The sequence below is a fragment of the Drosophila rhopaloa genome, unplaced genomic scaffold (assembly GCF_018152115.1).
Source record: "Drosophila rhopaloa isolate 14029-0021.01 unplaced genomic scaffold, ASM1815211v1 contig_2, whole genome shotgun sequence".
In the NCBI taxonomy this organism is placed as follows: domain Eukaryota; kingdom Metazoa; phylum Arthropoda; class Insecta; order Diptera; family Drosophilidae; genus Drosophila; species Drosophila rhopaloa.
In genome coordinates this window covers 14,611,245-14,835,901 of record NW_025335083.1, presented here as the reverse complement: position 1 = coordinate 14,835,901, position 224,657 = coordinate 14,611,245, and the positions used below count along the sequence as shown (strand labels likewise).

General features: G+C 37.9%; 26 protein-coding genes across 32 annotated transcripts; 9 read left to right on the top strand and 17 right to left on the bottom strand.

Annotated features, from left to right (window-relative positions):
• Positions 1-23,868: 23,868 nt before the first annotated feature.
• Positions 23,869-24,853, bottom strand: LOC108043208 (seminal metalloprotease 1). The gene has a single exon (XM_017121792.2). It carries the CDS (start codon positions 24,814-24,816, stop codon positions 24,034-24,036), a length of 783 nt encoding a protein of 260 aa, XP_016977281.1. The 5' UTR covers positions 24,817-24,853; the 3' UTR covers positions 23,869-24,033.
• A 1,017-nt stretch (positions 24,854-25,870) lies between these two features.
• LOC108043212 (seminal metalloprotease 1) lies at positions 25,871-26,713 on the bottom strand. Its single transcript, XM_017121797.2, has 2 exons — positions 26,512-26,713; positions 25,871-26,459 (listed from the first exon to the last, which is right to left on the bottom strand). Exons 1-2 carry the CDS (start codon positions 26,711-26,713, stop codon positions 25,906-25,908), a joined length of 756 nt encoding a protein of 251 aa, XP_016977286.2. The 3' UTR covers positions 25,871-25,905.
• Positions 26,714-27,168: 455 nt separating this feature from the next.
• LOC108043210 (seminal metalloprotease 1) lies at positions 27,169-28,082 on the bottom strand. The gene is made up of 2 exons (XM_017121795.2): positions 27,852-28,082; positions 27,169-27,764 (listed from the first exon to the last, which is right to left on the bottom strand). Exons 1-2 carry the CDS (start codon positions 28,066-28,068, stop codon positions 27,217-27,219), a joined length of 765 nt encoding a protein of 254 aa, XP_016977284.1. The 5' UTR covers positions 28,069-28,082; the 3' UTR covers positions 27,169-27,216.
• A 635-nt stretch (positions 28,083-28,717) lies between these two features.
• Positions 28,718-29,720, bottom strand: LOC108043209 (seminal metalloprotease 1). Its single transcript, XM_017121793.2, has 2 exons — positions 29,500-29,720; positions 28,718-29,430 (listed from the first exon to the last, which is right to left on the bottom strand). Exons 1-2 carry the CDS (start codon positions 29,708-29,710, stop codon positions 28,886-28,888), a joined length of 756 nt encoding a protein of 251 aa, XP_016977282.1. The 5' UTR covers positions 29,711-29,720; the 3' UTR covers positions 28,718-28,885.
• Positions 29,721-30,465: 745 nt separating this feature from the next.
• Positions 30,466-31,462, top strand: LOC108043211 (zinc metalloproteinase nas-13). The gene is made up of 2 exons (XM_017121796.2): positions 30,466-30,707; positions 30,770-31,462. Exons 1-2 carry the CDS (start codon positions 30,500-30,502, stop codon positions 31,282-31,284), a joined length of 723 nt encoding a protein of 240 aa, XP_016977285.1. The 5' UTR covers positions 30,466-30,499; the 3' UTR covers positions 31,285-31,462.
• A 4,599-nt stretch (positions 31,463-36,061) lies between these two features.
• Positions 36,062-37,519, bottom strand: LOC108037160 (odorant receptor 35a). Its single transcript, XM_017113673.1, has 4 exons — positions 36,638-37,519; positions 36,423-36,518; positions 36,183-36,365; positions 36,062-36,130 (listed from the first exon to the last, which is right to left on the bottom strand). Exons 1-4 carry the CDS (start codon positions 37,517-37,519, stop codon positions 36,062-36,064), a joined length of 1,230 nt encoding a protein of 409 aa, XP_016969162.1.
• Positions 37,520-43,185: 5,666 nt separating this feature from the next.
• On the top strand, positions 43,186-44,045 carry LOC108044034 (seminal metalloprotease 1). Its single transcript, XM_017122886.2, has 2 exons — positions 43,186-43,402; positions 43,469-44,045. The coding sequence occupies exons 1-2, from the start codon at positions 43,186-43,188 to the stop codon at positions 44,014-44,016; spliced, it is 765 nt and encodes a 254-aa protein (XP_016978375.2). The 3' UTR covers positions 44,017-44,045.
• A 665-nt stretch (positions 44,046-44,710) lies between these two features.
• On the top strand, positions 44,711-46,933 carry LOC108044041 (matrix-remodeling-associated protein 5). The gene is made up of 4 exons (XM_017122895.2): positions 44,711-44,976; positions 45,053-45,155; positions 45,325-46,282; positions 46,337-46,933. The coding sequence occupies exons 1-4, from the start codon at positions 44,795-44,797 to the stop codon at positions 46,744-46,746; spliced, it is 1,653 nt and encodes a 550-aa protein (XP_016978384.1). The 5' UTR covers positions 44,711-44,794; the 3' UTR covers positions 46,747-46,933.
• Positions 46,934-49,253: 2,320 nt separating this feature from the next.
• LOC108044033 (accessory gland protein Acp29AB-like) lies at positions 49,254-50,021 on the bottom strand. The gene has a single exon (XM_017122885.2). The coding sequence runs from the start codon at positions 50,019-50,021 to the stop codon at positions 49,254-49,256; it is 768 nt and encodes a 255-aa protein (XP_016978374.2).
• A 12,687-nt stretch (positions 50,022-62,708) lies between these two features.
• Positions 62,709-111,078, bottom strand: LOC108044035 (voltage-dependent calcium channel subunit alpha-2/delta-3). Of its 2 annotated transcripts, XM_017122887.2 has the most exons (17): positions 110,457-111,078; positions 106,177-106,795; positions 99,687-99,768; positions 88,322-88,432; positions 71,439-71,912; positions 70,699-70,980; positions 69,934-70,641; positions 69,437-69,650; positions 69,175-69,380; positions 68,856-69,085; positions 68,391-68,423; positions 68,106-68,210; positions 67,777-68,038; positions 67,203-67,682; positions 66,792-66,947; positions 66,575-66,731; positions 62,709-66,508 (listed from the first exon to the last, which is right to left on the bottom strand). In XM_017122887.2, the coding sequence occupies exons 2-17, from the start codon at positions 106,287-106,289 to the stop codon at positions 66,315-66,317; spliced, it is 3,807 nt and encodes a 1,268-aa protein (XP_016978376.1). In that variant the 5' UTR covers positions 106,290-106,795; positions 110,457-111,078; the 3' UTR covers positions 62,709-66,314. The 2 variants fall into 2 exon arrangements, with proteins under 2 accessions (XP_016978376.1, XP_016978377.1); XM_017122888.2 differs by lacking the exon at positions 68,391-68,423.
• Positions 78,075-78,382, bottom strand: LOC108044039. Its single transcript, XM_017122892.2, has one exon. It carries the CDS (start codon positions 78,334-78,336, stop codon positions 78,154-78,156), a length of 183 nt encoding a protein of 60 aa, XP_016978381.1. The 5' UTR covers positions 78,337-78,382; the 3' UTR covers positions 78,075-78,153.
• Positions 81,852-83,614, top strand: LOC108044037 (transmembrane protease serine 9-like). Its single transcript, XM_017122889.2, has 2 exons — positions 81,852-82,076; positions 82,135-83,614. The coding sequence occupies exons 1-2, from the start codon at positions 81,873-81,875 to the stop codon at positions 83,575-83,577; spliced, it is 1,647 nt and encodes a 548-aa protein (XP_016978378.2). The 5' UTR covers positions 81,852-81,872; the 3' UTR covers positions 83,578-83,614.
• Positions 85,262-86,905, top strand: LOC108037325 (transmembrane protease serine 9-like). Its single transcript, XM_017113868.2, has 2 exons — positions 85,262-85,495; positions 85,558-86,905. The coding sequence occupies exons 1-2, from the start codon at positions 85,292-85,294 to the stop codon at positions 86,878-86,880; spliced, it is 1,527 nt and encodes a 508-aa protein (XP_016969357.2). The 5' UTR covers positions 85,262-85,291; the 3' UTR covers positions 86,881-86,905.
• LOC108044032 (phenoloxidase-activating factor 2) lies at positions 96,316-97,597 on the top strand. Its single transcript, XM_017122884.2, has 2 exons — positions 96,316-96,408; positions 96,773-97,597. Exons 1-2 carry the CDS (start codon positions 96,316-96,318, stop codon positions 97,595-97,597), a joined length of 918 nt encoding a protein of 305 aa, XP_016978373.2.
• A 1,246-nt stretch (positions 111,079-112,324) lies between the features above and the next one.
• LOC108044040 (G1/S-specific cyclin-E) lies at positions 112,325-134,534 on the bottom strand. 4 transcript variants are annotated; one of them, XM_044459877.1, is made up of 6 exons: positions 134,145-134,534; positions 126,327-126,463; positions 122,842-123,148; positions 114,370-115,679; positions 114,075-114,300; positions 112,325-113,629 (listed from the first exon to the last, which is right to left on the bottom strand). In XM_044459877.1, the coding sequence occupies exons 2-6, from the start codon at positions 126,344-126,346 to the stop codon at positions 113,342-113,344; spliced, it is 2,151 nt and encodes a 716-aa protein (XP_044315812.1). In that variant the 5' UTR covers positions 126,347-126,463; positions 134,145-134,534; the 3' UTR covers positions 112,325-113,341. The 4 variants fall into 4 exon arrangements, with proteins under 4 accessions (XP_044315812.1, XP_044315814.1, XP_044315813.1 ...); XM_044459879.1 differs by having other exon boundaries at positions 134,300-134,534; XM_044459878.1 differs by lacking the exon at positions 134,145-134,534 and adding an exon at positions 132,811-132,962.
• Positions 134,535-136,296: 1,762 nt separating this feature from the next.
• Positions 136,297-138,025, bottom strand: LOC108037838. The gene is given in 4 exon segments (XM_017114495.2): positions 136,297-136,540; positions 137,485-137,586; positions 137,659-137,699; positions 137,702-138,025. Coding segments are annotated over 4 exon segments (495 nt in total). The 5' UTR covers positions 137,913-138,025; the 3' UTR covers positions 136,297-136,399.
• Positions 138,026-138,443: 418 nt separating this feature from the next.
• LOC108037839 (exosome RNA helicase MTR4) lies at positions 138,444-142,034 on the top strand. Its single transcript, XM_017114496.2, has 2 exons — positions 138,444-139,612; positions 139,667-142,034. Exons 1-2 carry the CDS (start codon positions 138,541-138,543, stop codon positions 141,736-141,738), a joined length of 3,144 nt encoding a protein of 1,047 aa, XP_016969985.1. The 5' UTR covers positions 138,444-138,540; the 3' UTR covers positions 141,739-142,034.
• Positions 142,035-142,250: 216 nt separating this feature from the next.
• LOC108037840 (acetylcholinesterase) lies at positions 142,251-152,149 on the bottom strand. 2 transcript variants are annotated; one of them, XM_044459396.1, is made up of 8 exons: positions 152,094-152,149; positions 149,058-149,230; positions 148,867-148,999; positions 147,747-148,175; positions 146,051-147,270; positions 144,204-144,515; positions 143,434-144,141; positions 142,251-143,259 (listed from the first exon to the last, which is right to left on the bottom strand). In XM_044459396.1, exons 2-7 carry the CDS (start codon positions 149,222-149,224, stop codon positions 143,526-143,528), a joined length of 2,877 nt encoding a protein of 958 aa, XP_044315331.1. In that variant the 5' UTR covers positions 149,225-149,230; positions 152,094-152,149; the 3' UTR covers positions 142,251-143,259; positions 143,434-143,525. The 2 variants fall into 2 exon arrangements, with proteins under 2 accessions (XP_044315331.1, XP_044315332.1); XM_044459397.1 differs by lacking the exon at positions 152,094-152,149 and adding an exon at positions 151,769-151,888.
• A 1,907-nt stretch (positions 152,150-154,056) lies between these two features.
• LOC108038197 (leucine carboxyl methyltransferase 1) lies at positions 154,057-156,305 on the top strand. Of its 2 annotated transcripts, none has more exons than XM_017114944.2 (4): positions 154,057-154,462; positions 154,611-155,036; positions 155,458-155,762; positions 155,860-156,305. In XM_017114944.2, the coding sequence occupies exons 1-4, from the start codon at positions 154,211-154,213 to the stop codon at positions 155,894-155,896; spliced, it is 1,020 nt and encodes a 339-aa protein (XP_016970433.1). In that variant the 5' UTR covers positions 154,057-154,210; the 3' UTR covers positions 155,897-156,305. The 2 variants fall into 2 exon arrangements, with proteins under 2 accessions (XP_016970433.1, XP_016970432.1); XM_017114943.2 differs by having other exon boundaries at positions 155,458-155,774.
• A 93-nt stretch (positions 156,306-156,398) lies between these two features.
• On the bottom strand, positions 156,399-158,292 carry LOC108038196 (zinc finger protein weckle). The gene is made up of 4 exons (XM_044460235.1): positions 158,038-158,292; positions 157,118-157,978; positions 156,715-157,061; positions 156,399-156,557 (listed from the first exon to the last, which is right to left on the bottom strand). The coding sequence occupies exons 1-4, from the start codon at positions 158,161-158,163 to the stop codon at positions 156,518-156,520; spliced, it is 1,374 nt and encodes a 457-aa protein (XP_044316170.1). The 5' UTR covers positions 158,164-158,292; the 3' UTR covers positions 156,399-156,517.
• Positions 158,293-158,726: 434 nt separating this feature from the next.
• Positions 158,727-161,318, bottom strand: LOC108038195. Its single transcript, XM_017114940.2, has 5 exons — positions 161,224-161,318; positions 161,074-161,169; positions 160,770-161,017; positions 160,592-160,714; positions 158,727-160,439 (listed from the first exon to the last, which is right to left on the bottom strand). Exons 1-5 carry the CDS (start codon positions 161,236-161,238, stop codon positions 158,822-158,824), a joined length of 2,100 nt encoding a protein of 699 aa, XP_016970429.2. The 5' UTR covers positions 161,239-161,318; the 3' UTR covers positions 158,727-158,821.
• Positions 161,319-161,566: 248 nt separating this feature from the next.
• LOC108038192 lies at positions 161,567-163,372 on the bottom strand. The gene is made up of 4 exons (XM_017114938.2): positions 163,185-163,372; positions 162,753-163,128; positions 161,871-162,045; positions 161,567-161,814 (listed from the first exon to the last, which is right to left on the bottom strand). Exons 1-4 carry the CDS (start codon positions 163,261-163,263, stop codon positions 161,638-161,640), a joined length of 807 nt encoding a protein of 268 aa, XP_016970427.1. The 5' UTR covers positions 163,264-163,372; the 3' UTR covers positions 161,567-161,637.
• A 4,331-nt stretch (positions 163,373-167,703) lies between these two features.
• LOC108038194 lies at positions 167,704-168,011 on the bottom strand. Its single transcript, XM_017114939.2, has one exon. The coding sequence runs from the start codon at positions 168,003-168,005 to the stop codon at positions 167,775-167,777; it is 231 nt and encodes a 76-aa protein (XP_016970428.1). The 5' UTR covers positions 168,006-168,011; the 3' UTR covers positions 167,704-167,774.
• An 8,505-nt stretch (positions 168,012-176,516) lies between these two features.
• On the top strand, positions 176,517-182,433 carry LOC108052726. Its single transcript, XM_044460285.1, has 2 exons — positions 176,517-176,613; positions 176,659-182,433. The coding sequence occupies exon 2, from the start codon at positions 176,690-176,692 to the stop codon at positions 182,288-182,290; it is 5,601 nt and encodes a 1,866-aa protein (XP_044316220.1). The 5' UTR covers positions 176,517-176,613; positions 176,659-176,689; the 3' UTR covers positions 182,291-182,433.
• A 20,878-nt stretch (positions 182,434-203,311) lies between these two features.
• On the bottom strand, positions 203,312-204,566 carry LOC108039188 (phenoloxidase-activating factor 2-like). Its single transcript, XM_017116113.2, has 2 exons — positions 204,363-204,566; positions 203,312-204,304 (listed from the first exon to the last, which is right to left on the bottom strand). Exons 1-2 carry the CDS (start codon positions 204,564-204,566, stop codon positions 203,453-203,455), a joined length of 1,056 nt encoding a protein of 351 aa, XP_016971602.2. The 3' UTR covers positions 203,312-203,452.
• Positions 204,567-208,871: 4,305 nt separating this feature from the next.
• Positions 208,872-209,546, bottom strand: LOC108039189. The gene is made up of 3 exons (XM_017116114.2): positions 209,340-209,546; positions 209,050-209,277; positions 208,872-208,964 (listed from the first exon to the last, which is right to left on the bottom strand). Exons 1-3 carry the CDS (start codon positions 209,544-209,546, stop codon positions 208,872-208,874), a joined length of 528 nt encoding a protein of 175 aa, XP_016971603.2.
• Between the last annotated feature and the right edge of the window lie 15,111 nt (positions 209,547-224,657).

Below are 224,657 nucleotides of genomic sequence, written 5' to 3'. Positions count from 1 at the left end.
ATTTGAATGAAAAACGTTGCCTACTTTTCCGGGATACATTGTGTAAAATGGAAATCGCCCTGGCAATCCCGAATCTGGGCCAATCCTCCTGTGGTCTCGGTCATCAATGGCTCATTTGGGCCTTGTGCTCATAAGCTCATAAATATTTAAGGCCCGTCTTAAATGTGCGTAAGTTGTAAATATTTTAATGAGAAATACGAGTCAAGAGTTTACATAAATAAAAATGCCATTTACAATATCAGCCACTTTGGGAATATTTATACCCTTGCAGAGGGTATTATAATTTTGGTCAAAAGTGTGCAACGCAGTGAAGGAGACATCTCCGACCCTATAAAGTATATATATTCTTGATCAGGATCACCTCCTGAGTTGATATAGCCATGTCCGTCTGTCCGTCTGTCCGTCTGTCTGTCCGTCTGTCCGTCTGTCCGTCTGTCTGTTTCTACGCAAACTAGTCTCTCAGTTTTAAAGCTATCGAATTGAAACTTTGCACACACCCTTCTTTCCTTTGCACGCAGTATATAAGTCGGAACGGCCGGGATCGGCCGACTATATCCTATAGCTGCCATATAACTGAACGATCGGAAATGCCATAACTTTGGTGTTTTTAAAGTTAGGAAGTTGGGATTTTCTATGGGTTTTACATTTGGCCAATCAATTTGACGTACCAAATTTTATAAGGATCGGCCGACTATATAGTATAGCTGCCATATAACTGAACGATCGGAAATGCCACAACTTTGGTGTTTGTAAAGTTAGGAAGTTGGGATTTTCTATGGGTTTTATTTTTGGCCAATCAATCCGACCTACCAAACTTCATAAGGATCGACCGACTATATCCTATAGCTGCCATATAACTGATTGATCGGAAATGCCATAACTTTGGTGTTTTTAAAGTTACGAAGTTGGGATTTTTTATGAGTATTAAGAATGCATCATATGAATAATTTTGGAAAATATAATTTACAGAGTATTCTGCAAGGGTATATCAACTTCGGCTCCGCCCGAAGTTAGCTTTCCTTTCTTGTTTTATACAATTTTGGTTCGTGCCTGCTTTTTATACCCTTGCAGAGGGTATTATAATTTTGGTCAAAAGTGTGCAACGCAGTGAAGGAGACATCTCCGACCCTATAAAGTATATATATTCTTGATCAGGATCACCTCCTGAGTTGATATAGCCATGTCCGTCTGTCCGTCTGTCCGTCTGTCCGTCTGTCTGTCCGTCTGTCTGTTTCTACGCGAACTAGTCTCTCAGTTTTAAAGATATCGAATTGAAACTTTGCACACACCCTTCTTTCCTTTGCACGCAGTATATAAGTCGGAACGGCCGGGATCGGCCGACTATATCCTATAGCTGCCATATAACTGAACGATCGGAAATGCCATAACTTTGGTGTTTGTAAAGTTAGGAAGTTGGGATTTTCTATGGGTTTTGTATTTGGCTAATCAATCCGACATGCCGAATTTCATAAGGATCGGCCGACTATATCCTATAGCTTCCATATAACTGATTGATCGGAAATGCCATAACTTTGGTGTTTGTAAAGTTAGAATGTTGGGATTTTCTATGGGTTTTATATTTGGCTAATCAATCCGACATGCCGAATTTCATAAGGATCGGCCGACTATATCCTATAGCTGCCATATAACTGATTGATCGGAAATGCCATAACTTTGGTGTTTGTAAAGTTAGGAAGTCGGCATTTTCTATGGGTGTTATATTTGGCCAGCCAATCCGACCTACCAAATTTCATAAGGATCGGCCGATTATATCCTATAGCTGCCATATAACTGAACGATTGGAAATGTCATAACTTTGGTGTTTTTAAAGTTAGGAAGTTGGGATTTTTTATGAGTATTAAGAATGCATCATATGAATAATTTTGGAGAATATAATTTACAGAGTATTCTGCAAGGGTATATCAACTTCGGCTCCGCCCGAAGTTAGCTTTCCTTTCTTGTTATAATAATGTTTATTTTATATATATATAAATATTGCTTTTAATAAGATATTTTTATTAAACGAATGAAAATTATTATATATGCAAATAATAAAAAAAGTAAAGTTGCTTTTATACCTTTATTATATACCTTGATAAGGCAAACATTTTATCAGCTAATTTCCTTCTGTGATCTGAATTTCGTTCCGTTCGCCTTGATTTATACGTGAATAACATGTAATTAAGCTATGACCGGCTGATAAAACTCCCGGCTGGCTTATGAATTTCAAGCACGCAGACGTGTCAGAAGGCAAAAGTAACCGAAAATGGTTGGCCATTTAAGCGAGCTCCATCTGCCGCAGGGCGAGTTGGTTAGTTGAAGTTACTTACTGTGGACCGGGCCCAGATCCATGCCCAGCTCTTTGTGGTTTGTCGGCTTTAAAGAGCGAAGCCATTTACATTCCCCCTTTTTTGGGCCACCCACCTGACCGCCTGCTGTCCGGCTAAAGCGAAAATAATGAGCCTGATGTGGGATCTCGGCGTGAAGCAGAGTAAAGAGCAACAACGTCGAGAGCAGTCGAGTTCATGTCAAGCTGTCAGTCAAGGTCGATTTCGTTTTACCACCCCCCCTCCCTTGCCCCCTTTATCCTGCCCTGCACCTGTCAGTGGCAGAAAGGACGAGAAGGTAGGCGGGAGCGGGAATGGAAGTGGGTGGAAGGTCGGCAAGTGCCCTTTTGTCACTGTCTTGCGGCTGCCAGTGCAATTTTTATATATGGCCAGCGCAAGGTATTAGGGGTATATAAGTTACTTCGTGGTTTTGTATGTGGTACAAGGAACGTGGACTACTTTTTAAACTTTACACTCTGTGAATAAAATTAACTACCTATCAATATTTTATAGCCATCCAAAATTATAATAGTTTTTGATTTAAAAATATTGAACTGAAAAATTTATAAACTTTTTAAATTGAATCACTTGTTTTATCTAAAGTTAAGCTTTTATACCTTTAATTAAATAACTATTTAACTACAATAAATTGTCAAAAAAAAAATTGTCAATATAAAATATAACTTATAAATATCTGTTAGGTCTTGTTAAATTTACGGCTAAAAAGTTTTTGATATGTGTAAATCTAGCGTAAGGTTTCTTTTTCCTGTGAGTTTTTTAGCGACGCGATGAAGCACTTTTAAGCTGAGTACCAACTAGTTGACTCCTCGGGCTGATAAAATGATGAGCGGAGCTTACGGAGCGATGTGTGTTATGTATATGTGCCCAGGGAATTTTTTCATCATTATCAGTGTCCTTGTAGCCGCTTCCACATGCCACTTAATGCCAACGCACCAGCAGAGGCAGCACTCGTCCCACTTTTGCATGTCGTCGTCGTCATCTTGGCGGCCTTTGTGGTGGCATCACACAACTGCATACCGCCCACAAGCCACCGCCCGCCAACCCTCCCCCCGTCCATCCTACCACCCCCAAATGCCATTCTTCAAGCCTCCCACAACGGCCATTATATTCAAGCATTTTCGAGGCATAAGTTGGCACTTTAGCGCCAGGCAGCTGCTACCTGTTTCATTTTCAGTTTTTCAGGAGCTCTCTCGTATTTTTTTGCGGCTGCTTTGTTTATTTTTAGCCAGCATCAATTGTAGCCAATTTTTCAGAAGGGAAAGAAACAATTCCTAAAATGATCGCAGTAAGGACATCGATTGGTCCTGGAACGAGATCTAAACTTTCTGCGGCAGGCAGCACATTCAACCCCAAAATGCCAATTGATGGCCTTGAGACGGAGATGAATATTTCTTACTACACGAAAAGAAAAATTGAGACCTATTGAATAAATGTTTCCAACTAAAAAACACAGAATGTTGTTCAGAGAAAATGTATGCAAATAAAATTCTGCAGAAAACTTTTGAGTAAATATAAATAGTTAAAAATATTTAACTTACAAATTTTTGAATCAATGAATTCAAAACTTAGCAATATACAAAATTATAATTTATTAAAAAAAAATTTTTCTTTTAGTATTATTGTGGCCTGTTACCATTTCTTGCCTGGCGTTTATTTTTCAATTGGACGTATTGGCAATCGATATAGTAGGAAGGAGCAGAAACAGGATGCTGCCGCCTGCTTAATGTGCTGCTGCCTGTTCCGTTTCCCCATCCCAATACCCCCCTCCCCTGGATGCCGCTCCTGTCGCCCTTTTTAATGGATGTTGCATTACTTTCCGAGGCAGCTGTACGAACAAAAAACTTTTCCAATGGCGAAAATTGAAAAATAGTTTCGCCCCAGCTTGCAAACGAAACACAAGCGAGCTTGGTAAAAGTTGCTTCCGAAAAGTTAATGGCAATTGCATTTATTGATTAGCTCGGCAAGAGCTGGATATATCAAGTTTACCCTTGAATGCCACTTGGATTTAATTTTCCTGTTTGGCTAAGCGAGCAGATATTGTCCCCTCGACCGCAAGTTCAACAAGTCAACGCATCAATGTCAAATAATCTGCTGCAGGAAAAATAATTCCTGGGCGAGGAAGGAGGGTATCTGGCGTTCAATGCGCCTGCGGTTAAGAGAGCGAAGGACACCGGTGACATAAAACAAACTCAAGCTGCAGTGTCACTGCCACGCCCTTATTCCCCCACGTGCCGCCCCCTTTAAGTGCTGGTAATGAGCGCACTGATAATTCATTAAACAAAGCGGTGCAAAAAGAAGACGACGGCCCCGAAAAAAAGTAAAATCTGAGTGCAAAACGCTGGTGGAAAAATGTCAAGGATAATTTGCCAGCGCTCTGCTGCCGGAAATAAAATGGCAGGACGATTTCAGCTTTAATTTTTTGTTTGCATGACGGAATCAGTGGAAAGGCAGAGAGGTTTTGCCAACAGCTTACTGTCCTAAATACATTTAAAAATGAGGGAAATGTGCTGTTGCTTTAAAATGTCCATTAAATTTTAACAGTGCACATTAAGAGTGATATTAATTTGAATTTTTAACCCCTGCATAATTACACTAGCTTACGAAATTAAATCGACAATTTACTGCAGAAATAAAAGTTGGTTTAAATTATTTTTAAAATGAAAATTACTTTTCTTTTTTCTTTTTTGTTAGTTTTCATGCCTATTTCATTCTTTATATTGAGTTACTTGAAATTGGATAGTTAATATAGAAGCTAAAGCTCGACAAAATTTAAAAAAGTTGGTCAAATTTAATAAAAAATTCACTTTCTTATGAAAGCTTGAAATAAAAATAAAACAGTCATGCAATCAAGCGAACATTAATAATGACAATTTATTATTTATTATTTCCGATTTCTACAATTAAAGGATTATTCTCCATAGCTTTCACAAATTTTTCAAAGATTATTGGAACTTATAAACCTTGAATGTTGTTCCCTAAGAATTTGAGTCAATTTAGGCCAATCTAGGTCAATCTAGGCCACACATGACTACTGTCACTCAGGGCCAAAAGCCGATACAGGCTAATCCCCCTGCGCTGCCAATTCCTCAATGCCGAGCAATTACAAAGGCCGAAAGCCGGGGAGCCACTTTAATGAAAACTTCTGCAGGGCGCTTAGCGGTTTTTTGGCCAAGTTGCAGCGGGTAATCAGCCATGTTATGGCAGTACCCAGTTCCTAGTCCCTTCGACGGTTACGGTTTGCTGGAGGTTCGAGCGGATTATGGTCTTGCAGTGCACTTGAAATTTGTTGTTTGCCAGCAACAGGATAATCTGACGGGCATCCTTTTCACTGGCCTTTTTTTGTGGCTCTATCTGGTGCTGTTGTGTGTTTGTATTGGTTTCGTCGCCTCCGTTTGTTTGAGCTCTGCTGAAAACAAAAAAGCTCAAATTGTGGCCCCAAACTTTGTGCCAGGTTTTTGTTGGCCGCAGTTATTCGCCGCTTTTGTTCGCGGCTCAGCTGCATCGCCCGGCTTTGTTGGCCAGCTTTTCAGCGGCTTCATTTTCCCGGGGCCACTTTAATTAAGCCAGTCGAGTTAAATGCGAGCTTTACCCAAAAAGTGTCAATCAGAGCGGTATCAAGATTGCACTCTTCACAGCGCTTTTTAACCAGCAAAAAAATATCCACTCCATTCAACTAATAACAGAAAGGGGCGGGAGTGGAACGCAATTGTTACGCTTGAAATTCATTTGAATATTTTGCGCGAGCGTGTGTGCATTTAAATTGAATTTTATGAAATTGTTGCAAATGCAAAATGCGAAAAAATGCTGGCCACTTCACTGCGTCCTGAAAATATACACACTACTGAATACACTGCTCTGCAATACCAAAATGGGTTTTCTGATATCAAATGCAAATCAATTGCAATAAACTAATATAGCCTCTATTGCCAAGGAAGTTTCTTGTAAAATCCTGTACCCTTAAATTGCGTTAAACGATTATTACTGAAGTATTCTTTTTATTATTATTGTTAATAAATGAACAAAAATTTTCTTCTCAAGATGGCTTTAGTTTGAAACGCAATATTTTTCTCTACAAAAAACATGTTTATCTATTTCAAAAAACAATCCAAAATTCTAATATATGTTTATGGTCTTATCAACCCGGCAAACTTAACGACATAAGCACAATTACTTAATATCTCAAGTGTAAGCCGAATAAAACCTGAAAGCTTGCCACTTTTAAGGCGAGAAAATTTGTTGCGGACAGTTTGCAAATGTAATAGTAGTTCGTTGTAGCAGCCAGAATTGCCGGAAGCGAACACTCTCCGCCAAAAGTAAGGCACTACCACACCCACACCCACATGAATATGTATATGTATATATCCCGGGCGATACAGACACAATGCAAAGTAACCAATTTCGGAGTTGAATCGTTTAGTGAAATCACTTGAGGCGATTAAAATCAATCACAGACAATCATCGCCCGGCAACTAGAGAGGGGACTACATTTTTCTTTCCACTTTACGATTTTATTTAATTTGCACTCGAAGCCATGTCGAGAGTTTTCCTCCGCCTGGCCGGTGGGGAAAATTTGATTTTAAATTGGATTTGCCATCGATGAACGTGAGAGTTTGTTTGTGCCGGGCTGGAAAAAAAAATATAAAAGTTCGAGAAACTAACAAAGTCCATTTCCATGCTGCCAGCAAGCCACTTTCAGGTGTGAGCCGAAGTGTTTGAGTGTTTGGTCATAAAGAGCCACAGGTTATGTTTTCTTCATCACGAAAAACGAGAAAAATAATCACAACAAACCGCCAGCACTGCATATCAATAACATTACGGGTAGGAGTGTCGATAAACCAAACAACATTAAGTAAATGAATCAATTTAATTTTTATTTGCCTTCTTTATAATGAAAACGTAAATTGAACATCAACCGTAAAAGGCTCGAATCAACGCAAATTAAAGTGATGTAAATTAATGTGAGTACGTGGGTGGAGAGTAAAAATTAAGAAATTTTATATCATGCTATGTTTATGATAATTAAAAATGATCAAGTAAAAAAGATTGAGAATTTTTTGATTTAAGTTTTAAGTTAAAAGTCTATCTGAAAGATGTATTGCGAATACAAGAAAACTCTGTCATTTATTTATTCAGTTACCCGTTCATTTGTTAATGTTGCTGCTGTCCTACTCGACCAACTTCAGTTCAAAACTTTTGCCATATTTCACGCTGTCACAATAAATTGTTGCACCCGCTTACCCGCAGCGAAAACTCCATTCTGTGAACTTTGCATATTTTTTGGTTGACTTTCCAGACACAAAAGAACCTCTTCGTGAAGTCAGCGAGCTTAAATGATTTTTAATTATGCCTTGGCAATAAAATAGCGTATCTATGTATATACCAAAATGTTCCGAAAAAGAGTTATTTTAATGTGGTTAAATATAAATTATAAATCTTTAACAAAAACAATAGCAACGAGCAAAAATCTGTACTTTTTGGCAGTTCCCTCTGGAAATAGTTATATAATTTGCAATTAATCTTATCTAATTTATTGACACAGTGTGGGTTTGAATGTTTTGCTGGCTTACCGTCAAGCCATGCATAATTTATGCAAATTTCGCTAAATCAATTTTTAATTAAAATCCCACACTGATACTCTCCGACACAAGTGCACAAATACTGTCATACGAGTATCTGTAGCTGCCTTGCCAAAACAAAATAATTGAAATGGTTGCACCGAGGGGAATATATATGGCTGGCAAACAAATCAATATGTAGAGCCATCAATCTATCCAACTGTCTATTCAAGCATTTTAGCCATTTCATTCAACGGTCCCAAAGTGTCGGGCTAAACGATAATTTTATTTGCATAACACTAAACATAAAACTAATTTGTTGTCTCGATTTAAATGGCTCGAATGGCAAACACAAAACTGCCGAACATCTGTATAAATTTACGGATTTGGATTTCAATTGCCTGACGTCTCGGGTCAGATGCGAACCAAATTGGACAGCTGACAGGTCAACTGGCAATTAATCTCAATTAAAGTGCATTATCTTAATGTAAGCTGCATTCATAATTGCATCTTGAAATGGCCAAATTTCTTCTTCGTTTTTAGTTTATATGTATGTACATTAGGGCGGGTCAAATTTGTATGACAATTGTAATACCCAATTTTACTGTTGCCATTGATCAAAAGCTTAATTCTTACTGGCAAACGTGAAGTTTAATAAATTGCTATAAAAACATAAAACCAACTGCTTAATGCTCTGATGCCTCAGACTTTAAGTAAAATATAATTCTTGCATTTATTGAGCTTGTTCGTTTTGGTCCACCCTAATGTACATATATAGAATCACCTCTAATAATCAAAGTTTCCTCATATATTTTCATGTTAGTTATTTCTTCATTTCCGATGACATGTAATGAGGTGACTCCCAATTGGACTTCCAGAGTTCACAACTTTACCAAATTTAATCCGATTTCAAAGTGACATACCTCTAAAGACTTGTGGTTTCATTCTCTAAAAATCTGCATTCAAAATTTTCATTTTACTGTTGATCAAATTTTTGACCGATTTTCATGTTAGTTATTTCCAAGTTTCCGATGACTTGTAATGAGGTGTCCCACAATTGGAATTTCAGAATCCATAACTTTACAAATTCAACCCGAATCTTTAACTTTTTAAAATTGCTGCCATACGAAACGGGCAGACGGACAGTCTGGCGGAGAGACAGATGGACTAAATTGACTCGCTTGTTTTGAAAATTTAATACCCTTTGCAAGAATATATAAATAGGTAATAAAGTTACGATTTAAATTTAAGTAGTTTGTATTTAATAAAAAGTATATAATATTTTATAACGAACATTTCCTTCTTTACCAATATTTGTGCTTTACAGTGGTTCTGTGCATTTTAATACACATTCATAAGCCGTGCTATCGATTATTTAAGCTGTTCGACCGGAGGCAATAAAATGTCCCAATTATTGAAATTAATTAGCTGTAAAAATGTTGTGCTATTATATTAAACATATGCGACACATTCATCTTACAAATTGGGCCTGAAAAATACATTCACTCCATTGACATGACACTCTCCCTTTCTTTTGCCTGAAAATATCTATTTCACTCCCTCGCCATTGTATTTCCGCTGACACGATGCCATTTCCGTTTCCGCCCGACGATTCGTTACTGCAATTTTTATGGTTTTTATTTAGTTGCAGCTAAACAATTTTGCGCGCTCAATTTAATATGCAGCTTAATGGGCTGGCGAGCACTTTCACTACCAGTTCGCTAGTCTCCGCTTCTGGAAGAATAAATCTCAATAAAATTGAATTAAACTCGCAGTCGCCTTATCGCAATGGTCCCAGCAGCTTTCGGCTCCCATGCTGGGCAATCGGCCATTGGCAAGAGCCAGTGGAGGTCTGGGCCATGTCAATGGCAGTTATAATTAATTTGTACGGAAATCAGATGCCTGTCGACAATGCAATCTCGGCGGCAAATCTGTTTTCAATTAATGCCAAATTGTCGAGAACGTAAAGCTGCTCAGCCAACCAAGTACGAAAACAGAATGGAGAGCTCACAGAAAAAATTCCCAACAAATTTGTAATTTAAAAAGCCTATGAGAGAGGTTTCCTTAACGATTGTTTTCCAGCTTTAGCATAACTTACATTCGATGTAGAGAGTAGTGGGCAGGAAATTGATTATTTTATCAATCCAGATCAAAGTTTAAATGGTTAAACCACCTCAAAACTGCCATAAATCAATGGCTGGCTAATTTGAGCAATCTTCTCGAAAAATACCAAAACACGACTTTATACACCGAAAAAATATTTTGATTATCTATTCAATCTTTAATTTAATTGTGTCATATATCCCAATTTAGATCCTTAAACATGTGAAAAGTATATTTTCGAACGCATGATGTTGAATTTGAACACAAAAGTTATATATATTTTAAATATTATTTACCTTTCTATTTATTTAAATCTAGTTTTATTAAAATTTGTATCACTAATCAATAACAAAGAATTTGCAATTTATATATAATATTAAATGGTATGAAGAGTGAAAATCCATTTTTTCTGTGCACGAAATTCCGGAGAAAAAGTCTACAGAATCAGCCTGTGAATCTCAGTCCAAAATGGCCTGGAAAATGGGAAATGTGCAAATGCAAACATTGAAAATTGTGGGGACTAACAGCAGGAGCAGGGGCATTCCGACAGGACATAAGTAAAATACTTAAGATAAGCAAAAGTGATGGGGCGAATCTGTTTGTCTGTCTGTGTGGTCATAACCATAAGCAAGGACCCAACACACACACACACGCACACATGAGTATTCGTACTCAAGGGCCCTATTATCGAAAGGGTTACGCAATTACATGATTTCCAGCACCACCCGGAACGAGGGAGAGGGGGTGAAGAGCCAGCAAAACAAAGCCAGAGGACACTTCTGACCAGATTTTCAATGTGTTCGGCTCAGTTCGGTTGCTTACATAAATTGTTTACCAATCTGGTCGAAAATCGGAATTTCAAATTTTGTCTACGAAAATTTATGCGCACATTTATACAATTTACATGCGCACACACAGCGGCGATACAAGGATAACAGCCGAAAAAAAGGATATGCATCTACATTTCATTTCATTTGATTTCATTTTGCCCCCAAAAATAAAAGCCAACCAGCTAACTGCCTCTAGGCGTTATGAGGGTCCAAAACTGGGGTATTTCGATACAGCATCCCGTCCTTTGGGGCGGATGGATGATAAGTATACCGGGACGAAGATGTCCTGCCAATTTGGGCAACGAATGTCCGAGCATTGCACCTGAAAGTCCGTTTTAAATTGCAAAACTAAACAGCAATCAGCAGGGGACTCTCGAGTGCGTAAGCAGGCGATTTGGTCCTGCTCCTGCTCCTGTTTCTGGCCCTGCTCCTGCTCCTGTTTCTGGCCCTGCTTGTCAACAGCGGCGCTGACTGCAGAGATTAAGATGCAAATTCGGGAGCGGGACAACATCAACAGCAACACAAGCCCCTCGTCCCGAGGGCAGTCTGCGAAAACACCTGTATCCCAAATCCTTGCCCAAGCCATTGCGCCCGCAAATGCAAAGTGAATATTCATGTTGCATGTCAGGACGTAATACAACATTTGTGCGACATGCAGGATGAACAAGGCACAAGGAGCAGGACCAGGCACCAGTTCCAACACCAGAGCCAGACAGCTGGTCACAGGGTGGACTCTGAGTAGCTTAAACAGAAGACAAAATTGGACCACAATTTGAGGCGAATAAGCTCCAGATTCTGTGAAGTAAGATGAATATAACACAGTAGAAATTTTTTAGAATTTATAGACTATATTAAGCGTGTTTTAATTAAAAATTAATATCACATGTTTTGATATTGGATATGCCTCTTCAAAAATTCGAACTGGGCTGTTTTGAAAATATTAAAGTTATTAACATTTTAAAAACTAATTAATTTTTACAATATCAAATATTCTCGGATATTTTATCTGTTTGAATAGATATTTTTGATTTTTTGTTCAATTTTAAATAAGTAATTTAAAGGTAAAGAAACAATTTAATTTATTGTGCATTCAGCAAAATGAATCACCCATTCTCCAGCTGTCTGAGGCTCAATGAAGTCATCAGACAATCTAATCAAGCTAATTTCCGTTCACACGTCAGAACTCAGTTCTCAAAAGGCTTTCAAAAACGTGTCAAGCATACGTTTGTACCTATAGAAATCTTTTTTTATCACAGCATGTAAAATTTTGGCAATTTCCTTTGACGACTTGCTGAGAAATATTTTTTCAATTTCAATTTTCATTTGGTTTTTTTTCACATCACAAATGTCAATAGCTACCCAAGCAATTAAACAAGTCAACAGGGCAAAAGGGAAATATATCACAACATATTTCCTGCCAAATGGCCGCTCATAATTGGCCAGATAAGGGTTGCCCAGAATGGTTTCAGCTTTCCCTTTTGGGTATTTTGCAGGTGATTTAATTGGCATAGAGCTGCTGGTAATTGAAAAGTAAGAAATAAGATTGGATGAAATGGTCGGAAGCAAGCTGAGACAGATTAAACTTTTAATAATAAAAGCTGTGCCCCAAGCTTCTTTTCTGTTGCTACTCCATCCAGAATGTGATACTTTTAAGCCATGTGCATTAAATCATTTTCCACTTTTAAATAATCTTCATTGCAATTAATTTAAACGACATCTAAAAGACATTTCGCCCCAATCCCTCGGCCCCACCCCGTTGCTTTTCCACTTAATGTCAATGATTGCTGCTGCACTCTGGGCCTGGGCTATCTGCATAAATGTTTTATCATCTCACACCGCCGAACAACAGCATTTCGCCCGGAGACAAGGACGAGGAGCCTGGTCCGCAGGAGGTTGAGTGAACAGCAGTCGGCGAGAAATGGCCAACTCGTGTCAACTGACTTTTAAGCCATATTTAATCCGGCTTGTAAGGGAAATGCGCACCAGTTACCCAGGCCGTCCGATTCTCCACAGGCAACAAAACAGCAAAAGTATAAATAACTGAAAGTGAGTACAAAGAAAACCAAAAAACGGACTTGAAGATACTCAGCTGCCAATATTAATCTAACATTCAAGAATCTAAAAGTAGTATTCATTTGCAAGTATGTAATGAGCGCAAAATTAAATAAAATCACTTAAAAATTGAATAATTCAATAAGTTTGTATTTATAAAAATAATTGGTTTTAATGAATTAAAATTATTAAACATCCACTATATCAAATCAAGCAAAACAATCATTTTCCAAATTTAATTTTAAAATACTTTAAATAACTTATAAAAGCACTTCAATTTCTAATTTAAATTAGATTAGATTTCCGTAGTTGCTTTCAAAGAAAGATTTTCTTTAAAGATCTGTATATACCAGAGTCAGAATGTTGTTTGAGTTGCAACAGCTTAATTAAATCCCTATTATTATAAATGATCACCCGTCCAATCAATCCCAATATACCCAAGAGTCTTGAATGAAGTAGCTCCCAAAAAAAATAGAGATAACAAGCTGGGTCAGCGGACGTTCGAGTTGGACTTGAATAGCTGGATCTGCCTCGAGTCCCTTTTATACTCCTATGTTTGTACATACATAAACTGTTGCGACAATGTCAACATGCGAAGTTCTTCCTACCGCAAAGATGACAGATGACCACTTCATGAACCCATGCATTTTAATCCGCAGGCGGCAGCCCGGTCTCTTTTGGCCTGGCCAAAAAACAATGCAAGTGCGGCCCAAAGGGTTGGACTCCGGCGTTTGCATCCGGTCAGGCTTGGGCTGTGATCCTGGCCGGGTGAGGGGGTGAGGGGGTAAGCGGGTGGTCCGTGCTACTGAGAGTCCTGCAGGCTGGTCGGATAATGATGGAAGTGCACTCGGTAAATGCAAAATATATATTTTGCCATGTGCAAGTTAAATGTGCGACACATAAATAATTTCACTGCCATGGGCCGGGTTGAGCACACGGTCAATGCATCAAGGATGCACTCACACACATTCACCCGAGCACTTATACACACTCAATCATACACTCACTCACTCACTCATCTCCACGCAAACTCCCGTGGCATAAAGTTTTGCCTTGGACACCGACGAGAAACGGTCCCATGCATTACGTTTTAATTTCGCAAAAATTATTTAAATGCGAGTATAATGTAATGTAAATTTCCATTCGGTTGGGGAGTGGGCGTGGCCATTTGGGAGGCGATATAAGTAGCTTTACATGGTCGCCGCTACTCAAATTAATGGATTTTTAATTGTCTCTTTCTCACTTACAGGCTTCAGCGGCGAGTCCTTTTTGTGTTTCCTTTTTGTGTCCCAGGCAAATTACCTCAATGGCTGGGGAAAAAAAAGTAAAAGCGTGCGGTAAGAAAAATCCTTTTTCCATCGGTCCTGCGTTAAGGCTATGGAAAGTAAAATGTACAATGCGTATTCTCCGGCAAGGGGAACTTTTTAAGCCGACTTAATACAAAAAATGGGTCTGCATAATGCAAGAAAATGGTGTCCATAATGGGATGACCATGCATTGTTAAGACAACAAAATGGGATAACTCCTAACATATTTTGTTGGTTATTATTTTGTCGGAAATTTGATTAAAATCAAATATATTTGATAACACATATAGCTTCAAGCATACTTTTAAAATAAATAACTCTATTTATCCGGTTAAACAAGCTAATAACTAAATCCTGTAGCAATAATTATTTGATCTTGAAGCTGAGGATTAGTTTTTCATTTCAACGATATTTCAAGCTTTACTTTCCGCGCATCATTCATTTATGAAGGGAACTAAAATATTACACATACGCACAAAATTCATGGGCATTTTATGGTAAGAAAAAACTCTCTCTCAAAAATCCATAAGCAAAGCTGTTGGCAAAATCCTGTGCAAATTTCCATACGACTCGTTCAGCCGAATTGGTTGAGGAAAATTGCCGAACTTAAGCCGCCAGGGCAATAAAAATATCAACGGCAGCGGAAAGGCGAAGATATGCCCGAGAATGGCAACGCCTCCCTATTATTGGCTTCCTCCTTGGCCTTTTTCCTATTTTTTAATATTTTTATGTACTCGAGCAGCCGCAGCAACAGCACAAACAAGCTACACTTTATGGCTTAAACTTTTTGCGTTGGCTTAAATAAATTTCCACTTAATAGATTCGTTACAATAAATGGTTGGCCAAAGGGTGAGAGAGGAGGCAGCATGCTGTATTCGGGGTTGTCTAGAAGAAGAAGCCTCATTGAATTTTATGGCATATTAAAAAGCAAGAGCGTGCAAAAAGCTTTCGACTCCCGCTTCTGGGAATTCGGTTTACCCTTTTCTCGTTTCTGGCAGCAATTTGATTAGCGGCAATTGTGCCAAAATTATAAATGACAACATTTCAGCAGGCTTTAATTTAATCTGAAGGCATTTCAGTTTTCAACCTTTCAGCAGCGAGCGCTTAAATCCAAACACACAAAAATTAATTTCATCATATTTTTCACTTTCTTAAAAACAACAACGGCGGCAGGAAAACTCTATTGCCAGCCCTAGGAAGTCGCATCCTTGTTGGGTCTACGCTTCGTTGGCTTTTGTTGTGTATGGGGATCCATGGCAGGATAATATGCTGTTAATGTTATTCTCCATCCTGTTCTGGCCAGGATGTTTTGGTCTGCTAGGCTGCCAGCGTGCGCTGCTCTGGCTGGAAGTAAAAAAAGGATTCGAGCAGCCGCAGTTAGCTGGAATTGTTGTCATTTATTATTCCTGTTGTTGCCGCACAAGACCGGCTTAGACTACGCTTTGGCAATAATTAGTGAAAGATATCAAAGCAAATGACTTTATCTGCTTTCAAGCCCCACACACACACACACACACACAAGCGCCAACATCCACTGATATGCCCATATCCTCTCGTCCTCGCTCTCATATTCGCACAGCAGTATCCAAGGACAATGGAGATGCTTTAATGTGTTGCTGACGACATGGCTCCGTGGGCGGAGGGGCGTGGCAATCCTGTGCGGATGCGCTTCCCTGTTTTGTTTGATTCCTAAACACATTTTCCAGAGCATTAGAACTTTGACAAGAAGCTTGCCAAGCTCAAAGGGATCTGCCTTTCACCACACTGAATATTAAAGCATTTGCTACATTTTGAATGGAAAACCTACGTTTAAAACAATATATTTCGTTAGCTCATTGTCCTTTCATTCGATTTTCTTACCAAACAGCTTAGTAATGTCAGATACATAAATAAAGTAAAACTAAAACAAAGGTAAGTTTCTATTTCAAAAATATTTATTGTGACTGCTTAATAATATATTGATCATCGAACCAATACATTTGTTCTTCATTGTAAAACAAATTTAGTTCATGATCAAAGAATAATACATTTTTTTTAAATAAATAATCATAAAGTTATATCCATAATACAAAAACTAAGTCTTAGTTTTGTCACCAAAATAAATTTTTGTGTAATATACATCGTTCTTCTAGCCCTATTAACTTTTAATTGTGTAACTGGATTATGCTCACAATGTGCAATAAGCCAAAATCCAAGAGCAATAATAATTTAATTTAAGGAAGTGTATCGAGGCTTCGTTCCTCTGCATCCTGCCGACTTCCCCTTTCACAAATAACTTAAGTAGAGTTTTCCCATTCCCCCTGATTTTGTGGCTTGGGTTTTTGCTTAAAATTTCAACCACACAGCACTGGCTTATAAAATATGGCAGTCAACAGCTCTATGTGTGTCCGTGCTTATCCCTTACATCTTGAGCTTGTCTTTGCCATTTTGCCTGCTGGCCAGGATATGGAGTTGTCTTTTGCTGCTGCCGTTGTCACTTGGAGCTTTGGATGCGTTTGCTAGAGCTGGGCTAATAATTTATAACTAGTTTATATTTTGGCAATTATTTCCTGCGTGAGCACATGAACAGGGGGAATTTAGGAGCACAAAAGTGGAAGGAAACGAGAGGGACATTTTGCGTATGGCCATAATAAGCTTAGTATGCGATATAAACCAAAAGTCAAGGCACGCAAATCAAAGTGGCGAACAACGGGCCCAGGCGTTGCGATAAGAGAAGTTAATTCACGGATAACAATAAGCATGCTCTTGGGGAAAGCAGCACCAACAACTTGTACATGCATTACAACAACTCATGAATATAAATTGCGGAAAGGAGCCGCCAACTGTTCCCTGAGATTGTTCACAAAAGTTGAAGTCGCCGCGGGTGGTTGGCAATTATAACACACAGAAAAATGTATACATACATATATAAAAATATATATAAGTATACAAAAAAAAAGCAGACGGAGCAGGTGAATCGGGATTTAAGGACCCCAGCAATGCCAGCATTTATTAATGTTGCTCAAGGCTGCGGCGGGATCCCAGGGGTTCTCATATATCAAATAAACTGGATGGAAATTCAGTTGGTTGAAGTTGAGATGCCCTAAAAGAATTTGCATATGCTACAATTTATTTTTAATTTATTCTCAGTATTGTTAGACAGTATCTTTTTTAAGTGGATTAAAACTGTAGCTATAAAACGTAACTATTGTTTAATAATACATTGTAAGTAATATATTTCAGCACAAAATGTATGTTTTGAACGAAATTAAGTTCTTTGCCTAACAATTCGGTATTATATTTTCCTAAATGTCAAAATTATTAAAAAGAGTAGTTGATTGACATACTGAAATATATTTTAAAATATTGTTAATAAATTATGTCATTTAATAAGTATTTTATAGATAATAAATAACTTCTAAGTTAATGTTGATTTAAATTTACATATAAATAAATTGTATAATTCTTTACATTTTGTAATACATTTTAAAAGTGTACAACACCAAAAGCCTCAGCACAAAGGTCTCAATAAATACCCTAATGGTCAAGTCCCCTCGCCATGGGTAGCTGTTAATCTAGCTATGGGCGGTCAGAAAATCCCAACCCTCCCACTGAAAATGTCTCTTGAAGCGTGGGAGCCTTGACTTTTTGTTGGTTATTGCGCATACGCCCCGTTCAACGCAACGTGTAATTTAAATGCAATTAAAATAATAATTTATCTTGCTGCGAGCAGCTTGTCAACCTGAGCGATGTTGAAGGTGGGAGGATCACATACGGTCTACCCTCCTAAGCCATCTCCACGGAAAGGTATAAATAAATACCAACGCGAGACATTTGGCGGTGATAAATGAGCTGAAACTGACAACTCAAATGAAGGTATAAAAAAGGTGCTACTGGAATTTTTAAGTGAGTTGTAAGGGGAGTGAGACTAGAAACCACATAATTTGTTTCGAATTCTAACGGATGCAGTTGGCCATTAGCTATGAAAGAAGTCTTGTTAAGTAATACGAAGGAATAACTCAACTGGGTTCGTTAGCGAACGGTTTTTATTTTAATGTTTTTAATTTATTTACATTTTATTTTACTTATAAGAAAATAATATTTACTAAGCCATAGAAAAGAAAATTAATTACATTTGTGGTAGTAAATTATAAGCTTTGAAAGATCAAGAAGAACTTTTATTTTTCTTTGTAAGTTTTACTTATCAACTCAAAAGAACGAAATAATACGTTAAGCATGGGAATGAAATTGTTACGAAAATACATAACAAAATTATACATTTTAATACGTCTGCCATAAATGTTTTAATTAAATTACGAAATAAATGCGGCATAATAAATCAAATGCGGCGCTGAACCCAAAAATATTCCCATCGACTCTCGCCAGCACCGTAATCAGAAAACAATAAACAAATAAAATAACAATTAATTGGATTTTTACTACCCTTTTGTTATTGTCACCTCTCTTCCGTGCTGGAGCATTTAAATTTTCATAATAAAATGATATTTATTGCATTTGCATAAACCGTGTGCGTGCGTGTGCGTGCAATTGAATCAACACCAAGCAGCAAAGTAGCCAAAGAACAAAAAGTTGAGAAAATAAAGAACAGCGGCGGCAACACGACCAGCCAACAGCAGCAACAAAGCCGGAATCCTGGCAATAAAATGGCCACCAAACTGTTGGCAATAGCCAGCGGCTGCCACAATAAAAATCCCTTTTTGATTTATTCGCAGGCTGTCATATGGGCGAAGATCGAGTGGCATGAATGCGAATTAATCGCTTAATTGCTTTGCAAGCGGGACTAAAGGAATTTTAAACAGGGGAGTTGATCAAGTAAATTAAGTGCTTGCCCAGATCAAGATATTCATAAAGAAGGCGGCTTTCAAGAGTGAAAATTGCTGGTGGAGTAATTTAATCCACTGTCGTGCATGAGGTGTCATAATGCATTTTGCTAAATAATATTTTTAATTAGGCAGTTGACCCACTACCACAGTCAGTGATGGCCATTTAAAGTTTTTATAGCCAAATATTAGTTCAAGTGCCTGCTTTTTGTATGCTTTCTAGTTCAAATACTAGGTAGATGTTTCCAAGATGTAAAAATCCATATATATAAAGTTGATTTTTAATACCTCAAAAATATTTTTAATAGAAAAGAGATTTTATAAAAAACATTAATGGTTCTCAGAAAAATATTTTAAGTTTAGTGCCTATTAAATAAAAAGTGTGATGATCATGTAAAACTAAAAAATTCTTAAAAAGAGTTAATTATTTTAACTTTGTTGTATTGCAAAAATCCAAACTTAAACTAAACAATAAACAATATATAAACTTTAAGGTGTTTAATGTATACGATAGATACAAATAACACATTTTATTTTTTAATTAATTTGTTTTTAAGTTATTTGCGGCAGACAACACTATTTGGAGCCAGTTTTCCTCGCTAATGGCTAAACAAGCGCCATCTGCTACCCATCCCAAGGCCTTTAAACCAGTGACATGGTTGTGCGTGGTTGCGTGGCACACACTCTTTGGCGGTTGAGGTGGCACCTTACCCCCCTGCCCCCTGCCAGCTGACCCCTGACCCCGCATGTTGCCCACCTGCCACCTGCCCCCCTGCTGATGCATATAAAAACACTTGTGGCTGTGATGGGCGGCTGCTGGATGGCGGATAGTGCATCATGTCATCGCACGGCCAACGCAAATGCAATTTAAAGCAAACAATTTTTTGAAATGACCTACATCCTGGGCAGGACATGGCACACACGCACACAGATAGCAACAAAATGGGAACTGTTTTCACTGCACCGCACACAACATCATTAAAAATTAATTCACGCTCGATGTCCTGCGCCTGCTAAAAAATAAAGGGAAAGCAAGTGGAGTAAACTGAAGTGCAGACCGACGGTTACTGCACGGAAAATAATAAAAATCGTTAGGAACGGTTATAGGACTATAATTTTTATTTTTATAAAATAATTTGCTTTATTGCTTTTTTATTGTTTTATTTTATTTTTAATATACTTATTAAAATGACAACTTAATTATTAAATTACTCGATTACTAACTTCTCATCGGTGTTTTCAATTACTTTTTAATATAAATAAACATTGTTGTTACCTACATTTTTGTGATGTATGAAAAATCATTAATATTAATAATTTTATAAAGGGCACTTATTTATTTTATTGGTTGTTAAAAAAATGGATAAAAATATTTAAATTTTAACAAAAACATATTGCACTTTTAAACTTCTAGACTTTGAGGATTTTGCAGTGGATGAATGGGGAACTGAGCTAAACAACAACAGCAAATGAGTGCACACGTTTTGCGGTCGCCGTGCACTTTATAATGTTGTCCTGGCCCGGGAGCAGGATCCTCACCCGGAACAGGACCTGGCCCAACTCATTTCGGCCGCCGCCTGATGACTTAATGAGCATAATAAGCTCAGCGCCGAAATTACCTTTTTAAATGAACATGATGCCGCCCGTCTGACACCCAAATAGTCTAGTTTCAGGTGTGTGGAAAACAATCTAACGCCCTTACACAACCGAATGGCCCTACAGGACGAAAGGGACACACAGGAGTGGGAGTGTGCCAAAAGGGGATTAAAAGTGGCATAGACAAGCGGTTACATATTCAAATTAAGATTTTAATGTTCACACAAAAGGCGGCCATGCCAAAATAACCATTTTAAATGTGTACATCTGTACATGGATGGGTGGGTCCTGGAAATAAAGTGTGAGTGTGTGGGTGGGTGCGCTTTAAAGGATGCCAAAGAAATGCAAATGCAAATTAATTAGTTCGCTGATTGAGTTACAGTTAAGTAGCTTACCGAAATCGTTTGTCCCGATAAGGTTTTTGGAATGGATAATGGCGCTGTTAATAGCATACACACACAATAATAGGCTAGATAATTTGCAGCTCAATTCGTATTAGGCGTACATACGCACAGAAAATTGATTTGAAACTGATGTGCTTATGCCATTAGGATGGAGAAGCCATTGGCTTAATTTTGATTTAATATAGGAAGAGGATATTTGATTATATATATATAGGTACCACGCCATGTTTATTGTATATTAAATATTTTAAGCCAAAGGTTTTATTGAATTATTGTTTAATGAGCCTAGCAAAAATACAATTTTTTTGAATATATTTTCTTCAAATGTACAATTGTTCGCAATGTACAAAAAATATTTTAAATGTAGACTTTTTCTTTTAATATATTCCCTTTTTCAGATGAACATAGTCAAAATTGTCTTGAACCTAAGCCAAGTTTATAATCAAAAGTTCAAATTTGCTGAAAGACTTTTTAAAATTCAAGCCTTAAGAGCTGCAAGTCATCATTAAATGTGCTGGTGCTCAGATAATCACAAAACTCAATTGGATGTATGAGTCATCCATGCACTGACCCAATAACCTTAAGCGAATTTATATTCTAGTACATTGCGTATACGCTACGTCTGCCATACACACTTTGCAGCACCATAATCAAATTAAATCATAATTTTTTACGACGTCATAGTCATAAATATGAACGATGAGAAATTGTGCCCAAAACATGGCTCGTAAAAGGAAGACGATGGAGAAGAAGGATGCAGGTCCTTGCAAGTGATTTCACATTTCCGCTAAGCGGCTGGGCGAGAAAAATAAAATTAAATGTATAAATCATTTCGGCGTTGCCTTAAAATTGAATACGCATTCGTCAGCAATAAATCGCAGAGGCCAAAGGACACGGCTGCTGTAGTACAGTGACCCATCCTGAAGCCCGAATCTCTTCGCTTCGAACTCAGTCACATATGCGCTTTTCGCCATTGGGGAAATTGCTACAATTCGTTTCATATTTCATGTGGCTTCGGTTTTTGGGTTTTGGCTTCCGCTTCTGTTTGTGGACGCGCTTTTTCGTCCATGAGTTATTATTGGCAAACGTGGATCCCCCGAAGAGGAGACGGAATTGAAATTGTTTGCAGCTCATTTGCATATTGAATGCAATAGAAAATGCTGCCTTATTTATGGCTTGCGTCTGGCATGGCTTTCTTTTGGGCTGAGCGCAATTAGTCGACTCTTGGTGGCCATAAAAATAAGGCATACTTTGCGAGACGGCCAGGTAAAGTCAATTAGAGAATATTGTGAAATTTAGTAGTGCCGATGAGTCAGTTTTTGAAAGCGTGTTTCCCCTATTCAGTCTGGTTATACCCTTTTAGAAATGCGGTCAAAATCCGGGGCTGTAAATTATATTAGTTTGGTTTAATAATGGAAATGACTCACTCAAACTTTACATTTAGGAATACACGTTCTTTTTAATATTATTAATACCACTTTATTTATCTTTTAAAAGTTACCTCAGTAAAGGTAATATTTATATCCTTAGTATTAAGTTAATACTATTAACAAGTGACCAATAAACAAATGCTATTAATAAATTAAAATATAAATTAGTAAAATAGCTTTAAAGATAAGTCTTAATTTTTACGCATAAAGTGTCGACTTCCTTTAGTTGTTAATCAAAGTAATTACCACCTGTAAATATTTTTTCATTACGGTTTCTATTTATTCTGCTGTCAATCAATTGATAAGAAATAATGCAGCTGGCGTTTTAATACTTGAAGTATTGTCTCATCTCGTAGATAAAAATAATAATAAAATGAACTTCCTGCATGGTATTACAATGGCCCCTTTTGTAATTTTCTTTTAAAAATGTTGTTAATTTCGTCTTTTATAATCTTGGTTTTAAGTAATTTCCCACAATCATTTTCTATGACTTATTCTTAGAAAATCGTCGGCCTTTAAATAATCTTAATGAATTTTAATCGCCAATTGAAGTAGAAACCATCCGTATTTATGGTCACTACTTGATAATGGGCATTAGCTCATTATTAATTTTGATAGCATCATTAAAGAGCTAATTAAACTACGCTAATCATGGGGATTTACAGATGGTGATAAGATTTCCAGCTATTCTTTCAAAAGAAGATATTTTTTTAAAGAGATAAATAGTTTTAAAATATATTTCACTTAGTATATTTAATATATTAAACCATTTTTTATTTATTTTTATTTTTTATATTATTTTCCAAAAACGTTCTTTACAAAAATGAATTTTGAAAACCATTGCAATAAAAAACCATTGGAACACAAATTTTTATTTTGAGCGCCATGTGCGTTAAACTGCATCGATCACCCATTTTGTGCCCTTTGCAATCTCATTTTGCCATGTTAAATGCCTTTGGAAAATTTGTCGCTGCTCCTCGGTGTATGGTAATTTTCGCCAAACATGCTCGCACACCGCTCCTGAGGTCCTTTCTTAATTTCGGATGAAACAATGCGCAAGGGAAGACATTTGCCAGATATTCGGGGTGAGAGGAGGGCAAACCATGTCGTCGGAACGAACGAGAATCGAATTTATGGTCTAACAAGCGCTGTCAAAATGTGAGAATTGAGTGCCTGTGCCGGGGCACAATCCTGGCACTCCTAGGTGCTGGCCTCCGTTCCCTGGGCCCAGATGCTCCCCAGACATTTGCATCTCGCATATAAATCGCATTAGCAGCACGCAATTACTAGACCTCGACACATGGCCATACGAACTGCGGTTCGGGCCTGAATTTCCAGAGCGTTGGAATCTTAAACACTGATAGTTATTTCCCCCGCCTGGGTTTTCTACTCTTCCGATAAGAAATTATCAGAGACGATGTCATAAAGGAATATAGCTTTAATTTACGGTTCTTTAAAAATAGTACAGACCGCACTGACAATGACAGCGTAGATCAATAAAACCGATCTAATCGCTTCAGTCTGTGGCTGAAAAAATAATTATTAACGTATCACAATTGACTAGGTACACAGTCGGGTCGATTCTGGATCAGAGCAGAATCGGACACTTGTACATAATGTTGATCTTATCGATATCCTTGGAGCTAAGGCCAACACGCTGTCCAATTTCAGCGCTTGAGTCCAGGGGCACTATGGTGTCCTCTCCATTAATGGAAAAGGCTCCAGGTCGATAGTGCAGACAGCTGTCGTAATCGTAACCCACTTCGAAATCGGTCACCACCGTGGCATCGTACTTCTGGAAATTAAACTCCTTGCCGGGCACTATATTGTCGTAGATCACGTTTATATAACCATCCCGAATGGCCGAACTCTGCTGGTGATAGAATCCCAAGGCGTGCATAAACTCGTGTAGGATAGTTCCTGGCCTGAAACAGCCTTCGCCCAGTGGGTAAATCTCCAGATTCATTTCCTGACGCGCTCCTTGATAGCCAACTGCTGTGTAGCAACCTCCTGATTTGGCTGTGACTGTTAAATAGGCCGTATCCTCGTCGGTGGCTTCCCTGAATCTCACACAGGTGTTCGTCTCCAAGGTAGTGATGCCAGTCTGAATGGCCCTTTTATGCGCCGCATCAAAGTCATCCGATATCTTGTAGACCACCACATTATTGGGCCATCTCTTTTCGGTATTGATAAGGCCATTGCGAGTTTTGGGACCATGCTCCAGGTTTCTTTGCTGCTCCTCCGTCAGCATCATATCTCCCTCCACAAAGCCAGCCGCCTCCTCCGGATCATAGACACCTGCCGGCAATGGTTTGCCAGTGTTAAGCACCACTTGCAGCAGCAGAAGGTATATTATTCCAAGCCTCGACATGTTGCCAGTTGGGTTCCTCGAACTAGACTAATTAACTGGCAAGGGAACACGGCCACCTAAATATAAAAAACGGACGAAGGCTGGCCATACAACTCAGATTAGATACAAACGGGCAAAAACTTATTTCGCAAATTGATAATGACATTCGGAACGGGCAATTAGATCAAGGTTTATGGCGTGTCACCCTTGAAAGGGGCGCCCAGGTAAAAACCATTCCATTAGTCATGTAAGTTTACGATAAAAATCTATAACATACGTCATGATTTGACTATTGGATTGCCGCTATTAATTCGCTGTGATAGCGAATTATATGTAGAAAACCGAAATTCAAGTGGAGCAGTGATTGGATTCTCAAGTGCCCACCAAAAACAAATATATAATTAAAACTTTGCTTCCCAAATATGAGTAATTCCTCCAAAATTGTCAATTGATTACTGATAACAGCCCAACAACCGCGAATCGCGTAATCGTTGTGCTAAATACCAGTGTTCGTTGGGTTGTCTATTGGGTGTTCGACATTAGGCTCTTATCGCAGCAAAAAGTTATCTTCGATTATGAAAACCAGGTACTACGTGATAACCCATTCAAGGCACTGAACATAGCAATTTCTCGTAGTATAGCTGGGGCAGAAGCTCTGGGAGCACTAATCATGGTGGGAACAGTTAGTAGTATATAGAACGCTCTGCTCCTAAAAAGAGTATAGTTTTTAATAATTTTCTTAACAAAAATCACAAAAAAAAAAAATTCGATATCACTTGAAGATTATTCCAATGCAAAACTTTTTCAATTAGTATATAGAACGCTCTGCTCCTATAAAGAGTATAGTTTTTAATAATTTTCTTAACAAAAATCACACAAAAAAAAACAATTTGATATCACTTGAAGATTATTCCAATGCATAACTTTTTCAATTATCAACACCACGCCATATAATTGTTAGCGACTATTCATAAAAGAAGCAATAAAATGTTACTTAACACAATTCTGGGAAATGTGTATCTTCACCGATAAGTCAATCAATAAGAAATTTAAAAAAAATTAACCGAAATAAAAATACGTTTTTCGAGTTAATAAATAATATTTTGATTCTTAGACATACCCGGGGCACTTGTACATTTTGTTAAGCTTGCGAATATCCTTTACGCTCATGTTAAGTCTCTGACCCATATTCGAGGACCCATCCTTGAGGGCAACAATCGTGGGTTTACCATTATTGGAAAACGCCGTGGGAACATAATGCATAACACTTTCATAGTCGTAGCCCTCGCCAAAGTCGTGCCAATCGGTGGTATTGTCGTGGTTTACGAAATTAATTCGGTACTGCGGGTTAATATTATCCCATTGGATGCTGACATACTCGTCTCGATTGTTGGACACATGCTGATGCTCGAAGCCCAGGGTATGCAGAAGCTCGTGTATGATGGAACCGATACGAAAGCAACCCTCACCAATAGGATAAATCTGAAGGTTCACTACTTGCGTCTTATTCCTGAAGCCCAAATAAACAGAATTGCAGCCCAAGCCTTTCGACGTAATTACAAGAGCCTTCGACCGCTCTTCTTCTGTGGCTTTCCTGAAGACAATACACGAGTTTGCCTCTATGATGGTAATCGCCCTTAGAATTTCTTGATAATGACTGTCGGCTTCGATATTCACGTCATGACATTGTGCTTTGCCTTTAATTTGCATACATACCAAACTCATTTTCCTCTATCAGGTATTGCACTACGCCATTTGGCCAGTGGAGAATCGTATTGGTAATACCATTCCGGTATTGTATGGGTCTATCTATGATGTCTCCTTGAAAATACTGCTCAAGAAGTTCCGGATCCTTCCAAGGCTTATTTAAAACTTCCCTGGCCAGCAGGAAAACTAGAGCCAATGTCAGTACAAACATGGTGAAGGCAAAAAACTAACTGATTTAAGATTTTTATTTAATATGACATTCTTATAATTCACCGAAACAATGCTAAATGGATTAGTAAGGCTTTAGTCTCTACTATTAGGCTTAACCTGGTTATTCACCATTGTGTGAATATTGTTTTCAATATCTATTAATGCCGAAAAGTACACCATTAAAAGCACAAAAATAAGTTGTGCCTACCTTTAGTCATTGCGATGTCGACTTTAATCAAACGATATCGGAATCTTATATTGAATAAACAAATGTTAGGAAAATGCTCAATTTATTTAGCTTGCTAGTATGTTTTCAAAGAATATAAGAAACAATTTTAGAAAATTATATTCAGTCAGACAATAAAAAATTAATGGCATTTGCCTTAAGTTAAAATTTCCAAAGTTTTTAGTGAGAGAACATCATCAATCGGAAAATACAGAGCTCTTGGTATAATATTTATTAACTTTTTGTATTTAATAACTTTTGTATTATATAATAGTATATTATACCTGCCTGGGGCACTTGTACATAACATTTAGTTTGTTAATATCGGACTGGGTCATTTGCAAACGCTGACCCATGAGCTGTTCGGCACCTTCCTGCAGCGGCACAATGGTCATTTCTCCGTTCTTAGAGAACGCATACGCCGTGTAGTGCAGCACACTGGAGTAATCATAGGGTTCTCCATAGGCCTCGACGGTTTCATTATCGTACTTGTTAAAGTTGTTCTGTGATCCCTCCGTTATGTTCTCCTCGACAATTCGAACGTAGTCATCACGATCCCACGTGCTTTGCTGATGATAGAAACCCAGAGCGTGCAGGAACTCATGGACAATTGTTCCCAGCCGGAAGCAACCCGTATCCAGGCTATAATTCTGCAGGTTCAACTGTTGAGACCTATTACGGAAGCCCACGGAAGAGAAACAACCACCCGAAAAGGAAGTGACATTAATAAAGTAATCCTGATCAGTGCTGGCCTCCTTGAAAACCAGACACGAACTGCGTTCGATGATGCGAATACCACGAATTATGTGATTGCGGTGTTCGGTGTCTATGTCAAAAAAAATGAAATTAAAAGTAAGTTTAAATATTTTATATTAATATTTTGTTTGCAATAAAAGGTGCTTGAGTATCTTACCTATGTCCGAATTGATGTAGTAGTACACTATGCGATCGGGCCATCTCAAAGACTCGTTGCGAATTCCATTTCTTCCTTCAGGACCGAGCACTATGTCGCCCTCGAAATAGCCAGCAGTCAACTCGGGATCGGTTTCAATCCTCTGCTGGGTAGCAGGAGCAGCCAGGCAGCAACTGGCCAGGAATAGAGTCACCAAAGTAAAAGCACAGGTCTTCATGTTGATGGCTTCACGTTCGGCAAATTACTGTTAACGAAGCCAATTAGAAGTTGACAAAGCTCTATATTTGGTAAATGGATAATTTATGGTATTTGCGATAGTTCGGCGATTATGGCCAGCTGAATTGACCAATGGTCACCGCTAAGATGTAATCTAATCGCTGGAAGTTACTTGCATAATATAGGCTTGTATACTTAATCTTTACTCAGGGTAATTTCAAATAGCATTTTAGGAATTGCCACTGCCATTGCGATAAGTTGGGTTGATATTCGGTTCATTGGTAAAATTCAAAAATTAAAATTAAGCTTCTTTTAAATATAAATTTGACCCTACTAATTAGTAAATTTAAAATTTTTTAATTTCTATAAAATGTAATAATCGAATTTAAGGCAATGGAATGCTGTTCATTTTTCAACTTGTGCTGGTAAACATTTTTACTGTTCATCATAAATTTATCTTAATTTATTTGGAATTACTCTTGCAACAAATTCATTCCCCCTTCAGGCTTTCACGTTTCCTGTCGTTGTCAGCATAACAAAGCCCAATACGGTCATGACCTCTTCCATTGCATCACCCATCTCATCTTGCAACACACCCAATCTCAATCAAAAGTACAAAACCTTCCCATCCCCAAATAAAAGAAAATAAGTGTCAAAATTAATCTGAAAGCAAATGACAGCGACGAACATTCACCTAATTGCATTTGTCAACACAATAAACAGATTATATTTTTCGCGAGAAAACGAAATTTATCATCGTTACGTTGCCAAGGCCGGAAGAAAATTCTGAACGGCGGTGCGATAAAAAATATTCATTACTAAACAGTGGGGCATTTATACATGGCATTTAGCTTTTTGATATCTGTTTCACTCAACTCCAGTCGCTGGCCAATGACATCTTCTTTGCCCTCCTCCAATGCAACAATTGTCCTCTCGCCGTTTTTGGAAAATGCATAAGGACCGTAATGCATAACACTTCCATAATCGTATTTCTCGCCAAAATCGTTGACTGTTTCTTCGGTATATTTATCGAAATTAAATTCCATGCCTTCGGTGATATTTTCCTCAACAATTTGGACAAATTCATCCCGATCGGCGGCACTCTGCTGATGGAAGAATCCCAGGGCGTGTAGGAACTCATGAACAATCGTATAGAGGCGGAAGCATCCGACTCCTATTTCATTATTTTGAAGATTCAGTTGTTGAACTCGGTTCAGATAACCAATGTACGAGAAACAACCACCGTCCTCAGAGGTCACATTTACATAATACTTCTGATCGGTGGTGGCCTCTTTGAAGGTCAGACAGGAAATGGATTCGATTTTGTGGATTGCACTAACAATATGGTTCCGATGCTCTTCATCTGTTGAAATAAATGAATTCAAGATGCATTACTAATTTAAAAATCATTAACAATATTCGTAGTGCTCACCTATATAGCTATTGATGTGATAGTAGATAATGCGATTGGGCCAGCGGTAGGTTTCATTACGCCAAATATTCCTTAGCGATCCACTGGGTACCATATCACCCTCAATATATCCAGCTGTCAGCTCCGGATCGGTTTCAATCCGCTCAGCTGGGGCGGCAAAAACGCCGCTGATCAGAACCAAAATCAGAGATAATAAATTGTAATAATACATGTTGGTTGTTAAACGCTCCATTCAATACTGTTTAGCCATCAAATGGACGCGCGGTGGACAAGTTCGTTATTATAGTTAATCTTTAGAATTTACGACTCCTAAATTAGTAGTGCCGATTTTATCTAATCGTTGGGTTAGTCTGAATAATTGGTGGCTAACTTATCTACAGCTAATTTTTAAGGGAAATAAAAGATCTACTAGTGGTAAATAGCATATTTTAGGGGTGCAATTAATAAATAAATTCTGCCGATATTACCTATTTTATAAAACATATTAAAATAATCAATTGATTTGGGCTATTTTAAAATTATACTCAAGTGGATGGTTCAGGAAACAAGGGTAAAATACCTGATAAAGATTGATTATCTTTTGTTTGTATTGTTGTTTACTTCAATTCAATTAGGCCGTGAAAGAGAACTCTTTTCTAAAAATGTAAAAAATGGTTTGAAATTAAAATAAAAATGGAGTTACAATTATTGGAAAATAAAAAAAGGGTAGTTGTTATGTTCTAATAAAATTAGATACTTTTACTGCTCCCGAATGTTTGCAGGGCCTAAGGGTTAAATAAAGTTTTATAGCATGCAAAAAACCAATAAAAAGTTAGAGAGCAATAGCTGTAGTGTAGATAAAGTTCTCGAGCTTAAAGTCACATGCAAATATAAACAGTTGTTACCCTAGGACAATAAATTTGGCAATGTCCCAGGTTTGCAAGGTAATTTAGAAGATCTCCCTTTGTGCTGAAAACGAATAAAAACCGCTCGCACTTGATAATTTTATATCAGTTCCGAAATGAATTTCCTTGTACTCAGCTTGGTTTTATCCATAGGGTCACTGGCCCACTCTCTTCCTTTCATTAAAATTCCGGTGGATGACATCGTACTTATCCCCGAGCAGATGGAATTTTTTGAAGGAAACCAAGCATCACGAGTTGTTAAATCGTGGTCACAGTATTATTGGAAGCAAAGTACTTTGGTCTATAGCTTCGGTGGAGGATTTTGTAAGTGAACAGTATTTTAAATTTGTTTACAAGAAGTTATTTTTTTATTTTGCGGATCACAGCTTTGTTGGACAAATATCGCATTGAAAAAGCCATGTTGGAAATATCATCTCAGACCTGTGTAAAATTTCGCCGGACAGGAAACCCTCGAGAGCCACAGGTTATCATCCAAAGGCAGGGTTCTGGCTGCTATTCCTATGTGGGATACTTGGGTTGGACTAACCAGGTTCTCAATCTGGCCAGGGGCTGTATGTCTAGTGAAACCATCCAGCATGAACTACTTCACGCCTTGGCCTTTTATCATACCCAAAGTGATCCACAACGGGATAGTTATGTCAAGATCCAAACGGAAAACATAGTGCCCGGCCGTGAAAACAACTTCAAGAAGCTTCTGGCAATTGGAGTGACTAGTTTTGGCCTGGACTATGACTACGACAGTATCATGCACTATGGTCCTTTTGCGTTCTCCAAGAACGGAAAACCAACTATTGTTCCTCTAAAAGCGGATGCGAAAATTGGCCAAGCAACACGACTGAGCCCGAAGGATATTGAAACACTAAACCGGATGTATTGCTAATTTAATAATCCTATGAGCAAGAATTTAAGAGGCTTATGGATCACCTGAAGATTAAAAAAGGTTCTCCATGAAATTAAAAAATTAAATTAATTTTGTTAAGTTTAACATGAAGAGAAAAAGAAAATAAATGACTTTCCTTTTAGCTACATATCTCATATACCGTGAGTATAGAAAAACATTTGCAATAGTGTTAATTTCTTATACATAGCCAGACTACATCCTCTCTCAAAGTAATCGCAACATTTGCAATTCTAACGAGTTGTTGCACTTGACAGGAAACCAGAGTCTCCCCCACCGAAAAACCTCTTTCACAAGCCGGTTAATCTGCAAAACAAAAAGCCCCGGCCAGCGTAGAGGAAGTGTTTGCCTTTGCTGGCAACTAAAAATTGAATATTTAGTGGTCGTAATTAAAAATTAGCGCGCCAGGCAACTAACCATGCGACCGAGCAGCCCGCACCTACAGCCAACCGGAGCAGTCCTTCCGTATAATCCCAGGACCAAGAGCAACTATCTGCGTATACCCGGCTCTCTATCTCCCTCACACAAGGACTCGCATATACATATATTTGGTTTTTTAATGGCACAAATTGTACTAAAGCCAAAGCTTCTCCAGAGCTACCTGCCCACAAAACGGAAGTCGTAAACATTTAATTTATGCAAGCAGTGCATTTGCTTTTTTAGTTGCAACTAAAGATGGGCCAACGTCATCCAGTATGGAATAGGTGGTTTAGCTCTTGTGATGCTGCTGGTCTTATCAGCTTTTTAAGTGGGTTGCTTTGGAGATATTTAGAATGTATACTTACTCTAAGAGGACATTTTTAAGTAAGTGTTTAAATTTAAGATGACTTTGGACATCAAAATATATAAGATGCACGTCAAATGAAGAATTTAATGACTTAGCTCTTTAAATGAAAAGTTTTAATCAACATTTTTTTATGTTTTTAAGCAAAACGAAATTAACATCTGATCAATTCTTAACTAAACAGATTGAGTGACGAAAAGATAAACTGCTTTGATACTAAGAAAACATAACTTACCACTGCCCTGCAACCCTCAACTCAATTAAATCTGTTTTTTATAAAATTTTATCCAAGCCCAGCTTCGCCACACGATTATCACGCTCTCAAGTCATAATGTCTTGAGAATTTCCTTCTTTTTATTTTGAGAAAATATTGCTGGTATAATAAAGAGAATTTAATGGGTTAAGGCGGCCACTAGGACGCCTGGCCATCAACTTTTCGCCAAGAGCAGTAAAAAAGTCAGCTGGCTGGAGCGCCGCTTTCTTTTCGCTTTCTTTCCCCGAGCTCTTTGTGTTGTGTGTGGAAGCCCCTCGCTCTTCTTATGATCGTTCTAATTTTATGACATTCTATTTTCATGCATAGCAAACGAGACGCATGTGTGGGTGGCTGAGGGGGGAGGAAGGCGGGGGATGGATGTGGTGGGCGGGCGAGTGCAGCCATAGCCATTTCATAGTCAGACATGAATGCTGCGCTTTGTTGCCCTGCTACGCCTTTGTTTGTATTGCCCTCAGGGGTAAAGTTTTTAGGATAATAACTTCCTGCGACTTTACGAGCCAAGGCAAAAGCCAAAAACCCACCAGCAGCAGCGGCAACTAAAGGGAAATGAGAATACTTAAGCAGAGTACACTGCAATTAAGGTTGCCGTTATTTAATGACCAACATTTGTTTAAATGTTTACCTAAAGGAATCTTCTGCCCTCTGAGTTTTTCAGCCTTAGGTTAATTAAATTGTATCTTATTTGGATTTATGATACAGCCTTAAACTGGTTTTTAGGCAGCGATTCTTTCTATTACATTTTTCTTAATGGCCTTAAAAGGATTTCTAATATTTTCCACTTGACAGTGGTAGTATCGCAATTAATATTTTTATGAAAGCTTGAAAAAATAAAATATAAATAAAGTAATCAAAGTGTAGCATTTCTAAATCGTTGCCTCTAAATTCAATTTTTCAGATCAATTAAGTTTGAATAAATAATTTTTTTTTAAGTTCCGCAATAAAACAAAATAACAATCAAAATATAACAAATATTTATTTATTGACCAATATATATTATTATCATGACTAAAGTTACTTCAAAATGACAAGGAAATCAAGATTTTCCCGCGGTGCAGGAGAGGAACTGCATATGAACAACGTGGCGAAGACAAGCCCTGAAAAATATCTCAAGACCTCCACTTAAAGCAGGCAGCGAGTAAAAGCAAAAGCGAATGCCAACACATCAGCGGTGCTAAGGGAGATGAGTTGGCAGACCACAGAAACTTTTGACGCTGTCGACAGGCAGAGAAAAGCTAAGAAATAACATAGTACTGCCAAGCTAACAACTTCCTAGCAAAGTATAAATAAAAAACCTAAAAATATATTTAAGTATTTTCAAAATGATATCTCTCAAATAAATTAATATTTTGAATAATTTATGGTAAACATTTGTATTGAAAAATATGAACTCAAAAGTATAAGCAAAAATGGATTAGATATAGTATATAAGCAGATTAATACAAATTATTAAAGGACTAAACTAGGCAACAGAATGGTTAAAGTGTTATTATATTTTTTTTGTATAATTGGTATTAGCCACTTCTTAAAATTCATAGATGGCAGCACTGCTGTGAAATAAGGCGGAATAAAATGGGTTGGGCTGGTGGGTTACTGCGGTGGCATATTAAAGACAGACAGCTGTAGTAGGAGCACCGTCGTGGCTGTGGGCATAATCTCAGACATAATTACACACACAACTCACAGGACCTGGGCAAAGGAATGCGAATGCCAGGACTCAGAGCCTTATTCTGATTCTGGGCCCGAGACTGACAAATGCAGTCAAACATGAATGGTCTTTTTTCTAGGTTTTTTTACTTTTTACGGGGCCAGGGGAAAGTTGACTTAAAGGTGAAAAATACCACACAGCCACCTATTTCACCAGAGGTACTTTTCTCGAGCGGGCAAACTTTTAAAGTGCATTTAAAATTAATTAAGCATACGACGTGTTGCCAGTTCTGAAAGTATTGCATGACAGGTACTGAAATAAAAGAGAATCCTTTCTGCTTTATCTCGCAATTAACAAGTTTCTGCTTTTCCACTGTAATTGATTTAAGGCCTTCGAATCAAAGTTCAACCCCTTCTTACTTTATTCGCACGCTGTTGCTTCGTGCGCGGCTTGAAAAGTTTAGACACAATATCGCTAATGATAATTACAAGCTAAAAACTTTCCCCACATTTAGTTTAGCCCCTCTGTATGTTTGTGTATTTGCCTTAAGCTTCAGCTGGCAACACAAGCATAAATATAAAATTTTCAGTGGTTAGCACAAAAGTTCAGCAAAGCCAGAGGGAACGATAAGGGATTTTGAGTGCAATAGCGATGGGCTTTTTCCCCCAAATCCTCCTTTTTTCCGGACTGTCGGTTCTAATTAAGCGCTATTATTGCAACTTGCACTCAATGCATATTAAGATATCAGACATCACATATTCGGCAGCTGAACACCGACGTTGAAACCATGTGGCAAATTTTCTTTTTTGACTTTATTATGCATTATTATTATTTCAAGCACGAATTGTTGTACCTATTCAAATTAAATTTTGAAAAATCAACAGCGGGGTCTTTGGTTTTTCCTTTTGTTTATAGTTTTAACTTGAATAGGTGACCATAATTGACCAATTTAAAATTTTTAATAAATACATTTAATAAGTAGATACATTTTTATTTTGACTAATAAAACCAAAGCTGAAATCTATTTTTTACATTACACATATGTTGGTAATAAGTTTCTAAAACTTTAATTTAATTGTGGCTCCATTAAAAATACCAGCCAATTACACATCTTTACACTTGGAGTGTCCTAAAATACCTAAAGGCTTCTTAGATAAATAAATCTTATAGGTCGTCAAACACGGCAATCCAAGTAATTCGAAAACCAGGGGCCAGCACACAAACCTAGTCGAACAACATGGCGCTAATGAAGTACAAATTGGGTAATGGGGCGGGTCGAAGCCTGAAATCGACGGCGATGGAGACGTCGACAGCGTCTAATTATCAATGAGCGCGACGCCTGTCGAAGTTCGACTTCCCCTTATGAGCAAGTTATGGGCGTAAAACAGGGACAGCCCAAGTCCTGCAGAAGCGGAGCAAGCGAGATGCATGACCTTTTTATGCGAAAACTTTTGTGCATTTTCATGGGGAAACTTTAATGGATTAATTTACCAAAATGTTCGTGCCAGAGGAAATTGAAACATAGTGGGCGGATGAAGGGGAGGGAGCGGGCAGGCAGCGGGGAAGAGCCTTCTCCGAAGTTGAAGATTTATGGCTTACGCCGGAGACGCCATCCAAAACCCGGCTTAATGGGCGCTGATCATTTCCAGAGATGGCAAAACATGGAAAACTGAAAATTTATATTTTTTCTGCCTCTGTGCGTTCGGTATGCTTGCGATATTCTAATTTCATTACCCACCAGCAGTGGCAAAAGTTTTATTAACTTTTTGCAAGTTTTTGCTGCACAGAAATCATGAATATTTTATTGCATATTTTCAGGCGCCCCCAAACACTCACACACACACACACATGCACGCATTTTACTCTCACACACAGACGAGGAAAAAGAGTAAAAGAAGCGAAAGTCAATGATGCGTGTGAGCCAGCGCCTTTTATCAATTTAATTTAATTAAATGTAATTCACCAATAATTGACTTTTAATATGCAATCATTTGTATCAGCAGACTAGAGTCGCAGAAGGAGGCAGCAGTGCGGCATTAAAAAAAATGTGAATTATTTAATTGCTCATTTGTCGACGCTGCATCGAGGTGAGAAAAGTGAAGTACGAGAAGGCTGCCTTCAGAATCTGTAAAAGAGCTGATAATGGAATGATTTTAGATTCGTTTTGTATAGCTTACTTTTATGCCAGAATCCAGACTAACACTAAAGTATTTCAGTCCCGTCAAATAAAAGGGCTTGCTATTCATCTCAATGGCAACGTTGATGAGTTTGAGCAATCGCAGATTTTCCTTGGGATTTGTAGAGTGCTCTAGGACTTTCTCCCAATGGGTTAAGTAGTACATCGAGCTAAGAGAATCGGTCTGTATTGCAGAAAAATAATAATTAAAACGTTAGCACATACTTATATATTAACTTACAGTATAAGCCAATTCGGTACCAATCTGTCCTAGGGAAAGCAGCTCCACAGTTTTAGCTCCAAACCAAATGGCATATATGTAATTAGCCATGGGATTCTGTTGGGAAATAAGTTTTATATAATAAACTGGTTTCCAGAAAATTTTAATAAATATAGCAGAAAGAATAATAGTACTTATTAGGTTTTTTCAATAAAAAAATAGAATAATTTACTCACCGTATAAGCCTTAAAAGAAAGGGAACATAAGAGACCAGCTGCAAAAGCGAACATTATAAAAACCCGCAACGTATACTGAGCCTCCAATTGCTGAGCAAAATGATTGAGAGCCACATTTTTTCTGAGAGTTTTGATAATAAGTTCCTTCAGCTGGTTGGCCATAAAAGGACGCTCCCTGGCAATCAAAATCTTTTCAATGTCCAATTCCAAGTCCCTTTTGAGCAACAGATAGCTACCATTTAGATGCACAATCAATTCACACAGCAAACTTGTCTCCCCAAACATCATGGAATCTATGATAAGGCCAACCCATACATTACTCAAAAGCAGTGGCACAAAAATGTGCAAAGGGTCCGAATCAAATGGAAAGATCATGGAGTATAGAAAATCCTTCCTTTTGTTGATGAGGGAAAACACGGGAGAGATTAGGTAACCAGAGATTACCGCTCCATACATGGCGGAAACCAATCGATTTATTAGCATCTTTCCATCAGTTTTTCGAAACATTTCAGGTTCCTTTCGTGGATCAATATAAATATTGGCGTAGAATATTTGAAGAAACTTCTGCAGCTCCTCGAAATGAAGGAGTATATGAAGACTCCTGAATTGAGCTTCCACCAGAATCAAATACGTTGGCATGCCAGTGAGAAAGGCGTCCATATTTCGATTCCCAGCCTCATAGCGCAAATACCTCAACTCTGCATCGTTGTGTTGCAGAAATATTAAGCTGCCCAGAACTGCCAGAATCTTATCCAGATAGCGGGCGCACTTTCCCGAACTCGGATCCAAGGGCCAGAATATATGATTCAACCGAAACAGAGCCAAGGGCCAAGCCAACTTCACTTTCTGACCATCAGCGAAACGGGGCACGTAACGAACCATCATGAAGTCGAGACTCTCCTCCGACTTATATATGCACCAGGGATTAGACCGGAGCACAAACGATGACAGTTTCTCAACTTTTAAATGAACTCTCCCATGCGTGCAATGGCTCAATTAAGTTATTATCCTCCAGACCCAAGCCAAACGGAAACATTTGAAAGTTTCACATTAATATTGCCTCATTTACGATGTAATGGCTTGTCCTCGAATAATTGAGACAACTTTTAAAGGACCACCACCGGGGAATCGGCTTTTATTGGGGGTTATTAAACGCAGGTAATGATGTAAGCATGGGTAAACAAGGTATTCAAATGTACAATAATATTTAACAACATAGGTATTTAAAAAGTTTGTACATATAATCAACATAAATTATGGCATTTCTTTTGAGTTATATTTACGATTTTAGTCATACAACACTATGTATTTTCAAGCAAAAGGTCTATTAGACTTTTATTCTGGTCATTTAAATTCAACAAATCTTGGATTTAAACAAATTTTTATATTAATTTATTGACGGTTTAAATTGTATAATTGCATTCATTGATATTACAATTTATGCACACCATGCAGTAATAAAAACTAACTGAACTTTTTTAGCGAAGAACTATTATGATTTATTTACATAGATTTAATGAGCATAAATCATTGATTGTAGGTTATTGTTTTCATGATATGCACAAGAAATGACTTCGTTGTATATTTCCAAAAAAAAAAAAAAATGGGACAAATAAAGAGACAGAATAAATGTTCACATCATAACTGAGCTTGCATAAATAATTGTCATTTTAAACATTGTTAATTTGTGACATATTTTTGCACTCTCTGTAAAGCAAACGTTTTTGCAGTCATGAACTCCCATCTGGCTTGCGGGGCATGAAAAACTCACTTAACAAATTCATAAAAATCAATTAATTCAAACGCGTAACTTTCGCACGCTTTTCCCAGCTTTCCCAGCTTTCCCGGATTACTCCCAGCGATGCCATTTGTCCCGGTCCGCCTGCATCCGCTGCGGTCTGCTCTGCACTGGAGATAGTGGCAACAGTTTGCGTTATGAATATTTTAAGAGGCAGCCGTCTGTCTCTCCCTTGTCTAACCGAATAGAAAAACGACAATAAGGCAGTTGGGCCACAACAGCGGGCGAAATTCAAGTATAAAGGACATTGAGCGGCGGGGAGCTGCAACCCCGGTGTAGAAACTGCAGTTTGCTCGCCACATTCATCTTAATTTCCTGTCACGACAATGACAACGAGGTTCGTTGGCTTGGTGGTTCGGTGGGTTGCTTTCGGTGGGCCCTGGACATCCTGGCAATTTTGACCATCCAGCCAAGTGTGCGTCTAGCCAAGCGGCTGACCGAAGCCCAGAAAACAACAGGAGCCACACATTTCACTGCCATTTTATATGCACTTTGCCGGCAAGGATACAATGTATTGTTTATGAGCTTTGCCGGCCTGCTGACTTAAAGTCAAAGTTTTCCAATGAGCTAAGGTGAGAGTCATGCATCATAAAAGTCATCAGGGGAATTTCTTCTACAAATTTAAATTGGAATCGTCCATTGTCTGGTATTTGCCTTTGCAGAAGGTCAAAACTTTCTAAGGTATATTAATAATTTGTAAATAAAACAGGATGAACTAAAAAGCAAATAAAAAGGGAGCAGAAACAAATAATAGATTTTAAAGTTATTTTTAATTATAATGTGGCTGTTAATTATTTATTTTTTACGATATTAATGCCCTTATAACTAAAAACTAAAACAACTAAGTGAAACATTGACGATACTGTAAAAATATAAAAATATCAGTCTTTTCTAAACTAATTTTTAGGGACTATACCAGTTCGGCTTTCTAAAGGACCTCCTTTTGCCTTTCTCCATCCCAGTATTCCACTCGGTTTTTTTCGTGCTGAGCGCTTTTTAAGCCTTTGTAGCGGCTGTTGCTTTGGCTTTAGCCTTGGCATCTGTATCTGTATCTGTAGCCGTGCCTGAAACAGTGCCGGCTTTGTAGCCCATAGATGGAATTGCTGGGCCCCGGCTCTCGCCGGGCATCCTGGCGAATCCTTGTAGTTGTTGTGCGTGGCAGTGCCAAATGCCGTCAAAAAGCAAAGGGCCAGAAGCGTTTCGCCCGGGCGTTTCGCATAAACAAGGGTGGTGGTCCTCGCACCCCGGCCACGCCCCCTGTGTCCCCTCGCCCCCTCGCTGTCCTTTGTCCGCCGTTTCTGCCACCCAACTCTTTTGCTCGATGTTATCGCGTGCCACAGGATATTGCACTCTAAGCCAGTAGATGGCGTCATGTAAAGCTGGACAACATCCGATTAAAACTTTACGATGTGCGTGTGTCGGCCAGTTGTACACCCCCTATATCTCCGCCCTGGTTTTTGTCTCTCTGTCTGCGAATGGGGGGCGTGGCAAGGGGCTAGGGGCGTCTCGTTGGTCAGCAAGTGGATAAATTCTCATTTACTGCTCTTTTAAGCATGCTGTTTTTGTCGCTTCTTCTTATCCTTGGTTTACTAGTTACACTTGGTGTGGATCTGTTGGGGAATCATGGACTTAGTACTCAGTTATGTGAATTTATTTAATGGCATATAATTGTATTGTAAAATGACTGCTCTGAATGGATCCTCCTTTTCATTAAAAAGTTATTTCTTACACAAATGTAAATTACTTTTCTGTAAATCTTATAAATGGCAAGTTAATTAAAAACAAATTATAAACGGTTTGTTCTTAAAGAAAAATAAGTACATAAGAGATTTAATTAAAAATTTGCAATCATTTATTTTGATTAAAAAATTTTTTATAAGGAAAACCCTTATCAAATAAAAACTCCATTAAAATAATTGCCCTTAAACAACAAAATATAAACCACCGAAAATTAAAAATCTTCAAGAATTGTACCACTACTTAAATTTAAAAATCTTGTTTAAGAAAAGGCAGTACAACATATAATTATAAATGCAATACTAAAAAAAAAGTAAAGCCTTTATTAAGGTAGTTATGGATATTAAATACAAACTAAGTGAAATAAACTTATAAACGGAATCCTACAGAAGTAAAAACATTTGTTATTATTAGATAAATTCAATAGATAACCTAATTTGCTAACAAATCATTTACTCCTTCTTTGAAAAAAATCCATTAAATCAATCAGTAAGCATTTCCCCGACCGTAACTGAATTTTAGATTCAATCGGTTGCAGGTCAATAGGTCGTCTCCCCAAAGAGCTGAGGTATCAATTAGTCCACCCACCGACGTCCAATGTCCGCTGTCGTTCAGTTTCAGCGTGTAAATTGTCCACTCGTTATGCGGGATTGGGATGGGCAGTGGTCCCACCGCAAGGGGCAGGAATGCGCAGTGGGTGGCGAAGGACGAAGGACGAAAGCCGGCTGAGTGGCAGGGTAATAGCGCGGCATGTTAAACTGACCGCAAGCATTGTTTATCATTAAGTGCGGCCCATGGCCAGAAAGAGTGGGCCTTGCCTCTGGATCGGGATAGTTCCTGGGTCAGCATGTGTCACATGACATATGTGCAACTGGAATGAACCATCCACGGCCTGGGCGCAATACTTTTTATTTTGTTTTTGGCTTACCCTCCTTTTCCGCTGGCCAAACATGTGTATTGCGGCCTCCTTGGGTTAATGGAGTCGTTAGTTAAGGCCACTAAAAACCAAATGAAAAGCTCAACTTTAAGCGCTCCGACATTAAATAAAGGAAATAAAATAAACTTTAAAGTTTTTTTTAGCCATTTTCGGCTAGCAATTCGACCCTCCACTCTTTTGCAGCGAGTGCATGCAAAACTTTTGTAATTAGGAAGCAATGTCGGTCATTAGTGCGGGAGCTGTGGACCAGGGGCGGGGCAGGGAAAGGGGCGGGGCCAGAGCCAGGGGGAGGGGCAGGGGGAAATGGCCACAAAAACGCGCCAGCAGTCAAAACAACAATGCAAATGTGCAGTGGGGAAAAACTCTCGAATTTCCCTTCCACATGGAGAAAGATGGAATGCACTTCCAAATTGTGTCGGAACATTTGCAGTAAGATAATTACGAAAATTCAAAGGGTCTAAGATAGTACCACCAACGTAGTCACAGAAACATTAACAAAGTTACAGATACATACATTTTAAAGATTAATAGTTTAATAGTGTATCTTCAATTCAAAGGATAAAACAGTGCCAATACGGTTAATATCATAATATAAATGAAAATTATACTGCATTAATTTTTTTTATATATGTATATTTCTTTATAAAACGTTGAACATAAAGCTTTGATTTATTTTTTGATAGTAATAAAGAAGGAACTTTAAATATAAGTTTCCAAATTATTAAAGGCAAAAAATAAATACAACATGAATAAAAGAATTAAAAAATGTAATATATACAAAATTATAAAAAATAAATAAATAATAAAATATAAATAAAATAATAATAAAAAAAATAATAATAAATACAATATTAATATAAAATAATTTAAGCACGTTTTCCTGTGGTTTAAGCAAAGTCAAACCATTTTGTTCTTTAACTCCTATTAGTTTAACTTATGGGAGATAGATAAAAGTATAGTATTTCCGATTATGCAGCTGCATAATTTAAATGGGTAAAACTTATCCAATGTGTCCTATTCCAACTCGATCCCCAAATGCCCAGGGAACTCCAAGCGGCATTGAAACAAAGAAAAGGAACCTCTGCGAACCTCCGCGACAATAGCCATGAAGATGGCGACCAACCAGTTCGGTGCGGACTCGTCCAGGAGTTGGCTGGCAGGCACAATTGGTCGGGCATCGGGCGTAATTTTAATAAAGTTTGAATGCAAAACTTTCCGATTTGAAATGCGCATAAAAGTTAACTATTTCCGACGGTCCGGCTTTAGCTGAAAAGTGAAAAACCCCGAGCGGCAAAAGCTGAGAATGTGTGTAGAAAAGTTTCCATTTCTGCTGCCCGTTGCGGTGATCATTCGATGGTAGGTGGGCCAAAAGAGGCAGGGTGGACAAATCCAAACCATGGCAAACAGCGGATGTGACGACCACTGGTCACGCCCACAGAGACTGACAGAAGGCGCCGTTGCAGTCGCAGTAGAAGTCGAAGTCGAAGTCTCAGGCGTAGTGTCCCTCGCAATCGCAGTTGCAGTCGCAGTCGTCTGGCCATGGCCATAAATTAAAGCCAACAAACCGAGTGCGGAAGTAGAGTCAGAGGGTTAAAACGGGGGGAAAAGCGGACAAGTGGATTTTCAGCCATTACATCTTGGCCAAGCGAATGGGACTGAGCCTGCAACTGTGACCGAACGGAAGCGAAAGCTGGGCTGCTAAGTAGCCTCGAGCGCTGCTCTGGCTAACGATCAACTTGTCCAGTCGCAGAAAACTGTGAATTGTCTTAAAATAAAATCATTTTCTTTTACACCGAACTTAAACTAGGAACTAGGAATTCAGCTCCTTCCAAATTAACATAAATAAGCTTCTTCTAAGGCTGTTAAACAAAGGAACTTTTATATATTATATTTTGTATCAAAAAGCATTTAACTAAGAACTTAGCAACAATAGAAGTACTTAAGCACCCAGAGTTAAGCAAAATTTCATTTTCCGCAGACGCCTATCGCTAATCAATCACAAGTAGTTCTTAAGGCGCCCCTTTTTGCGATAATTTAGAATTTATTAGCGATTAAGTCATTTTAATTCAGTCGAAAATGATTAGTGCTTGGGCTTACTTGTTTCTGCTGGGCACTCTGTGCTCTGGAGTTTTAACAGCTCCCTTTAGTACACAGTATGAGGAAACAGATCCAGAGCTGACTGCAGGATATTTCCAGGGTGATATGGATGTGGACTTTACCCGAAATGGAGAGTTATCAGAGACACGTCGCTGGCCAAATGCCACAGTTCCATACAGGATATCCGAGGAGTTTGGTAAATTATAGCTACTCTCTAAATAATAAATCTAAAAATCATATGTTTCTTTATTTTAATCTTCAGATGCTCCCTATGTGGAATACATTAGGATAGGCATGCAGTTTATTGAGTATTCCTCTTGTATTCGATTTGTGCCTGCTGCTGAGGATGAGGAAAACTATCTCATAGTGATTCCCTCCACTTCGGGATGTAGCTCGAAAGTGGGTTACCAGCCAGGTGAAAGAACCGTCAAACTTAAGCCTGCCGCACTGGACACTGGCTGCTTCAAACTGGGCACCATCCAGCACGAACTGCTTCACACATTGGGATTCCACCATCAGCAATGCTCTCCAAATCGAGATGAGTACGTGAAGATCGTGGATGAGAACATCACCGAGGGAAAGGAAAAGAACTTTGTCAAGTACGAGGAAGAGAATGTGGGGGACTTCGATCAGCCCTATGACTATGGGAGCATTTTACACTACAGTTCCTTGGCATTTTCCATCAACGGCGAGGCCACAATTGTGGCTTTGAAACCAGAGGGCCAGGCGATGATGGGTCAGCGGCTGATGATGAGTGAGATCGATGTCAAGCGACTCAATACCATGTACAAGTGTCCAATTCAGCTGTAAAAGCTTGCAATAAATAAATATGCATCCAACCATTTAATTTTGTTTATCATATAAAATATATGGATTTATAAAATCAAGACAACATCCAGATTTTTGCCAATGGCTGCTCAAACGTTTATTGTTGTGCCACTTTTAATTTCATTTTTAGTAAAAAATGTCTGAAATTGTTGTTACACTTTAAATTGTAAAATTCTTAGTCATTGACTTTTGCTCGAATCTTTTTAATTTATAGCTTATCAATCAAAATTATAAGCTTTTCACAGAGCCATCAATGATTAAAGATTATTTAACACCTGCTCAACTTTCAAAAGTGCATCGCTTGAGTAACAAAAAATGACAAATTATTACAAAAATTTATAGATAACCATCAAGCTAAACACTTATTTGGTAATTTATTTTATTTTTGTAGCTCTAGATTTTTTGGACATTTGAGACCCCAAAGCGAGAAACGCACTCTTTCATCGAAATACGAACGAAGCCGCATCAGCTGATTAGATAATAACAAAGACGCTTATCTTATCTGCATTGGAATTGTAGAGCATTTACCAAGCATATTACTAAACGGATGAATTTCGATGTTTTATATTGAATACCTTACTTAATAAAAGTGAAGTAACTCACCACTGGAAGGCAGCTCATCAGTTAGTCATAAAGTGAATGGGGAGAAAAGTTGTGAGCCCTCAGTCAGTCGATAACTACCAAGTATTCCCAAACCAACCATTTCGAACATGACGAACCATTAGTTTCAGTCGACGAAAAAAGTATTTGTAGTTAGCTTATGGCTCTGCAATGTGTCATAAAGCCCAAAATGTGGTTGGGTCTTAAGCAGATCCTACTCTACGTGGGCCTCCTGCTCTGTGTGGTCCTTCAGGTCTGCAGGAGCAAAGCCCAACAGCAGATGTTCTGCCCCACTGTTTGCCACTGCGATCTGCATGCCCAGCGAAATCGAGCGATATGCAGGTGAGTTGTTATTGTATTGGGGGAATTACTTGGGCTCTCTGCTGAGTTTTTATTATATTTATACTTTTTGGTTTAGTGCCAAGCGTTTGATAAGCGCCAATATAGAAATGCCCAAAACGGTCGAGCTATTGGACCTGAGCTACAATGATATAACCTCTATAGATGATGACTCCTTTGAGGTGAGTCGATTTATTGCTTAGAGTCTGAAATTCTATAGCTATAACTATACAAACATTTTATAATTGAATAATGATTTTGTATTTGAAAATTTAATGTTTTATTCAAATATATTTAATTTCTAATGCTATCCCAAAAATATTATTATTAATTGTATTATTTATTCCGTAGTCCACAATCCACCTGCTAAACCTCACGCTGGCCCACAATGCCATCCACACAATTTACGGTGATGCCTTTTCGGAGTTGAGCAGACTTCGCTACCTTGATCTTTCGTACAATCGCCTGGAGCAGATCGATGAGCATATCCTAGAGTCCAATGACCAACTGATACATCTCAATCTGGAGGGCAATAAGTTGTCCACCCTGGGTAAAGGACCTATTTTGAGGAGTCCATCGCTTCGCTCACTCAACCTGCGCAACTCGCAGGTAAATCAGCTGGGGAACCAGCTATTGAGTGCTCTACCCCAACTGCGTCAGCTGGATTTGGCCCAGAACCTTCTGTTGACTCTGAGTCCAGGTGATTTCCATGCCCCGCGGTATTTGGCCTCCCTGAATGTGGAGGAAAATCCGTTCAATTGTGATCGAGCTTTGGCCAAAGTAGCCACCGGATTAAGACAACGTGGAGTGGCTATTTTCATGAGCGATTGCGTGGAGGAAGAGGAGGAGGTGCAGGTTCAGCAGGATGAGGTGGAAGTCCAGGAGGTTGCTAAGATGAAGTTCGAACGCATGGAACACGTAGAACTCAGCACCCAAGGACCTCAGTCCGTGTTGTCCATCTGGAGGGAGTTGGACTCTAGTGAGGAGCAGGACAGCGATGAGGACGACGACCAGATGTCATCACTGAGCGATGTTTGCGAGGGAAGTCGTGAGAAACTCTGCATGAGATACCGCACCTGCTTGGAGCGGGTTAGCCATGAACTCCTGGCTGGTGGACACTCCCAGCTGGAAGATGAAATCATACGCACGCATTCCTACGACGAGGATGACCTCAAGCTGGCCTTTGTGGTGGGCGGGGCCACGGGTGTCTGCATGGTCATCTTCATCATCACCTGCGCCCTGTGCCTCAAGAGCTGCTGTGAGATGAGGAAAAAGAAAAGCAACACGGAAGTAGTCGATGGGGATTCAGGTAGGTTGGATTATCCAGTACCCTTACTTTACTTTACCTTTATTTTTCCATCAGCACCTCTAGATCCCTCGCAGGAGAGCCTGCCCACCATCCACACCTGGTCACCGCAGCGCACTCGCAATCCCCGACGCTCCAATCCTCAGCGTCCTCGGAGCACTTCATCGCGTGCCGTGGTTCGCCAGCCCTACGGACCGCAGGACAATTTCGTGTCCCGGCTTTTTGGGCGTCCGGCCCGCAGTCAGTACTACCGGACCATCAATCAGAACACGGCAACCCTCATCCGGCGCCTCAGTCGGAGTAACCTGTTCAGCAGTCGGGATCGGGAGCCCAGTTCTCCCACCACGCCGCCAACTTCTACAGCCAGATTCTATACGGATGTGGTCGAAAATGGTGCGGCGAGACCGGAGACACCGCCTCCAAAATATGGGGATGTGGTGGTCATCGAGAATTGTGATAACAAGTAAGGGAAACTCCTTTCTTGGAAAAGCTAACATTCGATTTAGCTAATAAATAATCTAAGATATCGCTCTTCTCGTCCTTACCTCATTTACAAAGTCCTGTATAAGATAATCAACAAACAACCACTACTTCAAATAATTGTAATCAATTTAAAAGACAAAATATACGTACTCAATAGTTTACCAGCACTAATTCAAAGAAAATCCTTTTTAAAGATTTTAAGCATTTTACTTACAAGCAGCAAACTTAATAATTTTCAGGAGAAATACTTTTTGTATTATTTTTTAGGTATAGGTATATAAGACCGACATAAAATTATTTTTAGAAAATCATTTAAATTGTTGTATATAGTTTAAGAAAGTCTACGCCTGCGAATCCAAGAACAGAATGTATTTCACTTAAACTCCGAAGATCTCCTAGGGAGCCCACAACATGGTGTTCAACAAACCCTTGAAAACTTCAATGTTTCCTCACTCTAATCGTACACACAAAAATATCAATTGGGGAATTCCAGCATTTTTGCTTCTCCTTTTGGATGAGCATTACTTTTACAAGACTTGGACTTGCAGCTGCAACAAATCGCAATAAAAACTTTTGACAAAACTATCAAAGTTGGCATGGTATAGTGGGTATGGGGATGGGCCAGGGCCAGAGCCAACTGTGAAATTGCCACAGGAAAATCCCCGAAAAATTCAAGTAGCAAAAGTTTACACACTCAAATAAATGCTGAAACGCGGAAGAAGATGGGTGGTCCTTTTAGGCCCTCCTTCCAATCCCTGCCGGCAGACAAATCGAAAACACCACAAAGGAAAATAAAAACCGCACAAAAATGCCATAAGAATAAAACTGAAAAAAGCACGGCAAACCCAACAATTTGCACTGCAAAGCGGCAAAAGTGTCTCCAAAAAAACAACCACCAAAGTCCGACCAGATACGGAAAAAGAATAAATATATATATATAGGGGAAGAAAGAAGGTCCAAGTTATGTTGCAATAAGAAAAAAAGAAAGCCCATGTTGTGGCAAAAACTGTATGTGGCAATACACTGAGCGAAGGTGGCGATATTACAGAGGTGATTAAAGGATTAGGTAAGAAAGTACTCAAACAAATACTTTATTACATTTAAATACTAGTAAAGTTGCAAAAAATTATTTCTAAAAATTTGTTTTCCCAAAACCAATTTGTAGATCAAATAGAATGATGTAAAACCTATTTTTTATTAAGACTCTATGATAGGAACAAATATAAACTAATTTAAACCACTTCTCTTTTAAAGTACGAAATTCCTTTCTTTGATTTTCAAATTGTCCATTAGTTACCTTTTTTTTTTTAATTCACTAAAATGTTTTTCTGATAAATCTTTGCAGATACCTGGATTAAACCGCCATTGAAAACCATAGATCATTTCCAACCTAACCAAACGCACCTCTTTTAATTCATCCTTCATTTGGCTGCTCACTTGTAAAGTAAATTTGCCGTGTGGCATCTTCATGGGTTCTGTTGTTAAGTGTTTGTCTAGCTGTCTATCTATCTATCCAAACGTATCTGTGTTTTGTGGTGCCAACTTTCATTGCACTGAGCTTGGCGCTGCGGTGCACAAAAGTTAACGTATCCTGGGACCAAAGTTGCGTTGTCAACAACCAAAACGCAGGAAAAAAGCGGATCTGGAGTAAAGGCAACGGGGAATTGGGGAAACCGTATCGAGGAAGCTTGGCGAAAAAGTACTCTCACCAGGAGGGCTGGGGAAGCACAGTTGCAGAGCGTGAAAAAATATCTAAATCCAACATTAATGAAAAACTTTTTGCATAATCCACGATGAAGCTGGCGGCGAAAGCAGCAAACCGAAATCAAACCCCGTAGCCCCCAAAAGGAGATGCAGCCAAGCGGAGCAGGAACTCCCCATCGAGTGAATAAAATGCAATAGGAGAGGGCCATGATAACAAAGCAACAGATTTCGCTGGCAGGAGGAGGAGCAGATGGTGGATTGGGATTTTTGAGGCATTGAAGGACACGCCAAGCGGCTTAAAAGGTTCCGAAGGTTACCCCCAAGAAAGAAGTAAGTGATGAGATGGCTCAAACTTCGGGGTTGGGGTTGTGAAAGTTCCACTAAATCTAAGCCATGGCTTGGAAAACTGTGCGGTTCGATTTGAAAGGGAACTGGTGTACGGAAAACTGATTGGAAAATGGTTGAGAGTAGATCAAAGGGGTTGAGGTGTCCTTTGAAAGTGAACATTTACGCCCAGTAGAGCCTTTCCAAGAAGCTTTGTATTTCAAGGGAACAAGATTTTTTACCTAAAAATTATTTGATAAGAAAAATAGAATAGGTTAAAAGTTGACTGAGGGGAAACTCTTATTGCAATAATAGGCATACTTTGTGTACCAAAACTGAAGTGAATAATAAATACAAATTATTAATAAAGGGAAAATTTTAAAGATTGACATTTATTTTTATTTCCAAATCGATTTAAATATATTTGTATATATGTAAAGTACATTTTTGTACATAATGTTTACTATATATCATTGTCTCCCTGGCAAATGAAATAATACTTTCCGGCACAATCAGATTTAAGCATTCCGTATTTGGACAGAACAACGCAGTGTATTTCTTTTACTTTGGGAATAAACATAAACCACTTTAAAATCGGTGCTGGTTTGCCGGAGGCCACAGATAGAAACGTATCTTCCTTTTCTCGATCGTTGATGCCAAGCCAGTACCAAGTGTTTGTCTTTATTGTCGCCTCGATTGCGGCCAGTTCTTCTTCGTTTTTGATGGATGCCAGGTAGCCGCCCTTTCGACGACAGGACTTTTCAGCCGTTTGCCAATCTTGCAGATTGTTCTTCTCAATGTAGAAAAATCTGGAACCGATTTGCTCGAAGCCCGGCAGGATCACTTTATCATTATGAACTGTTTCTCCATCGGCTGTTTCTGTCAGGCCTTCTAAGCTCGCACCGCAGCCCTGCTGGATCTTTTGACTTTCCATCGCATTCTGGAGCACTTGTAGTTGGCCTAGCACTCTGACTTGTAGCTCCTGCAGTTGACTTTCAATCGCGGCCTGCCGTCCTTCGATTTTATCCAATTTAGCATTGTTTTCAGTTAATGTTTGCCTGTGCTTGATATTGTGATCAAACAGCGGATGCAGTGATGCAAGGCAGAATGCGCCACACTGTTTGGGAGCGTCCTTCACTACACACAAGGAAGAGGCATCCTGTGATCTGGTCACGCCATACAGATTGCACACAACAAAAGCGTAACAATAATACGTCGCAAGCTTCATCATATTAAGAGCGTAGAACCACCGAAGGCAAATGACTTTAGTGAACTAACTTGCTTATTTTTCAATGATTTTCAAGAGCCCGCAAGAAACCCGAATTTGCTGATAATCTCATTCACATTTTGCAAAAAAAAATTGTTACTTTAGAAATATATGTTTAAAGAGCGGAAGCTTATAATCAGTAGTGCCATGTATTAATGAACACATTTATCTGAGTAATTTTTTTATTATTTTTAAACACTTATCACACTGAAAGTAAAGTTGAAATATATATTTATAGAAATTTATAATACTTATTTTTTAAATATGCTTAAGATAAACTAACTTTTTAAATAAGCTTTCAATATTTGCTGAGAAGCTTATTTACATTTAAAAAAAATTAAATTAATTTCTGTTCTTGGGGCGGAAGCTCATAATCGTAGCAAGCGTTGATAATTCACGTGATGTGATTACAAATTTTACACTGAAAATAAAAGCTGAAACAAATATTTTTAATATTTAATTTAATTTTTTTTAAGTCGAAGAACATTACTTAATTCTATAATACATTGATGGCAGTATAAAAAATATTTGTAGGTAATTGGAAATTTCAGCTTTTATGATCACTATAACCCTTATGGAAATCATAATTTTTTTACTTCTACCCTCAGCTCCATATCAATATAATCAAACTATCGTTTCCATGCACATCAGTTTCATAAGTTTCAGTTACCTGTGATTTGTTTGTGGAGTGTTAAATGCTACACGGCCATTTGCCAGCACTTTGCCCGCTGCAGAGTAAATAAATTAAATTCTTATTTGCTGGCATTCGGAGGGGCGCCAGTTGCCCCTGGGTTCGGTGTAAAACTTTTAGGAGGTGCCGGACACGGTCGCCTGCGACTTTCTACCTGTCCTCTGCCGACTGCAAACCGTGTGTTGCAATAACAAACTCATGCTAATTGCTTTGCTAACAACTCGCAGCAACAGCAACGGCAGCAACTTGGACTTGCACTGACAATAAGAGGGCAGAAAACGCAGCTACGACAATAAATATCAGCAGGAACTAGCAAGGAGCTGGCTAAAAGTCCTGGCTACCTTTAATTACGGTTTCGCAGGACATCAGGCCACACATACACACACTTGCCCGAGCTGCTAACTAGTTGCACATGGCACAGATACACTCATGACACGATTGACCTCCTGGCTTCGGGATGTTGCAGGTGCCACCTCCTGAACGCTTCAAGCCAGTGTCCTTTGCACTGAAAACAATCACAATAACATTAAAGATGCTGTTTTCGGGATTAAAATATTTTTAATAAATTTTTCGAATAATGAGTAAATCCAAAAATTTGTTTTTCAAATATCCATCACTATCAAATTCATATTCATTTCAAATTGCGATAGCTACAACCTAAAAAACTACATTTTTGTTCCCCAATATATTTTCAAAAATATAATTTTTTCGTATTTTATCTTTTTGTCTTATGTTCGAGTATCTTTTAAAGTAATATGTAAGGAAAAATTTCATTACATTTCTTGAGAGTTTTCTAGCTTATTAAATTATATATAAATAAAAGGTAAAAGGTTTGCCAAAACTAAAAACATTTATTTGGTATATAAAGATCTAAACCTAAAAATTAATAACCATTCTTCTAAGATGTTTTCAAATATAAAATAAACGGTAACATGATAAATCACGGAAATGGAGAACGAGTGGATAGAAAAACAGATTTTTACTTGTGTAGTTCCCCCTTCTGCCGTGAGTTTATAGAATTTGCACACGAACTTGCGATAATTGCTGTGAAATGAAATAAAAATGCAATTAAAGCCGGCGACGCTGCAGAGCTGTAGAGCTGGACCCTCGCTCGTTGAAATGAGCATTCAATTAAGCGGCAGCCAACGAGCTGCGAGAGCATGTCCTGGAATGGGAGTGTCCTGTTTTCCGTGTCCGTCCGCCTGTCCGCATGTCCGTCTGTCAGGGGCATGCACACTTGACGGCGACATCGTCGAGGGCGTTTACAAAATGATTTTTATCTTTATCAAATTAGAAAACGACAACAGCAAACGGACCCAGCCCAGCCGATCCCGATCCCTATCCCGATCCCTTAGTCACTACTCGGTTTCTCTTATCCAGTCAGCCGTGTCTTGCCAGTGTCATAGCAATTAAAACTCTGCCATCCCATTGTGCAGATTACATCGCCGGCGAGTCGGGGGCGTTCTTGGTCAATGGGCAGATGTTAAATGCTTTGAAGTTTATTTCTAGATTTGCACGACTGCCCTCTGTAAATCTATGCGAAAGTATATGAATGGAAATGTATAAAAGTGGGCGGATTCCACATCTGGAGTCTGCTACTATTAGTAGATTACGTTTGTTCAGTACAAGAACAAATAGGGAGCAAAGTGTAAATGGATATCCTTAAGTTAAATAACAACATTGGCATTTGAAATCAACTAAGTTGTATTTATCCAATTTAAACCCCATTTAATTACCAAGACTCCAAGTGTAACTAATATAAAATCAAACAGATTCAACATGATTTAAAATAAAAAACAAAAAGACACCTTATTTATAAATGGTTGTCTTAAGTTGAGAAAAAAAAAACCATGAAATTTAACAGCAACTTAGATTTAAGTATTTTGACTCTAAATGGATTTAATTCATAGTTAAAACAATTTCAACATGATTTAATATTACAATACAGTAAAACATAAAAAATAACACACACAAATTTTTTGAAGAATCTTTAAATAAATAATTTTAAAAACATTTTTAAGCTCTCTGATATAATTAAAATCATTTGTCTTATTTACCTCCTCATTTCAATGTTATCAAGCTGACAACATAAAAATCAGCCTACATCCTTTTATGAGTGACCCTTTATATTTGCTTAACTGAAAAAACTCATTTAAGCAACAATTGCTGCCTTTCGCCATTCATGTCGTTCATACAATTTGACAATTTATCCCTGGCGACAGTTAATTTTTAATTTACACACAAGGGCACAAAGCCCAGTTCATTGCCTCATTCGCTTTCTTAATGCCGTTTGGCGACTGTTTTCAATTTACATGAACAGGGCACAAAAGGACACACTTGCAGAGGAAGCGGGGATGAAGGACTTTCGGCCGTTGGCGGCATTTTACACGTGACAGGTGAGTGGGAGGGGGGTTGGAATACCCCTCAAATGCGCCCTGGGGACACTCGTGTTTTTTCGCTTTTGCTCCAACTTTTTCACCACTCTGCTAAACTTCCACTAAACATTTGCCTTCAATTTTGTGCTTCTATTTTTTTCCCCCCATGAACTTGTTTGGCAGTTGGCTGTCGTTTCTGTTGCTTTTTCTGTGGCTGTCTCTGCCATAGTCGATGTACTAAACATTTTTTAATGGCTTGTTTTGTGGCTCAAAGTTGTTGACTGGTTGACTGGCCAGCAACCTTTTAATGAGTTTGTTTCCTTACAGAAGGCTGAAGAGGGTGGGTGCTTGCTGTCTTTTATTATTCATGGCTACATCAATATTTTTCTAGCGAATTATAAAGAACTTCACGCTTTTGGCAGTAACGGTAAAAATACACGGGAAAAAATTAAAATATCTTAGAATTTTAGTACTTCTTTTAGTTTATCATAAACCTATTACTGGTGGTCTAGATCATACAATACTAGAAATATATACATAGCTAGGGATTTAAAATCACGTATAAAGGAGTCCAAAGGAATGCGGTAAAAATTCTGCATGAATCCTTAATCATTCTGGAATTTGAAAATATGGTTGTATACTTTAAAACACCTTTATAATTAAATTAAAAAGTCTAGTGAATCTGTGGCACCCACAAATAAAAATAGTTTTAAACAAGAACGAAAATAATAAATATCCATTTAAAAGAGGAATAACTTCATTTTTCAGTGTAAAATCAAACGCAAAGGAGTTCATTTTTTTCCGCATTAACCTCTGAGGGCAACTCGGCTCATTAGCTGCCATTTTACAGCATTCCGCAATTTTGTTTGCTCAATTTCATAAGCAATTGTGCATTGCATTGCACTGCGCCTAAATGTATGCAGCACACACAAGAGATGCTAATGTATGCCAAACACACACGTTCACCCACATCCTCGTACGCATATTTCTGATTTTAAAAATGGACGCAAACGAAGTTGCCGCTCACAAAAGGACGCAAAGTTGCTTCTGTGCACGGTTTAGCATTTTTCCTTCACTTTCCTTGGGCCAGCGGATGTGTGGAGAAAGTTTTCCGGGCTCTACGAAATTTTTCCCTTTCTGAACGCATGGGAAGAACTGCATTTTTTCCCCGTTTTCAAAGAATACGAGGGCAAAGAAAGTCAATTCGGCATCAGGAAGACTATAAAAAATCGAACGTGGCTTTGAGCTTTTTCTTCAATATCTTTTGTTATATAATATATTTATTTTAACTCTCTAACAAAAATAAAAATTTGTTACTTTATTGATCTGAAAAGTGATTAAGAAAATTAGCCTTAAACGAGATTTAATTTTAATTTAGCTTATACACCCCTTTACAAAATTTAAAAGCTAAAATTATTTATATAAATTAACTTCTAAATAATTAAAAATGGACACATCTTTCCTCACCATGCATTCACAAATCATTGTTTGAGTTAGAGGTAGAGTTGATGTCGGACTCGCCTGATTTGCAGTTGGGTTTTCAAAGAGGTTTGCTAGGCGAAACTGGGAAATGGAAAAGTGGAATGCTGGTGCTTTTGCTGAAATGCGTGAAAAGTTTGTGAAGTAGTTCCCGGTTTGTTTGCCATGCATCATAAATCCATTTTGTGACCACAAACCCAGGAGCTGGAGCAGAACTCTGTGGGCCGGGTCAAGTGGACAAAGTGGTCAAGTGGCTGATTAGCCTTTAATTTGAGGCCCTTTGTTAATTAAGATCCGGTGATCCCGCCGGGTCATCGGAGATGGATAGCTGGCTGTTGGCCACTAAAAGCCCCTGTTCCCTGTCCAGGGACGCCACTAATTATACGGCCAGGCGCTTGTCCGATGTCCATTCAATTTTCGCCCTCATTTCGGTGCTCTGGGGGCGTGGCAGTTGTGTGCTAATTTCCGGTGCTCATATTTGGCAGACAGTCACGCCCACTTACACAGCGACAGCAGCAACAAATTGCACCACATCCTGCGACGACGTCGATGACGTTGGTCGATGTTAGTGACGATGACCATGACGATGCGATGACCAGACTTTGACGACGGGTGAGGGAGCAATTCAATTGCAGTCTCTGCGGTGCAAAAGAATAAACAACAATAAACCAAGGGAAACAACAGCCAGTGGCTGACAGCCTTGTAACTGTCAGGCATAAAATACTAAATCTATTATCCCCTCACAGAGAACAACCCCTCGATTCATTATGTTCCCTAACCTAACGCATGCATTTCTGTTTCCCCATGGATGTTTACTAACAAAAACACCCGAGGCCAATGACGGAATTCTGAGGATGTTTTAAATGTAATATGCAGCACATGCACAGGACCTAATAGTATCAAACACTATTTAATCTTTTGTTATAAATTTTAACAAGCGTATAATTGTGTATATTTTTGATAAGTTAGAATTCAGTAAAATATTATTTTACAAATGTGATACTTAAAGTAATTCATTAACTCCTTGTAACTTGTAAATTAAACCAACACTTAAGTTTTGTAAAGATATTTAGATAAACTTAATAAATATTTAAAAAATACTTAAAGCTGAAGAAGTAACTCATAATAAACTGTAGAAACTTAGTTAAATGATGGAAAAAATGATATGCCAATGCAATATAATGCTTAATTAAAAATTTAGAATGTTATAGTGGGTTACAGGTGGTAAAAAAACTATCAAATTTTTCAGTTGTGCTTTAAGGGCCACTACTTTCCTGCTTTAGAGTCACGAGTAACCCGAATGCCCATGAGTAGTTGCAAAAACAGCCATCAAATGCTCATTCAATGCGCAGCATTGTCCTCATTCCTCGTCCTTTATCCTGTTGTATGCTGGCCGCTGCCCGTTGTCCAGTCAACCGGCGAGTGTCCTGGAACCCCTTTTGCTTTCCCCCTCTTCCTCCCCCCATAAGTGTTTGCAGCAATCAGTTATGACCCTTTTGTAACAGGACCAGCAACAACCATGCACATTTCTGGCATCCTTGGCAACTTGCTTGCCCACTTCCTGTGGCGATTGTCAACAGAGAACGTTGGTTATGTGTATTTTTTTTTTCGGTTTTATTCCCGGGGGCATGACGTCGACAGCCTCTATAAATCTGCACAAATTGGCAGCCCTGTGGCTGCATTAAAAAATATTTTATAAAAGAGCAAAAGTAAATAAATACAGCGAGAAAAACGAAGGCCAGGCACATGTTGCCAGTCAGTTCTTTATGCGATGTCCCCCCTGGTCTTCTTTTTTTTTTTTGCCAGCATCTGTTTGTTTATTTATGCTTGCAACGTTTATAAATCGCTTTCCAAAAAAGCCACCGGAAGAAGGAGAGAACAAGGCGAAATCTGTGACTGACCAAGCGAGGCATCCTTGCCATTCCCCCAAAGGTGACTGCGAACAACGTGGCGTATGCGCGCTGTCCTCGATTGAGTTGTCACGACTGGCTGGCTGGCTGGGTGGCTGCACCTTCCACCCTTTTCGGTCCACCACCCCCTCGGTGTCTTCCGCTTCCACCGATGGCTGCATGCTGACCACACAACTTCATAAATCAGTCGACAAAACCGCATCGAGCGCTGGCGTTTTGATGACCTTATTACCTGTCAACCAGGAGTCGCAATTCCAGGAGCTAAGCAATGTTAAATGTTTAAACAATGTACATTGGGTTTCAGCGAGCAGTGGAATAGACCACAAAAATTGAATTTCAACACAGATTCAATAAAGAAATTTATTTTTTATAGCTTTGTAATGGTTTAATTAATTACTTAATTACTCCCTTTTTTCTAAATTTATTTTATGACAGCTATTTTAATATAGACTTTCAAACTGACTGCTCATAAAATCTAAGATTTGTTTATATAATTTGAATAGTTATAATCGGTTGATATATGTTCCAACTTAGAGGGTTGATGACCAAGTATGAACATAATTAAGTGTCGTATTTTTAAATTAGAAGTATCGGCTTTTAAAATTTGATCATGTTCAAGGAAAATAATCGCTAATTTAAATTTTTAGATATGTTTTCCCTAAGCAAATGTATCCATATTTTGGACTGCTTCTAGTTTAGAAATAATACAAGATTTTTAGGAAACAAAATATTTGTAGAACCTTTGGTATTAAGTAATTCAAGAACTTGGTTATTGTTAAAAACAATTTATTTAGTTGGCAAAAAGTGGATCAAGCTATGACAATTGGACTGCCTGTATGTCTTTTTTTCCGTTTATTATTTTCGACTACCACTTAACAATATTTTTCAGACCACTGTGCCTCGCAGGTGCACTTGGTACTTGGCCATTGATTTGAAGCATGGAGCACGGAGCGGAGCTCACCTCGTTGCGTTTGGCTTCTGAATCGAATCACGCGCCTTCCGCATCGCAAATATTTGCCCACTGGCGATATTTCATTTGCCTCCCCGACTCCGAGGCGGACAACTCATAAATCTTTGAGGGGGCCAGGGCACAAGGACGAGGACTGATGGGTCGATGGGCAAACGAATGTAATCGGGGAAAGTTTCCCATTTTCATTGAGGGCTAGGCAACCACTGAAGGAGCAATCGTTAGACTGACAAACAGACATCAACATCACGTCGACCGCGGATGGAGGCGGACAAAAAGGGAGAATCGAAATCAATATTTTCATCAGAATGAAAAATGACCCGGCCAGAAGGGTCCGGGGAAAATGTCCAGCAACCATAAAACCACTTGAAACCGCCGTAAGCCATTCGGGACTCCTTGAATGAAGTGCGGCATCTCGGTGGGCTTTCGGGCTTATGTTTATTGTATTCTAGTGATTAGCGAAAATAACTCGAGCAGCTACGTGAATTTGCAAACGTCGCATAATTGATTAAACACGGAGAACACGGAGCGACTTAATCAACGAAGCGAACAACGTGGCGTATACGCAATGCGAACGGAAATATCCTTGAGACGCCAGGCATGCCAATGAAGCTTGGGATACAATGATGAACAAGAGGAGAAGATATAGGAACAAATACAGATACGGAACAGAAACAAAAAAAACACAAAGACACCAATCAGCAGGAAAAACAACGAAGGCCATGAAATTGGTAAAAGGATGGGGGTGCAGATGAAGTAAGAACCTTAATAGATGAAGCAGATGTGTTTAGCTTCAGGTACATGAATTACTCGAGGGGATTGGTAGGGTGTTCGCTTTATTAAGGATATTCGTCAATTACTACGGAAATTTCATATAGGATTTATCAAGTCGCAACTCATTTTTTGGGAGTCCTTAAATGTAACTTATATTGGAACCGCAAAGTTTTCTTAAAACTAAAAGCACAAAACACCAATAAGTTAGACCTTACTCTCCAAAAATCTATTAGTGAATCTAGGCTTTGTCCTTATTCTCCAAAAATCTATTAGTGTATCTAGGTTTAGTCATATTGACAGTATCCGTTTCTTTATCGTCTCGAGCACCCTCTTGTTGTTTTATCTGGCTTTGTTGCCGCTTTTGGCCGCCGTTGGTGTTGTTATTGTTCCTGTTTTGGGCACACTCTGCTACGTGACACTGACATGGATTTTCGAGTTGTTTTTCGTTGTGTGTGCGAGTGGTTCTTTCGTTGCCAGCCTGGGGATGTCCTTAGAGGCACTCGCACACCCACTGCCAGCTCACACACGTGCTCGCTTATGAGGTGCCGTCCTGCCTACCCGTTCATTTGGCATGTTCGTGCCCTAAGACCTACTTGCACTTTGTCAATTCTCAAATCTTTTTGGTGCGCCATTCTTTTAGCGAATTTAGCCGCTATTCTTGTCATCAAAGGAAACCCCACACAGAGGAAAAGTTTACAGAACTAAGCCCGAACAAATGTAAAGGGGAAATCGGGGGAACAATTCTCAAGAGCTTGAGGCATTGGCGGTAGCTGTGGCTCAAGCACATCACAATTGCGCGAGTTAACTTTGATGAATTCAATTATTTAAATTCAACATCCTGCCATCTCAATCTGCATACAGCTTTTCTCATCATATTAGCGTTTTCATTGTTTTCCAATGATTAATTATTTTTCAAAATCTAACAAGTATTGCTAAGTCTCGAAATTGCTTTTCATAGTCTTTGCATCATTTTTATTCAATGTCAAACCTACCAATTCATATAAATCTTCATTCTTTTTACTTTTTATTGCTTTTAACTAAGAGGAAAATTCCAATGATACAAATATTTTATAAATCAAATTGTATTTAGCTCAAGCATCCATACTCATGTACCAACATACTTTAATAACCCATGCCTTGAAATTTAAGAGCTAGTCTTTTGAGCGCAGCTGTGTCGCAGTGCACGTATTTTGTCTTTGCCTCCGTTCAATGAGTTTGTCCCTATCGTCGTGCTTAGAAGGAATTGAAATTCCCCCATGTCCTCACGTCCCACAGTCGTCTCAATCTGTAAAGTGGATTTATTTCGACGAAATCGAAAGTTGATTTCTCCCACATCCCCATCTCCCCTATGTGTATGTCATTGTGTCACGCCCCACTGTACAGATGTACCCTTTACCATTCTTTGGTCTCTAGGTCCTTCGTGTGTGGGCCAAGCATTAAAGGATTTATCAATTTACGCAATGGAACTTTCAGAAGTCAAACAGGTTATTCTTTTGGCCAGATTTGTGCCTTATTATATAGTTGCGGGGTGATTGATTAAATTGTTTCTTTGGCCCCTCGAGGGCAGGGAAAAAGTTTGAAGCCTAGTGGTGGGGGAAACTAAGGAGTTAAGTAATAAGTTTTATCTTTGATTGAAAATTCTCGAGGGTTATATCGTGGTTTTCAAAACCTCAAAGAACTTAATTGGCTTTTGGCACAGTGCCGCAATAATTTCATTTATCGGTAATCAGTAAAATTGTCTGACTTGTTCGGAAACTACACATGAAGAAAATGTATTTTAAGGTCATCCTATAATAATCAACAGGATCTGAAAATATGATATTTGATTTTTGGTTTGCCTACAAGTTCTACAGCAAGGAACTGTCTTAAAAATACAAATGAAACTATGTAAGTTCATAACTTTCCATATAAAAAAGTACATAGTTCAGTGCATTAAGTTATCAGGCATCCTGGTATCCATTAAGCCCCTTTTGGATAAGTAAATCCATCAGCTCCATTTGCTAAGCCAAATACGTCAAATTAACGCCAGGAGCAGGGACTCAACCATAAACAAATGCAAATGCAAATTGCTTTTAGCGGTTGGAACAACAAAAGCGAGAGCAATCCGCAGAAGCCACAGCAAAACTGAGGGTAGAATTATGACTGGCACTGTAGCACTGAGAGCTTTGAGGTCAACATATTATGCTTTATTAACGACGAGCATCGTTAAAATTGTAAATGGAAATTTCAACTTGGTTTACGATTATGTGCTGGATCGTCAGAAATATCAACCAACTTTGGTAAGGAATGCGAATGCGAAATGGCGGAATGCTGCTGCAAATTGGTCGCAAACAATACAAACAAATAAAACCAAAATCGAAAAAATAAAATCCCCTGAATTGCAATTAAACGATTTCATGCATATATGTAAATGCATTGCATAATGCTCAATTGCTGGAATCCGTGGAGCCATGCGAAATGAAATTACAAAATGTAACCATCAGCAGCAACAGATCCCAGCAAACCAGGCCAATTGCAATAACAATGAAAACAGTGGCCAAACCACTGGGCCAACCCATAACAACAACTATTAAATTAATGTTGAAAACTGAAATCAATTTATTTGTAGAAAATCATGACGCATGAGGAAGCAGTTGAAGGACGCGAAAAGGGGAAAAAGGGGTTCCCCACACATTATTTAATGAATAAATCAGACTGGCCTGGCCCTGTGTCGAGCAAATAACCACGACAAATAACCAAAATCACACAAAATTCAATTGCAGCCGAACACACAAAAAAGCCAACAATCATTTTTAGTCGTTCTTCGAATCGTTTTCCTATCAAATTCGATCTGATTTTACTTTTTTGACTGACAAATTGATATGTTTAATTTGCATGTCAAGAAAGGATTCATAACTTTTTAATTTAAAACATATGATTTGATTTAATTTGTGCTTTATGTTTTCAATATATATAGTAAAAGTAATTTATTGCTTCTTCTTAATATATTATAGTACATTATTATATCACTCAGAATAAATATAAATACAACGTCAACTAAATTTTTAGAGGTAAAATTGATTGACAGATGAACGAAACCAAATGAATTATGAACATACATTAAGCAAAATGAAACGCACAACATATTATTCTAAAAGTTAACTTCCCAATCAGAGCATATGTTTTATTTATTTACATTCCATTGTGCATATATGTATGCAATCAAATTTTAGTAATTTACAAGCATATTTTATTTTTTCAATGGCAAATTTGTGTGAAGCTCAATCCTGGATCAGGCATGCCAACGAGTCCCGGGAGCCTTCTAGTTGGCCAATTAAATTCAAATACATAATTGATAAGCGGCTAATTTAACGGCTCGACGCACAGAGCTCAAATAACAACAATACAGCGCAATAATGACGGGAATAACAATATGCACGAAGGGTCGAATTAATGACAAGTAACAGGATAACGATTTCAGCAGGCTGCTCAAGTCAAAATTGAAGTCCCAGTCCCACGGACATTTATAGTTTATTTGATTTGAATTTTGTTGACAGTACACAAAGTGTAAATATTCTCCACAGGTTCGCTTTGTTTGGCTCTATATAAGTGTGTGTTTGGCTTTATAAATAAGTTATATAGTTTTGTCAAATTTATTTGATTACGCAATTTATAACTGGCGCTTATCCTTGGGGAAGGATCACGTGCCACGAGAGCAGACTTCCATATCGCAATTTGGGCATTTGATTTGTGTTTGCGATGCGTAATTGCCCACCGGAAGTGCAGGAGGCCATTAATGATGCTACCCATGCATTTTGATTCACTTGGTTAGTTTGTGGATGGAATTTCTGTCGTGGGTGGTAAATAATACACTGGCGCCATCTGCACGTCTATTTTAAACACTAAGGAGCCACTGTGGAAAAAGCTGTTTAAAGGATAAAAGTTTCCATTTTTATCGGTAGGATGAACACAAGTATTCTGACTATCTGGCAACGGGCGCCATTATAATTATAATTATTCTTTATTTAACAGAACAAAAAAAATCAATCCTTGATACATGCCAAATTTTTATTCACTTTCATTAAAAAATAGCTGCACCAGACAATCACATTTTAGAGAACTTTGTTTAATTCTATTGTTAATTGTTAGGCAAATATCTTTATTTTTCTCATTTAATACGGTAACCCGATATCTATTAGCACATGTTGTTCTTGGTTTATGCGTAAAAAACGTTTGATGTTACGGCTCGAGAATTATTCAATTTTTTTATCGTAAAAAATTAAATACCGATTAAAAGGAATCCTTAGACTTTTAGAATGTCGATTCGCTTAAACAAAATTTCGTAAAAATGCAAAAATAGAAAATTTAAAGAAATAGAAAGCCCCACTTAAATTCTGAAAATTAAATGTATACACCCCCGGCCATTTATAAATAAAACAAGGTTAATTATTTTATAATACCTTTTGTCATTTATTTCTTCATTCTTTGTTTTCTTATGCTTTTTTCTGTTCCTTCGTTCATATTATGTATTTATAATATTTTTAGTTGTTCATCTTCCTGTTTAATGTTGAATCTTAACTTGGTTTTAATTATATTATTTATGTATACCATTTACTTATAATTTCCAGTTTGTAATTAGAATAATGAGCAAGTTTATATTAATTTATAATTAATTTATGTAAGTATGCGGTTTACTTTTTTTCTCTTAACAGTTAGGCTTTTCGCAAATGTCTTTTTTACTTTGACTAATTTTTAATAGTTTTCATTTCTTTTAAACTATTTCTCGAAATTCTTTGTAGACTTTCCATACAAAATAACATAAGCTTTGTCTATAGGTGTAGGTGTGTGTTAGTAGGTGAGCGTATGTAAGTGTGTGTTTTCTTGTAGAACGAAAGAAATTTTTTCTTTTATCCAAATTTGAAGCTTGCTCGAACAATTTCGATAATTTTTATCCATTTTGCGGGTCTGTGGAATATACAGAAGGTATATGACTTACATATGTGTACGTATTTTATATGTATTCCATACTGTTTTGGTTTTGTGTTAAACATTTATAATTTCAAATTTTATAATGACAAATTCAATGAAACAACAATTTCTCTCACAATTTAAAAGTTGTTTTACTTTAGTTTTTGTTTAATTGTGTTCGACAGCAATAACAAAATTTATTTAACTTGAGTTTAACTTGATAGAATGACGTCAGTTCCAAATATCGATTTAGTCGGTAACTGTTTTAATTTTACATGAATGTATGCTTACTTTTCACTTTTTCTATTATGGTAATTCGGTCTCAGTTTAAGTTCTGGATTTGGCAATTAAAAACTAAGAAAACCAAACAAAGAGCGGCAAATTAGGCAATATAAACTTTTGGGGATTTCTTCTATTCGCTGAATAAATGTGTGAAGAGAGAGATGAGTTCTTGAAGGGATCGTTTTATTACATGTTCTATATACTTATTTTTTTGGTTTTGTTTCGGATGGCTTTATATAAATGTTCCATATAGAAAGATGCTTGTATATAGGGTTTATAGAGAGCAAAAGTGTGTTCATATTTAATAATAGTTCATTTTGTTTTCCTTTTTTTTGTGGTTTTGTTTTAGCAAAAAGCACGATTTCCAAAAAGCAAAAATCGCATTGTCAAAAATTTGATTTAATTCGTAAGTTAATAATGGTAGATTTAATTGGTTTTTCATTTTGTTTTCCATTCCATTAAGACCAATAAACATTACATTCGTTTTTTTGTCAATATATTCATATGCCTTTAGAAAATTATGGACTACACATACAAACATTTGATTTCCTTATAAAAATAAACAAACATAGAAAATCTTGCAGAACATTATTATATTATTATATACTTCAGTAAAGTTTTATTTTTGTTTCAATTTTTTTTTATATTGATATGGAGTTGTTGTTTTGCAAAAAAGTTGAATACATAAATATGTTTAATATTTTCGAGTTGAAGTCATGCGAAGGAATTGAATGCCATTTTACAGTGGATTTGTGGAGAACAGGAGTGAGTGAGAATGTAGCCGAAGATGCCGACAGAGTGAGGGATATAGAGGGGAAATGTTGGATAGCGATCTTAACAGTACGGTGTGTATATTGTGTTCTGCCTTCGGTGGCCTACCAGGTATTTCCATTGTCTTATCTCACACATTCCCACCCACGCCACTTAAAGTCAGTCAAGGTCCCCAGCCATGCACACACACAAACACCCAACCAGTCATGCACACACTCCAGCTCAGATTACGCATACGCACGGATGTCCGACTTTCGCACTGCAACATCGTCCAATCCATCGACATTGTCATCGTTTAACAAACAGCTCTTATAATGTACGACTTACAATTGATTACTCGTTTAAAGTTGTGTGTTAAATTAGGTTTATTACATATATTTACTATTTTTTAAATATTCTGCTAATATTTCTTCTAATGCTTGTATGGATCCTCCCTTTGCATGCTCTTCGTCCTGCCGGTGCTGTTCATTACCCAGCCCTAACTAACTACATTATCTAACCTTCTAATGGGTGTACGAATTTTTTATATATTTTTTTTTTGATTTCCTCTGACGACTTTCAGCTTAAAGCTGAACAGGCGACGAAGAGGGAAAGTTTTGAAATTGTGTATGCTTGGTTAATGACTTTTCGAGTTAAATGTTTTAATATATATTTCCTTAAATAATCGTATTTTTTAGTTTAAGTTAATTAGTAGTTATTGATTTATAAATTGTTTTACTTTGCTTGGATTTCCTTTTCGTTAAGTATTTTTAATGGAAGACATTTTTTATACAAGTTTAAGACACAGAAAATATTCTTTCTTTATATTTTGTATATGTAAGTGTTTTTTTGTGTGTTTAGAGTGAGTGAGATTGAGTGTATGTGTTAATATGTAAGTGTTTTGGGTATTTTTTTTATATTTGAAATAGTTTTGTTTGTTAGTTTAGAAAAGAAATCCAATAGATATGTAAATTTCTATGTAGGACTAATAATAATTAATAAACACAAAGAACATTCGGTTATAGTCTAAAAATTAATGAAACGATTACCCTAGTTGATCGTTTTGGTATCGCCTTCCGCTTCTTGTTATATGAATGAGGTTTGTATAAAAATGTATATAAAATAAATTATTATTCTTTTTCCACTTTATTTTTTTATTCATTTTCTGCAAAACTAATCAAATATATATTTAATAATTAACTTGTTTTTCCTTTGTATTCGTTTTTCTTGTTTCTGTTCAAAATTGGATGTCAACCATGTACATATAAGATATGAACTTTCTATATCATTGTTCTGTTTTTTTTTGTGTGCTTTTGTTGTTTTTACATTGCTGTCGGGTATTTCAAGTCTTCCATTTGTTCAGTGAATTCGATTTTGTTTGGTTGTAAAATATATAATACTTTTGATATTTGTGCGTACGCAGTTGAGTGCAAAAGTAACTCCGTTTATTTAGTGTTAAAGTTGTACGATAGAAAACAGGAAAAAACGAATTATTTATCGGTAGGAATTTTGCTCATTTTAAATATTTTCTGATACTATTTACATAATTCGAATGATAACTGTTTTCCCTTCAATATTACATTCAGTTCATAATTTTTGCACTGACTTCTTACTTTTGCGTGCCTTATTTTATGTTAAGGAGGAAATCAATAGTTTCAATAAATGGTAAACAAAGCTCGCTCTATAAAGTATTTATACCTGGCAAATAATTTACTTTTAAATGCTATTCTTTTTGCACACATACATACATAATTCATGTTTAGCTAAAGTTTTTACTAATTGTCAATTAAAATATTTTCCTGCAAATTATTGTCTACAAACATAGGCATATAAACTCGTTAGTATTATCTGTATAACGTTTTGCGAATCTTCTAACAAATATTTAAATTTTTCTTTTTACTTCATGTAGCGGCATGAGGTTAACTAGCAGCTCCCAAATCGGCTTAAATCAACAAACTCAAACTGCGTATTTCTTCTTCCCTTCAAAAGAAAATTTTAGAGCCCTCTGGGTCCTCTTTTGCTTATTGTTTTCGACACAAAAATAGTGCAAACCTAATTCTCAAAACTCATTTAGTGCTCATATCACGCATTGGCCAGCACAAAGGTCACGGTCACCATCAAGAGATGGGCCACGATCACCGAGCCGGACATGTGCAGCAGGGTGCTGCCACGCCCACATTGCTGTATCTCAATCTCCTCTGGATGATAGTTGATGCATTTCTTGGGTCGGCGACGCGACTCCTGCTCCTGTCCCTGGCGTCTCGTACTGCAGGCTCCTAAAATTCAAAACAAAGAGGGGAATTTAATCATAGCTCCTCCAGATATATCCAACCAATACCCACCAATTACGCCCGCCTCCTCCAAAGGCTCGATGTCCAGTTGCTTGGAGCCACACGGACACAGGGTGTCCACCACTAACAGGATCAGATTGCTGTGCGGGATCTTCTGGACGCTGAAAGGACGCTCGCATCCAGATGCATGACAGTTGGTTAGTTTACCCTAAAAAAAGAAGAGACTTTAATGTTTGCCCAGTTTTCCGCATGCCAATCGGGCACCCACCTTGAGGGGATTATTCTGGCCACCCTGATTAAGTCGCTCCGGCTGAAGCATATAAAGATCAGTGCGCAGATCGCATCGTCTGGCATTCTGTGGATCCGGTGAAAATCGAGGTCCCACGTGGGGCTTATGCTGCCTGGGCGGTGGTGTTGTATATTCCTGAAATGGAAAAAACATGATTAAAATTTTATACCCATTCATTACATATTTCTGTAAAAATAAATGCTTTTTTAATGTTACCAATAATAGTGAACTATTCAAATATTTTTTAAAAATATGTTAAACTTTTAATTGGTTTAAATAATAATTAAAATTTCTACACGTTAATTTATATTGAAGTATAGACACTTAAACCTTTTTATTTAAGTCTTTCCCAACATAAAAGAAACTTCAAAATGTTCACTTCACACTTACCACATCAGCAGTGGTGAAGAACTCATCCATTTCCTGATCCACTTGCATGTTGTATTCATTTCCGAACTCGTATTCTTCCGAGTAATTGTTGTCCACAAAAACCACATCCTCATTGTCGTAAGTATACTCCTCCTGTGGCCAGGCCCGCAAAGAAGCCGGCATAAAGGATAGCCAGGTGGCACTCAGGGCCAAAAGATGGTTGAAGAACCACGAGCCCAAGCGATTTGGCTGCAAGATGCCACCTGCAGCTGTATAGGGATTGTCGGCATCTGAGCAGACACCCTGGTAGTCGTTGACCGTTACCCTTTTGTAGATCCGATCCTGGACCAAGGAGTCCATAATGGTGCCATCGATCTGACCGAAAAACTTGCCTGTGTGCTCCATCTCTTCGGAAATTATCACAAATCCGCTGTTGTCCAAAACGTAGCAGTCGAGATTGTCCGATGCGCAGGTTCGCTTGCAGCCTGTCATTCCAGTGCACTAAAAAAGAAAATTACGGTCAAATACATTTACATAAAATCTTTTGAAAAAAAATAATTATAATATAATTAACATTAACTGGGATTTCACTTACGGCTGAGGTGATGTTAATAAAATGTTTCGCTAGGGAATCGTGCTGGAACTGGAGACCCACAACCCCCGCTGGTGCCTTGTGACCCCGATGCTCTACAAATATGGCATGAGAGGCGGTCACCAGGGTGGCATTCGATTTGATGGCATAGCCCGAACCAAAGGGTACACTATACACAAAACTGTCCGGTTCCACGGAGTGCTGATCTATGGCTCGTTTGTACCAGGAAGTATCCATGGCTCTAACATTGTCTTCGCTAAAGTGTCTGTTACATAAAAAAGTACAAAAAATAGTTGGGAAAATTCTAAAAGTTATTATTATTAAAAACTCACGGTTCTGGTGTATCGTCGGGTCGCTTGACATGATCAATCCACCGGAGAAGTCCCGATCTCGTGGCCACAAACGAAGTGGCAACCACAAACTTTTGATAGCCTTGCCTATGAATAAAAAATACAGATGATTTAGATTTCTGGAATTTGAAAGTTTTTGGTAATTTGGGGCCAGCGCATGATATTTCTAGGGGATGTTCGTTCAAGCCTCTCCGTGTGGCTGGTCCTCTAAAGCGGTGGCATTTGTCAATTCTACTCCAATTTCAATCAAATTACTCTTCGATTTACCTCTTAAGAATTGCCATCAATGTGGCGATTGGACTATAGAAATTATTCACATAAAATTGGTGCATATCAGTTAAAAATTGCATATGTTCAAATAATTATATTTAAATTATTTGCAGAGGGAAAAAATATTTTTGCATTATGGTTATTCAGGTGAAAAGTGCAGAGTTTTAGCAAAAAAGGAAAAAGTATTATCCGTCAAAGAAATAGAGTGAGGAAAGTATATGCGGAGAGAAAATGGTTTTTGTGCTTTAGTAAAATTTATAACTAAAAAACTAATAACAGTTTTCATAAAATACTAAAATATACACTATAATTTTAAGAAACAAATATTCATAACTAAAAAAACTATTTTAAATTAAAATGAAAATTCTAAGCTTTATGTGGCTTGTTTTTCAAAACATTTGAAAATAAACTAAATTAACAAAAAATTATAAAATGTTTCGGACGATAGCTATCCAAACTTACTGCTTATCCTCTTTGCCGCTGGAGGATCCAGTCGTATTCCTGTCCAGTCCATCGGTTACCATGGCATCGCGCACCAAGCTCTGGATGAGGGTTCGATCGCAGAAGTACGGCTCAGCCTTGCGAGATCCCTGAGAGTTTGAGTGCTGCGATCCAAAGTGGCTCGATCCGGGCGCATTGCCGTTGGAGCCACTGTGCATGTTGTGATGTGGTTGCGGCGACTTGGGTCGAACCTGATGCAGGAAGATATAAGCCGAGATTACCAAGCTGTATGGATGGGTTAACCCACGGAGGGATGCGTTTCTCAAGTCAGATTGCTTACCGACATCCACTTCCAACCAGGGCGTCCGGCGCGAGACAGAAAGTGCAATACCTGCTCCTCCGGCGACCCGAAGCTGGGCTCCTGATCGCGCGAGGAGTACTCGCCGGAGCTCTCCCGTTCCTTCTCCAGATCACTGACGCTATTGTACTCGCAATACACCCAGTCGGGATGTACGCGCCAGTTGTCCCCCTTAAAGTACTCGGTAACTGCAAAAACAATGGTATTCAATTCGTGGACACTGGTAACTTTTAGAAAAACTCACCATTGTTACGCGAATGCCGAATCTCCTGCTGGGAGACAAACTCATGGCTACCGTATTTCTCCGGGAGCACAATAGCCAGCGTGAATGGTGTATCCTCGATGGGGCCGTAGAAGTAGCGATGCGTCCTGGTGGATACCCTTTTGGAGTCATCGTAGTGGTTCATCACTGTAAACTCCGTTTCCCCCTCTTTCGGTTTTATCATGTCACCTCGCATCTTTTAAAAGAGAAAGTTAATAGAAATATATAACAGTTATAAATAATAATTATATTAAATTTGATTAGTTAACACAGTTTTCACAAGCTGAAATATTTTTAAGTCCGAAAGCTAAAAATAAAAAATTAATATGACGCCGCTTAAAGTTACTCTTTTCAGAACAGTTGTTTACTTGTATTAAGGTTCGAAAATAATAAAAATCTAAATTTTTAATTGTGACAAAAAGCTACTATTAATAGAATGTTGCAATATTAAATATATATTTATATATCAGAACACCCACCTCGTTCAGAAGATTCTTGTTTATTTCAATGAGTTCGTTGTTATTGCCAATCTCCGTTTCCGGCAGTTCCAACTCCGTGATGTCGACCGATGCGTACTTTGGCTTCAGCTGGTCGATATACTGGTTGCCATCACCCAGGGGCCGCAGATCCGGATGGTAGAGCACCCGTCCGTTGTTATCCACGATAAACGAATAGCCATTCGGTCCCAGCTTGTGTTGGGGGATCACCTTGCGGATCTCCTCGATGGGCACATCGGTGCCCACCACGCCCAGCAGATTGGCAACGCGCACCGAATGGTTTCGTCTATCGAAGACCGGAGTTGAAACTGTCGTCACCAAGCGTCGCTGGTACTCCGAGTCGCGTCCCAGTCCACCCGACTTCCCGGCCACAAATACCGGGCTCCAGTGCACCGGATGATCCGCCTGGTACATGATCATGGGACGGGCCATCACCAGGGCATAGTCGATCACCTTGCGGCGGGCCTCATCGTAGTCGTTGATCTGGACGAAGAATCCCTTGTTCGAGCAGGCCATGTCGTGCAGATTGCTCCGGCTGCCGGAATCGCTGCCAATCAGGTAGGTGAAAATCCGGACGGGCATGTGTGGCCAGTTGTACTGCTTGATCACATCCTTGTGCGACTCCGAGGTGCTCTCCGTGATCAGCATGATGGCCTGGTTGCACTGACTCCCAGCCCCTGATTGATTGTACTGAAATGAGAGGAATTGCTTAGTTTTCCCTTCCTTATTTTGGTCTGAATGCCTTACCTTGTGCAGCAAACTAAAGGCATACTCCAGACCTGCCGTAAAATTAGCCGTATCCTGCAGCTTTATCGCCTTCACAGCGGACTTTATCTCCTGGATATTGTCGGGCGTGGCTCGAACCATGCGGTCCTTGAAGCACGGCACTGGTGTTTTCACCACCTCCGAAAAGGTGATGAGGTTCACGAAGTCATCTTCACCCAAGGTGTCCATTATGTTGAAGGCGGTGGCCATGCCCAGGTCAAAAGACTTTTCCGTCATGCTCGACGATGCATCCAGAAGAATCATCTGATTGGGAAAAGACATAAAGGCAATTCACTAAACTGTGTATACGGATTGATTCTAAGAACATATATTTATGTTTATTACCTGTGGCTGATATTTACAATGAATAAAGATTACAGTGTGATTTTTAACATACAACTTAAATTTCTTCTACAACGAAATCAATACGGCTAGAAAAAAACGAAATAATATAAAATTATAATCCGATAATGATACTTTTTTTTTGGTGTACTAAAATTATTTAATTGATATTTTTAATAGTCTAATAATTTATCAATATCTTAGGCATGCAAGGCATAACATTAATATTTTCTAGAATTTTATCATCCATTTTTTTAACCAAAGCAAACATAAATTAAATTGTGGGCAATCTGAAAATGTAACTAAAAGTAAATAGTTTTCGAAATAATAATGGCTTTAGGATATTACTATCCTTACTATTATTTACAATAGATACTCACAATATCCTTGGGCGATGAGGCGGCCTGGACGAACCAATTGTGGGCACGGAAGTCGTGGATGAGCTTGCTGCCCTTGGAGCCCTCCGGGGGCCAGGCGGTGCCCGGGAAGCGGCGCAGGAAGCCTGTGGAGGAGCCAAAGTATTGCCAGGACAAGGCCGGATCTTGCTCTAAGTTGTTCTGGAACAGCGGGTCCAAGTGGGCGCTCCACTGCAGCGCCGACTTTACGTCCGCCTCATCCAAGTCGACGCCGTGCGGCACCAGAATCGAGCTTAGACTGAGATTGACCGGCAGGCGCTCGAAACGCCGCATGAACCGGATGTCCATGTGGCGGGCTCCGTCCGCCAGCTTTCCATCGGCATTATACTCGTTGATTCGCCGGGCATCGTAGTGCTGCTGTCCACCCATCGGCGACTCCCCCTGACCCTGCCCCTCCAGCTCTGACAGGGCCGCCTGCTCCGCGGAGTCCATCAAACGCTGGAATAGAAGTTGTTGGTTTCACTCACTGCCATCAATCTGCTTAAGTATTTCTCTGGGGGAATGGGTGGGGTTCTGGGGAGGGTTGCAAAGTTTCCGCGCTTTATGCAATTTATTCTCTTCGCTGCGACTTAAATTGCACAAAGCACTGGAGTTTGCTTTGCTTCATTTTGCCTTCTTTTAGCAAACTTTTAGTTCGACTTGGGCGTGTGTATGTGGAGTATAATTCAAAGCGCAGAGATATATCTGCGCGGTAATATCGCCCTGCACAGTGCTCGAAATGTAGCCGAAAAGTATGCCACACTTATCGGACAGTTTTAGAAACTCTTGTATTAAGGCTACTATGTATGCATAAAATTTCTTTCTCGTTAATTACGCTAGGTTAAGTTCAGAAGGCACTGAACAGATTCCAGTGAATAAAGTATTATTTAAAAAAAAAAAAAAAAAAAAAGAAACTCTTGTTGTTTATTATTATTGAATACTCTTAGGATCGATAAAAACTCAGATAAATACAGGTTTATTTAAATGTATGTGCTCAATTTAAAATTCCCTGTATTTCTACAATTGGGTTAAAAAAATTGATTCGCTATCATTGTAATTGAAAAAACTAATAACAAAAAATAATTATACAAATATTTTGCAATTTTTGTAATTTTCAAACATAAACTAAAAAGACTAAAATAATATTTAAAAAAAGTTCTTTATCAGTATCTTTATACTTTAGATATTAGTTTTCTTACCACTAAAATATTTAAACATTTTTGCAGTTATGTAATTTGCCCAATTAATCTCAGTTTAAGGATGAAAAACGTGATTGTCATTATGGCCAAGTGTATGGGTGTTTTTAACAGCTTCCATTGCATTCCAATTTACGACCCAGAACGGAATTTTACAAATCACTGGGATGCTGTGGAGGATTTTGCAAGTTGGCGCACAAATTATCTTCACAAGTTTAGTTCCAAGCCCACAGTATGCATTTTCATAAGACGCAAACAAGAACTTTAGCTGCAGCGAAATTAGACCCCCAGGGGCAGGTCCTTCCTCCGAAGGAGGACAAACACCTGCAGTCATAGACACTGGAGATGTGCCACGCCCACGCCAGCACCCACACCAATACCAACACCCATACCACACACACACCCCCTGGGCGAACTTCAGTGCACCTGAAGATGCTGCAGTGGCTGCCGAGCTAAGCTGCATGTGGGTGCATTGAAATAGTTCAACTACTTTTGCACAATGGGAACGCAGAGCAGGAAAATAGAATAAAAATGCTTGAGCTTCGGTTCTCTGGGGCATATAGACCCAGTACGGGTCTGAAGAAGATTTCAATGTAAATTGGCTGCCGTTGGGCAAACGCTGGTGCCACGGGAATGTGTCAGCGGCTTAGACAAATGGCAGGGGGAGTTTTTTGGGGAAAGAATGCCAGATGGGGTGTGGGAAAGAAAGTTGTTGCACTGAAAACCTCTTTCCAGGTGGGCCACCTTCCATCTGCCAACTCTCAAAGTTATTTGCACATTTTCCGAGAGCTCGAATTAGCTAAGGAATCTTAAAGTTTGCCCAGAAAAAGGTGTTGAGTGGCGAGCTAGTTAAGGCATTAAATAATAAACACTGCCGAAAGTGAGTCAATAGAAAGGAGCACACTGGGGGTAAGTGAGCGACTGGTAACTAAGAGAAAACTGCAAGGAAGTTTTTATCGGATTTCGAGTCTTTGGTTGGCAGCATCTGAAACTTCTTTGCCCAAAGGCAAGTAAAATTAGCTAAAGTTTCTTCAAAGTATTCAATTTGGTCAACTCCATTGGAGCTGCAACCGCTTTCCTCACTATTTACCTTCTTTTAAATGTTATAAGATAATATTTTTAATTCAAATTTATTCAAGGATTGACTTACAAGATGAGTTGCATTGCAGTTAAAATAACTTACAGATTTTAACAAAGAGAATCCTTTAATTTTATAGCTTCTTGCTAATGAATTTTTAATTACCATTTTGGTTAGTGTTAAATATGACATTAACTGCTTTGAAATTGGGTAGTGGTCTAAGGTTCTTCTGGAACATAATTTAACTATATATTCCTTTACAAGTATGTACCAAGAAATCGTTACATCAAGAAGAACACCCTGTTGGATACTATACATCTGAACCCCCATTTTTTTGCACAGAGCAACAAAGTCATATCCATGTAAATAATTGCCAACATGCGTAGTCGCTTTGTCTAAGACAACTCGGGATGGAACATGGAAAAGAACGACAGACAAAAAACATGGCCGTGTATTATGAAATATTTGTTGTACATTTTTTGCTACAATATTATGCACTTATGGAAAGGTCGAGGCATCGCGACAGAAAATAAATGCACAAGAAGGGGGGTGCAAAAAAAAAAAAAAAAGGTGTCTGCGAGGCAGAAAGGGTTGCATGGTTGGGTGGTTCAATGGGTTGGGGCTTCAGCTTTGGCTTGGAGACCCGACCCTGAGCAATGCCCTCTCGCACACACAATTCTCAGTTGACACCAGCTGGCTTCCCTGTCGGTCGTCTGTGCAGCTGTCGACATCTTAACATTCAAAAGCCAACAATGACAACGCCAACGATGACTGGGTGTGGGACTGGAACGGAGTCTAGAAGACCGAGACTGCGACTGCGACTGAGACTGAGGAGACCTGCTCAAATGTCAGCGGTGCAGTGTCTGGGTTTTGCCGGAATTAGCAAAATGCAGCTACTTGCACGCAATTTGTTCGCAAGAAGGATAAGGACTCTGGGCGTTGGCTGGAGCAACAGCCTGAAAGTGTGCTGTGGAAAAAAAAAACAAAGAGAAAGACTGGGAAAAAACGAACCCCCGTTGACCATTTGCCAAGTGAAAAGTCAGAGCCAGCCGACTGATTTTCCATCCCCCCTTTTCCTCATCCCTCACTGGATAATGCAAGATGTGTGTTTAAGCTACGACTTCTGTCCGCCCAAAGACTTTTCTTTTCCCAGCATTCTTTTTCAGCTATTTTTTTTTTTTTTGCAAGTCGCCCAATATATTTGCCATTTGAATGGACGTGCCAAATGTTGGAGCAATAAGTTGTGCAGCCGAAAAAGAAATTTATATTACGTTTTAATATGAGTTCAGCTAAATATTTGACAAGGGGGGTGGTTGGAGGTCATTTGTATGAAAGCCTCTGATTAGTATGAGTATCCCAGCGGCAAACAGACTGACATCAAGTGGGTGGCACCTGTTCTGGTACCTGTCCTCTACAAGTCCACTCGGTTTTGCTTTAGTCTGTCTGTCCTGGCCAAATCTGTTGGGTATTTTTAGCCACAAGTGTGAATGGCTGACTGTGTTCCGACGACACATTCACACTGGCATTTGATGCGGTCTGCTTTGGGACTTATAAACACTTTTTCCCCCAGTCAAAGTGTAACTTTGCAATGTGGTTGGCTCTTGTCTTCTGCACTAGAATCCATAATGTTGTTGCTAAGCTCAAACTGTAAAGTTTGTATTAAGCAATATTTAATTCAACTGCACAACTAAGTTTGAAATAAGTTAAACAATGAGATGTGGAAATAAAACAATTTATGTTATTGTCTAGAAAGCGTCATAAAAATGTGTAAAATCCATTTAAGCAAATGTACAATACACGACCTAAGAGGTCTTATTATTATAAAAAACTGAGTAATTGACGAGAATCAGAATTTAAATTAATATTAAATATAACATTCTCTGAAATTTAACAATGAAAACATTTGTAGTTAATTTTTACTTTAAGTTATATCTTAAATTATGTAGGCAAGCTTAATCCGATTTTTTAGAATTAGGGTCGTAACTATTTAATGTCAAGATCAGTAAATCTGTAGCAACTCAAATTACAACGTAGAGTAAGTGTCAACAAATTTGTGTGCTAGCATTCTAAAGATTCTATTCTGTCGTCTTTTTTAGTGGAAGGCAAATGCTTTTAGTGTGAAGACATTTTTTGCCGCGTTGCTGCATGTTTCTATTTAAAACACCCGAACAGCTTTCCAATATACTCAATACATACACACTCTTGTCCTCCATCTAGCCATCCATCTGGCCCCCATCGCTCTCTCTCGCTCTAGCTGCCTCTGCCCTCTCGCTTGCACAATGTCAACGTCAAAGTGCAAGTGGCATTATGGGAAAGGAGTCAACAGCGCACAGGATATGGGAGTGGGTAGGTGGGGCGGTGGGGTGGTGGGCCAGAAGAAAAACGAACCGAGCAGAGACACTGTGTAAAACAGTGCTGCCAACTAAGTATTAAAAATAATGACAATTTGGCTAGAAAAAGTGATAAAAGCAGATCTATCCATTAAATTGTATTAGGATTTTGTTTAGTACCTAACTTCAAAATTATTGAGAACCAAATGAAAATGAGACTTTTGAAGTACAAAATATATTTGCATCATTAAAATTTGTTGTTCTCTACTAACGAGTTTATGGTTTAGAAACCTTATGAAATTCGAAGAAAATGATTAGTAAAGATGTCTTTATTAAAAATCAAAGTATTGGTGTTGGTTAAATATTAAAACAATTTATCAACAAATTGTTCCATTTACCTTTAAAATAAATTTTATTAATATGTTTTTTTTTAATTCAAACCAGGATTTGTAGAAATTTTTAAATAAAATTGAAGAAAATTTAAAGGGGAGAATTGTATAACAAAAGGACACAAGAGAAGAGGGAAAACTGTCAGCACTAGTGCGAAATAAATGACGGCGAGTGCATGGGGGCGTGGCTCCGTTTTTTTTTCCGCCATTAAATGCAATTTTAAAGTCAATTTTAGCTTGCAAACGAATGCAAATAAATGCTGTCACCAACAGGACACGATTAGTGGGAGTGCAGGACGGGAGTCCTTAAAGGTTTCAGGTTTGAAGTGGCAACAGCTCAGTTAAAACGGCATTGACAGGCGTTGATAGAAATCGAATTAGCAGCGGCGATTGCCACACGTTGTTTGCTACATTTGCCATCGAAGGGCGGTGTGCAAATTATTACGCATACGCCTCCGAACAAAGTGGAAAATGAGATGCGTGCATGTGTGCGTATTTGTGGCATCTGCAGTTGCCTTTATGTTTACAGGCAATTAGCATTTTAATGCCGCACCAAACAAAGGGCAACTGCAGGTGCCCAACCGAGTGATGCAAGGCCACTGGTACATAAAAGAGTGCGACAGAGAAGGGGCGAGCCGCAGACGGGGACAGATAGAGAGTGCACATATATGTAGGTCTGAGTATGACATTGATGGGGGTGGAAGTCGAAAGGTGAAAGGTGAAAGGGCAGGGGCTGGCAGGTGTTCGTCTGGACGCGCTCGAGTTGCTTTTCATTATTTTTCATGTTCGACATGAGCGCAAATTGTCGACGGCAGGCGAATGAAGCTAGCGGGCCGCCAAATACCTTAACACTTAGTTCGCCGTTTCCGACCAGAATCCGTTTTATAAGTACACAATTTGTGGTTATTTTGATATGCGTCTAGGGTCGTTATCATGTCCGAAAATCCATTTGATTGTTCCCGTTTACATTAATTAAAAATGTTAAGAAAATAAATACCTTCTTTAAAAAATTATTCAAAATGAATTTCGAAAAAAATGGTTCAAGTAAAAGATATTCTTGTTAGGTTTGGTTTTCTGAAAAATCTTATAGGTAAGATAGGTAAGGTAAGAACCTTTCAGTCAAAATAAACTTCTTTCAGATATCTGAAAAGTATATTACTTTATCTATTGAAGTCCTAACATTTTTATTTTAATTTAAGTAGGCACCTACACTGAACTATTCCAAATACAACGATTTTGAACACAACGCGACACTAATTTACATTAATTTCAGAGAAAAAACAGCCTTCAAAACAAATATAAATTGTTTTCGGTGTAACTTATTATTGCGACGTCACTGATATTGCTTTTATAAAAATCACGTAAATGCAATTTAATCAATATTTACTTCGTATTCTCCAAGATGAGATTGGCAGAGTCAACGAACTGAGGGGAACAGTATATTTTTAATAAATGGTAAACAATGAAACGAGTTATTATTTCTACTTTTTTTATTTTATATCCCAACATGTGCGGGTTAATAAAATCTCACATACGCACTGTTGTTTATACATCACGCGCTTGCGATGACCACTCCACCTGCATTTTTTGCTGTATACTGTAACCAATTTCAGTTACTGTCTAGTATGTTTGGTTTAGATGATTTTATTAGGCATTTTTCGGGGTTTTTGCATTATACACTGAATTGGAATAGAACTTAGTTTAAGATTAGCCGTGTTGTTGATGCTGCCTGTTAACACAGTTAAGCAGGCCTTGTATATCTTTTAGATCGAGCACCAGATTGCCGTTTTGGGCGTAGAAGCCGCCATTACATCCCTGAGGAGCCGCCACACAACAGCCAACAATCAGGCAGCCAATTAGTAGCAGTAAGACAAAGGTGTGCGATTCCATTTCCAATCGAAGTGTTCGTTGCAATCAGCGGAGATATACTGCCCGACCAATTCTACTTTACAACGAGATTATATGCGGGAATAATCAAATCGGGAGATTCCCACAATCAACAAATGCAGCGTAATACGCAGGTATCAATTACCAGGCGAGAAACAGGTCAACAATTTATGGAATCGCAAAGCTCTCCCATTTCAAAACTCGTTGTTTACTGACTGGTTCGTCTCATTATCATGTCAAGTGAAATCACAGGCTCACAGAAACATTTTCTTTTTATTTTAATGCCAATACTATGGCGTAAAAGATTTTCATTCTCACCCTCTCAGCGACGGCTCTGGCTAACCAAGCTTGTCAGTCAGCTTTAAACTAAGAGTGCCATAAAACCGGTATCATTATATGGCGATTATGAAGTGGGCATCGCCCCAGTACTGATAATATATATATATATATATATGTATATATACACATATATTTGGAATTTTGCTGGCGCCATTGGACATATGCTTTCTGAGATTTTCCACTTAATAAATTGCCTCTATTGATTGTGGAAAAGATTTAAATTTAGAAAAAGAACTCTAACTCTAAGGTGAAAAATTAAACCTAATTTATATCATGCATTATTACAAAATGAGACTTTTTAAAAGGTGCAGGCATAAAAGTTAAAAGTTAAGTTCAAAAATTGTTTTTATTATTTTAAAAGCAATTTTTTAGATAAGCATTAAACTTTTATCTATTTATGCTGGATTTTGTCTTCGATAGACCACTAACATTATTCACCACTTAATAAAAAATAAAAAAACAAACAAGTTTGAATAATAACAAGGTTAAAAACATTTGTTCATATTTATTTTATATCCAAAAACAATTTTTCAAATAACCGTTACGGCCAGAAACAAGTGTTTAATTTTGTGTATAAATGCTTTTGACTATTTTTTCGTCCAAAATGCTTCAAACAAAAAGAAAATACAAATTATTTGTATTTGCAAGCTGTTCAAAAAGCATTTTAATTTTCTGTCCGTCCGTATGAACGTCGAGTTCTCGCAAACTACTAGTGATTTCGGATTTAGCAATATGTTTTTTTAGGTTTTCTTACGACAGATAACTCTTTATCATTTATTAAATTTTTAATTGGTAAGCGATTCTCCTTAGTTTTTTTTTGTGTTGGTGAGTATAACTTATTTGGTTTTGAATTTATGTCGGCTACTATTGCTTGAATGTCTTAATCAACATTGTGTTATGTATGCTCTAAAAGATTTGCTGATATGAAGTGTTACCCCGCCAAATCTGATTGTGTTAGTAAATAATGTAACTAAATGGTATTAGTAAACAAGAAAGGAAAGCCAATTTCTAGCGGATCCGAAGTGTAAATACCCTTGCAGAATATTCTATAAATTATATTATTATATTATATTATAATATTATTATTCATATGATGCATTCTTAATACTCATAAAAAATCCTAACTTCCTAACTTTACAAACACCAAAGTTATGGCATTTCCGATCAATCAGTTATATGGCAGCTATAGGATATAGTCGGCCGATCCAGGCCGTTCCGACATATATACTGCGTGCAAAGGAAAGAAGGGTGTGTGGAAAAGTTTCAATTTGATATCTTTAAAACGGAGAGACTAGTTTGCGTAGAAAAAAACAGACGAACAGACAGACGGACAGACAGACAGACAGACGGACAGACGGACATGCTTATATCAACTCAGGAGGTGATCCTGATCAAGAATATATATACTTTATAGGGTCGGAGATGTCTCCTTCACTGCGTTGCACACTTTTGACCAAAATTATAATACCCTCTGCAAGGGTATAATAAGACTAGGCAACCATAAGGATACCTTTACTAATTTTTTTTTAGTGTGGGTAGGGATTTGAAAATTCATTAATTAAATTATTATAATTATTATTCATTCAATATATATATTATTCAAAATATTATTCGCCGTTAGCATTTTAGGTATGCTTTTCATTCTGGTCGATTCTAATGCGTTTTTCGTTAAGGGTTTTCGGCTAATGAGAGGCAGGGAAAATTTAGTAATTTGTGTAATTTGCTGTCCAAAAGAAAACGTTTGTAAGGACCAAGCAAACCAAAACAAAAAGGGGGACATAATAGAAATTGTAATCGATATTTTGCGAAAATCAAAAAAAATTATTCATGTATACCCATGTATTGTCACCCATGTATTGTCACGTCGACTACTGGGTGAAGGTAAAGCCCGCCCATTAAAATATATAATTGATAATTCGTATCATGTTGGCTTCATTGTGTTTGTATGTTCGAAGAACTCGCAGAAAGTTGTAAACAATTCCATAATTAAATTAAATGGATGCGAGAAGTTAATAAAGTAGGGCATATAACACAACTTGCCATTTGAGGAGTTTGCTCAGGGAAAAACTTTCCTGCAAATGGCCTGACATCGAATAAAGAATGACAGAAACAACAACATTACGACTAATAGGCTCTTTAAATTACTATTTTTTAATCATTTGTTAATTGTTGAATTTTATTTTAATTTGTATTTTGAAGGCATGAAAATATTCCCTATTCTTTAAACCAAAAACGAGATCCAAGTCAGATGTCAATAAATCAACAATAATATTTTAACTAGAACAACGAATTCGCTAAACATCAACATTCCTTAAACATATATTTTGATTGCTACTTTTAATTAAACAAAAACCCATATGCTAAGATAATGGTCACATTTTAATAAGTCAAAAATGTTATCCCATTGGAAATACCCCCTATTAATTTAACAAAAGAACGTATTGATTTTACGAGTCTCGGAAACTTGAGTTCACAGTTCATAAAAAGGAGATAAAGACAGAATTTAAAGTGCAAAACAAATGCAGCGTGTATGTATGTAATACTTCTATATATACAGTTCGTCTTAGCTATTTCCGTTTTAAGGTTTGTATGAATCAATAATACTATTTTAACTATGGCGACGATGTTGCTCCACAAAATTCTTTCATATTAATTTTGAATGCCATTGAGGAAAAATCATAAATAAATCGATGGGGTTTTATACTAGATATTAGTCATATGTCAATAAATTAATATTTTAACAAGATCAATGATTTTGTTTTATTGAGATGGCCTTTTATCTCCGATATTGTTGAAAAATCGAAAATCTTGACGGCAATCGTTTTCTGATATGGTTGAAAAATCGAAAACTAACATACTGATGATTAAAACTCATATACTATTGGCACATATTTTTCCACTTTAACGGCACTTTTCTTGATAAGCATCAACAGCCAGCCCAAACCGCTAAGTCCATTTGTATGGAAAAATTGGGATTTCGTAAACAACCAATAAATTTGGCACGCTCACTTTTTGAAGCCCCATTAAAATCATATATGTATGTGTACAACGCATTTAATAATCTAGAGAGTCACTGGGTTTTTTTTTAAATCAGTTGCGATGCGAAGTCTCTTCTCGGGTTATAAGTTCACAAGAACCATGCTTTAAATAGCGGCTATCTCTCGAGAGAGGCCGCAGTTTCTTTTTCACAGCAAACAAGAATGCGTCGCCAGCACAGAATCCTTCCAATCCTGTTCCTTCTCCTGGCTATCTATCAGGTCCTGGGCCAGGATTGTTGGCCCTCAAGTGAAAAAAGGTGCGTGCCGCATCATAAGTGCCAGGTTGGAGTACAATTTCGAGCCTTTACTACTGGAAATAATGGGTGCCCTGCCCCGGAAACTTGCTGTCAAAATATACATATACTTGTAAGTGACTTTGTTTCGGTATGTGAAAGATAATACAAACTATCGGCTGCCTTTTTAGAATGACGTGTTGGATATAAACGTCGAAGAGACGGTTAATCCCGAATGCGGACGACCCAACATCAGAGGCGTATCCTTCGAAGTGCCGAACATGGATGGCTTTGCCCAGGAGTTCGAGTTTCCATGGATGGTGGCCTTGCTCGATACAAGAGGTAATTACTTGGGTGGTGGCGCCATTATCTCTCCCGAGCTGGTCATCACAGCCAAACACGTACTCGACAACCTAACCGAAGACCAGCTTATTGTTCGCGCTGGCGAATGGGACTTAAAAACCAACTCCGAGCAATTTCCACATGTTGATGCTGGAATCCGGTCGATCGTTCGTCATCCTGGCTTCAACAAAAACAACGGGGCCAATAACGTGGCTCTCTTGTTCCTTCGGACTCCGCTAAAATTTACCCAACACATTAAGCCAATCTGCCTGCCGCCGGATAATAGGAACTTCGATTACTCGCGCTGCATCTTCAGTGGCTGGGGTAAGAAGTCCTTTAACGACTACTCATACATGAACGTCTTGAAGAAGGTGGAGTTACCAATTGTCAGGAACAATGTGTGCGAGTATAAACTTCGTCAATTCTACGGAAACACATTCCAGCTCGACAACAGCCTCTTGTGCGCAGGCGGGGAGCTTGGAAAGGACTCTTGCAAGGGCGATGGTGGCTCTCCGCTGGCTTGTCCCCTGCGAGAAAATCCCCAAAGGTATGAGCTGGCCGGCATTGTAAACTTTGGCGTTGAGTGCGGAATGCAGGACGTCCCGGCGGTTTATACCAATGTGGAAAAATTTCGTAATTGGATTATCGATGAGACTAGCAAAAATGTTAAAGGGGACGAACCCGAACCAGAAAGTGAACCTGAAAACATACCACCACCTTTTCCTTCTACTAATTCAAACCGAAACAGACCTGTTCAAGCCACAGATTTTGGCTGGGTTGCAAATGAACAGCAAAATACACCACCACCTATTTATTCAGGGGTTCCTGCTTCTTCAAACACAAACAGATCTCCTGGTTTGGCTTTCCCGGGACAACCAACCTTAACGCAAAACCCGAGATATCCACCTAGTGTTCCCAACAGACCTCCTGTTCAAGTCGCAGATTTTGGCTGGGTTGCAAATGAACAGCAAAATACACCACCATCTATTTATTCAGGGGTTCCTGCTTCTTCAAACACAAACAGATCTCCTGGTTTGGCTTTCCCGGGACAACGAACCTCACCGCAATACCCGAGATATCCACCTAGTGTTCCCCACTCAACGAGACCTCCTGTTCAAGTCGCAGATTTTGGCTGGAATGCAGATGAACAGCAAAGTACTGAAAGGAACAGTAGACCCCCACCAAGGACCAGCACTCAGAAACCGAAATATGAGAACGGAAATGGCAACACCGATGACGATTTTTCAGCTGTATTTTCAACTGAGCGCAGCTTCGACTTAGAGTTAAATTGAATAAATAATAATAAATAATAATAAAGTTTCACCAGCATTCCATTCTTTTATTTGCAGCGGCCTACATTTAAGAAATGGTGCTATATTACACTAACATTAATCATTTCTTTCATTACTAATCATTTTGAACTCGTATTTCTCGATATCTTTTCTTCTTAGTTTTTATATCCTCGCAGAGGGTATTATAATTTTAATCAAAGTTTTCAACGCAGTGGTTGAGACATTTTCGACCCCAGAAAGTATATATATTCATGATCAGCATAACCTGAAGAGTCGGTCTCGCCAAGTTCGTCCGTCCGTCCGTTTCTACACAAACTAGTCCCTCTGTTTTCGAGTTATCTGCTTGAAACTTTATATGGCGATTATGAAGAGGGCATCTCCCCAGTACTGATAATATATACAGATATACATATATATATATATATATACATATATATGTGTTCAAAAATTGTTTGTATTATTTTGAATGCAATTTTTTAGATAAACGTTAAACTTTTATCAATTTATACACATATATATGTGTTCAAAAATTGTTTGTATTATTTTGAATGCTATTTTTTAGATAAACGTTAAACTCTTATCAATTTATGCTAGATTTTGTCTTCGATAGACCACTAACACTTTTCACCATTTAAAAATAAATAAATAAATAGGTTTGAATACTTACAAGGTTACAAACATTTATTCATATTTATTTTATATCCAAAAACAATTTTTCAAATAACAGTTACGGCCAGAAAAAAAGTTTTTAATTTTGTGTATAAATGCTTTTGACTAAACAAAAAGAAAATACAAATTATTTGTATTTGCAAGTTGTTCAGAAAGCATTTTTTTAATGAATCTTACTTTTTGTACTCTTTTTATACACGTTACTCGTAAACTACTAGTGATTTCGGATTTAGCATGATGTTTTTTTAAGGTTTTCTTACGCACCGCAAATCCTTGCATATCGACAGATAACGCTTTATCATTTATTTCATTTTTAATTGGTAAGCGATTCTCCTTAGTTTTTTTTTTGTGTTGATGAGTATAACTTATTTGGTTTAGAATTTATGTCGGCTACTATTGCTTGAATGTCTTAATCAACATTGTGTTATGTATGCTCTAAAAGATTTGCTGATATGAAGTGTTACCCCGCCAAATCGGATTGTGTTAGTAATTAATTTAACTAAATAGTATTAGTAAATTATATGCAAAATCAGATGTCAATAAGTCAACATTAATATTTTAGCTAGAGCAACGATTTTGTTTTATTGAGATGGCCTTTCATCTCAGATATTGTTGAAAAATTTTAAATCTTGATGGCTATCTTTTTCTGACATGGTTGAAAAATCGAAAACCAGCATACTGATAATTAAAACTCATATATAAACAAATATTATTGGCACATATTTTGCCCAAAGTTTCTAATATAACGGCACATTTCTTGATAAGCATCAACAGCCAGTTCAAATATGCTATGTATGTGCATTTGTATGGAAAAATCGGGATTTCGTAAACAACCAATATATTTGGCACGCTCACTTTTTGAAGCCCCATTAAAATCATATATGTATGCGTACAACGCATTTAATAATCTAGAGAGTCACTGGGTTTTTTTTTAATCAGTTGCGATGCGAAGTCTCTTCTCGGGTTATAAGTTCACAAGAACCATGCTTTAAATAGCGGCTATCTCTCGAGAGAGGCCGCAGTTTCTTTTTCACAGCAAACAAGAATGCGGCGTCTGCACAGAATCCTTCCAATCCTGTTCCTTCTCCTGGCCATCTATCAGGTCCTGGGCCAGGATTGTTGGCCCTCAAGTGAGAGAAGGTGCGTGCCGCATCATAAGTGCCAGGTTGGAGTACAATTTCGAGCCTTTACTACTGGAAATAATGGGTGCGCTGCCCCGGAATCTTGCTGTCAAAATATACATATACTTGTAAGTGACTTGTAAGTTATCTTTGTGTGAAAGATAATACAAACTATCGGCTGCCTTTTTAGAATGACGTGTTGGATATAAACGTCGAAGAGACGGTTAATCCCGAATGCGGACGACCCAACATCAGAGGCGTATCCTTCGAAGTGCCGAACATGGATGGCTTTGCCCAGGAGTTCGAGTTTCCATGGATGGTGGCCTTGCTCGATACAATAGGTAATTACTTGGGTGGTGGCGCCATTATCTCTCCCGAGGTGGTCATCACAGCCAAACACGTACTCGACAACCTAACCGAAGACCAGCTTATTGTCCGCGCTGGCGATTGGGACTTAAAAACCAACTCCGAGCAATTTCCACATGTTGATGCTAGAATCCGGTCGATCGTTCGTCATCCTGGCTTCGACAAAAGGAACGGGGCCAATAACGTGGCTCTCTTGTTCCTTCGGACTCCGCTAAAATTTACCCAACACATTAAGCCAATCTGCCTGCCGCCGGATAATAGGAACTTCGATTACTCGCGCTGTATCTTCAGTGGCTGGGGTAAGAAGTCCTTTGACGACTACTCATACATGAACGTCTTGAAGAAGGTGGACTTACCAATAGTCAAGAACAATGAGTGCGAGTATCAACTTCGTCGGTTCTACGGAAACGAATTCCAGCTCGACAACAGCCTCTTGTGCGCAGGCGGGGAGCGTGGAAAGGACTCTTGCAAGGGCGATGGTGGCTCTCCGCTGGCTTGTCCCCTGCGAGAAAATCCCCAAAGGTTTGAGCTGGCCGGCATTGTAAACTTTGGCGTTAAGTGCGGAATGCAGGACGTCCCGGCGGTTTATACCAATGTAGCAAAATTTCGAAAATGGATTGTCGATGAGACTTTCAATAATTCGAACGGTAACGAACCCGAACCAGTAACCGCACCTGAAAACACACCACCACCTTTTAATTTACACGCACATCAAGGGGTTCCTACTTTTTCAAGCCCAAACAGATCTCCTGGTTTGGATTTCCCGGGACAACGAACCTCACCGCAATACCCGAGATATCAACCTATTGTTCCCAACACAGCGAGACCTCCTGTTGAACCTGAAATCACACCACCACCTTTTTATTCACCCCCACATCAAGGGGTTCCTACTTTTTCAAGCCCAAACAAATCTCCTGGTTTGGCTTTCCCGGGACAACGAACCGAATGGCAAAACCCGCCATATCAACTTAGTGTTCCCAACCCAACGAGACCTCCTGTTAAAGTCTCAGATTTTGGCTGGAATGGATATGAACAGCAAAGTACTGAAAGGAACACTAGTCCCCCACCAAGGACCACCACTGGCAACACCGATGACGAATTTTCTGATATATTTAAAAAAAAATTCGACTTTACTTTGAACGAATAATAATAAAAAGCAAGCATTACAAGCATTCTATTCTTTCATTTGCAACGGCCTACATTTAAGAAACATTTACAATGACAGTAATAATTTTGAACTTTGCGCACAGATTTCTCAATATCTCTTCTTCTTAGTTTTTATACCCTTGCATAGGTTATTATAATTGCAATCAAAAGTTTATTATATATTATATACATATATATATATATATATATATTCTTTCAGCATCACCTGGAGAGTCGATCTAGCCATGTTCATCCGTCCGTCCGTCTCTACGCAAGCTAGTGCTTGAAACTAGCTATCTGCTTGAAACTTTTCAAAAAAGTTGTCTTTCTATTGCAGGTAGTATATATATAGGAACGAGCAGGATCGGGCGAATATATCATAAAGCTCACATCGGAAAAAAAAATAAAACAAGTATAACTTTGTTTTTTTAATTTTTTTTTTCTTTGGTAAATATTATGGAATTACGTTTTAATTAAATAAAATCCGGCATTTATAGCTCCCATAGGAAATTAAAAATATATTTTGTTTGCTGTTTTTGTATTTATCAAAATATTCGTTTGAGATATAGTAATTATTTACTATATTAGAATTACTCAAAATCGGACAACAAGATCAAATAAATGCAGCGCAAAATTGACTTAGGTTTATTGTTTTTCCGAACTAATTTTAATTTTACCGATCATCCACTGGGCATCATTAACCTATCCTGAACTTCATTGATACACAGGATATAGTGGAGAGCCGCAAAGGCAGACAGACCACAAGGACCGCAAAAAGGGGGCGGGGGGCGTGGCTGGCAGTTCGCTCTTTGCAGGAACGGAGATTCGTTTTCATGACGCACAAGCAGCCGTTGCGGGCGCCATCAAAAACTTGAGCGCACTTTAATTTTAATTTGCAGCCGACCTCCGCAAAACCACCACCCACTGATCAACCCAACACCAACTGCTCCACCACAATGAGACTGGCCCCATGGCAATTTATTGTTTTCCACTTTACGCCAGTGTCCCACTGGAGACGGTGTCCTGTCCGCGTGTTATTGTTTTGTTGTGTTTTTTAGTGCCGTCCTCAAATTTGCGAGTTCTCCACCCGCCACTTTTCCCTTGAGCTTTAAGAGATTGAGCCACTTGTCAATTGTAGGCACACCAGAAGAGCTGGGGATTTCATTCGAAGAAAAACCTAACGAAATTCTATGGTTTGTTTTCTTTTTATACCAAATCGAAACACAATTCTAAAAGTCGAATAAGAGTCTCTTAAAGAGCAGCGTATAAATAAAAATACGGGCACAACTGCTATAGTTATAAATTTAATAATAAAAGTAAATGAACATTTCGGTTTCAACTTAAAAAAAAATAAAGCCCTTAACTTTCTTTTTTTCTGTCAGTGTAAAAGGGCAGAAGTGGTTGTGAAGGGGGCGGGGAAAGAGTCAAAGATATTTTCTTACCATGACAGAGTTGCGCTTGAAATCCATAAAGTTCTTCACCTCGGCGGCCAATTCACGCAGCAGGATAATGCCATCCTTGCGTTTCACTTCGATGTCGTTGTCCTTGAAGCGCTGCAAATGAAAATCAAAATCATCAGATACACAATTCTCAGTACATTCCACAGTCATCAACTATAAAAGTGATGGGCGCCGGTTCGCGAATACAAAAAAAGGGTTAAGGGGCTGTAAAACTTTTGCGCGTTCTTATTGTCCCAAATAAAACGTTGATGTACTTTTAAAATGGCTTTCGGCGTTTCTATGGCAGCAGGCGAATCTTAAATTGATATTAAATTGATTTTAATGTATCTTATTAATTTAATTAGGTTTTCATTAACTGAAAGCGTTTGATTAAGTTAGGCATTTCCCTTTATGCTTATATTGAAATTTGGTCGGTTTTAATTAACTAAATCAGGCATATTGATAAAAAAATGAAGTATATTATTTTATAGCAATTTAAAATATACTTATTTGATTTGTGAGCATGTTTAATAGTAAGAAAGTATTGCGATTTATTTGATTTTAGGTTCCTAATTTTCTGTTTTGAAACCAAAATCTTTTAAGATGATATTGCTTGTGAGTATAGAAAGCTAGGATTAAAGAATTACAAATATTATGTATTTAGGAAGGCTCTCGCGACTGTGATAATTATGTCTAATTAAGATTCACATTCCATTACACTTATCCCCAAAGGAACTTCTGCTGAAGTAAGACACGCACACACTCTCGTTTGAGATTGAAGCAGACCAACGCATTTATTGCGACCTCCGCCTTTTGTCCTGATTTTCCCAACCAAAACACACACGCACACAAAAATAACCTATGCCAGTATAATGATTTTTCTATTGGACGTGTTGCCGTTTCTTTTAATGGAAAAATCTGATGAGCTTTCTTCTCTGTTTTTCCCCTGAAGAATTCCCATAATCATAATCAAAGGCTCTGCAAGCAAATGCATTTTATGACTTTTTCATGCATTTAAGTGCCACAAATTAGCAATTTAGAAATGGAGTTATTTAGGGGGCTGTAGGCACGCCCATTTCAAATTGTCACTTTTCAAACAAACTGTCAGTTAAATTATATTTTTGCTGCAACGTGGCGAGAAAGAGATGGAGAAAACAGCGTTCCTGTGAGTGTGTGTGTGTCGCTATACATGTCTCCAGCGAATTAATTAGAAAACTTTTCTTAACTGATTCAGTGCCAGCAGCAGCAGCAGTCGAGAAACTGCTTGGGCATAGAAGAAAATGCCTTGCTATGAATACATGTACCCAGAGAAAATTCCGTCTCTAAAAACAACTATTAATTATGAAAATTATTATGAAAAACCAAAACATTTTTCCCTTCCATGCTAATTTTTTAAAGATAAAATACCACTTGACAAAATGGTTGTGTCTTCTTTTCTTGTGATGGTAAACTCTTAGAACTGTTTATTAAAATAAACATAAATCATTTTATATTTATTTATGAGCTTCAATGAATTGCCTTGCTTGCTTTGAAGATCATTTATTCTTTTTTCGATTGACTTTTATAATAGTTCCAAGAAATCCATTAAAATTTGAAGATCAATTTTTATTTCGGGCAAGATTAAGTGCTTTATATTATCTGGGCAAAACCTGTATTTAAACAACAAAAATTAAAAGTTAATAATTTTCTGTAATTGTTTCCTAATTTTTGAACTGAGAGACGGACGGACGGACAACCGGACGAATAGAAGGACATGGCTAGATCAACCCGCCTATTGATGCTGATTAATTATAATACCCTCTGAAAGGGTATTCAAATTTGTTTTAAGTGTTAATACTTAACATTTTTCTCCATGTGCATTTGAATATGTATGGGTGTCTGAGAAGATAACCCACACACACGCGTTGCAAATATTTGTGGCCTGAGCCAACATCCAACCATGTTCCATTTGTGTGCTTGTGTGTGACCACAGAACTAAAACTGCAAGGAGAAGGCTCTTTGAGGCATTCATTAGTTAGCTAAAGAATATGTCACCCACACAAGTTAAGAAAAAAAAGAAAGTATTACTGTCACAAGGAGTTGCTCTCTGACTTTGTCTAGCAACTTGTAATGCCATTCTATCAGAGGATTCTAAGCGCCGAAAATATGGCTGCTGCACTTGACTCACAACCCCTTTCGGCATTAGAGGGTTACGGTGGTGGAATAGCTTTGTTTTCTATGTTTTCTGAGTTTTTATTAAAATAGCTTGTTAAAAGCAAAAGCTAAAAAGTATTTAACGCTTTCCAAACAGTTAGATTGAGCCAATTTCCAGCACTTTCATTTCCCGCAAGTACTTGGCCCACCAAAGTTTTCCCCCAAAAATGATTTATAGCTGTTGAAAAAACCATTAGCAAACTATTACCAAATCAAAAGCAATGGCTAAAAAAGGAGTAAAGCAAAGTAAAAATCGTGAACGCAAGGAAAATGGATTGAAAATTAAAAGAATGTCAAGCGAGCAGCCACAGCGTAAGAATAAGAATCAATGAAAAAAAATACTATATTCTTTATGTATATCTACGGGGGCTTGTAAGATATTAGCCACGGCTATAGGGACCCCGCCCACAAGAACCTTACCCAACTTTCATGCGATGGCAACATTTTATAAAGCAATTTCCACGCGAGCAACATCGAAATGCAATGCACGCCTGAAGGACGTGTGTGTGTGTGTGAGAGTGTCCTGCCGCGGTGGGGAGTTTCGGGGGTGGGTAGTTGGTGCAAAAACTATATACAATATGTATACAATATGGGCAGCACTCGAAGAGCGAGAACAGTAGCAGCAGCAGCAGTAGCAGCCATAGAAAGTTTTTCATTTTGCGGTTGACTCTGGAATTCGAAAATGTTGCGCAAGGAGGAGCCCTCTGGCGAACCTCGACCCACCCACAGACGGGTGCGTATGCAGCTGGTGCCGAACTTTATCTGGAGCAAGGACATCCGAGGGGCGGAGCTGCGAATAAGGAGCATTCCTGAGCTTTGGCTTCTGCTCCTGTTGAATTCCAGCTCAAGTTAAGCAGCTTACGCATGCAGTAGCAGATTCAACAGCAGCATCGGCTACCTGAACCCGCCCTCTAACAGAAAACCATTGCAAATTTATAAATTCTCTTGGCACTGAAACAAGCCACAATGCTTGATTTGATATCATTTTATTAACCCTCTTCAATTTTTCTTAAGTCTCCGACTTTTTAATCAGCAAACTAGTAGTAACAACTCAAATCAAACCGAGTAAAAAAAGTGTTTAGATATATTAATTTTGACAGTTTAATACGAACGCAATACGCTAATATTTCTATTTGTCCACGAATTTATTTTTAAAAAATTTATAAAACATATTATTTAATCGAATTAAAATTTTGTGCGAATAAAAAATGTATACAAGACATTTTGTGAGAGTCCAGCTTGCGTTAAAGATTATTTTGATGACTAGATGTCCTTTTAGAGCGTTTTTATAAATCAAGGTATTTTATTTTTTTTGTTGGCTTAAAAGAAGTTATTGCAAAAAATGAAAAGTTATAAATAAAAAAATGTTAAAAAGCTGTTCATTTTCGGTTAATTTAAGTTTTTAAAAAAAGCATAAAATTATTATTATTATTATATAAAATTGTAATAGAATTAAAGATTAAAAGAAGAAAAATTTATGAATATTACTCAATATGGACACTACGTCCGACATTTTATTTATTTAGATATCGAATTTATAATTTTTTGATAAAATAAAACTATTTTAAATTGGCTTTTCCCCAGTGCAATTGTTATGCTAAGTATATTGACTTTCGGGCTGGTTTCCTTCTGTCTGAGTTATTATTCGCTCAACTGCCGCGGTGGGCTCAGAAACCGGAGCAACTCTTTGGTTTGGTTTGGCATTTTGTGGCTTGGTCTGGAAGTGCGCTAATTAGATTTTAATGAAGATGTCGCTGTCACCCTTCTACTCTAGTTCTCAGCCCCCCAAACCAAACTTGAGCTCCCTTCCAGCGAAAAAGCGAGCAACAATGTCTCGCATCAACGCGCATGTTTCCCTGTTCATAGAAGCAGAGATTTTTTGCTAATTTCTTAGCAAACCCTATTTTTTTTATTTTTCCTTTCCCTTTGTGCAAAATGAAATTTTGTAGTTTTTGCTTTCTTTCTATGAAGCTTGTTGATTTTTTCCATCTTAATGGATTAGCTTCATTATTTTTTACGCGTGAGCTGCATTCAAGATTAAATTAGCATGCTTTTCTTGTTTAATACTTTGGTAAAAAGTTAGTTTGTTTCAGCAGCTATAATTGCCTTATAAATGACCTCCACCCTTAAGTGGGAAGATTGTTGCCAAGCTCCAAAAAAGAACAGTACTGTGAAAAACTCCTTTAAATCTTACCACAATTACTGCACTGATCACAAGGTGAAAAATAACAAAGCTCCTGGAAAATGACCAATCTTGAATGGTGTTTGCAGGGCAGCATTTAATTATTCCCTACTTAATTAAGCAAATAACCTTCTGGGCGTTGAGTCATGGCTACCTGGCATTTGCTACGTCCATTTAATGGACAAACCCTCGGGGATTTGATGAAATTAAATATTTAATTTGCTTTATACTTTCATTAAGGGCTAGTCCCGAGAAGTCTCCGTCCCACTTAACATTTGTTTGCCGGCAGCTGTATGTCATGCTCGCATTTTCGCCACCAAACGACAACGACAGACTTAAATATTTGCATAGACAAGTCCTGGCTGTACGCAGATGTACATTTGCGAATATATATACATATTTACACATATATATATATATGCATGGAGAGGATCAAGGACTGTGTGGGTATGCGGCCCGAATGCATTTTGAACCGCCCAAAAGCCAGTGGAGTAGCCCCATAAAGGAGTTGAGCTGCCCTCAGCCATATCGGGGGATTCCCCCGCCCCGCCTCCCATCAAGTGCGTCGCCGAGTCGTCGCCTTGATTTACGATTAGTCTCTTCGCAGTCCGCAACACTGCTCGCCACACACTTAGTTAGCCAAACACACAAAACCAACTCGATCTCTCTGGCCCACGCCCCCACGTTTTAGCCACAAGGCCCTTAACAAGGCCTTTGTATTTGTCACCGAGCCCGGGAAATGGTGCAGAATCGGCGCATGGGAGTTGCATGGTGATGTCCTGTTTTAAACCGCTGGAGTCGGCAACCACTTGCACAAAACAAATGACCAGCAATCTGCATTTTGGGAGGCGGCCCCTCCACTGGAAAAATTATAATTGCTTAGACACCGAACATAAGGCATTTAATTTTTTTCTTTAAATTCAATTGATGACTATGTAAAATATTCCTTACTTTCTTCAAGACGAAAATTTAATAAATGTTAATTTTTAAAAATTAACATTCAAATGTAGAACGTTCTTAAAGCCTCTTAATATATCTTAAGTTGTAAAAACCATGATGTGTTTATTTTGATACAAGCCGGATTTCATGTGATGCTGATGATTACAAAATTAAAATTTAATGTACCTTTATTAACCTTTAAATATATTAAATCAAAAAAATATTTAGTCTTTTGCTATTTGCCCCTGAACATTACCTCAACTTACAGAAGGTAAAAGTACCTTCAATGCAAGTAAAAGTACAGAATAAGCTGGCAAAGGCAGAAAACAATAATTTGCATGCCACTTACAGTGGGAGTCGACTAGGAAAATGACATAAGGGAGGGAAAATGGGAAACGCTCAAGAAGAGCAAAGCTTGGACGCTGAAGAAAAACGACGGCACGCGCCAGTTTTGTTTTCTTATATTTTTTCGCTGTTAAAAAGTTTTGTATTACGTGCAAAATGAGAGCACGCTTAAATTTATTTGCCAGCACAACGAAAATAGAGCGAGAAGGTAATTTTCACTTGAATTTGACCCATATTTCAGTGCAAGTGAGAGCCCAGATGTTAAACAAAATGATCATCAGCATCGTTAGCTGCAAATCATCATTTGACATAATGGCGGCACATACGCCAAGTGAGAGAGCTCCTGTCGTTTTGGCCATTTGTGCTGCCGTGTTGTCGATAAAGCCTTTCCGTCTTTGTTTCAGCTTGTATTATAGGGTAACCAGCTCTACTTCCACTTTCAGTGGAGATTAAATAGTTCCGTAACGATCAATTATACATACATATTAGCTCAAAAAATGGTTTATATTACAACCACAGTGATTAATCTTTGAACTCTATTGCTGAGTAATTAAAAAGGTAATTGCTTATTTTTTATTATTCCCATTTTCGCAATTGGATTTAGTCTTCGGATTTTAAAAGCTAGCAATCATTCCCTAGACAGATACAAGAAATAATTCTTGAGGCGTTCGTAGAATGCCGATAACCTTTACACCTTAAAAAGACAACACACTGTGTGACTTGGTGTTGCTAATAAAGAATAAACATATATACTCTGGACTCATACCTATTGTATAGATTCTATATAGTAAAATTCTCTGGAAAAAATCGCAGATAAGGCTAAGTAAATTGTGGGGAATTCTATAAATATAATTATTATTTTTTTTGATAATAGAAGGTTACTTGATTTGTTTATTTAAATAATCATATAATTATTCCCGGAATTGAGCTTGTTCTGGTTTCAAAGTAGTGAATAAGATCTATTTGATTGCCTAATAGACCTTATTTACTACTAAGATTTGAAGGCTTTTTTACTTAATAATTTTTAAAATGTACTATTTTGTAAGTTATGGTGATCATATTATTGTATCTAACATATTATTGATCACATATTAGAAAGTGTATTTAATTTTCGTCGTGTCCCTAGAGACACCGTACACGAGCTGTTGGTTGTATCTGTCCGAAGAACATATTTCATGGCTTAGGTAGATACTTTTTTAGCTAGTCAGCGTTAAACGCTTTCAAGAAGCATACGGAAAATAAAATAAATGAATATGCGCCACGCACAGGCATTCCGCACACACACTCTCTCTCACAGGACCCCATCCTTATCCTTCTCTCTTTCTGCTCCTCATTCGTAGCAGCCATTTTGTCTTCGGGTTGTTGTTGTCCTCGGCGTTCCTGTTGTCCTGCGACGCCTTTCGCATAACTGAACGTGTGCGCTGCATTTGTTTTACATTTTATTATGCTACTTTAAAATGCCAAACGGAAAAAGCAGCTACCCAAAATAGAAAAAAAAGCGGCAACAGCAAAACAACAGGAGAAATATATGCGAGCCAGGCAAAGCTGGCGGGCGAACCACACCCACAATATTGTCCGCTTTCCTTTTTAATTTTCTGTTTTTCCCCCTTTTATTATATTGCAAAACATTTTTTGAAGGACAACAAGAACAAAAAAAATGTGTCAGCAATATAACAAAAAGAAAATGACGTAGGGGACTTCAAGTTATGTTGTTCATTTTTTTCATTTAAATGTAAACATTTAAATGTGACTTAAACACATATAGTTAATTGATTTTACCAAATTAAACATTTAGTTATTGAAAATATTCGAACGATGTTTTTTTTTAAAGTATAAATATTTTCAAAAAATTATGAAAATAATATTATTATTAAAAAATTTGTGTGCAATATTATTATTTTTTTTAATTATTTGCATTCCATAATTATATACAATAAAAATTAAATTGCTACTTAAATTTTAAATTTTGTTTCTAAAACAAAAAGTAAACGATGTGAAACGCTATTGTCGAGTGTCTCGACAATAAAGTACCCGTTACTCGTCTAAGCAATTTCTTAATAAATATTCTCATGTCGCCAAACAACCGATGTTTAGGTTGTGCTGCCTTGGCATACCTAAAATCATCATGTTAAGTCCCAAATCTCTGTCTTTTAGACAGACAGATCGACTCGGCTATTGATCCTGTTCAACTTTTCAACAAATACAATATACCCTTATACTTTTCGAGTAACAGGTATAATAAAACATAATATTAATAAACATGGACTGATAACGTTTTGTTTAATAAAATATGTCTAGAATACATGTTCAATTTGATTAAAAAACTCGGTGAAGAAACATGTCTAAGGTCTGGACATTGCTGATTTTACTTTCCGGCTTTATTATTTTCAGCGCCGCTGAAAACGTTCCAGACGATCAAAAAAATGAGGAGGTAAGTGTCAATGATATAAATATTACCCTAAAAAATGTACTTTTTTATGTCTCATTTGGTGTGGATGTATAGTTATTTTAAACTAGTCTACTTTATTCTCGGCATTAAGCCGATGCGTCGAAGTATTATAAATTTCTCTGTATCTAATTTTTTTATCTGGTAAGTTCAATGCTTACATAAAACCCATAAAATATGCAACACTATTTATAAATACCACAAAAAATAGAAAATAGTGTAGCATCCTAAAGTCCGACTTTTTGAGGAAATTAATAAATCTATATAACTTTTTTTTTTACCAAAATAAAATCATAAATTTTTTATTATATTTTTGTTGCAATCACTCAATTATATTTATCAATTTTAGGAAACTGAATATATATCAGAAGAGCCAAAGTGCGGTCAAGCTAGTCCAAAGGCTTTTCATTTAAATCTAAATATAACTGGCAATCAAGCAAGACCTGGAGAATTTCCTTGGACAATCGCCCTGATCTATAATCTGAGCTTTATTGGTGTTGGCTCGCTCATTGCACCAGATGTCGTCCTTACTGCAGCTCATCGGCTAGTTAATATAACAACAGAGGATTTTAAAGTCAGCGCAGGAGAATGGGAATATGGAAATTCCTTTAAAGACTACCCATATGAAGAGGCAAATGTGTTGAAAATTGTGAGGCACGAGTCATTTGATTATAAACATGGACTTAATAACTTGGCTCTTCTGTTCCTGGACACCACATACTCACTAACTTATCGGATTAATACCATATGTCTGCCCGCCGAGAAGAGGTCGTTGAATTCTAAACGTTGTATGGTGGCTGGCTGGGGTAAAAATGGATTTAGAGATGAGAATTTCGCTACTGTGCTGAAGAAAATAGAGTTGCCTATCGTGCCAAGGGACATTTGCCAGAATCAGCTGCGAAAAACCAGGCTGGGCACAGACTTCCAACTGGGTTTCGGGTTGATTTGTGCCGGCGGCGAGGAGGGCAAGGATGCCTGCACCGGCGATGGCGGTGGCGCACTTTTCTGCCCAATGGACGAGGATCCCGAACGGTTCGAGCAGATTGGCATTGTCAACTGGGGCGTTGGATGTAAACAAAAGGACGTTCCCGGCACCTATACAGACGTGGCCGAATTTAAGCACTGGATTGACCAGAAGATTGAAGAAAATAACTATTTACCCGATGAAAATTAATTTTAAAATAAATAATTCTCTATTTTTTTTATTTTCTGAACTTAAAATGTGATTTAATTGTGAAAGAGTTACGGCTAGATTCTTTATCAATTTTTTGTTTTTTGTTTTTACTTGATTCCACTGAGAAACATTTATTATACATACCATTATTTTTATTGACGTTACTTTAATTGAAAAAATCTTTAAATATATATGCAATACAGCTGTAAGCCAAGTATTTTTTTAGTAAATAAGCGCAGTCTAATAAACTGACACCTTTTTATCCCCCTATTTTTTTAAATCCCATAGTTTATATGTACCAAACCACTGCAAACGCTCTTTTTGTTGGTAGCATGTCAATAATTTTATAATACACACAATTTATTGGCCAAACCATCGAAGGTTGATGCCAAAGAGAAAGGCGTTAACAAGGGCGGCACTCACATAACCACTAACAACACCAAAAACAAACAACGCCCACGGAAGGACAGATCAACTTTCACACGCACAAAATGGTATGATATAATGTTTATAGAGCATATACGAATACATATATATACAACGACACAGACCATTTCCGCCAAACGCACAACGCGGCGTATACTTGATATTTAATTCAATCTGGGCGTAGGTTTTCATTTTTTGCCGTTGTAAGAGACGTGCGCTTTAAATTAACACAAACAAACGTTGTCAGCGACAGCAACACCCATACACACACATCCACCACCACCCAACACGACAACAACAACGAAACACACACACACATACACATATACACACGGGCAGGAGCAAAGCAACAGCAACAAGGCACTTGACAATTACAGACTCAATGACAGTCACAGCCAGCAAATTTATTTGCATTTTAGCTGCCTTTCTGGCCCCGAATCCTGTCGCCTCCTCCGCAACTCGCTTTTCTCGGCTGTACCAACTGAATCCATGCCCCTTCTTCATTCCTGTTTCCCTGTATAAATTGCCTGATATATATACCATTATTTAGCAAGATCAAGTACTACATTAATTTTACGCATTAAAAAAAATTAAGTAATTAACGTTGTTATTTATCTACATTATTAGTATTGACTTAAAAGCTGCTTATTATTATTTAAGATAATATTGATTTTAAGCCAGCTTTTGGCCAACATTTCTGTTCTTTTATATGTTAAAAACTAACGCTTAAATAGATTTTTAATTATTCTAAAAAAAATTATTTTGGGAATCTAAAACATTTTCTGGGCTCTAAAAATAAAATCTATGAAAAATTACTTTTACTTAAATTCAATAGCATAAGAGTGCACCCAAATTAGTTTTTTATTTAAAATAATGATTACATGGCATTTAGAGTTGTATTTTAAGTTGTTGGAAAGCTTAAGTAAATGCTGAATCAAAAAAAATGCGTTTTAAATGTAATCGCAAAACATATTATCATTTTTCTTCACCAGAAAAATACAGTGTATGTTCGTTCTGTATGTAAATCCGCATAAACGTAATTCTCTGGCACATAATCACAACGTACACACTCGCCCAATAAAAGCAACCTACTAACTCATGCACGTCTGATTAAACGCGAAAATACGCGACTGGCTAAAAAGAGGGGGCGGAACCCACACGTGGCCGCCTTAGAACCCACCATCTTTCACCGCAGGCCACGCAGTCAACCAAATCCAAACACAGCCGTGCTTATTAACATAGATAGCACCCGGGCACATACTTATATCAGCCCGCTTAACCCACGTTTGCCCCCCCAATTAGCCTTATTTGTGTTTAAATTGCATTAGGGGCAAACAACAAACAACAGAGGAACCAAATAAGAACGTCAGAAGGGAAAACACGAAAAATTGACGCATTTGCTAGTTAAGCTTCCACTAAGCTGCGCCATTCAAAGCTTTTACCGATATATTCTTTCTTATCGATAAGTTCAACTAAGTGCCCAAAGAGCTTAAGTGTATTTGTTTTAACTAAACCGAGCCAGACAATCGAAGCCATTACCCAATGCGATTGGTCGTACCCACATGTCAGGATTATCAGATACATATGTCTATATTATCACTCCCATCGAAGAGCATATTTGTTTGTTTGTCGTCTAGCCAGAATAGCCGCCGTAATTACTTACATTTTTGATCTCGTTCATTTTGGTAAATTGCCGTCCAAACTCCCACAAGTCAACGCCGAACTTCAAGGCCCAATTGCGAACCCTGAAAAATAAAGTAAGATATGGTTCAGTTTTTATTTTAATAATTGGATCTAACAATTTGTGAATGAAAACAATTGATTTGCTAAACTTTTACACAAGAATTATTGTGAAATGAATTAAGAATATTATTGGTCTGATAATCTTTTATTGCATTCCTTCAACATTAAAAAAATTTCCAAACTCGTCAAGCCCGAAGTATTATGTGTCATGATTTAATTGCCACAAGGTTTACTTGAATTTTAAAGGCTATCACATAATTGTATGACATTTAATTGGGACTTTACCAATCAACTCTCAGTATCATATATCAACATTTTAATTGGCACCAGTTTTGTTTTAAAGCTTAAAACGTGACTTTGAGGGTATCATTCAAAATGTTTACAACTTTTAACAGGTTGATTTCAAGCGACCAATCTTACTTAATCTACATTTATTAAAGACTTTAATATAAACAATTATCGTTGCTCTGAACTCGTTAAATATTTTTAAGGCCAATAATATTGCAATTCATCGACACGTGGCTGATTAAAAATCAATTAAAATCGATTTCAATTTTTGCATTAATTATTTCCAGCTCATTACGCATACGCATAAAAATCTCTCATTAAGCAATAAATGACTGGATGGCAAGAACTCATAACCATTATTATCATTAAGGAAAATGTACTCTGGGAAAATATTTGTTCAATATTAGCTAATAAGTTTTCTGCGAAACAAAAAAACTATGTATTTTGCAGGACCGGACTAAAGTCCAACTCACTTGAGAAACACCCAAGACAGCAGCAAAACTCATTACAGAGGACCAACGGATGGGAAGGGAGAACTCTCAAGGGTCGAGGGATAACAGCAGGACCAACAGCCAAACTATTGTGAAAACATTTGCCAAACATTTATAATCTAAACGCGAAAGTCAAAAGCAAAACAAAGGCAGCACAACGAGTGCTCATAAAACAAGTCCCAGGGAAGGGGAATGTGACTGGAGCAACAGCAAATTGAAAATAAAGCATCAAGAACCAACGTCTAAGCGTTGATATAGACAAAAAAAAATATAATATTATAAAAAGTATGAACGAGAAAAAACAACCAAAAAACAAAGTCAAGTTGAGCCAGAGTAAACCCCTTGCAGAATAATGCCCCCAAAAATATTTGCACAATTTTATGGCATTATCTGCAATATCAATACGGTGGCGCAGAGAGGGATGTGAAACTCCAAGGAAACTTCTGCTCGGGCAGCAGTAACCGCAGCAACGTTGCGTATACGCAATGTTGATTATGTTGAGCCGTCGGCGAGCCACCGACCGAAGCAAAGACGACGAGGACGTAGCTCGCCCATCTAGATACAAAATAAGCGCATGTTTATATGCTATGGCCAACGAACGGGGAGGTGGAAATGGCGGAGGAAAAAGACAGCAGATTGCGATGGGAAGGAAGTGCAACTGCAGTCAAGCGGCTACAGACAAAGTTTTATGGCTCGGGCGATGCCAAAAATGAATTTAAATTATATGAAAATTGTATTATAAACGAAAACTCGAGCACTCCCCGCATCTGCGTGGCCCGCAGCAATGAAAGCGTAAACAATGAAGCGAAATAAAGTGGCCAACAAAGTGATTGAAATTGGATAATGCTGATGGCTGGCAACAACAAAGAGCTTGCGAAATTATGGTTGGGTCAAGTGATGATAATTAAATGGGAGTCACACCATGTAAGGGTGAACTATAAGCGAGTGGGATTACTAGTTAAGTGGCAAGGAGTTTACAGATTTGAGTTAAGTTTATAGCAATAAAAATGGGTATTTCCACTAAAAGAAATCACTTAAAAGTTCTCAAAACTATTCAAGGATATTAATTCAAGAATTATTGAACAATGAAATAACAACTATAGGTTTATCTTAACGGATATATATAACAAGAAATCTTTTTGGAATGTCTGTGCATAAATACTCAGTCCTATATTCCTAAAATACATTTCAAATATGTAGTTTTCCAGCATAGATATGAGTAGGAATGCATAACGAAATTTGGCTTTTAAGCTCAGTACGACATTCTATTTCAGTTGGGTGCTATCAAAAAATATTCAAGAAACGCCACTCAGTTCATGTGGAAAATACACATATATACAGAGAGTAGGAGAACAATGCATAAACTCGAACACATTTCCAAAGAAACAAGAAAAACATTGAGAATCGGGTCCAAAGCAGCCAACAGCAATGAAAGGCCATCAACGTCATTTTCTTGGGCTGAAGTGGAAGAGGTTTTTTTTCCGATTCTTTGGACTCTTCCTGCTGCCTGTGGCCAGCAAAATAAAAAGTCAGATTTTGTTTTACACATAGATACTTTTTTTGCTGCTCGACCAGAAACTTGACAATGGCTAAAACTATGTATCTGTGGGGGTAGTGCTCAGGTGTATTCGTAGTGACTTTCTATTCTGTCTCAGCTTTTTGAGCACGAACCAACCACGTATGTCATGCTCAAGTACCATACACCCAAAGCCATCGAACCAGTTTCGTTCCATTGCATTTTTTCACATTTGTTCTCCTCGGTTGTTTCACGTTTGTCTTTGCAGTTTTTCACTTTTCTCGGGCGGCAAGTTTATGCCGAGGCAGGTGGAAATAGGCTGTTGGGTAGTAGTAGTAGTAGTAGCAGTTCCATAGAGTAGGTCAATGGGTTTTTGCCATTTTGCATCATTGAAATTGAAATGAGTCCTCTTCTGACGCTGCCAGCAGACTTGAATGCGCAATCACAAAAGCGCACTTCAATGAGCCTTCAACGTGTGCAAAGGTATTAAAATGTTCAAGCAAATACTTTCCAGTAAAATTAAATTTAAAATCGGTTCTAAAATGAAAATCGATTTCATATTAATTTAAAGAGAATCATAGGCCGACGGAGCTTAAAGTAATAACAAAAATATAAATCGAACCTGAAGTAAAATTTTATAGATAAAGTAGATTTTTTCAAGGCAAATATATTTTATTTTTGCTAAAAGGGTAAACGTTTCTATGTTTTGGTGAGCCGTCCTTCATTGGATCCCTAATTTCCTTTAATTTTAAAACATCGAAAAATTATAATCCGACACACATTGTTTTTGTTAAGATATATTTTGTAAAGATCTGTTGATGTTTTCGCTTTATGTGGTTTTTAATTTCTTTGAGTTATAGAAACTATTTTATATATTTTGGAAAAACTCTAAATTTATAATGTCATCAAAGACTGTTAGTTTAATTAAATCCGGAAGCCAACTGTCGTTCGCGATCTAAGTACCTAACATGTTTTGCAAGCTAACTTCTGCTAATTAATTTGTTGTGTTCCATACTAATTCAAAACCCACTTTAAAAAAAACTAAGGAGGAATTACGACTGGCGGAAGGTGGAAAATAAAAACCAAAATAATGCGCTAGACGTAAAACACTGCTGTCGCTTCTGTTTGTGTCTCTGGATCAACTTCTGCTTAATGCACTTTCACTGTCATTTGTCATAAGTAGTTAGTGCTCTGTTTGCTCCCTTTTTATTTATTTTGCTTTATTTATTCACTTAAGCTGCCCCCGTGGTAATTAGATCTGCCACGCCCAAGCTGAAAAACAGCGCAGTTTTTCGAATGCAAATTGGTTTTAAGCAGCAAGTGTGCCAGTTGCAGATTAAACGAATTAAACATTACGATTAAAATCATGAAAGGATGGTAATTTCAGGCAGCTAGGGTAACATTACCTTGCGTTTAATAAAAAAATTGATTAGATTATTTTCGAGACGATAGAAGTATAGTTATTACATATTATTATAGTATAATAGAAAACCATTTAAGTAATATAAGAATTTTTTTAAAGAAAGGTTTGAAGCTTATTTTTTGATTTCTTTCTTATTTTTATTATTTTAACAAACACACATTTTGTTATCTAGCTTAAAATCAATTGGTTATCAGAAGAACTATTTAAACAAGTTGCAAATGGTAAATTTCGAAATCGCTTAAGTAAAAAACGACTTAAATGGACAGTAAAAACTTGCACATAAAGAAAGTTCTTCAGTTCGATTAATTTCCAGCCGAGTTGAGTGAGGTCCTGAATCGATCGCTCATCTGCTGGCCGTGCCAGAAAAGGAATCATGTAACAATCCTGTTGACACAGGCGGTCCCCTTTTCCTCCGTTTAAAGTTTCTGGCCACGGCACGTGACCCATAAGATGCTGTCAATGCAACTGCCTTTCGGATGGCGAAGGATGAGGAAAAGGATGCTTAAGCAAACGAGGCATGCATTAAAATGGCGATGGCTACAACTGCAACTGAAAATGAGGCAAATGAATGGGCGGCAAAAGGGGGGCGCGATGGAAATGCGGACGGCCTAAGGAAAACCCGTTGAAGGCCAGGCCAAAGGAAAAGCGGGCCAGGCGAGGGAAAATAACGCTTTCGACTTCGCCTCGCCTCTATTGTGGAGCGGGATTTGGGTCAAAGCAAAAGCAATGGCACCGACACTAAAGACCAGGACCATTGCCACTAACAGGACCAGAATCCAGAAGCCGGACCAACTTCATCATCGTCATCATCGGGCCTTGCCAAAACATAATCGTCAAAGCTGGACCCTCAAGGCAGCAACTCGACCGAACGGTCTGGTTGTTTTTGCCGCCTGCCAGCAAAAGTTGAAATAAATTTAATTGAATTTCTGCAGTGACATAAAGCAAATGGCAACATGGTCGCCAGAGAAGAGACGAGTCGAAAGAAACCCGGCCAACAGCGAAAGCAAAAGTTTGTTTTTCAAATTAATGAAATTTATTTTACGCATGTGCCACAACATGTCAGCAGCCGAAGACGGACGAGAATAAAAGAGAAGTCAAAGAGTTAAGAGAGTTTAGTTATGAAAACGGGAAAATTGACACCTAATGGTCCTCATAATTGCATGTTAGTCGATCTTATATACACTTTTTGTTTAATAATTAAACCAAGGCCTTGCTGAAAATAAACAACAAAGTTTTTCTCCTTGGTGTATGTATTCATACAAAAGCTGGAAACATTTTAATGGCAATTTCTAATTAATTGATATCCACCAACATACATGTATTTATTGAAACGGCTTTCCTTAAGTTTTGCTTAAAGAGAAAACTTTCAGTTAAGCACTAAGCAATGAAATGACCAGAAAGCAAACGCTTCAACAAATAACTAATTGAATTTCAACACAAAAGCCACATGCCAAAACTAATTTCAATAAATAAAAGTGACATTAGATAGAAAAGCAGCACCAAAAAAAAATCACTTAGTGTGTCTGTTCCGGTTCCTGGTCGACCCACAAAACTCCCACCAGCCGCCAGTTGTCCTTGCCTGCAAATGGCAGTTGGTTTTTGGGTTAATTAGCCAAGTGAACGTTGCGGTTACGTGTGTTGCCTTTCTCTGCAACACCGTGCCACCGAACCAACCAACCCACCAGTCGTCGTGTGAGGCTAATTGCAAAATCCTATTATGTATCCATTAGATACGCACACACCCTACCGTCAGGCACAAAAGTATCGCGTCGCCACATCAGAAAGTTCCCTAACCTCCGACTAATAGAATTCGAATTCTCATATATACAATTCATAAACATCTTGGTGTATACATAATGATGAAAAGATATCTTTTGTTGATGACATTTTATCGCTCATTATTTTTCATTTATGCACATTTTTAATGAAATCCCCCTTTTGGTGACATTCGCTTCAATATGCTTCTTGTACGAAAACGATAGCTATAACTATAACTATAAAGAGAAATAAGAGGGAGTGAGCTGATTTTATTCCAATCTGAGTGTGGTAAACAAAGTAATAATCATAAATAAATCGGTCTATAAAGGCAAACGAATGGGCAAAGTTTTGCACAAGAGATTTTGGTATACATAAAATCCTGATGATGCATAAAAACATTTATATACAAAATAATTACTAAACTTACATTTTATAGGGCATTGACAAAAGGACCTTTAAAATATTTTAATGCTGCAATATATATGTCTACTCACAAGGGCTTACAAGTAGAAATAGAAATGGCATTTAACATATTTATCTGGCCAATTATTGACTTATTTTAATTGAAATTTGTAATTCAGCCCAATAGTTATAAACACCTAACTTTTACAGTTCAAACTAAAATTTGTTTAGCTAAATTATTCAGCGGAAAACTAAACACTAACGAATTTCGTCCATCCAAAAGCAAAAACAGTTCAAATTTGCATAAATGTTTCAGCAGTTTGTTTGTTGAATTGTTGACGAGATATCGGGTAAATTATATGTAGAACAATGAGCAGGGGGAAAACACTGTTGAAACGTTTCGGGGAGAATAAACAAATTTACAATTAATTTCCTGTCCGAGGAAATTGCCAAATTATTTGACAAATGCATAATTGAAGCTGTTGGGTGTTGGCTGTCGGATGTCAGATGCTGGATGATGAATAAAACTTACTCGTTGTGTGGTATATCCTCATCCTGATCGGCGAATGCAACAAATATGTGCATTTTGAATATTAGCACGCCCAGCACAATGGCCACAAAGCAGCTCCAGTGTTTGCTCTCCATTTTTGCTTGTTTCGCTGTCCGTGTGCGTATTTATGTGGATCAATTTGTTTTGGATAGCTCACGATTAAATCCCTTGTTTGCGGCTTGCCCCCACACTATCGATTGGTTTTCGGTTTCCAAAATGTCGATTTTTTATTGTTCTCGTGTTGTGCACATGGAATAAACACCACAGAACAGTTTACAAAATAAATAGAATTTCCGTTTTAATTATTTTCTTCACCTATTGACACTTCACGAAAAATGTTCTCTGCATCATCACAATAGTTTATAACTTTTGTTTTAATTGCATTGGTTAGTTAGTTTTCGTTTTAGTTTATGTTTGTTTTTCATATACTTGTAGTGAACGCTTCTAAGCAGAATAATTTTTGTTGCCAAAAGTCTTTATTGCTTTTTCCGTGTATATTCAACATTGTTGCAAACCTTTTGTGCACGGTTTTTTAGTTTCGGTGACAAATGTTAATTGAGCTGGTAGTTGGATGAGTGGCTTGCTTATATGTGTTTCTAACCTGAAATTAAGAAGAGAAAGTTGAATAAGTATACAAATACAAGTGAGTTAGGGCAGAGCAAATGTTGAAATATTAAAATTATATTCTATATTTCTTCTTATTAATTATTCTTTTTATTTTTGTTTATAATGAAATTGGTTTTTTGTAAAATGAATTAACTGCTTGATTTTAGCACATATCAAATTTAAAGAAAGTGATAGCCCTGATGTATCTGTATGTTTTACTATCTTTCCAAATGTACGGTTGGTTTTTAAATAAAATAAACAGAAAAGAGACGATTACTTTTATTGGCCATCAGGCTTTGGGCCATGATTGTTATAAAAGTTTATAATTTTGAGCAAAACTTTTTTTAAATATGCGAACATTTGGTTTTGTGGTCTAGCGATATTTATTTTCGTATATTAGGCAAAGAGAATAGGTTTAGGAATAGTTTTCCATTTGCTCTCAAACAGACCAGAAATATTTCAGCCATATATGTTTTCACGATTTTGATTGCGGATGGGGCTGAACGGGCTGATTCCCTGGCTCCAAGTGGATTTGACCTAGAAATGCGTTACCACCCACCCCGCCCCCACACGCACACAGATGCAGTGGCATAACTCACACACACACAGACAGGAGCAACTTCGGGATGTTTTCGAGCTCGAAACTCGAACTCGACTCTGGCGTACACATGCGCAGTGTGGGAAGGCGGCTTCACTCATTCACCCACACTCCTGGTTTCGACAGAGAGACGTCCTTTTTTGTATGGGCATGCCACCCCCTAACAAGGCGCACATTGCCATACATCCTGCCTGCCCTGCATCCCCAAGGATATCGCGTAATAATTTTCATTAAATACGCTGCAAGCCTTTTGCCTGGGCTCCAGCCCAGCAACTACAACCACATCCGCAAGAAAGAAAGACAATTTATTGCGGCCAATACGCACTCACATATGCACGCCTCCTCCGCATATCTAAATATATGTGTGTATATAACCGGATTTCGCACGCTTTTCTGATTTCCACCCCCGCCGTTTCCTCTGCTGCCTCAACATCAAAAAGTTTGACAGAAGTGGAGCGCCATCCACGCTGGGGATGCGACATCGAAGCAGAACCACATGCAGAAACAGCAGCGAGTCAACGACTTTGCTGCAAGCCCTTAAAAGTAGGCAATTTTAACCATAAACTAACCCATGTTGCCTCATATGCCACGTTACTGTCCTTAGCTGTGCCAATCAAAAATGTAGTTGTATTTCCTATCTTAAAAGTTAATTAACAAGAAAGGATCCCCACTTACGCAAACCGAAATTTATATACCCTGCAGACATATTCAACTTTTCTAATTTGACAGCAGGGTATTGTGGTTGCAAAATTAAAAAATCGTAGGTAATATTCCGATACCCTTGAGGATTTCCACAATTATTTTCCTTTTTTTTTTTAATATTTACATTTTCAAGAAATAATAAACTCAAACGAAATTTTTTTATGAGTGAGATGTCATAATGCAATTGTATTGAAAAATTATTATTAGTGGTAAATGAAATTGTCTTTGATTTTTTAAGTGTTCGACAATCTGTTTTAAAACTCATAGATTAAATTCATATAAACTGATTTTCTAGCTTTATAGATTTTTTAGGTGATAACGAATTTATAGAGTCCTCTTAGTCAGAGAACTAGGCTTTGAGTTAACATTACATTTACTTGAACTATTAATTGAAAGGATAGGATTTACTAAATACGAACATTAATATTTAATACCCTATTCAATGCATTCAACTGAAAGTTTCTCATTTACGATTACGCCATCAAAATAGCCTTTCCCGAAGGGTCTCGGGTCGGAAAAAATGAAACAAAATAATAGTGATAATAAAAATAAAACCATGTGCAACATGGCGTATACGCAACGTTAGCGTCAGGCAACGTCAAACGGGCGAATCCATTGTTGGAAAGTGAAAGTTTATAGTTGGCGCACGTTCATAAAGTTTTGCGTGTTATACAAAAGATTTATTATATCGCATATATCGCTAGCTCCTGCCATTCTTTTTTCCATTTCCCCATCCTGCGCGTTGGTCCTTTCCCTTCCCGATTTCCCCCACACATTTTGCCTCTCTGTTTTGTTTGCCTTTGCCGTTTTATGTTTGGCCTGACTTTTGGTTTTGTTTGTCCCACACAGCAGCGGTAGCTTAAAAGCAATATGGCCTTGGGAGTTTTCGTAATGGAATTAATGTGCCTGTGAAAATTTCAATAGGCGGCGTACAAAACTTTTTTACAACCAAAGACGGACATGTCTGTGTGTCTGGCAGTAGAAAATGTTGATAAGTTATAAATCTGTTCGCTGTTGGCTTTTAAGCAGGCCATATGACATATTTATTGTTATATGTTGAAAGGCTCTTTTGCATCACAGTTGCCCATGTGTTTTCGAATACCGGAGTAATATGAGCTTTGAAATTAACGTTTGGCAACATTATTTAAATCAATTTATATTAAAAATTTAACAATAAATTAATTTAAGAACTTGAATTTCTATATAAAAGCAAAATCTGCAATAAATAAGCGATAATACATTATAGACTTCATTTTATTACTTGGTATCGTAATACACAATTGCAGGTTAAATAAAAATTATTTTGTTGCATTAAGAACACAAGGTAGAAAGGCACTTCTTTTTTGGGTGTTTAGTTTGTTAAAATTATGGCCTATTTTGGCTTTTAAAATATTGTAAATCAGTTTTAAAAGATTAAACAACATTTTTTTTGGACTTTTGCCTGCGAACATTATATTCCCTTATTTTTTGCGATTTAAACTTAAGAATTCACAGTAAAAAGTAGACTACTTGCTTTTCTTTGGTATAAAGCTTACAAAGCATAACTTTTTGTGGTTAAATATACTTATGAAAAGGTAATCTGATATTTTCATATCAACTCACTGAAGTAATTATTATTTTAAGCCAAAGATTCTTTGAGCATTCATTTTACAAATTCAAAGCATTCATTATTTTTTTTTGTATCTAATTAAACCTTATCTTTCAAACGGTATTTATGTGATACCATATTTTCTGCGGGATAGATCTCATCGACTTTGAAGGCCAAGACGTAAAGCCCAAAAGAATAATATTCTCATGGCCCGTTACCCACGCATGTATGTCTCTATATATATGTATATATTTATATGGGTAAACAGCTTACAAAGCTGCAGCGGCTGGGTCTGGGGAGGGGGGTGCTGGTATTAGGGCGAGTTGGGAGTTGGAAGGCCAGCCAGAGGTTACGGGGTATTGGTCAAGCCTTGAGATTTTACGCAGCTGCGTAAGCTGCGTGTCTGTAGTACACGATAAACCGTTATTATGTGCCATGTGCCCGTGTGTGAGTGTATTGTGGTCGTCCGTGTGTTTTGGGGGAGTGTGCGTAGTAGTAAATAGTAAAACGGCGTAGCATACTTCTTTGGGCGCGCAAAACACAAGGACCTCACACACACACACAAATGCATACCTCTATGCGCGAATTTTGATTTATTCTCCCATCAATTGAAACTTTGGTAAATTTATGGGAATTCGGTTATTTTTGGCCACGCTTTCGTTAGTTATTTGTCTTTTTGTTTTGCCCATTTTATTGTGCAATCAACGGGGTACTCTCTTTCTCTAAGGATACGAGCTCTCTCTCTCTCTTACCCTAGCTCTCACTTACTTGATGCTCCCGTGCGCGCCAAATTCGCAATTTCGAATTTCGAGTGCCGAGTGCGAGGCGAGGCGAGGGACTTGACCAAAAACAAAGTGGCCAAGTGGTTGAGATTGGTGGGTGGGTGGTGCAGCGAGGCGCAGAAATTGCCGACACTTTTTACTACGCGACTTTCGAGCTGGAGAAAGCGACGCGAAAACGAGAAGCGCGATTTGGAGAGACGAGAGATTTATTTGGCTGCGCGGCTCCGTCTCTTCGGCTTTTTGGCGCTCACAATTATTGCAGCACCACCACCACAGGCACACTCACACGCACACGCACATACATTATACATATACACAGAGATATCTGTATTGGATTTTTTTTCCAAAGTTTGGGTTTTGAAGATATATCCTGCGGAGTACAGAGATTTTCGAACTGAACTTTAAAGGGACAGCGGTTTTGTCACTGCTACACTTGTATCTTTTATCTTTTCTGTGACAAATAATATTGCACTTTGAGTCGGTGTTTCTTTCTTGCTTAGTGGTGTTGCTGGTTGCATTGGGGCAGAATTGAATTTTTGTTTCGACGCGGTTTCATCTGCTCGGAACGCATCCACACTCGCCAGATTCTCGCCACGAACTGAGTTCGCTCTTGGGGTATCATTTCTAGCTTTTGGGGCACGATTCCTACCCATTCGAACACGTTTTCTCTCAGCTGGATATTGTTGGGGGTGTATTCCGCCGGCGTTGCCAGATTTATCGATGGCCCCTGTTAACCTCTCCCTCTCTGCTAATATTATGGTACGGTCGTACTATAAAACAGTTAAAATTTTAAAAAAATTTAATAACACAGTGTTTTACTAAAAGAAAACTTTAAATTTACGTAGTATTGTTTCATAATTTCATTGTACACCGGAAAACTCTGCAATATGCATAAGAATATTCGTTAAAAACTCTGTTCTGCACTTAAGTTTTTTGAATTTTAACTGCTTGTCAACGAACTCAGCTGATTAATAGTACGACCGTACTAGTTGAGAATACTCTTTAAAGGCCCTTTCCCGCAAATAACATTTTTGAATTTTAACTGATCTTAGTACTAGGCTTTATATAATATTCCTTTCTGAAGTTTATCTCTTTTTAAAAGCTTAAAAGTGATTGTATTTCCTTTGAACAAAAATGTGTAACTTTTATATATTAGAGAAATTTAAAAAACTTTTTAAATTTGGTTTTCCATAAAAAAAAACTTATATTATTTCTAAAAATTACATTTTTTAACAGATAACACGACTTTTAAATAAAGCACAATAACTCGGTATCAATATATGAATGATTATAATTGCAATCTTTCCTGAATCTAAGCCATATTTCTTTGCATTTCTAAAAGTGATTCTTATTTTGAATTAATAAAATTATTTAAATCTGCCCAATCGTACAACACTAGTTATGGTTCTTTAAATTTCATTTATTATTTTTTGGATACTGCTTTCTTTGGGTAGAAAACGATTTCTTCTCCAGTTATTTTTGCTTCAGAGCCCCTTAAGAAAAACAAGATTTATAATTCAGTTTTATTTACAAAAATATATTTATTTAGTCGTTCAATCAAACTTGATTTGTATGGTTTATGATTTTTCAGTTGTTTATTTATTGACAGCAAATCATAATTATAAGCGTACTTGTGAAATTAATTAAAATCAAATTCATATTTTTAAAATGATTATTGCTTTAAAAAACTACAAATAAAACATAAATACATTAGATTTTTTTGTTTGTTTTTCTTTTAGTTGTTGTTTTTTGTTGGTTTTTTGTTTTCATTCCAGCCTTAATTGTATGAACACTTACATGTTATTTATGCCTAGATTAGCGAATAATAATAATTTTCTACTTTGCGTTCTTGCCTTTTGAATGTACATAACATTTTTGTAAGCCATATATAGAATTGTACACTTATATAATAATATATTATATGCGTTTCAGTTACGGTTAATTCTTGTTTTTGTGCGTTTTGTGTGTGTTTTGCTTTATGTACAGAATTTATTTGCTTAGCAAATTATGGCAAATTAGTCTAAATTAAAAAAATTGTACAATGACGTATATTCATACATGTATTTTTGTTTATATAGTCTGTTCTATTCTGTGCGTTCCAATTCATGTTATATAACTCTTTTATTCATATGTTGATATTTTCTTTGTCACTCCATGTCAGCTAAGGACTTGTTGTCCTGTGTTTGTTTGATTCATTGTTAGTAGGGTTAATTATCGAATGAAATGCAGAATTCAGCATTAGTCGGTTTAGTTATTATGTTTGTATAGCGATTCCCTCGACTTATGATCTAATTTTAGTTGGTTAGTCAAGTACTTTGCTCTGCTCTTCGTCAGTTTTAGTTTGTTAATCTTGCTCTCGGTGATTGATAGTGAATGACTGACTGACTGGTGGACAGTTGGACATGTTTGAATGCGAAATTTGTTTTGTTTCTTAAATTTTTGAAGCGCCAGCAAAGTGTGTATTCAGTGCACAATTTTTAGCTGGCTTTTGTTATGCTCCCTTTTCAGCAGGTATTAGTCTAATGGTTAATTCAGTTTTGCCTTGTCTGCTATACTCTAGGTGTATATATATATGTATGTTTTTGTGCTTTATAGATAGTGTACAGTTAAAATTATATTTCTGATTTTCTGATAAATACACAAAGTTAAATATAAAACTGAGCGAGGAAAATGAATATATCGCGAGTTGAGAAACATAAGCGCGTGGAAAATTTCAAATTAAATATGTGTTTAGCATAGGAATTAGGCAACTAATAACTTTTCACTTAACAAAAATAATTTAAATATAAGAAACACTTAACGTAGAGACTGTTTGGGCGGGTGTGTGTGGTGAGTTATGAGAGGATGGTGGCCAAGATCATTGGCAGTCTCTCAGCGATTGCTCCTGCTGCTGCAGTTGGTCGCAGGATTGTTGCTGCTGCTGCTGATGGTGGTGGTGGTGCTACTGCAGTTGCTGCTAGCAGTGTTGCTGGTGGATGTGGAGGTCATGCCGCTTCTGGCCGCCGCCTCATCGCCCTCATCGCACAGGTACTCGTCCGGCTTGTGACTAGAGGCGGGCGGGGTCAACAGACTCTCGGGAGCGCGCAGCGCGGTAGCCGGGGAGGCCTGAATCCTAGCACGCATCGCATGCGCCGCATCCTGGGCCATCAAAACTTCGTCCTAAAATGGAAAATTTTAAATAAGTAAGTTGTAAAATAAACTAATAGTATTAAATCCAAAGAGAAAAAATTTGGATTATTTAATCCAGGATTATACTAGAAATTTATGTCGATATTTATCTTATATCTTTCCTTCAAAACTTTTAAAGTTTGTTTTAGAAATTATTACAAATTCTCAAAATAAGATTTTAAATGTAAACTGTAAACTGTCCTTAAAACTGTATTTTTTTGGTTTCAGACATTATTAAATAAATTATGGAATGATTTTATATTTAATACTTCTAATAGATCGACATTTTACTTTTCTTTGGTACTTGTTTAGAGAAGATTTTCAACGCTCCCAAATATGGATATTTTCTAAAAGGCACCCTGTTTTATAGCTCCCCACTAAATTCCATTAATGTGTATAGTTACATATTTCACATCATAACCTTTTAGATACTTACATACATATCCATAGTGGTGGTGTGGGTTTGGATGATGTGCGAGTCGTCGGTGACGATATTAGGACAGATGTGACCCAGGCCGAACTTGTTGCTGACCTGCTCGTTCTGTTCGTTCAGCTGCAGGTAGGTGGCCTTCTGGGAGATCACCCTGAAGAAGGGCTCCATCCAGCGGGCGCAGGGCTGAATCACTTGCCAATCCAGGCCAGAGCAACGCAAAGCGGCCTCGCTAAAAGAGAAAAGAAAATATCCGGTAAGTTATATATTTCGAATGCAAATGGTCTGCCAGCTAACTTACCGACTGAAGGTATGACTGATGGCGGCTGCGGCCAGCACCGAGTAGGAGTAGTTGGCCATGCCCACGTCCAGGGTGCACAGATCCAGCAGCTGCGAGGTCTGCACAAACTCAAAGCCAGAGAACTGCGGGTAGATGAAGGCATCGTCAGCCTCCACGGCCTTTTGCCTGCCAATCTGGGAGAACGATGCCGGAGTGCGGTTGTTAACATTCAGCTGCATATAGACGCCCAGCCAGCCGGTAATGGTGATGGGGCTGATGTCCCATTCGAGCGCCTGCAGCAGGATCTTCTCGTGGTTAAGGATGTCCCGCTCTGTGCAGGCGCCATCCGTCACGTAAGCGAACTCTCCGATCTTCGGCGGATAGATCTCCTCCACCTTGGCGGCCACAAACAGGCAGGTGATGCCGATCAACTGCAAATGGGTCTTCTGCACCTTGTGTGCCACATGCAGATAGCGATCTAGGTAGTCGACGGCCAAGTAGAAGGTCTCCCGATGCAGCTTGTACACCTCGCAGACCTCGATCAACCAGTCCAAGAGGATGGCGCGCATACGGGGCTGCAGGCCGGGATGCTGTTCCAGCATGGAGATGCTGCGCAGGCGCGAGTCCTGCTCATCCCGGTGGCACATCAGGCGCCAGACATCGGCGGCATTGGCCCAGGTGAGGGCGGGAAGCGGACACTGGCGCAGGGCGTTCTCCACGGCCGGCGACATGCAGCTGAAAGGTGCCGCATCGTCCAGGATCTTGACAGGAGCCGTCATATTGATCATCAGGTCACTGACCGGATGCTGCATCTGCTGCTGATGCTGCTGCAGTCCGGGAGTACGCTCCCCATTCACCGCCTGCTGCTGGCTGCAGCCCGAGGAGGCTGGCGAAATGGTGGACGAGTAGATCTCCTCGTCCTCATCCTCCTCTTCGCCATCATCCTCCTCATCCTCGTCGAACGAGTAATCCTCGCAGCTGTCATCCAAAAGGTCATCGTCCTCCGGCTTCTGCGGTACCACGGTTGTGGTGGTCACCACCTGCTCCACTCCGTAGCGCACCACTACGGGCGCCTGCTTGGCACCGCGATCCGGACTCGGCGGACTATCCGGGCTGTCCGGCAGCGGACTGTGTGGCGCCTCTGGCAGCTCCTCGGCCGGGGAGCTGCGTATGCTGAGCAGCTCCTGGGTGCTCTGGCCATCGGACGAGATGATGGGCGAAGTGTACACCGAGGAGGCCACCGACGAGAGGTTGCTCTGGTCGCTGCCGTACAGAGCGGGCAGTCGCTGCTGGCGCTTGGCCGATGGAGGCTCAAAACAGAGTTCGGGGTCCTGGAATGGAACAAGAAATTCATTTAGTACAATGAATAACCTAGTAAATAAAATAAATATAAAACGAACTACAAAGAATCTTTAATTGAATAGTAGTTAAGCCATGAAATATAAAACTTATCACCCAAAAGGAATGTAATAAACAGCCCTATCATAAAGGCAATACTCTTACGATGCATGTTAAATTTTCGTTGATTTTATAAAACAATTGAAGTTTAGTTCCCATATATAAAATATATTTCCTGACTTATTATGAAACAAACTATATTTCTATTAACATTTAAGAAAAGGGGTTCTACCCTTTAAACACTACTTAAAAATGCATAGAGTAAAGATAAGCTAGGAATCGTTACCATTTCAATGAATTTGCGCTTCTGTTCCAACTTCATAATAACATGAACAACAGAATGGAGAGGAGGCTCAAGTCAGTAACTGGATCACACGGAATTAGAAACGTGCTCCGAATATAATTGGCCAAAATTTATGTGGGCACGCCTGTCAAAATTCGTAATCCTTGATAGATGGACCGCTGCTGGACCAAATGCACCCGCACAAAATGAGAGCCAGGAGAGATCACACAAAGGATCAAGGACTCAGTGTTGGCATGGAGGTAAGACAATAACACTGTGGATTTATATTCGCTTCTTGTGGGAACGGGTTTTCGGTTGCCTCCTTTTCTTTCTTTGATTTTTCGTTTTTGGTAAGATCAATGTAGCCAAAATTGTTATTGCACTTTTTACTTTGATGTTTTTTTAAATTTAGTAGCAGTCTTTGGTTATAATTTGTTGCGTTGTTTCTTTGGTGTGATTAAATAATTGTGCAAACAGATTTTTTGGTTATAACATTTAAAACATTTTTGGCTTCGTGTTGGTTTGCTGTAGTTGTTTTTGGTGGGTGATCTTGGCAAAATCCGGTTCTTAAATTAGTTCTTTGCACTCGTTGTGTGTGGTTTATTAATATTTGTCAGTCTTTATTTTTGCTACTTGGCAACGAATAATTTAGAATTTGGTTTTGTTTTCAGTGTCTTTCAGCTGTATAGGTATTTTTGTATCTTGTTCACTCCGCTCTTGGCTTGATCGAGTACCAATCGCGTTGACGTGCGCTGTGCAACTGAGCTCAACGTTCCTCGTTCCAGATCGCCGATCCCCGAACCCTGATCCCCGATCTCCGAATCGTCGTTATCCTGCCCAACGAATGCAACGGTCTCAGAAATAGGGGTTGCTTTTTCTTTTTTTTTCTTTTCCCCCGACAAACACAAACGCTGCAGCGGTAAAAACAGGATCGCTACCCGACTTGCCATCTCTTTCCATCGGGGGTAGTTCCCTAAAGATATCCGTACTTCTTGAGACATCGACGACGTTGTTGTTTTTGCAATGCATTTTTCGCCTCTGGGTGTTTATCAGCCCAACAACAAATCCTGATCCTTTCTACAATTATTTTTGTCAACATTTCTGTGCGTCCAGGTAGACACAAGACGTTTTGGAAAATCACTACCTAACCCTCGCATAGCGCTATATAATATGGTACATAGGGAGTATATAAATTATTTTTGCTAGTATTATAGCTTTTGGCTCGAGCTGCCGGCGGCTGCATTAAAAATCTCCTGCATCTTGGTGGCTAACTTCAATAAATTATCTTTTGGCATCGATCAGAGGGGTTGGGGCGGTGCCGAAGCCAAATGTAGAGCGAGCCTAATGGAACCCCATCCCATAGACCGACTCATAAGATTGCAGCATGAAAATGGGAATAGAAATGAAAAACGCAAACAATTGAGAGCCTTGACCATTGTTCTTACAGACAGATGATGGAAAACAGAAGCCAAGATCAGAAAGTCCATAAAAAAAAATTAAACAATATGGGACACAGATGTCACACTTAGAATCCCAAGATGTAAAGATTACATTAAAGCAAGCAATTCTTTAGAAAAATCATTGGAAAAGCTTTTAAAATCGATTCTACATAACGTTCATATCAAAAACATTTATTTTGGATTATCATATTATTATCAAATCGATATCGATACAATTTACATTTGTTTTTTCGCAATTCCCTTATTTTTAAAGTTTATTGGGTTTTCTTTTAAGAATGTTTATCTTTTTACTGAAATAACTGAAATAATATAAAAATGTATTTATTGCAAAATAAGTATTATGAGCTTAGGGTCAAGTAATACGTTACGAAATTAAACAAAAAAGGCAAGATTTTAAATTAAAAGATAAGGCTATTTAACCATAAAATAAACAATAAACTCTTACAAAGAATAGCAAGCCCAAATAATATTGCAACCATTTTCTTATGAATTTCATAGGTTTACGATTGCAATTGATCTTTACATTGATAGAAAAAGGTTGCAGATCATATAAAACAGTAAAATTTATCAAATACGGGATGTATTTCATCAACTTTCTTAACAGCCAATCTCACACGTCGTAAAAGCTTAACAATATCTACCAACCCTGCTGCTCATTAAAGATTTTCACATAATTTGTTGCGTAAAAATGAGGGAAAAATGTTGCGATATTTATGTGACATTCTTAATTGTCTGAGTAGGTTTGCCTTTCCGACATAACATACGGAGGAGTCGGGGGTAAATAAAAAGTTTTTGCCTCAAGACAGGAAGGTCCAAGAGACGCATGACAAATTTAATTTCTTATTCTTCTGGCCAACAAACTGCAACAACCCTCCGGCGAAGATGATGTAGGTAACCGGGAATGGCAATTGCGGAATGAAAATGAAAATGGACATGGATATGGACACATGTCAAGGCACCCAGATGCAATGTAATTAAAATCAAAGCGTGCAATGGCCTAAGAAGCTAGGTCCGCACACAATGGACATTCCTCTAGCCTTATTATTTCACTTCTTTTATTATTTTTTTTTTTTGGTGCGTGGACATTGCATCTGCCGCTGGAGATTTGGTCAAGCGTTAAGGAATCAGAAAGATTATGCACGAAAATTCCCAGTTTACTTTATGACATGACGGATTCCAAGAGAAAGATCGACCCAGTGAGTGTGAGAAATTAGTGAGCTGTAAAGTGGGCTGGAATCTGGACCAAATGCGAAAGGGTTGCATCCCAAGTTTAACAAGGGTTAAACTGGGTTGTTGCCCTTAAGTCGCCGCCTCAAGGATTTAGTCCCAGGTCCAAGGAGGCAGCTGCAGCAATCGTCCTTCATCTCGATCGGCTCCTTCAAATCGCAGCCCACAAGGCACCCAAAACATCTCTCGAAATCTCACTGGGAGGGAGACCATGGGTCGCCGGGGCAGATGATGCAATTCCTCAAGTTATGGGTACATACAAAGCAGTCAAGAAGCGATTGTTATGCGACAACCTCTGTGCCGTCAACCTCAATATCCTGGTGCCCCATTGTGTCTTCCGTCCCACTCTCTCTCTCTCCCTCTCACTTGGACTACCCTATAAAGTCCTGCGCTTATGTGTCGTAATCTTTCGACGACCGTCTGCTCGAAACCGAAACACCTTTAGTTTTCAGTCCTTGGCGTGGGTCCAGGTGTAACTTTTTCGCCGCTGTTGCCGTGTAATATGCCGCATTGTTGTTTCATTTTATTTTTCTTTCCTTTCATATTTTTCATTTCTCCCCCAAGTCTTTGAATAACATTTAATTTTTTCTATGGCCTGTGGTAATTGTTAATATTTTTTTAGGGGATACGGAATAAAGATTAGGATTTCCTAGAAGTTCTGGATATAGCTTGGAATTTTATTATAAAATATAACAGAAATTGCTTCCAGAGTAGAAAAATCTGACAAATTACCATAACCCAAATGATAATTCAAAATTAGCTCAAGTGCTGTCCACTTTTGGGACACCATCGCTGCTCTTCTTTTAATAAATGATATGCAAACAACATGCCAGAAGACAAATCCCTGAAGGACCATAACAAACACTCATATTTCCAACCAATTCAACTGACCCCTGGTCAGTAAAGAAAGGGTTAATCCAACACAACACTTTCGCGGTGACTTGGCTGGATTTATCATCGGGGAAATGTACAACTTTCGTTGGCCAAGGGGAAGACGAAAACGCTTGGACATGTAATTAATCATGCAATTGGTTAGATCCATGACAAAATGAATTAAAGCATAACCCATTGGTGGAACGGGAGGAGGGTAAGTGGACAAAGGACAAACCGCGAATGAATTTTGAATGCGAAAAATGGAATGATGAATGATAGGGAAGATTCATTTTCATCGGGTAATGCCAACTTTCGAGTTTTCCTGAATCGGATACTTGAAACAAGACTTAAATTATATTTTTTTGAATTATGTAATGACTTAATACTATACTAAAATATGTTCAAATTGCCTTTAAAATTTTTCTTTTTTTCTTTTTATTCTGTTTCTAACATGTTAAATAAAAATCATTATCTGCTTAAAAACATGTTCTGTTATCAGATGAATGTTTAGTGTCATTAATCTGAAAACAGATCACTGCCCAAGCTTCCCTTACAATCATGCCTTCATCTCTTGTTTACCATCGGCTAAATAAAATCCTCTTTAAAATTAAAAAACTTTGAATCACAAAACAGACGATGCATGATCCCAGAACGGGATGCAATCTGGGAAAATGAAACTTGAATTCAGTTTCCCACAATGTCCCGAGACTGACTTGACTGAAATCAAGACCCGCACTTGATTGCAACGAAGAGAAACCCGGACGAAAGCAAACCCAACTCCCCTTTCAGGACAAAAGAAAACAAAGAAGTTTCTCGGAAAAAAAGGAACTTTCAGCGATTTCATGCCTGCCATGTACAAAAATAAGAAAAAGGGGTTTACATTACACTGACAAATTGGTAAAATAATACCATAATTTTGATCCTTGTGCCAGCAGCAAAACAAATATTGTATAATATTTCAGGACCGCATTCCAAAGCAGGAGCGTTGTGCGTGTCCCGAAAACAGATGACACAAGCGCTGCAAGGAGCTGAATGCCGAATGATTTGCATAAAAGTTTAACGGAAATCTAATGAGCAGACGTCGCAGGATCGGAACGCATTTGCATAAGGATAACATGTCCCGAAACGGGGTAGCAAAATGCAACCCAGTCGGAAAGCATTTTTTATAGCTTGGTATGGATGGTTTCTTCAGAAGCAAATGTCGTCTCGATGAATATTTAATTAGGGAAGAAAAGGAAAAACCCGGCCCAGTGATCCTTGAAAAGGATAAGGCGTTGCGCTGCGTTCGTTCATTCGTGTCTTGTGGTTTTAGCTTCGTCCCATTCCGGTAGCCCATCCCGATCCCGAGATCCAGTCGTCTTGATCTAGTTCCTGCCTCAAGCTAACCTATAACTATCGCAATTTCAAATTCTTCCTACGGCCTTAACGGACATTTGCCGCCTTGACTTTGGGAAAACCCACCCCTGGAGATGTCGGACTTGGGCTAAAGGTGTGCGCGCATGCGCAACGACGCCTTCTGTCCTTGGTCTCCTTTGTCCTGCCGTGCATATGCTCAACATACTGCCAAGACCCCTTCGGAATTCTTACCCAACAACGTCCGCCTGAAGGGGGGCAAACATTACCTTGCCATCCGTTTTTTTCTCCCTATGAGAATGACATTTGTTTGGCAGGGAAGTAAACGCAGAAACGTTGCAAAAACAAAAAAAAAACAGCCAGACCCCATGCCAAAAAAAACCCAAATATTTTTGGAATAGACTGATATACACCCTTGGAGAACTTTTTTAATAAATATCTTTATTTTGTGGAATTATTATAATATAAAATAAATGAACTGCACAACTAATAAAGTTAAAATTTAAGCTACAACATACAAAACAAAACAAAAATAGTTATTGTTGGAAGCAACCGTATTTGTTAACTAAGGAATGGCAATTCCTTGTTTTAAATGATTACTTGAGTATCACATTTTGGGTCGTTAAAAAATTAATTTTGTTATAACTACTACTATACAAAGTTCATTTGATAGTTATTTGAATTTAGACATGAAATGAAGATACCTTTACATAGGGTAACAAACAAGAAAACAATTTCTGCAAGTTCATTGCACGTATAGAAGAATATTCTCTCCCTTCGATATATTTCATATAGCACTGGAAAAAAATCCTTTGCACCAACACAGCTGCCCGTCGCCAGAAGCCGCCACAAAAAGAAGCCATTGTTCTTCGCTTTGATTGCAGCTACTTGAGAGTAGATCTGACTTCAAGGCTTCCAAGGATTCTCCTTAGCGAGCCCTTTCAGTAAGTAGCGTTTATTTTTGGGCTCATCTTTGCATTGTGCGAGCTCAAAAGTGCCAAGTAGCTGTCTACGTGCTCAACGGCTTATTTGGCTGGAGCTCAAGCATCGAAAGATCAAATGAAGATCGGCAGCCAATCGACTGGAAGCCAAGAAAGGGCTGCCCATATAAATGGAAGTACAAATAACAGATCGTTTGCCAAACATACGAAAAAGAGAAATACCTAAAGATCATTGATCAACGAAATCAATTCGGAAACTCACTTTGATCATTTATTTATTTGGGTATACAAATTCTTTTTATGAAAATTGCTTTGAATTACACATTCTTTTGATAAATAATAACAACAGGATCAGTTGCTCATGCAGAACTGAATCAATCTGAAGATCAATGATCAATGACTTTTTTTTAATAAATATAAAAATAATAATAGTTAACTATATCACCATATATAGTTCTAAAATAAGCGGTGTGATAGCCCTAGATCAATTTAGAACTGAACTTAGCTTATTTTTATTAGTTCATCTAATCAGCAACCTAATCTTGAAAAATATAACTTACTAGTCATTGAATTTATTTCGATTCTATTTGAAGGTAATTTTAAATATAGAAATTCTTATTTTTGATTCAATGAAAATCACTGATTGACACCACAAATAGGACAGACAAGACTCCAGAGATCATATTAAAAGTTCAGTGCAAATACGTGCAAATTGATTTTAAATTAATTTAAAATCCAAAAGTACACAAGTAATTTTCAAGAAATTAGCTTGATCATCGTCTTGCAAGATCGTTTGGGTCATCGCCGCCCTCTTTTTCTATCTATCGCTTTTGGCGTTTCCTTGATAAGATTGCACAAATCATCGAGGTCACACGTGCTGATAAAGCAACTTCATTCATAAAACTTATCTGCCATGTCTGGCTTTTCATTTTGAGTGCAATTCGTTTGTGGTACTCACCTTAGCATCATCATTTGAGTCGCTGCTTAAACGCCGTTTACGTTTATTGCCATTGGAAGTTGTGGCTGTGGATGTTGCAAGGTTCTGGTTATCACAAGAGCACATCTCGACTTTTTTGGAGGCTGCTGAGGTTCCCGGTAGCTCTTCTTCGCGCTGCGGGATTGGTATTGGGCTAATGCTGCTGCTACTATTACTACTGCTGCTGCTGACGACGACGACAATGCTGCTGCTGCTGCTGGCTTCTCCGTTGCTGGGGGCGGTTGTGACTATGCTGCCATTTGGCTCAGTGCTGCTGGTAGAACAAACACTGCAAAAGAAAGTACACCAAATTAACAGTGGAACAATGGAGTCTTAAAAATACTTTCATTTGAATTCCCATTTTCTATAAAACGTACAAATAGAACCTATATTTAAATTCCTGAATCAAAGATATGTTGATTAAAAAATGCTATTTTAACAATTTCTTATGAAAAGCCACCCAATATAAATTTAAGTTTAATATTATAAAAGTTAAATAAAGTCAAATAAGTATATATAAAAATATCTTATTTGTAATTATTAATAATAAAGTTTAAAAGTTTGAGAGTTCTTTAAAATTTATTAAGCATTTTTCATAAAAAGGTTTGTGTTTTTATTGAAATCTTTACTGATTTTAAGACAAAGCTATCAGTTTAGTTTAAGTATACTAGGTAAATGACTAAAGTTCTGTTGTCCCAAAAAAATGCAATCTTAAATGACTTCATACTTATATTTAAAATAAAAAAAATAGTGATAGTGAAAAGATTTTATATATCATTTTTACATACCACTGTGCAAATTTTTGGGGATCTGTAATTTTCAATTTCTCCTTTTTTGCAAAATAGAGAAATTCAATATGCCACGGAGGCAAGCAGCAAATCACATAGGGGCGTTCTTAAATAGATACAAACGAAACGAACATAAATTCATTGAATTTTGACACGGCATTCGAATCGCGATGCGAGACTCGAGATTAAGGCGCCCAACGGATACATTAATATTTAACATCCGGGAAATTGAAATCGAGATGACTGATCGAGGGAAATGGGATCGTCGTGAGGGCTCGAGGAAAGCCTTTCCTCCTCGAGATTATTGAGCAATTTTGGCAAATTTGCATGCACATTACCATAATGCAAGAGGCTGGCAAACGGAAAGAATTGAATTTCCCTCCTCGAAAGGACAGATGTTCTTTCATCTCGCCTCAACTCTCAAGTGTTGCAAGGCAAGCAACTGCACTTCAAGCAATTCGATGCGCGAATTTTTGCAATTTGAGCAAGGGGCAAAAAACGAAATCTAACCCTTGGGACCGAAAAAAAAACCTTCTTAAGGAAGTTGTGGAAAGGGATAAACAAAAAAAAGGGCTACAGCACACATAAATTCAAATGCTTTAGCCATTTCTCCCTGGTCAGAGGATCTCGGGATTGCAGCCTCCTGTTTTGATCCTGGCCCTGCACTATCGATCGCGTTTAATGGTTTAATGAACAAGAAAAAGTAATCACGTAGTAAATTACGAGGAAATGAAATCGCTTAAAAATGAGTTATGGCGAGAAAGGACTAATGGAGCGTACGTGCTCGCGTCCTTCAAGTTTTTTCCCGCTTTCTATCTTTCCTCCTTTGTATTCGGGGTTCGGGGTCAGGGTCTCCGCGGCTTAAGGTTCAATCTGAAATTTGTCATTTCGAGGTGAAAGTTTCCTTTCCTTTGCGGCGGAGCCAGAAACCTTGTTTCGGTTTCGTTTCCCCTTTTTTTTTTGTTAAGTATTGAATCAGAATCCGAGTCCCTGTAGGTAGCAAATGGGTAGGGTGACTATCTAGGAGATGATATGGAGAAATTCCAAAAAGTAGTTCCTGGAATATGGTCCACTGCATAATAAGTGGACTATCGAAGGATCGATCTTTCTCACATGACAAATGAGATGAAACTCTGACGCTGGGATTAGGAATTAGTTATTTATTGCTATACTTTCTAGCCAGAAAACAGTTATGTTAGGCAACTCATGTTACCATAGTGGTAATCTATTGACTAATCGTGTTTTAAACTCTACAGGATAACATTTGGATGTAAGAAAATTTAAGGAAAACAAATTTTTAAGGTGTTTTGTGGTTACCATAACCTCTTCGCTTCACCATAAAATGCCCTCTAAAGTATGCAACATTTTTTAAAAAACCATAAAATTAAACTTCTGTCACTTTTTTGATAAATTCCGTTATAGATGTCAGTGAAATAGTTTCGCAACACATACCAATAATTATGTCGCACACATGCTGACCACGAAATATGTCCATAAAATGGACTATCACTTAAGTGATCGCCGAGTGATCAGTGGGCCGAAATAGTAGGGAGTGGGTGATGATGACGTTGAATGCCAAAGGGGACGCAACTGACAAAACCAAATGACTAGGCAATTATGCAATTATGGTCATGCGCAGGCACCCACAGGCAAAAATAAATAGGACAGGGTGAACAACATATTAAACTCAATTAATTTTTAGCCAGGACATGACTGAAAAAGCCACAAAAAGTGTGTGTGCTATGTGACAGCATTATCAAACAGTGCAACCCCCTCTGAGTACAACCCTCCGATCGAACCAAACTGACCTGAACCGTCCCACAACTAAACACTTTTCTAATGACATTTTCGCGCGCAATTATATACTAATCACACGCAGGACCTCGAAAGAGTCCTCGAGTCCTGTAAAGGTATGCAGAGTGTACAGGAATGCGACACTTGGTTATCAACGTAGCTTCGACTTTAACACCTACAAGCCATCTGTTTTTTGTTTTTTTTTGTGTTTTGAAATTGACAGTGAAAATGCATTTTAGATTATCGCACTTGAGTCAGAAGGAAGGCCGAAACAGTAGGCTCCCGAGTGGTTATAGCTCCTGCGGGTCTTACTTTCCCGCGGAGTATTCGGGCATAACCAGTTGGGCTCTGTCACTTTGTAATTACGGAATAGCTATTAGATAAACATCACTTTTGGTTAAGAGAATTAAAGGGAGACGCGCTGCCTACCAGGATAGTTAGTGGTAAAAAGGAAGTCGATCGGATGTCGCCACAGGAAGTCGCTGAGCGTTAGAAACAACTGGTATTAGACAGTTGGGGAGTCGCCATTTGGCTTTCATGTGGGGTGCTAATTAGTTTAGTTACCACTGCGGAGGAAATGGTTGTCACGAAAAGTCTTTGATGGGAAAAGGAAACGTCTAAGATCGAAAATGAAGGCATGGAAAACATGCAGGGTGCTCTAAAACTTAGTGATCCAACAGAATAATGAAATTCTAAGCAACTTTTAGCATAAAGAAAATTTTAAATATATTTTTAAACAGGTCAGAAAGACTTTATTAATATTACAAGATATTTTTTTTCAAAAACAATACCTATTTAATTGTGGAGAATATTTTTAAAAGAAAATAAACAAACATAAATAGATATATTATTAACTTCTTAAATAAAAATAAAATTGTAGCTTACCTCTTGGCATTTAAACCCATAATTGTACGGCCTTGAGAAGCCGTTTAGGTTCTTTATCCTGAATCTTATTTGCTCTTATCTTATCCTGCTCGTCCAAAGCAGAAATATTTTGAATAATTTAAATAATTTAAAAGGAACTGAAAATAAAATAAGAATGAATAGAAAATAATTAATACAAAATGAAGAAAATATAAATATCAATCTCTAGAATCATTATTTGCCCATTAAAAAACCAAGAGCCCAGGATATTTCCATCACATGTGATGAGTTTTCGAGTTTTTACGACTTGACAAAACCTATCAACAGTTAGTCCCGCATTATCTGTAGATCCTTGTGGAAAAAAACAACATATGATCCTTGACTCACACACAGCATGTGGTCGAGGAGTTTCCTCGTTTCGAAAACCCCAAACAAATTTGTTTACGTGAGTTTTTCTCGAAAAACAATATAAATACACCAACTTTTTGCTTTTAGCAATACAAACGTAAAGTAAACATTTTCCTGTGGATGCAAAGTGTTTCTAAGATATTCAAATTACAGAAAACGAAAAGGTTGCCAGATATTTATTGAGTTAGGTCATCCTAACAGGTAGTCACGGGATGGTCAATTTTTTATCATAATAGAATTTCCACGAGTCTCGATTGATGCCTTCTGCTGCAGGTTCAGCTTCAGCTGCTTCCCCTTGAACTTCCTTTACACTCAAAAAAAGATAGGCATTTTTAAATAGAATGAAATATTTTAAAAATATTAATTAAACGAAGGTTTTTAAAAAAGTTTGTTAATGAATTTTTCAAACAAATAAAAGCCAAATTATTAAATTGAATCTACATTTCCCTATTATTTTATCCAACACCTTAATGTATATATATATTTTCGAGTGTATCGATGTCAGGTGCTTCGTATTCGGCGCATGCGCAACGTTCACATTTTCTAGTGGTTTACAACGCTTAATTATATCGAGAAGGCGAGTCCTTATAGCCACCGATGCACCTGTTGTGGCTAGTTTTGATCGCTGGCCTTCTGTTAGAATTGCGGGATGAAGGCGATGCGGGGCAGGTGAGTGGAGTAGTGGAGAAGGGGATCGGCAGCTGTTGATGGTCCTACCCCACCTTAAAGGATTCTGGCAATGTCTCTGCCGACGCCGCTGCTGTAACTTCAATTGACTTCCCCCTCGCTAATTGTATCCTGTCGCGTTTCCTTGCATTCCCCCCTTCCATTCTTCCTCCCTTCTTTTATTTTCCTTTTTCCGTGTGACATATGGGCCTGGCGTTATATTCGCCACGATTTATGGACCTCCCATTCGGCCTACCATTCAGTTCGACACCTTTTCCTACCCCGTATGCGAATGCTTTTTAATCAACGACTTTCTTTCTTTCCCCTACTTTCTTATTCTTATGCAACGTACTGTCTATTTTCCTCACTTTTTTGCCTTTCTTTTCCACTGCTTTTTCCGGCCTTTTCTCATGGACAATATTTTGCTTTTTTCAACCATCAGTTTCACACTAATTGCGGATATGCCTTCTAATTAATTAGGTTCTCTCTCTTCTTCCCCGAAGTTCCTTTCAGATCATTTTTGCTGTCTCGGTTTTGTCTAGTTTTCAACCCTCCTAGGTTATTTAAGTTACAACAAAGAAAATGTTGCTCCATAAAAAAGATATATAAAACTATGTATCTCTAAACGACCGCAAGAAAATGTGTGTACATTTTGAAACAGAATATGCTATTGTACATTTAAATAGTTATAATACCTTAATCATACTCATACATACTTAAGATAATAGCCAGATTATATTTATTCCTTGGTCTTCAAAACTCTTGGTATAATTTTAAATGGGTGTGATCAGTATAATTGCAAAATAATTTATAATGACATATTCGGCAGTGATGTTTCAGTTTTAAAAAATCTCAAATTTCGTAAGAATAATTTTATATTATTGTTAATTAAACGCTGATCGATCTAAAATCATTAAGGATTAAATTAATCGCTTTCTTAAATACAAGAGGGGAAATAAAATCAAATGATTTAAAATTAATATACTTTAATGAGAATACATGGAAATCTTCAGGATTTTCGAGTTCTTCCCAAAGAGTTGACAGGGGAACCTGACAAACAAATTACTTTATTAGAGCTAAACCTATGCTCCTTGTCCAAATACCAGCGACTAGCATTGATGGAGGATTAACTAATTGCAGGGACTGCCCACATCGCAGGAACCGAGTGCAGCTTCCTCTAATGAAGATTAAGTGAAGAAGGCTGCGAGTTCGAAGGAAATCTGTGGCGGCGACAGGTATACAAATATGAATAATACCGCGGATCGACCGGATAAGCACAGGGGTTTCCTCTCAGCGCCTAATTAAAGGCGATGCATGGGTGAATCTGTTTACCTGGACGAGGTCTCCAAGGTCATTTAACTGGAATCGAGTGTGTAGAAAAATAGGGCCGAACGTATTTTTTTCGGCAAATCCAAAGGCCCCTCTCTCTTTTAGCTCGAAATATTTGCTTTATGCGGAAGATTTCCCACAAGGAAATGGAACCCTCGACGAGATAATATGTAATGCAACTTGAGGCAATGCAAAGAAGAATGCGCAAAATGCGCAAAGGAGAGCGCAAAAAATATAAATATGTATGTATCTCAACGAGTATATAGAGGGAAAACAGGTCTCGAGTTATCCGGGGGCCTCAGGAGACGCCGTCTTCTTCGGTCCGTTTGGAATGGCCTGCAATTTTTGTGCGTCCTTTTTTGGGCCTCACTCAGTGCGTATGTGAGCTGCATTTTGGGCTGTGCACATGCGACGAGATACATTCCAGAGATACTCGAGATAAAGTTGCACATGTATCTGGGTATCTGGGTATCTGTTGCGTTGTCAATGCCAATGCTCCTTCTCCTCCTTTGTTGTGGTCTGGCCACATCTCTTGCAATTAGTTGGAACTCCAAGTGCCGACGACTAAGAGTTCGGCAACTACATAAACTAAATACCTAGGTATTTGATTCTTTGCAATTTCATTAATATACATACATTTTTATACATATGTACACCTAATTTGCAATGGAAACTTTTTCCATTACTCGATAAAAATAAGAGGAATCAACATAAATCTCTTTTCCCTTAAAAAAAAGAATACAAAAAATTTTATGGTTGAATTGATTTTTTTAAACCTGATCTATAAAATTTTGAATTGTGCTTTAAAAATGTATTTAAGATCTGGGATTTAGGATCTACGTTTTCTCAAGTTGCAAAGCTCTTAACAACAACTTTTTTAACAAAGTTAAAGGACTAAATTAAAACTAAATAAATAAAATATTTTTTAAGTGCAATTGAATTGTGCCTTTTAAATACATTCAATGGACACATACGACGTAAAGTACAATTTAATAAATAAAAAAAATTGCTAAAATTTTGAAAAAATTTAATGATCTACAAAAAAAATTGGTAAAGTAAAATAAGTCTGAAAAAATTAAAAATATTCAAAATCGGTGTGCTAGAAATCATATTCTTAAAGTATATAAAGGAAACTAATTATATTTTCTTGTCAAGATCAAAAGATCACAGCCCTGCCGAACACACCCAGTCTGCGACAAACACAGGGTATTGAAAACGAAAACAGGAAAGTCGATCGTTGAGGTCTCGGTCTCTTCTCCTGCATGCATCTGTATCTGAATCTGTATCTGTATCTGTGTCCGTGCCTCAGTGTTTCTGGTATCTGAAGAGCGCCGCCTGGACAAACCAAACGGCGTGTGAAAGTAAAGCCGGCTCAGCCGAAGGAGAACAAATCAAAGTTCTTGAATGGAGCGGAGGCGGCGGCGGCGGCGTTCCAGTTCCAGGAATCGACGGCCTTGAAGTAGCCGTTAGGACATCGAGACGCGCTCAATTGACTATTTAGTTTATATTTAGCAGCGTCTAAAAGGATGCCCACATCCACACTGAGCTGGCTCAAGTGGCCTGCGTCCTGTCCTGTTTTCCCCAACTCTCCTGCCGGACTATCCTTTGTTTGTCTGGGAATAACTGGAAACTGTTTATCATTGTTATTTCTGCCCTTCGTACAGCTTCTCCCCCATTATCATTCCGATTCCGAATCGGATTCTTCGACTGAAGCGACAAAATGTATAGACAATAAAAACTGCTTACATGCATGTATGCGCCATTTATTTAACGAGTTAGTATTCACAGCTCATCCTTGGATAGCATGTAATATTTGTAAGACATTCCGCACTTGTAATTGAGTACAATTTTTGGTATTTTACCAGGAATTCGGGTTAATATGGGCAGGTGATATGTGTGATTCCATAGCGCAACAGCCATGTATGATGGGAAAATATTACAAATGAGTTTTGGGTTCTCATCTCATATAAAAAAATCCTTTGATCGCCTGCCGCTAGGAAAGGTGGGAAGCACTTGATCAGGGCCAGAAAATAAGAGGTGTTGACTGGGATTTGAATAATTTATTTAAGGACTATTTAAATGGGGCAAACAAAAGGAAAACCCATTGACCTTGTCCTTAGAGGGTTTTTGAGTAGGGCAAGAAGTTTTTGAATAAATGCTATATTTTCAAGATATATTTACAAACATTTTCTCTTTAAGATTCCAAAATAGAGGGGGTATACTTTTTTTGTGAATTAGATTTAATGGTAACCACCATTCTTTAACCCTGCCAAGCACAAATATATTTTTCCAACAATTCTAGACATCTCCAGCATTCCATTTAACAATGGAATTTCGGCCCGATCATGACATAATCCAAAAATTAAGTATACAAAAAGCCACCCCATCAACAATCCACCACTCCGCCCCCCCAGACACGCCCCTCCAACGCCCACTCGACAAGTTTAACGGCGCAAAAAGCGAATACGCAAAAAAGCTCGCCAAAACAATGCAAAAAAAAAGAAGAAGAAGAAAGTCAAAATTGCGAAGAAAACAACAAGAAAAATAAATTGTAGCAGGTAAATGGAAAAAGAAGAGACGACGTAAGAAGAAAAGAGAAGAAGAAGGAGGTGGGGGAGAAGATGAGGGGGAAGCAATAGCCAAGCACAGAGAAATATCAATGAACTCCATTCTTCGTACGCGTAGATCGACTTAGCAGCTTTCTCGCTCACTCATCAGTTAACACCACGTACATAGAGTTACTACACAGAAAAAATTATATGATACTACCAAATTAGAGTTAAACAAGTTCACGGAAATTTATTTTGAAAAAGTTGGATTAGATTTAGGTATGTATGTATTTTATTTATATATTTTATTATTAAAAATATAGTTTTAATTCTCGAAAATTAGAATGTTCATTAGACCGGAGTGGTGTTTGAACTCGGCTTTTGTTACCAGGACAGTTGTTATCTTACTTATGTCTGGATTAAACATAGCATAGTTTAAAGCATAATTTAAATACCACTTTCACTTTCAAATTTCTCTCTATGTTGCTAAAACTTTATAATATAAATATATACATTTGATCTGAAACTGTTTTTTTTTCCATGTACCAAAGATTTTGCGCCACTTTTGACATAATTCAGTATTTACTCTTTTTCCCCCATTTTGCTTTGCCCGCTGCTTCGTGTTCGTCAAGTTTTCAAAAGGTTCGAAGTTTTGCGTTGAACTTTTCCCGCCGTCGCTGCTTCTGCCGCTGCCGCAGTCAGCGTCGCAGTCGACGTCGGCAGAGCAGTACTAAAAGTTTTTGTTTGTTGTTGCTGTTCGGTTGGGGAAAAATAACTTGACTCGCTGTTCTGATTGGAATAAAACGGAAGAGAGACAGTGAGAAAGAGAGGGGGGCTCTCTCTTAGGGAGCGCATTTCTTCTACTTGTGTGTGTGTGTCATTGGAGGAAGCGTATATAAATGAAATGAGCATGGGGAAAAAGAATGGAGAAACACAAAGTGGCGCGAATTAGGCGTTTGGGCTGGCGCAGTTTTGTTTTACCGCCCAAAATCTATGCGAATGGCGGGAAAAAGTGCAATTCGGGCGGGAGAAAGATTAGAAAGTTGGTCTTCAGCACGGGGGCTATTAAGAATAAGCTGCACATCATTAACTCCCTAATAAGAAATAGCCTTACCAGTTCACTGAACTGCTTTTCACCCATAAGAAACATTGTGCATTCTTATGGGTGTTTGCAAGGGTTTTTCTTTTGCTAGTAGTTTCTAATTAGATACTTGTAAAATTCCAATGAGACTTGGGGAACTTAAAGGATATTTTTGACACTTGGAGCACTCTCATATGAAAATTTTTGACGGTAAGACCATTCTTATGGGAAACTATGAATACCCCACCCTCTGCCAATCAGAAAGAAACGGTTTAATCCAACAGCGTGTCAATTTTCTTATAAGAGGACGTTGTATTTGTAGCAAAAAATGCAAAGACACGACGGCAAACGCTGCGTTCTCTTTCCCACTCTCTCTATTCCACACACACTTGTCACACACACGCGTCATAATTTTTTTTCCACTTTTATTCGGCTTTCTTTCCAATCAGACCATTGTGCAATTGGCTTTTACCTTATATTAAGTAGGGAAATGCTTGTTTTCCCGATGTTTTCACTTGTTTTTAAGGGTTTTTAATGAGTTTTTCGTTGTCGTCGTCGTCGTCACACGCCGGCCACGAAAAAACTTCACGAGCAGCGGAGCGGCGGCAGCAGAGTGATCGCTTAGGCACCGAAAAAAAATTGGTGGAACTGGGAACCGAAAACAGCGACGTCGACTGAAACGCCGACTGCGACTGCGGCGAGTGTGCAAGAGAAACGCGCCAAAACAAGCTGATCTGAAGCGCCAAAAAATGCAACAACATATACCACTTTGTTGTATATCTCGAAGAAAGAGTGAGACAGGGAGACCATCTCCCGCGCAAAGAACAGACGGGACAAAAAGAGACGGGGCGACAAAAGCCGCTGGTGGCAGGCATTTTCGCATTTTATTGAATGGAGTCTGCGATTGGAGTCCCGCCAGGCTAGTTAGACTCCAATTGGAGGTTCCACAAGTAAACAGCTGGGTGGCCAAAGTCAGCTGAGAGGGATGCCAGCAGGGTGGATTTAGTAGGTTATAACGGTTATCTACAAAAACTATGACCTAGATTTTTGTTAGTTTCTGTAAGTCAAAATTTGTATCCTGGCTCTATGAATTGTAAATTCAAAAAAAAAATTATATTGGACTTTTATAATTATTAGAAAATCCCTGGAAAGTCACCCAAACACAAAGAAATGTATGTAAATAAATGCTATTTAAGTAAATAAATTTAACTTTTCTGTTACCCTTTTTAAATCGTTTAATTACTTAATTTTTTAACGTTTTGTTGGTGGACTTCATAAATTCTAAGACGAAAACATGTGACATAAATTCCAAGCGCAGCAAGGTGGCAACGCCGCCCTGAAACCAAACAAACCGCTGCTACTTTGTTGTTGTCATCGCTTAGGAATTGAGCATATTTGGCACCAACTTCAAGAGCCTGTAAAACCAGATAGCTAAAAGAAAACCTTATCAAATTTATAACCTAATGAAAGCTTAAAACCTCTAGAATCTGATTTCGAAATAAAATCAAAAATCCCGCTTAATTCGAAGGAAATAGGTGCACTCAAAGTTTGCTATTTCCCGCGCGCGGGAACACGATGCGATGACAGCTGCGCGCGCAGAGAGAAACTGAGAGAGAGACAGAGAGAGCGCGAAGAGAAGGGGAAAAAAAGAGAGAAAAAAAAAACGTGAGGCAGCGACGTCGACGTTTCTTTTTTCACTAGAAGAAAAAAACCTTTGAAGTAGATCGCTTTTAAAGTAGGGTTCACGAACTTTTAAGCCCTGCACCTGCTTCAAAATGAGATGCCCTATTAACCAAGATCACTCACCTGCTGAAACGCAGGATTTGGCCAAATTCTTGAGGGGATTACACACAAAAAAACACACGCGGACTGGAATGATGATGAAAAAAATTGCACACACCGCCGCACACACTCTGGCACACACGCATACCAACGCACACCAGCCAGCAAGACAGTTTCACCTTTTCCGTTTTTTCAGCCTTTTCACGTTGTTTTTGGGCACTTTGGGCTCGTTTTTGTTAGCCAGCTTAACCCCACACAAGTCAAGGCCAATTCGAATCGATCCCCGTGGGCCAGCAGAAATTCTGGTTACAAGCAAGCACACTTTTTCGGCCTTTTCAGCGACTCGAAAATAACACAATTATCGGCACTGCGGCGAGATCGAGAAATCGAGAGAGCGAAATGGAACGAAGCGATCGGCGTCGAGAAAAAAGAGAGCAAAAATCCACGGCACTAATACAATAATAATCTGGCCACACGGCTCAAAAGAGAGTCGAAGCGATGCGATGAACAGCATTGCCACCCCGGGTGATCGTGGGATTTTTCTTGGGCGCGCAATTTGAACGAAAAGTAGGTCAGCGGATCTAGTTTTAGTTGAATTTTCTTTGTTTTAGCATTTCATTTAGGTTTTTGTCTCTTACTTTACTTATTTTCACCAGATTTAACAGATTTGTTGAATATTTACATCAAAGAAGCACATTTAAATAAAGCATGCATTCAAACCCGATATCGCGCACTATGTTTTGAATTTAAAAAGGTGTAAAACATGTGTTTTTTGAGAATGCTTTTTTGATAATGATATCCAAAACTCTTGTTCAACAATATATTTTAAACCAAAATTGCAATGATATGATAATTTTAACACTTTCAGCTACATATTTTTAAGCGCGCACTTTGAATGTGGTTTAGATTAGATGTTAAAAAGGAAGTCATATATGGTTTAATTTTCTTTTGTTAGTGTTTTCTTTATCATTTTATCATTTACTTCACCACAGCTGCAATGCGATAAGCCGAATTTGTATTAACAACAAACAAAAAACTAGTTTTTCTTAAGCATATATTAAACTCATTTAACTCGCGCCTTTTTTCAAATTTTGTGAAAATATATAGTGTTATATGGTTTTTCAATTATAGATTAACCAAACCCCGTCCAATTATAAGAAGCACTGTGTAGATTACTTAACATTTTTCCACAAAGTTCAAATAATCACTTAAATATCACATTTTTTCTTTTATTTTTAAAATTTTTTTGGCGCGCACTTCGACGAGAAATAAATTACACGTTGATTAATATATAAACTTTACCTTACATCAACTTGTAATTTATTGGGCTTAAGTTTTTATTTTACTTGTCTCACTTCACGTTACTTTCAAATGAAAGTAAGGCAGATTTTTTGTTATAAGCTCACATTATTAACTTGATTTTTGGGTTGACCTTTTAAGAATATTAATTTTAGTGAAGATAAATACTTATTGTTTGCTTCTTGCTAACGTTCAATTGTTCAAATGGATAATTGTTTTATTAAATTTTTGTTTAAATTTTTGCATTAAATTAAAAGTAATTAGGTTTGCGCGCTCAATTTTGAATTTGTGTATAAATTTGATTTTTAACGGGTTTTATTGCATTTTTTTTGTACACGTCACACGATTTTAATTTTTAAAATTTATTTTGATAAACATTTTTTTATTTTATTAAACACCTTTTATTTATTACAAATTATCCTTTTACGTTTTTTATTTTAGTTTTAATCGGTTATTAAAAATTGTTTTTAACCAGTTCATAACATTTAGGGTCTTCAAAAAATCAGATAAATACTAGTTATAAAATATAATTATAATAAAGACGGTTTATTTGGTTGTTATCAACTTTTGAGCACTCTAGTTATTTAAATTAATATTTACTTGTACTCTTTATTTGTTTGAATGCCAATTGCCACACCTTTTTGGAAAATTTCATTTTCTTGGAGGTTTAACCGCAGCCTGGTTTCTTTGCAAGCCCGAAAATGCAAATAAAAGAAAGTGACCGATAATGGACAATTCAAGATAATTGAGCACATCGGCAAACTGCTTAGGCAGCTTTTCGCCAAAAAAAGAATATATCCGCCAAGCGCAGCAGAAAAACCTCTTCTTCAGCAGCGAAGCAATGGCAAAACCACAATCCACTCTCAATCTCCTTCTCTGTGTTTTCGTTTCCATATTTATTGCGATTTTTGTTTTGATATTATTAATTTACGTTTCAAACTTAAGAAAATCACTAAGCCAGTTCGAAGGCGATCTTCGGTTTATAGAGGCGACTCCTTGAATCCGCGGGCTGCGTAATCGTTAGGCGCCGAGCGGTCGGAAACCTTGGGATAGCCCTCATCTCCGGGAACGCACGCCTTGCGCGAGTGGATCACACGCCATCCGCCCTTGCGGGTCCAATCCTGGAAAGAAAGATGGGTTAAACAATAATAGTTCTAATTTTAATTATATTATACAACTTATAAACTTAGAAATAGATCAGACTGCTTAAAATTCAAAATACTATTAAGGAAATGAGGATCCCAAATCCAGACAGGAACAAACCATGATCAATGTTCAGATAAGTAAAGCTATTTTTCAAGAATCTAAACGGTTTACATGTAGAAACTAAAGAATTTTGTGGCACGAACGGTATAAATTGATGGAGCCAACATTTCTTTACAAAGATAACAAAAGAAAAGTACTAAACAAAATTAATTTCTCCTTGAGTTTTCTGAACTTGGTCTTTAGGATTTTAGCTGCCAATATTTATTTGGTGTAGGAGGTTTCCTCTCCTTATGCAAACCATAAAACGATTGGTACGAAATCGTTTTATTTTAAACTGTTAGTATAGGTATTCTTCAAAATTTGTAATTTTAAATAGCTTTAGTGTATGTTACCTAGTTTTGACAAAACTTTTCAATCGGATTTGCTTATTCCATATAGATAAGGTTTTATAGAGTATAAATAATCTAGTTCAGGGGGTTTGTGATTGATTTCTTGTAAGCAGTGTCGAATTTTCCATAAGGAACTTATAGGATTATTAGGAAGTAAAATTTTTAAATAGTTTTGATATGCTTAGAGTAGTAATATTGTAGTCCAATCATCTTAGCCCTTAAACTTAATATTGGTGCATATAAAATTAAACGTTTTGGAGAGTTTCCTAAGAAAAGTATTTAAGTGGATAAGTAAATTGCACAAAAACCGAAGGACATCTCTCTATCATAAGCGTAGAAAAGGATTACGAGGATTGGAAATATCTCCTTATATAACTAGGACGGATCCATTATCCTCTAATCCCAGGAAGCAGTTAGAATTGAATCCCGAATAGCCCAGCTAATACGAATCCTACTCCCACTATACTCACATTCTGGTTGTACTTGAAATAGTAGGCGCCTGCGTAGATTCCGGTGAGTGCGAGGAGTGCCTTTCCGGTCCAGTAGCGCACGGTGAAGGCCCGCTGGAAGCCCTGTGAGCCAAGCAAGAGTTACTCCTCCGATCGGAAATAAGTGATTACATAATGCCCATGTTAATAACTCACCAGGACGGGTTCCAAAACGTTGCACACCTTGTCCAGGGGGCGCGATAGAAGCGCTTGATGGGATTGTTGAGCTCCAGCTCCAGGGCCGGCACTTTGCGGGGTCCGTGGTGCAGCTCCTGATCCTTCAGCCACTGTTTCCGCCAGGCTCGCTCCTCCGGCAACATTCCGATCAGGCGCTCCCGCTCCCGCACCATGCGGCCCGCAATGGCCATCGGCTTGACGCCGCCCGTTTCCGAGGCACCTCCAGCCACCATTTTGCACCGATTGTTTCTGGACTTCTGCGATATGGACGTCGGAAAACGCCAACAATTGTATAATTTAATCGGGCAGTCGCAATGAAAAAAAACAGAACAGCTGTGCGGGCCAGTGTTACCACACTTCAAAATATACTATATTCTGGTTCCGGCTGTGAACCGGAACCATTTCGGAATCAACTATTTCAAAAACGTGTTCGTTAAAAAAAATAGTTAATGGAAACATTTAAACACATACAACCTATTAAAGCTTTAAGGAAATTATAAATAACTTATCTTGGGCCCGTTAACCCTTGTTTGTGAACACGGGAAATTGGCCCAAAAGAGTTTAAAGCGTTTTGTAAGTTTGTTTAGTTGAATATAAAAAATATATAAGGTTAACAAAATACTTTACCATATTCGCAACTATCTAAGAAAATTAGATTTTCCTTTGGTGTAAATGGAACCTAAAACACTTCTCTTTAATAAATAGCTGGATTTTCGGTAAAAACAGTTAGATATTCAGCACTGAAAAGTTTTGCGGAATCAATAACGATAACGATTGCCATAGTGTTATCGGTGCTTCACATGTTTTGCGGCGTGTTGAAATAGTTTATAAAAAAAATAGTCAATAAACGCGGATTAAAGCATGGATATAGACGAACTGTTTGACTGCTTTGATGAAGTGCCGCCGGAGGTGCCCCCACCGGTGATCAGTCTGGATGAGGAGCCTTCGGGAAGCGGAGGCTCCAAAAAGGGAACCAAACGGCAGGCGCAGAATAAGGTTCCAGCGAAATCCTCTAAGGAAGTGGAACCGGAGGTTCAGGAGGAGCCCACCAAGCGCCTGAAGCAGGAGGAGTCGGTGGATTTGGTGGAGGAGGAAGATGAGGACGAGGAACCCACCCGCACACTCGATGTGGATGATTCCGCCGCCTTGGAGGCGCTGCGCACTCGTATTGTGACCCACCTGCTGGATGCACCCAAATCATGCACCCACGAGGTGGCCGCCCATCCCGACCAGGAGTACATACCGCTGCAGCCATTCAGCGGCGTGCCCGCCAAGGAATACCCCTTCGTGCTCGATCCCTTCCAGCGCCAGGCGATCCTGTGCATCGACAACAGCCAGAGTGTCCTCGTCTCGGCCCACACGTCGGCGGGCAAGACCGTGGTGGCGGAGTACGCCATTGCCAAGTCGCTGGCCGCCAAACAGCGCGTCATATACACCACTCCCATCAAGGCGCTGTCCAACCAGAAGTTCCGCGAGTTTACCGACGAGTTCAAGGACGTGGGCTTGGTCACGGGCGATGTGACCATCAATCCCTCCGCGTCCTGCTTGATCATGACCACGGAAATTCTGCGGAACATGCTGTATCGCGGCAGTGAGATCATGCGCGAGGTGGGCTGGGTGGTCTTCGACGAGATCCACTACATGCGCGACAAGGAGCGCGGCGTCGTCTGGGAGGAGACGCTTATCCTGCTGCCGGACAACGTGCGCTACGTCTTCCTCTCGGCCACCATTCCCAATGCCCGGCAGTTCGCCGAGTGGGTTTGCCACCTGCACAAGCAGCCGTGTCACGTGGTCTACACCGACTACCGGCCCACGCCGCTACAGCACTACATCTTCCCAGCAGGAGGCGATGGCATCCATCTGATCGTCGACGAGAAGGGGCAGTTCAAGGAGGAGAACTTCACCACCGCCATGGCAGTGCTGGCCAGTGCGGGTAAATAGATTATAATCTTTTAAAAATCCTTTTCTTAACTTAAATATTCTCCAGGTGAGGCCGGCAAGGGCGATCAAAAGGGACGCAATGGCGGTATCAAGGGCACCAATGCCGGTCAGACGAACATCTTTAAGATCGTCAAGATGATCATGGAGCGCAACTTTGCACCGGTCATCATATTCTCGTTCAGCAAAAAGGACTGCGAGGTGTACGCCATGCAGATGGCCAAGCTGGACTTTAACACACCAGATGAAAAGAAGCTGGTGGACGAGGTGTTCAACAATGCCATGGACGTGCTCTCGGAGGAGGATCGCCGTCTGCCGCAGGTGGAGAACGTGCTGCCGTTGCTGCGCCGCGGAATTGGCATCCATCATGGCGGTCTGCTGCCCATCCTCAAGGAGACCATTGAGATTCTTTTCGGCGAGGGACTGATCAAGGCTCTTTTCGCCACCGAAACCTTTGCCATGGGCTTGAACATGCCGGCCAGGACGGTCCTGTTTACGGCTCCGCGAAAGTTCGACGGCAAAGACTTCCGGTGGATCAGCTCCGGCGAGTACATCCAAATGGCGGGTCGTGCCGGCCGTCGAGGATTGGATGACAAGGGCATTGTCATCCTGATGATTGACGAGAAGGTTTCACCGGCCGTCGGCCGCGACATTGTGCAGGGCAAGGCGGATCCCATTAACTCGGCCTTCCATCTCACCTACAACATGGTGCTGAACCTGCTGCGCGTGGAGGAGATCAATCCGGAGTACATGTTAGAGCGCAGTTTCTATCAGTTCCAAAACCAGGCATCTCTGCCCGGTCTGCACGATCAGGTGGAGCAGAAAACGCTAGAGCTGAACAAGCTGAGCATCAAAGACGAGCACAACATCGCCTCCTACCACCACATACGCTCCGAGCTGGATCAACATGGCAAGAATTTTCGGCAGTGGCTAACAAGGCCGCAATACCTACTGCCCTTCCTGCAGCCGGGCAGATTGGTCAAGGTGGCCGCCGGCTCGCAGGAGTACGACTGGGGCATCGTGCTGAACTTTAAGAAGCAGGACCAGAGCCGCAAGAATCCGATTAAGTGCGAGCCCAGTGTCACCATCGATGTGTTGCTGCATGTCAGCGAAGCGGCGGCCAAGTCCGGCGACACGGAGCCCTGCCGCCCGAACGAGCGGGGATGCATGGAGGTCGTCCCCGTGGCCCACACGCTCATCACCCAGATCAGCTCCATCCGGGTGTACTTTCCCAACGATCTGCGCAGTGCCGACAATCGGCGGGCCGTGCTTAAGACCATCCAGGAGGCCAAGAAACGATTCCCCCTGGGGCCACCGGTCCTCAATCCCATCGATGACATGAACATCAAGGAGAAGGAATTCCGCAACATAGTCGACACCATTGCCCAGTTCGAGAAGCGACTGGAGGAGCATCCTTTGCACAAATCTCCGGAGCTAGAGCGCATCCACCGACGCTACCAGGACAAGGTGCAGCTGCAGTCGGAGCTGCAAGACCTTAAGGCCGAGCTGAAGGCTGCGCGAAGTTTGCTGCAGATGGAGGAGCTGAAGCACCGCAAGCGTGTGCTCCGCCGGATGGGCTACTGCAAGCCGGGCGACGTCATCGAGTTCAAGGGTCGCGTGGCCTGCGAACTGAGCTCGGCGGATGAACTGCTGATGACCGAGATGATTTTCAACGGGGTGTTCAACGACCTCACTGCCCCACAAGCAGTCGCCCTGCTCTCCTGCTTCGTGTGCGACGAAAAGTCCACCGAGTCGCCGAAAAGCGCCACGGAGCTATCGGGACCACTGCGCTCCATGCAGGATTTGGCGAGGCGTATTGCTAAGGTGTCGACGGAGTGCAAGCTAGATCTGGACGCCGATTCGTATGTGGACAAGTTCAAGCCCTTCCTCATGGACGTGGTGCTGGCCTGGTGCAAGGGCTCCAGTTTCCTGGCCGTCTGCAAGATGACCGACATATTCGAGGGCTCCATCATCCGGTGCATGCGCCGCCTGGAGGAGTTGCTGCGCCAGATGTGCCAGGCCTCCAAGACCATCGGCAACACGGATCTGGAAAACAAGTTCTCCGAGGGCATTCGGCTGCTCAAGCGTGACATTGTCTTTGCCGCCTCGTTATATTTGTAAGACTTTAGGAAAAGCTACTATAAGGCATTGTTTTCAGTTCCAATTTTATTGCTAGAGTCGAAAACGATTTTTCCAAAATCTATCAAGTTTCATTATAGCTTGGTTATTGGAAAAGGTAATATTTCTAGAAACCGAAAGGGTTCAGTGTATCTTAAGAAATACAAAACTTGAATTTAACCTTAAATTCATTATTTTTAATGAAGTCGATTTCCTTTGTATATTTTCAATGTTTATATGACAACCAAAAAAAATAAAAGTAATGAGACCCTGAGACAAACCACACTCACACAAAATAATTTATGATGTTCATTTGTTTTATTTTTATTGTATTAATTTGTATTTTGGTTCGCCTTGGATTTCAAATAATTACAATTCCTTTCAATCTGGTAAAATTGGGATTGTTCAAATTGTTTTTAGTATTACACAAGACAATTGCAAAGATGCTAAAAAACCATTCTCTAGACTGATAAAAAGCAGATGTACTTTAAAACACATCAAAAAACAACATAAAGTACATTAATAATATTTTATTTCGGGACAGATACATTAAACTAAATTAAAATAACATATAAAACATATAAAGTGTTAATACATTATGCTTTCAATCATGTAACAAATGAAGATATATACAAAAAATAAAAATGTACACGATACTTATGAAAACATAAAGATATTGGACGGTTCACACTGAATTTGTATGGTCATGGTTGGCTTATATGCGACACATAAAACATATACAAAATATATAACTAAATGTAGATATATTTATATAAAAGGCACTCTTAGTGGGTACATGGATTCGGATGGTTCCATCGAAGACAATTACAAGAAATGAAGGCACTGTAGGTATTGCTCTTGATGATGTGTGGGAGTGGCTAACTCTAACGATTTACATAATAATCTTATGGTAAGGGACGCGACAATGTTATGTAAAACTTTGTTATTAAATAAACAATTTAAATAATTTAATTTATATTTTTTTCTTTTAATGTTAATTTATTTTTGATCATAACATTTATCTTAATATCTATGTATACTTTCTTTACAGTTTCATTCGATATAACTGTCACTATCTGAGGATAAAATTAAAAAATATATAAGCACGGCTGTTTTGTTTAAAACAATATTATTTGCTGAAAAGATAATATTGCTTTAAATTATACAATTTTTTTTCATTGCAATTTAATCTAGCTAGTCTCTTTAAAGTGACAGTTTTTGCAGAACAATTATCCTATACTAAAATAATTATAATATACATATATTTTTTAATATTTGTACATGTACAATTAAAGGCCGATTATAAGGCTGTGGAATGTCATTGATATGGATTTGTATTCGTTGGGTTATCAAACTTACAAACAAAGAAACTTAAAATAACATTTTACGAATATAGGTTTGTCCTAAGCTACAACTCAAAACTGAGATCTCAAAGATCTGTTTAAATACGTATTATAAATACAAAATTAAACTTAAATGTTTCGGAAAATAACTAGCTAAAATTAATTGAAGTTCCAGGAAAAACTGTAATGTAAAAGAAAATATTTTGAATAAGGTAAAAATAATAATTACTTCAAAAAGGCATTAATAAAGTATATGATAACTTAAAAAAATGAATAAGGTTTGAAACAAGTTTGAAATTTATAGTCTTTTCTCCTATGTAAAAGTAATCCTCAAAGGGGAAAACCGTGGACCTACCTTCACTTTCCCTTCTTGGATCATCGACAGGCTCTGGGATTGGACGATTTGGCTGACTCCCTAAGCGCATCCCGCGCTTAGAGAGCGGTTACTTAGACGGATGTCTGAGGCACTCCCTCCACCAGGTGGGTTCGTCTGGGCTGTGCCGCTGGCTGCGAACTCAGTGTGGCCGTGGTGGTGTGGGTGGTGCTGCGCGCGGAGGGCACTGGCGTGGTGCTCCGACTGCTCCCCGAGACACTGGCGGCGGTTGGAACCCTTTTAGCTGGCTCCGCCTGCAATTGCGTCACCGGCGTGCTGGAGATCGGCTGCAGCAGACGCTTCTCTTCCACGGGAGCGGCCACTTTGGCCGGTGATCCATTTCCATTTCCATTTGGTTGGGACCGTGGCGTAGCCGCCCGTTCACTGGCCTTGACCAGGTGGCCATTGGTCTCCTTCAAAGAGATCCCTGACTTGAGAGAGGCCTGGCTGCTGGATTTCTGGGTCATGGCCAGCGAACTGGGGGATCGCAGCGACGTGTTGTCCGTGTGCGCCTTGCTGGCCAGCGTTTTGGAAGAGGGTGAATCCCGGTACTCGTAGATGTTGTCCCGAGAGCGCTGCGCATGATGGTTGGTCACCATATGGGCATTGTCCACGCCCCGAGTATCCGGTTCTGGCTCCAAGCCCTCACCATTGATGAAGACATCCTCGTCGTAGAAGCGATCCGATTGGCTGTGAATTACAAAAGGTATTTATAGGGCTTATCCATATATTTTAGCATATCCCAAACGTACCGCTTGGCATTGCGCCACATGATGCAGCAGATGACCACCAGGACAATGAGGAAGAAGCAGGTCACCGACATGCTCCAGAAGGCGATCTGTAGCGGTTCCTTGGGCTCCCACCAATACTCCGTGGTAGGTGGATATGTGGGCACCAGCACCCCGATCACCGTGGGCAGATACTGCGTCCAGAAGGCGCACTCCGTCTGCCGGTAGTTGAGCAGGATGGAGGAGTTGAACGTGGTGTTGATGTTCAGATAGCGGATCTCGCCCTGGTAGGCTCGCTGGTAGTGCATGCCCAGCACCTGTTGGGGCGTCGGATTGCTGGAATTTACAAGGATGAGTTTAGTTTATGGATTTACTTCGAGAAAACGAGTGACTTGACGAAATTATATTTAATTTTCATTAAGATAAGCAATACTAAATTGCATTTTTAATTAAATTACAAAAATTAAAGGCCATATTGTTGTTCATAAAGAAAATATAAGGTTTTTTTATACTATTGAAGTTTAATATTGTTATTATTTAAAACTCTTGCAGCTATTACAAAATTATGCTATATTACTAAAAACAATGAAGCTATGTCGATTTTGCGCTGCATTATCGGCTTAATTTGGTAAAGTTATGGACTCTAGAAGTCCAACTTTGATTCACTATCTTGCAAGACATCGGAAAATTAGAAATAAGTAACATGAAAATGGGTCAAAAATTTGATCAACGTTAAATTGAAAATTTTAAATGCAGATTTTTAGAGAATGAAACCACAAGTCTTTAGAGGTATGCCACTTTGGAATCGGCTTAAATTTGGTAAAGTTATGGACTCTAGAAGTCCAATTTTGAGTCACTCTTTTACGAGACATCGGAAAATTAGAAAAAACTAACATGAAAATGGGTCAAAAATTTGATCAACGTTAAATTGAAAATTTTAAATGCAGATTTTTAGAGAATGAAACCACAAGTCTTTAGAGGTATGCCAATTTGAAATCGGCTTAAATTTGATAAAGTTATGGACTCTAGAAGTCCAATTTTGAGTCACTCTTTTACAAGACATCGGAAAATTAGAAAAAACTAACATGAAAATGGGTCAAAAATTTGATCAACGTTAAATTGAAAATTTTGAATGCAGATTTTTAGAGAATCGAATCACAAGTCTTTAGAGGTATGCCACTTTGGAATCGGCTTAAATTTGATAAAGTTATGGACTCTAGAAGTCCAATTTTGAGTCACTCTTTTACAAGACATCGGAAAATTAGAAAAAACTAACATGAAAATGGGTCAAAAATTTGATCAACGTTAAATTGAAAATTTTGAATGCAGATTTTAAGAGAATCGAATCACAAGTCTTAAGAGGTATGCCACTTTGGAATCGGATTAAATTTGGTAAAGTTATGGACTCTAGAAGTCCAATTTTGAGTCACTCTTTTACGAGACATCGGAAAATTAGAAAAAACTAACATGAAAATGGGTCAAAAATTTGATCAACGTTAAATTGAAAATTTTGAATGCAGATTTTTAGAGAATCGAATCACAAGTCTTTAGAGGTATGCCACTTTGGAATCGGCTTAAATTTGGTAAAGTTATGGACTCTAGAAGTACAATTTTGAGTCACTATTTTGCAAGACATCGGAAAATTAGAAAAAAGTAACATGAAAATGGGTCAAAAATTTGATGAACGTTAAATTAAAAATTTTGAATGCAGATTTTTAGAGAATGAAACCACAAGTCTTTAGAGGTATGCCAATTTGGAATCGGCTTTAATTTGGTAAAGTTTGTTTAGGAAATTCTTCATTTATTTTTAAACCGAAAGTGAAAACAGGAATTTTCTGTAATTTAAATATATAAATAGTTTAAGGACTCACCCGTATCTGGCAAAGTTCGAGTAGGTCTGCATGAAGAAGTGGCTCATGTTGCGATCGTTATCGGTCCACATGTTCCGCTGCAGGTGCTCCTTCTTGGGGAAGAACTCGGTGTCGAGGAAGGGGGCTCCGGTGAGGAAGTATCGCTCGGTGTCATGGGGATACTTCCTCCACTGCGGCAGATTCAGTGCCTCCACGGTGGTGTTCAGCACGTACACGTAAACCGGAACCTTCTGCTCGAGCATTAGCTTGACCATCTGGTCCACTGGTGCCCGATAGTACAGATCACTAAGCATATTGATGTACTGGTCCCGGATTATCGTATTATTATTCGGATCTGGCCAGAAAGTGTACATGTACTTGATGGCCTCATAAACTCCATTCGGATTAAGGGTGTAGTTGTACCGGAAAACGTGCTCGCGAATCTTCTGATCGAAGAAGCGTCCATCCAGCTCGTAATACGGACTTAGGGATTCATTTTGGGCCACAAAAAAGGCCGCCTCCTGCGTGGTCACACCCGTCATATACTGGATATTCCGGTTGAACTTCCCTGCCCGGATGAGCGTCTCCGGGGTTTGGGTGAGGAAACGCCAGTCCTTCTCCCGCCAGCCCTCATACCAATCGTCGCCGGGCAGCGTGAAGTTGTGATCCAACACCGGACCCCAGGGGAAACTGCCCACCTGGGGGGCAAACTCCGCGTTGCCCAGCTCATAGAAACTGCGTCCAGTGCGCAGGCAGTTGACCAGTTTCCACGACGACTCGATCGAGCAGCCCAGCATTTGGCCAAGCACGCGACTTGTGTTTTGGGCACGGTATTTGTCCTGGATCAGGGCCCAATCCGCCAGAGCCGATCCCGACTGGGCGATCACCCGCTTCACGATATTCCGGGTCTGTGGCGCCACCATAAGAAGTCCGGCGGAGGCACCTCCCGCTCCCGGGCCAAATAGCGTTATGGAGTCCCTGTTGCCGTTGAAGAACTCAATGTTGTCGTAGACCCAACGCAACGCCATCGCCTGATCCAGGATTCCATAGTTCCCTGGCGAGTTCTCATCGCCCGTCGAGAGGAATCCCAGGGCACCAAGGCGGTAGTTTAGGGTCACCACAACCACGTCGTAAAAGGAGGCCAGCACATGACCCTGGAACAAGTTGGACGCTCCGCGAATGAACTCTCCACCATGGATGTACACCATCACCGGGTATTTCTGAGCCACGCCAGCGCCAGTCTTTAATGTTAAAGAAGTTACAATTTATTAATTAATTAGTTTAAATTGAATAACAGAAATATTACAGACAAAAATAAAAACTTCCTTTTGGTGAAAGAAAAAACAGATAAACAATAAGCAATTACCACTAGTAAATTCTTTGATTAACAAAAATCTTTTAGCTGCAAAAAGGATTATATATCTAGTTTAAAAAAATATTTGTTCTAGAAAAAAACCTTGTTTTTTTGGCACCATTTATTTTAGGTCTGGTATTTAAAGATAAAACGTCTGATGTTTGCATTTTACAAATGATTTTACAAATTCCCCCTAATTTTCAGCTCAGCTAAACGGAATTAGGGTGTATCTATTTAATTTAAAAAATCACTTTTAACTAAAGATTGAATAAAAACAAGCTGATCTCCCGAAGCTATCCTTAAGTAAGGACCATAATGTATAATTATTAAAAAAATATATTATTCTTTAATAGTTTAACTTACCTTGGGTGAGTAGACGTTCAAGTAGAGGCAGTCCTCGTCCATGTCCATGACTCCCTTGGTGGCTCCCGTATAGCGGACGGGCTGAGGACAGGCGGGTCCAAAATCGACGGCCTGGAGCAGCTGCCATCCGCGATGCATCCGGGGTGGCTTGAATCTGCCCTCGAAGGTGGGCGGCAGGGCGTAGGGGATTCCCAGGAAGACCGAGCACTCGCCCATCACGCGATCCACCGTGGAATGATAGGGGCGATAGAAGGACTTGGGATCGGGATTGTCGTACATGTACACCTTGAAGCCCTGCACCTGGCCATAGTTTGTGGTTACGAACACATCCCGCTCCAGGGTCAACGAATCCCGACGCTGTTTGCCCTGCAAATCCTCTCGCCATCCGGCCAAAACTCCCGGGAACTGAGTCCGTGCATTGGGATCGTTCTGAGATTGGGGTAAACGAAATTAAGACCATCATTAGCCCCTTTCTCATGGATGAACAAATAGAGACTCTGAGTCGATCAGTGAATGGGCGACATGTGTAATTGATTAAGTCGCCTTTGGCTCCACTCGCTGACATGAGAACTTAATTAAGATTATTGCTTTGATATTGGAACGATCTGCTGATCGGACGAACTCCCTCTTTCAATGACTCGGCATTGTTCATTTATGGATCGTCGCGGTTCGGTTCTTTGGTATAGGGGTCAGTTTTTTGTGTCACAGAATTTAATTGATTAATCGCGGGTTGAGTGCGAAGAAAACGAATTTAGATTATTTTACAAAGTTTGATGGGATGTTTGATATCTAGTTATTCATAGAAATATAATTTTGTTAGCTATTGTTTGACCAGTAAGTAAGTTTCAAATTGATAAAATGAAGTCTAAGTGGAAAGAACCAAAATAATATCATTTTACAAAATTTAACATTTTATTGAGTTATTATTCATACTATTTTGAATCCTTTTAGATATTCAAATAATATAGGTTTCTTTATTGTTCAATATCAATGACAAAAATTTGTTCTTTAAAATGTATTGTTATTATTATTATTAAGCAAATTTTATAAAAATATGTTTTCTCATAAAATAATTAATGTTTTATAATAATTAAATTTAAATATTTATAAAATTGCTTACCGGATCGAAACGAAATCGATCTTCGTTTGGCATTCCCTGTGGATATTGTCCCGGGGCATTTCTGCCGGGATAGTTGGCCCCAAAACCATTTGGCTGATAATGACCATATCGGCGATCGTTGAACGTGTAAGTTCTATAAGTCCAAAACGTAAGTGGAAAAGTTTATAAGTCAAACTGAAATTATGAATCACCTGTAATCTGGATCGCCTGGATTTGGCCAATGATAGTCAACGCCTGGTCGCGAATAAAACCGTGGATCTCTTGTCTGTGCCTGCGTTTGTGTAAAACAGGTGCAAATCAGCAGGGGAAGGGCTAGAAACCATTTTAATTTATCGCGATATTTTAATTTGTGCATCATGGTGATCTGGAAAAAAAATACAGATTAAATAGTTTTTAAAGTTACAAAATAAATGTGATTTTAAATAAGATAAGATTCAAATAACATGTTTTCCCAAATGGATTGTCTGACAAACAATTATGAAAGCAACAACTTTAGCACTTTAATAATTTGAAATTTGCCACAACTTCCAAAAAACTGTTCTTTTTATCAGGCTTTTAGGAAAAAGTTACTTAAGCCCGATAAAAAAAATAAAAAGAAATGCACACTTGAAATCTGTTATTTCTCAACACAATTTTGAGATATCAGAAAAATATATTTGGGAGCACTCACATTTATGATCGCCCAAAAAAACAAAACCCCAACTCCATAAAAGTATAAACAAACAGAATAAAAACAAATTTCGATCCAAGCTTCGAGTAAGAGTGACCAAACTGGTTTTCCATTACGTTGTTGGCTCAATTTGGCATTAGAAGATGCCGAGAGACCGACAAACCCGTTTGAAAACTGACTCGAAAAAATGCGCTAAAAATAAGTTACAGCATAAAGTGTGACTCCAAAGTGAAGGCAATGTGACGGGGAGTTGCTCGAATGGAGAGACCCCTTACTCTGACGGTTACGTGCTTTGTCTGGTGTGCCGAGATCGGCGTCAATGGGTTAATTGCACCGATAATGAAGAAAGGTCATCGGTTTAAATTGGTTTAAACTGGGGAAAAGGTATGTTGCAGGTTGTGTAAGCCAACAAACTAGCAAGTAAAATGTAATAAAATTTGTAACTAATTGATTTTATTTTTTTAATAGATATAAAAATACGTTATTAAAAAACTAAAATTGGGTATCGGTTGTTACATGTTTTCCATTTTTTATAAGAAGTTAGTGACTCTTGTTGAAAAATTATAAATTATGAATTATTTAAATCGTTTATTAACAAATAATCCAAATAATATTGCTTGAAAAAGGGCGGAGAACTATGAAAAGGTAGATTTAAAATTGGCAATTGTATACATATTTGTGTGTATATTCTAGTCATAGAAACCCTACTGATAAAAAGCGATAAGTAATAGGTGAAAATTAACTTAATAATATTCATTTGACAGGTATTTCCGGCCACTTGCATCCCCTTAAATACGTGTGAAAATGCAATGAAAGGTAAAGTGAGAAACAAAGGCACCTGGCTATTCCAAAGACGGTTTGATTTGAATTTCGCTCTTGGCATTTGTTTGGCAACTCAGTCGTATCGATGCAACATTATTGTCGTTACCCTGGTGCATATATGCATTCAGGTTTACAGTTTCGGTCAAAATAATAGATCAAAATATTCGAGATGTTCTCTGCACTCCCAAAAATACTCATTTTATATTTTCTGTTACTTTAAATAGATCGGAGTTTGTTGTTTTTATGAGCATTATAGACAGATTAGTATTAGTTTTTACTCTCTTAGAAAAACCAAAAAAATTTCGTAATCTGTTAAATATATCTATTCAAACCTTGAAAGAGTATTTATAATAGTGTTACGAAAAAAATAGTTCATTACGAAAATATTATTATCGTCTATCCCATTTACATGTAAACCTAAGATCAAGGTCTCGTTGATGCTATAGATTTGACTGTGGCTGTATTGAAAGTGGCACAAGGACTCACATAAATACGGGTGCATTAACCTGCTTGTTAGGGCCTCAAGTTACCCGGGCTATTCGATTTCTCAACCCTCGAAGGGTTCCTATTAAAATTACGGAAGTGCAAACGCCAGCACAAAAAATATGCCAAGCTATGGTTTATTTAACAAGACAGGGAATGGCTGGGAATTTTTATATCAAGTTTCGTTTCGAAATTTTGTTAGCATTTTGTTGTTATTGGTTTGTTGATGAATCACTTGTAGAAGTTTTGCTTTTTTCGCAATCACCAAAGCAAACAATAAAACGCAACGATAACGCTGAAAGTGAAGCGCAGGTGCGCCTGTATGTGTGTGCGTATCTCTATGATTGTGTGTATCTGTGTGTTGGCCTACACCACACAGGTGTTGTTGCTACTGCTGCACAGAAAAAAAGTCAATCTATTTTGGATCTTCAGAGGCCAGTTTAAAATCTCTTTAAATGGCTTACAAAAATAAAAATCAATTCAGAACCACATTTTTCATTTGTTCGTAATATTTAGTATTAATTTAGTAAATAATATTTGAATATCTTAAATTCTGTGGCTGCAACAGGTACATTCGAGTGTGTTTTTTAAGATTCAATAATATAGCGTGAATTCTTTTTTGATTTTGTGGATATTGTTAACGCCAAACATTATTAAGAAATAAATAAGCAATATCAACAAATTTTTTTTTGCTTTCTTCATAATGTTTTTAATCATTTCACTCTTGTTGTTTTAAACACGGAAGTTGGTAGAACAAATTTCTTTCTGTGTGTTTTAATCTCATTGTTTTTACAGTTATGCTCCAATTGATGACGTTTCCGTGGCAACTTGTTGCGGCTTCTAGCCACCATTTCACTATCTAATCGCGATTTTCCAATCATTACCATTCGCATTTTCTTTCATTTCAATACAGTTTTTTTCACTCACAATAACTTTCTTGGCCAACGCCCCGAAAAGGTAACAAAATAAAACATTCAGCACTAACCAAAAACCGACTGAAAACGAGAAAAAAACGTAACGCAACTGAAATGACCGTTTTTGAGTCACAGACTCAGGTAAACCAGGTAAGTCTCACGCACACTACAGCACGCCACTCAGTTAACACTCACACCCAGGTGCCGGCTGTTACCAACAACAGTTCACACAGATACACCTGGCCCAAACGACTCTCTCGATGTATTGGGCGCGCGCAGCTTTAAACGCTCTCCAGCTCCAATTCCCCTCTCCCTCTTACTCTCCCACTCACTCTCACCTGTGCAAAAGTGAATGCAGCAGCGCGACGACCAAGAACAACCGACGCTCGCGAACGCTGAAACCGAACTGATGCAGTAACCAAACTCGAGCTTGGCCAACGGAGAGAGTGAGAGATGGAGAGAGGGAGAGAGGCAGAGCAGGAGACAGTCAGCTGAGCGGGAGCGTTACTTGGCGTGGGTGCTTGGGTGGGGGCGGGCCGACAGGGGTGAAGCGAGGGCAAAAGATCAACCAGCGCCTTCGCCGAGGGGCTCGAAAAAGAACATTACTTTACATATCATTATGTAGAATTTAACACAGTTTCAGTTTGTTTTAAGAACCACATTTTAAAATATTTATTTTTTATTAAAAACTACATATTAATTACTATAATATAAGGAAAATTTTGTCATCTAAAAATGATATATTATATAAAAAGCTTTTGTGTCTTTTGATCATCAGAAAGCTAATGTTAAATTACAGAAACATGTATTTACTAAACTTTATTATATTACTTCATTATTAACTTAAATCCCTTTCAAGCATACTTTTACTTAAAACAAGAAAAGAATTTATGTTTTTATTTCATGAGTGTACCAATAATACATCATTTAAATGTTATTGCAGCTACTATGCCTAATTTGAATCTAATTACAAACGTTTAATCAATTTCTAATTGACTTAATCTTAATCTGATTATATATCATTAAGATGGGAATTTGTCATATTTCCCCAATAAATTTTTATCTCGTCTTTCAAAGAAAACCGAAAATCGGCATCCGCTGTGAATAACGTAGTAATGAGTTATCTTTGCATGACAAAACGGAATACAATTTTGCATAATTTCTAATTGAATTCTACTATATAGGACGCAGGCCAGACTACGGCTGGATGGGTCGTGATTCACGCGTTGAGCCCCGCACCGCGGAGCAAAGGCAACTGGCGATCAGTTCACATTTTGACCCCGACTTATTGAGCGGGTTGTTGGGCGTAATGTTAATTTTAATTATAGCCCAAGACATCGTCAGCGGAGCTTCCGATGTCAAAGATGCGGGAAGCAATTAAAGCACTTGAACATGGACACGCTTTGTTTACAATGTTGACCCTTTCTTTATTAATGAAGTGCTTAAGCCAATTAGGCTAAAGAAAACTGCAGTTATCTACTTAGGAGCGAAAGATACCAAATAAGCAGCAAGAAGGTTACGAGAAAGGCTTAAGATAACAGCTACGAAATCTATTAATTAAATATTTTATATTTATATTTTATTAAATATATTTAAATTTGGATATTCGGTCCACAAACTCCAGGCTGACAAAAAACAAAGCAAATTGTTCTTAATAATTTATAATATTGGGTTTCCAAAAATGACCCTCTTAGGTAAATTATTTGAAGTACCTTTGTATATACACTTTTTGTATTGACGACATTCAATGCTGTTTTAAAACTAAGACTAAAATAATATAAATAAAAAATAATAAATAAATAAAAACTTCAATTTATTAGTTTGTGTCGTTTCCAACAAAGTTGATTCTTATCAATAATCCTACGATGACTCGTTAAAGTAAGTCCGTCTAGCGTTAATGTATAAAAATAAAAAATTCTATAAAGATTTAAAAAATCATTTTTAATTCTAGAACATGTATTCCATTTACCTTAAACTTTTTAATTAATATGTTAATATGATACTAAACTTAATACAAAATTATAAACATTAAAATTGTTTAAAAACCAATCTGTTCTCAAGATTATTCTTAATCTGTAAATTCACAATGTTTACAACATTTTTCTTTGATGTATTTCAAAGTAACATAAGTTTAAGTGGCTTATCCCCTGATTACAGCAAAATAAAAGAACAAACTATTATAACCATTACAAAATGCCAAATTCAAATGAACGCGCCAATCCATCGACCGCCGGGCATTCGGTCCGCTTTCAATCAGATTCGCCTCAAGCGCTAGCCAACACTGCACACTGTTATCGACTATCGACACCTGCAGCTGTTTTCGGTCGAGAAAAAACTCCAGAAGAAAAACAGAGGAAGTCAAGGATTGAGGGATTCTGGGGCTCCATTGCACCGCAAGAACCGATTGTAAATAAAACTCAAACGGGAAACAGCCGAGCAAATCCGCCGGAGAGTCATGGAGCCGCCATCGCCGGGCGGAATCGCGTCCGCCGGCTCGACGCACAAGTTCCATCCGTGCGATGAGGCGGTGATAGCCACCAACGACGATGCCAGCGACTGCAAGCGGTGTGCGGTCCGGTTGGGCTACTGGAAGGACGACTACATCGGGTACTTTGTGCGCAACCAGGAGCGCAAGGCGCCGGAGATCAACCGCGGCTACTTCGCCCGGGTCAAGGGCGTGGAGATGTGCGTCGAGAAGTTTCTGAAGGTCAGTGGTGGTGGCTCCCAACTGTCTGGCACGTGCCAAGGTCATCCTGTTGCATGGCCCTGCAAGGCCATGGCCCGCCATGCGCATGTCCTGGTCAGGATGACCTTGTCCTAACCGCTTTTACCCCTCATCACCATCGCCCCCACAGAAAACCTCGGGCAACTGCCAGATCATCAATTTGGGCTGCGGCTTCGACACACTCTACTTCCGGCTGAGGGACACCGCCCACCAGGTGAAGAACTTCATCGAGCTGGACTTCCCCACTGTGACCGCCCGCAAGTGCTACACAATTAAGCGGAACAAGGCCCTGCTGGCCAGGATTCACGACGAGGACGGCGAAGTGCGGCTAAGTCCCACGGATCTGCACGGGCCCAGCTATCACCTAATGGGCGTCGACCTGCGCAACCTCGACGAGGTGGACAGCAAGCTGCAGCAGGCGGAAGTCGACTACTCCCTGCCCACCATCTTCCTCGCCGAGTGCGTGCTCGTCTATATCGAGGCGCAGAACTGTCGCAATCTGCTGAAATGGATCGCGCAAAAGTTCCAGGCCGCCGTCTTCGTCAACTACGAGCAGGTTAGCAGTCCTTGGTTGTTTTAGGGTCCGCTTATCTAATAAATTGAACACTTAAACAATTACGCAAAGTATTTAGAAACCTCTTTCACCTATTTAATTATTAAAATGAATTCACATTCCATTAATATATATACTTTGGTATATTGCAAAATATTTATATAGGTAAAATACCTATTTAAATTACTTGCTTAATTATAAATATGATGAATTTCAAAATTAAAATTGGATTTGGCTGGATATCTTTGATATGACCGAATATAATAAAGATCAACTTTTAAATTAAATTAAATCAAAAGGTTAGCCTTACTTAAACCTTTTCATTATGAAAAACAAAAAAATCGGAATTTATAGATAAGAAAATATAGATTTTTGTATATTTGCTATATGTTGAAAATAGATTAAAAAACCTAATATTTTGCAGGTGAATATGAACGACCGCTTTGGCGATGTGATGCTCAACAACCTGCGCGGACGCGGCTGCAGCCTGGCTGGGGTGGAATCCTGTCTGTCGCTGGAGACGCAACGGAATCGCTTCAAGGACAGCGGATGGACAGGGGCACGCGCCTGGGACATGGTGCAGGTGTACGAGAGCATCTCGGCGGCGGAAAGGCAGCGCATCGAGCGACTGGAGATGCTGGACGAGGGCGAACTGCTGCTGCAGCTGTTCCAGCACTACTGCCTGGTGGTTGCCTGGCTGGGCGTGACCTTCCAGGACATAGATATCACGTGCGTGCCAGTGTAAACATTCGTGCCTAACTGACAGATGTCTCCCGATATTCCCTGATTAATAAAAAATCCCTGTTTTTTCTCTATTCCCATGCAGCGTCGAGGAGCTAATGTCCTCGCTAAACATTGACTAGGATCTTTGAGGGAGGAAAGGATAAAGAGACAGCTAATATGGATGCACTATTTATTGACTCTCTGTTCTGCTCGGGAGGAAGGCCATGCCAAAAGATTTTGCTTCTCAACGTGTTAAATTAAATAACAAATAATTATACAAAACCATCGAAATCAAAACGTATTTAATTAATAATCCCACACGGACCCACTCACTCATTGCTTAATTTGTACATTTTTTTTTAATATTCCTTATACATTCTCTTGTTACATTCTTTATTATTTAATACTTTTTTTCTTGAACTTGCTCACTAATTTATCACCAAATCGATGCAAAAATAATTGATCATTCATTCCCCAATTCTAGTGTGCGTTTAAAGTGTAAATGTATTTTGAAATTAATAAAAACAAAACCTATTTGGAAAACTGAAATGAAAAGGGTTTTTTATTGGACATTAAGAAAAAAAAAAGGGGCGATTAAACTATGTACTTTAAAACCTATAACGAATGTATACCAAAACACGACTTATAAAGTAGTTTTTTATTTTTACAAAATTTATATATTTATATAACATATATTTGTATATTTAAAAGTTTAAAAGGAAAATGTAACTTATAGTGTAAATCATCTGAATGAGCATGCTTTATGATTCCTTGCTGGCGGTTTTAGCCATCTCGCGGGTTCTAGCGAAAAAAATTAAAGAAAATATTTAGTAATATAGAAATATCTGAGATGTTTGTAAATAATATAAATTTGGTTTTTACTACTACAACGTATTGTCTACTTGGAAACCAAACAGTTGCTAAAAACCATATGAAATCAACAGGTATAATAACTTACATGGCGCGTAGTTCCTCCAAAGTAGGAACAGGAACTCGCGAGGATTCGCTTTCATTCTCCTTGGCCGCTTGTTCCGGATGCTTCTTCCACTTGTGCGAGCGGCAATTGGTGTTGCTGGCGAACGCCTTTCCACAGTACTTGCACACATAAGGCCTGAGACCCGTATGTCCCAGAAGGTGGATTTTCAAGGCCGTGGAGTTCTTGCACCCGCTGCCGCAAACCTCGCACTTAAAGCGCCGCTCCTCGATGTGTACATACTTGTGCTTATTGAGAATAGCTCGGGTCTGCAGCTTCTTCCCGCAAATGTCGCATTCAAACTTTGGCTCTCCATGAGTCTGGCTGTGCACCTGGAAATTGTTATACAAATTACAGGAGTTAGTTTGTCATATTTCCTTTCACTCACCCGTAGTCTGGCCTTGTTCTTAAAAGCCGCATTGCATACGGGACAGACACAGGGCTTCTCATCCGTGTGGACCAGTTGGTGCTCCACCAGCGAAGTGAAGGTCTTCAAGCCTTTTCCGCAGCAGTCGCAAACGAATCGCTTGGGATCGCCGTGCATGTCATGCTTGTGCCTGCGCAGCGCCATGAAGGACATAAAGGACTCGTTGCATGCCTTGCAGGTGAAGTCGTCGACACTAGAACTCTGCTTGTGTGGCTTGGTTTTAACATTGGATTCCGGTTGGTAAGAAGATTTTCTCTGGCTATCGTCCTTTGGCTTGCTTGGACCCCTTGGCCGTCCGCGCTTCCTTTTCTCAGGCTGCAGGGCCGTGGTGTCGTCTTCGGCTAGGTCGAGCTCCTCATCTTCCGCCTGGACAACCACCTCATACTCAATGGATCTCGTGCGCTTGCGTCCGCGTTTCGTTTTGACATCTGGTGATGAAGCAGTGGAATGGTCCGATGCATATAGCTCTTCAAGCTGGAATTTCCGCTTTATGGAGCTCGATCGTTTGGGACTGACCTTTGTTTGGAAATCAGGTGAAGGAGCAGTGGAATGGTCAAGCATATTCAGGTCCTCGATCAAAGAACACTTGTCCTCCAGTTCATCTATCTCCAGAAATTCTAGTTCCTGCTTGCAGGTGGGCGGAAGGTCATACTCCCGCCGCAGGGCGTCCACATCCTGGGTATCTTGCGGCTCGGAGTGACGCAGGATCTCGAAAATGGCCTGGACCTTGCTAATGCTCTCCGAGAAGGTGAGTAGTTGGCCAATCACAGTGTAGCACTCCTCGCACAGCATGCTCCCAAGCTCCGGCTCCTCGAGGGTCATCTAGGGTTTGCGGAAACTGAATATCACAAGTCCTGATAGCAGGGAATCGGATTACCCACCTCCACATCGAAGCATTTGCTGATGATCCTCACCAGATCTTCGTCCCGCGGGCGCACTTTGATAACGGCATCGTCGCGGGCGCAAAGGCGACACCAATAAAGCCAATCCGTCGTGGGCATGCCCATTGTCAATCCTCAAGAGCAAGCTAATCGGTTTAGAACAATACACAACAGGAATTCTAAATTAAATGCTACGCTATTTTAAAAATGCCGACGGCCCAGCTGATTGATAGAGTGACCTTTCAATCTGACACATTCGACATTCGATAGCCACAGAAATCGATCATTTTCATCCAACCATCGATTGTTTTACTGGTGTGGTGTGTTTAAATTTCAAATTTGAACTGATTTTTTTTGCATATTTAAATCAACCCTATCAAAATAATTCAGAACATATTATTTTAGCTTGCGTAATGGTGTTAAAGTTTTTATAACAATTACTCACACGATAAGTATGTATGACAATTCGAATTTGGTAAAAATAAAACCTTTCTTCCATTTCTTATTGATTATTCAAAAACCAAGTCTAACCTGTTGGATGAATTTAAATTATTTAATGAGTAATACATTTTTTCCCAATTCTATTTAAGTATTCACTTGCCTTAGCAGAATTTAATATAACAAAATACTTTAAAAAAATATATATGTGAATCTGATTCCGAATAAAAAGTAAGTACCATTTACATGATAAATAAATTTAATAAACATTTTGTTTCCAATCAAAAGTATGGAATGAATATACAAATGGCGAAAGATAACAACTTAGCTTAATATAAAAAAAAGTTTAGTTCTCCATTTCTTCCTCCTGTTCCCAATTTTCGACCGTATAGTAGGCTTTCAGGGCCAATTCGTCGTCCAGGGTGGGTTCACCCAAGACCAAAGGCCCTAATTGTTTGTCCACCATGACGTCCTGCCAAAATCCACTGTGATTCTTTGCCACCGCGACCTTCTTTATCTCCTCTGCGAACTTGTCGTACTCCAGGAAGGCATTGAAGTCCAAGCAGCTCTGCCGGTACAGTTTGATAATCTCGCCCAGCTCATTCAGGTTCAGTTTTTTGCGCTCCATTAGGGTGAGAATAACCACGCGAGTATCGGCAGCCAGCGCCTGAAAGCGGGCATCTCGCTGGGTGGCATTTGTGATGGAGCTAACGCTAGCCAAGATGCGAGTAAAATCTGCACCGGGATTGGTCAGACCCACGCCGTCCGACGGCAAGGGGATCTCCTTCTCCGGCGGCTCCTGCTTGACCTGCACCCCATTTTCCGCCTGCTCCTTGGCAAGCTGCTTTTCCTGCCAGGCGCGACTGAAGCGCAGTGGAAAGAGCTTCTTAACACCGACCGCCGCCCTTTTGGACTTCTCCTCCAGAGGTTCCGGCACACGCCAAAAGACATCCGCGAATTTCTTGTCCTTGAGCACTTTATCATCGCGATCGTTATCCTTGATAACCTTTCGCTCCAGGACGTCCATCACGTTTTGCTCAAATATGCTAGGCAGTCCGTCGAAGGGCAGCAGATCGTTTTGGGACCACGGACGCGGTTGTTGCGTGTCCCGCAAACTGCATTCCAGGTCGGTGCTGTCGATTAGCTGGTCAATGGCGTCCAGCTGGTCCTCGCTGCACTGCGTCTTGGTGGTCCGCAGGGCGGGAAAGTCCCAGAAATGGTGCTGGGCCGTGTAGGACACCTCTAACATGTACAAAGTGGCCGGATGGTTATCGTCTGCTAGTCGGGGTAGAAGCACCACCATATTGGGCCTATTAAACTTGGCGCTGAAGATCTTCCAGCAGAGGATGGCCTGATCCGAAGAGAGCAGGGCACGCACAAGGGCGTCCAGTTTGACGCCGGCGGCTTTGTTGCCCTTCTGGTGCGCCAGAAGGTACAAGGAATCGCCACAAAAGTACTCATCCGGCACCGCATTTCGCTTGATGAACCCGAAGAAATGCAGGCCAGGCGGATGCGGTTCTTTTGGCTCCAGCAGGGTGTCATCGTAGGGCACCGGAGTGCCGCCCAGCATGTAGCCAGCCATCAAATCCTCCGGCAGCGGTGTCACCTCGGTGCCCTTAATGAAGTGCCGTATCTCGCGGGTCACCGTCTCATCGTCCTCCGCCCAGACCTTGACCAACTTGACCGGCGTCTGGTTCTTCATTGCGATCATGCCCTGCAGGCTAATGGAGATCTTGCTGCCGATGTGCAGCTTGGCGTTCCACACCCACGGCCGTCGATTGGTCACCTTGAAGACTGTGAGCAGGGCCTCCTTGAAGCTGCACAGCGTAGCATTGCAGCGGGGAACGAGGCTGAGAACGTGCTTCTGGTTCTCCAGCGCCACGGAGCCGCACTTTCGGGAGAAGTTGAAAATGGCCTGCGGTTGATCGGTCTCGGCATTGTCTATGTAGGCTATGTTGTGGGTGCTGAGGGGTAAATAAACATGGAGATGAATATGATAAATAAATACTTTACTTAAAGAGAATATTTGAAGAATTTAAATGTATAGTGCAAGTTATTTGCAGCTTCGTTTTATACCAAATTATACTCCGGAACTAATTACAAATTTATTGCTCACCCCACAATTAAATTGATGTTCTTGTTGAGCAAATCGTCCGTGATTTCGTTGAACATCTCGTAGTCCTGCGGAAAGTCATTGAAATCGAAGAGGAGGAGAATCCTTTGCCTCGCTGTCTTAAAACTGTAATGGAAACTCTATAAATTTCAAGAGTCTGGTGTTAACTTGATCCACTTACGACACAGCAGTGTCCTGCAGTTCCATGGCCGCCTGCAAACCATCCAACCATTGTCCCTCCTCGCAAGCGGTTTTGTTGACAAACGCAAAGAAGTCCAGTAAGAGCTTCCAATTGCACAGTTGTGGGTCTCCAAATCGCACCACATTTGGATAGGCTTTGTGATTCTCGTTTTTGCCCCTATTATCGTCTTTATTGCTGTCGCATCCCACTAGGACAAAAGACACATAATCCTTCTTATCGCACACGATCTGGGGGTGATTAAATTAGCACCATTTTGAATCTTTTTTAAGGGTAAATTATCAACCTTGTCCTTGAGAATCTCCGCCACACATTTTGCGGCTTTGAGTTTGACTTCTTCGGCGGCACAAGTGCGCACATCCAGCACAATTATGAGGCATTCCTTGGCGAAAAATACAGCTTAGTTTGTATAATATTCAATAAATCGCAAACCAACCTTGTTAGAAGCCATTTAAAATGTTTATTTACAGAAATATGTTGCAAATTGCAGAAATTTGAATTGCCGGCGCAGAAATTTCACAACTGTAGGACCGTTTATGCGATAACAGAAAAATCCCAACCGATTGTTCGGTCAGTCGAAAATAATTTTGCGCCTTTAATAGTTTTAAACACCGCGTTGCCAACTTAAACACAGTCAACCGTTACTTTTTGAAAGAGAAGAAACTAAATATTTCGTTTTAAAATTAAGTTATATTGATAAATTTCTGATAAAAATCTAAACACATTATATTACATTTTCCTAAGGCTTCCCTATTGCTTTTACAGATACCCCATTTTCTTTAATAAATTTGTTATATATTTGGTTGATTTTCAACAGATTAAATAGCTAACAATATTCTTATGTATTTTCCTATAGCTTCCCGTAAGTCTGCAGCTTTTCCAAATACTCCGCGTTTTGGCTTAAATGATTGAAAATCAAATTCGTATCCAGGACATTCGTGGGAGGACCGCCATAATCCGCGGGCAGACTTTCATAGCCAATCATTTCACGCAGCTTGCTGAGATGCCGTCCATCGTGGGTGAAGATCTTCAAAATAAAGCGATTGGAATTTATTTATTTCATATTAACACTAATATTCTTACCCTTTCCTTGAATTCCTTGCTCATGAAGGGCATAAAGAGTGTGGAGGTCACGTGCATAAGAAAGCCGCGCTGGATAATATGCACGATTCGCTGGCTGAAAGGCAGGACTCCGTTCTTTTCGTTCACCAATTTCATAAAGGCTGGCGAAAACTGTCGCAAAAAGTTCCGCGTTGTCCTGCGGAAAAATTACAAAGGGTAAAATATAAATAATATAAATATTTTGATACTAGTAAATAAATACTTAAAAGCATAACCTTCCCATCGACCAAATCCAAATAATAAAATAAAATACTTTTCAATTAAATGTAATTGATCTAGGAAAATATATATTTTTAGCCAATCTTTAAATATTATTTTAATAAATAATTTGTTTAATAAAGTATTTATAAATCGAACACAATTAATATAATTTTTAAAGACTTTCTAAAACAATAACTATTTAAAAAATGCAATTTGCTCAATCTACTAAAGAACGAAATTATTTGAAGTTATTTAATATTTGAACATTTTTTTTAAAGAAATTATAACATTATTTGCTATAAAAAATATAAGGTATTTAAACCATGTTAAAAAAAAATATCACAATTAAAATGTGGGGCATGTTGGTGTTCGTTTGTATATCACAGACTTATCAATTTTGAAATTTATAAAAACAAAAATTGATTCGGTTAAGCAAACCTTTTTTTCAGCAAATATTTAGAAGGTTTTTAGAGATTTTGTGGTCTTGTTAAATCTGACCTTTAAAACCAAATTAACAAATATGGAAACTACTGGCTAAAAAAGAACTGGCTATTAAGAAATACCGGAGTACTGTATCTTGCGAATTGGAGTCCAAAACTCATTTCAAAAAGAGTGAAACTTTGGGAACAGCATTTAACCCACCCTTGGAGGTCACAAATGACCGTGATGCCGTTCTCCTGGACGCGTGGCAGCAGCAGCAGTGACTCGAAGATCAGGTCGTCCATCTCGACGAGGCTCTGCAGGTAATCCGGATAGTCCTGGAACCCGTCCACCGTCTTGAAGACCACCAGAACCCTCCCATGGCGGTCCACCTGGGGCATTAGGTAGCGGCAGTGCGTCCCAAAGAAGAGCTCCCGGTAGTGCTCGATGGGATGGCGGGCCACCCAGGTGGGATGGCGCCTCTTGAAGTCATAGTAGGCGTGGATCGCCTGGTAGGCCTTGATCGTGTCCCAGCGCGTGTAGTGCAGGAACTTGGTCAGCAGCGTGTCCTCCGTGCCCACCTGAAGGTCCTCGCACCCTGGAAAACAATACCCACTGAGTTCCACAATGGTCCTAATACCACTTTTTGCTTACTCTCCACCAGCTGCCTCAGTTGCTTGATCTTGAAGATCTGCTCCGCCGTGTGCTCCACTCGGGCGGTGAGGAACAACATTTCGGGCTTTGAATTTTGAAGGAACTTTCCAATGTGTGTGTTTTATGTTATTTTTCAGATTGCTTTTCAACAGCCACAAGTTTCACTTTTTACATCCAATCCGCTGACGATCCGCACTCGCAACGCAAACAACGCTCACTGACTAAAATATCCATGAAATCTGATTTGGGGTAGATGGTTTATTTGTTTTATAACCCGTGCGTGTTCAAATTTTTAATGGTCAATCGGCAATCGCTTTGAAATATACCATATTCTTCAACTTGAACTTGGATTCGTTTATAGGTGTATTAGTTAAAAAGTTGTATTTCATTTATTTATATAATATCAAACATTTCAAGAGTCGCAAAATAAGATTTTATAGAAAATCTATCAATAGGCATTATTGGCTCATTTCATTATCAGTGAATAATTTAGACATATAAAAACTGTATGCTCAACATTTTTAGAAATAAATAATTATATTTTAAGCTTAATACAAAATATTATTGGGGTAATGACTGATGAATATAAAAATTGTTCTTAAAGTAAAAATAGAAGGTAGCGAAGTATAGAAAATCTAAGAGTACTTCAAACAATGACCTCCAATTTGGCAAAAGCCCCGTCATCAGCAAAGTCATCCAGTTGACCAAACCACGTATTTAAGCCACAATTCATTTAACCCAGAAGACGTAAAAAAAGAGGAGTAGGGTGCTGGGGAAAAGTCGAGTCGAAAAGTAGGAAAAGTAGTCAACAAAACGCGAAAGGAAACTATAAGTACGATAATTGAAGAAAATGTCAGCTACACACGATGCTACGTGACTTAATAATGCCCCTTGTCTGTTTCTGTTCATAATAACGGTCTCAACGTGTTGCTCCGCTTATACTATATATACCTCATACCCCATCTATATCCGACACTTTCCACCGACTTTTTTCACATTTTTTTTTTTATCTTTTTCATTATTTTTCATTAAGGTTTATTGATCGACTTGGAAAAGTTGAGCAGTCAAGAAAAACTAAATATAGTTTTTTAATTGCTAAACAGTGAGCACATTTGGAGCGAGAGAGGTGGATGTCCAAAAGTGATTAAATCGTGACTGCGATAGAAATGTTGAAATTAACATTGCACCACGAATATCAAGTTGATAGTAATTGATATTTGTTATTGTGATGGCATTGTAACTGCTTACCTTTCAAGTGGAAAATATTGATTATATAACAACAGCGTTATTTATTAACTTCAAATTTGGTCTGCTGATTAACTGCAAACCACTTGCCAAATAATATAATTTGTTTAAATAAATTTCAAAGTTTGGTAATTATAAAAATACATTTTATCCCTAATTACTAACAAATGAGTTTAAATTCAATTCGGATTTTGTCAATTCATAACATTTCGGTTGACTGGAATGCAATTTGCATTTATTTTAATAATTTAACAATATTCCCACCCCATTTGGAAGCGCTTCACATGAACAACCGCTAAAACTGGGCTCACTTTTGATTTTATGCATTTGATGTATGTAATTCAAATTATTCCTTTTCGAGTGTTTCGCCAGTGACTTTCAGTAATCCCAAATCTATAAATAATGCATTTCATTTGAATGCTAAATAATAAACATTTTGTGTTTTGCGGTTTGTTTTTTGGTCGATGAGTACCGATTGTTTGCACGCTGATTAAATTGTGGTCACCTGGATTGCAGACCCTTCTATTAGTAATCAAGTTGTACTTGTTTTCTAAACGATAATTTGGTTTATTAGGAAAACTAAAGCTAATTAAATTGAATATTTTTTAGTTATCAATAAAATTTTTAACGTGATGAGTTAAATAAGAAAAATATTGACGCCTTTTAAAAATAAATGTTATGTTATGTTTTTGATTTATATGGATCCCCTCCCTTTTTGTAGAGAGAAGTCTGCAAATTTGATGTAACTATTGACATGGAAGGACTTTATTTACAATACATAATGTATTAAAGTTATTTTGAAAGCATAATTTATTTTTGTGTAATTTTTAATAAAAACCCGTTTCTTTAAAGGGTTTTCAATAGACAACTTCAAACTTTTATGTTTGAAATTTCCAAACAACTTAAGCAACAAATCACATTGTCACCTACAATTTGCAGACCCTCTCTCTTATTGGTGACCCCAAAAACGCATAAGAAAAACCATCAAGTGTTGACCATCGCAGACGAAAAACTCCCCAGAAAACTGAACAAATTACAAGTGTTGTAAAGTGTCATTTTTCAACAGGACGAGCGGGCAATGTAGAAATAATCATAATGGCCATTCGCATATTTGAGGCGAAATCTTGTGTGGCAATGTTGTAGAAACAATAGCAGAGAGCTGCTCACAAAAAAAACAACTGAAAAAAAAGGAAAACAAGAAAAATGTGAGCAAATTTCGCTGGCACAAGAAAGGGCCGAGAAAGTAGAGGATAAAAAAAAACTAAACCAAATTCCAATTTGTCAGGAATTTGTTCAATTTTAGTTTTGCGGTGGCCAGGGACCGAATGAGCGGACCCCGGAAACCAACCAAGCCCCCTCCTCCTCCCCCTCCGTCGACCATCTGCATGCCCCACACGTGCCGCCATGCAAAACCCATAAGCATAACGGCCCACCCACTTGCCATTAAAGAGCTGCCACGACAAATCGCACACATTTAACACGCACACTCTGAACCGAGGGGTGATCTGGGGGGAGGGGGGCCGAAAGACCCCTGTGGGGGAAAAAACTGCATACTTAACAGGCCCACAAAAAACCAGCAGGGGAAACAGCTGCTCACAATGGCTCAAACAACGTCGCCAACTGGCCAACAGAAAAGACCAATCGCTAGCGATGGGATCTGGTGGTAAACAAAAGAATAACTCAGATTCAATGTGTTTGTAGCAAACGAACTCGTTAAATTACCCTAAAAATTAATCTGTAGTTAGGAAACTCATAGGATATTTTGACCCTATATGAACAGAATTATTACTGATTTTTAGAAAATTATTATGATTGTAGAAAAAAACATATAGGGATGGGATCTGGTGGTAAACAAAGAAATAACGTAAATTCAATGTGGTTCTAAGCAACCGAACTCGTTAAATTACCCTAAAAATTATTCTGTAGTAAGGAAACTCATAGAATACTTTGACCCAATAATAAGAGAATAAATTCTAATTACAGAAATAATATACATATATAAATATCTATACAAATTTAAAAGTGTGAAAGAATTCGCGTCTACTAAAACTTTTATAGCGCTTACTTTGAAATCTTATTTACAACTGTACAACACTAAAAAGTTTAATATAAGCAGTCTCAATGGAAATGTTTTCCAATTTAATCTCTAACTAAAAAAACCATAAATTTTTAGAAACTAAAAAAAAACCTGTAAAAAAAAAACGGTATACTGGAAAAAACACTTACTTCTTTGGGTTTAAAATATTTACATTCATTCCAAAAAGTTAAAAATATAAATTACAAATATGTATTAATTAAAATACTCATTTTTTTTTGAAACTCTTCCTAAATTATTTTGAATACCTTATAATTCATTACCTTTTGGAGTTGCGAGGACTCACGACTCCATCGCTATTTGGGACCACAAGTTTTCTTTGGCTTGCGGCCTCCCCTAATGACATTTGTATGCCGCTGCAGACATGTGCAACTGTCGGACCCGAAATACATAGCTTTGGAAAACTCACCCGAAGGCTCCTTTTTCGCTTTTCCCAAGCACTGCAGTTTGCCAATTTTTCCCGTGTCGACTATAAGAAATGAGCAAAGTTTGAGCTTTCGCCTCGATAAACTAGACCTGGTTTTATTTTGTCGTTTCCATTTTAATTTCTTTTATTGGCAATAAGCTCTGTCTACTGGCGATAAGCAGGGAAAATGATTGTTTGAATTTATGCCAAGTGCCGGTCCACGACGAAGATGCCCGATGGCGAGTTTTTATTGCCCTGGCATTGGCAGCCATTTCACCTCTCAAAACAGTTAATAAATATTTGCCACCGAAAAAAATAAAATACAAAAATGCAAAGCACCCAAATTGCTGTTGTCTTCGTGAACTGTTTTTTGGGGGGGAGTCGAAACAGAAAGCAAGATTTTTGTTATTCTCCCCCAGGCAACAACATCATATCCCCAACACCAAACTCCCCTATGGATTTGTGGCTGTGGGGCTTACGAAATCTGCCGGCGCTTCGAGAGTTTTAATTGAATTTTGAGTGGTGTATTTAGGGATTTGTTATTTATAATAGAAAGAGCACACAGCCAAGAGCGCTAAGGAAAATGGCATTGGCAAGGTCCGATAAAGTGTGCAGCGAAATGAAAATTTACGGAAGCTTTTCCGCTATACTACATACGAATTTTGTATTAACAGAAAGCGTTGATTTAATTTTTTAATCTATTAAACTTTTTATACAATTTTGTTTAACTTGTTTTGATTTATGTAGGTCAAACCCAAAATAATTCAAATACATTCAAATTTAAACATAAATTTATTCCAGTAATTAAGATCGGCTTGTTCGAATCACACAAAATTAAAATTACTCAAAACATGAATACCATTTCCGTGCAATACACCATCCACAAGTGAACGGTTTGGTAAATAAAAGTAATTCCATCCAAACAATAGGAGGTCATCTGCCAGGTATTCATAAGAAGACGTATCCATGTTAAATAAACCGAAATAATTTCAATTTTGCGATGTGGTGTAAGGGCGGACAAATCAAGTCCAGCATCCTTGAAAATTTGGTTTAGATTCTTATTTGCCAATTTCATAGTCGAAATGGGGTATTCTAAAAGAAAGTATGACGCTTTGTTTGGAGCCAACTGCGATATATACCAAAACATTTTTATTGAGTTATAATTCACATTAAGAAAAACATAATATAATAGTACACTCTTAAAAAAAGTGCCCGAAGAACAAAATTGAGATTTCCGTTTTCCATTTTGATATGAAAACAATCTCTTATCCTAATATTAATTTTTTATAAAGTTAAGCCTGATTTGATATTCTTTGTTATGGAAAAAAATGTATTTAATTTTTTGTGGATTTTATAATGGTAAATCTGGTAACAATATCCTACTTTATTTAGTATTATTTTGTATTTAAAAAAGTAATTTAAATATTTGTGGATTTTATTATGATAAATATGTTTTATGTTTTAAAATGTTTGACCGTATCCTTTAAAATGCACTTCGATAGAAAAAAAACGGGTAATCTTTTTCTTGCCAAAAAAACAAATGGTTGAGTATTATTGTTTGGTTCTCAACGCAAATTGTGTTATAAAAAGCAATTTGTTAGCGCCATAAAAGCTTGACCCCGTCATCCTTTTTTCCAATTCTTTTCGCTTTTTATTACAGTCGATGAGCAATTTGAAGAGCAATATGTGGGGCGAATTGTCGCATTGTTGTTGGGCACCCCAATCATTGGGAATCAAACCGGCCAACTGGTTCCCTCTGGTCACTGTATGTCTCCCAGCTCCTCAATGGAATTTACAGCAGCTATTTATTTTTGGCCAACATTTGCGGCACATGTCGCCTGTGGAGTGGCTCTGGCTTTGTTTTTCTTTTACGAGTGCGATTGCGAGTGCATTTGTTGTTCATTTCATTTAAATTACCCTGTGGCTGACCTCCTTGTCACAACATGTCGGTGGCGTCATATTGGAACTGGAACTGTTTTGCAACCCGCAATCCACAATCGAATGCTCATTGATGGTTTTTTCCCCATTTTCTCTTTTTTATTCGCATTGTATGGGGGTTATTGTGGTTTTTTAATCAAGTTGTAGGTGAACAAATTTTGGCTAACCGATTGTTGTGGGGCCTTGTCATTCATTGTTGTATTTTCGAGCGCAAATGAAATGGGGAATAAAATAAAAAGAATTCATTGAGAAGGCAATCCTTAAAATTGTGCACAAAAGGCTTGCAATATATTGCAACTGAAACTAACTACAAAGTACGTTTCTTTTATATTTAAATTCAATTATATCAAAACTCTTGTTTATTGAAGAAATTATTCTTTCAGAACTCGTAATTTCCTGCTCCTTAAATTTTGGATATAGCAAAGATCAAAAATCGTTAGATATATGCGGCTTAAATAATTATAAAGACATTTTATTTTAAGTTGTTTATCACTTACTTGCCAACCATTGCAAATAAAATACCCATATATATATATACGCACGGCTTACCGTATATACGGCACTTAAAAATTATGACATATTCTTTGCCGCAACACACTCAACTGTGTGGAAAAGCATGAGCATAATACATTTTACGACTGCGTTATATGTCTGCCAAAGTATGTAAAATTATTATTTGTCTGACTGGCTGTGTGTTTGCATACTTTGTACTTATTTCTGGCTGTCAGAACAAAAAAAAAACGAAAGAAGAGAAAAAGATGTACGACGTTTTATTATATTTAAATTACACAAAGCATTAAATATAATTCACTCACTACGCTCCATTTACTAAGGCTATATGTTGAAGGCACACACGAAGACATTACTGTCTGCGCACATAAGTATGCAACAACAAAATGCCGCTGAAAATCGCTGTAATACTTTTTCATCAATTATATGATGCGCAAAAATATATATGCTGAGATTTACAATATCAAACATGGCAGCCAGAGCTTTGGGCACACACACACTCACACACACACATATGTACAGATAGATATATGCCGACATGCTCTAGATGGCAAACGCGTCATACTTTACTACTTACTAAATCCATTACAAAGTATTTACGTAGAAAATTGCTTTATATCTCTGCATAACTCTCAGTCGACGTCATCGTCGTTGTTATATTCTTGCGAATATGTGTGTGAGAGTGTGTGTGTGTGAATATGAAAGCTCTGACAGGACGAAAAAAAATTTAAGTACGTGGGAATAATAGTAGAGGAAAAAATCTTTTTAGTGGCGTTGTACTCCCCGGGTAAATTCCATCAAGGAACTCCTAAGGTAGTCGACATTTCCACCCCGTAGCTCAAATCCCAATCCCCTTCCCCTTCCCCCTCCCCTTCCACCATCGAAGGCAAAAAGGCTGTGTGCAGCAATTTATGTGATTTTTTCCTAAATGTCAGTGGCAAATAAGAAAATATTAAAATAGATTTGTGCACTCCGAACGCAAAGACAATGGTTTGTCATGTTCTTACACTGAGACATCTATTACAAATAATTTAATAAAAAAAATGGAAAATTAAATTAATTCATGTTTATAAAAAATACTCTGTACCAAAAGTAGCAATTTAAGCGTTAAATTACAATCAAAAACTAAAGATAAATATGTAAAATATAAGAAATAACTTATTTGAAAGAAAGTTGAAATTTAAACTTTATGGAGAATTGCATTTAAATCAAATCCGAATTATCTCAGAATGCAATTTATATTTGCATGAATTTTAAAGTATGTATTTTTTGTTTCGAAAAAATTCGAATATTTTTGTCCCTACTTTTTGGCGGTACAGTCATTAACAAAACTATATTGAAGCAAGTGTTATTATTCCTTGCGTATATAAAAAAATCATAGTTTTTAAAAATTTTTTAGAGTATTTTTTCTAGTCTTACTGGTCTTTTGATGATTTCCATTGCCAAGATGTTGACGGTAAATCACATCCAGCTTTCCTCCATCCCAGCATGCAGTCATAAAAAATGAAAGAAAAAGTATACCAAAAGCCAAAGTAGTAGGATGCTGGATGTGGAATGTTGGCGTAAGTGTGTGTAATTCATAGCGGATTTGCTTGCGGAGGGGAATTATTCATGCGCACTTGATTGTGCACACAACAACGGATCCGATCGTAATCAGTGTCTCGTCATCATCATCATCATAAACTGTTCCGGCCACGGTCAAGATATATTTCTCTTGGCAATGTGATAATCTTATGATGTACTACTAAAACGAATTAAAATAGTGTCATGAAGTATAAGTGATAATTTGTTTGAAAAGAAGAAGCTTTAAATCTAAATTCTTTTTAAAGGAGTAGTAGATATTCAGTCAGTTGAATGCTTCTTGAAAGGATGCACCAGCCTCTAATCTCATACAAACAACAATGGAAATAAGTAAAACGAAAATATAACAAATAAATTTGTCGTGCAGCGGTGCAAAAAGGCAAAAGCTGCCTTGAATTGCACTACGAATCACTCTAGCGTGCTATCAATTACTGTGGCAAGTGTTGCACGTGCCACCGACACCGATCCGGTCGGGAGTCCTAGTCCCATACCCCCCTGCCAGACCCTCTTCCCCTGGCACCTTGCAGGTCCTTCGCCCCTCCATCCAGCCAGGACAGCTTGCTCATCTCATTGTGTTCCTTGGCATTTGCTCGCCTGGCTTTCTATTCCAATTTTTCCCTTTTCTCTGTACCCTGTACTTGTGGATTAAGAGGGTATGTTGAATGTGTTCAAAAGTTTATAGAAACCACAAAACATCCTGGAGGTTTTTTTGAATAAGCTGATTTTATTTCGCCTGGGATTATTTTTTTAGAGTTTATTTTACCTTGAAACGACTGAAGAATTCGCGTATTAAAGTAATGGGATAATTGATTAACCAAACTTCGCCCGAAAAATTAATTTTTTGAGTGTTAAAATATAAAACTAACGAAGGGGTATTTATGGGACCATAAAAGTTATTACCTTTATAGACTCGACTAACAATTTTTCTTCAAAAATTTGTTGACGGTCATATTTTATTGGTGAAGCAATCATATAGATCGTAATCATAAAATCTTGGTTCGGAGTGATTTATAAATTTCTGTAGTAAATTTTGTTAGATTGTGTTGAGAAATAGGTATCGCATAGTCGAGAGATCTAATGACAAGGTGCTCTTGGTTTCCTTTTCTAATTTCTTGTCGCACTTCGTACGTTGTCTTGGCTGCTCTAGTCCAGCGCTCTGTAAGTGGCATGAACATCGCTGCATTTTCTTGACAATTTCTCAGCTTTTTTCTGCTGATGCTCCCTGCTTTTTGAGTGCTTTCAATTGTTGCACAATTTTTTAATTTGCTGCGTGGCCAAAGAAATGAAAGAGTTGCCGTCGCCCGGGGAATTTTAATCTAAAGTGGGTGGCAAACGGAGTTGCCCACAGAATTGTGAAGTGTTAAACGCATAGTGTGACTTTTCCCATATAGATATGTCGATTTCTAAGCCATAGCCTTAGCCTATCATACGCCAATTAAACGATATTAGGTCACAAATCCCGGATATTTCAACTTCAATATATGCATTTAATTAACCACAAATGAGCACACAATTTTCACATATTTAGCCCGCACTCGAATGCCAAACAACGTCATAATAACTCAGTTGGCCACAAAACAAAACAAACTTTAAATGTTTGTATGCTTGTTCTACATTTGAACAGTTAGGCTCTTGAGTAAATTGCAATTTAATTTTATGCAATTTGCCGTTAGGCTAAATGCTTAAATTGTATTGAAGAATAATGTCCTTAGGTCTACTAATAAGCCTAATCTCGAATGCTGGTGCTATTATAGTTCAAAATAAGCTAAACATCAAAGGCAGTTTGTCAATTGAATGCAACAAAGTTTAAATACCCTTGAGGGTTTATTTAGTACTAATACGAAAGCATGCGTTTTCCTGAATTTCTCATTTTGTTATTACTCGTTTAGGCTTTACATTTTCTTGGGCTCAGGCTAAGCAATTTTAATTTTTTTTTCTGTGGAATATTGAACAAAAATGACAGTTTAATTCCCTTAGTGCACATTGCCATTAACGGTAGTCCCCTCACATTAAATACCAAAATGTAATAAGCATTAAATTTCCTTGCAACCTGGAGAGAATACGAAAGATGACATCCAGTTGCAATTACAATGTAATTACAAGCGACAGACGGAGAACGTTTTAAATTTTGTATGTGCCGGGCAAATGTCTGAGTGCGAGGACGAACCGAAAAGGATTAGGAAGGATGCACGAGGATGCGTTCCATTTAAGCAGCAGCTTATGCCATAAACATACGATATGAGGTGGCTCTCAATGTCTGCCATAAAATGACGCTTAAAGTGTGTCACGTAATTGCTGGACCTCTTGTCTTTATGCTTCTCTAATTTGCCCCAAGTTCTCCTCGCCTTTTGTATGATTTTAATTAGAATTAGGCTTCTAAGCCGGTGTTTTGATTCTTTAAGCTCACTCAAACATGTCCTCGGTAAATACAAGCTGAACCAACGAAGATACCCTGAGATGTTGGGCCATCAAAACTTGCTAGTAGCTGTAAATTAATTTCCTGGTTCTGCATTAGCTAATTTGCAATTGCAGTTTCCAGTCTCAATTATCGCAAAATTTGCTGCAATGCATAAATTTTGAACGCACACCGGCCAAAGCCAGAAATCTATGATTAATTTTCTGTGGTGTGCTGTTCGATATTAGTTGGCGTCCAAGGAGCCTAGGTCTATAGGGAGTCCCTCTGAGTAAGCTAATACATTTACACTCCAAAATCAATTTTAAGGTATATTCATAATGAAAGTGGAAATCGTCCTTCCAAATATCTAACAACTAACTTAATGTGAGAAGCTTTAAGTACCAGTTAAATGATTCACAACCGAGACACTCATTCCGCTGTACCAATTGATAAGAACATGGTTCACAGAACGCCCAGATCATTAAAAAACAGAATGTGTGACATTTTGTCAGGCATAATAATAAAATTACAATTGCAGCTTGGCGACAAACAATCGGGGGAAAATGTGCCAAATCAGCGCAAAAAAACTGTGGGGCGTCTCTTAAGGAAATGTCAAATCAAATTTATTGACTTTCATTGTTCGCCGGAATGGTGGCAGTGACTCCGGCTGGAAGCCCGGGCTCATTGAAATGTGAAAAGCCAATGACAGGGGACGACGAAGGGCTAACAATGTGCACCTTTTTTTCTGTCGCTGAATCTTGTCTGGATTCTACTTGTGGCACTTGTCGATTTGTCCTGCACTTTTCCCATTCCCAAATCCGTGTTTGTGCGCGATTAAAGCGCCGCTTAGCACGTTTGAATGCCTTCCACCCGACTTTACCTCCGCCATTTCGGATTCTCGGAGACAATCAGCAGAGCTTCTTCTCATTCCCCTTGCAGTATTACGATTTTTAACACTGAGAAGTATATAGTTCTTAAATATAACATATGATACTTTTCTTTTATCTATTATCATTAAATATAATCCATTAATTAAAAAAAACAACTCTTATATGCTAACATTTATTCGGCAAAATGTAAACTAATAAACTGGATAATGAGCGAAGCCGTATTCATTAATACATTCCCTTCTAATTAAATCAAGCTGAGTGGTAATTATGATTTTATCTAAGCAATTGTTTTTCCAAAGTTCATTAGAATGAAATGTTTAGAATTTACTTATAATATTTATACGTCTGAAGGTCTAAATTAAGAAAACCAATGGAATTGGATGCTGCATACCTTTAAATGAATAGATATTAAAGATTAATATTTCACATAAATGAGATAAGAATAAATAATGAATTAGTAATTTGACTTTTAATAAATACTTCTAATATACTAACTTTGTAATTATCGTTTCATTTGATATGCCTAATTTTCTCTCAGTACATTCTCTTGTGATTTCCAACAAATTCGCACAATGCCTCCTGGCAGAGCTATAAAAATCATATGCTTTCCTTCATTGCAAGGGGTTGGCTTTAGTTTTTTGCTGCTTCGTCTACAGCTGACTTCCTTTGTGCCCAGCTAAGTTTGACAATTATTTGCATTGTTCAGTGAAGTCGTTTGTTCAACATGCACATGAATCGGTAACTACAACATAAGTGAGTCCCTGGTTAAAGCTTGCAGTCGGGCAAGTTGGGTTTGTTAGGCAGCCCGAATCCATTGTGCTCTGTCCATTGAATTTGTGGGATGAAATAAGACAGCCAATTCTGCGATGGACAAAAAGTGGGCGGGAGATGAAATCGAATAGCGTATGATTCCTTTATTGTATATTTGGTGGGTCAATGATGCGGATGGATATTATGTAAAATATTAAGAGGAAAAAGGGGTAGCTCAAAAATTTAAAAATAATACGGAAAATTGTAACGCAGATCAATAGGGAATTAAACCACAAACTTTCAGAGTATTACTTCTTTGAAATGCCTAAAGTTAATTGTAAATGTGGAAACTGGGTAAGATATTTTCTCAAAAACAGGGGTTCGGGGAGCTTTTGTGCAAAATTTTAGAAACAGCATTAAAGTAATACAAAATCTCCCCAAAATATAATTAAAGACTCAATCGTAGCATCACTCCCAGTTGAATTTTAATGTGACGACCTTTAACCCAAACGACTCAAGGGATATTACCCCTTTGAGCAAGACTATTAAAATTATAAAAATTCTTTAAAAGTAAAAAATGGAGCCCCAATTCATTCGGTTACGACAAATTTCCAAGTTAGAGAAGTTTAAACGTTCGAAATTTAAATGTTTTTAGTCGTATTATTTTTACCTCCTTGAAGATATATACTCCTTTTCTTAAACCTTTCAGTTTTTTCCAAGCCCAATTTAATTCTACATTCGTTTCAGATTTCCAAGCAACAGTTCTGGCATTATTCACGAAAATCACTTTATAAAGTTGCCGGCTGTCAGGTTTTCTGCAACCAATTTTCTTCACACGAATATGCAAAATGAATGTTCTTCGCTTGACCCGAAAGCCTGTTGCCTTTGTCGTTTGAAATTCCGGCCAGGATGAGAGCGGCCTGTTGCCAAAAACGGAGTTCTTTTAGACAATTTTTTATTCTGCCTCGCCCCTTTTTAAATGGCTCTTTCCGCTTCCGGTTGCGTTACGTTTGACTTGCCTGCACGTAAATTTCGTGCCATTTTGTGCAAGGGAATTTCGGCTGTTCGCCGCGCTAACTCGCTCAACTGCTTCACTCATGTCGGCGGTAAATTTTAGTACAATGCATATATAATCTTTTTCACTTATCTTTGCATAGTTTCCTTTTGCTGCAGCCCAACTTTTTACGGTCTGAGGTTAAAAGTGGCGTCATACATTTCCAGCACCTACCATCCACTACCCACCCACAAACACTCGAGATTCGCGGCGCGTTGAGAGCTATGTAATGAATGAAAAGTTGGCAGGGAGTTGCGAAAGGTTGCAAAGGTTGCGGCTGCTTCTACTCCAGCAAAAGGTGCACGGGCATCGCAATTTTTGCTGAATAGCTTGGCTTAGTTTTTCCACTTGTCGACAATCTAGTGACAGATTTATGGGTTAATTATTGTGAACGTTGCTGTGGATGTTCAAAACTGAAACGGAGCGAAACTGAAATCTCATTCGTTAGATTACACACATATGTAGCACTGGAAACGTAGTTAGTCAGGAGAGTTGAACAAATTTTAGAAATTTATCAGAAAATTTGTAAAATAAAAATGTGCAAAAACATTATATTTCTTTAATGGTAAGAGATATTTGGTCCAGAGAACTATCTGATCTGTATAGTTAGTATAACTGAATTCCAAAATAAAACAAAGAAAATGGACAATGTACTCACATCCACAATCCCAATATCCACGAAGGTAAACAAATCGTTTGAACAACCTGCCTCCGATGATGACGAACACGAGGGCTATGATCTATTCATGGGCATCTTGGAACTGAGCGTTAGCCTTGGCAACTTCAACCACAATGTGGCCAAATCAGTGGAATTCATAAAGGAACACAATACGCCTTCGAGCAACTCATTCGAACTGGTCTTGCTCAATGATTTTCGAATTCAATTTGAACAACTGCAGAAGGGAACGGATATCGAGGAAATGACACTTCACGAAACAAGGGGTGATCTTTTCATTCGTCTCTACAAGGAATTGGTGGATATAGAGCTGGATGAGGAAAAGCGATATGGGTACCTAAAGCTCTGCTATGAACTCTTCGATTCCGGGCAACCAAAACTTAAGGGTCGGGAAAAGTCCTTTAGTTATCGCTTGGAACTTATCGATGGTTTATATGCTCAGGTTCAAAACATACTACATCGTCTTGATGGAAATACCCGGACATCTTCAGACCTTGACTTAAGATCCTCGGACTCTCTAATTAATATGTATCTGGAATGCATTAAAATGAAAAATGTAGATTCAATGGAAGGTTTTGGAATAAAGAATCCAGTGAAAGAATTGAAGCCTGACCAAAGGATCTCTAAAACAAATGAAGCGATCACCGAAATGAAAATTGAAGGTTACTACTGGATTGAGGTTGGCAATGCAATAAGCATGTGCGTTTCAAGGGGTTTTAGATTCGAAAAGGGTATCTCTGTGATTACTGATCAATTAATGACGTCCGAGCAAGCTCCACGAAATCCCACAGGTTTTCTTGATGAATTGACTGCCAATGAAAATAACTCTAATAACCGTTCAGAAAAAGAACAGGTCAAATTTGAAGTCAGTTCCCAGAATGATACTGAAAATAATTTTTTAAATGCTCCTGAGGAAATTCCAATTTACAATTTGGGGAGCCTTGCTGTGGATATTTATGAATATATTTCCGATGATCTTACTGCTGTTAATAATATTTCTATAGCAGTATCGAATAGTTTTGATGATTATAAAAGTCTTTCCAAAAAGAAGGCCTCAAGTGATTTGAGATTTGCGAATGGATTGGCTAATTTAACTAGTCACACAAGAACACATGAACTCGTAATGACATCTGAACATTTTCTGGATGGATATTTAATCCCGGTGGATAGGAAAGTTAAGGATATTAAAACTTTGATCAATGAGGAAGCTGCTTCTCTGAAATCTTTTGAAAACAATACTTTATATGCTCCTGAGAACGTTTTTATTGAAATTCCTGAGCTCGATTTGAGTAATCTTTCTGAGGATGAAACTTTTTACGATTTTAACATTTCCGATGAATCTGCAGCGAGTGTCACTGTAAATTATGATCCCACAGAATCTCAAACAGATGTTTCTATAAGGAGTACCGTGTGTTTCGATACTCCCAACGGTCATTCAGAAAAATGTTCCCTTAAAGATGAATTTGAAATCCCCATAAGTGATAATTGTTCTATTTCACCGTTAACTTCCTTCAGACATAAAATTAGTCAAGGATCTGAAAATAATTGCGATTCTCAAGATTCTCATAGTCATTTGGAAACGATTAAAGAGATATATGCTAAATACAGAAATTCACATCAAAGGATAACTGAAGTAGAAGAAAAAAAAGATTTGGAAACCCTAAAATCCTTTTCATTATTATCTGTTACTGAGAAAAGCCGGTCACTAAATAATACTAACAAAAAAGGAACCTCGCAGAAAAATAATTCAAGACTTCAAAAGACGCCGAAAGAAGTGGATTCCTCAGAAGAGGAAATTATGACTCAACTGCGGCAAACTGTAAGTGATATTAAGCTAAGCCTTTTAAAAAAAGTTGATAAGTCATTGGAATTTACTTTACCAAAACCTTCTGATGTTCTATTGAGAAAACCCTCTACGGATAAAGTTAAAAGCGAGCAAAAAAATTATGGGCGAAATTCTAAATTTACTGATGAGCTTCGTTTAAATTCTCCAAAAAAGACTTCTCCAAGAATTAATATTTCCAAGGATCCCTCAAAAAAAAAATTCAATAAATCTGGTATTAAACAGGACGATCAGGAAAAGCTTTCACCGAAATTAAGTCCAATTACTCAAACAATTGGAGTCACTGAACAGCTCGTTTTGAAGGAAGTGGATAGGTCTTTGTCCGATGTATCAGGAAAAAATCAAACTAAAGCTCTAATTAAAAAGGAAATAAACCGTAAAGATGTGGTTAAAAACGATTCCCCAAAAATGTTTATAAGCAAAAGTGATGATCGAGAGGATATTAAATCACCTTCACATAGATTAAGCTTTGCTGCCTCAAACACATGCTGTTTGGTGAAAGATGATCTGAATAATAATTTAACACCAGAAAAGTTAAATGAATCGGACGATCAAGAAATACTTTCACCAATAATAAGTCAAATATCGAAAACGGTCAGTGAAGTTAAGCTGCACATTTTAAAGGAAGTGGATAAGACCTTATCCGAGGTGACAGGAAAGAATCATACCGATAAAGTACGTTTTGATAAGAAAAGAAACCATAAAGATGTAGTCAAAATAGATACTTTGAAAATGCATATGACCTACAGTGATGATTCGGAGGATTTGAAGTCGAAGGATCCGAGTATTGAGCTAACTCCAAGGAATGTAAATGAATTCGTCGCTGAACAGGATGAACAGGATATGTTTTCACCAATATTGAGTCAAATTGTACGAACGGTAAGTGACGTTAAGCTGAACATTTTAAAAGAAGTGGATAAATCACTATCGGAATTGAGCTTAAGAAGTGCATCCAATGTTTTATTAAAACATCCATCTGAGGAAAATTTGAGTACTGGCACATTATCATTTGCTGATGAAAGTAATTTAAGCATCGATAATCGTAAAGAACTAGTAAAAAGTGATGTTAAAATGGACTTTGAGATACTTGATAAACCTGTTCTTGAAAGTTTGTGTTTAAAAGAGAGGAAATATGAAAAACTGGTTAAGAGCGATGGTAAAATGGATGTGAAAGTAAATTCTGTAAAAACTTTATCTAAGCTGAGCTTTGTAACTAACAAGGATAGATTTGATCCTGAAAGCTTAAGTTTTACTGATGATTTAAAGGAACCTTCAGCAAAAACTATATCTCAGGAATGTGAGTCTCGGCAAAGCTTTAAAAAAAAAGTGGATACATTTTTTCACGAAGTCTTCAATTTAGATCAGGGACACTGGAATGGTTCAGACAATTTCGAGGCGTCTTTTGATGAAATCCAATTTAATAAAGAACAAAGAAGTTTCACAACACCTTTACCCAAATGGCAGCATCAACGGCACGTCATTGCAGCCCCTCGTGTTGTAATCAAAACCTTTAAATCGAACCCCGCCTATGAGTGGTCTCCGCATGACCCGAATGCTCCCGATTTCTATGAACAATTGGATCAGTTTTTTGAGATCAGGGGCCAACAAAATAGTGGCCTAGCTGAAGATTCCGATGGACCCTCGATTGAATCTCGGGTGAGCTTGATAATAGATAACATTAGAAAGGAAATGCCCAGAGACATTAGTTACTATGGTTGGATGGATGCGGTGGGAAAATTCAAACTGGGACAACTGCTCACTCGCGAAGAGAAAAGTGCCTATGAATCAGTGCGATGGAAATCCAGGGATAGAGGTGATCAGGATCTGTCGGCGGAATCTCGATTCACTGATGCCCTCCACGGAATGATTGGTTATGAGTCACCTCACTTAAAGGCCTCATCCTTAACTGGCTTGCTGCAGTTGCGTTCGCCTCTGCATCAGGAGAGCATCAGTGAGTCCTATCTTCTGGTGAGCCTTGGCCACTTGGGCTACCTTTATCAATCCTTAAAGGATCAGCTGGTGATACTTGATCAAAAGGGAGCGACTGCTGCTGCTCTCCGATCATGTCTGCAGAAGGACCTCCTGATTTTCCACCAATTCTACGATTCACGGAAAAAGAAACCAAGCAGCCTTCTTTTTCTGCACCGAAAAACTCGTCAATTCCAGGTGCACTTTCAGTGGCTTTTAGATGTTCTGCAAAAAGTTCAGAATGAAAAGTCTATTGTTGTTTCACTGTACGAGGAATCAGGCCGAAGAGTCGGTTCACAAAAAGACTTGATGATTAAGTGGTTGAAAGTGGTTAGTAAACCATTGATAAAAAAGCTTTATCGCTGGCTTCATTGGGGACAATTGAGAGTTTTTGATTGCGAAGAGTTTCTAATTGAACGATGTTTAACATCGACTATAGATGATTTCTGGCAGAAACGCTATAGATTAACAAAGTCCTTCTCAAGGTTTTTCGACCATCATCTCAGTGAAACTCTAATTAGTGTGGGCAAGACCTTGGCGTTCTCAAAAAAGTACTTGGGTCTTAAAATTGAACTAAATATAATTCACAAAAAACTACAGTCCTCGTTGCTAGAGGCATTTGAAAAGTTTTTTAAGTACGGCGATCAGGAAACACTCTATGAAGTTGTCCAGGATCTGCACTCATTAGTATCTAATACGGTTCTCAGTCATCTTCGGGAAAACGAATTAAATCCCGAGGATATATTTTTCCAGCTCCACAAATACTTGATGCTTACGGACTTAAAGTTTACCAAGGAGTTATTGGAAGTCCTCGAACCCATCCTTGAAGAACCAGCCAACTGTTTTAATGTTAAACTTGTGAACCGAATGAAAGATCAAATGTTACACAACCCTATTCCGGACATCTATATAGATAAAGTTGAAAACGGAGGATCCAAGTGTTGGTCACTTCTTGTCCTTCGTTGGAAACTTCCAAGACACTGGAAAGCTCTTCTCGGTGAGGATGCCTTGAAGTATGATGAGATTTTTCCAGGCTTGTGGAGATTCCATTACGTCAACTATGTGCTCAGCGAAAGAATACTTCGGCAGCAGTTGCATTTCCAAAATCGCATGGATTTCAAATCCTTCGAGGGTCTTGAAGAAACAAACTTGTGTTTTGTCAGGATAATCAACATTTTTATACGTGTAATGAAGGTTCTAAAATATTATTTGCTTAGTAATGTATTAAAACCAGCATTGGAAAGTCTTCTGTTAGCCTGTAGTCAGGCCGATACCCTTGAAGATATATTGAAGGCGAATAGAACCTACCTGGAGACTATTAAACAAGGGTCCTTTCAAACCAAAAATCGTTGCAAGTCGAATCTATATCTAGAGAAAATGTATAGTTTCATACTAAAACTCGGTTATCAGCAGCAAAAGTTCTACAGACTCACTCAAATTTTACTTGACTTTGTGATAGAAGTTCAGGTAAATTATGCATTGGATTCCAATAAATACAAAGATCGAATGTTGGAATTTCAATGGTCCTGTCAAAATTTCTCGGATAACATTAACGAGATCGAAGAGAAATTTCACTTGGCGATGGTTAATTTTTTGTTTAGTCTGCATTTATCTGATGAAGATTCACTGAGATTGCTGGCTTTAAGGTTGGATCACAAACGATATTATATCAAAAGGAATGACAGATTGGGTGTAGTACAATCCTTCGAATTCAAGAGGAAGACGCGAATGAATTGCTCGGTAGACAGCAGTTAATAATATTCTGAGTTGTAAATATATTCTTCTTTATATTTTTGTACCTGACACAAAATAAGTATTTTCGAACTACTGGTTTTGTAAAATATTTTATCACTACAAATCTGTATCTCTTGCTTACTTAAAATTCGGATAATTTTCAAAATTTACCCAATAAACAGAAAAAATTGTCATATGTTTGTTATTTGTTGATTTATAGTTATAAAACCACTACAAATATTGCAAACATTGCTAAAGAAATTTTTGTAAAATATTCAAACAAATAATTTTTTAATTTTAACACTTTACCGAAGTAAACTTTTTATAAAAGTTTTATTCGAGATAAGCAGCTTGAGTTCTAGGAACAAATTTCTTATTCAGCATTGAAAGTCTCAATCATATTAAACTCCTTGCCCAAATTATAATTCATTTAACAAAAAGTGTGGGAGATAAACCTCTTTTTTGACGCTTTGTCTATATATAAATTGGATTTTAATTGAAAATTAAGAATCGACTTAGCAATGTTTGCATTGTGCAGCAACTGGAGAAGCCTTTTGTTATGCAAATGTTCTTTATATTGTGGTCCCGTGTGAATAGGGACAGAATGGGAGGGACAAACCAAACGACTGTGGGTTCGTTTAAATTAAAGAAAATAATGGAAAATTTACTTTTTGGCTTAAGCTTTGGCCAAATGGAATTGCCGGCACCAGTCAACGAGTTGGGAATTTGGCTTCGTCTGAATTGTAATTGCTCGGCGAAAATTAAATCAAGTTTGGGTCTTCATTTTTCATATTTTTATTAACAAGTTATGCCAACACTTTTCTAACAGCTCTCATCTGCATAACTTAATTTTCCGAGAATCCTCATGGAAATATCTCTGCGCCCGAATCTCTGCCAAAGAAATGAACAATACCGAAAGGATGGCCCAGTCTTGAGCTCTTTTGTTATCTGACAAACACAGCTGCCAGTCATCACGGCAAGTCCTCCACATATCAGCGACTGAGCTGGATAAATTATAAAGCACAGCTGCTTTGAAAAAAAAAAATTGTCAAGAAGATAATTGAGCCCAGGCAGCAGGCATTTAATAAACTTGATTGGAAGGACAGGAAGGAGTGACACTCGGGGAAGGTTGACAAGGTCCTGACATGAGTTCGCTTTCAGAAAAAGTCAACTGGGTGACTTGCTCGACTGTTGATTAGGGAAATTAATTTCATAGGAAATTTCCTGCCTCCGATGCGTTTTTGTTGATAAACGAGCCATTTATTATGTGCGTTGATGTGAGGACGACTTTTTTTTTTGGATTATTTTTACTAGGAACAAAAAGATTCTGAATATAAAGATTTTCCTTCCAGATTTTTATTTTTTAATAATAATGTACAAAATAAAACAAAAACTTGAGAAACACAATTTATAAATATTACATTTATTAGATATTCTGAAAAGTCTCAAATTATTGTATTGAAATAATTTCTGAAAATCGTGTGACTAAATTACATTTGTAAAAGAAGTTGTATGAAATTTTTTTAATATTAAAATATGATTCTATAAATTATCTCAAAATAAATCTGTTACACAATAATAATAACTGGTATTTATATATAATTTTTTCTTAGTGTAGGAGGAGGTTAAAAAAGTTTAAATAAAAACACATTCATTTCTCTGGTATCTCTGACGAAAGATTACCTAATTAACAAATAATAATTCTTTTCTTTTGTTGTTCTCCTCACTCTTCACTTTGTATTAATTAATAGAAAACCAATTTCAAAGACGATTTAATCTTTGGCCTATCATCAAGCCTGAGCGCCACGTCAAATTAAACTATAAAATTTATTATTATGCCCGTTGACATACTTGAACCGTTCTAGGCAATAAATTCCATTACAAAGTTGCCATTCTGGTTCAAACCACATCCCTCCGCACCCCAGTCAATGTTATTGACATTTGTTGTCAGTTTTTCTCGCCCCAAACATGAAGCAATTTATGTGGCCGGTTCTAGGGCTTTATGAAATACTTCTCATTATTGGGGCACCGTGTGGGAAATGGGCAGCGGCCGATGGCTGAAACATATTCGAACTATTTTCATTTCAATTGCAAACGGTTTGGCGCAGAGAAATCAATTGAATTGCCATTTCACATATGAAATGGTCATTTGTCAATGGACAACAATTGGAGGGCGTGGTCGCAGATGGTTTGGATGGTGGATGCTGGATACTGGATGCGGTCAGTCAAAATGGCCGCATAAATATGTCCTTCTCGTCCTGTGTGAACGATCTTCTGGCATTCTCCCTTCATTCCCATTTCGATGGCTAAATTGTTGGTCGTTATTAAATTTCCGCTGCGTTGAGTTCTCATTTCCGTTTCAATGGCCAATGCAGCTGACCGTCGTCGAACGCTCAACGGATGTTGGACTGGTTCATAGATATATATATATATATACATATATATATATATATATATCTACGTACTCACATACGTGCATTTTATAAATATTTTCAGTTCTAGCTGGATAAACAAAGGGGTGGCCTTTTGATGCGAATGCGTAATATTCGATTATTGTTTTTATTATAGTTTTTAAGAGCCTACATAACAATCCCCATTTATCCAGTCTTTGTGGCGATCAAAAATTGATTCTACAATTGAAACCCTGTTAGTTGGTATGTATGTGTATGCGGCTTTTTAGCCAAATTGAAACTAATTGAAATATGTGGATTGCAGGAAATGGCGAGAAGAGGAAAGTGGGCGAAAACTTTAGCCATAAATTTCAATAAAACGGCATTTTTGGTATTTCCTTTATTCCATTTGTAGTTCCCTCTCTGTGTGTAATACGTTTTATTGGCATTACGTATACGCCGTGACCTCATTTATTGTTTCGTCAGCATAACTTTACATTACGTTTTTCGTTAGTATTCTTTAGTTTTTACTCAGCACTAAACAATTATTTTGCATTATTTTCATTGTTCTAGGAGACTTTTTGTGTTTGTTAAGGGGTATACTCCTGTTTACTTTATAAAAAATGGTATTTATGTATTAATTTGCCCTGTTTAATTAGATGGAAATTTCCTTAAAAGTTAAGTTCCCCTAAAAGACCATTAAATATTATGGGTTTTAATGAAAATATAATGCAATGCCCATCAAAGGCACTCACCCCCTCTCTCAGTCCCAGGGGCCTCTTTTTATTGTTTTCTTTCCTTTGTGGCTGCTGTGTCTTGGCCAAAAAAAGGATATAAATAACAAAATTATTCAAAATTATGGGCCAACTCTGGGCGTCTCTCTACCCCACCCCTTTAACTTAACCCTTGTGTTGGTGTACGTCTTATTTTCCGCCTTTACACTTTTATACTTATCCAAGTTTTTATTAAACCCAGTGCCAGCCTTTGGAAAGTAAAATCTAAGAAAATGTATTAAAAAGGCGCTAAGTAAATATTAAAATTTCTGTCAGTAGATAGCGTGCGAGTTAAAAGAGCGAGCTAAGGCCATTTTATTATTATTATTTCCACGACTAAACAAAGCCAGTTAATGGCTTCAGATGCCGGACAATGGTTGTTTATTTATGCCCCGCGCTAATGGACAGCGCGGAATCGCTGAAAGAGTTTGCTTCGGTGGATATTATTTATTATCGCCGCCACCGCTGCGAACAATAGATGTAATATTTATTCATTTATTTATTGATTTATGGCATGGCATTTAAATCAAAATCAAGGCAAGAATGTTGAACATTTTATCAATTTGATAAGCCTATTTATTATGACGTTTTCACTTTTCACCGCTGGAGTGGCGTCTCCCCCGCTTTGATAGAATTTATGCCTTCACTGACCACAAAAGATTCATCTTCATTTCATCTGTCCAAGCCCGACTACAAGGTCCACCCATTCTCCCATCGACCAACCACCCATCCTTGATTAGTTGATGACACTTTGTGCGAAGGACTGAACCCTGCAACTGCCATATATATGCTTATATGCACTCTCAAAAATTGTACCCATAAGTTAGCTTTAAATCTCTCAATATGTTTAATGTCATTTTCGACAGAAATAAATTTTATTTTAATTTTTTAATATGTATATAATTTTATTGGAAATAAATAACTTTTATTTGTCCATTGCCAAAGAAGAATATCTAATATCTTTATTTTAACCTAATAAGGTTTTGTTTGTTAAAAACCATTAAAAAACCTTTTATTTAGTATTTTCAAAACAATTTCTTTGTAAGAGTGTTTTGTATTGATACAACAAATAAAAATGTTAGATTAATTAATTTCTCTGATTTTTTTTTAATTTATAAATTTCGAAGTAATTATTTTTTGAGTGTATGTGTGTATACATATGCGTAGTTCCCCCATCTACAACTTGGCCAGAACGATATGTCTCGCTGTGCGGTGCTTGTGGCTAATTTGATAAATATGCGCGCGTTTATTCAAATCAATCAGAGTACGTCGCCGCCGCGGGATCTGCTGGAGGGGGTCTTTGAGTGGAGAGGACAAGTCATCGGCATCGGCATCGTCTTCAGTCGACTTCCCACGGCTTCAGATTATCTCCACTCCTTCATTGTGTGTGCATCTTGTGGCATATAAATTTCAGCTGTTTTCCTCCCAGCACACATATAATCAGCCGTACACACAAGCGTCTCTCTTAGGAGATTTCATTAATGTGCGGTTAACTATAATGAGCCGGGTATATGGAAGCGAACCATGTTGGTTTTCTGGTTAAGTTGGGCTAACTGAAATCTTTTACGGTATCACTAGGTTCTTAAGTATGGCAATTTATTGCACCGGAAATTCAAATTATCTCGACTACATTAGTCCAATTGGGCTGCAAAAACTTGAGATGAGTTTTGTAAAGACTTGTTAACATACATTTAATATATGTAAAAATAAATGGGAGTTGTACATAAAACATAGATTGCTCTATTGATGATAATTTATAGTAATTAAGGAACTAAACGTTTAAAAAATCCGAATTAAAGTAAGTAATGCAACATAAAAATATATATCACATTATTAATGTTATGTCTAAAATAAATAAAACAACTTGAAATATTTGCAATAGTTATTAATGAACATTTATTCTTGAACATTAAACTTGCCCTTAAAAGTTAAATATACAATTTCTAAAACCATTACTAAGCCTTTTGTAAACTTATTTTTAGTCTCTAATGAAAATCGTTTTTACCGCAAACTAGTGTCCCCTTTTGTAATACCTTAGATAAATTAACTGCCCCACATTTGCAACTTCATTTGAAGGGGTTGTTAGCCCAGCCACATGGCGCATATGTTGGGAAAAATTTGTGCGGTGTGACCGCAATAAATCACAATTGAAAATGGCAAAAGTAAATTGACTGTAAATCACTTTGGTACAAAAACTGCATGTTTGTGGGGATACTTACGCACATTTGCCTAATGAGTTTGAATATCTTGAGAGAACAATAGTATAGTGCTAAATTTATATGCTATGCATGAGTTTCCACAGCTTACAGTGTTTACCTGCAATCAGCATAAACTCCAAACGCAATCAAAATGTTAAAATAAACTTAACAAATCCCGCGTAAATTTTGTTGTCCCTTTTCCGTTGCACATTTTCTCCACCTGTCAGCGGGCAAAATTTGTTCTCCACATTTAGTTTGCCCATGGTTGACTTTGCTTTCTTCTTCCACTGCAAAAGGGGAGTGGGAATGTCTTCGTTGCACACTGCGTATACGTAATAAATTTCACAATTGCCAGAGGAAAACTGTCCGCAAAAGTGTAATTGTAATGTTTGCTCTCGCCGCCTTTATCTTAGACCGTGTGCAAGGTTCTAGTTGGAATTTCTTGTATTTGCCAAGCGCTTGAAAATGTGAGCGAGGACAGCTCCTTAATCTATGCTACACATTTTTTGTCACCAAAGTAGATTGTGCGTAGTTATACGTACACGGAATTGCCAGCTTTGCTTTCAAAAGGGTGCCAAGTGTTGACTCGAGGGTGCATTGATGGGAAGGTTGTTTCAAGGTGTTTGCCCGAAAATCGAGTTCAGTTTCTATAAAAAAAAAAAGTTATTAAAATGGCTTGAAGTGAATCGTATCTCTGCCATTGCATTTGCTCAAGCACCCCTCGACTGTCCAATAAATGTCAGGCATACTTTTTGATATCCAATTTCAATTTGCTTTAATCACGCACTCGACGACATTCCCGACACTTGTCTCGAAGGAAATTCATTAAAAAAAGTCTTTGATAAAAGGAATAAAGTGTGTTTTCATTAAACGATTGGAAAAAGTATCTGTTGAATTTGACATGTAAAAGTGTCAAATTACATTACGTTAATTTGGATTCCTTTTGAATGCCCACATTCTATTTGTTAAGCTAGAAAATCTTCAGCTTAGCTTGAAAATATTTAAAGTAGCTAACAAATATCGTAACAGAGTTGGTATATAATATATTAAAGTCGAATCTACTTTAAAAAGAACACATTAAAAATAATTTCTCTGAAAAAAACAGTTTAAACCTAAAATTAAGAACATGCAGACTCCCTCAAAAAGAATATTTTCTACCAAAAAAGCTGTTAATTTGCATCAATCCCAACAATTCGTATTGTTTGTTTAATATATTTATAGACGAATATCTCTTTTAATACAAAATAAAATCAATATAAAAGGCATCAAAGCATAAAATGTAAAATTGAAAGCTTAAAGTTATCTCCAAAACAGAATAATTTCAACCAAAAAAGCGGTTTATTTGCACCAATCGTAACAAGTTTCATTGCTTGTTGTGCTGAGCAATTTATTTCCATTTTTAATTTTCTGACTTTACAGAGTTTATTAAATTTTATTAGCTTACTATTTTATTGGATTTCATGTTTCGTTGGTGCGTTGTTCCCAGTTCAATATTGACAGAGCTTGTTTGGCTGACTTCCATGTATGGCAAATCATACAGAATTCAAATTTCCAATCGTTTTTATTGGACCCGGTGACCTTTAGTCTGTCAGACTTCCGATTTCACATTTTAAACTAGTATAGCAACATGAAAAGGCAGGGAGTACGTGGGATGCTCAAATAACCTTTGAGTTGTGTTGCTAGCCCCGTTGCCTGACTAATTTTCGCTAATGCAAAGAAGAAGCGGCAGCCAAGTGAGAATGGTGGGGGGTGGCATAAAAAAACTAATAAAATTTACGTTTATCCCTGAAAAGGCACTCGAAAATGCGCGCCTAATGCGCCTCCTTTTCGGATGGCGATGGCGATGATGATGATGATGATGCTGATGGCCATGGCGATGATGATGACGCGAAAGGCAGCTGAGCTTTTGAGGGACCTTAATATAGACAAGCCCAAGACATGCCCTAAAAAGTGCCGACGTCCCCCTATCCATTCCAATTCCAGCTAAAGTGCCATCGAATTTCAATTCAATTTGCGAGGCAAGGCATTCGCTAAGGGTGCGAAAAAATTTCTATAGCATATTTTCGGGCGCCGCGTTTGACTTGAGCTGAATGGAGGTCCTGGGGGCGGTGCAAAACGCCCCCTGAGTATGGGGGCGTGGTCCAGTGTATGAGTAATATTTGCGCAAAGGGTTACCGAGAATCGCTGATATTGATAGTCGCGAGCGGAAGAATAAGTAAGTCCGCTTTGAAGGATTTAGGGTTTCTCCTTCAGAGCTCCTCGGCATTTTGCCTGTTTTCTCTTTATTATATCACGTTCTCAACATAAATGCGTTAAGTGGGGACTTGGACTAACGGTTTGGGGGTTGCTTGAAGGCGTATTTGAAAAGCGCTTAAATTCAGTTGAGCGTTCTTTCTTATTTATTTATTTTTTCAAAAAAAAAAGAAGCGAAGTCTTAAGAATCGGGTGTACATCCTCTCAAATGTGATAGGCATGTGTGAGCTCTTCTCTTTGTCGGCTTAAAGCCATGTGAACCCGTCGGGCTTTCAATCGTGTTACTCTGGCAGCAATTTTGATGACACTTGGGCCTGCTTTTCAGAGATTCCTCCGCTCATGTTGGCAGGGCTTATCCTTTAGTTTATATTATTAGCTTCTAAAGTGACACCAAATTGAACGGATTTTTCGTCAGTTTTTCTCAATAGAATAAGTAACAACTTATACGTTGAACAAAGAATGAAAATCGAATATTTTGGGGGTTTTCTTTTAAAATATATTTAAAAATATTAACTTGTTAAAATAATTATGCACCTATTTACTATTTATGCTTACAACCAATAAAATTTTATGTTTCTGTTAACCATATTTAAAAGCTTTTTTTAACCTTAAGAAAATGTTATTTAATGTCAATTCAAGCTTGTGTATATTAAATGTTTTTTTTGCTGGCTTATATTTGGTGTTACGCTGTAGACCAACAATTTTACCTGCAATTTTGGTGAACCGCTTTTTGGCTCCACCTACACACCTCTTATACCACCCATAGTGCCAGCTGTTCCAGATTTATATGAAAAACTTGCGAGAAAGCCGAGCAACGTACTTTCCAATTTGGCTGGCTATTTTTTCCGGTTAGTTGTGAGCGAAATGTGTGTTTTAGTGGCTTGGCATTAGCATGTTGGCTATACATAAAGCTGGGCATCTGGCCCAAGGATTCCGCTTATTTCAGACCCCAACTTCTCCAATGGGCATTGTAAAAACGTTTGCCTTGCGTTGGTTCGTACTGTGAAGAAGCAAACAAAAACAAAAAATATCGTGAAATTGGTATGTTTTCGACTTTTGGCATTGGAAATTTATGTTCGCCAAATATGTGGCTTATTTTTTGCCACACCTTTCACGACATTCTCCCTCTTTCCTTGTGACATATGGTTGGCATAGGAAATTGTAGAGTTACCTTATAGTTTATGTTAAAGATTGCTGACTTGGTTGGTGTTTGAGTGAATTTAAGTAAATTTGCTTTATTTGTTACTGTCTGTATTTCGCGACGACACAAGGGTCTGTTCGTCATTTTAGAGCCGCCTCTTTGTCATCGCAAACAATTGTGTAGGTCGTCAATAAAATGTAGCCGTTACACGTGGTCGAATTTAACGCCAAGTTGTCAATGCGGCCCAAAATGGTCCAAACAATGGGCATTCTCAGGAATGCGGCCCTTTTGAAATAAAATACAAAGGCAGATCTAATATTATTTATAGTCTTGCTTTGTTTGCGATGATTTCAAGTTATCAGCTCTGCGGCGCATCCATTGAAATTGATTTCTATTTTTGTACAAAGTGATTTATGGCAAAGAAGATTAAAATATAATCAATGTGGAGATTTGACAACACTAATTGATTTTATTATGAATATTCATTTGCTTAATTATTTATTGTAAAAATAAGGAAATCCTTAAAATCCTTTCTTTATCCAAAACATAAAATATAATTTCTGTCTGTTAAATTCACAAGCACTCCTTTACCTTAATCTATAAGCAAAGTCAATTTCAATGATTAGCGAATTCAGTTACGTTGGTTGTCTTGTCGAAGTTTGTGCAATAAAACCAACTTCTTTATGGGGAGTGAAGAGCACTTTGCCTTTGGAGTAATATCACAACCATTATCGTCTCATTTTTCTTAGTTTTCCAACATTTTTCCGGGACGCTCTTGGTGGAAAAGGAGGAACTCTTTTCGCGCTTCGCCACTTCGACATTAGTTTCGCTTAGTGCGCAAAACTTGACCACATCGAACTGCTGGGCGTGTAGGAAAAACAAAAACCACTCGGCAAACTCAAAATTATTGCCTTCTCCACCGTCTTCGTCTTTCCTTCAGTTCGGTGAAAAAAAGTAACTTTTCTACACACGACTTTGCTGGACACTTTTTCCATATATATAAATATATGTATTGGAAAGTTTTTATATTTGCCCAACTTAAGTTGGATACAATTTAAAAGAATAAGTTTTGTTTTAGTTTGAAAACTGTTCCTGGTGTTTGACATGATGGTAACGAATCGGTTAGAGCTTGATTTATAGAAATGTTAGAAAATTTGAATTCTTATAAACTTAACTACCTGTATAATAAAATAACATACGATGTTAAGCCGAAATCCTTTAAAGCAAAACTTTCTATTTGCACTAATTTGTGAATTATTTTTATGTTAAGCCTTCGCTGAATTTTGTAACTTGATTTAAATGAGCAAAATAAATGTTGTTATAATTTTTGCGTTTCTCCCTTATTTTCCACGCATTTCTTTTCACAGTTTCACGTGCCATAATAACAACATTAAATTTTTTAATGCCACATGCCGAGGGAAAAAAGGGTAACCCAACCTGGTAAGCATTATGACCAAAGCCATGCCACCCTTCGTCGACCTAAAGCGCTTTTTGCATAAAATTCATATTAGGCACAAGGCCGGTAAAAGAAGATATGAAATAAGTACAAAAAATGAACACGCGCGAAATTTCATTCAAAAATATAATGAAAAGGAATTATTTATATGACTCGCAGAGTTGAAGAGAAGGGTTTCAGTGAAATGAAAGATTTTTTTTCGTGACTCTAAAAAAATATGTAAAACATTAAATTTGATAAAAATATTCTCCATTCGGCTTAACTGAAACATTTTAATTTTTTAATTCTACGGCTTATAATTTTAAATAGGATTTTAAAGCATTTAGCTAGTGTAGAAACAATTTCAGTTTGACTTTCCTTTTCTGCGCACTAATTGCTAAATATTTTTCATTAAAAATGAAATGCAATTCCCCGAAAAAAAGTCTCAAGTGCCCCGAAAAAAATTAGAGAAAAAAAACATTGAAAATTAATTAATGCCAATTTGTAAAAGCACTGAAATCGAAAACTTTTCTGTTCGTCCCAGCACTTTCATTACTTCGATGGCTTCAAACAAAAATGACCCAAAAAAGTGAAAGAAAAAATTCTTTTCAACAAAAATTGTTCCTAAAGTTTTTAATAGAAATTACCATTTTGGTCTCTTGCCCGTTTGGTCAAGTGTCAATAATTGGAGCCCGAAGGACCCGCTCCCCGAAAAGCGATTCGAGGCAAAGACGATTTCCAATTCATTTTCCCGCACTGCGTAAGTCGACACTCTTGATTTCAATAAATTCTTGTAATTAGCGCCAGGCGTTCATTTCTCATTTGGGCAACGTTTTTTTTTTGCTTTTAGGTCGGTGCTGCTGTCAAAATATGCAAATTGAATTTGTTTCTCACAAAAACTCATTCAAGTGGAAGTTCTCTTGGACGAATAAAAGGAGTTGCGCAGGTGAAAGGGTCGCACCTTTATGGCAATCGTTGTGTCAAATTAACGCCAAATTCAAGCGACCCTTTTTTTTGGTATACCAATTATCCTGGGGTGTGAGAACTTTGGATTTGTGTGAAGAAATTTGAGTTATACTTAATTAATGCCCCCAAAGTAATTTATAACAGCAGTGCTAAGAGCTTGGCGCTAAGAGCAAAGCAGTTCCCAAGAATTTTAAAAATACATTAAGCTTCGACTAGCAATATTTTTATTCCCTAAAAAACCACACTTCTTTAATAGTTGACCTTATTTTGCATGCTTATGACAGTGACTCAGCGTTGGGTGATTAAAACTTATGGCCGAAGACATTTAATACAACTACACTTTGTCTTGGTCACACTTCTTATTTGGGTTGCACACCACCTTCAAGTTAGAAAGAAAATAAATCTCAGTGAAATCATGGCTTAAGCAAACTACAAAGAAGAAATTACAATAGAAAGGAGGAAAAATGCACAACCGATGTCAACAGCCCACTTCTCCAATCCGTTCTAACCCAAAGCCCTTCGCAATATCAAGTCAGAGTGCTGGGTAAATTCCTCAGGAAAAGACAAAGCGAAAGACATGAAAGGGAAAATTATGCCTTTGGCAGTTTTTAAAACATTTTGCTGGCGATTTCGTTTAGCTGTTTTTGTTCTTGGTGCCGTTGTATCCTTTTATCGTTGCTATTACTCGCATATTTGTTATAGAATGAATGTTTTCGCCTTCGCCCCTCTGGAAACAATGCCCTTGTTTGTTTTCCATTTGAAGGCGAGCCCAAGCCCCCCGACCAGCTTGTTATGCATATGATCTGCATATGTAGCGATTTCTCGCAGTGTGTTTATATGTGTGTGTGTGCGAGTGCGCGAGAGGCGGAAATGTACTGAAATGAGAAATTTCCGTTTCTGGTTCCGCCGTCGGAAGTAAAACAAACGCCGATAAAACAGGCCCACGACCCGAGTGAAAAGAGGGAAAAACACTCGAAAAGGAAGAGGACTGAAAGGTATAAATGATTGCCGTTGATAATACGAGCATGCGAAATATTGAAACCAGTTGCATACTTTTCGTCGCACGGCCGAGAATTTATGAACCATTTTCGCAGTCCCGGTCGGAGGGCATAAATCGAGACGAGAAAGAGAGTCCTGCCACCTACTGGGCCTCCAAATGCGTTTTAGGCACTCACTAATGGCACATAAATAACAACTACTAACTAAAAAGTGACAACGCGGACCAGAACTTGGTCTCACTGTCTGTGTACTCGTTTTTCTTATAGAGATTTTTCAGTATTTTGGTGTAGGTTTAGTGTATTAATTTATCGTTATAATAATAAATTAAAATATATATAATATATGTAAGTTTAAAAAAGTTATGACTCTAGTAAGTTTTTATCCATAATGAAATAAAGGGTTTTATAAATATGTCTTATGGATACAAAATTGTGTAAACTAATACGACTCGACTATTAAAAACTTGTGTAATTTAAGACAAATTTTTATAATATAAAGTTTTGAGAGATACTAAAATATTATAACTATTTTAATCTTTTTATATTTTTATGTGCATACAATAACTTTTTGCTATCTTAAAAAATATAATTTTATTTTATGTTGTATATTTCTATAAAATTTTTTAAGGGCATTCCTCAATTGAGTATAGTTCCATTTGTTGGTTTAATGCTTGTAGTTTAGTTGGTTCTCTCCGCTGCCGTCGCTTGCTACGCACATTAAAATTATGTTCGGAGTAATGTAGTCCGCACCTAGTCCGCACCCGGCACCCACTTGCCCCCGATTCCCGGCGACCATAAAGAACATAAACAAAGGAGAACGGCAGCGCGTTCCAAATGGTCGACAGGATTGTGCTGCTGCTTTCGTGGACAGTGGACAGTGGACATTGGCAATTACCGTTGCCGCAGTTGTCAGAGTCTCGCTTTTCCGCTTTTCCTGTTTACCGCCCACCAGGACAGCACTCCCTCTCATAATTCGCCTTGGCCTGCGGTCCTGTTTCATAACTGCCCACCCATTGCTCAGCCAACCACCGCCTGTTTGAGGATTATTTGTGGCGGTTTTCGGCTTGCCTTTGGGAGGCCAAGGCACATTGCGTATACGTAGCGTGTGACAATGCCGAAATACAATAACTGCGAATTTGATTGCCCCTGCTAATGTGTGCTTGCAATAAACAATCAATTTGTTAGAGAGCCGGCTGGATATTGCTGCATTTGGTTTATGGTAATTAAATAATAAATACTGGGTTACGTGGCTCAAAATTTATGCGTTTTGCTCTGGGTGTGTCAATTAGTTCAATAAAATATTATAAATTGTTAGAGCGAACTAAGAAGTTCTAGGAAAAACAAAAACACCATTCTCAATTCATTTGGGGCGAACTTTTACAACTTAACACTCAATTCTAAACAGAAAGTAACCGAAAAAGTGCGAAACATTCATCTGCATTATTTTCCCGGTATATATGCCTACTCGCCCTCTGGTGACAAATAACACTAAATTAAAATTTTATTAGGGTCTTTATTGTACGTCGCCAAAGAAAAAAAAACACAGAAGGGAGAGATGGTTGGAAAAAACTGGGAATATGTTTTAAATGTTCGCAAAAACGAAATTGTTGTTGTCTGTTGTCTGTGTTTGCCTTTTGGGGCTAACAAACAAATGGCAAAAACAAAGCGCAAAAAAGAGGGCGAAATAAAGAAAGAAAGCGAGAATTCCCCAAATTGATTAAAACTTCATAAATTTACATTTTTATCGCTGAGGCAAACGAATGCCAAAGGAAGAAAAAACAAGAAAAATGGAACTGGGGTCGGAAAATTCAACCCCGCAACCGGAAACAGAGAAACCAATTCAACACGTAAGAAAACAAAAGGGAAAACATCCTGATACCAACATGAATATTTACACATGCTTTGGCATTGCAGCATTCTTCACACGCCGGGCAAAAAAAAAATACAAAAAAAATGTTTGTCACCTGTTTTGGGTCTGTAAGCTGATTTGAATCCAAAAGCCAATGAATATGGGGTATGCAACGAAAGGGAGCCCTTTGGTTACCAGCTTAGAGCTGGAGTTTAGGGGTTGGCCTTCTCCCAAATGAGAAATAAAAGTAAATTCACATCATCACAAAATATTATTAAGCAATCAGCTTCTGTTTTGGCCTCTGCAACCCCGTTTTGGGTCTGTGAAAGCTGGCTTTTCAGAGGGGTTTGTTTACCTGGCCCCGAAACAAGCCGCTGATTAAGCGAAAGTGATTGAGTGCCACGAGAAAGGGGAATTGAGTACTTTTAAGCATTGTGGCATTTAATTGGAGCTGTAAAAAGATTTTTAATTTATGCGGATAATTAAAAAATATCCAGACTTAAATTAAATAGGAATTGTGGTTGCCTTTTATGTTAAAGAAAAAGATTTACAACAAAGTACAGGCATATCTTGTTTTAAATTTGTTTAATCTTGCGTATGAATTTTAAAAACGAGTAAGCTTAAATTATACTTGCTGGCAAAACTTTTAAGTTAAGAATACACTTTTAGCCAAATGCATTTTATTAAATTATCACAATGAAGGCTTGGACGGTAGAAGGGTGCAAAACATAGAGCTGACTTTTAGGTGCGCTTAATGAAATTAAAACTCAATGTCATTAAAAGCCAAGTTGGCTTTCTAACTAAGTTGATGGGTCCGAAACTCTAAAAAGCTTTCTCAACTTCGGCTTCGATTAAAGAGTCCGCCCAAACAAAAGGCTTAAAATATAGTTTTAAGCTTATCAAGTTTGTCGGCGATTAGTAAATTCACGACAGGTGTGGATGGGGCTGATAAGGACTCGCTTTAAGGGTTGGCAGAGGTCATAGCGGCGAGGCAAAGTCAACAACAATTATCGCAATGCAATTCAAGAAGCACCACACACACTCACACCCACACTTACACACACACAAACAAATACACACTCGCGCCCACACACACAGATTACAAAACATGATGGCAGCAATTACTGTTATTTGGAAAAGTGCCCAAAAACTGGCATTAAGATTGCTTAGGTAAATGTTTGATACTCTATCAAAACCTCTTAAGCTGATATTTCTGGGGCTAATAACATATTAATTATTTAAAATGTATTTTCCCATAATGCATTTGTACATAAACAAGAATACTATTAATATCCTATATATTGGGAAGTGAATACTTATTTAACAAACAATATGTAATGAAAACTTTCAACTTACGTTGGAAATAAATGCATTTACAGTTTTTCCATGTTTGAATTTTAACATCTCTTTACCTTATCCCTATAGATTTTGCAATTATTCCTTTAGAAATATACTTTATTATTAAATTCTTAATTCTGTAATTGAAAACACCTTTTACTTTTGCTAATTCATGTCTATAATTGGTTTGGACTTACCATTGTTTGGAAAGAGTACCCTCTCGAATAGGTCCTAAAAAGAAATGCAAACAGAATTCGTACAGAGGCGAAGTTTTCAATGGATAACGAGACAGTGCACAGTATCGCTCTGCGAGTACTAACGCCTCTTAACTACGTGGATTTCGGGGGCGCGGGCGGCTGAACAAATATGCAGCCGATGCCCCGTTCCCTGGCAAAACAATACCGATGCGCAATGACCCAAAACTAAACACCGAAGACACTCGAAAAAAACGTGAAAAAAAGAAACGAGTGAGCGGACGTCGAAAAAACATTACGGCCGTGCTTTTCAGTCTTGTTTTTATGGTTGCAGGGGGCATGGCCAAAAAAAGGGGGCGGGAATAGAGCCATATGACGACGTTCATTGCGACCGTTTTGCTGTTGTTGTTCTTGCACGCGGAAATGTGTCTATCGGATCGATTCCGGATTTTCAAAACTCCTAAAGTCTAAAATATTTCCTTCAAAGGAAAAGTGACTGGTTTAATATCGATCATATTGAGTTTATAATTAGAAACAAATCTTAGAATTATAAGCACTTAAGTTGATTTTATAAAAAAATAACTTACATGTACTGTCGATTTTTAAAACACACAATTCGAAAATCGTCTCTTAACGTTAGTTTTGATTTTGTGTACATAATAGCTTTAGGGAAATATTGAATGTTAAAATTGATTAAAATTATTAATTTTTATTAACGATAAGGAGCATTTCAACACAAAATTTTTTTCAATTTTAAGATTTTTTTACTCAATAAAAAATATTTTAGTTAAAAGAAAGAAGTGTTTATAATATAAAGATATCGAATCTGAATGTGAGAATTTCCCATCCTGTTTTTGTGAGTTTGCTTTGTCTGTGCTGGCATAATCAACAATATTTTGAGTGCTTTTTGTGTGAAGTTTTGTGATTTTTTTCAGCTGTTTGCTTTTTGTTTCGCGTTTCGTTTTTAGCAGTTTCCCAGCCGCTGCTGATGACGATGTTTTTGTTTCAGCTGTTCCTGCCGCCGAAGAGGGTAACTTTTGGAGCATTGTCTGATGACTGTCAGCTTACTGACGTTTTTTTTTTTCAACTTTTATTTTCAATGAGTTGAGATCGTGTTTCGTTATTTTTTAAGTACCGAACGAACGACCTGTGAAACGGAATGCTGTGTAGTGCTAGTGGAATTCTGTGTTTTTTCCTCGGAACTTTATTAACGCATACAGATAATAAACTTGGCAGGGTTAACATTAAAAATGTTCAATGATAACCATAAATAATCCAATTATTGTGATCTGGTATTTGATCTTTTCTAATTCCTTTTTTTTATAAGCAGAGCTTTTTTCTCCTGCAATTTTTAGTAGATTTTCATCCAACTACTGTGGAAAAAGTTTCGTCCACAGTTTTTCATGCTGGCTCGTGTTATCTTGTTAAAGCAAAACTTTAACTTTGCCAACTTGTCTTTACGTTCACACAGATACTTAATTCTTTATCTGCGTTTGGGTGTGGGTGCGTGGGTGTGTGGGTGTGGGTGTGCAGCGGGTGCAACAACAAATGGCTTGGACTTGGACTTTGGGCTTAGGTCCCTTGTCTGGCACATATCAAATGCAACATTTGCGCACCAATAGCCTGGCAGCTCCCAAGAACGGTTAGAAAAACAACATAAATTTCCACTTAAGTAAGTGTTTAAAAGAAGGATGCAGCCGAGCGAAGACAGACCAGACCTCTGATAAACGATGTCTAAGGAAATAAAAATAAACGGGTAAAGGTCAGCAATGGGGTCTCTCATTGTCCAGCAGCTCAAAAGCATCAGGCTTTTTCCAAAAGGCTTGCAGAAACTTTAGTTTACTTTTGGGAAAATCCCTTTTAAAGTTTCATATTTTTTATAGTTTTTCAAGAAAAATCATATATATTTTTTAACATGTAGTGCCTTTTTCGTTTTTGGGAATGGGTTAACAATTCCTTTTTTTTTAAAATTTTGTTATTTATTTTATATGTCAAAATACCTAAGTACATAATAATTATAATTGTTTTTTCATCTGAATAATGTATCCAATATTTAAAATAAAAAGTATGTATACATTCATTTTTGTGTTTTTTTTTCATTGACACTTAAAACAAAACAACAATGCTGTTATTTTAAAAACATTTTTTTGATTATTAATTTTATTTGAATGCTTTTAATTAAGAAATAATATTTATTAGATACTTTAAATTTGAATTTGAATTTGAATATGTTATAAGTTGATTGTGTTTTAAGTTTATTCACATAGAACAGATAGCAGTGGCTGATTATGGTATCGTAACCAACTTATCAGTTCCAGTTATTGGTTTTGCTGAAACATTAGGCTTTTATTTTACGATTTCTGTAATTTTGGAGAGTATTTATATTTCGCTGCGGCAAAGTAAATGGTTCTGCTCCTTCGACGATCTTTGCCCAACCAACCATTTCGGCACACCTCCCTTCCGTATTCCTCGGTGGAAATATGCAAAAGTGCCAAGACGCTCAGTTTTGAAAGTTTGACGCCACTTACTGGGTTCGGGTCTGGTCAGAAATTTGACTTTGCGCTGCAGTTGAAGTTTTGGTTGATGGCTGAACTTCTGCGCTTAGCTGGAAAAACAAATAAAGTATGACGGACTCCCGCAGTGGGGAACTCCTATCCTACTCCCGTTCCGTAATGAGAACAATCCAATGGGAATGTGGGGCAGTGCCGGAGGTACCATGGTACCAAGACAGGGCTTAACTGACCGGCGAAATAACGACATGGACAAATCCGCAAGTAATCCAATGCGAACAGTTCGAACATTCGGCTAAAACGATAAGCAAGAGAGGGAAAAAGGGCGGCCCGCAGGCAACCCAAAATACCAGAAAAATGTTTTCCACCTCAAACCAACCACCTCAGCGGATGGGAAGTGAAAAATCAAATGAAAAACTTTCTTGCAGTCAGGTGAAATGGCAGAGCTGCTGCTGCATTTGAACTTTTAGCCTTTTGGTTGTGCGAGTTGGTTGAGTTTTCTGCTGAAATGGCGGAAAAACCCAAACCCAAGCAGAAGAAAGAGCACAAAAAAAAAGAAAAAATAGAAGCGGTAGAAGCCAGAAAAGACGAGTGAACATTCCTTGGAGTTGAGTTTTGGGCATGGGTTTCCCATCTTTACCATTCCGGCTGCCGTAAAGCATCGCCCCCCAAAAATTCCTTGGCGTATTCTTCGGCCGGGTCTTCTTCGACTTGGGGGATTGGAAAGTTGTGGCGTGCAAACACATGCGTTAAATGGGCGGCCATTTTGAAGGATGCGGGAAGGAGGAGGAGGATGGGGAGGAGGAGGTGGGGTTCTGGGCATCAGTAGGGGCTTCACTGTGTACGGGTGTGTGTACTTCCGCTGCAGCAGGCTAAACTTCCGGAGAGATTTCGCCGGCAGCCCAAACAAAATGAATGTGCGAGCATTCACCTGCGAGGCCAGCCAAGTCTTCAAGCCATTAAAATGCTTTTAATCAAATTAGTGCAAATATTAGCGTGTACGGTATAGAGTTACGGCACAGCCCTTCTACAACTGCATACCGACGTTCAAATCAGGTGGAATTTTCCAAAGAAGATCGAGATTTATTTTGCTGATTGGGAAAGGAGTCATACAGTAACAGAATGAAGAACAAAACCGATGGCAGCAAATGGATCGACTCTCACTCTCTATCCTCTACTCACTCCTTAGCTTACAAAGAATTTTCTATACGTGCTTTTGCGTATCTTCCATCACAAAAAAAATTTGTTTTTTAAGAGGTATCAATTTGTAATTAAAGAGCTTTTTATAAAAAAAAAATGTAATTCATTTGGAAATAAAGGTGGAAACTGCAAGTCAGAGGTTAAACAACCTTGATAGCTTGATTACATAGAAATTCACCTTCATTTTAAGAACTTAAAGAAACAACTTGGAATTTTTCATAATTTTTAAGTTAAAAATATTTATCTACTCATATTAAATATAATGAGGGTTTAATAACGTTGAACTTAATAATTCTGTAAAACCGGAATTATTGTTTAACTTTTACAAAGATATATTATAGGCCTATGGAATCAAGTTTATATTCAATTGGTTTTATTTAAACTTTGTAATGTTTTATAGTACAGCAAATTTTTGGTTTTTTGTTTTCTTTCGGGTTTAATAACTTTCTTTAGATCAAATCTTTCAACACAAATTAAAAACTAAGAAAATTTATTAAAATACATATATTTAATATATATATTATATTTATCTATTTATTTATCAATTTATAATATATTAAATTTGTAATATACTAAATAAAAATATTTTAATGTACACATTTGTTTTTGGTTTTAAGCCTTGTAGTTAACATTTCGGAAATCATAACATTTCCCAGCGTTCGTCTTTCTTGGGACAAATTCCCCTTTTTGTGGGATATTTTCTGTTCGACTTCGAAATAGTCGGAAAAGCTCCGAGTCTCTGGGGTTGTTCTCTCTCTCTCTTGGCCATGCTCTCTTTGACGAACCTCTCTCTTATAGCCGCACATTTCCCACTGACCTACAACGGCTGTTCTGGTAACAGACCATGCCCAAAAACCCTAAGCCCAGAGTCCGATTCTCGATTCCCGATTCCAAGTCGCGTCTGGATTCGAGTCGAGTTACGTACTTCAGTAAATGTTGTGATAGGTTGCGGGCTGCTTTTGTGCTCCGGACACACAGCAGCACTTTTGGGCCAAGTAGATACGAGTAAGACCAAGTGGGTTGTGGCTCAGTCTGTTCTGAATGAGGTGGCTTGAATTGATGGCTGGAGAAAATGACGAAATTTTATTTTGTGCTACCTATCGTGGTTACTTAATAGTTATTTTGGGCTAAACATATAATAATGCTAATAAATAAAAAATAGTATGGGAGATAGGTTTACTTATGATCAAGTAGATTATTTGTAATAATTTATGAATTCAACATGCTTAAAACCACATGTGCATTTCATTATTTGGGCTATTAATTATTTATTATTTTGAAATGCTGCTTAAGAGTTTTTTTTGTAAATTTTAAATTTTTTTATATAAGATAATATAAATATATATATATAATATAATATAAACTTTTAAACAGTTTAAAGTACATTGTAAACTTGTTTATCCTTTAAAAAAAAATATAATTTAGTATACAAAAAAGATTTGTATATAAATATATACAATGCCAAATAGCTCGCCTATTGTTTTTGGAATAACTAATATAAATATTTCGGTTTCCTCACTTTTAAGAAATATATATACTCAAAAATATATATACTTTATAGGGTCGAATATGGATCCTTTGCTGCGTTGCTAACTTTTGACTGAAATTATAATACACTCTGCAAGGGTATAAAAACTATGAAGAAGAGATATCGAGAAATACGTGTGCAAAGGTTATTAGTAATGAAAGAAATTATTAATATCACTGTAATATAAACGCGTTTCTTAAATGTAGGCCGCTGCAAATGAAAATATGCTTGTAAAACTTGTCTTTATTATTGTTCGTTTAATATAAAGAATAGTCGAAATCTTTAGATATACCAGAAAATCCATCACAGCTAAAATCTGGCTCTTCAACATGAGGTTGATTTGGGAAAACTATATTGATATATGGGGTTTTGCGGTGCGGTTGGTTGTCCCGGGAAACTCAAACAGGAGATCACGATGTGCGGGCGGAAACGTTCAAATTTTTGTTAGTCTCAATGATAATCCAATCTCGAATTTTTCCCACATTGGTATAAACCGTCGGGACGTCCTGCTTTCCGCACAGAACGCGAAAGTTAACAATGCCGGCCAGCTCATACCTTTGGGGATCTTCTCGCAGGGAACAAGCCAGCGGAGAGCCACCATCAGACCCGCACGTGTCCTTTCCAAGCTCCCCGCTTGCGCACAAGAGACTGTTGTCGAGCTGGAATGTGTATCCGAAGAATCGACGAAGTTGATATTCGCACTTATTGTTATGGACTATTGGTAACTCCATCTTCTTCAAGACGTTCATGTCTGTGAAGTCGTTAAAGGACTTCTTACCCCAGCCACTGAGGATGCAGCGCGAGTAATCCAAGTTCCTAATATTCCTATTATTCGGCGGCAGGCAGATTAGCTTAATGTGTTGGGTAAATTTTAGCGGAGTGCGCAGGAACAAGAGAGCCACGTTATTGGCCCCGTTGTATTTGTCGAAGCCAGGATGACGAACGATCGACCGGATTCTAGCATCAACATGTGGAAAATGCTCGGAGTTGGTTTTTAAGTCCCATTCGCCAGCGCGGACAATAAGCTGGTCTTCGGTTAGGTTGTTGGTTACATGGTTGGCTGTGATGACCACCTCGGGAGAGATAATGGCGCCACCACCCAAGTATTCTCCTTTTATATCGAGCAAGGCCACCATCCATGGAAACTCGAACTCCTGGGCAAAGCCATCCATGTTCGGCACTTCGAAGGTTACGCCTCTGGTGTTGGGTCGTCCGCATTCGGGATTTACCGTCTCTTCGACGCTTATATCCGGCACGTCATTCTAAAAAGGCAGCCGATAGTTTGTATTATCTTTCACACACCGCAACAACGTCACTTACAAGTATATGTATATTTTGACAGTAAGTTTCCGGGGCAGGGCACCCATTATTTCCTTTAGTCATGGCTCGGAAATCTACTTGATACCGGCACTTATGACGCGCAACGCACCTTCTCTCCCTTGAGGGCCAAGAATTCTGGCCCAGGACCTGATAGATGGCCAGGAGAAGGAATAGGATTGGAAGAATTCCGTGCAGACGACGCATTCTTGTTTGCGGTGAAAAAGAAACTGCGGCCTCTCGAGACAGATAGCCGCTATTTAAAGCTTGGTTCTTGTGAACTTATAACCCGAGAAGAGACATCGCATCGCAACTGATTTCAAAAAAAACCCAGTGACTCACTCGACTATTAAATGCGTTGCACACATATATGATTTTAATGGGGCTTAAAAAAGTGAGCGTGCCAAATTTATTGGTTGTTTTCGAGACCCCGATTTTTCCATACAAATGGACATAGCAATTTGGACTTTTTGTTGTTCTGGACATGTTGATGCTTATCAAGAAAGATGTGTCAATAGAGCAATAATTTTAAAGCACCCAAAAATATGTTTATATATAATATAAGTATAATCATCAGTATGTTAATTTTAGATTTTTCAAACATATTAAAAAAGAACTGGCATCAATATTTTTGATTTTTCAAAAATATCCGAGGTGAAAGGCCAATCAATAAAACAAAATCGTTGCTCTAGTTAAAATATTAATGTTGTCATCTGACTTATATCTCGAATAAAACTCTATCAATTTGTTTAAGTAATAGGATTTTTTCTCAATGCCATTCAAAATTAATGAGAAACAATTTTGTGCAGCAAAATCGTCGCCATAGTTAAAATTGATTTATACAAACCTTAAAACTGAAATTGATAAGAAGAACTGTATGTAAAAGTACATACATACACACTGCATTTGTTTTGCACTTTAAATTCTGTCTTTATCTCCTGCTTATGAACTGTTGTTAAATCAATAGGGGGTTTTTCCAATGGGATAGCATTTATGTTACCTCCAAGTAACTTATGCTCCAAGTCCAGCATGGAAATAAAATAATTTAAGCGACTGGGGGAAATTTGAAAAGCTTATTAAACACTTGCCAAATCACACTTATGCCCCATTAGAGCACTAAATAAGCGAAAAATGGTGCGACAGTGGGGGGCAATGTCCACCCAGAGACCCATAGACCCGGACTCGGACCCGCAATCCCAATCCCCGATCCCAGGGCGACCAGACTAGACCCGAACTTTGAACCCAACAAATAACCCGCGGCGCAGCAGCTCTGCCAGATGGAAATGAGGCGGCAATGGGGAGTATGGGTTTAATGCCAAGGCTGACAAACTAACTCGGCTACTTTAACCCCTGCTGACCAATAAAGCCGCTTGTGTGATGTACGGCAACAATGAAAAAGTTTATCCAACAACACATGTTCAAACCGAAACAGGGAAACACCGAATCCAGTGGCAGAAGCGGAAATAAAATTAAGCACATTAAAAACTGCTTCACAAATTTACAAATCTCTGGGAGAGATAAAACGGTCGATTAAGGGAAAATGGATGAAAAACGGAGTATATAGACCAGAAAAAGGTCAGCGACGGCAAAATGTTTTGTGAAAAATGAGGCGGTACAAAGGTTTACGCCCTCCTCCCAGCCTCAATTTCAGATGCACATATTAGATTGGCCCTCCTTTATCCGACTTACATTTAAATCTGTGCCTTTACGATCTCATTACTCTCGAACTTTTGGTTTATTTTTCCGACACACTGCTAATAGTTTTGGCCTCAACAACCGAGGCCCCACCCACACACAAGTATCACTCTCGTTTTTTGCATACGATGTCGGTATATATAAAAACAACTTAATTAAAGACTTCATTAATTCATGCCTTTGTTCGGTCAGCTACGAATGTGCTAAAATAATAGTACTTGCATGCTTCTAAAATGTGAATTTGAATAGCTTGGAAGCAATATTATTGTTATTTTAAATATTACTAAGTTTAAAAATTTAAGAAGTGCATATTTAATTTAAAATGTATAACAGAATTTTTGTCTTTTTCTTTTAATTCTTGAACTTACATTTGGTTATTGATAATTTTAATAGTTTTTTAGGTGTTTGGTTTATTAACAAACACAATAATTATTTATAAAATTCTATTATTATTTCGTTTTCCTGGAATTTTATAATGAAAATTTTTCACTCAGCGTCAATAGTATTTAATTTAAAAAGGAATTACAACTTTTTGTTTGGTTTCGTTTTAAAAATCGATATTTTTAATTAGTTGTATAAATTGTTTTATAAATGAATTATTTGTTAGAAGAATTTAAAGATAAAATGTCAGCCATTTAATATTAATCGCCTTCCAAAGGAAACCTTCAACCGCCAAACACTCAAGATCCCAACGGAATTAAAATCATTTCCTGCGCACCCGAAAAACTCGCGAAAAATCGTATTGCCAACCCACATCAACAGAGAGAGCCCTTCATCTCCCCTGTGAACACAAATTATGCGTAATAATTTTATTTGCATGTTTTATTTAATTTTTCATGCCACTCTGATTACGAAATTGAATTGGCAGCTTAGTTTTATGCGCGCAGCTACTCGAAGGGAGGAAAGGTGGCCATGGCCAGGTGGGTGACTACCACCCACCAACTCCCCCTCTGTTGTCATACAATTAGCAAGGTCGGATGGATATAGCCACCCAACTCCAACCAGAATCCAGTAACTTTCTAATGATGTTCGTCCGAAAATTCTCTCTGGTCTCATCTTCAGTTTCATTTGCTTTGACGTCGACATCGTTTCATTTTACTGATTTTCTTTTGTTGCTTTTGCTTTTGCTGTGGCTGCTGATTTTGTTGTTTTTTGCCTTTCTTCAGTCACCCGAAATTTCATGCTGAATCATTACCAAGGAGAAATTTGTGGGCTGACGAGGAGGAGACGTCCCTTTGGCTGGCAACTTAAATGCGCTTAAAATTAAATCTGATTTCATGAATATTGATTGATTGCTTTTACCTTGAATGAAAATCCGCTTCCGTGCTACTTCTCCTTCGTGCTGTTTTTGCCTTCCATCTTACCTTGCCGCACATCCTGTTCCTGGTCGTCTATCTCTGTATTGTTTGGCCTGAATTTCCCACACCCATTTTCTTTCTTTTTTTGGTAAGTTAAATTAATGAGCTCGAGATTCTGCCTCGCAGCAGCTTTCTCTTTTTTCCCGGCATTATGTAAAATAATTTGACCAAAAATAAGTTGATTTAATTGAGTGCAAGGCTGATTTATATAAAAAAAGATTTTGAGGAAAATAAAATAACATTAAAATGCTTTTAACAGTTTACAAATTTAACCATTTTCAAAATCAAAATTTTAAATGCATTAGGCTAATAGTTTTTGGTTTTAAATTTCACACTCGAATAAGTCGCAAAATAAAAGGATTTCCTTCAGTGAAAGTTCGAAATGTATAAGCTTTAAATAGGATTTAGAAAACGCTTTTAAGAGTTTGAAATTTAAACATTTATTATCTTAATTAAGGTAAGCTAATGCATTTAGTTTAAAGGCTTCTCAAAGTTTTCCCTTTTTAGGTCCGGCGGTTTTCCCAATCAGCCGCAGACAGTCGAAGGAATTGAAAAATGAAGAAAAACTTGTAGCCAAAATACGGAGAAAACAAAACAACAACGGAAACGAATTTCCTGTTGAAAACAATAATAAAAACAAAGGAAAAACGAACCACAAACAGACAGAGAAACACATGCAAACAAGCTTAGAATGAGACAGGAAAAGAATGAGACGGAGAAATGACAAATTCTCGTCGAAGGAAAACAGCTGGAAAACGCACTCGGAAGGTCCTTTTATTTTCTTTCCCCTGTTTTCCTTTTTGCCTTTTTATATTAAAATTGGATTTTTTTGCTTCCACCAGCTGGCATAGGTTCGATGGATGCGGAGGATGGGGTAAAAATATTTTAGTTGTCTGTGGAAATCAAATTTTTTTTTGCAGATTTTTGTCTTTTTATTTTTGTTGTGCCCCGATTTTCTTTTCGACTGTCCTTGCGGCGACTGTGTGAGTGTTTTTGTTGCTGTCAGTTTCAGTTCCGCTTCTGGGGGATGCCAACTTTTGACTTCCTGTCAATGGTGACAGCTGTAGCGATCTTGCTGTCCCTTTCCTCCATCACTCTCTCTTTGTTTTCATAGCTAGACCTTTCTTTCACTTTCCCCCTTTATGGTTGGTTGAATTAGTTCAGTGCATTATTCGTATATATTATATTTATAGAAAATTTTATAAAAATAAAATTTATCTGGTGGTGCTATATTTGATTTACAATTTTTAATAGATATTTATTTGTTGATATATTTATTATACATTTTTTTAAAATGTTAAAGTTGAAAAAAACAGCTTCTACGGTCAAATTTAAAGACGACTTTGGTTTATTGAAGAAGCAACAGGAGTAGTGTTTTCCCTATTATGAGCACTATTACTATTAACTTTAGCAGTGTTTCCTACATTATTAGGACTGTAATTAGTAATTGTCGAAGGCCTTACAGTATTATAAGTTGGAAACGTTTTTCCTCCATTATTAACTGCACTACTGCCGCCACTAACACCGTGATTATAAATTGTAGCAGTTTTTCCTGAATTATTATTACTATGAGAATTAGTCATTGTAGGGCTTGCTGCAATAGTATTTCCCGAATTAATGTGATTTTGTCTATTAACCGGGGCAGTCTGTTCTGGGTTATAACTGGTAGCAGTTTTTCCTGTATTAGGTGTTACACTTTTTTCACCAATTATTGTAGATGTTTTTCCGCCGGTGTTGTTAGGTGGATGATTATATGTTGTGGACGTTTTTCCACCTGTGTTATTGACAGGCTCACTGGTGTAAACACTTTGATCGTAGGGACCTGGCAGGAATTGCCCTCCACTGTAACGCTTCCCAAAAATGACCTGCAATTATAAAGTACTTCATTAGTATGCCACTTGTAAGAGCATGTAAACCTTGGACTTACCTTGTTAAGATCACAGCAAGTTTCAAATGAGAAGCATTGCCTATTGTAATAAGCAGCAGGATTTGATGGTATGCTGCGGGTTTCGGAACAAAAGCGCGTAGGTACACACGCAAACATCCTACTTGGCCCACAAAATGATCCACAGTAGACTGTACCTAAAAGAACGCAGCTCCCGAGAATAACTTCGAATGCCCAGGGTGGTGACATGTTGTTCTGGAAAGTTCAAAGCTGAGATTGACTTCATTTGAGTCAAATTGCGCCTTCATGCACAAGCGTTATCTCTTCTCGGAAGAATTTGCTACGAATCTTATCGGTTTCAAACCGAACACAGATTGCATTCCAACGAATGCAATATATATTTATTCTTAGTTAAGAATCGAGTCATTTCCCTAGTGACCTTCAACTCAGAAACCATAAGTACTTGTGAAACCAACTTATTTAAAGCTGATTGATTTTACTTAAATTTTTTTTTAGGAAAACCATATTTCTATAATCAACACATATTTTTATTGATTAATAGACTGAAACTTTAATTTGTTTGCATAAGTAGGTACTGTATTTATACTTGAAGTGCAAAGTTGATTAATTAAATTTAACAAATTTAAAAAACAATTTGAATTGGAAGAAGGAAAATGTTGACTCTTAGAAATAACATAATATTAAACAAAATATGGACAAGAAATTAAGTAACTTTTGACAAACATTAATTTCGTTTCTTAGAAGCTTGGTCAATTATACCGTCGAAGCTATATGATATAGTAAGCCAATCCGACCCGTTCCGACTTATATATACTGCTTTAAAACTGAGGGTATCGTTTGCATAGAAACGGACATGACTAGATCGACCCGCCTGTTGAATCTGATCAAGGATATATATACTTTATAGGGTGTAGTTGCACTGCAACTAAAATACCCTCTGCAAGGGTACACAAAAGTGAAGCTTTGAAGGGCATCCAAAGTGTTTTTTTTTCTTTTCGCTTGCGACCCACAAAAACGTCATTCTAAGGAACCTTCGTTAACCCAGATTGTATGGCAACAGCATTTCCATGGAGAGCGCATTGAAAGCGAGAGTTTGAAGTGCGGGTTAGTCAGGGATGGAATGGAAAAGGCCTGAATGGAAAGGCAGGGAAAGAGCAATGCACACTGGCCACAAAAGTGCAGGATACTCTGGCGGTGCACTTGACTGCAGCGCAAATGCGACTAGCATTGTTAGAAAGCAACAGGGTCGTATCCAGAATAGCATCGAATAAGGGCCAAACATAAGTTACACAAAGCTAAAGTTAATGTCGGTTTTTGGTGAAAGTTACGTATTCGCCTTTTTGGTGTTTATTATATTATGTAACTAGACCAGGCCCTTAAGGAATGACAAGATATGGTAACTTAAAACTTGAAGTCCAAATATTACTACTATAAGCACATAATATAATACAAAAATAATAATGTGTATAAATCTGATTTACCAAACTACGAAGGCTCTTAAAAAATACAAAGCTAAGATACAAAGATAAAATGTAAAAAAAATAGTTATTCATGAAAGCATGTTATATTTATAGACACACAATTTTTTTTTTGCCAAATGTTTCCTTTTCTTTTTTTTTGTGCTGAGCAAAAATACAATTTCCGTGTAAGTTGGAAAACAAACAAGATTCTCTCGTCTGCCAATTTTTAACGTTCTGCCAGACTTAACCCAAAAAAGTAAGTCTCTCCTCGTCCTTACTCGATGAAGCAAAAGTAAATTTCCACTTGCAGTCAATAATCAACTAAGCATAAAATAGTATTTGAACTATTGATGCAGCAAAAATGTGCTGTTTCTCTTCCCCATAAGCAGAGCAAAAATATGTGAAAACAAAATGGGAATCCGCTTTAACTTGAGCATGGACTCTGACAAAGTCGGAGAATCAAAAACTTTGTATTTTATTTTATGTGCCTTGCCTTTTCTATTTGTGGAGCCGGTAATACATATACTTGAAATTCTGCTCATGCCCGCACTCAATTGAAGTTAAATTATTTTCTTGGCAAATTTCTATTTGTTACGCACAGGTGTAGGTAAAAATAATCGGCTAAACTGAAGGCCAAAACAACCTGGGCAGAATAAGTGGGATATCGAATGGGTATGGGGAAACACTGACCTGTAGGCAAAAGATTTCTAGCTAATTTGCGGCAATAACATCAAAGCTGCTTTTTGGCCTTTTCAGTTACCCTTTTTTCATCCCTTTCCCAATTGGGCTTTTATACCCTTTTTTTGGTTTTACCGGCCATGAGTTGATGGTGTGGTGGGCACATCCGTTGGTTAAATGTTGCGTTAAACATTTTTTAGGACCCTCGGGACGAGACAGCTTTAAAGTAGCTTAATTTGAAGAACAGAAAAAAATAGGACCTACGGAATACAGCTATTTTTGGCTGAACTTTTCTCTTCATTATTGGTATTCATCTAAAATAAATTTAACAATCAATATTTGTTAGATCATATTCGGAAATGTAATTGTAAAGGACTCATAGTTGACTTCGGTTACGGAAAATGTATGAGAGTAGTATGCATAATAATTTAATTTCGGAGAAACAATGGTATGATTGATGAATTGAATGCACAACAAGGCCAATGGGTTACACAAATTATTTATATTTTTACATTTTTTATATATATCTTGCACTCTATGATTCAAATTTTTTTTTAAGGTATTGGTAAACTTCGATAATACAATATGTCTACGTTAAACGAAATTTGTCCTTGTACGCTCCCTCTGATGTTGCGCTAATTAAATGTCGTTTAGCGATTTTATGAAATTAGTTGAAAGAGCTACACTCTTGGGAAACTCTTTTTCCGCTTCCATGCCTTCTCTTGTTTTTTCATTGTTTTTCAGTTTATCTGTCTCTCGTCTGGAAAGTTATTAACTTGGTACCCTCACATCAGATTGTTTTTAACTTCAATTACTTTTTTAAAACTTTTGGCGGACTTTTTTGTTATTTCTTACCAAACATATAAAGGAAAAGTATTTACATATTGTGAGGCTGTTTGTAACTCATTAACTTGTCCCAAAAACTAATTTAAAATTTAATTATTTTTACAAGCGTCTATATTTGGCGTTTATATTAATTCCATAACAGAGAAACTTATTTTTTAAGAAGCGTATTCGAGAAAGTGTATGGCAGTTCAAAATTTTATGCATCGCAAAATACCGACTGTTGATAAAGACTTAAACATATGTTGTTACTTTTTTTCTGCTTAGGATATAACAAATTTTTCCCGACGAGTTTAACGAATTTCCAAAATGCTTTTTTAGTCTGGCTTCGAATTACTCATTAAGGGAATGAAAAATAGACAGACGCGAAAATACCGAAAACGAAATAAGCGGGAAATGGGCAAAGGATCATCGAGCACAGACAAACAGCATACTGAATTGGTCACAAAAACAAAATCCAAAATGTAATGGAAATTCAATAAAAACAGAAAAACTGTTTGCGATTTCCATGGCCCATCTAAATATCTAGATCTGCACATACAAAGTTGTATAAATTCATGACTATGTCCTATCGAACTCTGTGTGATAATTCATTAGTGGGTTCAACGGGCCGTAAAATTGAATTATGTTTTTGTTGATGATTTCATTTCGTTTTACCCATTTCACAATTTTCATTTGCCGATTTCCATTTCGGCGTTCGACGAAAAGATGCGTGTAATTAGAAATTCGATTTTTTGGTGTAATTTACAATAATATTTCCTTTTGCTATGAGTGAGAATTTTGGGCAAATAGGAACAGTGTTTGACTTACCAAGCCGCCAAAAAGAGTTTGATTTTCTCCAACTTTACCTTGTTATGCCAAAACTCACCTATAAAGCATTTAAATCGACTGGTGGAGCAGATGGGGATTCTAGTCTATAAATCCAGCTAAGCACATTACTCACCAAGTGGTTGTCCGCTGATCAACAAATAACAACGAAGACAGTATTTATAACAACCACGGCTAATGATACCCCAGAGAGAGTTGGATATCTGCCCCATGCCTCCGCAACCTTTGGCAAGGTAAGCTTAATGCCCCTAGTTGTGTCCATGAAAACATTTTTGTTTACCTCTCTGTCGATGGGGCAACAGGAAGCCAAATGGACTAGCCTCAAGTCCGCCATTGGAGCGACTCGATTCAATTGGGTTCCGGTCAGTCGCAGATACAGATACAGATACAGATACAGTTGCGGACACAGAGGCAAAGCTAAAGCCAGATCCTGGCGAAACTCGTTTGCAGCTGGGGCGATTTAGGGGATTTTCACGTTAAGCGTTGGCTGTCAGCGATTGGCAAGCGGCTTACAGGTGGTCCCCCTCGTCCTTGGTTCGATTCTCTTCTGGACCCGACTCTCTGGCCTGGTTTATGGGCTTAGGCAGGAAATGACCGTTGCTAAATGAATGCTGAACTGGTACGTATATTAGAGTTATTGATATATATAGACGATATTTTTTTTAAAGCGGTTACTGTTTTGAGCCAGTAACTTTTATTTTTTTCGGATTAATAAAAACACGTTAGAAAGGAAGAATTTTTAAAATTAAAAAACTATTTTTACAAGGGATCTGTAAAATCCGTTTAAATGCTTATTCTTTTTCATACCTCACATTAATTTCTTAATAAAAACAAAGCTTTTATTCAAGGGCATCGACCGAAATTGATCCGCATCATTTATTTTTGAACAGCTAAGTTCAAAATAATAATAACCTTGGGATACTTGAAAAACAAACTGTATCGAGTTTTCAAATATAAGTTTAACTTTCTTAAATAATAAATTAATTAAAATCTTTAGATAAATAAAAAATGTCTTAATTGTTTGTCATATTAAAATTTTGTTTTATTTTTTGACACTGTAGATTTAACTCTGTTCATAATAAATTTTAGTTCTTTAGGTACTAGCAAATAAGCTCTGATTTTTTATCAAGTATGGAATTTAACAGGTCTCCATTTTTTTGCCCCACAACAATCAAGTAAAAATGGCTTAAAGGGTTTATCAACACAAACTCATCTCCGTTTCGGTTTATTCGGAATATTGAATACAGACGCCTCGAGGGTGCAAAATGTCAATCAATTCTGTCGTTAAAAATGAACAGGCCAGAATGGGAGAAAAATGATATACAATCTATTATATACTGTGGAGAAGTCGAACAAAATGCCAACTGACCTTCAGTCAAAAGTTAACCCTTTCGCAAATTTGCATATAAAGAGGGACTCGTGGAGTGGGGCCAGGCTGTTAAAAGACGCTTTATGTTGTCAAGAAACTGTGAGGAGGAGAATTCTTTATCCCGATTGTCATCTGGTGGCCATTGACTTGGGTGAGGTGGGTGTTTGCATATGGGGACTACACACATTTATCAAGCATTATCTGTTTTCGCCCGTTTCCTTTTTTTATTTTCTTTATTTATATTTATTTTTTCTTTTGCGGCTGCTGAAGAGATAACAGCTGCACTCAATTTGCATAACACACGCTTTGGGTGGAAAAAAGTGTGAAAGCGAAAATGTTCAAATTTATACACTCGAATGTGCGATGAATTCTGCACATGGATATACAAAGCAATATAAATTATGAAACTTTTTTAAAATCAGTTTGTGAAGTTGTCACCGGTTATCTGTGAATTGGATATTTATTCTTTGCAAAGTCTGCTCTTGTCAACATATTGAAATATTGAAAAGAATTGAGTTTGATGGAGGTGATTTATATGAAGTTCTCCAATTGTCGTTTCTTGGGAAAGGTGAAAAGTTCTTGATGGAAAATTAATAACATTAAAATCCCATTTTATTTTTCCAGAATTTATATTGATTCTTAGATTGCTATATTTTTTGGGATTGTTTATAAAGAAAAGTAGAAAACTTTCTGATGAAGTATTATATATTAGGTGATTAAAATTTGAAACAGCATTTATTAATAAAATTTGATTTTAGGGTGAAGGTTAATTGGACTCTAAAATAATCTGAAAAACCAATATAAATTAAATGAATACAAAACTCAATCTTCCTGAACTTTCCTTAAGGGTAAATAAACTATAGCGTGATGGTATAAGTTTTTGCCCTGGTCCCCATATGAATGAAGTTGAGCTGTATCTTGGACCAGTTTTATCGGCTTCTGTGAGGGTTTCTTGTTGACATGAAAGTTTTCCCTTTACCGGATTGAGGGACTTCCCTCGTCCTTTTTCGTTCTCCTCCTCATTTTTGTTGTGGACTTATATACCACGAATTTGTTGCGGCTACAAATTACAAATTGATTATACGTTCAACAAATGTGTTAATGTGGCATTGTTGGCAAACTTTTCTGGCCGTGCAGGCGAAAGGAGATGGCGGGATGAAGGATGAAACTCTCCACTGACCACAATATATTACAACAAAACTGGCACACACACACACACATACACACCAGAGAGTGATATGTCTGCATGGGGGAAAAGTTTTTTTCGGGTTTTGCCAGTTGCAAGTTTTTCAAAACACTGCAAACTCAAATACATATAGTTACACAACAGCGCACACATAGATAACTCGCTGACAAGCGCCAAACTTTTTCTCGGCTCCCACAATTTATTATAACCGAAGTCGAAGGTCAAAGTTGTTAAAATTTAAGTTGCTTTTTCAGATTTGTTGATGGTCCATGCTCGTGGAAAAAATGTATAGTTCATTACATTAGCAAAGTGTATACGTTTTGCATATATAAATATTAAATTTGTTCTCGTTTGATTGCCCTTTGACTGATGTAATAAATAATTCGCTCAGTTTTGTGCGTCAGCGAATATAAAAGTATTGTTTAAAATTTTTTGGAATATAATTAATAAGCAGAAAGCTTGATAGATTACCTATAATCAATAAGAGTTTAAAAAAAACTCTCAGCATTTACAAGGCATTTATTACCATTTGTCTTAACATTTATTTTTCTTTAAAATGATTCCTAATGAATTAAATTAGGATTTTTGGCATTTGTTAATAACCCAAGTCTTAAATTTGAAGTTGTGACTATTTAAAGTTAACTTTCTCGATGCCTTCCCCTCTTTCCATTTATGTCTGCTCAACAGCAAAATGCAACCGCAAGGACAACAAGGAACCGGACTGGATGTTAAAGTAAGCTAAGCCAACTAAATCATGGCAACACCTCATTGAGCTTTAACCAGCATGACCTCGCCTGGGCAATGTAGCACGAACCATTAACGCACCGCATTTGGTTGTGGTGTTTTTGCACCCCGAAGTGATGGGACTGTGGAGCGGAAGCCACTTAAAAATTTAATATGTAACGGGCCGATTGCTTTGGCATTAACAGGGCGAACAGGACGACAGAACAGGGACAGGGTCTGCAAATAAGCTTTCTACACAAGGAATAAAAAACCTTTAACGAGCATACAAAGCATAAACATAAGAGAGAGCAGCCAAAAAGCAGAAGATGAAAAAGTAGGAGGATATCCCGAACATAAGATACCTATTACAAATTAATTTAATTTAAAACAAGAAAGGAAGAAAAGATCGTCAGGCCGTAGTTTTATATCTCTGAAGCTATAAGAAAATTATATTATTATATAAAACAATTTTTAAGGGGTATACTTATTTAATTTAATATTTAACTGAACAATATACAATTTAGTGTAAGCTAAGTTAGTTTAATTTAATTTCTTGTGTTGTTTGATAAAACACTTTCGGACGACTCTACATATTAAGAATTTTCTCAAACGAATTATAAAAATTGTCCATTTAATTGAGATAAATAAGTTTTGTTATCAAAAATTTAAATGCTTTTTGATACTTAATATAAGCAGTGATTTTACGTAACGACGTTATTTGTTGGTATATTTTATTCAGTTAAAACTTTTAAGTGTCTCTCAAATTAATTATAAATTAAGCGTTAAGGGAAAAACAAAATTTAGTTTATAATGATCTTTAGAGATGGTTAAAACTATTTTTTTTAACTATATATTATTCCTTCCACATATTAAATTTTAAATAAGCCTGAGTAAAACAAGGCTTTACCCTGGAACTTTCGCATAGTATGGTGCACAAAGAAAGACTGTTGAAAAAATAGTGAAAAAAGCGCACAAAGCATTTGGCTTGCAGTTTACTTGACTTGAGCAAGTCAAGTTGATGGCGACACAGCGTCCCTGCTACAGGAATTTATTTCGTCCTACTTATTTTCCAACCAAAAATGCAGACGCCAAAAGTCGTCGGCAGACTGCGTCCCTCCGCCCGACTCTATGATGGATGCTTGGCATTTTGGATTTTGTCAGTGTCTTCGGCATCAGCTTCAAAATTGTTCCCGAACGAGGACGACGACAAATAAGCCAGGCAACATTTTAACAAATTAGTTTTCCCAGATAAGCCGGAAGCTGTCGTGGCAACTTTTCTCTCATCTCAGATTGATCTCAAGCTTTGGTGTACATTTTTTCCATTTTCTGAATTTGGTATATCTAAACGCTTTTGACTAGCAGCTGTTAGTTTGATAAATAATGACTGCAAATACTTCTTTGTGGTCTCGCTATTTTTGTTATTTTATGAAATGCATGTCGCCGAACAGTTTTATCAATGCTGAAGCATCGATTTTTGGTTTACGTGCATGCTAAAAAGCTTTCAAATTGTTGGTTGTATTTGCCAAAAATATATTTTATCTTCATTTTTCTTAGAACAATAGATGCGATAAGATCTTTTATTAAACAAGCACACAAAGACATGAGAAACACTGTTTGTATTGTAATATTAAAATAATTTGTAGGAATGTTTAAGGAAAACTCAGGAGGAATCTTAAGTTTAAGCAATTTTAAATTTAATAAGTGGTATTAAAAAAATATATGCAATACAATTCAATAAAAGATGGCAGGGTTTTTGTAAAACTATCAATTTGTAATTATGGTACACAATAAAACACTCAAATCCCTTTCAGTTTTTGAAATATATTGACAGCTTGACAAGCCATTACTTTTGATTAATTGTGTTAATCAAAACATTTTACTTATAGCATTGAAACAAAATTATTTAAGCAATCATTAAAGTAACAGTTAGTATAGTATTTCCCCAGCCTTTTTTTGACGCCCACATTCTTTTGTAAATGTTTTCCATCTCTTTTTACATCACTTTTCACGAGGACGAGAAAAAAATGACACTCAACTTTGCCATGTGAAGCAAATAAATCATCGTAAGTTTTCCGCCGGTGTAAAGGGCATCGTACCCCACTCTTTGGGTCTGCTCTCAAGTTAATTCAATTTAAAGAAAAAGAAAAAACTTTATCGTGCAGTTTCTCTTTCCTTTTTGTACGAGTTTTTTTCTACTTTTTCTCCTGTGAAGGTTTCGCTTTGTCGCTTCATTTTGCGCAAAGTTTGCAGTTCCACAAAAGTTGACACGTCATCAACACAAAGAAGTCGTTGCCCCACCCACAGTTACTACCATTCCAAATGAACCATCTACGGATGCCCCTTTCACGTCAAAACCCACCTTAAAATGTCCTATTGAAAATGAAGCGCGTAAAACAGCCAGTCATATAATGAATAATTTAAAGAAAAGACAGTTAAGAAACAGCACCTTTAGGTACCCAATAAAAAATATAATTTTAAACCATTTTTAGTTGCCGATAAAAATGTATAAAATAAATACAGATTTTTGTGGATATCTGAATATAATCTACAAGATTAAATTGTCTTTTAGGAATAATTAATTACCACTTTGTAAATTGAAATGGCTAATACTAAACACCTTCAGCTTACCGTGAAGATAAGGAAACTGGCCTAATAGATACAAAATATTTGACTTAATTTAAGGGCACAGCAACGAATTATGCGGTACTTAATAACCTGTTAAAAAATATCTTACATACCTTAAAACACTTTTTTACATCTACCTCTAAAAAGGGTCTTCGGTTGCTGAAAGCATACAAATGAAAAGAAATTTTACATTATTTCAAATACAATATACCCTTCTTCTCTTTAAATACATTGTGTTTGAAGGACAATGTAGAATGACAAAATGCTGTTGGTTAAACTTGAGCTTCAAATTTCTGCTACGTCCTTATGGTTTTGCTTTCCCCAACAGCTGCGGGCTGGGGAAGTGGGGCATAGTACTATTATAAATCCACAATCCAACAATTTGCTGTGGCTCTTTGCAGCTTTTTGTTTTGATTTTCTCGACATACATGACGCCCAACCTCCCACACCTAACTCTCGATTGATGCGAAAGTTATATGAAAAGTTTTGATTTGTTTTAGTAAATTTATTTCACAATGGAAATTCCTTCTTGCCCTGCTCCGCTTTGCTCGAGAAGCCGGAAAACGAACTCTTCAAATTAACTGAAATTCGAAGCAAGTTCACTTTTTTTTTATTTGTATCAATATCTTGTTCGCACAGTTTTCATTTTACAGTTTATTGTTTTGGGTTTTGTACTTTATTTCTTTTTCTCTCCCATTGTTAAGCCAAAATCGTCTAAAGCTTTTCTATTTAGCCCGTTCCCCTCACGGCTCGCCGGTTTTTATCTCTCTCCTTCAATTTCACTCACAAGTTTTCTGTTATAAACTTGAGTTATAATTGAAAATATTGCTGTGAGTGCCTGGGTTTTCCTCAAATTCCACATCCCTCACCGGTTACGTCTTGATATTCCCACTTTTGTTGATTTTACTAGGGCTCGGGCTCACTTGGGGAGCAGCTGTGTTTTGGTTTTAATTAAATTTTCCTGTCCACAAAAGTTTAAATAGGTAACATGTTGAGAAATGAGTGTGTAAACAGAAATCATTTGTTTACGTAAAAGTTGCTCGAGCACCAGAACGCAAAACAATAGGAAATAAAAGGTATAGATTTGACAAACGGCCTGGGAAGGAATAACCACAAGGATCTTGGTTATGCTAAATATGGTGGGAAGTAAATTAATCGCTTGGCCATACAACTTTTACACCAAAAGAATGATGGATTTGAACAATACATTTTTGTGTTTGACTGTTTATATTTTTTGTGTATATGACTTTTAAGAAAATGAAGAAAGAGTTTGTTTTTTTTTTCAATTTTTCATTTAGTTTTATTAGTTAATGTCACTATGGTTGAATTATGCTGACAACACTCTATTTAGCTTCCCATAATTTTATTTGGTATAATACAAAAACGCTAAAATGTCATAACTCAGCTATTTATATAAATACACAAGTGAATATGTATGTGACTATGACAATCCAACTTACTTAATTAGTTATTAATAAATCGACCGCATTAGAGTCAATTAATTATCTGTTTGTGAAGTGAAGAAAAATCGGAGGGAGAAGGCCTCCATACATTTATTATTCAGCTGGCAGACGTTTTATACGTATATGACCATTTATAAAGGTACCTTATTTATTTGTTCTACCTCAAAAAGTAAAGCTAGATTTAGGTGAAGGACGTGCTACTAAGTTTCCATTTTACTTTAGTACGCTCCACTGATGGCAAGAAATCTCAGAAATAAAATCCAATTCCCCATCAATGAACAAAAATTTGTATGCTCCATTTAAAACAATTTGTGAGTCTTTGCCTTTCGCTTGTGTGAAGTGAAGTTTAGTCCAGATATACGATTTACCTTAATTAACATTGATTGAAATTACAGTTAAACAATCAACATTGAGACAACAAGAATTGTAGTTACCTTCGAAGCCATTTAATTAAAAATAAAGCATTTTTCAGCATTTTGGGCCATGACTTCCGCCGCCTTTTGGGCCATGACTTCCGCCGCCTTGGGTTCTTTCTGACCGAGCAAATATCATTTTAATAAAACTGCAGCCAGACAAACTTGCAACAAAGAAATCTTCCGCAACTGGGAAAGTAACTAAAAACCCAGCCAAAAACTAAACTAAATGCAGACATAAATATTTTATGCTTAAAGCAAGAAACTTTTGCAATTTGACTGCTGCTGCTCCAGCAGCAACTGCTGCTGATGTTGCTCCTTCTGTTGTTGCAGTTGCAGTTGCCAAAAACCCCGACATACAACCGGGCAAACAATGTGGCAACCGGCTTAGCTGTTTTGGCCCTTTACCCCTCCATCCACCGCCTTTTTTCTGCTTCTCGTGATTGGGCAAAATCTAAACATAAGTTAGCATTTAAGTTGGCGCAGGGCGCAAAAGCATAAAACACGCACAGTTACACACATGCAGAAAACCACAGCTACACTCGAAAGAAAAATGTTTTTAATAATATTGTTGTATTATGTTTATAAAGAAAATAGTCGGGGAAAAAGAGTTTAAAATGTAAAAGAACCTATTTATGTTATTTTGAACAACATTTTATATTTCAGTTAACATTTTTTTAATTTAGAAATTTTTTTCTCAGTCCTTTTATGTCGCCGATGGCAAATGGGGAGTTCTCTGGAAAGCTGGGTATTCCCGGAGCCTTGTCTGAAGTCCGGATCTGAAGTTGTTGGGTGTGGTATTCACATACCACAGGTACATACAAAACAATTTCGCATGGGGCAAGTCAATTAAAACTTGATACTAAGATGAGAAAAATATATTTTATTTTATTATTTAGAAAAAAGTTTGTTTAGAAATTTAGATTTCTAATAATTACTTTTGAAGCTAGATGTTGTCCTAAGCTATCTATATTCGCTGTATAAGCTACAAAGTTTGGTCCTTTTTCAGTTTCTCAACATTCTATTAGGAAAATAAAATAAATAGAAAGGCTGGGAAAAAAAATTACATTGACCCTGGAACGGCGTGGTCCTGAATAATTTATAGCTTGCCAACTAATTAAAATTGCATGAACACGTCTCGAATGAAACTCAATGAAAACATTTGATTTCGATGTTTTGGTGATTTCGCTTTAGTATAAGCGTTTCATCTCGTCGTTTATGTCACTGTGATGGTATCTTAACTTTGTTAGCTTTTTCCACCCATTTGGGAAATTACTTGTCATACATACTCGCAGACTGCTGAGTTAATTTAATTTTTAATTAAAGAAATCACTACTAAGATGGAATAAATGTTATTTTTACCTCCGTTTTAATCATAACCAAGTGCTTAAACTCTTCTATGGTTTCATTTAAATTAAATTTGCTGTAATGGACAATTTAATGTTGTCATATCTTAGATGGCCGTATTTTCATACCCATCCTATTCAACTATAAACCTATACCCACAGAAGGGCCCGCATTTAAGCCACTTGTCCACGGACAGCTGGCCAATCAATTTCAATGCCCGCAATTTGTCCAACATTGTCATAAATGGCACTAATGCCCTGGCCTTAGGCTTCTCTTAGCGATTGCCAATGGACCACCTGTCAATTATTTTAACAAGACGAAACGCATCAATGGACTGTGTTCCATGTGGTGTCATCGCGGCGATTCGGCTCAGACGGATTGCCCGATTCATCCACAGGAGGTTTGCGGATCTGCCTACATACGAATATGTGCTTAATATAAATATATACTGATGTATTGGTCGGTGTATGTCCTGGCCAAAAAAAACCATCAGCCAGTAAAGAAACTGGATACAGAAGGGCAGAGCAAATCCCCTTTGCGTTGAAATGGCTTAATGTCACTTTGTTTCATGCGGTCTTGTCACGTCTACTTTTTCCATACACAAATCTACCCGGGTATATTGGTTTTGAAGTGATCTTAAATCAAGCTACTATCTGCTTGAAAATATATCATTTATCATTTAATTTTATATTATATGTATTACATAAAAGTTGTTTATCAATAAAAATAAAAAACTATCAGAGTAAAGATTGTTTTGTGATCGATCTAATTTCGGCCCCAAATATCATTCAAATTCCGATTGCAATATTACTCATAAAATAATCTTTTTTAAAAACAAAAACAAATATTTTAAAGCTGCAAGAGTATTGAAAATGTTTTAGTTATACCAACACGAATTTTTCAAATATTTCCATACTTAAAATAATTTGTTATTAAATATATTTTTACATTTTACTTATTTTCACTTAAAGCGAAAGAAGGATGCCAACCCACAAATACAGGGATTTGAACAATTACAATAAACTATAAATTAAGTCAAAAAATTGGCGGCTCTAGCCAATGTCCTTTGTTGGACTGGCCCTGCACACGATGTCCATCAGTCAAATGTATATCGATTTCCCGCCGCCCTTGTGTCTCGCTGCGCAGAGTAGCGTCCTGCTGGCATTAGTTTTTGCCAATCAACACGCCCCAAATAGCTTGTCAATTATTTGCCAATTTCGAATCCCGAAACCGGGTGACAATGGGATTTGCTCCGTTTCATTTAATATTTCTGATGCCAGCAGACAGACGAGCAGGGATCTTGGTCGGTGGACAGGACAAGAGACTGTTGGCGGGGCAGCGGAATTGGCTTGCAGCTGTTATAAATAAAGATTTTCGCCGGCCATTTAATTCATTCAAAATAGTCGTTTCCGTGAGCTTTTTACCCCCGGCACAGTCGACCCATTTCAATTAAATTGCCAAACTTATTTATATTTCGTTGCCCGATGTAATCGTCGTCATGGGGATCACCATCAACCGCCTATCGATGGCAGGCTGGGTGTCATGCAAATTGAAAATTAGTAGCACTAAGCCTTTGACCCCACCCACTCTGTCAGGACACTGGCAGGACTAATTGCCATGCCCCCACCATCCCACACCATCCACCATTCTACGCCCACTTTGGCTCGCTGGCGAAAGGATTGACATTTGTGTGTTTTGTTTACAATTTTTTCTCTGGCGACAGGAAAGGCTACTCAGTCGACAGTTGATTTATTGAGTTGTTTAGGTTGTCCGGTATTGTTCGGTGTTTATGGCAACTGGGGAGGCCTATCGCCAGATGAGTGGTCTAGATATATGAACTGAGAATCATTACATGAAAATTTAGAAAGAAAAAAGTATACAATGTTATTATTTTTTTCACTTAGTTAAAGTAAGCCCAAAATATACATGTCAATCTATTCAAAACTTATTTCAACGCAAAATTAAATCGTGTTGTTACAGAAACCGCTTCAATTTAAACTAATCGCTTAAAAATCAACCCAGAAGTTGGGAGAGAAAATAATGTTAATTTATATTAAAGTGAACATAATTAAATCATGTCAAAAGCTATGGAATCTGTAAATTTAAAAGTTTTTAGTTTAGAAAAACCTTTTTTAATATCTAAATAAGATACGGAAGTATTTGTAAAGTGAAATAGTTTTTACATTTCATTTTAGTCCAGTGTTTTAGTAATACGATCACAAAACGACTTTCTAAACAGAGCTTTTGTGTTTTTTTATTGTAATGCTTTTGGTAAACTAAATACCCTTTAGATGTTCACTTTTCACCATCCGACGTACTCCGAGAATAAGTTTTTAATATTTGTCCAACTAAATCCATGGCCCAACAAATCACAACACCTTGGACTCCTAATCGAGTCGGGTAA

Bases quoted from the DNA above. Each gene is read 5' to 3' on its own strand.
- LOC108044040 (XM_044459877.1), bottom strand. From the start codon at position 126,346: ATGGGTTTAAATGCCAAGAG. The intron at 123,149-126,326 runs GTAAGCTACAAT...TTTCTTTTGCAG, and splicing joins ATGGGTTTAAATGCCAAGAG to TGTTTGTTCTACCAGCAGCA. The intron at 115,680-122,841 runs GTGAGTACCACA...GTTCCATTCCAG, and splicing joins ACTCAAATGATGATGCTAAG to GACCCCGAACTCTGTTTTGA.
- LOC108038192 (XM_017114938.2), bottom strand. From the start codon at position 163,263: ATGTTGTTCCTCACCGCCCGAGTGGAGCACACGGCGGAGCAGATCTTC. The intron at 163,129-163,184 runs GTAAGCAAAAAG...ATTGTTTTCCAG, and splicing joins ACTGAGGCAGCTGGTGGAGA to GGTGCGAGGACCTTCAGGTG. The intron at 162,046-162,752 runs GTGGGTTAAATG...ATTTTTCCGCAG, and splicing joins GTCATTTGTGACCTCCAAGG to GACAACGCGGAACTTTTTGC.
- LOC108039188 (XM_017116113.2), bottom strand. From the start codon at position 204,566: ATGCGTCGTCTGCACGGAATTCTTCCAATCCTATTCCTTCTCCTGGCC. The intron at 204,305-204,362 runs GTAAGTGACGTT...CTGCCTTTTTAG, and splicing joins GTCAAAATATACATATACTT to AATGACGTGCCGGATATAAG.
- LOC108044032 (XM_017122884.2), top strand. From the start codon at position 96,316: ATGTCTAAGGTCTGGACATTGCTGATTTTACTTTCCGGCTTTATTATT. The intron at 96,409-96,772 runs GTAAGTGTCAAT...TATCAATTTTAG, and splicing joins ACGATCAAAAAAATGAGGAG to GAAACTGAATATATATCAGA.
- LOC108038196 (XM_044460235.1), bottom strand. From the start codon at position 158,163: ATGGGCATGCCCACGACGGATTGGCTTTATTGGTGTCGCCTTTGCGCC. The intron at 157,979-158,037 runs GTGGGTAATCCG...CGCAAACCCTAG, and splicing joins GCAAATGCTTCGATGTGGAG to ATGACCCTCGAGGAGCCGGA. The intron at 157,062-157,117 runs GTGAGTGAAAGG...AACAATTTCCAG, and splicing joins AGAACAAGGCCAGACTACGG to GTGCACAGCCAGACTCATGG.
- LOC108044034 (XM_017122886.2), top strand. From the start codon at position 43,186: ATGATTAGTGCTTGGGCTTACTTGTTTCTGCTGGGCACTCTGTGCTCT. The intron at 43,403-43,468 runs GTAAATTATAGC...TTTAATCTTCAG, and splicing joins CAGGATATCCGAGGAGTTTG to ATGCTCCCTATGTGGAATAC.
- LOC108037840 (XM_044459396.1), bottom strand. From the start codon at position 149,224: ATGATGCACAAATTAAAATATCGCGATAAATTAAAATGGTTTCTAGCC. The intron at 148,176-148,866 runs GTAAGCAATTTT...CCCCAATCTCAG, and splicing joins ATCGATTTCGTTTCGATCCG to AACGATCCCAATGCACGGAC. The intron at 144,142-144,203 runs GTACGTTTGGGA...TGTAATTCACAG, and splicing joins ATGTGGCGCAATGCCAAGCG to CCAATCGGATCGCTTCTACG.
- LOC108039189 (XM_017116114.2), bottom strand. From the start codon at position 209,546: ATGTCACCACCCTGGGCATTCGAAGTTATTCTCGGGAGCTGCGTTCTT. The intron at 209,278-209,339 runs GTAAGTCCAAGG...TTATAATTGCAG, and splicing joins CTTGCTGTGATCTTAACAAG to GTCATTTTTGGGAAGCGTTA. The intron at 208,965-209,049 runs GTTAATAGACAA...ATAATAATTCAG, and splicing joins ACCCAGAACAGACTGCCCCG to GAAAAACTGCTACAATTTAT.
- LOC108037160 (XM_017113673.1), bottom strand. From the start codon at position 37,519: ATGGTTCGTTACGTGCCCCGTTTCGCTGATGGTCAGAAAGTGAAGTTG. The intron at 36,519-36,637 runs GTGAGTAAATTA...ATTTCCCAACAG, and splicing joins TTTCTTTTAAGGCTTATACG to AATCCCATGGCTAATTACAT. The intron at 36,131-36,182 runs GTAAGCTATACA...GCTCTTTTACAG, and splicing joins GTCTGGATTCTGGCATAAAA to ATTCTGAAGGCAGCCTTCTC.
- LOC108038195 (XM_017114940.2), bottom strand. The intron at 160,715-160,769 runs GTAAGTGGATCA...TTTCCATTACAG, and splicing joins CTGCAGGACACTGCTGTGTC to TTTTAAGACAGCGAGGCAAA. The intron at 160,440-160,591 runs GTGAGCAATAAA...TTTACCCCTCAG, and splicing joins AACATCAATTTAATTGTGGG to CACCCACAACATAGCCTACA.
- LOC108037839 (XM_017114496.2), top strand. From the start codon at position 138,541: ATGGATATAGACGAACTGTTTGACTGCTTTGATGAAGTGCCGCCGGAG. The intron at 139,613-139,666 runs GTAAATAGATTA...AATATTCTCCAG, and splicing joins GGCAGTGCTGGCCAGTGCGG to GTGAGGCCGGCAAGGGCGAT.
- LOC108043210 (XM_017121795.2), bottom strand. From the start codon at position 28,068: ATGAAGACCTGTGCTTTTACTTTGGTGACTCTATTCCTGGCCAGTTGC. The intron at 27,765-27,851 runs GTAAGATACTCA...TTTTTGACATAG, and splicing joins CTACATCAATTCGGACATAG to ACACCGAACACCGCAATCAC.
- LOC108043209 (XM_017121793.2), bottom strand. From the start codon at position 29,710: ATGTATTATTACAATTTATTATCTCTGATTTTGGTTCTGATCAGCGGC. The intron at 29,431-29,499 runs GTGAGCACTACG...TTATTTCAACAG, and splicing joins TCACATCAATAGCTATATAG to ATGAAGAGCATCGGAACCAT.
- LOC108043208 (XM_017121792.2), bottom strand. From the start codon at position 24,816: ATGTCGAGGCTTGGAATAATATACCTTCTGCTGCTGCAAGTGGTGCTT.
- LOC108038194 (XM_017114939.2), bottom strand. From the start codon at position 168,005: ATGAAATTGGCAAATAAGAATCTAAACCAAATTTTCAAGGATGCTGGA.
- LOC108044033 (XM_017122885.2), bottom strand. From the start codon at position 50,021: ATGATGAAGCTTGCGACGTATTATTGTTACGCTTTTGTTGTGTGCAAT.
- LOC108043212 (XM_017121797.2), bottom strand. From the start codon at position 26,713: ATGTTTGTACTGACATTGGCTCTAGTTTTCCTGCTGGCCAGGGAAGTT. The intron at 26,460-26,511 runs GTATGTATGCAA...TGAATATCGAAG, and splicing joins GATAGAGGAAAATGAGTTTG to CCGACAGTCATTATCAAGAA.
- LOC108044037 (XM_017122889.2), top strand. From the start codon at position 81,873: ATGCGTCGCCAGCACAGAATCCTTCCAATCCTGTTCCTTCTCCTGGCT. The intron at 82,077-82,134 runs GTAAGTGACTTT...CTGCCTTTTTAG, and splicing joins GTCAAAATATACATATACTT to AATGACGTGTTGGATATAAA.
- LOC108044041 (XM_017122895.2), top strand. From the start codon at position 44,795: ATGGCTCTGCAATGTGTCATAAAGCCCAAAATGTGGTTGGGTCTTAAG. The intron at 44,977-45,052 runs GTGAGTTGTTAT...TTTTTGGTTTAG, and splicing joins CGAAATCGAGCGATATGCAG to TGCCAAGCGTTTGATAAGCG. The intron at 46,283-46,336 runs GTAGGTTGGATT...TTTTTCCATCAG, and splicing joins AGTAGTCGATGGGGATTCAG to CACCTCTAGATCCCTCGCAG.
- LOC108043211 (XM_017121796.2), top strand. From the start codon at position 30,500: ATGAATTTCCTTGTACTCAGCTTGGTTTTATCCATAGGGTCACTGGCC. The intron at 30,708-30,769 runs GTAAGTGAACAG...TGCGGATCACAG, and splicing joins TAGCTTCGGTGGAGGATTTT to CTTTGTTGGACAAATATCGC.
- LOC108052726 (XM_044460285.1), top strand. From the start codon at position 176,690: ATGGACAATGTACTCACATCCACAATCCCAATATCCACGAAGGTAAAC.
- LOC108037325 (XM_017113868.2), top strand. From the start codon at position 85,292: ATGCGGCGTCTGCACAGAATCCTTCCAATCCTGTTCCTTCTCCTGGCC. The intron at 85,496-85,557 runs GTAAGTGACTTG...CTGCCTTTTTAG, and splicing joins GTCAAAATATACATATACTT to AATGACGTGTTGGATATAAA.
- LOC108038197 (XM_017114943.2), top strand. From the start codon at position 154,211: ATGGAGCCGCCATCGCCGGGCGGAATCGCGTCCGCCGGCTCGACGCAC. The intron at 154,463-154,610 runs GTCAGTGGTGGT...TCGCCCCCACAG, and splicing joins GCGTCGAGAAGTTTCTGAAG to AAAACCTCGGGCAACTGCCA. The intron at 155,775-155,859 runs GTAAACATTCGT...ATTCCCATGCAG, and splicing joins GATATCACGTGCGTGCCAGT to CGTCGAGGAGCTAATGTCCT.
- LOC108044035 (XM_017122887.2), bottom strand. From the start codon at position 106,289: ATGGAGAGCAAACACTGGAGCTGCTTTGTGGCCATTGTGCTGGGCGTG. The intron at 70,642-70,698 runs GTAAGGCATTCA...CTCTCATTTCAG, and splicing joins CCTTTAGTTTGCTGCACAAG to TACAATCAATCAGGGGCTGG. The intron at 66,732-66,791 runs GTGGGTGCCCGA...TTCTTTTTTTAG, and splicing joins GCCAGAATAATCCCCTCAAG to GGTAAACTAACCAACTGTCA.
- LOC108044039 (XM_017122892.2), bottom strand. From the start codon at position 78,336: ATGGAATCGCACACCTTTGTCTTACTGCTACTAATTGGCTGCCTGATT.